Genomic DNA, 254,471 nt, shown 5'->3' on the forward strand with positions numbered 1-254,471 from the left:
GCCATGGATACCAGTGTTACTAATCAGGTCTTTGGTCTGACCCGGCTCGATCGAACTCACGACCTACCGATCAAGAAGCCAGACGCCTAACCATTACGCTATCTTGTCGGCATAGAGATGAAAGTCGGTTGGCCCGATTCTTAGAACAGGATTGAAATTCAAATCTGTGAGCAGCTATCTGTTCATAGATGTGCTAATTCGACTTTTGGTTCAGTTCCAGGACACACAATGCTGACAGCATCATAACCATGTTACCTTCAAACACGCTTCTACTATGTGTAGATAAAATATAAATACCCCAATTCTAAGCATACAGATAACGACTCTACCTAAGATACGCCCGAATCAGCGGCCAATCTGAAATCCCACTCGTGATCCGAAATATTTCAATCTCGTTGCAGTTATCCCGCTGTAATATTAGGTACTAACCTTAGATCAGTGTTTTACAAACTTTTTTAAGACACGCCCCCCCCCCCTTATGACGGTGAAAGATTTCGCGCCTCCTTATCGTCATATCACAAAACGCAACCCGGATGCTAGCAAACCTAACAGGTAGTTTGATGGCATGGAAGGTTACGACTGTGGATGAGAGATTTTTAAATATGTAATTCAGACTAAATACAGAGCAATAACTTTGAATTATATATATATATATAAATCGCGCGTAGCTCGAAATTTTTTTTCAGTTAAGCTCAGCTTCGCTCCCCCATCAGATGCTTTCACGCCCACCAGTTTGAGCACCACTGTCTTAGAATTATCATGGTGAAATAAACTGAGAATTAATTCGATTTTTAGTACACATTTTATCAATATTTAAAAAAAGTTTCTTTAGACACTCGCTGGCCGCATGCGGCCACCCCTGCACTACGCTCTCTTGTCACTTGATCGCTTGAGTGGTCTTCAAATAATAAGATCTTGCTCTTCTAGGCTAATCGATGGATTACTTGCCGAAATATTCTCACTAGACGAGCGCATTATGGATATATGTGCCAGCGCTCCAAGCCAGTATCTTATTTGTAGATCATGCGGCACCCCAGAAACAGTATCGCATTTTATAAATATGCTGTTCTCGATTTGATTTTTATGGTCGATCTCTTGTTGAATCGTGCAGATTTTATGGAATCTCATTTTCTCTTCAAAGAGTTCTCACGTCTCCCCACTCATCAAAACTACTACCGTCACGATAAAGGAAATGAAACGCAGTTGAATTCAAAAGCAAAAGAATGGCGCAATAATGTCGAATTTATAAATAACACCAACAGAGCCACAATAGAGCAACAATGCAGCGCATAGCAACGGTAGCGTAAACAGTAGGGCTGGTCATAGGCCTAATGATTCGAGTCCTCGAATCTGAATCGAGTATTAATTGTGATCATTCGAGTCGAGTAGTAAAAGTCGATTTTTTCGTGAACTGCAATTATACGCTCCTCGCCGCTGGAAGTTAATTTACCAACGAGAGTTTCGGCAGTAATTTTCACTGTTGAAGCCTCGGTACCTCGATTGGCCGTATCGTAGCAAACGATACATATAGTACAAAGGTACGAAGTTACTGGAACTAGCAGATTTCCGGAGTCATGATCGTCCCGCAACATTGTCACCAAATGCAATAAAATCGGTATGGTCGAAAACATATCATGGATAACAGGCATTATATACTTTGAGGTAGCATAAAAGGTACATATTTGAACTTTCACATATCACGTTCTGTAAATACGCTATAATGAGATATACTCGATTACTCGACTCTACTCGAAGCATGTTATGGTTGTTACGTGATTCAGAATCGAATAACTCAGGTACTCGATTTTGCCCAGCCCTAGTAAATAGGATCACCATATTTTGGAATCGGGAAAACAGGACACTCTTTCAAATTTTTCAGACTTACAGAACTGGAGTAAAATCCGGAAAAATGTTAAATTTACCACGGAATTGTCGTTGGTTGACTGAAAAAAAGGTCAACTTTCCGGCTCATCTCCCGAAATACAGTTTTTCCTTAACATGTTCCATTGGTTAACTTAAAAAAGGTCGTCGCTCGTTCGAACCACGAATTTCCTGTTTAGCGTCATTTATGCATTCACACTCGAATCCATCCATCATCTTAACTCTAACAGCTGTAAAGCAGGACGAATTGCCAAAAAGAAGGATATTTAGACGTCCTCGGAGGACATTTTCAAAAACCGGATAAAGGAGGTCAAATCCTCCAAAAAGTATGGCATGGTAATCCTACTAGTAAACAGTAGTGCGATCGTGAGACTCAGATGATACAATTAACGTAACAAATGTATGATTACGCAAGAACAGTAAGTAGGTTTGATAGCAACGCGCACAACAACTACACAACGGTAACTAGTGGTTGGTTATACAAACATTGTTTCCGTCGACATATGACCGGATTGTGCACTTTAATGAACGTCGATTTCAATGCTCTTGAGTTGAATGTAGATATGCCCTTGGACAAAATAGAACACATATCGCCGGAATAGTTTTGGGCGCGAACCGGGTTATGAATTAAATGTCAACCGATGGATGAATTTTGCGCTGTTACTTGATTATAGGATGTGCCAGGTTTTCCTAATCGAGCGGCTGCGATGTCGATCTTATTACTTTAGGAAGGTGCTGCTTGATGCATTCCAACAAACGTTACGATGGGCGTCCCACATATCGACTGTCGCAGTGGCATTTGTACTCATGAATAACCGTAGTTTGATGAAAAGCGGGAAGCACATCCTTTTGAGTGTTGGGGAAAAATCTGTTTCATCGTGTAAACAATTGTTGCATTCACAGCAGGGCTGCAAAGTCGGTAAATTTGACCACCGACTGTCACTCCGACTCCGACTACAGACATTTTCAATATACCGACTTCAACTCCCACTCCGACTCCAGACGTTTTCAATATACTGACTCCAACTCCGACTCCGACTCCTGAGTCTTTAAACGTACCTACTGTGACTCCGGCTCCGACTCCGACCATTTTATTAAGAGTACTCCGACTGTAACAGTATTAACAATTTACTTCAAAAATTAAATTCCATATGACGTTTAAATGACTATCATATAACCATTAAACACATGTAAACATATGTTTAACGACGTCATGACAATTAAAATGTAGTTAAACAATGGAGGTCTCGGTCTTGTGTATGGGTCAGCAACTAATACAGAGATGCATCTTACTAGTTTTATCATTACACACTATACTGATTAGAAGCACGCACACTCTCACTACTAATGATATTGGTTGGAAACGAAATTTAGGAAGTAGGGAAATAGCATATGTCTATCTTATCTACATCCGAGTCGATCAACTTCTCCAGTCGGCGGGCCGGATATTGGAAAATTAAGTAGTTGGCAGGCCGGATTGCTGAATCGATACATTATTCGCCTATTTATCCACATATATAAGGAATTTATCGTAAATAATGAATGTATTTTAACGACAGCAATGTCACTTCAAAGCCATCTCTCGCCGATAATGACTAAGACAAGTGTACCTGTTTGATGCTGGTGTGATCAGACTAGATGACCCTCACGGTCTTATCGATCATTCCTATCTAATACCGAATGCTGTGCACGCATATTTTCTGTACCACCATCACTGCCGTTTGTTATGTATTTTGATTCGATGAAAATAAAGACTCTCTCTCTCTCTCTCTCTCTCTCTCTCTCTCTCTCTCTCTCTCTCTCTCTCTCTCTCTCTCTCTCTCTCTCTCTCTCTCTCTCTCTCTCTCTCTCTCTCTCTCTCTCTCTCTCTCTCTCTCTCTCTCTCTCTCTCTTTCTCTAATACCATGTGGATTTAAGAACAGCATTGTCATACAGGCGCCGCAATGTCCGCAATTAACACAAGGTACAATCATATTTTCCTACATGGTGCGGACACAAGCAAATCTCATGGCTCAGTTAAAATGGTCTACGTCACATTTTTCATTTGGTCAAATGCAACTTTGTGGCAACATTTGACCGGCTTTTTTAGCGCTAAATTCGATAAATCGGGTATCAATGGATAGCTTTTGCTTGCCGAATATGAACATATAAATTTTATTCTGCTCATGGTCCTGGAACCCACAAAATCAGCCTCGAATTTTGAATTGTGATAAAGTTTTGACATTGTGACGCAACAATTCTCTATGAAAAAACGAAAGAGAAGCTAAGAAGAAGAGCCTGACAGCATTTTTGCTCACAATTCAAAACTAGATCACAATGAAAAATACGAGGCTGGTTTTGGGGGGTTCTAAGACCATGAGCAGAATAAAATTTATATATTCGTAATCGGTACAGTAGCAGCTTTCCATTGATACCCGATTTATCGAATTTAGTGCTCGGCAAGCCGATCAAAAATGGGCATAAAGTTTCCTTTGACCAAAAGGAAAGTGTGACGTAGACCAATTTCACTGCGCCGTGAGATTTACTTGTCTCCACACGATATAGGACGCTACGGTACAATCCTTAATTAAGATCTCAAGGCGTTCGTTGGTTAAGCCCGGTACCCCAAATTAACCAAGATATTAATCCATTAGGATTGAGTACATCGTAAATGCCGATATTGCAAGTCTTCTCGCTTCGACGAACTTACGCGTAAGCTCCACTTTTGCACGCAACACACACACGTTTATAATAACATACAGTCACTAAAACATTACGTTTAAGCAATTAGTGGGGGATCTAGGCAGACTTGGGCCGTGGGCCACATTATCATATAAAACTGGAAACTGTCCGTGGGTCGAACAAAATCCCGTTGAGGGCCGGATCCGGCCCGCGGGCCGTATGTTGCCCGCCCCAGATCTACATGCACTTCCTCAAGTATTCAAGGTCTGGTACTTGCAATCTTTCTCAATCATTAGTTCGACCCAAGCAGCTGAGCTACACTACAAACCTTTTTAATTTTGTCAAGTGGGAAGCAGCTTTTGGTTATCTATCATCAACTTCACAATTTTACAAAACCAGACGATCAAGTTACTCTGTCACAGTATCATGGTATAATTTCAAAAATTGCATCAATTTGTTACTGCATCGCGAGGATGCGCGTTGCGATTTTCGTTCTCTATGAAACTGAATTGTAATTTGCAAAAAACGTCCAATTTTATCTATATTGTTACTGAGTCAGTGATTGATGGTATACATAGAAATCCTATTTCAGTTATTATGAGTAATTTGAAGATACCTAGTAAAGCCATTGTTTTCATAATAAAAAATTCAGAGTAGGAGTCAGACTCGGGATAATTTTCACAAACTCCGACTCCAGTCAATATTTTTTCGACAACTCCGACTACAGCCACTAGAGTTTTCATGACTCTGACGCCGACTCCAGCTCCAAGGCGAGCTAAAAAGAGATCTCGACTCCGACTACCTTAAAAGAGAAATAGCCAAAGTCCGACTACAACTCCACTGACTCCGACTCCAGAGCCCTAATTCACAGGGTTATAACAAGATTCAACACTTGTTCGAATTAAGTTGATAAAACTGTTCGAAACGGAGCCGGGCCAAGAAAGGTGGATATAAACTGGATATAGTTTTGGTCCAAATACTGTCGGTTGCCTAAATCTTCGCATTTTACCCCAATGGCAAAGTCCATAATGCTATCGGGATCGTCATTTTTCGATAGAATGGATTTAATCCAGTGGTTCTAAACCGACGGTCCACCAGGAATATTACGATATTATACCTTAATATTACGAAGCAATATATTGAAGTCTTGTCCATTGATAAAATACATGCAACATGAAATTTTAAACGGATTCGTGAGGTAACATTATAGGGATGGTGTGAACCTCTGAAAGGTTCGGGTTCGTGTGAACGCGAACCTTTTTGAAAGGTTCTGTGTGAACGCGAACGTGAACCTCGTGACGTCATATTGCTAATTCCAACCCTACATTTCAGTGAAGTGATAGCCTTGCAATACCTAGCGACGATTCGGGCCACATAATGCCACAATGCTGAAATACCTATTGGTGTTTTAAACGTCTACAGATGTATCAACTGGGGCAATCAATTGATATAATCATCCAAGAAAATCAATATCTTGCGTCGCTTTGCCACAATTCCGACGAGAGCTTGCAAGGGAATATAAGGTTTCGCCTTAACGGTCAAGGTCAGGCCTGGCAATGTATTCGGCGTTCCTAGTATTGCTACGTTGATATTGAGCAGAGTGTAAAACGGGTTTCCCTACTTGTTACCGATGTTACCCCTTTAACAAGTTATACAGCAGTAGCCAACACCCCAATCCACGGAGTTTGTTTTTATGATACAATAAACATGATACATCAGACAACGATATAATTTCATTGATTGGTTGGACAAGAGTCATTCGCTGACAACCTACATGTAGTGTTTCGCTCTTGATGTTGTGGGTTTGTGGGTCAGGCTCACAGCAGAGATAAGTCACTAAATATTCGCAAACGGAAAGCTGGATATTTCCAGCAAACAATTGTAACAAAGCAAGTAAAATGTTTGAGATTGTAAAGGTGCATGCTCGTTTAGTGTTGATTTCTATGCTGCCAGCGTCATGCATATACCAGGCCCGCAGTTGAAATGCAATAAATTTCAACCAAAGATGCTATAATGAAGTGAAAATTGTAATATATGAAAAAGGTTCACAGTGCAGAACCTATCAAGGTTCGTTTGTGAACGCGAACCTCCAAATATCTGAGGTTCACACACAGAACGCGAACGTAAACCTCGCGTTCACACCATCCCTAAACATTAGATCTGAAAAAATATTCGATTTGACTCGAAGTACAAGCCGTGTCATTTGACGTCATGCGAGCGACAAGTATGAGCTGACTCGCTAAACCACACCGTTTGCACGATCATTCGTCCGTCTATTCATTCATTTTGTGCAGAACCGTAACTGCCGAGCTTTGCGTGATTTATGACACGACATGTCCTAATTTTTTGAGGCCCTTCCCCACGAAATACGCATGATTTTTAGAAATAGGCATGAAACGAAGTACAGTGTTGGGATCAAGTCACTACCTTCGAGGCACGAGTCATTTCGAGTCATTGCACATTTTGACTCGAGTCAAGTCAAGTCAAGTCACGAGTCAAGTCACAATTCAAGTCAAGTTGCCTTTTCAAGTATGGGGCATGATAACGTCATTACATTTTGCTAGCTGTCTTAAATACAGATTGGGTGGTCATTGATTTTTGAACCGATAAACGAATATAGAGTTAAATATACACGTAAGAAGGCGCTGTATCGCTCACATATACGTCGAACTGCTAAACCACAGTTTATAGTTAACAGCCAAAATCGAGAATAGATGCGAATTGATAGGAAGCAATACATTACCCATTTGCAAATCGATATGATACAATTCGACTCTGCGCCAATGGCCGAAGACAAAATAAACTATATTCGAATTCAATTTCAATAAAGCAAGAAGTTTGGTCAAGGTAAAAACAGAGAATCACTTCGTTTGCGATCAATTTATTTGTGAGGGAACAATGGAGGCTCAGTTAAACGCACGATCATTAAATGATTTGTCGCTCTCACGGGTTACACCAGCGTTTCGCGAACAATCCGAACATGCGCAAGATTCAGTGATTTTTATCGACATCGATTACTTGATGACTTGAAATTGACTCGTGAATTTTGCTCCGAGTCACGAGTCAATCCATATTTCTGATACGCCGAGTCAAGTCAAGTCAAGTCATTTTATCAACGTGACTCGAATCAAGTCAAGTCAGTCGAAAAAGGGGACTCGAGTCTGACTCGAGTCAAGTCATGACTCGAGTCATCCCAACACTGCGAAGTAATGATTGCAATAGGCCCGCCCGAATATGTTTAATTAATGATTACGTGTCCGACATTCTCCAACACCCAGATTTACCGGAAAACTTGGTAATACGGAGAGGATCTAAATTTATAGCTATATATATATGCAATTACCAATATTATTGACCGATTCAGTCATGAATTATATAAAATTATCGCGCCTCGCGTGATTATAGGCTATACAGGAACATCCACCCAACTGTGGGGTCTGAGGGCCCAAGACCGAGGTTTTAAGGGGGCTGCGAAGACGGAGTCCTTTTTCTACCCTTATGTTGTCGATGGCCAGGTATAGCTGTTGTCTGCTGTTTTCGTGCGGCGCATGGTTTTCGTAGTAGTCACAGTACCCTACGTCTGGTGGTAGTGGGAAATGAGCAAATTAGCACGATAAGGTGCAAAAGGCTTCATCTCTCGATGTTGTCGAAAAGAAAAAAGATTTGTCGAGTGGGCATGGTCAGTTAAATCGATGGTCTTCGGCGCGAACGACTGTAAACGACTCTCGGTGGTAACACGTTGATCTGGGCAAGGCAATTTTACCTTGACTCAGTAGACTCACTACCGTAAAATCACATCGATGCCATCATGAAAATAACGAATTACGATCAAAACCCGCTGAATGTCACTCTAACATCACATACTTGCAAAAACGGTTGCATACTTTACAGTTGGGTTTGATTTCAATTTTTGAAAGTCCACCTGTCCGCCAAATACTTTTTGAAATTTTACCGCGAGGTGAAAAATGTTGAGAACTACTGATCTAATTCCCCAGTCAATTTTCCTTTGGAGCAAATCATACGTACTCTATGCGCATGACTGCCAATCAAATATATCTTTCGTTTCCTAGGACAAAACGAGTTCCACTGGAGCTAATATCCGGTGAATGTTGGTTTGCGGTAAACGGAAGTGACGAATTGATGTGTGGCACCCGTAAAGTTCTTATGGGTTTCATTATACGTTTATCATCAAAGTACTTTGGAAAGCAATAATAAAATAGTATTTCAGCCACTACTATACTTGTACGCGTACCTTGCCTCGCTTCGTCAAATAGGTGCAGCGTGACTGTGACTAAAAGTTTATTGATCTGTAAATAATTCCACTAAAGCTCTACGACAATTTATTGCACAGTAACATGAAAATCCCATATTACAGACAGCATAGGAAATAAATAGTAAAGAATCTTTACTATCAGAATCAACGCTATACCCAAAATATCCAGAAGTTGGCGTTCAATTAGCGGTAAATCGAAATACATATTTTAACGTGAATGAGGAGGTTATAGTATAAGTGTTTTCAGTACAGAGATGTCATAATGTATGGCATCCGTTGTCACTGTCACTGTTAGATTTAATAGAATCGAGATTCGCGAAGAACACGGCATGATTGCAACAAACCTAAATATTACCCGTCTAAGGTTGGGTAGATAGAATAGGTGACGATAATCAGATGTCGCGGGAATTCTATGACGGGAATATCAAAAGCGTATTTCCCCAGATGCGGGAATACGACAGTCTACTGTAAGCGAAACAATTTCATATCCTTAATATATACCTATATATATTTGAGATATATTACTATGCATCACTGTTTCTCAGAATAGCGTGAAAACGCGTGATAACTAAATAACACTCGTGTCTCGATGCATGCAGGCAAGGGGTCAAAAGTTTCGACAAGGTCATTGCATCATCATCCAGAACCGACACTGACACCCTGCATGAGATCATTGCTTACAATTGTTCTTGTCAGGCAAGATATTAATACGTATTGAAGTGTCTTCTCCTCCGATGCTCAATTCACGGCAGACGTTTCAAAGGTGCATACAGGTCAGAGGTGGTCTTAGTCAGAAATGAAGTACTCCTTCTTTATCGTAATTCAAAAGTAGATTTGGCAAACGTGCACTTTACTTGCTTCAGCCGTTATGCTTTTAGACTGCTTCCATTTATACTCGATAGTTTTGTAAGTGAAACTTTTCACATTTCACACTTTGGATTACGTAAAGTATGAAGAAGCTTTTGGATATGTGTGCATCGCTTGTACAAGTGAAATTACTACGTCAGCTGGGCGGAATAGCCGTTGCCTCACGACGGATGAATGTATTTTCAAATATTGCGAGATAATATATATTTGTTTTCGTGAAGATGCTACTGCAATTACGAAAGTGACTACCCTGTCGAAACCTCTTTACTCAGAAATTTTCTGATATTCATTTTCTACTTCTAACTGAAATAGTTCTCGTCTGTTATTAAAAATTATAGTTCTTCTAATTGAGTAGGAATTTAAGGCGTTAATTCCACTTCTTGAGTAGCAACGCTGACCGAATCGACCACCTCTGGTACAGGTGCTTTGCGGATGATCAGAGCAAATAGCATTTCTCCGAACGCTCTGTGTTGCAGTGAAATGGATTGGAGTCACAACTGATGTCCAAACTAGGTCCTTGGTCCGTCGCGGCCCGGTTATATACGATTACGCTTTTGCGTGGCTTTCTACCATCCATGTTTCGGTATTCATTTCTTCTTGGTCGAAGTTCTTTTCAACATCATTCGGAAACCGTCGTTAGACTCCTGGAGTTTTTGATACTTGTCCGACATTATGAACCGCCGGAACGGGTCGGATCGCATTAACGTGTAAATACAGTTCTGAGCTTCCACGAAGCAGTTCTTGTCCGGGTTTTTCAGCCGCTCCTGCGTTCGCAAACGGATGGACGAATCGATGTTGATCTAAAAGCAAAACACAGAATGGATCTCGGTCATCTTTACATTTCTACGAAAGCATAGCGCGTAAGATATTCGTCGATTCTATACGGAGTGCTTTCAGGAGGTTATGTTTCTCATCGACTTTTGATGGATCTTAATACACAGTTAGGGCTTCACGTAAGATACACTGTCGGATATTACAGCTGGAAACTTGCAGAATAAATTATGGATGATTGAACATTTCATTGTAATTTGTATTGAAACCAATGAATGATGGTAAACCCGAAAGTTAAGTTTAAAAATTATACTCTGAAGTTGAAACACTGAGCATTAGTGTCGAATATTTGCGGCTAATAATCACGTAAACAACTTAGCACGGCCGTCGGTCGATTAGCCATTTGATATTTAGTATAAAATGTTGGAAAGAAGTTCAGGGATGCTTACTTTTAGAGAAACGCATATCAAGAAGTACCTTGGAGAAGTAGAATGTGGATGATATATACATGGAAAATTGTCATGCCAAACTGGTCAGCACGTAAGATATTTCATCGTACCAAGTTGGAATGCTAACAATACGGTTTCTAGTTTCAGGAAGAGAAAAACATCGAGGCTCGTACTGTACTCGAGGCCATTACCCTCTGTACTATGTACACAGCATGTATCTATCCTTAATAAATGCAGTGACGGGGCAAAGTCATAGACATTTCTTTTAATTCGGCATCGTGACATACGGGACATATGAGTGACGAAGGAGACACTTTGCGCAATTTAAGATATTCCATTTCGCTTCATTTCCATGCCACAGTTATTCTTCTACATTGAACTCTTTTACTGGGATTCTTTTCAAACTTTCAATCGAGCCCTTATCCAAATTCTGGACGACACGCTGCGAATATTAACCTATACAACAGTGGTTCCCAACCTGTGGTACGCGTACCGCTGGTGGTACGAGAAGGTCTTCCATGTGGTACGCGAGTAGATTCTGTTTTTTTTTCGAAGGGAGTTAGTAGTTAAGGTGGGTTGACTTCAATTTTTTTGACGTTGTCGTGGTAAGGTCGTCGTCGTGGGTAGGGGTATCCCACCAATGATTGCCTACGGAGAAGAGATCTAGTCGTAAAGCATTGGGATTCTTACCTAACCAAATTCCGTTTTATAGTATTTGACAACAAGAATTCCAGATGGATCCACTACAGAAATCGTATACTGCGCCTTAAAACCGACAGTTTATTATTTGTTTCGCTGCCTTCAGCAGCTCAACACCGTGGAAGCATTTTTGACTGACTTCGGCACGTAACTTATGTATAAGTGGTATGCGTACACTGCATAAAGCCTCGAAATGGTACGTGGGTGGAAAAAGGTTGGGAACCACTGCAATACAAGGTGCCTAGATTCTGGATAGGTTTACTTTATGCAGTCTTACAACATGCCTCACCTCTCTCAATGCGGACCGCGCCATGTATTGCGCGAATATCTTAAACGCCGCCCTTTCGAGTTTGGCCCCTTTCAAGTGTTTGAATTGTTCGCATTCCAGCCAGAAGTCGAGGTTCTCTTCGCTGTATTCAGATTGCAGGAATTCCCGGAAAGCTTGAACGGTGGTTTTGCTCTTCAGCATTTCCTCGAACGAAACGTCGGGCGAGGGCGACCTATCTTCGTTGCTAGGGATGAAACAGTGAATGTGTTAGAGAAGGACGCAACAGCATGCTGCAGAGTAGCCCTACACACGCAAGCATCCGCAATGGCAGCAACAATAACGAAGTAATTCTACTTATGCAGAGTAGTCATTTATGTTATTTGCCTATATACTTACGCTAATTATTGAAACTGTTATATTTTTTGAATGCTTCTGCAGTTTATAATGACCTAATTACCATTTAAATTGAATTTTAAACTGGGTAAAAGGTTGTCTTAATGCACGAAAGTCAGATATTTCAGCTGATAATGTACAGCATGTTTGGCGATCACTGTCGGATAAAAGCTAATGAGGTTTAGATACGTTTGGATACCCCGCTCTGTTATCATTACACTATTCCTGAAACAGTCGACGATTTTCTTCCTAATTGGTCGAGATATGACTTTCAACGTTCATTTTTGATAGGATAATGTCATAACGGCAACGCCCTATTCACAACACATGATCTGCACTGTTAACCCTTGTCGCCGAGTTCGTGATTTCGTGTCATAACATTCATTAATGACATGATTACTAAACGTATTGCCCATGCTCGGATGATTTTCAACGTATTTTGTAACAGATGGTATTGCAGAATGCGGTTATAAGTGATAAGCGCCACTACGTGTTTACAATCCACCTACTAACTTCACAAATTATTATTATTATATAGATAGTAAGAAGTGTTCTGCATTGATGATGCTTCCTTATCATATTTTTATGCCCTTAGCCACGCCCATACGTGTGATAGTGATATGGAATATGTTTGTAACATCCGAACGATTCATTAGAAATGAAAGATTAGCTGTAATTCATTGAAGAGCTATACCTCATTGTCGGCTATGTCTGTAAAGCTAAATGTGTGAGTGTGACGACTTCTAAAGCCAAGTCACATCCAAGAATATTCGACAAGTATACATTACAGTCAATGCTTTCGTGCGTGCGAGGGTTATTAAAATACACGCAGATTGCGCGGCACTATGTATTCAGGTTTCAGCTGAATTACAAAAGTACAAATGATGCCAATTCAACACAATACCATGATTCACTTTCGGATAGGTAATGTCATTGATTGTAGCGTAGATTCCCATTTACTGCAAGTTTCAGATTTGCATGCGTCAGTTATACATTTTATTTGTATTATAAAATCGCAGTAGACTGTGTTCGAAAGTGAATTATACGTGTATTGCTAAAGTTACGTTCGAGTAACGTGACTAACATCTGTTTTATCTGCGTTTAGAAGGGTATACGTGATCGGTTATTATAAATTGGCCTTTTATAGATGAATGGACCGCAGTTAATTGTAAGTCGTGAATCAGTTTATTCAAATGTGTAATTTACGAACTATAAGTCATACATAGGCCTACGCATCACTGTATCGATGCGTTGAAAGTCGCTGTTATGCGCCTATCAATTACTTACTCGTGTGGTTTTCTCGCATTCTTCATGGACAGTTTAGTTACAAAACTTTTCCTTCCGGTGGTCGTTGGTATGTGGTTGTTATTACGCTCGGTTGTGTTCGTGACCGGAACGGGACATCTGTGAGAAAATAAAAGATTTTATGTATCTCATAGCACATTTTAGATAATTATAGGCCTAAATAGCCTACTTGTGTTATGGGCCAGGTTGATTAAGTTTGTTTCAAACCGAATCATATTTACGTATACCATTGTGTCAAGCCAATGATTGTTTAGCGTTTCTGCTTTTGCGCCCCCTTCAAAAGCTCTTCCAAATATTTCGTCCCTGGTGTCCATATTACAAAGAGCATGACAAGTAATATATGCCCCGAGTATAATTTTATCGAGTGAAGCGTGAAATAAAAAGAAATCAGCAATAATCTCGTCTTTGCAGTTGGATAAACCCCGCTTAAACTGGGCTTTATTCGTTCTCATTACAGCCAATCTCATCATCCTTCATCTGGATTACCCCTACAACCACAGTCATACTATACTAAAGTCTCGAATGCACTAATAAATTTTAATGAGCGAATCGATCACATATTGGCTATTTTTATTCCTGGGTTCTAAGAACCTTCGCCGCAATCGATACATTTGATGCTACTAACGAGAGAACTATTCAAACTCTTCGCCTTCTCATGGTATAATTGACCTGACATGATCCGTTAAACACTGCTTGAACTTGCAGTGCACTATAATTTTTCCTCGCTACTTCGACATCAAGCAATATGAACGAGACAATTAAAGCAGTAATGTAGGTGAAACCAATACCCAGTAAACCAAAATGGTATATCTCGCCGATTTCGACCATATAGTATCAGTGCGAACATCAGATACAGATTTTTGCTTTACGATCATCCAGATGAGTGAAACTGGTCTAATACAACAACTATAATGGAGATCTGTTTCAGGAATGGATTTGGTTCTTCTTTCGAGTACCACCCCAGGATGGTGAAACAATATCGCACACGTAGCCTACATACCTACACTACACCCCTTGGATAAGTCACTATAAGGATTTGTGTATTTACCTCGATTTCACCCAAGGAAAGGGGTGTGAAGAGAAATTTGATACCAAAAAAGTGTCGATGACCTGATTTGCGCCTTATGCTACGGTGAACATCTGGTTAACACACCATATTCAACTCATGTATCATATTAGGGGGGTTCAAAAATGAATATTTTCTCAAAGAACACTAGCTACTTGACAAAATTGTTTGGTTATCTGATTATTGGCTGCTCAGCAATATTGGTACAATCCCCACAAGTGGACACATTGCCACAGGATAATTAGTTTTTTTAATTATAAAAAAGAAATAAATAAAAAAATTCAAAAATTTCCATTCGCCACATGAAATTGTTAGGTTGAGTATAGAAACGATGTTCACCAAATTTGGCTCAATTTCAGCCAGAGGAAGCGTAGTTATTGCCGTCGAAAAATTTGGATTTGAATAAAACAGTCTTAACGGTGGGCACACTTATAAAATATTATTAAAGAATTTGCCACCGTGAATTTTATTTTATTCAAATCCAAATTTTTCGACGGCAGTAACTTCGCTTCAACTGGTTGGAATTGAGCCAAATTCGGCGAACATCGTTTCCATAGGCAACCTAACAATTTCATGGGATGAATAGAAAATTTTGGACTTTTTCTTCATTTATTTTTAGACTGATAAAAATCTTTATTCCCCTGTAGCAATGCGGCTACTTGTTGGAATTTAACCAAATTTGGTGAGCAGCCTGTAATTAGGGAACCAAACAATTTTATCAAGTAGCTAGTGTAATTTTTAAAAAGTCGTTCTTGGATACCCTTAATGTATATATGCGGTTTTACCTCGCTGATTCAGGAATCGTTTCGTCATCATTGTTAAGTTGGTACTTCGCGATTTTGCTTCTGACTTCAACCAGCGTATTATCGTCGTATCCGTTACAGATATGTGAGCTGCGCTGTAACGCATGCCAGTCCGTGCTGTCGCAGTCACTATTACGCTTCCGGCTGTAAGTCAGGTGCGCCCCGTTTAAGATACTGCTGACGAAGGTCTGTTCCGATTGTAGACTGGCTCGTCTTAATGTATCATCCTTGACTTCTGCTGGGGTGCTAGCGTACTCCGACAGCGGTACAAGGTTTTCTTCGTTGCTCGACAATCGCGTGTGGTGCATGACGCTGCTTTGGTCCTTCCTCGTTTCGTGATTATGACTAATTTCGGCGTATTCTGAAGATGAATGTATTTCGTCAAGATTGCATAATTGCAATACCTTGCTCCTTGAACAGGCGTTAACAATAGTTCTGTCGCTATACAAACGTAAGTTCAGCCAATGACCAGGGAGAACACCGATGTATCTCCATCACTCTAAATCTGAATGGCCTGCATTTTATTCCTTTGTAATGTCGAAACAGTTATAAAAATATTACGATTGAACCAGGAAAGAACTGCGCAAAGTTGGATGTTTACAACAGGATGTTTAGAAAACCGGCGACACGGACATTGTGTCGTCAAAAACGGGTACATTGGCGACAACAAAATGGATAGCTGGTACTTTGCATCTACACCAAAATGATTAGCCGTACTTTCAGCTACATACAGACTGTGCTAATAGTTATGGTTGCATCTGATAAATAGGATGCCTCCAAAATATATTAGCCTACACGTGACTAATCACGTGTTAAACACAGAACCATCGGGTGACGCATGTCTAAGTTGATCTTGGCAAATCTACCAGTCTACGTTATATTCACGAGATTAGTCATGTGGTAACCATCCTTAATGGCCAGACACGGTGTGGTAACCTAAAATCTATACAATACAGTCACGACGCTTAAATCATAGCTTAATGCAGCCAAAGGAGGTAAAGTCGATACATCGCGTTCAGCTCTGAACTCGTACTAGATATATGACCTGGAAATTTTCTGGAATACATACTCTAAAATGGAGACATAGCACGCCATCGATAGCATACCCCATTAAAAGCTAATATTTGGCTAATAATAATTTCATCCAGTCTGGTCCACGAATTATATACTTTTAAAATCATACACTCGCCCTGTACTGTGTTATCCGCCTATTCATCGGTACCAATAGGTCTAGGCATTCTTATATAGCGTTCTATCCGATTACCTATTAGAAACGATGATAGTCACACTACAGGTACTTTACTACGACCTATTACGAGCCACGGAACCTAGCATTACGCCGCAATGTCTAGTAATTAGCACTGTCTAAACCGCGCATTTGCCGCAGGATTTATTAGGATCGAAAATTCAATAACTTGCGCCGTTTCAAAATGACGCAGTAATCGCATACGTCACTTTCGACGTCAAATTTTCGAGCTGCGGCATCGTGCTGCCGTTCGACTCTGGGAGAACAGAAATGGTCTTGACTAAATGATTATTGTTGGTTCGATACGCACAACGTCGCTATAATTTACCGTGTTCACTGTTCATTTTCGTTACGCTATCAACTAAGTATACACTTCCATATATGAATTGTAACTTCATAATCGTTGAACATTAACCGCGAAGCTTATGGCCATTGACCATTGACGTTAAAGGGCTATGGTTTTTATTCTCACCGGACCATGTCGGCCTTTAAGACGATGCATCAGCAACGGCCGTGTAATTGCTTGTGTTGTTTCTGGTAGCAAGCTAACAACAGAGCTACGTTTGCTGCACCGCGGATTAGGAAATTGCTGCCGAAGGATATGCGCATGCCGTGCTAAATACCCTGATTGATTTCCCCGGAACATTTTGAAAAGCGAACCTCTCGGCGGGAATCGCTGTAATTTCCGAAACAGTCAGGATGCCGCAATCAATGACGACATTATACACGAATAGCGCAATCAGGTCAACCCGGCCGAAAATTTCCGCTACGTAGTAGATCGCCCGAAAATGACAAGCGGCAAAAAGGGTCGATTGGCCATACTGAATTCTTAATAGATTTGTTTACGTTGCAAAGATTTATTATTAGTCCCAGTCAAAGCTATGCGCATTGTGCCGTGTGGACTGTAGAGCATCTCGAAATAAAGGCAGCTTGTCCATGGGTATAGGGTACAAACAGACTAGCCGAATTCATACGCGCATTAACGCGCTATGTCTTTCAGCATGAAGCGCTGCTGTAAGGTCGCAATTGTCAATATCGTCAATTCAATTCGACGTGATATCACGAAGACTTGAAATTAATCGTAGTATTTGTAGTCGGGTCGGTTGAACGAAAAAACCTCTGTTACTAGAATGACCGAAGGCGCAGTCCAAATTGTAATTACATTAGCTTGGATGTTTCGTAGACACTCATTTGCCTAAAATGTGTCGTAAAAATACGAATAGGCCCACATCCACGTGAATAATGCAGCAAGCAATAATAATGCAACAACAGTAATAGAAGCGTAGGCGCGATATCGACAGCATTTCTTGCGCTTGCCCGCAATTGATGAGTTCCGAAGTAACTCACACCACCTGGTAAAATCTATAAATGAGCTGATGCAAACTATACGTGGGGTACAATGACGTGATAACGCCTTCTCTTTCAAGACTGGTGGCATAGAAAGTGCGATGGCTAAACACGAGGAAATACAACAAGATATATCCGAAATAATGTTTACTGTATCCAACTATATTGTCGATACTAACATGCATTACGATCTAATGCTATTCGATCAATCCCTAAGCTCTGCTTCTCGGCACAGATGGAATTATCCGACTGCGTCACTCCAAATATTTCATAGACACCACATCAACGGCGTGCAATGTGCATGCAACCTGACGGTTATCGATCAATATTTGCCGAGGTAATCCTATCCGTTATTTTCCGGTTTTCAGTTTCTTCCTTGTCGAAGACATAATCGATTCTACCGAGACAGGCTTAAGAATTCCCGAGTGGCCAAAAAATAAAACTATTGCGAAACCGCTGCCGCTACCGGAAATGTTCTATTCTTTTTGCATCGAAGGAAATTACAGTATCACATCAACTGTTAAAAGCGTCGCGAATTAGATTGGAAAATGAAATCGTTGCCGGAAATTCATTCTGCAGTTGAGACTCAATAATATGGAGGGTTTTCCGGTTTTTGAATTTTATGTCTGTTTTATACGCTTTTCGAATTCAGCCGGCGACAAATGCAGTCGTATCATCATGATGGGACTTTAGGGTTACGTCACAAGGCACAACCCAAGGATGAACATGAGGTATAAACAACAGTGTTAACAGCAAGACCACACAAGCATGATTTTCATGCTACAGAAAAATATTATAACGAATATTTGCTGCAGATCAGTATGACTTCTGCTTCATGAGTCGGTGTGTCTCTTGAAGTCAAATGGACCCACGAGGCTGACTCAGCGAGCCCGCGTTGGGTTCGTGTGAGCAGCGATGAGGAAGCAATACTGTTTTAGCTTTCGATAACGCACAAATATTTCAGGTGGCCATATTCGCTTCGCAGCTAACCAGAATTAGATCTATAACCGAGCCAATCGACGGAATTACCGGGCTGACAAGACCGCGATTCAGACATCCGCATTCAGTTAATATTTGGCAGATCGCGCTTTGGTGACCTAAAGTCACGCAGGTCACACGCACCAACGTTTTTCGAAGCATATCCAAAGGGTACGTGTTAGAGATCGATACTAACTTTTTGTAGTGTCTAGGTAACGTAGCCTTGTAACAATAATGTGCTATATGATCAGCTAAGTAGCGATATCCAAAGCGTGCTAAAAGTCCATCAAGCTCAAGTGCAAAAGCAGCGTCTGGAAAGTACTCAAATAAACAGGCTCGACTATTGGAATCGGTTTAGGGATCATATAATTTCAGCAGTAAACCGGAATTGGAGTAGGAATTCTGAATTGTAGGGTACATCTTGGTAATTTAACTAAAATGAGACTGTATCGTAGAAATGGGCCTGGTTATCAAAAATACAGTCAGTAAACCGTATTACAGAGAGTTTCGCCCTGTGGTTATGATAATTTCCCCAATAAATGAGCGCAAACATACACCCAAATGCGTTCTACTTTACGAACGACGCAGTTAAAAAAAATAGGTAGTTTACGTTAAAATTGAAAAGGAGAAGTGGAATTGATATGAAAACACAATTCAGTACCAATTACGGGAACAGGTAAATCATTCTTATGTGGCCTACTCCAAAAAGTAAAAATTCTTCGTCACTGACCACTAGATCGTAACCATTGACAAATATGCGAAGGTGACAATACGTCCATATCGACTCTTATCCCAGAAAAGTCTCTATATCTATATTTGCCACATCAGCAAATTATTGCGCTCAAGTCGCACTGTCTCATATGTTTTTGATATAGTTTGAATCCGCTGTTGTTCACACTCACCGTCCGACAGCAACCCGCAACCACATAAATGTATTCAACGGAAATATAACTGCGCAAATCATAATATACTGCGAACGTTGCTAAATCTATCGGACAAAGCTTCTAGCGTCTTCCTAAAAGAACGCTATAATAAAACCTGCTCTGAAAAACTGTTTTAGCATAATGCATACATATCAATCTAGCATAATGCATAGATATCAATCATGACTCGCTAATGCATTATCGCACTGAGGAAACGTTGTCACAGTTACGCATTTTATGAATTAATAATTATCGATTTTAAAAAATCGTACCGCCCACGCAGTGTAACATAATCAAAACGCTGTGTAACACATACATCTCCGGAAAATAGCAATCAGACGTTATGAACCGTTGCCAACGCACGGGTTTTAAATGGCGGTAAATTTGCCATTCGCACGACAGCATATGTCAGGTAATGATCAAGTGTCATGAACAGGTAACCTTATGTAACTCATATCAATTAAGAGTCACATTACGGCTGGGAAAATGTTATATAATTCAGAATGAAGCAACGTGCTGCGCATTTCGCACGGTACGGCATTTTGGTCAATAATTCAAAAGTTCAAAGCCGTCACATCACTATAATAAACGACCATAGAGTATATTGCTGGACCGTCAGCCTGTCAAACTGCACGTCGTTCCATTATCTGGTGCGGGCTGATCGACAAATTACCTATTACGACTCCTATCCTGTTTCATCGAATTGGTATCCGGCTCCGATCCGACTCCGGCCTTATCAGAAATAATGTATGATTCCGACTACAACCTAGTAGGCTACTCCGCCCGTGTCAGAAAGGTGCGAATTGGGCCCTGTCGGAACCGGACTCATCAGCGAAATCACGAATCTGGCTGCAAATAAAGAGAAACGGAATCCGGCGAATATCCATCCCATGGACAATTCATGGCCCTTTCTGCCAAACGCCACCTTAAGTACTTTTGAGACGTCTCATTTTCTACTTCTAATTGTAATCGAGAATAAATGGAGGGTATCACTTTTATTTCTATGCATGGACCTTGGGTAGCAATGCCGGCTATATTTTACGGCAGCTGCTGATTTCACTATCCATACAAACGGAGTCTCTGATTTACATCAAGGATAGGATGGGACAGGGTGACCGACATGTTATCAGAAAAGAAACTGATATCTGCTAATTGATTGTATCATTCGCATAAACAGGATATTTCCTTTACGCACAGTCACGGCGAAGCAGCATATATTGGGGAGGAGGGTATATTGGATTTCAGGATTACGACGCTATCTTGAGCAGATTCAACGTCATATGGGTTTATAGGCCGAGAATCTTTGCATCCAAGGCCAATATCCGCCGCTTTAAGATATGATGACCGAATATCACCATCCATTTTCGTTATATCAGGATTCGGGGAGAAATTACAAACAGCCCGTATCATCTCTCGCTATCACCTTGCGTAAATCATGAAGCTGCACGTCTTTTGCGTAATGAGCTCGGAAATCAGATATTCCACAACACAAAGCACGCTTTGTGCGTAGGCTACGTACGCGAGAAATCATTCATCACTTGCTAACGTAAATGTAAACTTATGATAACGCATATTCCGAATACATATTTACTACTGTACGCACGATATACGCGGTGATATTGCGCTCAATTTAGGGTGATAAAGTCATAACGTGATAGCTTTGCTACGTTTGCCTTTGCTGTGACGTGATGTACATATACAGCCACGCATATTTGTCACTTATAATTGATTATGTGATATTGCATATCCGTTCTAATTGGGTGAGGTCTAGACAATGAAAGAGCGACTTAACTGCACACCAACTCGATATATTTCAAGGAAAAGACGGATATTGATTAGAATGCTTATTATAATGCAATGTCATAGAGTAATGAGCACATTTATATTTGGAGGCGCAATGAATTTGTGTATCATGCAAGGGGACAAATGCATTATCGATAGCGTTCTTTTCAAAATCAATAATTTATCACATGGCCCAATTATATCTACCTATATCGTTAGTCGCTAGTAAGATCTCCATTTAAAGCCGGCGTCGAGTAGAATGCTACTGATTCACGTCAGTTTGTCATATTTGGCTACAGCTTGGTCTGACTAACACATCATCGATGTAGCTATTGATTGCATCTCATGTAATGAGAAATGTATTATTATTCTAGAATTGTCTTGTCTACGGGATGATTCGAATGATATGCATCGCTCGTTGGAGGCGTGTGTGACGCTGTACTGTAGACCCAGTAGTGAATAAAAATATTGCTCTCGAGTAGACCTACTTGGCTGATACAGATCAGGTCTAGAATCCCTTATAGGAAATAATCATGCGTCATTGCGTTTCGTGCGTGCCCACGTGACGTTCCGGACAAACTGCATGATCGTATTACAGCTCCCGAACACGCTAGACGAGTGTCTGATCCAGCGGCTTGTTTACGAAACACATGTAATGTGAAATTCACGGCCTGCCTACGCTTATGAGATTTTCCAGTCCAAGACCCTCCAGAGGTGGACAATGTGGTCAGAGTTGCTACTCAAGTAGAAGTAGAAGTAACTCCGAAAATTTCTACATATTACAAGTACAATAGCGGTTTCCAGGACGTGTCAAAACCACTTGTAGCGGAGGAAGCAGATGACATGTCTTAAAAGTACTCAATTAGGGAGCTCTGAAAAGTGGATTTTGGTCGAGTGTCCTGGCATATACTTTTGGAAATTAATCGTTTGCTGCTTATTCGGAAATTGTATCTTCGTGACCAATGCCGAAGGATTAATAACGCCACACGTAGACACAGTCTTTGGAAATATATATTCACCAGCAGCTGCGATAGCTATTTTTGTTACGTTGCGTATGATGGAAGTTATCGTATTCATTGTCGTAGCGCAAATGATTTGAATATTCGATAAGCGTTCACTTAGCGAGTTCACAACAAAAATAAAAACAAAACACATAGATATTGCAAGCCTGTTTGAGTATCCAGGTAAATAATACTTCTATATATAATTGGAGTTTATTTATGCTCATGATATCCGTGAAAATACCCAATTATGATAAATCGAATGCCCCTAATTATAATTCTGTTGCTGTCATATTTTGATTTAAAATAGTGTTCACTGTGTAGATATAACAAGTAGGTTGAATTTCTGAACTTTATAATACGACTGAGCAGAACTTTCATCCAGTCGATATAGCGGAAATGTGTGATTTTAATCAAAGTAACCCCATGGGTTATCTCCAAACCTAGTGCCAATTTTTTTTAAAAAAATCTTAGGTTATATAGGGAATCAGTCAATGTATCGCAATTCTCACCCGATATATCCATGGAGGTAACGGACCGGTGATTATTCTTCTTCACCCGTATTCTCCCACTCCGGGAAACCCTGACGCGACTAAATCCCGAATCCATCGCTTGCATATGCGATGGCCTGATTTCAAATATCTCAGATGACATCGCAAACAATAAAATAATTTGTAAAATAAATCCTTTTTCACACAACGCAACCTGATAAAACAAGCATATATATATATCAATACACCCATTGAAGGTTGTCACGGTTGAAATCCTCACCACTATGCAGTACATCAATCTTGTACCAGACTGTTCTATGATTCACTTACAAGAGAAGCTAACGCTCATTCCTCCTGAGCGGAAATAATTGTTCGCCATGTCCAGTGAATATATAAAATATATAAAATAATTTAAATCACACGAATTTCAATTGAATTAAAGGAGTCGGCATTCAGGAGATAATCATATGCACAACCGGTATATATTTGATAAAATCTCGATGAACGTCAGGAAACACTTTCCAATGTATAGTTTATTTTAGTTGCAGGGTATCTAATTGGATTCGTGATGGTTGGTTGCTATGATTTAACATTTATATTCCTGTACTGACATGCGACATACACACTTTTAACGTAATGTATTTGCTGCAGTTGTTAATCACCAACAATAGGCTCACGTGATGCTGCATTTAAAACAAAAATCAATTTAATACAGTCGTGTTTAAAACATGATCCTTGTTTAAATCAATTTTTTAAAGCACTATATAAAACATATTTTATACAAAGTGACAATGTGTTTTAAAACACAATTTATTTAAACTGTACCCCTAGGCCCATGCATATCGAATGTTGGACTGCAATATATAAACACATGATAACATCGAACCGAAAGTTGAACCCGCTGTATACGCAATACCTGATGATATAGAGTTTCAAGAAAGAATCACTTCTAGTTATGCGCCATTTCAAAATGCTATGAAGGCGTTCTCACACCTTTGGTAACTGTTTATTTGACACTAAGCCGAAATTTTTACCGATTATTCCGAAGCTATCAAATTGTAGCACGTCCCAAGCACAGGAGTATAGAGCATAGATAAACCTTACAGACTTTTGAAGGTATTACCGAGTCCACCTCTGTCCGATCCGTTGTGTTGCATCGGTGGATCACTGCGTTATTCGCCTTGCACTAACTACCAAGATACGCATAAAGGACATTATACCGTTGCCATGCGCAGATTATGCTGAATGAACCTAATCTTATGCGGCCAGGAGCTGTAATAACCCCATTCATAGAGTTTCTCAAATTACTCATAAGTACAAACAAATTAACGTTCATCGTTGACTGAGCGTGAGCACCGACTGTCCTACAACGTGCGGCAAGCGATTAATAATAAAGTCTCTTCTCGAGCCAGGAGTGACTCAATTTCCGCCAGCGATACACACATGCATTCAACAAAAGTATGACGTTGCATTCGAAGTAGCAACTGATAGTGCTATAAATATTTTTCCAGAAAACGCAGCTCAATTACAGACGAATATTACCTGGTGACCGCGGGAAGTTGTCCCTAGAATGACTCATTCTATAGGCACGGTTGTGTACGCTGCAGTATTCTTCAGTCCGCATTTTGAACGAGTGTATTGAGACGAATTGACTTGAGCTGGCTCGTGACCTTAACTATTGCGACATGCATTCACGAAACCTTTATCGGGATGTAATGCCCCAGTCGACTTGAGATTTACCATATCGCGAAATAGACCTAATAATAGCATAGAAAACAATACCGAGATGTTCGCGATCGATCGTTTCCGCGTCAAACGCCACTGCTCGACCCCTTGCCAGCACGTACCAATCTGTTGTGAGTATTGGTTCATTTCGAAACTTGACTGCTACTAAGGAAGAGGAAATTGAAATGATATGATCAAACATTTTCTGATGCCTGTTTATTGCAGTCGAGACTGCAGACGGTTGCTTGATTTCAAACTCTTTTGTGGATTTGATACTATATTGCCTATATAAGCTACACTCAGATTTTAGCTGAAGATAATAAGAACACTACGATATAACCAAATGAGCCAAGAAAGGTCAAATGGGCGATATTCGAAACTTTGGAATGTAATTGGAAAATATCATAATCTACTGTATTATTACTAAGTCCATGTTCAAGATTACCGGGTCACGACCAGACATACAATATCCATTTGGCGTATGGAGACATGCCATTTTATTTCCATCGCTTGACCTTTCTTTTTTCTGATACCTTCAATCAAGTACATTGTACATACATGTTAGGAACATGTTCAATAACAGGGATCACTAACGCGGTGCCCGCGGGCGCCAGGTAGCCCGTCAGGACAAGTCGTCCACGCTCGCATTTGCAAATATTCAAATGAGAGCTTTCATGGTCGAAGCGCATGGAGAATGGTTCCATAAGAGCAGCAGCTGAACAATGAACATGGGTCAGTCGAACATGTGAACCCAGTTTTCAAGCGAAGCGTTCCTCGTCTTCGCCCCTGCAGAGGCTTTGGGGGAGTCTAGTAATATTCCTGAGCCTCAGCGGACATTGGTTCTGAACTGGACTGGGATCCGCTGGTGTGAGTCCCGGAGAGAGTCGTATGTTCTTGGTAAGGAGCGGACCCCCTGCTCATGGCTATGAATGTCCAAGTGACGGAATCAAACAGGCAGCCCGTCGCACAAATTAGTAGCCAAGAACTTAGTTTATAAAAGATCTTCTGATTTGTTCATTGTATCGAAATCTGAAATGATGAAATTGATAATAAACTGCACTGTAGACCACTAAACACTAGACTTAATATTACATTGATGGCTACACCAGAATGAGTCTGGCGTAATTAATTTGACCAACGATGTATTGTCAGGTCAATTTTAGAATATAGCAAACCTTTTAGCAAAGAGCTTATTTGTCAAGTATAAGATCTTGATTCAACATTTGTATTGCACGGGTGTATTATTATCCTGAGTCGTACACGTACAAAGTCCGGCATGTCCGGTATCAACCGTTTATTACACATACGGTTGAATTATCACGATTGATACCTTGGTATTCCATTGTGTAAAGGTATGTTGATGATGTCATATCAATCCGCATCATACAAATGACTATTAGATGGGCACGAATTGAGACTTGTGAGTGGCAGATCACCAACTGTATCACATATGTGTCGGTAGATAACATTTTCCTGATACCGAATGTTAGTTTTGTATATCATTTGACTTATGCCACGGTGGGGTACAAATTGAAGATGGTGTGTGAAGACGTAGGCACATTGTTCGGTTCGCGTTCGCTATGTGATTCTAGATTATTGGGCGAACCGCATTTGTAAACGAACCTTACGTGAAGGAATATCAGAATATACCGAAATTTCAACATTTTGATCAAATCTTTTTGTACTTTCACGCCTAACCCCAAGCTTCTCAACCGGCGTTCCCAATGTACTGCTCAGGGCAAATGTGGTAAAAACAAGGATGAGATATAACAAAAGTTAAGGTATTCAATTTATGAATGTGACATAATCGGTGGTTCTATTTCAATACCGTTCAAGATAAGGTAGATACAAAAACATGTAGTTAACATATAGATCAATGATACTCGACCGGGGGTCCGCGAAGGATTTTCAGGGGGTCCACGAAACCTCTAATTTGTAAAGTGATTGATAACCTATTTTTTAAAAATAAGTTAATGCATGAGAAAGTTTCGCTTCATAATTGCTAAAACTCACATCATCAAACTGGTCATCTGAGATAAAATATAAGACGGTGCAAACTCATTTTAATTGTCAAATTACCAATAGCCTGCCGAGTTGCAAACATATTGCTGTTTGGAGATCTTTTGTTGAGGTTTGTGGAAAAATGAAATGTTGGAAATTGCATTTTGGATTTGGAGTTGTCAGTCTCAGCAAATTAGTGAACAATCGTTTGAAATAGATATTCCTGAATTTTGTTCCTAATCTGTCCCGATGAAGGTATCGAAATCTCGCCACGAAATCCATTTTCCCCTGTGATATAACCCCTAAATGACTTCAAGATGAGATGCTAGATAGAAAGGACTAGGCTGGACGTGATATGTTCATCAAAAATACGCACCAAAAGCTGTTGTCGGAAGCGTTACGCGTTTATATTACACTCGCCACGATATCTTTGTGGAAATGAATTTACGGAACTCCTTCATATCCAATCGAAGACGCGGATTTTCAAGACAATACATACAGCTGCAAAATTCGTTTCGAAATAATAAAAGTCTACCCCACTTCAACATACAGTGTGTTGGTATTTTCAAGAAAGGTAATAGCTATAGCTTACAGTCACAGCCGGAGCCGTATCGGAGTTGGATCTATACTTTTTTTAAACTGCCAGAGTCTTTATTATTAATCATGACTTTTGTAACTTAATAACTAACAACCACACTTCCGTAACCGCCAAGCCAGTGCGAAAATAAGGGAGCCATATTTATAAATTCACGGATCCACCGTACGTAATTTATGAACATTCATCACCACAGTCATTTTCTGACTATGGGCATTTTCCCTCGAATATTCTAGTCTCGTTATGAAGTGAAATGCCTTGTGTTCTCGAATAAAGCAATTAAAGCTCTTTATGCAAAAGAGAAACCGAAAGTCGAGGATATCAAGGGCAATAAAAGTGGATTATGGAACAATTTCACCTTGCTCAATCGCACCTGTGAGGGTAACTAATCTGGGTTTCTTTTCTGTCAGCAGTCTGGTGAAACATTCAAACAAGAGAAGCTCATTAGCACATCACATTTATGCAGCCATATTAAAGATACATGCCTTTCATCCAAAAACGGAGCATCAGGGCAATGTTCGATGTCATACTCTGTGAGAAACAAAATGATCTGCTCCGTAGCAAAAATAATGCCGCCAAGGTCCAATTACGTGAAACAGCCAAGTCAAATCATATATTGTGAAGGATTTTGTACCATAATGCCATCCTAATCAGTGGTTCTCAACCTTTTTGACCTCGCGGACCGGTAAAACTTCGAAATGGATGTTGCGGACCGGTGAACCTTCAAAAGTCAAAATTCACCTTAAATTTATTACAAAAAATACATGCGACTTATTAGGTGACGTTTTGATAGTAGATATTTAGACGGGAAAGATTTTAAAAAATAAATCGGCAGCTGTTACTAACAGGGTGCCTTCTAGCTTCAAGATATTTACACGTGGTATTATTGAGGTTTCTGCAAGGCGAGGCTTGAGAAGTACTGATTGTGATTGTTCGGTATCCTTTGAGAGTAATGCGACTTCGCTATTTGCTATAGCCTTTAATATACTACCGAGTGTCGCTTGATTGCTCTGTCGGAATGAAACGAAATTTCTTTAAAGGTCTTCGTAGCTTTCACATATAAGATATAACCTGTTCGAAACGACTTTTGAGCAGTTTCTTATAACACTTGCACCATTGTGACGCACGCCCAAAGTAGACCACGGACTCTCTGTTGCGACACCATGCGTAGAATAGTCCCACAGTTTTATATCAATTTGTTGTTTTGATCTTCATGGTGTCTCGACTGCATTCGTCATTTTACACCAATTATAAATCCTTCATTGTGATTATGTATTACCGACTTGCAGTACGGACCACTTCTAGGCCTTTTAAGACACCGTTTACACCGTTCCGAGAGGAAGGGCAGCCTAGATAAACTTCTAATACTTAGGTACGAATTGTGGAGTCGAACTCGGCTGGACTAGAACTTGCAAGTCGCAACCCATTAATGTTGAAGCTGTGGGACGTACTACTACGCCATCTCGCCACACAAACATCGATGGCTTTTTCTCTAATTAATGAAAAAGCGCCCAACTTCGTGCATTTTGGAATTGAATGTATAAAATTCGATTATATTGGCGGACCGGCAGGAAACTTATTACGGATCAGCACCGGTCCGCACTCCGCAGACCGACGGTTGAGAACCACTGATCCAGATAATGCTGTTGGAAGAAGAGTGCTGCTGTGGAGAAGAAAAGAAATTCCAGCAATTTGAAATATAGGCTATCGACGGATATGTAATGATTGCGTTCACCACAGAGATGTGGACTGATATCACCGACGGAAAGGGAAAGAACCAGGGTACACCGGCTTTCTGATCACCTTGCATGAAGAAGCAAGCTCTCAAGATGTGGAAAATGACCATCCAATACCTTCCAAAAAAGCGAAGAACTAAAAATCTGGTAATTTCAGCCAGTCAAAAGAATATTTCGCTTCTTACACCGATCGACATTGACCTCCCTTCAATCGCAGCGACTGATGCTGCCGTTGAGTGACTATTTAGTGCACGTAACAATGCCATTACAAAGAAAAGGCAGCCTTGTCCTTTTCCACCCTGGAATGAATAGTTACATTGAACAATTCACGGAAATAAACTGCTTGCCAAGTCTAAGTTCGTATAATTACTTCAGAGTTTAGAGTAGGGTGGGCCTTGGTCTTTGGGTTTTTAATTTCTTGTTTGCTTCGTTTCAATTAATATTCAATGCCAACCTGTGAACTTTTTATTGTCATGTTGTTCCGTTTCAATTTTCAATAGCAACCTATGTCATGTTTCTCTTTTTGCAATATAACCTGAGCCCGCGTCGTAAAATCCAATCTTTATGTAGTTGAATAAAAATAGTTACTATCAGATGGTTATCGGCGGAGTTTTTCGGATCCGACATTGCTCATTTCAAGAATGCGGCCTCGGCGTCGGACCAGAGAATTTGTCGATCCGCTCCGCCCTAAAATCTAGCTACCGTAATTTTCCATGTATAATGCGCAAAATTTTACCGATTTTTTGCTCTAAAATAGGGGGGTGCGTATTATACATGGGCACAGTAAGCCTTGAAAATAAATCCCTCGATAAAGAACTTGAAATTACACCTTTCTTCATCTTCATGTTTGTTTCAATCGCGCATAACCTCTAGCCATTGGGCCCCGTAATTCGTATTACAGAGTGTAACGCGCTGCCAAATAAGGAAGCGTGTTGCTAATTAACGAAAAGCGAGTTTCTAATTAACGAGAGTCGTCTGCACAGCACGCGACGCGATCTCTTGCTTTTAGTTTGCCGTTTGTACGCGAGCGAAATTAGGTCGCTGATTGCTACAAGCGTGCGCGGCAATCCTTGCTGATTTATCGCGTCAACGACAGGCCTTAACAATCGCATACACATGTGCGCAAGATAAAATCGCTTGCGTAATCAGTCGCATCTCCAACAGGACTGGTGCGCCCGACATAACCGTTGGCCTGAGCAATCGCATCTGTAATTGTAATAGGCCACGTGCGCAAGATGTCGTGTGTCGCTAGCCTGAATTATTGCGTCGCCGACCTCACAAGCTGGGGTTACTATCTACTCTCGTTTAGAGACAATGCCGTCAATTGTATTTGATTGGCGATCATCATGCCATGATTGTTCGACGGTGACATCGGAAAACAGAACAACATTGTGTACTAAAACGCAACTATTCATGTACTGCGAATACAGGGTGCGTACTATACTTGGGTACAGGCTTTTTCCTAGAATATACACGCCATTTTAAGGGTGCGTATTATAGGCTTACCATATTTTTTTGGAAATCAAAAAAGAGGACACTTTTTCAGAAATTTGCAACTTGCAAAACCGGAGTGAAATTCTCAAAAACCGGTTAATTTTTCCCACTTTGTGATCGGTTGACTAAAAAAAAAAAAAAAAAAAAAGGGCATCTTTTCGCTCAGAGCTAAAATCACCGTTTTTCACTCCGAAATACCCGCCGGAGCTTCGCTTCTGTGCTAATATGCGGCATATCACTCGCAATTTGCTCTAAATCTGCCTAAATTTTCAAAAAAGAGGACAAAATCTCAAAAAAGAGGACAAAAGGGCGTCCTCCGAGGACACTTTCAAAAAAGTCAAAAAAGAGGACAAATCCTCTTAAAAGAGGACGTATGGTAAGCCTAGCGTATTATACTGGGGGGCGCACTATATTCGGAAAATTACGGTACTTGGCGAAACAGCTAATTTGAGTACTTTTCACACTTTATCAGTTCCTACTTTTACCTGAGGTAGCTTCGACCCATTTTGTAAATAGCTACTTCTAGTTCAATATGAATTTTAATTTACGTTGTTACTTGTACTTTTCCTTGAATAGCCATTCTAAGTATACTTTGACCTACTTTACGTAATAGGGACAGATCGCAATCGAGTCCGTTGTATCGTTTGAGAAACATTTCAGAGCGATTTCTGTGAAATGGTTCATGTCGCCCAAATGCATTTCCGCGGCCAAAGCAAGCTCGGCAAATGCCAAAAGAACCTGTTACCACCTTTGGTGCATAATATATCCGAGTAGTCACAATATTCAATCGACCCTTGATCGCTGACGTTATCTCACGCAGCAGCTACAGCGAAGGCAGGAAAACAACATGTGACTCGTTTAGCTCATCGTTCACACTGCTCCATTTCAAGATTTAATTTCTCTCTCTGGGACTAGGATTATGTTATAGAATGAAGTATGCGGCAGCGTATAAACAGAACACAGATAGCACCCGGGTATATGACACAATTCAGATTTGTATATACTGAGTGCAGGCGATTGTATGCTCCCTCAGTAGTTTGAATTGATGCTTTGACGTTTTTTAAAAGAGATTTGTTTGAAAACGTTTTGATATATTAGTATATAATGGACTGCACAACAGTCTCCAAGGGTGTTGTTATTCTATTCAAAATAAATTTCTGTTGTACTTGCATCTTGTAAATATATCCACGCGAAAAAAAAACCACGAGACGCAGGCCACACGCCAGGCTATACTGAGTACAGCAATAGTTGTTTGGTCGTTTCTGCACTCTTTCGACCAGTGGATCTGAAACTGAGGAACACGAAAGCATCTGAAAGGGGGTCCGAAGGCGCCAGAGCGAAATTAAGGTTATGAACTTTGGATGAGTTTAATTTGTGTTGAAAGATTCACGTTTCAACAGCGGTAACAATCTTAATTATATTGCGATACTAAATGTCGTAGTAGCGTCGTAGGCTGCTATCTATACACCAGTGTTGGGATCAAGTCACTACCTTCGAGTCACGAGTCAATTCGAGTCATTGTACATTTTGACTCGAGTCAAGTCAAGTCAATCGAATTTTGAAGGTGACTCGAGTCAAGTCATTCGAAATTTGGAGGTGACTCGAGTCAAGTCGAGTCATGTCAAGTCAAGTCAAGTCAAGTAGAGTCAAGTCAAGTCAAGTCAAGTCAAGTCAAGTCAAGTCAAGTCAAGTCAAGTCAAGTCAAGTCAAGTCAAGTCAAGTCAAGTCAAGTCAAGTCAAGTCAAGTCAAGTCAAGTTGACTTTCCGTAGTATGAGAGAGAGAGAGAGGGAGAGAGAGAATTTTTTATTCATCATCGCAAAATAACAAAACAGGCAACAAAATAGCATAAACTTCAGAATCACGGACACATACAAAAAAAATGGTTACAGTGTCAGTTTCAAAGCAAATGAGATGTGTACGAATACGATTTGCAGTTCATAGGATTGGCCAATATGTTTTACGATTGCAAGATGAAGCTGCAGCGAAGTGATCTGTTGATCATCAAGTCTACTGCAGCTGATCGAAGTAGATTGGCTATAAATTGCACACATCGTACTGCAACAGTGAATTGTAAGATTGACAGGATAAATGTAATAGCACTTGTTAGGAAAAACGGAGGAAAATAATATAAAGTGTACTGGTCTGAAGCAAACAAGATATGTTGACCGGTACTAGTTCACACTAAAAATACATTTTAGCTTTTGTGTGATTCAATAAGGAAGGCACGATACATGTTTTTAAACACATATAAAGTATTGCTCCTAATATGCGAAGGAATGGAGTTCCACATTAGAGGACCTTGATAGGCAATGGTTTTGTGATGGGCCTTAGGTAAATACAGATTCATAACAGAACCTCTTGTAAAATGAGAATGATCTTCACTGATAGGTGTAAAGTAGTTCGAGAAAATGTCAGGTAGGGTGTTATTGTAGAACTTATGCATCAGAATGCCGACTTCAAATCTGTAAATATCATCAATTTTCAGGATTTTTAAATTATAATATAAGGGGTTAACGTGATCTCTACGATTGGCAAGGCATATTAGTTTGATGGCTTTATTTTGCAGGCTCCTAACTCGATCCAAATGTTTCTTCCATGTGGATCCCCAGAGAATGATACCATAAGTTAGATGAGAGTGAAATAGGGTATGATAAATCATTATTCGTGTGGATTGTGGTAAAATAAAACGTGACTTTCGAATGATACCTATGGTTTTAGATAGCTTGTTGCAAATAGAGGTTATATGTTCACCCCATGTCCGATTGTTATCAATAACTATACCTAAATAATGTATGCTTTTCTATAGAATCAGGCTTTCCCTATTCAGCCTTATATCAAAATTACTATTCGAAGTCCTTCCAAAGAGCATACAGTGAGTTTTTGAGGTATTTATGGTTAATCTATTATTATTCATCCAATCCAATTTTATTGCAGGTTTGAGTTGCAAGAGGACTCTAAGTCAGTTATATTGTTCGACGACAGCATCAGAGATGTGTCATCTGCAAATAATTGGATAGTAAAGTCAGAGGCATTGTTTAAGTCATTTATATAGATCAAAAATAAGAAGGGACCTAAAACGGATCCTTGTGGTACACCCATTTCAACTATTGATTTATCAGATGAAAATTCATTACTTTTGACAAATTGGCTTCTATTGTTCAAGTAAGACTCCAATAGTTTATACATCACTCCTCTAAATCCATAGTGATGTAATTTGCCTAGTAGTATAGTTCTGTCGACAGTGTCAAATGCCTTTTGCAGATCTAGATAAACACAAATGGGTGATAGCTTCTCAAACAAGCTCTGATAGATGTTATCAACACTGTCAATTACTGCATGCAAGGTTGAGTGGTTTTCTCTAAACCCAAACTGTTTTTTAGATAATATATTAAATTTATCTGTGAAGTTGGTTAATCTAATTAGCATTAATTTTTCTAAAATTTTAGAAAAAACAGGTAATATTGATATTGCTCTATAGTTGGATAACTTGAGTGGATCTCCTTTTTTGAAAACTGGAGTCACACGTGCTACTTTGAGACAATCAGGAAAGATCCCAAGTTCGAAACATTTGTTAATCAATACAGTGAGGGTTGGCGCTGTTATGGATATGGTTTCCTTCAAAATAGTAACAGGAACACCATCAGGCCCTGTTGCCGAGTTTTTTTTTAGATTGTGCACAATTGTGATGATTTCATTCTCTGTTGTTGGCTCAATGAAAATTGAGTTAGGTTGTGGCCTATCTAGGTATTTCTTGTAGGTTCTAGATAACACATGTTTATCTGAAAGATTTTTTCCAATGTTCGCAAAATATTGATTAAACTCATTGCATATGTCTTTCTCAGCAGTAATAATGACATCGTCATTACTGATTTTCGATGGAAATTTTTTTGGTTTGGAGGTTTTGAATAATCGATTAAAGAGATTCCAGATATCTTGTTGATTTCCTTGGATCTTCTGGAATTGGTCCCGATAATAATTGCTTTTAGATTTTTTCTTCACTTTGGTAAGAATATTAGTGTACTTTTTGTATAAAATTATTTTATCAGCATTGCCTGGCAAAAAATGACTTTTATATAGTTTACGTCGAGTTGCTATAGATTTACGGATTGCATGAGTGAACCAAGGTTTGGTCGAGAACCGGCGTTCTTTGCGCGTTAGTTTGCGAAGCGGTGCATATTTGTCCAAAAGTGAATTAATACAACTAATGAATGAGGTAAAGCATTGGTTAATGTTATTGGGTTCGGAACTGCAGACGAGTTGTAGGTCAATTAATGCTTCAGTAAGTTCGTATGAAAACAAATCAAGTGAGAGTCTTCCATAGTCGCGAATAAAAGATATTTTGTGTTTAACTCCTGGTGAGGTATTAGCAATCTTACAGAATATTGGCAGGTGATCAGATATGTCAATGATTAATATACCAGAGTCGTGCTGAGAATAGTTGTTCGTAAAGATATGATCAATCAGCGATTGAGTCTTTTGAGTTATTCTAGTAGGGTCATTTATCAGTGATTGACAAGAATAGTTAGTTATAAGATCGGCTAATTCCCTAGAGTATTTATTTGATGTTTTAAGAAGGTCTATGTTGAAATCTCCGAGCAGGTAGAATGTCTTATGCTGTGCAGCAAGCTTTTCTAGGCAATTCTCAAGAGCTTCAATAAACTGAGCCAGTGGTTGGTGGGGGTGTCTATAGATAGCTCCTATGACAATATTAGATCTTTTTTGTTACAGATCAAGGGGGTCTCTATCCAAAGTTCTTCACAACTTTTTAGTTTGAGATCAAATTCAATGATAGTTTGAAATTGGATACTATTTCCAATGTAGAACCCCACTCCCCCAACTATGTTTGGAGAGTTCGCATTTATGAATGAGTATTCATCTAGGCCAATTTCATATGGTAGGACAGAGGCTGGTCGAGTTTCACTGATTGCAATTAAGTCAGGTTTATGACTAAGATCTGAAATTATTGAGGAAAGAATCCCTATGTTCCTAGGTAGAGATCTCAAATTTGCATGTAATAACAACATAGAAGGACTATCATCAAACAAACAATTGAGGTTTTCAATGTTATGATAACTAGTACTAATAGGTAGGTTCATTCTCGGTGACCAAACGTATACTTGTGAAAGTTGCACATTGTCAAGCAAAGAAAAAGGTAATATGGAGTTAACGCATTGAAAACAATAGTAGTTCTCTTCGGATAATCCAAGATGATTAAATTGAAGAATAGTCAAATTACTACACTTAAGATGTAGCCAAGAATCACATAAATCACAGTAAATAGCTCTCTGATTTGATTTACAGGGTTGTCGGCTGACGCCGCAAGGAAACCTAATAGGCATGGCTATCAGACAATCTCATCATCGTAGATACACTTATTCGTATTATAAGAAAATGTTGTACCTTGATAAGTCCTCATCATTTTTGATTGAGATAGCTCGTTCATCGTCATTCTTTTTCAAGTAGGTAACTCCATGTCTTGTCCAAATGTATTTAAATGCATTGGCTTTTTTATACTTGAGACAGGCATTGAATCTTGTACGGTTTGACTTTGTGAGGCTTTCATTAATATAAATTTCTCGTTCTTTATGTAGTATTGATCTGTTGCTGAAGATTGCGTCTCTGACTCTCCTCGAGCAGAGTTTGGCTAGTATGATCGGATCTGGATAGTCTTCGGTGGGTTGCCCAAGTCTGTGGCATACACTTATGTCATGTTTGTTGATGTTCACTTCCAATTTTTTTGCTACAGTGATTACTAGATCGTCAGTACATTCATTCTTGTTGTAGGGAATTCCTTTTATTTCTATACATTCTCTTCTTCCATACTGGTCAAGGTCATTGATTGCTCTACATGCGTCATTATTGGAAGACTGTAGGTCGTAAACCATTTTCCTTAGTTCACAATTTTGAGATTTGACTTCGGATAGTTCCCGGTCAGAGGTGTCGAGTGATGTCAATGTCAATGAGGCATGATTACCTCATTGAATTTTGCTAGATGTCTGAAATAAATATTTAGTGGTCATTGTTTCTGAACCGATGAACGGATATCGACTTAAAAATACACGCAAGAAGGCGATGTATCGCTCACATATTCGTACAACTGTTAAACTACGCAAGTAATTGCATAGCCTCAATTTATTTAGTTACCTGCCAAAATAGAGCATAGAGAATAGAGAAACGAATTGATAAGAAGCAATAGATACCCCTTTACAAATTGATATGATACAATTCGAGCCTACGCCAATGGTTGAGGAGTGTATGAACTATATTCGAATTCAATTTCAATAAAACAAGAGGTTTGGTTAAGGTAAGAACAGAGAACAGAAATAGACATTTTGCTATTAAATTTCTTTACTACTAGTTTACGACAACGTAAGTTGTAAGCTTCGATCACTTAGTTTGCGGTCAATTTATTTGAGAGAACAATGGAGGCCCAGTAAAACGCACGATCATTGAATGATTGGTCGCTCTCACTGGTTACAACAGCGTTTCGCGAACAATCCGATACAGTGATATTTTTATCGACACCGATTATACCTGATGACTTGAAATGACTTGATACTTGACACGTGAATTTTGCTCCGAGTCACGAGTCAATCCACATTTCTGATACGTCGAGTCAAGTAAAGTAAAGTCATTTTAGCAAAGTGACTCGAGTCAAGTCAAGTCATACGATAAAGGTCATGACTCGAGTCATCCCAACAGTGCTATATACACCGATTGTGACTGATATCGGACCTTGCACCGATCAGAAGATGTCTTTTAATTATGATCAGCTGGTGAATGCGTGTAGGTGTTCGCTGATGCTTTTATGGTCGGTCTGTCAAGCATCTGTGCATATGTAATTGTGTATTACTCGTCATAAATTGGTGTAGGCTTAAATTGTATCGTATTTACGTTTAGATCGGGGTCAGCAACCTTTCGTTTGCAACATGCCAAAATTTGTCACTGTCAAAATATTAGTAACTGTCGTGACAAACATTTTTAGTTTTGCCTTTGTTAGCGTTTCAAGAATGAAATCCCTCCAACCGCATATCTGAAAATGGCAACGGCATCGGTGACGCCAGTGGTTCTTAAAGCATTGATCGCGAAGGGTATACATTTTGGTTACTAATGCAATAGAGAAGTGACGGACAACATACGGCCCGCGACGTGATTTTGAGCGGCCCGCGGACAGTTTCCGGTCGTACATGTTAATGTGGCCCACGGACACAGTCTGCCACAATCCCCCACTACTTGTTCCCTTCGTTAAATGATAGTGACTGTAGGTTATTCATGCTTTTTCAGACACAAATAATAGTGAATTTTAGTCATTCTTTATTTGCCCGCCCCTGCGCTAGACCTACGGTTCTCAAACTGGGGGCGTAAAAGCTTCTGAAGGGGCGGATATATCAATATCGTGCATTTTGGCAACCATGCTGTAGCTATTTTATTTCAAGGTTTCATCGCCGCCAATCATTTTGGCAGCTCATACAGCGCATGGAAGCGAACGTTGCCCGAAACGTTATGTGTCTAGGTGTGTGTCCAGTCCTAGCATGAAAATGCCCGAATCTGAAATGTCGAATCATGTAATAGTCGCGCTCCCATAGGCTGCATGCACGCTCCTAGACTAAAGCATCCCAACAGTCCCATATGATATTAGAATGCCGTTCCTTCATAATTGCTAATACGGTTGGACTCATTTCCGTACATTATGCATATTGTGTTAAAATAAACAAGACACCAGATCCCAGTAAATCGCGCGAATCACGAACAATATTTTCAAGATAAATTGAGTCTACTCCAAAAAGATCTGGTTTATTTCGATTTACGAAATAATTTTGTGTCCCTTGCTGGTTTTTTTTAATTTTGAAAACTTCTGTTTCACGTTTTGCAATCAGCATAGGCTACGGGTATGGTTAAAATATGTCATTTGCGCAAAATCATCACGAGCAACACATACTCCGTCTCCGTCCTCTAATTATGATGCTGTATTAATATTGTCGAGTTCCCATAATGGTATTACGCAGGGTATGTTATCATTCGGGCGATTTTTTACCTAAAAACGGAAGATTTTGACCTAAAAAATCTAAATTTTGACTTTTTTTGACCTAAAAAAACTGAAATTTTACCAGATTTTTACCTCACGTAAGCAAATTAGGTGTTTTCGCACATACTTCTAAAATTGTACTACTTATCTTCATTTCTGGTTGGAACTGTCTGTCCTTACAAAGTAGATTGGCTTGAAAAAATGTTTTCGGCTCAAAAACTGACAAATTTTTACATGAAAAAAACTAGTATTTTAACGAAATCTGGCCCTATGAAGGATTCCAGTAGTTACATTACGTATTATGGTGGAATAATTTAAATTTGTTGTAGTACAACGAAAGATACTTTCCTACATTCTCGGGTAGAAAGTGTCTGTCCTTACTAAGTAGCTTGCCAAGAATGGAGAAAGAACGTTCAACAGCAGCAGTTGTTGGCTGACAACACTGAAGTTGTGTGCATACTGCTGGTGACACACAGTGTTGCTTCATTCTGACAATGTTGTCTGTATCACAATTTTTCAGAATGCGCTTCTTGATATAGGAACCATGCAATGTCCAAGCAGTCTTGCTTCAGTTAGGATATTGCGATACGTTGATCATAAAACCATGTCACTATTTGTTTCATTTGACCGTTTATGATTCACAATGAGCAGACGATGGGTCATTTACAACGTTAGGCCTATAAAGTAGGCTACAAGCTGTTAAATATCAAATGATAAGTTCACCGACATCGCAAAATCTACGATACAAACGAAATGCAGAGGTCAAAAAATGTCTGACTTTGTATACAATTTTGACAAATTTTGACCTAATTTTGACTTTTTTTGACATGTCAAAAAAAAGATCGCCATAGGTATCATGGGGCTTTCAGGTACTTCCAGGATTTCCACATTTGAAAAGGAAATGAAGCAGTTTATATTATATATGATATATACATTATGCATAGCCTATATGTGAAATATTGGTATTTTGTCGTTGCTGATCAATTCAAGTGGGTGAAAGCGGATGATGTTACATTCGAACTCGATATAATAAACTTCAATTATCATTAGATGGCGTGTGCGCTAACATTAGTGACTCTTATCAGTCTGTCAAGTATGACCGTTGTACTGTCTCGTTCCGAATCCAGCAATTTTCGCAATCTGGTGTGCCAGCAATGCTATGATTCATGGAACGTACGCGAAAATAATACAAACATGGAAGCTATCGAGAAGCTAATTGACCAGAGAATTGCGAAAGGTATTTCTAGACACTAGATTATGGCTGACGATGACAAAATTAATTCTCCATGGTTCCCAAGAAGTATTTCGCTGTGTTTACTCCGCACAGAACTATTTAAATACTAGCTCACTTACAGCCGCGAATATTTTAAGAATCGTTCCAACACACCATGCTACAAAATTAGGCATTGATTTTCTAAAAAAGCTCTCAGAAATATATGAACTGCAACATATTCATATTGCCAAATTTATCACACTCAATGCTCCTTCACTCAACTCTCGCCAGGAGCAATCGTCACCAATTGCGAGTCAACAAATTCGAAATATATAGTATATAATAATTTTGTCGTTGTGACGGTGTTGTAATCAAACAATTCATTCTATATTTAGAATATATTTATTTCGAAGTCATTGTTGATGTGAATGCGGTTAACCAAACTTGAATTATAAAAATAATTTATTTGTTCTGACATTGTTGTGTGGCAAATTCCTTACTTTATTTCGAATTGGGTCAATCCCAATTACTGAAGTTCGCTCCTGATTAGAGCCAGTCGAAAAGCTTGAATAGGAAAATATTACACAATATCAGTATACTAATTATCGCTATCAGGGCTCGGAGTCGAATCTGGAACAAGGAGCACGGACTCCGAAACCGGAGCCAGTTGATTTAAAAGTAATATCAGCTCGGATTTATTTCATAAAATACCATGCTATACTATTCTTGGAAGAATTCTATAATTTAACAGCAACTTTGCACAAAATTGAGAATTATTTCCCTTTCGTCACCACCTTTTTCGACTAACCCCGCTGCCGGGGATTGGACAGCAGAGCACTCACATGATCGTAGCGACAACCGGTGTTACCAACTACCCACTGACCAATTCAAATAGTACTCCATTATATATTTACTGTAGGCGAGCAGTGGTATCAAGGAGATCCGCAGATGAAACTGAAGCTACTTTATGATAAAAGAAGGCTCCGGAGCGAGAACTGGAGCAATTTAACATATACGTCTGCTTAAAAGCCCCAGTTGCTATTTTGCTCTTTAGATACCAGCGCAGGGGTTCCCAACCTTTGTTACGCCGTGGCCCAATTGGAAAAATTGAAAATCCATCGCCCCCTAAATTTTCACCCAATTGAACAATTGGGGCTATTTTACGTTATTACGTTATTTTACATAATAAACAGCTGATTAGCTATTAAAATTAGCTATTATATTCAGTTTTAATGTGATGGTTGATTTTTTCACGGAAAATGTTTTAATTGCCTTAAACTAAATGCTCTAAATCTTAATCCCAGCCTTAATCTAAATGCTCTAAAACACCATGTCTGTTCTGTAGCTTGTAAATAGTAAGAAAATCACATAAACCGATTCTTGTGAGACACTCTGATAATTTCTCAACCCAACCATTAAATTAAATAAAACAGAATATCAGTATGATAGCAGTATATAATTTCGCCGACATACGGTGGTAATAAATACACACAAAGGTGGTCAAAGTAGTCAAGAAAGCTACTTAAGTAGAAGTAGAAGTAGTGACGAAAAATTCTACTCAAGTATGAGTAGAAGTACTTCTTCCATAAGCAACCTAAAACTACTTGAAGTAGAAGTAGAATTGACTGACTTTAAATCTACTCAAGTAAGAAAGTAGTTGTGAAAACGGTCGTAATTTGTACGCATGGATTGTCAAAAGGTGCAAAATGAGCTATGCGAAAGGCGCCGAACTTGATTCATATTGATGCATACCAGGAGGTATTCAATTTTCGACAGCAAAAGCATTCGTCCGCATCATGGGATGAAAATAATAGTATTGATATGGAAATGCGATACTAATCCTCTGTTTAATCGAACAGCACGTTTTAGAAAATATCATGGTATGGCGCACTCCCCCATATTATAAGGCGCGTAGTTTAGTCGAAGAACAATACGGAGAAGTCGTATAGGATATGGTGTAAACACTTTGCGCGATTAGTTAACATCAATAAAAAATATGGTGGATCGTAAAAATGCCATATTGTGTAGCTTTATTTCCGGAAATTAACGGCATTACCATTGCTTTTATATTTCAACGTGTATGCTATCCAGACAAAAGAACTGATATTATTTAGAACTCAAAGTATATGATACTGGGAATTGAAAGTGAATTATAAATACCTACTTCTGAAAGCGGAAAATGTATTTCATGTCTTTAGTCCAGAAAGTTTCAATGGTGGTATGCTAAAACAGCTCTAAAACTAAAAAAAGTCACACAGATTGGGACGCACCATAGGCTGCTAGATTACGATATGATAAGTAAACGCTAGATTGCGAAACATCAGTTTCAAACGTTATGATGAGCCATATATTAGATATTTACTGTGATGAAATATTTCATATGGGTAAAGGGCGATAATGCGGTGTGAACGGAACCACGCCAACCAGCTACCTAAATTATATTTACCGACACTTTCGTGAAATCATACTAATTACACCTATCCACTGCGCGCGAAGCGCGACGAAAATTCTGGGCTTTACTCAACTTTTATGAAAATTAAATGTTGATACTCCGCGAAAACAGCCCCGAAATTCCTCAGGCTATCTACCTGATAGGAAGATTGAACTACTTCTACTTGACAAACTGCAAATAGCGAAAAGTAAGTAAGTAGATCACAAAATATTACGAAGTAGAAGTAGAACTAGCGAAAATCAGATATACTTGAGTAAGTACCAGAAGTAGAGGAAAACTACTTGAGTACTTCGAAAAAGTAGAAGTACTTCGTTACTGACCACCTCTGAATATACACCACGTTCCAATGGTGGAAGTAGCAGCCTTCAATTGCCCCTTGAAAATAGTTGTATATGGCTATAATGATTGATTTCTTGTACCAACGAGCGGTTTGTTCGCTACGGGTGTTGCACCTTTCAGCTTTCGAGATTACTACAAGCTGCGATGAAGTGAATGTCAACACCGCGATCTTTCGAAACAACTCCGGTGGAATTTTCAGAATATGGCCAAGCGGTGGCAAGGTTTTCCAGGCTTTTTGCGACGTCGAAACCGATGGAGGACGATGGACTGTAAGTCACATTGTGGTCAGCAATAGCAATCGTTCATTACAATTGTAGGAATACATGTTCAATTGTTCATGGTTTGATGTGCGTTTATTGCATCATCACAACAGTAAGCGAAAACACGTCTCGATAATAAATTAAAGGATCAGATGAATATGCACTTGCCGAGACACTCCATCTTACAACAAGAATTGTAAGGTACAGCATGCGGTCATCTACAATGCTGGTAACCGGTGGCTGTAGTGACCAGAGCTGCTGCAGCCATCTCGCTTAGTGGTGATCAAGGAAGCCGGCTCCTAGCAGTGATTTTTAAAGAGGGTCCAATCGGAGACCCGGAGTACGACGTAGCTGTTTTAGGGGATCGGCGCGAACGCCCTCAGAATTACCAACACTCCGACGACTAAATTAACGAATGTTGGTGGTCAATAAAGATATGTGTGTTCTTGGAATTCCTCGCGTTTCGGTTTTGCATGGAATGGCAGAAGCTTAGATGCTACCGCGTTATAACCAATGTTCCATCTAAGCTGCGCACGTGCGCAAATGCGCAGTGCTGACGCGGTCTCCGCGCACAGAAAATCTATGTTTCGCACAAAAAATCCGAAGTGACGACCTTTTTTTCAGTCGTTACGCACTGTTGTCCAAGGGTGTGCGCAGTGAGTTGACGAGTGTGCGCAGAATCGTCAAAATTGGAGGGAACATTGCTTACAACCTGTTGCATGTACGGTTTATCGGTTTAGGACCTAATTGGGGGTGAGATTGGACTAGAAGGGGGCCGGAAATTATTTCGTAACATAATATGAAAAAGTTATTTGGGGCAGATTTATTCAATTTAAGTGATACCTAATTTCTTGATGTTAATATTCGTACCTCCTCCTAGAATATAATAACACAAATAAAGAAATTAGTAATTTAAAACCGATAGAGAAGTAGGTTATTTTGCGATCTATTCGAACTCCTTCGTGAATCACCTGATGACACACAAAGTGCGTTACTGAAAGAGTTACTGGGAATTGAGTATAGAAGGCCTCAAGGGGAGCGTTGAAAGGAGAAGACTCCCAAAAGTTAGACTGAACAACCTGGCGGTGCTCAAGACAAGCGGTTTTAGCGGCTGACAAAGTAGGGGAAGCCGGGGCACAATGGATACAAAGGCACAATAGCGGGCTACACCGTGAATATGTTTAAAAACCGGCCGGAAGAATATACACCGCTTCGATGATTAAGTAGTGCCATATTTCAGCTATAATCCTGATGTGGTTTGATTTTGCCATGATCGCTTTCTTTGTGAGAAAATGACATGCTACCTCTCGATCGTTTTTTTTAACGGCTATATCTTGTTTGCTGTGCTTGAAATTAGTACACAGCTTGGTCAGAGCAGTCATTAATTGCCCAGGATGCTATTGAGGCGCAGGATTGTGGGTGGAGCACATTGGGACAATTTGGCTGGGTCACAACGGTCCACCGATATCGATACCGGTAATAAATGAAGGACAATAATGTTATATTACCACCCACTATAATCAATGTGGGTCGACTACCTGTCAGCGATCTTATTGCCAGTGTTGGGAGCAATTCACTACCTTCGAGTCAGGAGTCATGTCGATTCATTGCACATTCTGACTCGAGTCAAGTCAAGTCACTAGATTTGGGAGATGACTTGAGTCAAGTCGAGTCAAGTCAAGTCAAGTCAAGTCATGAGTCAAGTCACAGTTCAAGTCAAGTTGCCTTTTTGAAGTATGAGGCATGATTACGTCATTGCGTTATGCTAGGTGTCTGAAATGGAGATTAGGTGGTCATTGATTCTGAACCTATGAACGAATATAAAGTTAAATATACACGCAAGAAGGCGGTGAATCGCTCACATATATGTAGAACTGTTAAACTACGTAAGTAATTGCATAGCCTCAGTTTATAGTTACCAGCCAAAATATAGAAACAAATTGATAAGATGCAATATAATACTCATTTACATGTTGATATGATACAATTCGAGCCTGCGCCAATGGTTGAGGAGTATATAAACTACCGGTATATATCTAATTCAATTACAATGAAACAATAGGTTTGGCTAAGGTAAGAACATAGAACAGAAATGAATATTTTGCTATTAGATTACTTTACTACTAGTTTACGACAACATAAGCTGTAAGCTTCGATCACTTTGTTTCTGGTCAATTTATTTATGGGTAAGTAATTGCATTGCCTCAGTTTATAGTTACCAGTCGAAATATCGAAACGAATTGATAAGATGCAATACATTACCCATTTACATATTGATATGATACTTTACGAGCCTGCGCCAATGGTTGAGGAGTATATAAACTATATTCGAATTCAATTTCAATAAAACAAGAGGTTTAGCTAAAGTAAAAACATAGAACAGAAATGAAAATGCTGCTATTATATTACTTTACTACTAGTTTACGACAACTTAAGCTGTAAGCTTCGAGTACTCCGTTTGTTGTCAATTTATTTATGAGTAACCCATGGAGGCTCAGTAAAGCACACGATCATTGAATGATTGGTCGCTCTCATGGGTTACACCAGCGTTTTGCGAACAATCCGGATTCCGAACAAATGGAAGATACAGTGATTTTCATCGATGCCGTTTACTTGATGACTTGATATTGCTTGAATTTTGCTCCGAGTCACGAGTAAATCATCATCATTTCTGATACGCCGAGTAATGTTAAGTCAAGTCATACGAAAAAGGTGACTCGAGCACTCCCAACACTGCTTCATGAAAGTTTCATTTCGATTTCAATCTTCGGGATGTGAGCTAAAACTGGTCTTGCACTGTTGATCCATCCTTTCCTTCAACAATTCTGAGTTTCTTGCTAACTGATGCGGTGTTAAATTTTTTTGAAGACTGCCCAATTTTCGCCGCCCCAACGGGGAATAAAAGTTTTTTTTTTCAACTGGCTGTGCCTACGTTATTTTTCCGTTTTTTTCAAATCAAGCAACGATATTCTGCCCAATCTACTTGTCTGGTATTATATGCCACATGTTGGAAGCGACTGGGGAATATCAACGTTGGGATAATGTAGAAGGCAGTTTCGATACAGTGATTAATGGCAAATTTCATAGACTCAAATTAGTATTACTGAGCATTTGCAGATGTTGCTATATTTATTTCGAAATTAATTGAATGAGCAAACGCAAGATACAGCAGCGAAACATCAATCATTTGCGTATGAGACTAAAGCAGTGGTTTCCAACATTTTTCGGTGTCAAGGCCAAATTTAGAATTTCAGAGTAGCCTACGGTTGGAGCCGCACGAATACCCTCATTAAGCATAGCAAAAATTATGAAGTGGGGTTATCATACGTTCTCTTTTAAGAGGATTCGTCCTCTTTTCTATTTTTTTTTTAAAGTGTCCTCGGCGGAAGCCCAAATGTCCTTTTTTTGAGATTTTGTCCTCATTTTTGAGAATTTTGGTTAAATATAGGGCAAATCGACTGAGATACAATAAATCATTACTGTGTTAACCCCCGGCTGGTATTTCGGGAGCTGAGCCGGAAAGTTGACCTTTTTTTAGTCAACCGACCATGAAGTGGGGAAAATTTACCATTTTTTCAGGATTTTTCACCAGTTTTTCAAGTCTGCAATTTTGAAGAAGTGTCCCCTTTTCAGATTTCCAAAATATGGTAACCCTATTATAAAGAATCAAAGCACGTGCCAACTTGACCAAACGACTGATTAACCTATTGCAGCTTTATAGAATTTGTGACTCCTTTAGATCAATAAAAAGTTTACCAAAACAGATTAAAATTGAGGAGAGCTGGACAGCTGCTGCCGGGTCTTGCCTTGACCATCGATTTCTAACATACGGATGGATGCACAGCACACAGTTTAAACGCCGAGAGGCCTACTTCTGAGCCAGGTGAACGCAGCATAACTGGTTGTCCTATAACTGGCGATCTGAGCGTCCAAATTTGATGTCTAATATGTTTGGTCTTAATCGAATGAGCAAGTGTCGCACCGATTCAGAATATACATATTTAAAGATTGCCAAGGCAATGAAACGAACCAAGAATAGCCATCAAAATATGAAAATTGGCATTGTTCCGAACAATCGCTGGACGCCATTGGCCATTGTTATGGTTAATGTGTTGCCGTGTTCCCATTGTTCGGAACGTTCGATTTTCAGCGGCTATTTTGGAGTAGTTTTATTGCCCTGGCGATATTTCAATTCGTATTTTTGGAATCAGTGCTGCACTATAGCTTTCAATAAAGACCGGATATATCAAATTATTCGGACGATTGAGTCGCGGGTTATGAGACTACCAATTATGCTGCTTTTAGCCGGCCAGCATTACGCATCTCGGCGTATTCAACCGTGAGTCACGTGTTGTACATCTATCCGTAGAGTAGTTATCAATACCTATATTTATCGCTACTGCTCGTAGCTACTGGAAAGTTAGGGCACATTACATTCAAACAGCAGTGACGTAACGTTAGCAGTCTACTCACGACGTTCCTGCAATCCTAATTAAAAACTCCAGACTCCCGTCGAGCAAGAGTATTTTACGAATATAAATTTTATTTCATGTAAATCGATTTCCTAATATTTTTGCGGGAGGCGCAAGAAGGCTAGCTGGTGGCCGCATGCGCCCCTCGGGGCCGCGGTTGGGAATCACTGCACTAAAGTCACAGATATGAAGAGTTAAGTTAAGAAGCTATAGTCTCTTGATGCATATGTTGATCCTGACGTTCCCATGTCATTCGTTATCATTAACAGCTATTGATGCAAGTATGCGTGTCTATTCAGGTGGGTTAAAAGCAACAAAAAACAACTTACATGCGAAAATGACACGAGAACGTATGTTACGAAACGTAATCATGAATTTTAATATTTCTTTTCGAAATCTAACAGAAAAATACTATTACCATTAAATATAATATGGATATGTTTTCGACTCAGCGCAAATTTAGGGTTCGGCGACAGCTTGTAGATTAGCGTAATGGCTCGGCAGTCTAGTGAAGGATGGGAATTACTTCGTCATATTGTTTTTCGAGTGAAAGTGGCGGTGTCCAAGGATGGGAAAGTGATGGGCTCGAGGTCCTACATTATCGGAATCTATACTTCACTCGCAATCCTGGTCGTAAGTCAAATTTGATGGATTTTGGGAATAAACGTAAATTTAGCAAGGCGTGTCGAGAATTTACCTCGATATTTAGACACGAAGTTATTTGTTTTGTTCTATTCTGCGGACGCTTGTACGCAGACAGGATCATGAATGTTTCGAAGGTGAAACGGCGTACCTGGCTAACGCACCCAGTTTTTTCTGACACGATAAGTCTGAGATGCAGCCTTGAGCAACCAACTGATGTTGTATCAACTGCATGTGGTATCTATTTATGTGCGTAATTACCAATTTCTGAATGTGGCATTCGAATCACTTCGGGTATAGGGGAAGCGAGTGGCGCAGTTGGTTAAGCGCCAGCGTCACGACACCAATGGTAGTGGTTCGATTCCCGGTTCGGACTAATTACTATGTGTCGGAGGTTCTACGGGCTCCTCATCGCCGACCTCACTGCAGTCGCAGTGCCTTGAGAAAGCCTAGTCCGAGTGGGCCGAGCTATAAGTCGGCAGCAGAAACGAGACGATGATAAAGCGCGCGTGACAGAGACTGCCTGAAGAGAGTGACTGAGAGAGTGCAAGAACGAACATTCAAGAGACGAAGAAATGCATATTCATTGTACTGTATAACTTGTAATGCCGTGGAGCATAAAGCCTTAAAACAGGCTATAAGCACCACTGATGTGAATGATAATAATAATAATAATAATAATCTGTGGGATGTACCAGTTATAACTGACCGCGCAATCAGGAGCAACCGCCCGGATATAATCGTCAAACTAAAAAAGAAAAGAGAATGCTTATTCATTGAACTGGCTGTCCCAGCTGATCACAACCTACTGCAAAAAGAATCAGAAAAATACTCCAAGTACGCAGACCTCAAAATGGAATGTGAGAAAATGTGGCGATGCAAAATAAACATTATACCGATAGTCATTGGTGCTACAGGGGTCGTGAGCAAAAAACTCATGAGACATATCCAACAAATTCCGGGTAACGTTCGATTCGACATGATCCAAAAGATCACATTATTGGGCACTGTGCACATTCTTCGGAAGGCCTTGAATGCACCACTGGACTAAAATTACGCTTGTGAATCACAGCATAATTTCTGTAATTTCGATTCTTCATCTTCAATCATCTCTACCTCTGCTCTGTAACCCTTGCCAATTCTTCATCTGCTGCAATTCTGTAATCTGACTTCTCCGTGTATTGCATAGGAATAACAATTTGAATGTATTACTGAAATTTTAAAAATTTACTCCAATCTCGCCATTTTCCTTTGGGGGCAGGTTGCTCCCCGGATTATGTGTGTATCTACCAGTTTTACTGTGAATAAAGAATAATAATAATAACTTCGGTTATAATTGATAAGAAAAAAAAACAGTGCAGCGTACAAATTCATTCGTCTCAAGAGTCCGCAACGACAAATGCAGCTAAATGGTGTGATCTGTGTCGATAACGATATGGCAATCATTATCATAAATAGCAGTAATCCCCACTGTCTCTCACGATTGCAACGACTGAATGTGGAAATGTACGTGATGGTAAGTTGACGAAAGTAGTACCTATTAATGACAAAATCTAATGAGTAAATGGTACGAAGAGTGATATATAAAGCAGCATATACGGACGCCGAAGTAATCGTAATGCTCTGTTACTCACTCGTATTCGAAATAATTTAGACAGATTACTCTATTGGTTTTTGGGTAATATGGATTGTACAGCGTGGGAAATTCGCGCTTCGAAAAATAAACTGCGCTTAATGATTCACGAGTAATGATTGATTGCAGAATCTGTAAACCTTTGCTTCTTTTGTCCATTCTGCATATAGTTGCTATATGCAATCACCCTGATTACGAAAATTGGAATTTTTTTAGGTTATTGTGCAATACCATCTTCCTAAAACAAGCCGGTATTGTTTTGCCCAAATTTTAAGCGAGAATGTAAACTGTTAATACTAGTCCCGATATAATCTGTACTTATAAAATAGAAACAGAAAAGTAAGTGGAATACTAAAAGTCATACTGCTACTTTACTGACCCGGCTGCATAGTATCTTCGAGCCAGTAATATGGGCTTTAAATAAAAGTGCTGACGTCATATGATCCGTTTTGAACTCGCTCACTGAACATTTGGTCGTGATCTGCAGCTATCGTAGGTTGCGATTGAGGGACTCAGTCCTTTGGTCTGGGTGATTTTCACCATTATAGTTCTTTGAGCCTTGCAACATTAAAGTTTAAATCGAGTAATAATTTGCTGGTTTGCATATTGCATTGCTTCTTCACTTTCTACAGGTCTTTCAACGCCGAATGGACGGGTCGGAAAATTTTTATCGAAAATGGAGCGATTACGTCCGTGGTTTTGGAGACAAGCGTCGCGAATTTTGGCTGGGTATGCTTCTGGACGGGCTTACAGTTGACACCATTCCAGCCAGTAACATATGAAGGCTTGATGTGCCCGTCGGTATTATTTATGCTTAATAGATAGGCAGGCTAGTCCCGATGGGAAGGATTGGCTTTAAAGGCCAGACATGATTCAATTCAGGATTTGAAACCAATCATTCGATATCCACCCGCTAGACTTGGTGCGAAGGGGTAAAATTAGAGTGCAATAGGCGGGCCATAAGTGTACTGTCCACACATGTGAGTTTAGTCGACATCGTTGGGTGAATGACTCAACATTATGTTTATGTTGAATCCCACTCATCCGTATTGCTACACAATAAAGTCGGTTCGGCTATTGCCATGTTTCATTTCGTATACCAATTACAACTCGCCGTTACAAGAATCATACCCGCAACAATGTTATAGATTGCTCACACGTATTGTAGTATAGGATGTCATAGGTGAGTTACCGGGAAATACCATTAACTTTTAATGAGCTGCGAATGTTCAAAATCTCTTAAATTCTGTGTAAAAGTGAATGTCCATTTTAATAATCTGAGTAGTATACAATTTTTTATAATCCCGGGCTTATCAGCATACCTCCCGACTTTGATAACCAAATTCCACAGCAACACTAGTCAAGGGTTTAATATACATATTTCAGGCCTTGAAAAAAACCCACCGCATGACAAGGAATGGAGAACAGGAACTGAGAATTGATATGATCACAAGTAACGGAACACGATTGTATGCAAAATACAGGTAAAACAGCTTATCCTAACCCGGACCTTTACATTTGATGGTCGGATGCCCTTTGAAGCAAAGTACTGCTGAATAAATCTGCTTGGGCGTAGTCGCATGTTGATGGCCGTAGATCAGGGGTGTCAGGCTTACGGCTTGCCAACAAAGCAATTCTGAGTAAATGGAAATTGCTTCTATTATCCAGCACATTCCTAGCAAAAGTTGAGATTTTTGGAAGACATACCTTCACGTATAAATATTCCCTAAAGACAGCAATTGTCGAACCTGTACAATTATTCATAGGCTATATTAAAACATAAGACGGCAGTGTGGAGTTTACACTCTAGTCACCACCATTAGAAACAAATCGATGCCATTGGTACGAACTTTCGAAAAGGCAAAAGAGCTGTACACAATAAGTTCTTAGTTTTCTGGAACGATGGATCAAAAATAGTTATTTACAATAGCGAAAACACCAATCCGAAACTGTTGCATGTACGTAGATTGAGAATACAATACTTTCTCAAAGAGTATAATTAAAATATCTGTGATCGCACTACTGTTTAACCTCTGCCTCACCAGGTACCTGGCTACCAAATATACCCGAATCGTGATTTAATAGTATTGAATCAAATTTAGCTTTCACGTATACCTCTTGATTTCCTCACATAAATATGCCGAAGTATATCGTTGTTGGAGCTAAATTTTTAGCGGTATATACCAGAGTTGGATCAATTGTAATCTGTAATTGAACTGAATGTAATGAATTACATTTTTTATTGTAATTGTAATTGTAATTGTAATTGTAATTGAAGCATTTCTATTTTGTGTAATTGTAATTGTAATTGTAATTTGATCAAAATTTTGCTCAATTACAATCTCAATTACATTTTCATGGAAACCTGACAATCGCAACATAAAATAATCATTTATTCAATCATTTATTCGTCGCACCAGTGAAAATCCGGTACGAACCAGAATGAAGACGACGGGCCTTAAGGTCTTAGTAAACAGTCACCACATGTATTAATTTGCCTATTTACACCGGTGTTCTATGCGTGCTGCGTCATTACTAGATAATTCAGTCACGCTAAACTGTTCCCATACTTCAGTAGCAACAGAAAACTTTGTGAATTACAATATAGGCTAAACCAGTTGCTCTCAAACTGGGAGCGTGGCCCCTTCGGCGGCGTGAAAGCATCTGAACGGGGCGCTACGCTCCAGTGAACTGAAATCTTTTCCGCGCTTGGCCCGATTCACCTCCGTTTTATGGTTATTGCTCGGTGTATAGTCTGAATTTCGTATTGGAGAAATTTCTCATCAACAGTCATAACCTTCCATACCATCAAACTATATGTAAGGATTGCTAACTTTCTGGTTTAATTGTGTGCTATGACGATAAGGGGGGCACGAAATATTCACTGTCATAAAGGGGGGGGGGGCGTGTATAAAAAAAAGTTAGAGAACCAGTGGGCTATACTAAATCTTAATATTTCAAAAATGGATGAACAGCAAATAAACTCTTCTGAAACCAGTGCTGAACCATTTCCTATACTACAGTCAAAGTTTTTTTTTTCAATCTCTGACCAGTACCGTTGCTTGTTGCAACAATAGCAAAAAAAATTCAAGTTTCCAACCAAGGCTTCATCAAAGTTGATCACGCATTTGTAGAGATGTTATCCCGATCTTACCTCCTATCTTGACCAAATTTACTGGGGCCAGAAACTTTCGCACCCTAATGTTCATCAAATGCAATCTGACAGTTTCCGAGCAACTGAAAATGTAAATGCGAACCAAACTATTGAAATTCTTAGTTATCAGGAGGTTGTTTCCTTTTGCATATATTTTAATTTTACGCAACTTATCGGTATCATCCTTGTCGCTGACGGCTTACCATCGTCAAAGCATCTCGATGGTGCAGGCAAAAAACAATATCATATCTCTCATTGCTCATTTAACATTCAACAAATAGAAAAAAATGACTCAGCTCTGAGTAGCCTAATCGTTCGATTACATTTCATTGACTGTCCTGTAGCCTATTCGCTGTTAGTCGCTCAAACCTGTGGTTCTTAACAGTCGCTTGAAACATTTTTCTGCGCTTGTAGTTTTCAGTACTCATGATTAGAAATAGTTCGAATACGTTCAAGTTTTTTTTAAATTAACGGGTATTCTACATATCAGGAATGGACAGGCCGTGTTATTCTTGGCATATGCCAAAACTGATAGATAGTTTCAGCCTCGAATTAGTCACAAAAACGCTTTATTTGGGCTAGTTTGTCAAAAGACACCACAAAATGTGCAGCATCCACGTATAATCAATGCCAACAAACAATAAGAAGAAGAAAAAACCTAACGATTTCATAGGTTTATAATATCAAACGAAACCACAAAATGTGCAGTATCCATCGGAATCGGTGCCAATAAGCAAAAAAAAAGAAAGCAATCCTAACAAACACGCTCAACAGCTGATTGGAAAAGCTGTTGCATAGACTTAAAACGTTTGCACTGTAACAGTGCTTCCAAACTCAGGTCAGCTAAGTTTCTCCTAAATTCATTTCTCGCCCAGCGAATCTGGGAAATATCGGCTCCAACAGTAGCCGTTGAGGGAAAGATTGTGGCCAGTCATCCGAAAAAGGTTTTCATAGCTTCGAAATCTTTGGAGGGCCGAACCGGCTTCCATGCATCATGAAAAGAGATCACTTCGCCAGTGCCATCGATCTCATCGCGAAAAGAATTTTCTTCCCGATCCTTTTCCAGGAGTTCCCTGTGTTGTCTTTCAATACATTCTATTTAGTAGCCCGACTATCATTTCTCCTTCAGTCTACCGATATATTTTCGGAGGACTTTTGTCACTTCAGGGGGCTTTAATATTACCAACTCGCATGGAAGAGTCCCGAGAAGGTTAGCTTGTTTAAGAACACAAGACTGTCTGGCAAAACGAGACTATGCAGCTCAGAAATAGCCAGACAGTTTGTTGCGTCACAATGTTCAACTCGATCACAATGCAAAAATCGTGGTTGATTTTGGGGGTTCCAGTTCCACGGGCAGAATATAATTTATATTTTAATAATCAGTACTGCGGCAGCTTCTCATTGATTTTGCGCTCGACAAGCCGGTCAAAAATGGTCGTAAATTTTGGATAAAAGGAAAGTATGACGTAAACCAAATGCAGTCAGCCGTTCAATCTCGCTGTACCCACACCATTTAGGACACCATGCTTTCACCGCTAATGGGTGGGCTGGACCCAGATTAAGAAACCCGCCTTTCACAAACGCTCTTCTCGCTTGTAACGCGGTCCTGTTAACACAACACCATGAACGAAATACACTATTTGGCAGGCCGTGTTAATTTTGGCATATGCCAAAAATTGCTCATTTTTGGCATTTTCAAAATTTTATTTTTGGCAGTTTTGGCATCTCATGGCTCCTGAAATGCCAAAAATAACACGGCCTGGGAATGGAACATGAATAGCTTGAGATTGTTGCTAGTTACGTCGCTACGGTTGTCAAAGAACACCTCTTTACTGAATCAATTACCTGTTTAAAAGTAATTGTAATTGTAATTATAATAATAATAAATTACATTTTTAACAGTAATTGTAATTGTAATTGTAATTTGTTATTTTTATCATTGAGTAATTGTAATTGTAATGTAATTGAAACATGCAAGGAAGTAATTGCAATTGTAATTGAATTAAAATATTGTAATTGATCCAACTCTGGTTTATACCTGTATCCAATAGGTGAGTTATCGTTGTTTCCGTATAAATGTGTTGCTAGAAATGCGCCCTTATGACCCATAATATAATATAGTGTTCCAGTGAAAAAATACTAAGGTATTGAACTAGAGCAGTGGTTTCAGTCTTCTTGGCGAGAAATTGATTATTTAGATTTAATACAAACAACTCATTTTGGCCATTACCTCACATTTTGCCGCAGCCTAGCAGCCTACCACCCATGGTGCAGAGCCATATTCGCCAAGTGGCTACGGTGCTCATGGAAGGCAGTGCCTCACCTGTCGTCAGAATGAGTAAAATATATTGAGGAAAACGTCAATGAATATATTGGTATGCTCTATCGCTGTTTAATATTGACGACTTTTGAACATAAACTAGGGTTACCATATTTTTGTAACACAAATTCCGGACGCTTTTAGCGCCCACTAGCGGATTTCCAAATGAGGTATGAGCACATTGTCTGTGGATATGACGTCACACTAGCAAAGCTTTGTCTATCGACTAGAGGTGGTCACGATCCGGTTCAGAAGTACGTGGTCGTGTGTTGTAAGTTGTAACCAAGGCCGACACCACATTTTTCAGCCCCTTCCCGCCAAAATAAACACTGATCTTGGGCCCACCGTAGGGTAATCGATGGAACTTCTGAGGGCTTACTATATGCATCTGGTGTCTAAATGCATCTGGTCGTTAAATGATTTGAATGTATTATGTCAATATAATATTGGTTCTTCCATATATTACTGTATAATTCGATCCTTTCTCCGCCCACGGGATCAGAGTTAGCGATGGAGCTAGCGGAGAATTATGACTTCGAAAATGCAAGGAGGGTAATTGTACATCGTTAAGTCATGTCCATATCACACCGATAAGATTATTTATCAGCCTAATGCAGGTGCGCATTGCACCACTGAGCTATATAAACACCGCACATCCGGCGGTTTTCAACCTTTTATGGTCGCGACTAAATTTCCAATTTGAAAATTTTCCGTGGCCCAGCTCAAAATTGGATAAGCTGATTACTAGTTGAAGGTCGGCACATTTGCCCAGATTTACCTACGGTCCACTTTCGAAGCGGACTTGATTACGTTCAACATCTTCGTGAACCCCAGAATAAAGGCAAACTACCCCCAGGTTTAGAACCACTATCTTTAAATAATCATCCAAACGGCCTAAACCGACTCTATGAACATACCTTTATCTTGTAATTGCGATTAAAATTAGACTTATTTCTGTAAATGAAAATTATATTTTTACTTATTTTTGATCGTAGTTTTTGCGAGGGGGGTCGTCCCCGTAAGAAAACCAATGCATTTGATACTAAATCGCGCGTAGCGCGAAGAAAAATTTCATGTAGCATAAATCTGCTCAAAAATAATATTGTTTATGTTGAATTAGGAAAAAATCATGAGCATACTTCAGAAATCTGGACATTTAGGCTTATTTTAGAAAATCCTCCCGGATGCAGTTTTAACAGTGAAATTCCGGACATGTTCGGGAAATTCCGGACGTATGGCAACCCTAACATGAACCCAAATTCAAGGACTTTGCATATTTAATGTTCAAATGTATATGGCGTGAATGGGGAAGTGAGACAAAGGTGAGGCATAGTCCACCGTCATTCGTAGATATGTAGTGGCTTACATATCGTATGTATAAATAGTGCTAATGTGATAAAAAAAAAGAAGTAGACAATTGAATCAGCCAATAACCTTTTCTGTTTATATGTTTGCAAATCGTAGATTAACGGGGTCTGTATATCTCATCAACCATGAACCTCACCCATGTCCTGATCGTTAACACGGGACAAAATTATATGTGTTTGTGTAGAAACTTTGGAATTGGGCCGGCCTCGGATTTCTACCGAATCTCGGTGAGCGGATATTCCGGGAATGCAACAGACAGCTTCACTTACCATAACAACCAGGAATTCTCGACAAAAGACGCGGACCATGACGCGCACAACTATGCCTGCGCGAAGATACTTGGCCGTGCTGCTTGGTGGTATAAATCGTGCTACTATAGCAATCTAAACGGAATTTACGGCGAACGTTATCATAACGGAGTAGCATGATTGGATCAAGGAAACTTACATCGGCATATGTACGTCACATTTTCGGAAATGAAATTCCGAACCAAGAATTAGACATCCATCTGAATACGATCACCGCGTCGTCAATTTATTGATCACAAAAACTTTCACTCGTTTTTTTTTCTTTATCCGCTACTGATAGTAATTCCATGAGATATCCTCAGCTCTGGACACAATGATTCGCGTTCTCGAATCAGATTCCTGCCGTGATGGCTCGCCCTTCACGGCAACGGGGACAATGTCCCACCTAATATTCCGTGCTATAGCAATGATTTACCAAATTACTAAAACGAAATTACGACGAAGATCGCATTATCTTCTGTGCTTTCGCTTGAAAATGCCGATATATAGCAATTTCTGCGGAAATAGCAATATCTACTGTGTTTTCGCTTGTAAATTTCTAGCCGGAGCATACGTCACTATAGTGCTGTGGTAGCTTTAATAATAAGCTTCATGTGTATTTTCTCTCAAAGCCGCTCACAATAAAGAAACGGCGATTTACTCCCTTTGTTGATCTTATTTGGCCAGATTACTGAGCACTGAGCAGGTGGGGCAAATTTGCGACTAGACGTATATGTATGATGTAATAATAATGGCTATGATGGTAATGATGGAAGTATCTAATACTTCTCCGGCATTCACGGTTGCTACTTAAAGATTAGGGTAGTAATCTTGGGGCTGAAGCCGAGTGTGAGCTGACCTGACTCTATTGGTCTCTATTGATTTTAGCGATGTTCCAAACCGAGATAGGCTATGTGATTGTCCAGGGTCTGTCTTGATTTTAGTATCGAACGCTGTGCCACGTTTCAAGTTTGGCACTCAATGATTAGGGCAGTAATTTCGTTATCGAGTTCGTGTTCGCTGATCTGGCATATTGCGGATTTCACGCAAAAGCCGGTTGTTGTTTGTGGTATTCATGGTGTTTGTCGACTACTAACTATGGTCATTTAAACCAGGTCAAGTTCTTTAATTTTTATTCCGTAACTGCCGACTTGTGTTACGGCACACTTTTAGGCTTTTATAAGACACCGCTTACACGAATGATATAGCGAGGAGGGGCCTATAGATAAACCTTCAACACTTCTGGGGTCGACCTCGGTCTGACTCGAACCCGCAAACCATTGGTGTTGCTGCTGTGAATTATATCACTACGCATGGCCTACGCATGTTTTTAGTAGGCCATGCACTACAATATCTCGCAATAGCCAGTGTAGATCTGTGCTTATTTTGACGGTATTTCATACCGAGAGAGGTGATGAGATTCTGAAAGGTATGGCTCGATGATCCCATCTAAGAGTTTACCAAGTTTAGGCGGTTTGTATTCAATTATGTATTAGTTCCATAATATCGAGTGCGCTGTGAAATTACAGACTTCATGCCGCTTGCGTATATAGTGGTCATTTATTTCAGAATAACGCGAAACAATAACCTAATATTGTTACTTTATTCGCTAAAAGCTTTTCGACTGACTCTCATCAGTAGCGAACGTCAGAAATAGGATGAATCAAATTCGAAATGTAGGAACTATTTTGTCTATCTGACGTTTAATAACAAAAAACCATGGTAGACATGCAAGATACGGTAGTAACGATACAAAACTAACGTTAAAGAGTACATATTTGGTTATAAATAACCGGAGACAACAACACCGAACATTAATGAAATATTCCAAGAGTGTAGAAGTGCTCTTTCTGGTGACAGAGAATCGGCTTACGCAGCTTTATGATCGTAGACTCCAGGACCTGCAAATGAAAAAGCGAACGGCCACGAGCAACTATAAAAAATTGACTATCATTATAATGATTAGCACATTCTGGATGGGATAAGAGATGCTGTCCAATGGCCGAATTACAAGCAGTAACTTGATCATAATCACGCAGTGTGTCAACAGACTGCGATGATGGAGTTGGAGAAACATTTCTTATTCTAATTTGCCGTGGGACATGCTGGCGAATTCTTGCTTCAAACGCTGAGACGTGCGACCCATATACCGACTATCACATCAGCCCGTGTATTCATAGATTATGTTGCTTTGATTTGTCGCAGGTAGCGCATCCTTTTGCGTTGCAGGCATCAGTGATTTCGCCATGAAGATTATCTGCGGTTCTACTTGTGAAAAACAATGCCTCACTGACGATTTATTCTGGTTTTCAAACCTGTTGGATACTTTCCCAATCCAAGGAAGATGCAAATAAACAGGACATTTTCTAGGTCCGAACGGGTTAGCTTTCCTGAAATCTTTGAGTTCACGATCCATGGTCATTTTAATGATACGATCGGGATAACCACTTGACAGAAAGATCGACCGAATCTTTTTCAATTCAGAATTAAGTTTGACGCCACTACAAATCACCAGAGCCCTGTGCACCAGAGTTCTTATCAAAATAAATTTACGTTTTACTGGGCAATAAGAATCCCACGAGATGTATTGCCCACTTAATGTAGGCTTACGGTAAACTGACGTCACAAAATTAGCACCCGTCTTTTCAACAAAAACATCAAGGAATGCTAATGAGTTGTTAATCTCATTTTCCATGGTGAATTTCAGTGACGGGTGAAGACCATTCAATTTGCTCAAAAACCTACCACACAGACATTCGTTCGTAAATATGGCGATGGAGTCATCGACATATCTGTGATACATTAATGATCGATCAATATCATCGAATAACTGTTTCTCGATGTCTATATCCAAACTCTATTACATGCACTCAAGATAGAAACACACGAAAAAAACACTATACAATAGGCATACATGTAACACGATATTTTGTCATGTCGTAGCGCCACAATTTGCCACCGTAAATACTATTATTTCCAAAAAGGCCGAAATTTCAAATTGATTAGCCGCGGCTTCTACTGGTTGGAATTGAGTCAAGATATTTTTGAACAACCTCCACCACACAACCTTGTCACGAATCACCATCTGATTCCATCATTAGTTTTAATCATTCCATTGAAGTGTTGAGATCAAATTTTTACTTTAATTTATACATGTTTTGGCACTATTAATTGATTCCTCAACCTTCAGCATTCTAGTACTTTCTTTGCACCGTGGCAGACTTGAAACACCCATAGTCTGGTCAATGGCAATATGAAAGTGTCCAAACACACTAATAATGACTATATAGATCCTCTTTGAAGTATAGTGGTCAACCCCCTCCGTTACACCATCATGTGTGTCGTCATATTTCTGTTCAACTTTAATTGGCAATAATTGTCAATTATTTTCTGTTTAACGTCGTCATAATCTGAGATACACGATCACTAGTCCCGTAGCTTCATATTTCAGTTCAAATTAAAACAGCAATAGGTATTAGTTATGTCATTCCGTCAAGCGCTACTTCCCGATACATCGAGGCTTCAGAATTAAAACAACGGTACTTTTGCACTTGTCGATCTTTACAAGATATATTGTCATTCCCGTATCATTGGAGCGACAACGTGGACTTAGAATCAGGTAAAATAAATTTATTCATGGTCGACTGTTCGAATCGATGAAGCTTATAGTAAAACGCGCCAGTAAAAAGCTTCATACATTTGTGTCGGTTGATAATATTTCAGTAGTCTAACATGTCGTATCATTCAAATGCCCGCTGAACACTGAGCTAAACTGGATAACCCGTGCACTCGTTTGCTAGTCGGGTAACCCCAAATGTTTACCGAACCACGAAGACAAAAATTCCCCACATTACTTATATAAATACACATCTGTTACATTACTATAGAGTTATTGGTGAACAAAATGAACTGTTCAGTGTTCATCAATAGAGTGTAAAATAACAATACCATTCAAATATGAATTCACACAAACCGAAACCACTACAATAAATATTTATTGTGAATCTGGGTAACTTCTGCTATTGCAGTGGTTCTCAACCTTTTTGTCTTCGCGGACCCCTTCCGCGCCGTCATGGACTCCGCGGACCCAGACGAGGTTTAGTTAAAATCTAGCTGAATTATCCTGCAATCGTCATATGTTTTGGGCAAATGAAAACTATATGGTTAGTGATAAACAGCAAAAAAATGACCTCTCTTGAAAACAAGATCATACTATTTCATGTAAAAATTGCGTAGACTTCTATTATTACAAAGCGAATCCTGCAACTGCCTTTTTTGAAATACGTGGTCTTGTCTTGGAAATCAGCGCCTTCTATTTGATATAAACGAGTGCCGAAATCCATTTCCATAAATATAGGTCGTGGCGAATGTAATAATAACGCGTAACGCTTCCGACGGAAACTTTGGGTAGGGTATGATCGCAACAAATAGGGCACCAAAATTGACAAAATATTTTTTAATGAACATATATCGTCAAGCCTGGTCATTTCTGTTTAGCAGCTTATCTGGAAGTTATTATGGAAAATGGTTCGGTATATCACGAGAGAAAATTTTTTGTAAACATTTTTGTAAACATTTCGAAGTCACCGTGAGTGACCTTACTCATCCGACTTTTTCTCGCTTCGCAACAAAACATCTCTAAACAGCAAAATGTTTGTCTCGGTAGGCTATCGGCAATTTAGCAAATAAAATGAGTCTGCATCGTAGGATATTTCCTCTCAGATGGCCATTCTATTGATGTGAGCTCTAGAGAGTGTTACTAATAATAAAGCGAAACTGCCTCGTATTTATCCGAATTAAAAATATACAAATTAGGTTATCAACTACTTCGAGGCTTTGCGGACCCCCTGTTGAGAATCACTGTGCTATTGCTTTTCAGACACGAGTTTGAAATAAGAGACTTTGCCGTAGAAAGTTTCGTGATATTGGTCAATCGGAATGCAACAGCGAGATATACCAATTGGGTATAATTGTAAATGACCTATTATAATGGTTCCATATCGTGGGGGCATTCTCCGAGTTTTGGAATTTTGTGAATTTTAGAGGTGCATCTCTGGCTTTAAAAATTTGAAAGAAGGTACACCTGGACTCATCAACTTATTTATTTTTATGTTGGAACAGTAAATTGGGAAACTAATTTTTACCGAACATGTGTTCCTTTTGCCTGAATTTTTTTGTTAGAAGTAGGCCTATGCTTAAGCACCGAAGACGTTTCGCCGTGACACCGTATATATTAGTTTATGCAGGTGGCGTGTAATGGGGATGTTTTCAACTATGTTTAGCTGCAGTTCCACTATGGTGACTTTCTGAAGAATTTGGCTCCAGTCAAATTGTTTTCCCAATTCCTTCCATTGACACAGGCGAGTACTATGTGAACACTGAACAGAGTACAGTTAAAAAGCGGGGTAAATAACATAACACTTGGTGTAAATATGAAGCATGACACACGAGGTAATAAAGATCAGCGGTAAACTAGTCCTAGATCATTAGTTCTGAACCTTAGTACAGTCTGATTCATATTTACTCCCTACCACTACTGAAACATAAAATTTCCACTTCACTTCACTGAAAGCAATGCATATCCATGAGCAGTGGATATACCTTATGCGATGGGCAATTTGAAGGACTTCAGTCACGTGATTATGAGCGCATTGCAATGATCGACTGTTTACCACGCTACTCTCTCATGTGTCCGTTCTTATACTGAAGTTTTCACTTTAAATCTTTCTTTTTGGGTTGAAAACAAATCAAATTCACCAGGGACAGTAATGTGAGACGTATGCAACTTAGATGTGTTACTAGGAAGAATGTATTTACAGTATAAATAAGCATAAAAAATTGTGAAACTAATATTCCTACAATAATACCATATAAGCTTTAATCTAAAGCAGGGGTGTCCAACAAATACGGCCCGCGGGCCGCATCCAGCACTCCAGATGATTTCATCCGGCCCGCGAGGCAAATCTGAGTAGATTGAAATTATGTGTATTATCCATCACATTTGTAATAAATGTTGAGATTTTCAGTGTTAAATACTTCCATTAAATAGTTCCTTAAGACAGCACACGTCGAGGATGTCAACATACCGCATTATAACATCCCGACTGCTGTGTTGGTTTCAAGTCACCATTAGGAGCAGGTCGCTGACATAGACGCTCAATTCCGCGAAGGCAAGAAATCGCGTATTCATTTCAGTCTTCCATAGAACAACTGCCTAATTACTACACTGTAAACTTAAACACGTGCATTTATGCACCAGAAAACACACAATATTCGATTTTTTTTAGATGCCACATTGTGTGATAGCGATGTAGGGGAGATGTGGTACCGATGGATCACTGGGACCGAAAATACTTGAAAAATTCCCCATGATAATTCCATGATTACACTCCGTGAATTTGTCTACAATTACATGCTGACAGAATCTTTCCTCACATGCAAAAAAATTCGACCTGCGTGAGTTATGGGGTCTGTGACGAACGATTTACGTTTTAGGGGGTGTAAAGTAAATTTGGATCGACATTTGCATTTTTCTATATCACCTTTCAGACTAACAAACCCGCCATAATTTTTGATGTGAAGTATAGGGCTTGTATCAGGGTATATAATGGCACATCTTTTTTGAATCAATACCATCCTCGGGTGGACTATTTTCCAGTCAATTACAATATTTATGGGGCGGGGGACCTATGGTACCATAGCCAAATCAAGCAAAATAGATGGACCAACTAATCACTTAACAACAGAAACTCGCCTACATATATATAGGCTGTAAATCATAGTTACCTGTGGTGTTTTATCGCTATTACGAGGTATTTGAAAGTCAAAATGTCGATTTGCGGGTAATATGTATGTGGCATTAATTTTGTAAGGTTAGGCGTAAATCAAAATATGATTTTATGCCAACATTTGAGTTGATATAATCTATTTTATTCTTGAAGGTCGTGACGAAACATTCATCATTGGCTTGCTGTAGCTTAGCTTATAGTACACAACAAAACAAGTTAACAAATCTGAGTTTTTGAGCGTATGTCTCATAGGTCCCATGGTCGTGTGCCTTTGGACCCACCGGGTTGGGACCGATGACACGTTCGAGCAACAAATTTTAAACGTTTATAAATATTTTTTGAAAAGGCGGATATTCAGGTAAATGTCCGCGATAGGTAGAGCTTGTATCGAAGTGTTGAGACAGCAAAAGATTTGCTATTCTCGGCTGAATATTTGAGGGCCAGAGCTCATTTTGCAATTTTTGATCCATCGGTACCACATCTCCCCTATGTCATGATATTGTGTGGTCTGAAGTGGCATGTCCGTACCTATCGCAGCAGAGCTCCAAATTATGTACCTGAAATACCTCCGCAGGCTCTTCTCGAAACAATATTTCATTTTAAAGGAAACAGTTATAGAATGTACGTTAAAATAAACAGTGTAAGTTGCCGTTATAAATATGACAATACAAATTGAAAACAACAATTTTTTGACACAGTAAGACAGTATTTTATACAGTAATAACAGAACTCCTTGGAGGTACAGAACGTCAATATACAATTGAATAGTATATGTTCATATTGAAATGAGCCCAAATATTTTCGGCTGATACTCGTCAGGGGTAATCGTCAGCAATTAGTAGAGAATTGGAAAGAACATTGTATATCAACAATCGTATCACAAAATATGACGTTACCAGCATGAAATTGCGAGAGAGAGAGAGCGTTCAGTGCACTATTCCCATGCAACTGGTACACGAACTCCTTCTGTTGACAGGATTTCGTGTACCAGCTGGAGCTGGGAATAGTCCACTGGTGGGCGACAGGAGCATTTGAGGTGGGCTACAAATTTATTTAGTAAATTTCGGAATTAATGTAAGTTAAGTTATATTTGTTATGTTAATCGCTACAAAATATATTATCTAATTATAAGTAGGCTAGATAAAACTTTTCATCCGACTCTAATTAGACGTAGTGGCACGTATGGAGTCAGCATGTACAAGTCGAAAACGTTGAAGAGAAACGGCGGCTTTTTCCACTGGCTATGGCAACCTACGGCTAACAGCAACTAAACTAATTTTGAGTATATAATAACTGGCAGGTAATGCTGAAGTAAACAAATATTCTGGCAGGTTCATACGTCGTATGCCGTTGATAGGGGCTAAGCAATGAACTGGCAATGAAGTGTAATTGATGTATAGATTTACTGTACTTCGTATTATTGTAAGATAAAAATGGCCATAATTGCAAATTCTGGTGGAGGTATACTGCACCACCGCAACGAATCGTAATGAATTGAGGATTTAACGGAGCACAATATTCTTTGGAGTCGGTTTAAAATTTCCTGCGTGCCTACATAATGTGAGAGTCACATGAATTGATTGTATCGATGGATTGAATATTCTTACATCGCAACTTCGGTTGTTTTGGTACAAGACATATATTGCACATTGTACAGTATGCATATTAAAAAAATCATTCTCCACTTCTCTGAAGGACCCCATTCACCAATGAACTATTTGAAGCTAGCCCAGAATGATTAAATTATTCCCCACAATAGTGGAACTAAAATCCCAGACACACAGTTGATGCGGGGATTTCATCATTGTGTTTCGCGACGCGAATGGAGCAGCGGACGATCATAATATTCTCAGAAGTTTTTGCCTATAATCTACGAGGCTGTAACTGAAGCACCCAGACACCCAATTGGGGGAGCTCGAAGGGGCCCAAAATTATTTTTTGGAGCATATTTATTCAACTTGAAAAATTTCTTCGCGCTTGGCGCGATTTCGTGTCCCGGGATGTGTAGATTTAAAAATCATCAGTAAATTGAGTGAAAAATGCGCAATTGCGCATATTTTAGAGAAATAGGCATATTGCCGCTGTTGATTACCACGCATTGAACAGGATTATGACTCAAAGACAAGAGGTGGGCCTCAGCACATTTTCAAATCGGAAAATGGGCCACGGCCAAGAAAGGGCTGAGAACCTCTGGGCTAGGTCAACATCAACTTGGGAGCATTTTCCATAACCGGCTAATTCCAATCGATTACGTACCATAAATTTAATCAGAAAAGAAAGAATTGACAACATCTACAATTACTGCAATGAAGTCAAAGTACACAACACCTTCAATAAAATGTCACAACGTTTTTGTGCTAAAGAGGATCGATGTGTCCTGTGTCTGATATATTTTCTAGTCTTAATTCAAAGCAGCTGCAGAATCTTAGATTGGAAGTTATATATGGAATAGCCTAGGTAAAGCGTTATAATGAAAATCTGAACCCGTATCGACAACGGTTCTATCATTGCTCGAGATGCATAATCTATTCATCAAGTTAACCCCATCTATAGAATTTGATTCATTTATTTTTTGATATCGTTTTCAATCAATATTACTTTCAGCAAAATAAGGTTCTTCTCCAAGCCAACTTGAGAGGAGAACGAATCTAATGCAAGACATATGTGGATGTCTTATCAATCGTTGATTCAAGTAATCCGTCTGTTTTGTGGCCAAAACAAATCTAAATAGGCATACAACGTTTTGCTATAAATTTGATGCAAAGTTGCATTTTCTCCATTTCCTCGGCTGCCCGTGCGTCCAACATGTCAATGTCAAATTGGCCGAAAAAAAAAACAGACCTGATTAAAGATATTTTTATAAGTCATTTTGCTAATCTTAGTCTTATGCCAAGGGCGGGCAACTTCTACAGTCGGCGAGCCTGATTTGAGAAAATGAAGTACTTGGCGGGCCATACCTTAATCACGCATTTATCCAACTATACAAGTAATACTTCATATTTAATGTAGTTTTAAGAATAGAGACCACCAACAGTATTTGACGAATTCATTAACACAATGTACTTCAATAGCTACTGTAGTCAATCAGAAATCTGTGATCGATCAAAGTTGTCAACAAGTTCTTTCGGCTCTGGGTGCATGTCGTGTGTAAAAACCATTTGTAAAGACTGCACGTGAACAGAACATCAGTTATATTGGAACGCAGCCTTGTCTTGTTGATGTTCATGGTTTAAAATGTTTGCTCGCAAATGTATGTAGATTGTAGAATCTAATGCAACAAGTTGTGCCATGACCATATTTCTCAGGTCTGCAAACTTGGATTCATTCTGTAACCCATAAAACTGGTCAATACTGTCATATAAAATCCCACTTTCAAGATAGAAACTCTCGCCGGCCCGCAGGCCGTATGTTGCCCGGCCCTGTATTATGTAGTCATAAGATTTTACTTGCAGCTGAGCACCTCTCCTGCGCTTCTGTAACCTACCTGTGTGAAATAAATATATTTCCTTCTGTATAAAATATAGAATTTTCCTTTGGTATTTATCATATTTTCTAGGAGCAGCATTTGGATTTGACCAGTGAAAAGATGGAGCCGCCATGGCACGCCACAAATCAAGCCTGGGTTGCAGCTGATGGCAAAAATATAAATGCATTTGCGGTATGGAATAGTGGTATCATTGCGGTGTTTTGTAAGTAAACTGGTATATCCTTAGATAATGAATTTGATTCTACTGTATTCGGTTACCTTCGTCATTAAAACTCTTATGAATGTTTGCTGGTAAAATTTTACTAAAACGATTACCAATCCAAGAAGTATGGCACCTCTGCTAGATTAAAATTGGTGTTAATGCCGCGTGCAACTTTCCATTCCATTACTTAATATTGTATGAAAGACACCTTTCTGTCACCCACAATTGTATCCAGTCTGATATCTGCGTGAATACTGAATAGTTCACCTGTATTGCGAATGAAACAACTATTTTCTTTTCAACAGTCTTGGATTGATCGTCGAAGTCGTCCAACTGATGTCAACTCTTTGAAAAGAGCCCAGTGGTTCTACTGTGCCTGCGCTATCAGTCAATGTTTACAGTGACGTGAGGAGTCATTCGTGACGAATTCTGTACTGGTGCAGTCACCTTATGCGATACATACGTTTGTCTCAAGAACCCATGGAAACATGTGATTATGTAAGCCTATTTAATAATTTTATATATCACCATTGATTATGTAATGTACTGATTTTTTGCAATCCTATCTAGTAGGCTAGCCTACGAACTATACGCCATGAGCTGAAAAAGGCTTCATCTGTGTACATTGAACAGAGGTGTAGTTGAACGTAATGAGCTCGTGTAACTTGTATTTAAACTATTGCTTACTGAACTATAACGGACTAGGTGAACGTCAAATTGGGAGCATTTCCCATAACCTGCTAATTCCAATTAATTGCGGTAATTAAATTTATTCACGATAGAAGTATTTTGAAAGATTGACAACAGCTACAATTACTGCAATGAAGGAAAAGTACTCGACACCTTTGATAAGATGTCACAAGGTTTTCGTACTAAAGATAATTGACGTGTCCTATGTCTGATATATTTTCTCGCCTAAATTCAAAGCAGCTATAGGATCTTAGAATGAAAGTTATATGTAAAGCCTATGTCAATTATTATAATGGAAATCTCAACCCATAGGAACAACGATTCTAACCAATGTTCCATCTAAGCTGCGCAATGTGCGCAATTGTGCAGTGCTGACACGCTCTCTGCGCACAGAAAATCTATGCTGCGCGCTAAAAATCAGAACTGATGACCTTTTTTAGTGCAAGGGACCGCGCAGTGAGTTGGTGAGTGTGTGCAGAGTCTGCAGACTCGTGAAAATTAGAGGAAACATTGATTCTAACCCCATCTATACAATTTATTTTACTATATGTAGTGTCTGATCTTGTTTGTGATCTATTTTATTTTCAGCAAAATGAGGTTGATGAAGGCAACTGTCTTCTTTTGCAAGCCTAATTGAGAGACAAACGGATATAATCCAAGACCCGAGTACATGTCTTATCAGTGAATCAGGTATTGTTTCTGTTTTGTGGGCCATACCAATTTAGATAAAAGATATTTTTATTAGTCGTTTTGCTAATTCTATACTTAGTCGGTGATTGATAGGATTTCACATAGCCTAGCGCCATTCCTGTGCTTCTGTAACGTACCTGTCTGTAATATCTATATTTATTTCTGCATTAAATTTGGAAACTTCCTTGGCATGTTCAAAACTTTGTTATTCCATCATATTTTGAAGGAGTACCACTTGAAGTCGACCAGTAAAAAGATGAAGACACCATGGCACGCCACGAATCAGAGATTCATCAAGCCTGGGTTGCAGCTGATGGCAAGAATATGAAATTCTTCAGTGAAGATGAAGTATTCAGAAAGATTGTTGATATTTTGAGCTGCTGTGCATTCGATTTGTCATACCCTAAAGAAGTGGTTCACAAACAGGAGGCGTGAAAGCATTTGAAGGGGGTGCAATGCCGCAGCAGTCAACTGAAATGTTTTCGCGCTCCGCGAGATTTACCTCCAACTCATTGTTATCTCTCTGTCTATAGTGAGAATTTCATATTTGAATATTCTCTCATCAACATTACCTTCGATTCCATCAAACTATCCGTTGGGATTTCCAGTGTTATCTTTTTTTATTTTATGATATGACGATAAGGAGTGCTTGAAATTTTTTTGCCACCTTAAAGGGGGCCTGTCCAAAAAGTTTGAGAACCACACTGCCTTAATCACTTCCAGATTTGATTTTTTTGCAACAGAATGGACAGGACAACAAAATCTTTTATATAAATCTGCAAAATTTGTATGTACTCACTACTCAGTAGTTCTTAGTAGTTTAACCTAATTAGTTCTCAGTAGTTTAACCTAAAAGTGATTGGTATCAACCTGATACAAATACTTGTAATGCAAGCACTAGAATATTTTTGATGCCTGGTTAGCAGGCCCAATTTCATAAAGAGTCAACAAATACTTATGGCTGGTTTTCACGGTAGTGTTACTGATATATATTGTTTTGTTTGTTAATATTAAATATTGAATTTACAAACCATAATTTGATCAGTTTTCAATAAGTTGCAATGATTTGTGTTGGTCATATTTTCCGCTAATGAACGTAACCAATGAATCCATGCCCTGTCACGAAAGCTTAGGATACCAAATGATATTTTGTTATCACTATCCCAATGCATTCGTTTTCATTCCCATGATTGAGTGAGTTGCATCATATTTGCAGTGTGTTTGCTCTGAATCATTTGTGATGTTCGTGATTTCATGGACCAATCCGGAAACGGTCTCAACTGCTGATTTGAATTTATGAAACCCTGTCACAGAAGCTAGTGAACATTTTAATGTTTGCACATATTTATTCACCCAGGTTGGGTATCATAAGTGTCATTTATTAATGAATCAATAAAATCTGATTTTATTTTGAGCCCTGCGTTCTGGTGACTAGTCAACCAGCCACTTTGAGACTGAACACTTGTTAGGTCAACACTTTTAATTTAATCACTTCGCAACACTTCTAAGCGTTCAATTTTTGGATCACGTTTCGTGTTCAATTTTCCGGGTTTAACAACACGTCTAAACTTAGAGTGTAAATTAAATGAATTTCGCATAAGACCCGTTACGCTCGAACTTCCGCGTTTCCTAACCCGTTGCGAAATTTCTGGTGCGATAACGTCACCATCGCTTTACTCGCCGCGACTTCTATATTTTCGCAACGGGTTAAGAATGGATTACGCGCAGCCACGTCAGTTGGTCTTAATACGAAATTCTGCAGCTCCATTACGTCGAGCGCAGTGTTTAGCATAGCATAATATACCTTCGTTTTGGGACAGCTCAAGAATTTCGATCATATTAAAGATTCTATTTTATGGAACTTCTATATATATCTAAACTGAAGCAGATCCATACTAGACCGGTAGCAAATCTTACCTGACAAAGACAAATCGCACTCAAACCATGGTTCGACTTTATTTTTTGTCTGTGAGAGCCTTCTGCAGTTTGAGCAGGACATGAATTTCATCGTCTTCATTTCCCTGCAAACAAGTAGAATCATAATAAATAGGTGAAGGATTAATAAGTATCATAATAGACAGGTGAGGGATATTCCTGCAATTCAAAAGCTTTTATTCCAGCCATCCCATTCCATGTTAGATGAAGGCGGGTTTGGGCATTAGCGCTGTACGCAACTTGTGGAATTACTGATTAGATGCGCGCTATCTCGTTTGCTATCATCTGAAGGCTACTAATCCTTGTCTGCTCTATACTCTCGTATTCCCTCGGTGTCATTTGTCAGTGTTTGATTTGTTGTTAATGCTGCGCATTGTGCAGTACACGCCGTTGAATTACGTTGTCAAAAATTTATGCAAAACGAGATTCGCGATGGCGCAAATTCTGAATTTATTCGATTCGTTTGACTGTCAACATTCTGGGGAGGCGAAGCGAGTGGCGCAGTTGGTTAAGCATCAGCGTCACGACACCACTAGCAGTGGTGCGAATCCCGGACTAACTTCTACGTGTAGGAGGTCTCTCTGGGCTCCTCATCGCCGACCTCACTGCAGTTGCAGTGATTTGAAACGCCCAGACTGAAAGTGAGCCGTGCTTACAAGTTGACAGCAAAGACCAGGACGGGGCGCATGGGTGCGAGAGAGTCTGACAACTGAATGAGCGAAAGTTTGAAGAAGTCGCCCCCAAGATTACCAAAGACCAAGAAACATGAACATTACTAAAATTAGTGTCGTGGTGCACATAACCTGGAAAAGGCGAGAAGCACCACTGTAATATGTCAATAATAATAATAATAACGGCAACATTCTATATTCCAATAAACTTCATTGCTAGACGGACTCTATCGAGCGCAACCATGTCACGGATCGAATTTCAAACCATCGACATTTGCATTTCTATTGAAAAGGTCACGGCATGCGCCCATATTGTTCTTACTGCAATAACACGTGGATAAATAAAAGCGCACCACGATCAAATTTGATTGGTTGATTGATGCCGACGTAGGCCCCGGGCTGGTATTAACCAGTGCGTTGTCAGCATAAAAACCCGACGTGCATGGCCCGGGAGTTTCTCATTTATAACTAGAAATCCCGTCCTTTTTAAATGCCAATTCACTAATTCCTATTATCGATGCTACGTAGGCCTACTGCAAATCAGCGAGAATCATTTGTATGCAAAATGGGTTATCGATATCTCATGTGCACTATCGTCGGGGGTTTGATATAGCGCGTCCGCGTGCAGGCCTTACTACTGTCTGCAGAAACACTTTCCCGAAACAGTTTGTGTTTATGTATCTTTTTGAATAAAACTGATGCCAATGTCTAAACACATTATGCTCGTTGCCAATGCCGAATCTGGGTATTAAGTATGACAACCGCACCCTGTAATTGCAATTATTGCGGGTTTGCGGCATATCTGCAATTTCGTTATCAGCATAACTTTGCCGGTTGATTGTCGAGTCCGATAAAAGTGATCACTACTATGTATTTCGCGCAGCGTGCTGATTTCACCAAAGTAACAATCCTTATTAGATGAACAAATTCGACCTCATCGTTAGAAACGTCGATTTCATCGCGCACTCTGAGAAACACCATCTCTTATCGCGATTTGACGAACAAATATACGTTCATCTTCTAGAAATTAAAGTGCATTATTCGCATCGATGAGGGCGGCAAGCCGCGTTTATTCACTAACTTATCTTGATATGAACATAATTAGATTCTCTTCATTTATTTATGACAATAATTTAATTATTTTTAGCATATGGTATCACTATACCGTGCAGACTTTGACAACTAAATAATCCTAGTTGCACTCTCAAGTAGTACGAAATCTCATTAATCTAATTCTAACCTAATTAAGGGTAAGCCCGTCGTTTTGGTTTTTGCCGAGCACGAAGCACTCGGTCAAGGGAGGGCGAATTTAAGAAACACTGTAAATTCGCTCTACATAAAGGCTATTTGAGCTGCACACTGTTCGGAATCCAGCTATATCATATACATTTCAGTGCAGTGATTCTTGAACTGAGGGGCGTGAATGCATCTGAAGGGAGGCGCGAAGCTGAAGTTGAATGAAAAAAAATTTGGTGCCTCGCGCGATCTAACCCCAGCTTATAGTTTATTGCTCTGTTTATTTTACCACTTTGATATTACATAATTCTCTCATCAACAACCATAACCTTTCATGCCATCAAACTATCCGTTGGGATTGCTAGCATGCTGGTTTCTCTTTTGAATATGTTGTGATATCATGATAGGGGGGTGGGTGCGAAATTTTTAACTATCATAAAGGGGGGAGTGTCTAAATATCGTTTGAGAACCACTGTTTTAGTGTCTTAATAGAAGAACGTGAATAGGGTTCGGAAGAGAGGTAAAAATGGATCATGTTTAACATTGTTTCAAATCATGACAGCACATAGAAATTTTTTAATTAACCGCCGCTTTCTCATTACCTAACATCAACACATTCACTCAGCAGCATTTATTACCAATGTAATTTAGAAATAAAAAATACGCTGGAGAATAAAGCTAAAAATTTTCACTCGGCCCGCCTACGTATTTTCTACTTCTCATTTGGCCCGCGGAAGAAAATAATTGCGCACCCCTGTATTAAATCGAATAAAATAACTGAATATTTCAATAAAGGCAAAATGAAATATGTATTGAGGAATATAGAATTGTAGCGGATAACAAGGTGCAGAGAAAATATTAAAATGCTCTCGCCGACCCTTGCTGATGTTGTTATCCTTGAGTATCTTTATAAGAGGGTTTGACGATTATTTTTCTCCGCGGGCCAAATGAGAAGCAGAAAATACGTTGGCGGGCAGAGAGTCAAAAAGTTTAGCTGTTTTCTCACCCGTATTAATTATATTTTTTAGTTGAAAGCGGGGAATTATACTGTTATTAAATGCTGCTCAGTGGATGTGTTGATAATAGGGAATGAGAAATTGACGATTAATTACCAAAAAATAATATTTATTTGCCGTCATATCTGGAAACAATGTTATACATCATCAATTTTGTCTGACCGCGTTTTTCTATCAAGACATTAAAATATAGTTGGGATACCACAAAGCTTGTTGTCCTTGTCGCTGCCTTTTGAGCAGTGCGCTGCTTTGCGAAACATCCTTGTTGTTAAGCAAAGCTCGTAGTTCTTATGAAATTCTCCCTCCCTTGACCGAGTGCATGTTTTCGTGTTTTTGTCATAGGACCGATTTAAATAATGCTTCTTAAACTCTGCGGCCTGCTTGCCACTAACTACTAAAAAGACGACTTTAACCCTGACTCCAGTTAACAAATATTTAGTGCCCCCAATTTTCTTTGAATTTCAGATTTTTGCTTCCTCTTTTTGACACGCTCGTTCATCCTTTATAGGTGATGATGACTCGTAGTAATCACGGGCAATGAGTGTATTTTTTTCACGAATAATGGAGTTGGAAACGTATCACGTAACCATTTGAAATACAGACGCGTAATGTGACATTGGCAGCAAAAAAGGTTTGGTGAATTCTTGTGACTTTAGTTGTTACCGCAATATTTGCTACATTGACTTTATTTTGAATCTTGAATACGAATGCGAGGTAAGTAGGCTGGGTGATCGCGGTATGATAATGAAAAGACCTGAAAGTAAACGAATTTCCAGTTCAGTTTACAAAGCCGATGGTTTTAGTCCACGGTTCCACGCAGCATCATTAAAAACTTTTATATTTAAATTCCTACCAACCTTTCGCGGGTCTCTCAGAATAGCTCCGCGGGCCGCACTTTGCCCAGGTTTGCTTTATGAGGTATGTTTTACGTGAGTGTGTATGCGCGGTGAGGGGAGTCAGTGCCTCACTAGTCATGAGCCTCACCCCACGTCACTGTTCGAGCATAACAATGCACCCACAGTCGTTGTGATGTCACAGTCTGAATCCACTACATCCGCTTCTATACAGATAATATGGCACGCACGACGAATCCGATATGATGAGCTCCGATCCGATGAACTCCGATCCGATTCGTCTTCAACTCTTCAATTGTGACGTACCGTTGATTTACATCGGTCTATAAATCTTTGCAAATTAAAAATTGAAAATAAAGGGTCAATGTATCAGTTTTGACGAAAAATATTCCCGACCCCTAATGTATAACCTTCCACGGTGATTCGCCTGTAGATAGCGTATCATCAGAGGTGATTATTACCAAAGTAGCCTACGCCTGTTCTTCGGAGTACTGAGGTAAGTTTTGCTCACTATATTTTCTATCATTGTACCTATATGTAGAATCGAAACTGCATGCATCTGCAATTTCGAAAGTCGCCACTAACGATTAACCTACAAAAGTTTGCTGAACCCTGGGCAAAACTATCTTGCGTGAGTGCTTTTAAGATTCTCTCATTTTCTACTTCGACTTGAAGTAGTTTCGACATGTTTCGGATATCGCTACTTTCTAGTTTTATGTAAGTGAAACTATTCCGTCTTACCTCTACTTTTAGTTGAATAGGAGTACTTTGACCAACTTTGCGTACTCCGCACATCGCAATCGAGTATGTTGTATCTTTTCAGTAACAGTTGATTGCGATTTACCTGAAATGATTCGTAATGCATTTCTGTGGCTAGAGCAAGCGCAGAAAATACCATGAGAACCTGTTACACCCGTTGTTGCAAAATATATATCTGAGTTCACAATATTCCATCGACACTTGATCGCTGACTGTGCCTCGCGCAGCAAATACAGCGATGGCCGGAAACAACACGCGACTCGATTAGCTTATCGCTCACGCTTCTCGATTTCTAGCTTTGTTTTCTCTCTCTGTGACCGCGAACATGTTCTAAAATGAAGTTTGCAGCATCATATATACCGAACGCAGGTAGCACGCTGTTAGCACACAGTTAAGCTAGTATATACTGAGTGCAGGTAATGGTATGCCATTTCAGTATAGGTTGTTTTCTTTGATGGTAGTTTGTATAACCTATTTAAGGTTCAATATCGACTAACGCTAACAGCAAATTAGGAAGCTAGTGAAATACCTTATTCGCAAGATACGTTTGGCAGATCGAATTGGCAGACTAGGACTATTGTAGGCTATACCCTACCTATGTCAGATACAATCGTATCTTGACTTCTAGATACTTAATCAATTACGAGAAATAGACGGCGAATATTCAAAATTGTAACTGGGTTTCGCGGGCGTTCAGTAGAAGAAGCAATAACGTAAACATCATCTATTTAAGCTCTTGTGAGCATGTCGGGAGAACAAATTTTACCGACATTCATTGCTTTAATGTAGAACGAGCTGGACATCAGTAACATGTTGGAAGTTGGAACCGGAACGCCTGAGCCGGGGCCACTCGTCACCTCGTTCTTCGCCTTGAGATTATTGTGACGTTTTTTGGCACCATAAGGCAACTGCCGTATAGCTCAGTAATTAGGCTACGCATCAGGTGCACACCAGACGTCTCTGGTTCGATTTACCCTGACTGTCACACAGGCGCCCGGTCGCTGCCGATCAGTGCCCGTCTCAAGTCCTAGTACGTATAGTAGGGTTGTTCAGAATTGATCGACTTTCAAAATGTCGTGGTTTTCAGTCCGATTCCCATGCCTTATACCATAAAAACATATTCTAGGTACTTTTTTTCGTAATTCATCCCTTGCATCCGTGTGCACATTGAGCTGGAAGAATATCGGCTAAAAATAGGGGATTCCCCTAAAATTTGAGTGTCGCTATTCAGACTAGGCTAGTAAAACGTCATATATAAGCTGGTTTTATGTAGCTATTGCGGTTGGAGTGCTACATAACCTCACTATAGAAAGTATTGTCAGTTCAGGACACCATTTTCATGTCCCACACTGCCATAGAACTCCTCAAAACTGCCTAAGACTGATAGTCATTTTGTTGGATCACCTATCCTACACTCCTCAACCCTACCCGAGATTGTTCATCAATTGCCGGGATCACCACGTGCAAGAATACAACTGTAAATGTATCATTCACCCACAGCCACATTATAAACATCACATTGTTCAAAGGAAACGAAACAAAAAGGCAAAGAAACAGATCAACTTGGCACATTGCATTGCACTGGGATGCAAAGCTCACTAGAAGTCGTTTCGGAGGGAAATTTGGGGCCTTGGCAGTGCTGGCATAGTCTGCGTATTCCAACGCATTTGAGAAAGGCAAACTTCTTGGCAATCGAACTCTGGAGAGTGCTACAGGAAAAGCACAGGCTGATCTGTCATCTGAACTGCTGGAACTTTATAATTTAACAAATAATGTCAGAGCTCTTGTGTTTGACACAACACCCTCAAACAATGGAAAAAATAAAGGTGCGGTTCTGTTACTTGAAGAATTGATAAACAGGAAAGTTTTCTACTTTCTACTTCTGCTTGTCGCCATCATATTTATGAACTAGTCATCCGGGGAGGTCTGGAAGTGAAGTGTGTTTGGATCTGCGATCACAGGCCCTGAAAACACAGATTTTAATACCTTCCAAGAAGTGGAAAGATATTGATCAATTAAGAACCTCTAAAACACTTCAGTTTGATGAATGCAGCTGGTTGGCGATCAAAGCTGATGAAGCTAAGCAAGAAATAATTCCACTTATGAAGCCATATAATGGAAAGCAGAAAGAAGTCTTGATAATAAATGACTACAGAGAATGTGCAACAGGCACCTTGGCGATTGTAGCTGCCCAATATATTGATAATCGTTTTCGCAAGCCTGGTGCTACTAATAGCACTGGATGGATGAGTCAAGTGCTGTACTGTCAAAAATGTTCATGTGGAGAGAGCAAATGGGCTATTCTGAAGAGTTCATTAGAAAGTTGCCCTGTTTTATGTCCCAGCATAGTTGTAAACTGGTAATGCATGTGACGCACAGTATATTGATCTCAAATTTCTTCATGGCATGACAGACTTTTCATTGTGCGATTTCACAGTTGCTGATGTGGCATATAAAAAGATGCGAGAACATCATTGGCATCTCACCGAGGAAACGGTGGTATCAACAATGTTCTCGGCTAAACCAAAGATTCCTGACAAAGTGAAGGAAGCGATGGCTGCTAAATTGCTGCAAATGCCAATCCTTGAACAATTTTGCAGAGGTAGGCTATACCTCTGAGTCTAATCTCTGATTCTGTCTCTGAGTCAATGAGTATGATTGCTTTAATTGAACCGGAATCATGGTTTCTATCCAATGCTATACATGTCGAACATGATTGGTTTAGTCTTCCAGTTTCGGAATGGCATACTGATTCGCATTTCGTGACTGCTCAAGAATTTGTGAGTAGCGTTGAAATAGTTAACGGCGCAGCAGAGTGTTTGGTGAAATTGAATACCGACTTTGATGCTTTCAAAACAGATGACAAAGAACAGCGAGCGAGCCTCTTACAAGCCGTGGAAGATAACGGGAACAGATATGCCGATTTCTCTAAAGCAACCATTTCATCCGGACCTGATTTAAGTAGTATTTGCCAAGTTGATCTGTTTCTTTGCCTTTTTGTTTCGTTTCCTTTGAACAATGTGATGTTTATAATGTGGCTGTGAGTGAATGATACATTTACAGTTGTATTCTTGCACGTGGTGATCCCGGCAATTGATGACCAATCTCGGGTAGGGTTGAGGAGTGTAGGATAGGTGATCCAACAAAATGACTATCAGTTTTAGGCAGTTTTGAGGAGTTCTAAGACAGTGTGGGACATGAAAATGGTGTCCTGAACTGACAATACTTTCTATAGTGAGGTTATGTAGCACTCCAACCGCAATAGCTACATAAAACCAGCTTATATATGACGTTTTACTAGCCTAGTCCGAATAGCGACACTCAAATTTTAGGGGAATCCCCTATTTTTAGCCGATATTCTTCCAGCTCAATGTGCACACGGATGCAAGGGATGAATTACGAAAAAAAGTACCTAGAACATGTTTTTATGGTATAAGGCATGGGAATCGGACTGAAAACCACGACGTTTTGAAAGTCGATCAATTCTGAACAACCCTAACGTATAGGTTTGCGGCAGGCAGAATATCCAGCGTAAAACTTCATCGTCTAACTGCGGATCACTGCACAAATTTCAATTGCTTAATGATAACATTGTCAGCTGGCCTAAAAAACGATACACACCAAATTTGGGTCAATTCCGTCCAGTAAAAGCCCGTCAGATATCCTGTGGATTGTCTGTATTCCTCTGTCATGTGGACTACCACTAGCGGTGCATTTTTTCGACTTACGGAGAAGCCACATCATCCTCCAGGTTTTATATTAAGGGAATTCGATTGTGTTGTGATTGGATGTTTAAGGAATCTCGTGTCATCATTAGTTTGATAGCGATGAAAGATTTGACCCTTATTGTATGATCTCGTTCACTTCACTAAAATGTTGGTCTCATGTTTCGGTATCTAAGACGACGACCTCGTAGATACGGCCGTCGATACGCTTCTGAACTAACTGTGCAACGTTTGCTTACCCTTGGCTCAGTTTGGATTTATTCCAACTTTTTACTGATTCCTAATTGAATAGTATATTCATATTGAAATGAACCCGAATATTTTCGGCTGACACTCGTCAGGGGTAATCGTCAGCAACTATAGTAGAGAATTGGAAAGAATATTGTTTATCAACTATCCTATCACAAAATATGACGTCAGCAGCATGAAATCTCGAATGAGAGAGCGTTCAATGTACTATCTTTAGGTGGTACACGAACCCCTTTTGTTGACTGAGTTTTGATAAAAGTCGACTCTAAGGCGTTCAAATGGAAGTGTGAAGGGTCCCTCCTTTCGACGCGAAATCTGTCGTCCCTACATTTATTCGCACAAATCGGATTATCTAGCAGATGTTTGCCGATGGCAGAATTAATGGCCTTTGATCGGTGAACATCAAGTTTAAGCGGATGAGTTAAGGGCGAGCTTTTCACCGAGCGTGATACACGTGTTCTGATAAATCAGGGGACATGCTACCAGCATATTTTGTGATACGATTGTTGATGAACAATGTACTTTCCAATTCTTTACTATAGTTGCTGACGATTACCCCTGACGAGAGTCAGCCGAAAATATTCGGGTTCATTTCAATATGAATATACTATTCAATTGAATACTGAAGTTCTCGACCCCCAAGAAGCTCTTCAAATGATTCCTAATTCGCATTTCGCAACAATTCCAAAAGAAATAGCATCGGTCAGCAGCCAAGTATAATCCTGCTGATTGCGACAGGGAATAGTTGCCTCACAAATTATTGACATGCCTGGTATTTCAGATCTAAATTTTATTCGCTTGAAAACTCAGGGAAACTAAATTGTGACCTAGCAAGTTTACGATGCACGTATGTCATCTGAGGTCTTTCACTATCAGCTAAAACCTCTTTTGTGAAAGTGCAGTAAAAAGCATTCTCGTACAATTAAGCTAAGTGAAAAGTGACAATTGCATGGTAAGACATCAAATCTCAAGAATGATGTGAAATGGTTCGGGAGATTTATTGATATGGGGAAGATATATGTCATCACTCATTATTATCAACCAAATGGTTGCAAGTCAATCTGTTGTTGGTTGACCTGAGTTCACTAGATATAAAGTCCCTAGGATTATGCGAATCCATCACAATTCGAAAATGTTGCCTCATAATTTGTAATTCGCCTTGTAGAGGTATATAGGAATCGTGAAAAGCAAATATCATAACGCATTGTGAATAAAAAACAACGACGTGATAATTTCGTGAATTCAACATGATAATAATCTGAGAAGTATATTTTGCTCTGTTATACGTGTGTGTCAGTTAATTTTCTCCTAATTGTGCACGATTTCCATCTTAAAAGTAATATATTTGCAAGTTATATCACCATCACGAGGCTATTTCACGAGGCTATTTCAATGTCTTTGACTCATTTCCAGCAAATCATTGTCAAGTAATTTTTCATTAATTGGCGATTTCATGATGTAAACCCTATCACGGGCCTTTATCAAGATGTAAACCCGTGAAATAAGCATCACTTTTCCTTCAGACGTGCATGGAACACGATGTTTTGGTCCTAACGAAGTGTCGAAGTTTGCCACCGTAAATACTATTATTTCAGAAAGTGGTCAAAATTTCAATTGGAGATTGCATTGGGAAGGAAACGTTATGTTTGAACTACGCTACTGCACAGTTCGCCGGAAGGGCTGATCCAAATTACTTTTTCCGCTTTTTACTGACGTACTGATTACAGTATGACGTTGACATAAATACGTTGCACGCAAAATATGTCTCAATTTCAACTAGCAACGCCGACTACAATATGTACTTTCTACCAATACCAAATTTTGGGCATGGTCAAACATTTTGTTCCGAGCATGTTTGGTGCGTGGGAGAGAGATGCTTCTATCACTCTTATTCCCCCCGAGACGGGTTTTGTAATTACCAGTTTGCACGAATAAATTGTGCAATAATAAATATCACGACGCCTAGATAACGGCGTTAAAAAGATGGTGTTATAATTGGCATACAAAATACTTTTACCATCTAGTGAAAATTGACGTAGTGGTACGCTTCACCGCTGCAACACGAGTGGAGTGAGAGTTCAAGCACGCAAATCTCAATAGGGCGTTTGATATGATTACGAACTGAAGCCTATAAAACAAAATCACTATGGAAAATATACTAATGGAAGAGTATATATTACGTCTGCCGTGGGAATTCATAGACAAAACAAAGAGACACCGGTGAATGGTTTTGTTGATTTGACTATGTGATTGTTTCCATATCTATTCAAATAACACCTGTACAGTCGTGACGCAAAAAACACATAGCTGCTATATGCGCCACTTGAACTGTTTTAAAATAGAATAATGACAATATCTTAAGCATGGTTGGTGATTCTAAATCCGAGTGCAGAACTTCCGAATTGCATACAAACAGGAGTGCATGCAAAACCACATAAAGTAGTAGTAATTGTTACGCTCGATTTAGTATTTACGGTGGAAAATTTCGACATTTCGATATGACCAAACTTCGTATTCCAGGCATGACTGAACGGAAAGTGATGCTTTTTTCACATCTTTACATCTTGATACTGGGTTGTGATAGCGCTGAGCTAATGAAATTGCTAATTAATGAAAAATTAATTTGACACTGATTTGCTGGAAACGAGTCGACCAAATTGAAAAAGTCTCGTTTAAACGATGGTGATATATTAACAAATAAAATACTTTCAGGTCAGAAATCGGGCACCATGAAGATAAAATGAACTGACGAAGAGGTAAAATACAAACGCAAACGTGAACCTATGACGTTACGTGACGTCATATTGCTAGTTCCATCCCTACAATTCAGTGAAGTGACATACAATATACCTAGCGACACTAAGGCCAAATTATGTCACAGTGCTGAAGTACATGCTGACTTTTTGAACATCACCAAATGTATTAACTGGGGCAATCAAATGCTCTAATATTCCCATAAAAATCAATATCTTCCGTCGCTTTGCCAACAATTTCGACAAGGACTTGCAGGGGAAATATAAGCGTACGCCCTAATGGTCCAGGCCAGACCGGATGATGCATTCTGAGTCTGGCTATTGCTACATTGACATTGAGCAGAGTGCAAATGGGTTTTTGTACTTGCTACCGATATTACCCATAAACAAGTTATACAGTAACCAACACCCCAATCGCACGGATTTGGGTTTTATGATACGATAAACATATCAAATCAAGATGGATCCCGTACGCCTTCTAGATTGTCTACATTAGACATCGATGTATTCTTTATATAAATTGCATTCATTAGTGAAATATGCATCATTCGCTGACTACCTACATGCAGTGTATTTCATTCTTGATGTGTGATTGCGGGTCAAGCTTGCAGCAGAGAGTTACTGAATATTCACGAACAGAAAGCTGAGTATTTCGAGCAAACTTTTGCAACGAAGCAAGTAAATTTTTTTAAGATTGGCAAGGTGCATGCTCGTTTAGTGTTGATTTTTTTTTATGTTGCTAACGCCATGCATAGAGTGGTCTTATAGTTGAAATGCAAATAATTTTACCCAAAGATATTATAATGACCTGAAAATTGTAACATATGAAAAAGGTTCACAGTCCAGAACTTACCAAGGTTCGTTTGTGAACGTGAACGTGAACGTCGAAATTTCCGAGGCTCACACACAGAAAGCGAATGTGAACCTCACGTCCACACCATCTCCAGTGCTCAGTGCAAGGAATCCCTTCTAGGATGTATCAAATGAAACTTTTTGGGAGATCACAAAGCACCCAACTACAAACAGCTGGTCCGAGAATTGGTATCTGCATTCTTCACTTCCTGGTAAGCCATCTTGATATATTTTTTAAAAATATTGTTGGTTAGAGGGAATAGGAAGGGAAAAGGTTCCAACAATACATCAAAACATTAAAAGAAAGATATCAGTGCCGAAGCGATAAACATATTATGGCAGACTATTGCTGGAATGTTTTGAAAAACAGCACTAAATTGTTTACGAGCGAAAATAGTACTTTAAGATAAGTTATTATTACTATATTCCAACTGATAATCTTAAATTTAGAATAGGTGGTTGACATAGAACTGATCCAATTAACGCAACGTTATTTGAGTATCTAGGTAAATACTTAAATCAGGGGTGTCAAACATACGGCCCGCGGGCCGCATCCGACCTGCCAGACAATTTAATCCGGCCCGCGAAGCAATTCTGAGTAGATTGAAAAATTGTTATATCATCCAGCTCATTTGTAACAAATGTTGAGAATTTTTGCCGGCAACACTTTCAGAAAATGTTCTCTCAAGACAGCAAATGTCGAGTATATTCAATGCTCATAGGCCACATTATAACAACCCGACTTGGGCGTCGTGGATTCACTCTCTGAACTCGAGAAGGCAAAAGTGCACACCGAGTTCAGAGTTCTATATAAAGTTTACATGGAAAATATATTAGGTACACAAAGATATAATTCAAATATCTACGATAGCACTGCTATGGCACTTCCCGTCCAAAAGGTCACCGGACTTGAGAGAAGCCCGACTTGCAATTTAATGATAATAATCCAAATTACAACGTCCGCGATTACAGTTAAATATCTTGTATTACATACAGCGTATACGCTTGGCTAACGCCGGATTACGACTACAGCAAAGGCTGCATATATATATGCCAACTTATATCGTCGTTAGCGCCACTGTTTTATCGGTTCTTAACTGTATTCAACCAGTCAATCATGGTATTTTTGCCAATTCTATTGGTCGCGAATAAAGGTGTTGCGACTCGTCTATGATCCGTGTATTATTATCTATATATGCGTATCTATATTAGAGTATTCGAATGTAAAACACGGGCCCGGGGTAACATTATGGAATCAGTTGACCAGTCCGGCCCGACGGGGATTTTAAGGCTTGAATCCGGCCCGCGACACAATCTGAGTTTGACACCCCTGACTTAAATACTTTATTGGAGTTTATTTATTGACATACTATCCGTAAAAGACCCCCACTATGATAAATTTCATACTCTGAAATCTAATTCTGTTGATGTCGGGGCGCTTCTTCGATATACGCCCGGGATCGAAACAGTGTTCCCCGTGACACCCACAAGCGCTTCTCATGAACACGATAAAATTTTATAAACGTCAAACGAATTTTTTTTTGCATTTGAAGAGGCGGATATTAGGGTTGGGGAATGGAGATATTAGGGTTGGATGTGGGTTAGGGTCAAAGTTGTGGTTGGGGTATCCCAAGATTGCGGTGGTGGAAGGGCATATTAGGGTACGAGGAGAAGGGGATATTAGGGTTGGGGGAGAGGGAGATATTAAGGTTATGGGAGGGGGATATTAGAATTGGAGGTGGGTTAGGGTATCCCAAGATTAGGTTTGGGGTGAGGGACACGATATCCAACCCTAAAACCCCACCTCCTCCCGACCAATATATCCACCAACCCTAATCTTGGGATACCCTAACCCCAATTTTAACCCTAACCCACATCCAACCCGAATACCCACCCTTCCCCAAAAATGAATATCCCGTTCTCCCCTAAACCTAATATACCCCTCTCCTCCAACCCTAATATCCCCCTCCACCAACCGTAATCTTCGAAAATCCTAACCCAGTGGTTCCCAACGTGGGCGATATCGCCCCCTAGGGGGCGATTTAGTGGTCTAGGGGGGCGAAAATACCGAAGGGGGAGATAGGGGGGCGAAAACGGACGAAGGGGGCGAAAACAACGAAGGGGGCGATAGGGGGGCGATGGCGCGATAAAACGGCAATATTAGAGTCAGGACCGTAACTGCTGCACCCCGAACCCGCAATTGTTGGGCCGAACTCGAAGGGAGCCTAAAATTATTTCGTGAATTAACATAAATTATGAAGAATTTTTTTAGAAATTCATGCAACTTTCACAAAACTTCTTCGCGCCGGGTGCGATTTCAGATTGTCATATATCTTGATTTTGGGGTACGCTACCCTTCCCTCAACAAAAATACGCATGGTTTATGGAAATGAAGACTTAGGCGTCGGCCATTACTGCGCCACGACGCACCAAGACATATGAAGTTATAGGCCATGTAACATGCAAAGAAGTGTGCCAGGACGATCAGCAGCGAGAAAAACTTGGCCGAAAAGGAATGCTCTTGTGCTGACCAAGAACTCCGAAATATATGTACATATATATGTGTTTAATTGTCCATAGGCGCCTTACGGTATAGCTGATATGTAGCGACGTAAAGCCCACTGGCTGAGGGGGTTTGAGGTTTGGTTTATCCCCCTATGGGGGCCCAATACCAACGTTTTTATTGAGCGGGGCTGACGAAGTGCTGTTACGGTCCTGATGTGAGTCAAGTCGGAGAAATGGCCCTTTTCTAGTCAACTCACGAAAATTTAGCTGTAAAAGTGTATTTTCGAGGTCGATCCGGAAAGTTTACCTTTTTTTATTAGTCCACTCGCCAGTGACCCCAGTTTGTATGCCCATCTTTCGGTTCCCAATATTTGGGGGGCGATGATCGGTGTGGAGCTTCAAAAGGGGGCGATGAGTCGAAAAAGGTTGGGAACCACTGCCCGAACCCTAACTTTGACCCTAATATCCGTCTCTCCAAAGGCAAAAAAAAAACAATTTATTTTGACGTTTATAAAATTGTATCGTGTTCATGAGAAACACTTTCTGGTGTCACGTGAAGCACTGTTTCGATCCCGGCCGTATATCGAAGAAGCGGCTATGTCTCTTGATTTAAAACAGTCTTCAACGTGTAATAATACCAAGTAGATTGAATTTCTAGACTTTATAGTACGACTGAACCGATTAATGATCCAGCCCATACAGCGAAAATATGAAGTTTTAGTCTGAATTGCCCCATTGGTTATCTACTAAACAACAGCCAATTTTAAAAAACTAACGTCAAATTCGGAATCAGTGGCCTTCAGAGCTCTCAAAGCCACTCTTACTTTGTCTGCCTAAAAATATATGTTGACCAGTGTAATTAATGCGCTCTATAAAGTTGATATGTTACAATTTGGATTCCCTGGGTTTTAGAACAAATAAAAATCATATATGAAGTCCCGTATATAATTGGCGTGTAGACCATTTCCGATTGCAATCAGCAGCGTTTATCTGGGCCGCTGACTGCTGCTAATGCTTGTGGAACTGCGAGTTTAGAATCAGTAAAAAGTTGAATCAATCAAAACGGAATTTGTTCGGTTTTATCAAGAATATTTAAAAGTTCAACACATCACAAGATCGCGATCCAATGAAAAGATAAGGGGTAAACAAACATTGCACAGTGAGCTCAACACCCATGGCGTATCAACGGGCTGTTGTCTCAAATACCGAAACATGAGACCAGCAACCTAATGATGACCTGAGATTCCTTGAACATCGAACCGCGAGATACTGGAGTTCCCTTAATATAAATGTCTTGAGAATGATGTGGGACCTCTGACAGTCGACAAAATGTAACGGCGAATACATTCGCTTGGCATAGGAATATAGGCATTCTATTGCAGGATGCCGGAAAAAAACAAATGTCATAATGCGTTGTGAAAGCAACATCCACAAGATTATCTGCTCTGATTACGTGAAATTCACACTGGTCCGAAACAAGATACCGCCTAAAGTCGGGGAAATAATATTTTACTGCTTTTTTCATGCTTGGCAATTTATTTTCTCTTTATGGTCCCGGATTTCAGTGCTGAGCACTGTTTTTATATGCGATGTATATCACCATCGTTTTCAAGGGGCTCTTTTAATGTGGTTCCAGCTTATCAGTGTCATATCAATTTTTCATATATTTGCAATTTCATAATCCAAACTATATCACAGACCTTTATCAAGATGTAAACGCGTGAAAAAAGAATAATTCCCACTTCAGGCATGCCTGGAAAAAGATGTTTGGTCATACCAAAGTGTCGAAATTTGCCACCGTAAATATTAGTATCTCAAAAAATGATCAAAATTTCAATTTAGGATTGCACGGCCTTTACTGGTCGGAATTACCTGAAATTTGTTGTGTCGCGTTATTTTAGGCAACCTGACCATGTTATCATCAAGCGAGTGAAATTTCAAAAAGAAAAAGGAATTTTTGAACAACCCTAATGACCATATACGACCTCGAACATGTACAGCAATATTGCCGTCACATACAGCTCTTTTGACACTCAGGGTAACTGAATATATTTTTCAAAATTTCCAACCCATTACGCACATCAAGTTACGGCTTTCGTTAGTGACATCACGGTAAGCATACAACAGCAACAGATCAAATATTGTAATCGAAATCATCTATCATGAAACCTGGTTTGTTGTAGTAGGCCTACAGAATGAGGGAGTTTTCGTTGAACTTGAATACAGTGATTCTCCATCTTCGTTCAATCAGAAGCTCTTTTCGACCCATGAAATTACACTGGTCTACACATTTCGAAAAAGAATTGCCCGCAAAATTTTAATGAGTGATCTAGCTAGGCTAATATTAGGTTGCTCAGAATTTCTCTATCACGTCAAATATTTTCGTTATGTAATTTTTTTTCATTTTCATAAATTAATCAAAGTTCGGCTTTCGTTAGTGACATTACGGTGAGCGCACAACAGCAACAGAGAAAATGCTGTTATTGAAATCATCTATAATGATGAAAGCTGGGTTGTTGTATAACAGAATAATTGAGTTTTCGATGAACTTGAGTCGAGTGGTTCTCTAGCTTCTTCCGTTTAGGACCTCTTTTCGACCCACAAATTTACATGTAGATGCAACTATTTTTCGTCGGTAGCAGTTATGGTCTTTATATACCAGTCGTCGTTGTAAGATTGTGATTAGTAGCTACGTACCTAATTTAACTCCCTACGTTATCTATCTTTATACCAGTGTTGGGATCAAGTCACTACCTTCGAGTCACGAGTCATTTCGAGTCATTGCGCATTTTGACTCGAGTCAAGTCAAGTCAATCGATTTTCGAAGGTGACTCGAGTCAAGTCAAGTCACTCGAATTTTGGAGGTGACTCGAGTCAAGTCGAGTAAAGTCAAGTCAAGTCACGAGTCAAGTCACATTTCAAGTCAAGTTGCCTTTTCGAAGTCTGAGGCATGATTACGTCATTGCATTTTGGTAGCTGTCTCAAATACAGATTGAGTGGTCATTGATTCTGAACCGATGAACGAATGTAGAGTTAAATATACACGCAAAAAGCGCCGTATCGCTCACGTATACGTAGAAGTGCTAAACTACGTAAGTAATTGCATAGCCTCAGTTTATAGTTACCAGCCAAAATAGAGAATAGAGAAACGAATTGATAAGATGCAATGCATTACCCATTTACAAATTGTTATGATACAATTCGACCATGCACCAATGGTTGAGGACTATATAAACTTTCTTCGAATTCAATTTCAATAAAACAAGAGATTTGGTTAAGGTGATAACAGAGAACATAAGTATACATTTTGCTATTTAATTACTTTACTATACTAGTTTACGACAGCGTAATCTGTAAGCTTCGATCACTTCGTTAGCGGCCAATTTATTTGTGAGAGAACAATGAGGCTCAGTAAAACACACGATCAATGAATGATTGGTCGCTCTCACGGGCTACACCAGCGTTTCGCGAACAATCCGATCATATGCATGATACATTGATTTTTATCGACATCGATTGCTTGATGACTTGAAATTGACTCGTGAATTTTGCTTCGAGTCACGAGTCAATCCACATTTCTGATACGCCGAGTCAAGTCAAGTCAAGTCATTTTAGCACAGTGACTCGAGTCAAGTCAAGTTATACGAAAAAGGTGACTCGAGTCTGACTCGAGTCATCCCAACACTGCTTTATACATCTGTCCTGCAGACTTAATCTGTCAAAGCATTTTGTGACAGCACACTGCTCTTTCGTAAAACGTAAAAGTTTGCAAACAATTAACATTGTACTGTTGGTATATTATGTAGAAGAGAATTGTTCACTCCGGCACATGACCCAAATATGTGGCCCTTAATGCTTTTTTAAAACGTCGAAAGAAGCAGGCTGTCTGTTTTTCCAAAGGAAGAAGTGGTTATCATGACAACTTGAAAGAATTCACCATCATTAATCTCCGCCTGTACTTATCGTGCCAATTCTTCTTTAGTTTCCCATATACTGTCACATTTTATCGGAATCGAGGAAAGCTGTTTCTGAATTGTTTTTATGTTTATTGCCATGATATAAAGGGCTTCTTTCGCATTATCTATTATAGACAACCAGATGAATGGAGACTGCTTACTAACAGCTCACACGGATCCTGAAGTGCGTGTTACTTAAATAAATATGCAGCGTTCTAGGATAGTAAATCCGTCTCGACATACAGAACATTCTGTGGCCTACACCAAATACCATGTGTTCTATGCTGGAACAGAGCCAGAAATGAGTATTGGTTAATTTCTGGTGATGTTTCTAAATAGTTTTGAGGCTTTTTGTTGGTGTTTTGCATGATTAAACGCTAGTTCTAAATACAAAAATCTTTACATTTCTGACGGTTTCTAATTTGCCGTAATATTTTACTGTGAACTAGAGTTGGTCAAAGTGATCGGCGTTACTACTCAAGTAGCTCAAGTAACGCCTTACATTTATACTCAATTACAAGTAGAAGTAGTAATTTCTAAGATATGTCAAAACTATTTCAAGTGGAAGACGAAATGAAAGGTCTGAGAATTATTAAAAGGGACTAAATATCTAAGTATATTTGGCCGGGGGGAAGGTGGTCGCATACTCTCAACAGTTAGTCAGAGCTGGCTACATTCGAAATTGCAAGATGAAGCTTCGCAGGTAACGCATAATGACTATATTGACACCACCCATTGGTAGAATCTTCGAAAAATTACTTTCAGTTTCAGTGATTGGGAGGCTATTTTACAGCTTTCTTATGACAATTCAACTCATGATAGTGTCGCAATATTATCCCTGACCTACTTTCTACTTTACAAAAACCAAATTGCAAACGTAATTAGTTCATCCTGAATACTGTTCAGGTAGATGTTGAAGTACTTGTAAAACATTATCACTTCTGTAAGTACTGCAAGTAGCCAAAATCTACTTGAGTACCTCGAAAAAGTAAAAATATTCAACATATATATTACCTCAAAAACGTAATGTGATTGAGCAAAAATAACGTCAGATTCGTATTCTGCGCCCCCAAATTAGGTATAGTTGACCCAAAGAAGTCCTGGCGCAACAATCGTGTAGACCAGTGTTATGTGTCATAAGTAGGGCAAGTTTTTGTTGCAGTTAAATCCGCGGAAAGTTGCTTTTATTTTTGAAAAAAGTTGCAGAAGTTTCATTTTGACCACATTTCGCTCGGTTGATTAAAAAAAAAGGTCAACTTCCCAGATTGACTAAAAAAAAGGTCAATTTTCCGGTTCAGCTCCCGAAATTCCCGTAAAAGCGTCACTTCGTTGCTGATTTACAGTGTTTCAGTCGAATTTGACCGTGTATTTCACCGAAATCGAAAATACTTTCATGAAAAATCGAGAAAGTTGCAAAATGTTGCAAAAAGTTGCATGAAAAAAATGGACAAAAGTTGCAAAAATTTGCACTATAAGATTCCCTCAAACAGCTTAAAACAGCATTCTACATATCTTACGAGTATTTAGGAAGCTGCCGGAAGCTGTAAAAAAAAGTTGCAAAAGCTGCAAAAACTTGCCGTAGTCATAAGTCAATTTGTGTCAGTCGCGTAGATAGATAACGCAATTTTTAATGTGGTCAGCTCCCAGAAGATTGTAAACAAATACAACGAAAACTTGTAATAGGAGAAAGATCTGACAGGATTATTATCTCCCTGGAGTAATATGATGGTGATGTTTGGCCACCCATAACCTAGCATTAAAACAACGTCGCTTTTATAATAAATATCCAAACTCGCTTTTTGTCTAGGCAAATAAAATATCAGTGAAACTGAAGATAATGGTAATCTTTAAAATTATAGTCCAGTCTACGAGCTGGTCAGCAATCCGTAAGATAGGATATAAATGTATTTATAGCTCATTGCTGAGGACTATATGGTTCGTAAATTCAATTATTGTTATCAGGTTACTAGAAACTGGATTTCTAATACCAACGGCGTGAGAATACTGGGAAGACGTGTAGGATATCGATAAGCAGCAATAGTTATTCTGCAGCTGAAGAAGGTAGACTGAAGACTACCAGCGTCATGAATCAAAACCACCCAACATCGGACAGAGATCCAGCTGTATCTCCGACTGGAAATTCCGGCTGTGTATTCATATTAAGCAATGAAATCGACCAACAACCAAAAATTCACGAAGAATATGCGCAGCAGATGCGAGAACTGTGGGAATATCAATTTCGCTGTCATCTCTTCTGGAACCAGACTCATCTGAATTTAAGGAGCAATGACATTGAACAGGCATTCAAAGAGCTTTCGACTACAGATAAGGCAATTCAATTTGACTATTTAGTTGTCGTGATCAGTGCGACAGGGTGCCTACGCAAGGAAGAAAATAATACGGGATATAAGAGTCCACATATAATGGGCAGTGACGGAAAATGGTTTTCAGAATCAAAAATGCTCGCCTTGTTTTTCAATGACAACGACAAATGGAAGGGAAAACCGAAGCTTTTCATTTTGAATTACTGCCGTTTCGCAGAAGAGAGCGACGGGTATGACGCGAGTACTATCAGACAACAGATTCCCAAAAAATACCATTCAATATCTCCATCGAGCCGCGAGACAGGGAGAGATATAAGCCAGAGAATTCCTACGATCAGTGATTTCACAATAGTTTATGGATCATCGCCCCGTTTACTTTCAGTGATGAAAGAAGTATTTTCTGATCAGTGGAAATCAAAATCCATTTCCCAAATGCTTACAAAGGTAAACGAGAAAATGAGAGATCAGCAGCACTGGAGTGTATTTGAATCAAGTCAAGAATCCGCCTTCATGTTAACTGAAGAGGATGTTATGAAGTCGCCGACATTTAAAGAGTTTCTGGATGAGGACGGGAGGAAATCTTACACACGTGATGATGTTCTTAAGTTGCATGAAAGTTTCCAGTCTAGCAGACCAGGAGTAAGACTTTCGAAGGGATGTGTGTTGTTGATCAGCAATGGACTGTATCCTGGAGATACGTCACACGAAGCTGATGAAAGATCGATGAATCGTCTGTGGGCCAAGCGTCGTCTTTGTGACCTCTTCGACGGAAAATCACACCTCAACAAAAGTGCGGCCGAGATGAAGGATCTGTGTGAACAGTTCTCCACAATGCAAAGCGCTGGTTACGAATACGCTGTTATCATCATTAGCTCTCATGGCGGACTGGAATCATTTCAAACGGGATCCAAAGAAGGCTCTTCCGATACGATTCAACGTCAATGCATGTATGGATATAATGAGGGGGATTTTTTGAGCGAACATGAGCTTCTTGAATTATTCAATCGATCAGAGTCGACATGGCGAAGCAAAGTTAAGATCTTCATACTTGATTGCTGTCGCGGTGAGGTTAAAGATCCGGGTATCATTAAATCGCTTGGGTTTGCAGACCCTTGCGAGCAACAAGTCAATGATGTACGATTTAAATACAACCCAAACGAGTTACCACCCAGCATATCTACTGTTGTAGACGATTCCATCATTATATATGCCACGCAGTCACCATACGTAGCTTACTCCGGTGGACTTATCGTTACCATAGGCAATGTGTTTGATGCCTATTACAGTGAAGAATCCATTCTGGAGATGCTCACCAGGGTGAATGCTTCGATGAAGCAGCCGGGAAGGGAGAAGATAGCCATGAGTCTGTTCAAGTCGACATTAACTGACGACTATCATCTCTGTTCGATGCCGGGTACATATTAACAACAAAAAATTCCTGTAAACGAATCACGTTTCCTGCATCTACGAGGAAAGCCAGTACCGTTGTTGCAACTTTCAATCCTATAAACCGCGTTTATTTCACTATTGGTAGCATAGATATCATACTGTATAAACTAGGGTTACCATACGTCCTCCTTTAGGAGGATTTGTCCTCCTTTTTCGGGTTTTTGAAAATGTCCTCCGAACGCCCAAGTGTCCTCATTTTTGAGATTTTGTCCTCTTTTTTAGGAATTTTGGTCAAATTTATAGCAAAATTCGAATGAGATGCCGTAAATCAGCACTGAAGTGACGCTCTGGCGGGAATTTCGGGTGCTGAGCGAAAGTTTACCTTTTCTTTTTTAGTCAACCACCCGACAATGTGAAGGAAAAACCGTATTTTGGGCACCGAGCGAGAAAGATGACCTTTTTTTTTCTTAGTCAACCGATTACGAAGTGGTAGAAATTCACCACTTTTTCAGGATTCTCTATCGGTATTCTGAGTTTGACAATTTTGAAAAAGTGTCCTCCTTTCCCGATTCCAAAATATAGTGACCCTAATATATAAGTATATTCATTCACCTGATAGGAAAAAGAATTCTTCATTTGATGAACTGCCCTATACACTATATTTAGTAGACATATTTAGAGAATATTGTAACCATGGGGATGAGTGTGATTCAATAAACTAATAGAATATCGACAATGATGTAAATAAAATATGTAGGGGAGATGTGGTACCGATGGATCAAAAATTGGAAAATGATCGCTGGCCCCAAAATGTTCAGCCGAAAACAGCAGATCTTTTGCTGGCTCAGCACTTTGATACAAGCTCTACCTATCGCGCACATATACATGAATATCCGTCTTTTCAAAAAATATTTATGGACGTTCAAAATTTGTTGCTCGAACGTATCATCGGTCCCCACCCTGTGGGTCCAATGGCACACGACCCGGGGACCTATGACACATATACCCTAAAAAAGTTAGATGTGACAACTTTTCTTGCTCAGTATTATAATCTAAGCTACAGCAAGCCAAAGAAGAATGTTTGGTCGCAAATGTCAAAAAATAGAATAAATAATAACTCAAATGTTGTCATAAAATCATGTTTGGATTTAGGCTCGAACTTATAAATTTGAGGGTACATACATATTGCCCGAAAATCGACAGTGTGACTTCCAAATACCTCGTTATAGCGATAAAACATCATATGCAATTATTACATAAAGATTTTCTGTACGTAGGCATGTTTCATTTGTTTCATGATTAGTATGCTTGATTATTTTGCTTGATTTGGCTATTGTATCATCGGTCCCCACCCTACGAATTTTACACATGAATCGAAAAAAATTCCACTCAAGGAAGGTACTGAAAAAAATAGGTGCCATTATATAGCCTGATACAAGCCCTACACTTCACAATAAAAATGATTGCTGGTTTGTTCGTGTTGAAGGTTACAAAGAAAAATGTATATGTCGATCTAAATTTAGTTTACACCCTCCAAAACAAAAAACATCTGTTAGAGACCCCATAGCTCGCGCTCGTCGAATTTTTTTGTATGTGAAGATTTTGCCAGCATGCAATTGTAGACAAATTCACGGAGCGTAATCATGGAATTATCATAGAGAATTTTCAAAGTATTTTCGTTCCCAGTGATCCATCGGTACCACATCTCCCCTATTCCCATGACTTTCGTCAGAGCAGTGGCGATTTGACAATTAACATGAATAGGCTTACCATACGTCCTCTTTTAAGAGGATTTGTCCTCTTTTTTGACTTTTCTGAAAGTGTCCTCGGAGGACGCCCTTTTGTCCTCTTTTTTGAGATTTTGTCCTCTTTTTTGAAAATTTAGGTCAAATTTAGAGCAAATTGCGAGTGATATGCCGCAAATTAGCACAGAAGTGAAGCTCCGGCGGGTATTTAGGAGTGAAAAACGGTGATTTTAGCTCTGAGCGATAAGATGACCTTTTTTTTTTTTTTTTTTAGTCATCCACCTGGCAATGTGGAGAGAAAAACGGTATTTTGAGCTCTGAGCGGGAAAGATGACTTTTTTTTTTAGTCAACCGATCACAAAGTGGGAAAAATTAATCGGTTTTTGAGAATTCTACTCCGGTTTTGCAAGTTGCAAATTTCTGTAAAAGTGTCCTCTTTTTAGATTTCCAAAATATGGTAAGCCTAATTTAAGCCCGCTTCAAAGATTTCAACAATACATAAATTACTAAGGTAAGCTGATCTTACCCTGTAAAAACAAAATATTCCGAATTTCTGAACAGCCACACAAAATAACCATTAGGGTTGTCCAAAATTTGAAAAATTTCGAAAATGCTGCGTTGTAATGTCTTATTCTATAGATTATTGATTAAAAACATCAACAAGCCTGAAAGAAGCTCTCAGGAACGTCGTTAAGATTTCTTACAAAGCGTTTGAAAGTAGCCGTCTGCATGTGGGCGGGCAATCACGAACCTAGAATTTTGATTGGTTGGAACCTGTAATAATAAGCTACTGATTGGCTGAAATACTGATTTTGTGATCATTGCTGGTCACGATTTCGTTCTACTCTGTTGTGTTGGTTTGCAGCCATTTCTGTTCGTGGCATTGGCGATATGGTAAATTGACGTTGTTAATGCTGCCATCGACAACAGCATAACGATCCAGTAATATATTTTCTACCTGAACACTGTGTATAACAGTTTTGTTACTTCTTGCACAGGAGCTTGGCCAATTAAGATAAGAATGAACTAGATGCATGCATCGTGCTACCTTCGAGCCTTCTAAAACATACCAGTTGACAACGACTGTAACTCATAAATTGCAAACCAGTAGTCAATTTCTCCTTATGGCTTGTTATGGTAAGTCGACGTCTCTCTCTAAAACGAACGCATATTACACTTTTTATTCAAGATTTAACAAAGGCAAAAATGCTATTTACAAAAGGCATCATTAAAAAGTATATCGCAGGGTCAGTGTTGCAGATCACTGGCCTTTGATAAGAGTAGACTTCCTGCTGTCTCCAAAAATCTTCCTATGCTGTTCCACAGCTTGAAGCAAACTGTCTCTTTGCTGTTCATTGTCAGTCAAGATTGCAGCATAGTCTGTGCTTAGCTTGACACCTCTTTCTGCGGCATCATTAACGACTTTGACAGAACTAACGTAGCAATTCATTTTATTGAATGAATCTGAAAAGTGCCAATCATCAACCGGTTGACGCAGCCAATCCCCAGAGCATTCAAAAACTTCAAATATGTACCACGACTGGGGCCCAATAAGGTCAGACAACGTACTGTCCTTGTTGATCTGTATAGTTGCATTCAATGAGGGTGGGCCCCTTCTGAAACTGGAAGTTCGCTCTACTTGCAGGAGCGCCTTTGCCATATTTTCCCGGGTTTCCTTGCTTTCCGTCGGTGAAAACAAGGCGTATACAGCGGTTTCCTCAACAATATACCAGTCGTGCTTCAAAAGCTTTCGTGAAGCAGCTGTGGAAACTTGCTCATCATATTCCTTATAACTCAACATGTGCTGAACGAATCTCAAGTCATTACCAGCTGCATCACGACCAATGCTTGAATCCACCCACGCAGGGATATAAAAGAGAACCAAAAATAAATTGAAGCGGCGCAGCAGTTCAACTTCTTCAGATTTGTAATCTAATTGGTCGGCCCACATGAACATCTTTTGAGCATACAGAATTGTACCCATCCATCTCGCATGGTGTGCTGCACCAGGTTTGTGATGACGTATATCTTCATCTGCACCGAGAAGAGCAAGAGCATTAGTCACACATTGCTTGTAGTCATCCAGTGTGAAAAAATCTTTTCTGTTCAACAGTAGCTTGAACTTATCAACTATCATTGCAGCTCGTTCAGCAAAACATAGAGGAATAGTGAGAGTCTTGAATTGCTGTTCCCTGTCAAGACTGCTCCAGTTCCTTTTAAGGTGGGCAAACCATGCATTCTCTGGTCCAGTTGTGGCCTTTCCAAATAAAGATTTCCAAACGTCTTTCACTACCAGCTCATACACATGGTGCCGACATGCATGGTAGAACACCTTCCTTCCTAGAAGGTCTTCAAGAATCTTTGCCGCACCCTTCTTCCAGCCGCTGTTGCTTGCTGTAGTGTCAAAAACCAAAGCTGTTACAGCATCTTTTATATTCCAACTTTCAATTATGTTGAAAGTGGTTTCTGCTTGCGTCTGACCTGCAGCATTTTGCATCTTTTGAATGCCAAGTAGTTTTCCTTCTGAGTATTGAGGATGACAAGATAGGACAATTGACAGAGCCTCATACCGATTTCCTAATCTATCCTCTGTGAGCTTTCCATCCCAATGAATAGCAACATGTTGAGGTTTATTTTCTGCAAATTTTTCTGAAATATCCTTGGAAATTTCAAGACGATTTGTTTCCCTGGCTCTCTTTGTCGAAGATCTTGACAGAGAGAACATTGCTATGTCACCGCCACAAGCCGTAATAAATGCTCCGATCAGCATTGTTGCCTTGTTGTCTGTTATTTGCAATCGATCCAGAGCTTGGGACACATGGGTATTATTCATAATATTTTTAGGTGCCATCAGCTTAATGGCTGTCGAGGTGCCAAGACCAACATCAGCATCATAATCAGAACTTGAACTCAAACTATCACCCTCTTTTGAAGATGAAGAAGATGCTAAAACAACATAGTCATCACTTGAGTCATGTTGAATGTTTTTAACAGTTCTATCCGCCATGGTTGCTGTTTTCTTTTCGATGTCTTTAGCGAGAATCTTGTCTCTTCCCAACATTATGCATTTGCGAGATTGCTGTTGATCTTCATAGAATGCAATGTCTTCGAGCTTTCTATCATGTGATAGATAAATGTCATTTTGTATTATTGCTATCGCATCTGTACTTCCAATATCCCACAACTTGTCCAAATCTTCCGTGAATTTTTTCCTCTTACCCTTGGGATCACTTTCCCGTTTCATGGTCGCCTTCAGAAAAATATATTTTTTGTTCAGTTTTTCAAGTAATTTCACCGCATTTCCTTTAAGTATTGTGGCAATTCTCGCCATTTGCCACACTGTCATGACATCATGAACCACCACATTACATAGCTCACGAGTAGGGGTTGACTGAGGGCAATGGTCTTTCAGATGCAGAAAGTAACTCATTACTTCTCGCAAGGTTGGTAATCTCGAGCCACAGATGTAATCGCAAGCATATCCGACCAAGTAATGCTCAGATCGAGATCTTGTTCCTCTCTGTGGCAAGTGCACAGTCTTCCGCCGTTTTGCCTCTGCCATGACAGTAATATTTTTGCCTTCTATCATAAATTACAGCTACGCCTAAAACATTTAAGTAACAAGTGTTACATTACGACTATTAACTCACCAACCCACAATGCCCTTGTACATAACCACAACCACTACTAACAAAATCGACCTCATCAGAACAGAAAATGCTGCTGCAACTAAAGCATTGAGCAAGGAACAAGTGTTGCATTACAACTATTGATGCATCAACCCACAATGCGCTTTACAAATTCCCGTCTCTACTAACAGACTCGACCTCCGCAAAACAGAAACTACTGCTACAACTGATACATTCGAAGAACCACTGTTACATTACTACTATTGACTCATCAAACCACAACACGCTTTTACAGTATTACAGCCGTCACCAACAGACTCAGCAGCAGCAAAACCTACTCCTTCTGTCAAACACGGTGAAGCACCCAAATCAGAGCTGACAGCCGCCGTCATCATTGAAGCATAACCGATTACCCAATCAAGAATCGTGGTTTCGTCATTGCCCGCCTAGTTGCAATTTCGCCGTCGGTGGTCCGCCCACTCTTTGGCAGCTACTTTCAAACGCTTTGTAAGAAATCTTAACGACGTTCCTGAGAGCTTCTTTCAGGCTTGTTGATGTTTTTAACCAATAATCTATAGAATAAGACATTACAACGCAGCATTTTCGAAATTTTTCAAATTTTGGACAACCCTAATAACCATACAACCGTCTGCTTTGCTCTGCTCGCAGCTCGCATCAACTACGCTTCCTTCAATATTGATTGACGTAATCAGTCATCCAGAACTCTTCTGAATTTTCGTCATGTAATGTTTGGTTTTATTGAGAAATTACATTGATGTGAGAAGTAAAATCAGCACCGTAAAAGAGTTTCTGCTGCTGGTCTGTCTCAAACTCCAAATTCAAGATATCATGAAGCAGCTTTAAAATTGGAAGTCAATAGTCATTTAGTCAACTCCAAGGAGCGTCGATCGGTGCGTCAGTGATGCGTCATGTCTGTTTAGTGCAGCTCCATCAACTGTTTCATGGCGATGCGGAACTTAATTTACTGAAACCTGTGACGTGATCGTCGATGTTAGTGGTAGTTAGTTCGGACTGACTGGTTTTTCCTCCGTCGACGTCAAGTGGGTTACCCACAAAGAGGCAGAAAAAGAGTGACGTGTGGAAGGATTTCACTCTGATGCATGATAATAATGGCCAGTATACTGGGTTTGCGAGATGTCAAAATTGCAATGTTCAACTAAAGCATCACAAGTTAACAAGCGGTACGTCGCATCTTCGAAGACATATCGAAGCGTGTAAGAAGAATGGATCGCAGTTCAAGATGAGCTCCTTTCTTTCTTCCCACAAAAAAGTAAGCGAGAAATCACAGGAGAAGGTATGCCGTGGTGTTGTCTCCTTTGTATCCCATGATATGAGACCACTGAGCTCTGTTGAGGGGAATAAGGGCCTTAAGCAGATGGCTGATGCCGTGATCGAAATTGGGGCAATGCATGGCAAAGTGAGTGCAGAAGACGTTTTGCCATCCAGATTTACGGTGAAACGTAAGTTGGGGGAGGAAGCTTCATCTTTGAATCGGAAGCTGTCAGAGGAACTAAGAGTTGCTATCATTGGGATTCTTCGACAATGTTTTTGAATAACTACCTCTACCGATATGGATGTTTCGGAGACTGGACAAGATTCTCCGGGTTATCTCGGAGTCTGGGATTGAGCTCCTCGCAGTCGGAGGGACTTTGTATCAGAGACCAAAGTTGTTGGAGGGACTCGGAGTCTAGAAAAGCAGACTCCGCTCATCACTGCTAAGTGCATGTAGACTAGACATATGCTATTAGACTACTTCCTAAATTTCGTTTATGACCAATGTCTATTAGAAGTGAGAGCATGTGCGCTCGTCATCAGTACAGTGCGTAATGAGAAAATTAGTAATATGCATCTCTGTATTAGTTGCTGACTCACACACAAGAGCAACACTTCGATTGTTTTATCTACATTTTAATTATGCAGTATGGGATGTATGTCGTGTTCGAATGATTCATACATATTTAGGCTTACCATACGTCCTCTTTTAAGAGGATTTGTCCTCTTTTTTGACTTTTTTGAAAGTGTCCTCGGAGGACGCCCTTTTGTCCTCTTTTTTGAAAATTTAGGTCCGATTTAGAGGAAATTGCGAGTGATATGCCGCAAATTAGCGCAGAAGTGAAGCTCCGGCGGGTATGTCGTAGAGAAAAGCGGTGATTTTAGCTCTGAGCGAAAAGAAGACCTCTTTTTTTCTTTTTTTTTAGTCAACCGATCACCAAGTGGGAAAAATTTACCGATTTTTGAGAATTCTTCTCCAGTTTTGCATGTCTGAAATTTCTGAAAAAGTGTCCTCTTTTTACATTTCCAAAATATGGTAAGCCTAAACATGAAGGGATACGAAAGTTACAGACAGTCTAACTTTATATTTCCATGAGTGGTCGGGCAAAGTTTTCGACACACAATTTATTAGAGAGGGAGACGATTGGTAGTGATATATACAGGGCTGCTATCGACATGGACCAAAAATATGGACAGTCGACAAATTAGATTAGCATTAAAAGGCGATTTTGTACATTTTGCTCAAGCAACTCCTTGTTATTAAAAAGAGCTTCATGGATCACACGACAGCGCAGGTCTAGGTTTACCTTCACTTGAAACTGGGATTTGACTGTCATTTCACTAAGTCTGTTCCTTTCCTTGGTCCACTTCGCCGAAACAAAAGAGAACACTCTTTAACTTTAACACAAAACTATACGGAAAGAGTGACTTCTTTCAACTTTAATTGTTACGGCACTCTTTGCTACATTGATTTGATTTTGAATCTGGATTACGCATGCGAGGTACGTATAGGCTGCGTAATCGCGGCCTATTGTTGAACAAGCTTCAAAGTAAACGAATTTGCGGTTCAGTTTTTACAGCCTGTGGTTTTAATCCACTCATCAACATTCCAAATAAGGTTTTATATTTTGAATTCGATGAAACTTTTCGCGGCCGCACTTTGCCAAGGCCCGATCTTATCAGTATCTGGTCTCTTTTGCGTGAAGCACGAATGGGTTATGCTTGCGGCATCGTATTGAGTAGCTCGCCTAGCGACAACTGTTTTCTGACGAGGCGACGTTTCTGACGAGGTCGCGTGGATTCGCCTAAATACCAGTGTTGGGATCAAGTCACTACCTTCGAGTCACGAGTCATTTCGAGTCATTGCACATTTTGACTCGAGTCAAGTCAAGTCAATCGATTTTTGAAAGTGACTCGAGTCAAGTCAAGTCACTCGATTTTTGGAGGTGACTCGAGTCAAGTCGAGTCAAGTCAAGTCAAGTCACGAGTCAAGTCACAATTCAAGTCAAATTGCCTTTTCGAATTATGAGGCATGATTACGTCATCGCATTTTGCTAGCTGTCTGAAATACAGATTGATGTGATCAACTGGTCATTGATTCTGAACCGATGAACGAATATAGAGTTATACACGCAAGAAGGCGCTGTACCGCTCACATATACGTAGAGCTGTTAGACTATACGTAAGTAATTGCATAGCTTCGGTTTATAGTTACCTGCCAAAATTGAGAAACGAATTGATAAGATGCAATACATTACTCATTTACATATTGATATGATACAATTCGAGCCTGCGCCAATGGTTGAGGATTATATAAACTAAATTTGAATTCAATTGCAATTAAACAAGAGGTCTGGATAAGGTATAAGAACAGAAAACAGAAATGAATATTATGCTGTTAAAACACTTCACTACTACTAGTGTACGACAACGTAACCTGTACGCTTCAATCACTACGTTTGTGGTCATTTTATTTATGTGAGAACAATCGAGGCTCAGTGAAACACACGGTCATTGAATGATTGGTCGCTCTCGCGGGTTACACCAGCGTTTCGCGAACAATCTGAACTTACAGAAGATACAGTGATTTTTATCGACACCGATTACTTGATGACTTGAAATTGACTCGTGAATTTTGCTCCGAGTCACGAGTCAATCCACATTTCTGATGCGCCGAGTCAAGTCAAGTCAAGTCATTTTAGCAAAGTGACTCGAGTCAAGTCAAGTCACACGAAAAAGGTGACTCGAGTCTGACTCGAGTCAAGTCATGACTCGAGTCATCCCAACACTGCTAAATACTAGTTACAAATTACTGGGGCGTTTGAGCATTTTGTATGACAGAGGTCTCAAACACGCGGCCCGCGAGACCATTTTGTGCGGCCCGCGACGGCATTTGGGATTTCGAAGTATTCGACAATATTTAACTACCATTTTTTAAATTGAGAACTTAAAATTCGCTCTAAAACAACTCCAGAAGCCTGAAACTACTCATCAAACTTCATATCATATCATATCATATCACTAATACATCACTTTCAAAAGTTACCACGCAATGGAAGATCAACTATTACGTGAAATTACTTGTTTATGATGGTAAAACATGACCCGTTGATGATTCGTGACTGAAAATTGTGATTTGGACTTGGGCGCAACCTTTTGTAGAATTACTCGTACTAGTACTTGTCGCGTCAAACGTTACAATCAGAGAAGGACTTTTGTGACTTGGAATGCCGTGACTTGGTACAACCACTCACGCAACAATCCATGGTGTCCTATATGGTGTGGACACAAGCAAATCTCACGGCTCAGTGAAATTGGTGTACGTCACACTTTCCATTTGGTCAAAGGCTATTTGACGGTAATTTTTGACCAGCTTGCCTAGCATGAAATTTGATAAAACGGGTATCAATCGAAAGCTACTGCGGTACTGATTGCGAGAATATATATTTATTCTGTTCGTGGTCCTGGAACTCCCCAAAATAAGCCTAGAATGTTGCATTGTAAGTGAGTTTGGTATTGTGTCCAAATTGCCTTTGACCAAATGGAAAGTGTGACGTAGACCAATTTCACTGAGCCGTAAGATTTGCTTGCGTCCACACCATATAGGACACTATATGAACAAACTATCAAACTGGTAGGAGAAATAGTAAAATATCAGAAGGTCGTAGCTTGCGTTGCGTAGCTTATTTAGATATCTAAGCAGGTAGAAATGGCACCCGCCATTGGCATTATGTTGCCCCTTTGATGTATAGTTGGTTACATCATAGTGTTCTATATGGTGTCGACGCAGGCAAATCTCACGCCTCAGTGGAATTGTATCACGTCACAATTTCCATTTGGCTACAGGCAATTTGACGGTTATTTTTGACCGGCTTGCCGAGCATTAAATTTGGTAAAATGGGTATCAATCGAAAGCTGACTCTGCACTGATTACGAAATTATCAATTTTATTCCGCTCGTGGCCCTGGAACTCCCACAATCAGCCTCGAATTTTTCATTGTTATGGAGATTGGCATTGGGACGCAACAATGCTGTCTGGCGAAACGAGATAGTGGCTCAAGAGAAAAAGAGCCAGACAGCACTGCTGCGTATCAATGCCAATCTCCATAACAATGAAATATTCGAGGCTGATTGTGGGAGTTCCAGGGCCACGAGCGGAATAAAATTTATATTTTCGTAATCAGTGCAGAGTCAGCATTCGATTGATACCCGTTTTACTAAATTTAATGCTCGGCAAGCCGGTCAAAAATAACCGTCAAATTGCCTGTAGCCAAATGGAAATTGTGACGTGTAACAATTTCACTGAGGCGTGAGATTTGCCTGTGTCGACACCATATAGGACACTATGGTTACATCCAATGTTCCCTCTAAGCTGCGCACGTGCGCAAATGCGCAGTGCTGACACGGTCTCTGCGCACAGAAAATCTAAGTTGCACACAAAAAATCCGAAGTGATGACCTTTTTTTTAGTCGTTACACACTTTTGTCCAAGGGTCTGCGCAGTGAGTTGGTGAGCGCGCGCAGACTCGGTAAAAATTAGAGGGGATGTTGGTTACATCCTGTGCCGTCTTGGGTATCTATATATTTGTTATTATCGCCAATTTAATGTGGCGAGTATTAACTAATCGTAGCCTATGCTTCACAGCTGTAACACCAATGGATTCTTCGGCGATTGCACATTTCTATTGTTATGGCACAGATCCATTATGTTCAAGTTGTTATTGATCTGTTCCAACATTCGAAGGTAAAATCAAACGCTGATTCTAATTGACTTCGGTAATGACATGATCAATATAGTCTAGTTATCAGGAGTAGGCCTATGCTCGAAATCCGGAAATAAGACCTACTTCGAAATACATTGAATTCCCCTATTATTGGTGCTGCGGCCCGTGGCGCCATCAAAAAGTAGGAAATTGGCCCGCGAGCACATTTGAGTTAGAGACCTCTGTTGTATGAGGTGGCCGCCACCTCGTAAATATAGTGACTAGGTGGCGCACGAAACCTCGCAAGTTGGCACCTATGCTGCTGTTTACTGCTAAAATGACGTCCGCTGCGATAGCTAGGTAGGCTATAGCTGATACTGCTATACCACTCACCACCCTAGCTATCTCAGTACCTAGAAGTCAAACGCTGTGGTATGTACGCCACGGGAGTTCCGTTCATTTATGATGTCATAAAATCTCGACTCAAAAGCATAATTTTAGAATATTATGCAACACAGATACCAGAAGAAAACGATCGAATTTCTGTAGTTGTTGAAAATGAGACAAAATAAGGACGCAAGCCGAAAACAAGGACATTTCTTAGAAATAAGGACAATTAAGTTTTCTAAGACGTGACCCTCCAAAATAAGGACAAATCTTAGAAATAAGGACGATGGCAACCCTGGATATATAGCCTACTCGGCGCGAGGCATTTAGTCTCGGGTTGCCATACGTACGGAATTTGCCGTAAAACTGCATCCGGGAAGAAATTCTAAAATATGCCTGAAATCCGGAATTTTAAAGGCTTCAAGTAGGCTAAATATTTTTTCGTGAATCCACATAAATAGTATTAGTTTTGAGCAGAGTTATGGTCTTTGGAATTTTTCTTCGCACTGCGCGCGATTTAATGCAACGTTTAATAATAGAAGAACCACGCACCGCCATCGCAAAGAATACAATCAAAAATAAATATAAATAAGCATAATTTACTGAAATAAGTATAATTTTATTCGCAATTATAAGATAACGGTAAATTCCTACAGTTTGTTATGGATGCTTCAGTTTATTTAAAGACAGTTGTTCAAAACCTGGGGATCACTTGTCTTTCTTCTGGCGGTCGCGAAGATGTTGGACGTGACCAGCTTCCTGAATAGGGCGTGAGTGAGTCTGGGCAAGCTGACTTTTTTAATAATCATTCCATCATTTTTGAGCTGTACCACGAAACATTTTAAAATTGGAAATGAGCTCGCGGCGATAAAAGGTTGGAAATCACCGGATGTGACATCTGCTGGTGTATTTTCTTAATAATACATGGAAGAACCAATATTATTGACAAAATTCCTTCACAAATTTTAACAAGCATATGCATATATTAAGAACGCAAAAAAATTGCATCGATTACCCTGTGGTGGGCCCAAGATTAGTGCTTTTATTGCGAGAAAGAGGGCCGGGAAATGTTTTTTTGGACCTAGTTACTACCAGGGCTGTGGAGTCGGTAAATTTTACCACCGACTCCGGCACCGACTCTGACTCCACACAATTTCAATATACCGACTCCGATTCCGACTCCGACTCCAACAGTATTACCAATTTACTTCGAAAATCATATGCCGCACTGTCGGTTGAATGACTATCATACAACCATTAAACATATGCAAACATATGATCAACGGTCGCATGTAAAATTGTTTCATTGTGACACTGCTCGAATTATCCACTATGCAATTAACATGAAAAAAGGTTTGCTAAATATCATTCCTTTTTCATATTTTATAACTTTTTATAACATAGACTCTCTAATATCCTAATATGTATGAATCTTTCAAATATGACATATTTCCAATCCTGTATAATTATAATGTAGATAAAAAAAAATCCAAGAGTAGCTCTTACACATGTGTATGAGTCAGAAACCAATGCAGAGATTGAACTTACTAATTTTCTCATTACACACTATACTGATTACAAGCACACACACTCTTAATACTAATAGATATTGGTCATAAATGAAATTTAGTAAGGAGTCAAATACCATAGCCTATGTCGAGTCTACATGTACTAAATCAAGTATTCAAGGACTAAGACTTGCAGTCTTTTTGATTCATTTTTTCTACCCAAACAGCTAAGCTACACTAGAAATATTTTTGATTTTGTCAAGTGGGAAGCATCGTTTGGTTATGTTTAGATCAATTATATTTTTATTATATATATTATAATTTTACATAACAATCCGATGCATTTGCTCTGTCACAGTATCATGGTATAATTCCAAACATTGCATCTATTTGTGACTACATTGCGAAACTGCATATTGCGATCTTCTTCCTCAATGAAACTTAATTGTAATTTGCAAGTAATGTCTTCTAATTTTATCGATATCAGGGGTGACCAATTTATTCGGCCAAAGGGTCACATAAGATTTACGAACTATTGCGCGGGCAAGTGGAATGTTGATAACCTTTTTTTAGTTGTCCGATAGGAGCGAACCGAATAGGTAACATTGCAAACAAGGCTTATGTTACTACGCTCCAAAATTGATAACAATTATGTCATGAAACTGTGCAGTTATGCCCTGGTCGCGCGAAGCGCGAAATATTTTCACAGGTATTGACTGAATTCTATTGATAAATACGTTACTAACCTTTATTGGGGGTCGCATCAGTATACCACTGGGCTCATTTGGCAAGAACAGGATTATTCGGCGTTTAGACATAGCAAATCGACGGTTTCTGAAAACATGCCTCTATCATTTTGTGCAAATGTTTCGTCGTCGACGATCTCGCTGCGAGTGCACAAGCGAAGCCGCATGTTGGATGACACGTTATCTCCTAATTGTGAATATAGTTAGACTCAATTCTGTAAATAACATGTAGGCCTATCTATAATTTTCAGAAGGGGGCTCCAATACTGAATGCAAGAAATCTATTGACAATAAATCATGCGAAGTGCCGAGACAAATTTCAAGTCAAATAAATCTGGCACGAAATATTCTATTTATGGTCTTATACGAAGATATGTGATAAATAAGGCTGGCTCCTTGATACGCCAATGCGTCAGAGCTGATGTTTTAGTCATCATCAAATTTCGCGGTCAGACTAATCAAATTTTGGTTGGCCTTGCAATTTTACCTGATGTTGTAAATAATTCATAGAATTACCTCTCGGGTCACACAAAGCCTTCTCGAGGGCCACGTTTGGCCTGCGTGCCACGGGTTGGTCGCACTTGATCTGTATGGTTATTAATAACAGTGTTTGACTGTACACAAAAATCCTTTGAAAGCATATGTTTTCATGATAGTGAATTTGGAGTCGGAGTCGAAGTTAGGGTCATTTTCACAAACTCCGACTCCGACTCCAGTCAGTATTTTCCCACGACTCCGACTCCAACTCCAGCCATTATAGTTTTTACTACTCCGACTCCGACTCCATCAAGCAAAAATTAGCCAAACTCCGACTCCGACTCCACCGACTCCGACTCCGACTCCACAGCCCTGGTTACTACACACAACCAGATAACCGCACCGGATAGACAGTATAGCAGGGCTGTGAAACACACAATCGGCGGACCGAATAAGTTTCATACCGGAAGATGTCATCCGGCCCGCGAAGAAATATGTTTCAAGCAATCACCAGAGCTCACATCAGAGATGGCCCAAGCAAAACCTATATTCCACTCCACTCCTGTATACAGTCGATGGGCGGAGCTTTGGTAGTGTGATGGCATATTGACTGGCAATGTGTTCAATCCTTATTGTAAAATCTGCTAGTAGGCGCTAAAGATCGTCCGGAATTTCATCCACAAAAATATGGTAACCCTAATTTAGTGACAATAGTGGCAGAATTAAATATTGAAACGAAAACAGAACCCGTCACACCCCTGGGATATATCCCCGTATAAATCGGTGTGATTGACTCATTTACATCTTCTCGAATGGGTGTGAAAACACATACCGATTTTTGGAATTAATATAGCATTTGATTGTTCCAGTTGGTACATTAGGTGGCGTGTAAAACGTCAGCATGTACTTCAGCATTGTGGCATAATATTGCTTTAGTCGTCGCTAGTCATCATGTACATCACGGGCATAGAACATAATGGTCACAGGCTGCATCCGGCCCGCCAGGGCATTTCATCTTTCCCTGAGCAAATTGCAAAATAATTGCATAATCCAGAATATTTCTAACAGAAGTTGAGATTTTTATTAATAAATACTTTGACGTAAATATTAAATAATCCCTCAAGATTGCACATGTCCAACATGTCCATAGAGAGCACACTCTAACAACGTGTCCGTAGTGTTGAGTTCTAACTTAAGTATCATTCAGGAACAAGTCGCTGACCTTAACACCAAGTTTCATCTAATTTTTCACAAGTCTGCGCGCTCTCACCAGCTCAGTGCGCGGTCCCTTGGATAACAGGGTATAACGACTAAAATAGAATGGTCATCACTTCAGCTTTTTCCTGCGTAGCTTAGATTTGCTCTCCGCTGAGACCGTGTCAGCATTGCGCACGCGTGCAGCTTAGAGGAAACAGTAATTAACACTACATTCTGAGAAGATAAATATGTGTGCACTGAGTTCAGAGTTTTCTGGCAGAATATACCAAATAATGGTTATTCACAGAGTCGGATACGACAATCCCAAATCGCTTCATACAGTTGTAAAATACATGAGGTTATACACGAATAATATAATTCAAATATCTGTGTTCGCACTGCTCTTACCCTTACCCTGACCAAGAAGGCTGACCGTCGGTCTCCAGAAAAACTCGAACGATGAATTAGTATTATAAAAATATTGAACTAAATTCCAACGCCAGCGTTTACAATTCGTTGTATTTCTCAACACGTAGGCCAACGACGCATCATGATTAAATCTAGGGTAGTATAGAAATATATCGACTTATATCGTCGTTTGTGCCACTATTTTAGTGGTTTATAACAATCGACCAATCATCGTATTTTTGCCAATTTTAATGTTTGGGAATAACGGTTTTGCTCGGATAGTGCTCACATGATCCGTGATGTGATGTGATATGATATATAATACTACTTTTTATAGCGTCGATAATAAAGCATTCCAGTGGAAAACAACTGTATGGATTTGGAAGTAACATTTTAAAATCATTTGATCGGTTCGGCTTGCGAGCGATCAAATATTTTGAATCCGGCCCGCGACCCAGGTAGAGTTTGACACCCTGATGTATAATAATATATAGCTTTGCGGAAATTTATAGTTGCAATAGGACGTCACATGTCGTCATAGGTTCATGTTCTCGTTCACACAGATCCTTTCAGGGAAATAGGTATATGCATGTTGTATAACAGGTTGCAGTTTGGCATTCCGTTACGGGATCAAGAAAAAAGTCATAATGAATACTGACATCTGTACAGTACAGTTTTTACAGTACAGTTTTTACAGTACATGCACAAGCCAACAGCCTAGGCTGCATCAACAAAGGGACTTCATGGACCTGTACCATCAAAAATAGTACATTGAACGCTCGCTTATTCGATATATATTGCTGGTGACGTCATATTTTGTTATACGATTGTTGATATACAATATTCTATCCAATTCTCCACCAGTTTCTGACGATTACCCCTGACGAGTGTCATCCGAAAATATCACGGTTCATTTTATTATGAATATACTATTCAGTTGTATATATTGAAGTTATGTACCTCCAAGAAGCTTTTCAGTTACATTCTCTGGCAATTTTGAAATGCAATAAATTTCTGAAATGAAAAACGTATGAAAAACCAAATATCTTTACTGCTAGTCAATGCCACGAAGCAATTTGACTGACGTTTATATACGTATTTGTGTGATGTGAGTGAAAAACAAAGTGCTGGATAGCGTCACCTATGTTTGTGAAAATGAATTTACACAATGAAGTATTCAAGATTGTTTTTGTTGTATTGTATATAGTGCGGGTGTTGCTATTGTGATTTCTGCTTGTGGCGATTGGTTCCTTTATTAACGTTACCCACAATGGCAGTGTAGCGTTGCTGTGATGACGGCATGTGATATTGTAGATATAGTTTGGGTTGTTGTCGATGTGGATCGAAAATTCAAGACAGCTTGATGTACTGTGTAACTGTAACGTATATTACCGCGTAATTTTGGATATTCTTCTTGTGAATGCAAAAGTTACCATTTGTATCGTCGGATTGACTTTTGTGAACTGTGGTGAGCTCTTAGAATGAGACAAAAGGAGGAAAGAATTCTCAGAAAATACCAAATGTTACAAATAAGAACGGGGTGGCAACCCTGCCTATAAAATATGAATGAATCGAAAATATGAAAAATGGGCCTATAACAATCATAGGCTACATATTTCTACAATGGGCTTTAAATCTTCGAGTGGTATGGCATGTATGGTATGTACAGTTGCGAACTATGATGCTATCTGTAGAATTTTTAATTTCATGTTTGTAACAGAGATGAGCATGAATTGGGATTTGAAAAAAAAGGATTTGTGAAATTATGTCGGATCTGGATTGGATTTGAGATTTTTTCCTGATTGGATTAGGATTTGAATTGGATTGACAGATTTTCTGGGAGATTGATATGTCGTGTCGCGAATGACGACAAACTTTATTCAGATCAGTTATTAATGTACTTATGGTACACTAAACTATGGTACACTCGGTGTCAATGAACATGAGAGGTGCAGCCCTCCGCAAAGTTATCTTTAATCAAGAGCATTGTTGGTTGTCAAAGAAAAATTTACATTTCCTCTCTTGCATGAATTAGCATTTTACTGAATTTCAAGTTAGAATCGGAATAGGATTGGACATGGATTTGAATATAAAAAAGTTCTGGATCAGGATGATTTGGATTAGGATTTGAGATTTTGGATTGGATTAGGACATAGAAATTGCAAATCCGCTCGTCTCTGGATTGAAATCCATGAAATTTGAGCAGCGGATGAAGTAGCGATGACGCTGTCTCTGGGCTCTAGGGGACATATCACGATGAGATATGCCTGAACAGTAATGTTAAAAGGCGCACCGACATTAATATTTTGGAAAATGCTTATGAAGCGTCTGTATAATATGAGTGGACTATAACTAGATTCTAAGTTTATATTCCCATACAATACTGGGTGCGAGTATGTCACCTTGTGGACCTCAGAGTGATCCGAGATCCAGTACAAGTGTATTACCCTATATTTAACATATCCTGCCATAAGAGATTTTCACCCAGTCATATATAGTCATGAGTCATGACTGATCGCTGACTTGTTGTTCTGCGTTAGCACGCAAACGCAGTACATTTGCGTCGCAATATTATTCCTAAAGTATTTTATTATAGAGCTCTGAAGATGGCAGAGGTCACGGGAACAATTATAGCCTCGGGTTGCCATACGTCCGGAATTTACCGGACATGTCCGTAATTTCACTGAAAAAACTGCGTCCTGGAGGAATTTCTAAAATATGCCCAAATGTCCGGAATTTTGAAGGCTTGAAGTAAGCCAATCATTTATTCGTAAATCAACCTAAGCAATATTATTTTTGGGCCGATTTGAGCTATTTGAAATTTTTCTTAGCGCTGCGCGCGATTTAGGAGAACATATATGGGTTTTATCATGGGGACTGCCCCCCTCGCAAAAACTGCAATCAAAAGTAAATAAAAATAACATTCATTTCCAAATATAAGTCTAATTCTAATCGCAATTAAAAAATAACGGTATATTCATAGAGTCGGTTTAGGCCGTTCAGATGCTTATTCAAAGATGGTGGTTCTAAACATGGGGGTGGTTTGCCTTCATAAAATTATATAGTAGTATAGTAATATATGGAACAACTACTACTATTATTGACATAATTCATTCAAATCATTTAACGACCAGATGCATATAGTAAGTCCTAGGGATGGTTTGAACCTCTGAAAGGTTCAGGTTCGTGTGAACGCGAACCTCTTTGAAAGGTTCTGAGTGAACGCGAACGTGAACCTCATGACGTCACATGACGTCATATTGCTAATTCCAACCCTGCATTTCAGTGAGGTGATTAATGTACAGTGTACACGATACCTAGCGACGACTCGGGTCACATAATGCCACAATGCTGAAGTACATAGGCCTACTGACGTTTGAAACGTCGCCAAATGTTACAAATATGGAGCCGTCGAATGTAATATAATATAATTATTCCATAAAATCAATATCTTCCGTCGCTTTGCCACCAATTTAAACTTGCAACGAAAAACTTACATAACTCCGCTTCTACTGGTCGGAATTGACTCAAATTTGTTTTGCAACGTCTTTGAAGACAGCTCAACAATTTCATGGGGTTGGCAGAAAAATTTGAATTTTTGTTTTTCAATTTTCCATAACAAATTCAAAATTTTAATTGGATCTACGGAGTCCTATACTTGTTAGAATCGAACCAAATTTGGTGTGCAGCGTTTTTTAGGGTAACCTGACAATTTAATCAGTGAATGACTGGAATCCGCAAAAAAAGTTATTTTTGAACAGCCCTAGTATACAGTCGATGGGCAATGCCTCGCTAGTGTGACTTCATATTGACGGTCAATGTGTTACACCTCATTTTAAAATCCGCTAGTGGGCGCTAAAGAGTGTCCGGAATTTGCTTCACAAAAATATGGCAACCCTAATATAATACGTCTTTATAAGAATTTTTTCTAGGTTGACCGAAAATTCTACAGGACTAACATATCACAATGAGATTTGCCTGAAAAGTAATGTTAAAAGGTGCACCGACGTTAATATTTTGTAACGTGCTAACGAAGCGTCTGTGTAATGGACAATGGTATGCGAGGACTATAACTAGAGTCGAACCATATATTCCCATAAAATACTGGGGCGTGTATGTCACATTGTGGACCTCAGAGTGACCAGAGATCTAGTACAAGTTTATCACCGTATATTTCGAATATCCTTCCAAAAGACATTTCCTCCAGTCTTATAGTCCTGGTCATGACTACATGACTGGGAGAAATGTCTTACAGAAGAACATGCTAAATATACGGTAATAAACTTGTAGGGTGATAAACCGGACTTCTGGGGGGCTGCTGGCATCTCCTAGACACAATTAGCGCCACAAATTTCTATAATTAATTCATGATTAAATCAGCCAATATGATCAGGAATTGCATATCTATTGCTTTCAATTTTTTATCCTCTCTCTGTTCACGTAATCAGATTGACCGGTATAGAGATTAGTGAGGTGTGTTGGAAAAGGTCGGACCCATAAATAATGATTGAACATCTTTGGGCGGATCCGTCGTTACAATGACTTCGTTACATGATGCTATTTCGTGACCTCGTATCTGCTATGTCGAAAGATATTGAAATCACCCAAAGGTACGAAACTAAAACACCCACACGACCTCAAATTGGTATTTATATACTGGCAATTTTTTTCTGCGTGATGGCATTTGTCTTGTGCGGTTCAGATCGCCACGACAGGAACATTCGGTGCCAGCCATTCAGACGCCTATGGACAATTAAACATATCTGTATATTGTATATACATCGAAGTTTACGGTCAGCAAAAGGGCAGTCCTTTTCGGTCCAGGTCTACTCGCTGCCGGTCGTTTGGCACACTTTCTCGGAGCCGCATATGTTAAATGGCCTCTAACTTCAAGTCTTGGTGAGTCGTGGCGCGGTAATGGCCGACGCGAAGTGATCATTTCTATAAATCATGCGTATTTTTGTGGGAGAAAAGGCACCCAATAATCAAGATATTTGGGAACATTAAATCGCACGGGAACAGTGATAGTCAGCTACATTTAAACGAATAATTTGAAATTAATTGGTAAGAAGTTTGCAAGACTATAGCGACACATCAAGCATAATGGGTCAATGATGAGGATGATAGTCGTATAAGTATGGAAGCCAGTATATAGGGGCTTTAAATTCATTTGTTGTTATCAGGTCTCTTGCAGAGTGTGCTAGACAGTACATTGCATATTGCAACGTGTTTCGAAGACTGTCTACGTGTATGATATCAATAACACTTCACGGACTAATGTGCAGTTAAAGAATATTGACGTTCGAGCAGCAACGTCATGAATCAACACCCACCAATATCGGACAGAAATCCGGCTATATGTCGTACAGGGCAACATGGCTGCGTGTTTATATTAAGCAACAAATTCGACAATAATTCAAGAATTCACGAGGAATATGCTGATGAAATGCGTCACCTATGGGGAGACGAAATTGGTTGTCAACTGTTTCGGGACAAGATTCATCTGGATTTAAGTAAACATGAAATTAAAGAGGCGTTCAAAGATCTTTCGACTATGGACGGGGCATCCCAGTTTGACTATTTAGTTGTCGTTATCAATGCGAAAGGAAGCTTACTCAGCGAACAAAATCGAAGATGGGCCAATCGCAATGGAGGGATATTTTATCGCCCTGTTAATTGGCTGTATAAGCGGTTTAATCTAGGAATGGAGTTTAGTCCATATATAATGGGCAGTGACAGAAAATGGTACTCGGAATCTAAAATGCTCGCATCGTTCTTCAATGACAATGATAAATGGAAGGGTAAACCGAAGTTATTCATTTTGAATTATTGTCGTACCGCAAAAACGAGCGACGGCTACGCAGCAAATACTGTCAAACGACAGATTTCCAAAGGAAAAAATCCAATGTTCCTTTTCAGAGATGGGAGAGGGAGGGATACAAGCCATAGAATCCCCACCATAAGTGATTTCACAGTGGTTTTTGGATCATCGTCCCGTTTAGTTTCAGATATAAAAAATGTATTCTCTGATCAGTGGAAATTGAGGTCTATTTCGCAAATGCTTACAACGGTGAATGACAAAATGAGGAATCAGCGGTGTTGGAGTGTCTTTGAGTCGAGTCAAGAGTCTGCTTTTATGTTAAATACAGATCGCACACTCGATCCGGCTTCTCTAGAAGAGAATTTATCAGCGGACAATCGTGAGGTTCAGACCATTAATCGTTTAGTGGCCGAAGAAGTTCGAGGAAGAACTGATATTACAACTGATGATATTGCTGTGTTGGTTACAAATATTATCACCAGAATACCTCAAGAGACTGCGAGATATGCGCGTGGATCACGAGCAACTCTTTCAAAAGGATGCGCTTTGTTGATTTGCAATGTTATAACTAGTCGTGATAACTCGCACGAATGGGACCAAACAGAGATGGAAAATCTGTGGGCGAATGCGAATAATCGTCTTTGTGATCTATTCGAGGGAAATTCATATCTTAACAGAAGTGGTGAGGAGATGCAGAATTTGTGTGACAGGTTTTCCACTTTTCCGAGCGCGTGCTACGAATACGCTGTTATTATCATTAGCTCTCATGGTGGACTGAGAACAGTTCAATCGGGATCCGATCCAATACAGCGTCAATGCATAGCTGGACACAAGGAAGGCTTTTTATGCGAACGTGAGCTCCTTAACCTTTTCAATCGACCAGAATCAGCGTGGCACAACAAAGTTAAAATATTTATACTTGATTATTGTCGCGGAGGTGTGAAAGACAGGGGTGTTGCTAAAGCGACGGGGTTTTCAGGTCCTTCCACTTTCGTGCGACAACCAAGTCATGTGGAATATCAGTATAATCAACACGAGTTGCCTCCAAGCATATCGACTGTCGTAGACGATTGCATCATTGTTTATGCGACGCATTCACCTTATAAGGCTTATTCCTATGGACTTATCAATGCTATAAGCGACGTTTTTCAAAGAAATTATCTGAACAAATCTATTATGGAGATGCTCACCATGGTGAATGCTCGGATGAAGCAAGGAAAAGAGAAGATAGCAATGAGTCTGTTCACGTCCACATTAACTGACGATTACCATATCCTCCCGATGCAAGAAGCAATGAACAATAATTAAAGGATCATTTGCCTCTATATAATCACGTTTTCTGCGTCGCCGCGTGCAAAGAAATCCATCGTTGCTACAGCATAAATATTTTACTACAATTGCCTTTTAAAATGGCAGCTGTGTAACCCAGGGATGCTCGAGAGCCGCACCCTATGCTTTTCACTTCAATACTTTATTATCAAGCATATATACATAATAGTATAATTTTATCACGAATCATAAGGGTTTTATTCCAGCAAGTAGCAACACCTTTATTCACGAACAATGGAATTGATGATGATGATTGGCAGTTGAATACACTCATGAATCACTGCTAAAATAGTGGCGGTAATGACGATATAAGTTCACTTATTTGTATCCTCCCTATGCTTTAATCGTAATCTTGCATTAGCCTTGTGGATACGATGAGAGATGTGAGCAATACAAGAGATTAAACTGTAAACGCGGACTTTGGAGTTTTCGTATTCTTATTAAATCACGATTCAGTTCTAAATTCTGGGGACCTTTTGAGTCGGAAATGATACTGCAGCGCGACCATTCACTGATTTTCGAATCACATTTTTCGTGTAAATAATATAATATCCATATAAACTGCACATAACGGTCCAACATTAGCATTTTCGCTGCGGTGTATAACTACTTTTGGGTACATTTTGCGATAAAACTCAACCGAGTGTGCGCTTCTTGCCTTTACTAAATTGGGTGTCAATGTTCACGACTTGTTCATGTAGAGGTAGCGTGTGTGAAGCCACAACACCGTAGACAGGTGATTATAATGTGACCTACGAACACACTCGACATTTGCTGTCTTGTTGCGGGAATATTTATCGGAAGTAATAAATCAACATTTGTGACAAATGTGCTGGTTAATATGAGCATTTTGCAATCTACTCAGAATGGATTCGCGGGCCGGATGAAATCGTGCGCTATAAAGATCAGCCTCGAATTTTCCATTGTTATGGAGATTGGCATTGGGACGCAACAATGCTGTCTGGCGAAACGAGAGAGTAGCTCAAGAGAAAAAGAGCCAGACAGCATTGTTGCGTCACAATGCCAATCTCCATAACAATGAAAAATTCAAGGCTGATTGTGGAGGTTCCAGGGCCGCGAGCGGAATAAAATTTATATTTTCGTAATCAGTGCAGAGTCAGCTTTCGATTGATACCCGTTTCACCAAATTTAATGCTCGGCAAGCCAGTCAAAAATTACCGTCAAATTGCCTGTAGCCAAATGGAAATTGTGACGTGATACAATTTCACTGAGCCGTGAGATTTGCTTGTGTCGACACCATATAGGACACTATGATACAATACAATACAATATCATGGATATAGGTTGGTAGCGTTGGGCATCGCATCATTTTGTTTCAAGTTTTGGAGCTTTCGTATTATATACTATATCCGACTGAAAAGACTGCTTCTATACGATTATTTACGCATCTTGTCAGTCATAGCTATGCGTTAGCGACAAGTCGATTTTGTATGTACAATGTTGTATATATAAGTTCATATTCGTTCCTCCGTTCAGAATAAATGGAGACTCACTATGTGTCTTCAAACAGCTAGCCAAATGAAAGGACCTTGAATGATGTCTCGCACTTCGAAAATTCAACGTGGCTTGACTTAACTTTTCAAAAATCGAGTGACTTGACTTGAATCGAGATAAATATCCCAAACAATCTTGGGAATCATTTACAGCAATTATTTACGACCGAGATTTGGTTTATGTAGAAGCGCTATAAAGAAATTTTACATTTGAGAAAAACACTATCGAACATCTGTGCAGTAACAGAAAATAGTAACAGTTGGTTCGATAATTTTTTTACCCTTTGCGTCAGTGAGATCAGGTCATGACGTAACAACAGATATACCACGTTAAAATTTCCAACTAAAATACGAATCGTCACTGTTGATAATTTTACAAAGTTTCTACTTTTAAATCCCACCCCCCCCCCCCCCCAACGCATGAATCCATTCATCCATTATGGAATGCGTTGTTTTATTGCGATTTCAAGTTCATGATCCGGAGAGAGTTAACCAAAAATTGGATGAAAACCCACTTTCAAGTCTAATCTTCGGCGTCACCAGATCCAGCGTAATATTTTTAATGATTTAGGACTGTAATCTAGCACTTTTCTAACTATGCCTGACCAAAGTAGACGAATGATTGTGACACGCTACCATTTCTACACATGTCCACTATAACAGCCTGTTTTGGAGAATCAGAAATGTTATAGTCTGAGATTGAACGGTTTGACGAATTGTGCATATGAAAACTAATACGTGGTGTCACTGAACAAAGTCTCATCTATAATAGCAGTAGCTAGAAATTTATGACGGTTATAGTCACAGGTATATTCGCGTGAATGATTATCCATATTGATCGAAGTGGTTGCCGTTGCTACGCAACTAACGTCGTAAATCGCCACTGATTTATATGAAGAAGTAACGACTTCCTAAAATGTCAACTAGGGACGGTGTGAACGTGAGGTTGACGTTCTGTGTGTGAACCTCATACATTTAGCGGTTCACGCTCACAAACGAACCTTGGTAGGTTCTGCATCGTGAACCATTTTCGTGCATTACAATTTTCACGGCATTATATCGTTGTTGGTTAAAATGTTTTTGCATTTCAACTTCAGACCACTCTCCACAGGGGCCTGACCGCATGAAAAGAAACTCAGCACTAACCGAGCATGTACCTTGCCAATTTCAAGAAATATTTGCTCGAAAGAATGCTCGTAATATTCAGTTTTTCGTTTGTGAATATTTAGCGACCCTCTGCCGTTAGCTTCGCCCGCAATCATACTATATCAAAAACGCAACACAATACATGTAGTAAGTCAGCGAATTGTGCTTATGGTCAACAAATCAATTATTTACATCAGCGAAATTGATATAAAGCATGCATCGATGCCTAATTTAAAAAAAATCTATCAGGTATACAGGATGTATCTTGATTCGATATCTTTATTTTAACGTAAAAACCAAATCCATCCGACTGGGGTGTTGGCTACAATATAACCTGTTTATGAGATAATATCTCGCGTAAGTATCGAGACCGGTACACTGTAAAAACTGTGGCCACCCTACAGAGGTGTTTCAAAAATCACCCAAAGGAGGTGGTATTTTCCCCACCCGAAAAGGGTGGTGGGCTTCCCCACCTATTTTAGGTGGAAAATTTTCCTCCCCTATCCTATCGGTAAACCACCTCATCATCCTATTCAGATACTACCTCGTCCTATCTGGATACCACCTCATCCTATCCGGATATCTTCGTCAAACGACGTAGATGCGCACAGCATCCAAATTAAATCTTCATAATTCACATTGACATAAATCACAACATCGCCATTATTCCCAAACTTTATTTTCAAATTAGTCACAGATTTTACCAAGTTTGGTGCGAACAGCAGAACTCATCTCTTTCACGGACAGTGTGCCAGAACTGACATGAAAGTGAGGGAATTTCTGATGTTTGTCGAAAACTGTATGTCGAATATCCAGTGGACTGAAAGCATCACTACAAATCCCTCATGGAAGCTGTTGATATCTCCGACTTTCTCCCCATCAAAGTAGATGGCCCACTCCTTCTTTTCCACAGCAGAACAAATTGTAAGGTAGGCTGATTTGGGCATCTAAAGAAAGGTTTGCTATTGTGAAACAGGTCAAACGTACATATTTGCAGCGTATTATAACTATTCAAAAATACTTGTTCACTTGAGTAGTATCAAAAGACAGTCAAACTACTTCTACTTGTAGCTGGTTTAAAACACTGCTCGTACTTGAGTAAAATTCTGTCTTCCTACTTTTACTTCAGTACAGCCTTGTTAACTGCTTTGAACGCCTTTGGCTCGGGCATATGAACATTAGGTGGACTTGACCACAAGGTGTTAGTCAGCAGCTCACGTTGACGCCAACTTTTTGTCGTCACCAGTGACCTCTTTTTGACCGTCCAGTCCTGCGGGCTGGACACCCTCAAAAGTTTTTTAAATTTGTAACTCTGTTTTACTGCAACTGTCATGGCATTACTTATATTGAGTAAGTTGCGAATACGCATCTATCGAGTTGAAAAGTGGCCACCTTCGAATTACAGCTAAAATTATGCGTTCAGTTTAACTTTTTGAAAAAGTTGTACTACTCAAGATTTCCACTTGAACTATATAACACTAACATGGATTGTAGATCACCACTTTATACTTGTAATCGCCTAAATGTACGGCATGATGATCTATATCTGGGCTTAAAAATTAGGTTATCATTCATGTTGCCAATTGAGTGTGTGGACACCCTGAAATTGCTTTGCGAAACGCCATTTGTACACCACTGCTTCACTGCGACTGCGATGAAAAGGGTGCATGGGCTTGTCAACAGCAGGGCGTTTGAGCAGCAGTAAATATTCAAATGCTCTTATCTAATCTTAATCATCGGTTGCAGCTATAGAAAATATGACTGCTCTGCTGTCGAATTACCAGCAACGTGATTAGTTATGAAAGGCTGCCAGACTAAAAACGATATGTTAGCAATGGGATATATACCGTTGAAAAGAATGTGTTCAAACTACAATTACATAGTTGCTAAAAATTGCAAAGTTGGGTAATTTTCACAGTGGGGAAAAATGTTTCGACTAGGACTGTCGAATCGTTCTGACAGTCCCGAATTATGTATACTTCAAATCAAACAAATACTTGATAATATAGATAAATATTCGTACCTGATCAACCAGGAAGAAGTTGGAATATTTTTCGCGGAAAATGGTAGGTAGACTAACCATCCAGTCTAGATCGTCAGATTCTGTAATACAAAATACAGATAACTTACAGAGCATAAGTGTGTTGTTTGCTACGGAGGTATTGGTATAGATCAGGGTTGACCAACCTTTTTGCTATTCACGGCCTCATTTCCTAATATTAAAACAGCATACGGCCGCATTCCAGCGCACAGTCGTGATGCACCAACTTGGCGCCAAATATCCGCATTTAATTGTCTATTATGTCCATTTCTTTTTTTTCCGAGCTCACCTATTTATTCATATCGGTTTCTGAGGCTACAGGTTGGTCAATCCAGGCATAGATCAAAAATGGCACAAAAGCTGATGGCAAGTCCTGATGTTGATTGCTGTACAATTGAACATGATTAATGAGCAATTATGGCAAATCATGGATCACAATTAATCACTTGGTTGCATAATTGATGAGATCGTAAGTTCTGTTGAAACCAACAGCTCAGTTCAAAATTTACTACAACTCACCAGAACTGTCGTTTCCGTCATGAGTGCCTGGTGTCGAATTGAGGGCGATGTCCGACAGGACATCCAATGGATCACTCATTTTCTCGGCAATGCAATATTTACCTGGGTAAAGAGATGTGTACTTATGAGACCAAGGAATACTGACGGAACCAAAATTGGCTTTGCAGCAATGCTTTTCAAACTGTGAGATGGCATGCACTTGTGTGGATGAAAATTGTGCAATATGCATATCCTTTACTTTTTCGGGCGTGGAATAATTCGAATTAATTTATAGGACGTTCAGTACAGTGACACCGAAATTTAGTCGTCATGAAGCATTTTTGTAAGCTGTTGGACTTGTGTCACACCACCAATCGTAGTTCTTAACACAACAATGTTGTCTCGCACCAGCAAAGTGAATGTTTCAGTACTATCTATATTACGTAATCACAAGCAGGCAGGGGCAGACCAGGGGTGGCATTACAAAACAAAAACCGTACTGCAAAACATGTATACTAGGCTTACCATACGTCCTCTTTTAAGAGGATTTGTCCTCTTTTTTGACTTTTTTGAAAGTGTCCTCGGAGGACGCCTTTATGTCCTCTTTTTTGAGATTTTGTCCTCTTTTTTGAAAATTTAGGTAAGATTTAGAGCAAATTGCAAGTGATATGCCGCATATTAGCACAGAAGTGAAGCTCCGGCGGATATTTCGGAGTGAAAAACGGTGATTTTAGCTCTGAGCGAAAAGATGACCTTTTTTTTTAGTCATCCACCTGGCAATGTGGAGAAAAAAAGGTATTTTGAGCTCTGAGCGGAAGTGATGACCTTTTTTTTTTTTTTTTAGTCAACCGATCACAAAGTGGGAAAAATTCACCGGTTTTGAGAATTCTACTCCGGTTTTGCATCTTGCAAATTTCTGAAAAGTGTCCTCTTTTTACATTTCCAAAATATGGTAAGCCTAAGGCATACCCACGGGCCACGGTTACCAGTGAATTCTACGCTTGATAAATTCGACATTAGAAATGTAACGACTATCGCACTAGACTTGGACAACTAGAAAATTTTCAGCTTTTCCGAATTAGAATTAAAGCTTCACAAGTTTTTTCAAATAGAATTCGAATTATAGCTACACAGTTTTTTCCAAATTAGATTTTAACTAGAATTATAGCTACACAGCTTTTTCCAAATTAGGTTAGAACTAGAATTAGAGCTACAGTTTATTACTCAAATTAGATTAGAATTCGAGCTACACAAGTTTTGCCAACTAAGATTAGAATTAGAGCTACACAGCTATTTCCAAATTAGATTAGAACTGGAATTAACGCTACAAAGCTTTTTTCCTAATTAGATTAGAATTACAGCTACACAGCTTTTTCCAAATTAGACTAGAACTGGAATTAGAGCTACAGATTTACAAATTCTATTAGAACTAGAATTTGAGCATGGAAACATTTCACAAATTAAAATAAAATTAGATTACTGGCATTTCACTCTAATTTAGTAAAATTAGACAACTAGAATTATCTAGTTGCCCATTCTGTATCACACAGTGGAACATAATTTTTGTGAATTCGATCAAACAATTATTTTTGACTCACCATCACCACCACTGCTATCCAATTGGACAGAAACAGATGAATCAGGCCGTAAATCAGCAAGGAGACATTGATCTGCAACACAGAGATATGTGTTTGCGTTAGCATTCTGAACCAATATCAGTTGGTACTCAGCACTGTTATCGATAAAACAGGAATCAGATCGTTTCTTGGCGACGAAACATTGAGCTGCATAATTAATTATATAGCTCATTTGAAGAATAACGGTATCGCAAAAACTTGGTAATTTTCAAGTAAATGATGTGAATGCAGTGTGTGCTTACTTACAATTACTTTACATGTTGCAATGTCCACTTTGAAGACGTCATCATCTCCGACATCCGCATACTCCAGATCTATATACTGGCCAAATCTTCTGTCATAACACTGGATTTTGAAGTCACGGTCATGGAGTTCACCTTTGTGTATTTCCGAAACCTCTCTTCTTATCTCAGAAGCGTCGTCGACAGTAATCAGCCGACAATAATTTGATAGCGTAACTAACAATTTCACAGCTACCTAAACAGAAAGATTGATTTGCAAATTATTCATGTATAGCTGGCATCTGACCTGCACCGTCATGCGATGAGAATTTAAATGCAATCTGTAGCTGTTGCATGTCGTGGCAATGTGATTGCACGATCCAATTTTACAGTTGAAGACTTGACAGGCTGGGCCAGTATGTCCAACACGATAACACATTTATAATGCATGCATGACAACGCCAATCCATAATCCAAAGCCAACTATCTCCCTCTCGTATACTCGATGGACTCACAAAAACTCGTTTCTCTTACTACAAAATCTGTCGAAGACAACTAGGTTGTCGGCGCCATATTCTTTACCACCCGAACTTTTTAGTAATTCACCAACCAATCAGAAGCAGGCATCAGTCTGACGATTTCTTTCACCGTCTATATTATTTTGATGTAACAGTAAAAATCACAGACCTAGTAACTCACACCGTAACAATGGCAACAACAAACTTCTAACTACTACACTCAAAAAAATCTGGTAGATTTACTGGGAAATATCTGTAAATTTTGCAACGAATTACCGGTAGCTGCCAATAACTGTGCGTAGCTTGTAATTTTACATTTTGATATGTAATATTACCTCAATGTAGCTCTAAAGTCGAGTTACCAGAATTTCTTCGCAAAATTACTGACAGTTACTCGTTACTAAAGTTTACCAGGCTATTGGCAAAATTGATTAGCTTGAAAATCTCTGCAGCCAATGTATACGTGGAACGGAATGTTACTGATGTCATTCTCGTGCGTGATTTGACCTGATTCAACCTCGTTCGCGAGACTGGGGTCTGTCATACGGAAATTGTTGGCCCTAGTACCAATTTCAGTATAGTACATAGTAGGGTAAAAGAAACAACTGACAATCGCAGATAGCCACTATATTATATTATAAGGATGTGGCTATACGGCCGGTCTCGCTGGTTACATTCGTTGTCACGGATAGGACTAATGAGTTAGAATATCAGTTTGGGATGTATAATATTGTTCGGGAAACTAGAAATATCAGCACCGCATGCTAAGTTGACCATTTGTTAATGGCGAACAAGGCGACATGTAATAGCTTACATAAGGTTACCGTTACGCGTTACTGATTTTTCTGACATTCGTAGTAAACAACCAACGTACGAGTGTGACATCACAAGCAGCGTCTGGTTAAGTAAGTACGGTAAGTAGTGACAACACGTGGAATAAATATCAATTTATACGCGGTTAGATGGAAAAGAAAGGAACTATATGTAATGATAAATGTTTCTGTATGTAAAAAACGACCTAAATCAAACATTATAACGCAGTGGCCGGTAAATATTATTGGTGGCATGTCAGCGGATGAACTTATTTTGAAATCGTTAGAGTGTCGTATCGTCGTCTGGCCATTATTGAGATTTGAGCAAAGGGTGGAGCGAAGCTTGTTGTGTTTGAAGAAAGTGGACACGATCGTTGAAGATTCCTAGGAATGCTGATTGGGATACGCATCGTAAAAGGTACAGTACTACTTAGTATTCGTTACCGTGAATATCTACGACTGTGCACACCACCGGGATGACTTTGACTTCATGATTGAAATATTTCATTCGCCGCATTCTCTGTTCTATTTTGGGATGTTAGTCGACCTATATACTGACCTGTGACACCACATACTCTGCCGCGGAGTAGTTGAAACTGTTGGCATGTTTATGTCATTTTTGGGCCATAGCATAGAGATGTTTCCATCCACTGGTGGATTTGTTTGGCATTGGCATTGGCACACATGCTTCAATACATAAGATCAGGGGTTCTAAACCTGGGGAACGCGAGAAATTGACTAAGTCTGTATGAATTCTGACTAAACATGTGTTTCACAACCATTTTCAGAAGACGATTGTTGAAGATGAAACTTATTTCGTATTCAAGAAAGCTCGCCAAATTCAAACTCCAGCAGTCGCGCTGAACTTCATTCAAGCAAATTTTTTATATTCTTTGAAGATTTAGAGGAATTCCCACGTGTAAGTCATTCATTACTTCATAGCTTTGGCAGTAGCCTAAAGCTCGTTGCCCTGGGTAGCTGTTGTTAATAGCTGGCGAACTGCACTGCGTAAGACAGAATTAGATGCAACATAGGTTGCTCGGTTTCCCCCTCAATTAAGCTACCCTATATCAACACAATTTAATTCAATTCGTTTCCAAAACTGATCAAATTGGGCATGGCAGTACAGAACGACGCATTGTTCTCTGTAGTCACTACCAGCATTAGGATTAGTCTCAGTGCAACCTACCTTGAAACAAATTGATGTCCTGTCCAATGTTTTTTTGCTATTTTCAAACGAGTTTGGGGAAATTTGTCAAAAATGTTAAAGACTGGAATACGGATTCAAACTTGGCGTAAGACATACCATATGTATACTATTAGATCAGGGATGGGCAACCTGCTGCCGTAGATTGGAATTTGTGCGGCCGCCAACACCTAATTCAATTAGTATGTGTTAGCATCCGTCGACATGCAAATTGAAATTACTAATTCACTCCTAATTTTTTTAGAGATTTTAATTATTCTTGAAATTTTCTTCGCGCTCCACGCAATTAAACATAACTTAATTTTTCGATTCTAATATAGTAGAGCCCTTCCAAATCTGACCAGGAATCAGAATCGTGTGCTCCTCACGAAAGAATTTTTTTATGGTACATTTGGGCGATCTCAATGTATTTCCACTACCGATACGATGGACAATCCTGATCGGGGGTCAAGAAATAACAGCATGCAATAAAGTGCATGACTAATAATAATTGGCCCACACGAAGATGCAGTATCATTTATTACTTGTCCGCTGCATTTGATAAATTAAGTCATGAATCTCTGCTATATCATGTAAAAGGCGGAGCCGTCACCACACAATGTACCAGTACCGGTACTTCAAAAATTGTTATATTTTTGTTACCCTATTTGTCTTAGTAGTCTTTATAATGTCATGTCTAGGTTAGGAACATTGCTTAATATAGCGACTTAGGACTTACGCATGAATTCTTTTTAGTGGAACTGCAAGATACTAGCTACACAGAAGGAATGAGGACGAGAAAAAGAAACAATTGGAAGTTTGGCCGATGGTGGGAGACCACTCGTGTTACTGCATGTCTCCTAAAGAAGAATTAGACCTCCAGCAGCAATACTTTTCCATCGATAATCTTCTCATCGTGAATCATGAATGAATATACATTTTGTTCCAATGTCATTTTGGTGGTGTGAAGAAGCTTTTGCGATGTTTTAGCATCGGGTAGCTTTGCGATAGGTATGGGATGTACGTGAAATTACAAGCTGGTATGTAATCCTGATTTACACAGACAGCATGTATATTAGGGTTGTCCAAAATTTGAAAAATTTCGAAAATGCTGCGTTGTAATGTCTTATTCTATAGATTATTGATTAAAAACATCAACAAGCCTGAAAGAAGCTCTCAGGAACGTCGTTAAGATTTCTTACAAAGCGTTTGAAAGTAGCTGCCAAAGAGTGGGCGGGCCACCGACGGCGAAATTGCAACTAGGCGGGCAATGACGAAACCACGATTCTTGATTGGGTAATCGGTTATGCTTCAATGATGACGGCGGCTGTCAGCTCTGATTTGGGTGCTTCACCGTGTTTGACAGAAGGAGTAGGTTTTGCTGCTGCTGAGTCTGTTGGTGACGGCTGTAATACTGTAAAAGCGTGTTGTGGTTTGATGAGTCAATACTAGTAATGTAACAGTGGTTCTTCGAATGTATCAGTTGTAGCAGTAGTTTCTGTTTTGCGGAGGTCGAGTCTGTTAGTAGAGACGGGAATTTGTAAAGCGCATTGTGGGTTGATGCATCAATAGTTGTAATGCAACACTTGTTCCTTGCTCAATGCTTTAGTTGCAGCAGCATTTTCTGTTCTGATGAGGTCGATTTTGTTAGTAGTGGTTGTGGTTATGTACAAGGGCATTGTGGGTTGGTGAGTTAATAGTCGTAATGTAACACTTGTTACTTAAATGTTTTAGGCGTAGCTGTAATTTATGATAGAAGGCAAAAATATTACTGTCATGGCAGAGGCAAAACGGCGGAAGACTGTGCACTTGCCACAGAGAAGAACAAGATCTCGATCTGAGCATTACTTGGTCGGATATGCTTGCGATTACATCTGTGGCTCGAGATTACCAACCTTGCGAGAAGTAATGAGTTACTTTCTGCATCTGAAAGACCATTGCCCTCAGTCAACCCCTACTCGTGAGCTATGTAATGTGGTGGTTCATGATGTCATGACAGTGTGGCAAATGGCGAGAATTGCCACAATACTTAAAGGAAATGCGGTGAAATTACTTGAAAAACTGAACAAAAAATATATTTTTCTGAAGGCGACCATGAAACGGGAAAGTGATCCCAAGGGTAAGAGGAAAAAATTCACGGAAGATTTGGACAAGTTGTGGGATATTGGAAGTACAGATGCGATAGCAATAATACAAAATGACATTTATCTATCACATGATAGAAAGCTCGAAGACATTGCATTCTATGAAGATCAACAGCAATCTCGCAAATGCATAATGTTGGGAAGAGACAAGATTCTCGCTAAAGACATCGAAAAGAAAACAGCAACCATGGCGGATAGAACTGTTAAAAACATTCAACATGACTCAAGTGATGACTATGTTGTTTTAGCATCTTCTTCATCTTCAAAAGAGGGTGATAGTTTGAGTTCAAGTTCTGATTATGATGCTGATGTTGGTCTTGGCACCTCGACAGCCATTAAGCTGATGGCACCTAAAAATATTATGAATAATACCCATGTGTCCCAAGCTCTGGATCGATTGCAAATAACAGACAACAAGGCAACAATGCTGATCGGAGCATTTATTACGGCTTGTGGCGGTGACATAGCAATGTTCTCTCTGTCAAGATCTTCGACAAAGAGAGCCAGGGAAACAAATCGTCTTGAAATTTCCAAGGATATTTCAGAAAAATTTGCAGAAAATAAACCTCAACATGTTGCTATTCATTGGGATGGAAAGCTCACAGAGGATAGATTAGGAAATCGGTATGAGGCTCTGTCAATTGTCCTATCTTGTCATCCTCAATACTCAGAAGGAAAACTACTTGGCATTCAAAAGATGCAAAATGCTGCAGGTCAGACGCAAGCAGAAACCACTTTCAACATAATTGAAAGTTGGAATATAAAAGATGCTGTAACAGCTTTGGTTTTTGACACTACAGCAAGCAACAGCGGCTGGAAGAAGGGTGCGGCAAAGATTCTTGAAGACCTTCTAGGAAGGAAGGTGTTCTACCATGCATGTCGGCACCATGTGTATGAGCTGGTAGTGAAAGACGTTTGGAAATCTTTATTTGGAAAGGCCACAACTGGACCAGAGAATGCATGGTTTGCCCACCTTAAAAGGAACTGGAGCAGTCTTGACAGGGAACAGCAATTCAAGACTCTCACTATTCCTCTATGTTTTGCTGAACGAGCTGCAATGATAGTTGATAAGTTCAAGCTACTGTTGAACAGAAAAGATTTTTTCACACGGGATGACTACAAGCAATGTGTGACTAATGCTCTTGCTCTTCTCGGTGCAGATGAAGATATACGTCATCACAAACCTGGTGCAGCACACCATGCGAGATGGATGGGTACAATTCTGTATGCTCAAAAGATGTTCATGTGGGCCGACCAATTAGATTACAAATCTGAAGAAGTTGAACTGCTGCGCCGCTTCAATTTATTTTTGGTTCTCTTTTATATCCCTGCGTGGGTGGATTCAAGCATTGGTCGTGATGCAGCTGGTAATGACTTGAGATTCGTTCAGCACATGTTGAGTTATAAGGAATATGATGAGCAAGTTTCCACAGCTGCTTCACGAAAGCTTTTGAAGCACGACTGGTATATTGTTGAGGAAACCGCTGTATACGCCTTGTTTTCACCGACGGAAAGCAAGGAAACCCGGGAAAATATGGCAAAGGCGCTCCTGCAAGTAGAGCGAACTTCCAGTTTCAGAAGGGGCCCACCCTCATTGAATGCAACTATACAGATCAACAAGGACAGTACGTTGTCTGACCTTATTGGGCCCCAGTCGTGGTACATATTTGAAGTTTTTGAATGCTCTGGGGATTGGCTGCGTCAACCGGTTGATGATTGGCACTTTTCAGATTCATTCAATAAAATGAATTGCTACGTTAGTTCTGTCAAAGTCGTTAATGATGCCGCAGAAAGAGGTGTAAAGCTAAGCACAGACTATGCTGCAATCTTGACTGACAATGAACAGCAAAGAGACAGTTTGCTTCAAGCTGTGGAACAGCATAGGAAGATTTTTGGAGACAGCAGGAAGTCTACTCTTATCAAAGGCCAGTGATCTGCAACACTGACCCTGCGATATACTTTTTAATGATGCCTTTTGTAAATAGCATTTTTGCCTTTGTTAAATCTTGAATAAAAAGTGTAATATGCGTTCGTTTTAGAGAGAGACGTCGACTTACCATAACAAGCCATAAGGAGAAATTGACTACTGGTTTGCAATTTATGAGTTACAGTCGTTGTCAACTGGTATGTTTTAGAAGGCTCGAAGGTAGCACGATGCATGCATCTAGTTCATTCTTATCTTAATTGGCCAAGCTCCTGTGCAAGAAGTAACAAAACTGTTATACACAGTGTTCAGGTAGAAAATATATTACTGGATCGTTATGCTGTTGTCGATGGCAGCATTAACAACGTCAATTTACCATATCGCCAATGCCACGAACAGAAATGGCTGCAAACCAACACAACAGAGTAGAACGAAATCGTGACCAGCAATGATCACAAAATCAGTATTTCAGCCAATCAGTAGCTTATTATTACAGGTTCCAACCAATCAAAATTCTAGGTTCGTGATTGCCCGCCCACATGCAGACGGCTACTTTCAAACGCTTTGTAAGAAATCTTAACGACGTTCCTGAGAGCTTCTTTCAGGCTTGTTGATGTTTTTAATCAATAATCTATAGAATAAGACATTACAACGCAGCATTTTCGAAATTTTTCAAATTTTGGACAACCCTAATGTATATAGGTAGGCGGTAAAATTACAGTCTGAGTGGCAAATATACAGGATGAAATGTAGATTGGATATACCGGAGGTGACTGTAACAGTACAGTCTGGCGTGTAAAGTGAGATTACCTGACGAGTGTAAGTTAAATTTACATTGACTAACGGTAATGTTAAATTACCACGAAATGTCTGGCTACCGTGCTTCCAAACATTTCGCGGTAAATCGAGGTTGTTGTTTTTTACAGTGTATATACGGTAACGGTATAGATAACTAACCTATACGAAGTAACGTATATAGTAACGGACGAACTACTAGTACAGCGGACGATCAACGGACGATTGAATAATTGTTGATTCCAACACTTTCAAACTGAACAAATATCTGCTCCCCGCAATGAAGAGAGATTTTCATTCAATGATTATGTTCACGGTTGCACGGTTGGCTTATAACTATTATTTCGCTGTCTCTGTGTGCCGATATGAGGGTCACATATCACATATGACTGTCACACAATCACATATCACTGTCCTTCCGGCCTTCATATGTGTGTATACCCAACCACCTTGCGCACATGCATTAAATTTCGCGACAACAACCCCGTATGCTCACCTCACGCGTATAGGTGGATTCATCATCCACGATCAAATAGGGGTGGAAAGAAGGATATCACCTTTCGGAGGGTGTATTATATTCGCCCTCCTTTGACCATAGGTGGATACAATATTTCCTCCCTGATTCCACCCAAAAATCCACCTTTATTTTTTACAGTGTATTATACACTTACGAATACATCTGTCTCATCAAGCCGAATCCTCGCTAAAATTGTTGACAAAGCCACGAAATATATTGATTATGTGGAATTATTTTAGCATTTGATAATTCCATTGGAAACATGAGGTCACGTTTAAAAGTGGAGTATTATGGCACGAGTCATTGTTAGTTATGATCAGGGCCAAAACCGCACTATGTCAGCCTCAACTCCCAAAAACGTTGGTCTTGGCCCCCTATCGGGTGATGAACCGAACTTCTAGGGAACCACCCCTTTTACGCTTCCGTTTTCACCGCTACTGGGTTAGCGAAATTTGCTGTATTCATTAATTAGGCAGTGGTCAGTCAGTTAGGCGATCAATTTCTATAATTAATGATTGAATAGGTCACTAATATCGGGAATCGCATATATAGGCCTATTGCTACAAAATTTGTTATCCTTTCTTTGTCATCGTAATCAGATTTTCCGGTAGAGCGGAGTGAGGTGTTGTGAGGGGTCGGGCGGACCCGTTGGTAATGAGTTCGCTACAAAATGTTGTTTTGTGACCTACTGTCTGTTGAGTCAAAAAATATTGAAGTCGCCCAAACGCACTAAACTAAAAGACGCACACGATTTCAAATTCATTTTTCTTCACCGAGAGAGAGAGAGAGAGAGAGAGAGAATCTTTATTCGTACACAATAAATATCAACATTACATTACAAAAATGTAACAGTGAAATGCTACATGCAAGGTAGAGGGGAGGCTCGATATGACGAGCCGAGCCACCCGGGACAGAGCAATATTCAGTCGATAACTAATAAATATTAAATTAAATAAAAATCTAACTAAGGAACGACAAGAAAAACAAGATAAAGTATCATGCAACAAGTCAAGCCAAAATTCAATGCAAATACAATTTAGCAGTAGTTAGAGATAAGAGAATGGAAACATTGTTTTTTGAATGCACAAGAGTCTAAATTACGGATATTAGGTGGCAGCTTATTCCAAATATTGACACTCTAACCCACCTGTAGAGTATAAAGTATACAACGTTTATTTGACAACGTAAATAGTGCATACAATTATACAAGTCAACAGAAAATTCGGAACGGTGATACTGTTATGTGTTTCTGGCATGGTTTTCGTCCCATATCCCGAATGTGCACTTATTTGTTTTGCAAGCACATCTGGTTTTTCAGATATTTAGGGGAGATGTGGTACCGATGGATCACTGGGACCGAAAATACTTTGAAAATTCTCTATGATAATTCTATGATTAAACTCCGTGAACTTGTCTACAATTGCATGCTGGCAACATCTTTCCTCACATACAAAAAAAATCGACGTGCGCGAACTATGGGGTGTCTCACAGATGTTTTTTGTTTTGGGGGGTGTAAACTAAAGTTAGATCGACATATACATTTTTCTTCGTAACCTTCAACACGAACAAACCAGCAATCATTTTTATTGTGAAGTCTAGGGTTTGTATCAGGCTATATAATGGAACCTATTATATTTTTCAGTACTTTCCTTGAGTGGAATTTTTTTCGATTCATGTACAAAATTAGTAGGGTGGGGACCGATGATACAATAGCCAAATCAAGCAAAATAATCAAGCATACTAATCATGAAACAAATGAAACATGACTACGTACAGAAAATTTTTATGTAATAATTGCATATGATGTTTTATCGCTATAACGAGGTCTTTGGAAGTCACACTGTCGATTTTCGGGCAATATGTATGTACGCTCAAATTTATAAGTCCGAGCCTAAATCGAAACGTGATTTTATGGCAACATTTGAGTCAATATTTAATCTATTTTTTGATGGTTGCGACCGAAAGTTCTTCTTTGGCTTGCTGCAGCTTAGATTATAATACTGAGCAAGAAAAGTTGTCACATCTGAGTTTTTTAGGGTATATGTGTCATAGGTCCCCGGGTTGTGTGCCATTGGACCCACCGGGTAGGGACCGATGACACGTTGTGTGCCATTGGACCCACCGGGTAGGGACCGATGACACGTTCGAGCAACAAATTTTAAACGTCCATAAATATTTTTTGGAAAGACGGATATTCATGTATATGTGCGCGATAGGTTGAGCTTGTATCAAAGTGCTGAGCCAGCAAAAGATCTGCTGTTTTCGGCTGAACATTTTGGGGCCAGCGATCATTTTCCAATTTTCGATCCATCGGTACCACATCTCCCCTACATATTAGATATTGACGATAACGCTGATATCTTCACAAAAGGAAGATTGCGATGTGCATTGGAACCCAATTGTGCCGTAATTCATCAAGCATTATTCCCGTGTCTGACTGATTTTGTCGAAAATTAAGTATAGCGAAGAGGTTTTGCAAAAATATTTTCGCACAATAAATGATATATTAGGCAGATAATTCCAAATGTATGTACTGTTTGAGATGGTGCGTATTAGGGTTGATGTGAACGTGACACCAGTAAATCGCGCATAGCGAGAAAATTGTCGAAAAAGTTGCATAAATTTCCAAAATAATACTCTATAATTTATGTTAATTCATGAAAACATTTTGGGCCCCCTTCGAGCTCGGGTCCGGCATTCCAATTGGGGGTTTTGGGTGCGGCAGTTACGGTCCTGCACTCCAGTAGAGCCGTTTTACAGAGCCATCTTCCCCCTATCGCCCCTTTCGTCCATTTTGCCTCCCTATCGCCCCTTCGCTATTTTCGCACTCCTGGACCGCCCACATTGGGAACCACTCTAGTGCGAGAAAACCAAATAATTGACCGCTAGTCAACTTCATCATACTACTGCTCTGACATTGCTACGTATTTGTATGATCACAGAGAAAACAATGTAGGAAGCCTCATCTATTTACGTGCAACAGATTTCTTAAACGATGAAGTACTCATGCTTTTCACTGTACCCATAGTGTGGGAGGTGTTATATAGAATACACCATGGGGAGATCGCTGCATCGAATGAAGAGAGTGAATTACATCATTACGTTGCTAAGAATTAAAGGTACCTGATTTAAAAGATTTATTCAAGTCGTTTGTGCAACTTCGTATCTTTATATTATTAGGCCATCTTGTGGTGCTTTGAAATGATAAATTTATGAATCGACAAACGTACGCGAAACCCGAATTTCTTTTACTGCTAGGCAATGCCATGAGATAATTTGATTAGCGTTTTTACTCATCTGTGTGGTGTGAGAGAAAATGAAGGTGCTGGGTAGCGTCACCTGTGTTTGCGAAGGAAGATTTGGACAATGAAGTAGCCACGTTTGTTATTGTACTGTTGTATATCGTACCGGTGTTGCTATTGTGATTTCAGCTTGTGGCGATCGGTTCCTTCAAATAGGTTACTCACTATGACATTATTGCGTTGCTATGATGAGGGTATGAAATATTGTAGATTATTAGGTTTTAGTTAGGGTTGCCTTCGACTGGGATCAAAAATTAGTGAAAGCTAAAAGTTCTGTGTAACCTATATAACCCCGTATTTTAGATGCACTCCTTCTTATGTAGAAGTTAGCATTTGTATCGTCCGAGAGGGTATTGTGAGCTGTGGTGAGCTTTGAGAATGGGATGCGGAAGGGTTCAGAGGGTGTTGTATAATGGGATGGGATAGGAGGTTAGGGTGTTTGGGATAGGTTGCGGGTGAAATAATTGGGTTTTATGGGTAGATAAATCCGATTTTATCGCGAATTACACTGGTCGATATTTTTTGACTTTTTTTCTAGAACAGTTAATTGAGTTTATCTAATTTGACGATACTGATTCCGAATTTATCGTCAGACTTCATTCTCAAGTCACAATTTTTCGCAAAAATCCAATTAAAATTTTACCCGAAAACGGTTGTATTAAGGGCGCTTATGCCCGTTTACGTCCGTATATGATACGAAATACATCCTACAAAGCTCTCCACTTACTTTATTGGATTTGAGGTGTTATTATCTTAAACTAAACCCTCCAAATAACCAAGATCCTTAGTATTTTCAAGAAATTTTGATGCAACTTCAATACAAAGTGGTCCTGTTTTTTTTCGAATCCACCTTCTTAATAAGGAACAGGGGCTTAAGTAAGGATGCGTATTTCACAGTTCCCAATGTCCAGGCCGTGTTATTTTAGGCATTTCAGGAGCCAGATGCCAAAACTGCCAAAAATAAAAATTTGAAAATGCCCGAAATAACCAATTTTTGGCATATGCCAAAAATAACACGGCTTCCCAAATAGTGTATTTCGTTCATGGTGTTGTGTTAACAAGACCGAATTACAAGCGAGAAGAGCGTGTGTGAAGGGCAGGTATCTTACTATATGGGTCCAGCCCGCCCATTAGGGAGAAAGCATGGTGTCCTAAATGGTATGGGCACAGCGAAATTGAACGGCTGACTGCACTTGGTTTACGTCGTACTTTCCATTCGTCCAAAGGCAATTTTACGGCCATTTTTGACCAGCTTGCCGAGCGCTAAATTTGATAAAACGGGGATCAATGGAAAGCTCCCGCTGTACTGATTACTAGAATATAAATTGTATTCTGCTCATGGATCTGGAACCCCCAAATTTCGTTGGGTGAAAAATTAATTCAGAAGAAACTTGGCTGACCTGAGTTTGGAAGCACTGTTACAGTGCAAACAATTTGAGTCTATTCAGAAGCGGTAACAATCAGGTGTTTATCGTGTATGTTAGGCTTCTCATTCTTTTTGCTTATTGGCACCGATTCCGAATGGATACTGCACATTTTGTGGTTTCGTTTGATATTATGAACCTATGAAATCACTAGGTTTTTCCTTCTTATTATTGTTTGTTGGTACTGATTATTAGTGGATGCTGCACATTTTTTGGTCTCTTTTGATAGACTGACGCAAATAAAGCGTTTTTAGGACTAATTCGAGTCTGAAAATATCTATTTAGAGGTCGTGCCAAAACTGCCAAAAATAGGAATTGAAAAATGCCAAAAATAAGCTATTTTGGGCAGTTTTGGCATATGCCAAAAATAACACGGCTTGCCAATGTCTCCATGAGACCTTCAAAATTGGCACGATATACTAAGAGGGTTCGGAGGCAAGGAAGCGTGTGTATTCACTATCACGATGCATATATCAAGCAACAGTGGTATCACTGCCAAGTATATGTTTGGCTTTTAACCTGGAACCTGTACAATAAGAGCAGATCAATTTGGCAAATTCAAATTTATGACAAGGTTATTTAGTTCAGCTTGATTCAGTTTTATATAGCTGCTGATGAACATCAAACTCATCCTGAGAACATTCTACCGATAAAGACTCTTCACCGAGAGAATTCTCTTCAACTGTTAGTAAAACGCTTGAAGGCAATGGAACAGTGACATCTGGCCCATGAGGAATCGGTCGTATTGCGCAAGTCTAATTGGATACCGAATTTAATGTTGATTTTTGATACGAAATCGTTTTCTGCAAAGCAGCCGAATTTCAAAATATGCAGCGAAACAATTAAATAAATAAAAAAAAACATGAGAAAACGTAAAATTATTTTTCGTGTCCATGTGGCTCTCTCCGAACCATTGGTACAGCAAGTGGTAAAGAATTTTGTTTTCAAATGCTTCACAGCCTCAAGGTCGCTTTATTTTTCATTCAGTGTGCTGTGAATTCCTCCTATTTACATCGCCTCGGTCGGGAACCTTTTTTGTCTGTAGAGCCATATTGGCCCTGTTTTTCCATCTCAACTCCCAAAGAGCCATACATGCCAATCAACTGTCGCGTCATAATTGAAAAATCATTACCTCACGGTAGCACTAATTCGAACTCACTACATGGGAGTCCTGGTGCGCGCCATATTTTCTCTGTAAAAACTGGTATTATTGTTCTAGAATAAAGCTCAAAACGAGAGGTAAGGCGCAGACGGACCAAGCCTCACCAGTGGTAACGCAAGTCATCGTAAATAGCTTAGAATCTATTGTAACTGATATTATTCGAGTGTGACTGTCACACTGATTCCGAAAATCTAAATGCGTATCGGCTTCTCAATTATAAAAGTATTCGGCGGAAACATAACGTTGCGTTACACGCATATATTTATCGCCGGTACTACACAGAGCTATACTTACCAATCAAGAACGTGGATAGCTATGGTGTTGTTTGTAATTCGAGTTTGTAATTGTGAATGTCACATCCACAACAGTTCATTTCGCATCGTATTAGGGAAGACAATCTGTAGGTGAAAACTGCGTTTCGAAATGGGTGTCGTCATGTCTGTTATGCTCTTTGACTAATCAACGTATCGCACAATTCAAGATTTTGAGTCGGGTACATAGAATTCGCAAGTGATATTGACGCCGGCGTAACAGTAACTTAAATTTGATGATTTTTAAAAGAGGGGGTCCGAGCCCCTAAACCTGAATACAGCATTGTCTTTACCTCTCAAAGACATGTTTATACTGCAACCAGAATATTTATTCTAGCCGTGACGAAAATGTACCGACAAGTCGCTGCAACATTGATCAATTCAGTACAAATGCAAATATTTGGCAAAGAGCCATATCTTATACCCAAAAGAGCTATATATGGCTCGCGAGCCACAGGTTCCCGACCGCTGCTGGGCCCAAGTAGGTGTTCAATTTGTTATCTTTTTAATGCATCGCAGTCTTGTGATGTTTTGAAAGGAAAAAAATATTAGTAAATTGATACTGATATCAAAAACTAGGCCAAGAATACTTACTTTTCAAAAATACGAATTTATGACGTCACAATAAAATATAGGCTATCAAATGAAGTTTATTATTGTGTACTGACATGGTGCGTCCCTTTACCTGGGCTGCAAGGTGTTTGAAATCAGGCTGATAGGACGTTTATGCCGTGCGGAGAAGCTCCTTCAAGTGCTGATCAGAATTTCAAGAATATTTCAGCTCGGTAATCTCGACAACATTTTCTTGGTCAAACTCAGCAGTTATTGCAAGCCATTACAATACAAATGGAAGAGCCGTATTCACTATTGCTAGCCCGGAAGTGATTGTGGCCTGTGCTGGCGTAATTAATTATCAAGTTCGAGAGTTCAATTGCAAAGTTTTAAATCTGTAGTCATGACCAAAACAGCAGTTCGTCAGCCCCCTCCAAACGTTGGTATTGTCCCCCATATTAAGTGATAAACCAATCTTCTGAGGGGGCTCCCAGTGCTCTTATGATTGTACTGCACAGTACACAAGCACCTTGCACGTGCATTTCGCCATTTTGCTAGAGAGCTTTAACCTGATTATATATATATGTATTTTATCGCATATTTACAATATGCGTATTGTTTTCGTGTTGTTTCTTTACTAATGTTTACGTTAGACTTGTAAAATTGAGGGTAAGGTATCACCATGGTGTCCTATATGGTATGGACACGAACAAATCTCACGGCTCATTGCGATTGGTCTACGTAACACTTGCCTCTTTACTAAAGGCAATTTGACGGTAATTTTTGACAGGCTTACCGAGCATTATATTTGATAAAACGGGTATCAATAGAAAACTGCCGCTGTACTGATTACTAAAATATAAATTTTATTCCGTTCATTGTTCTGGAACCCCCACAATTAGCCTAGAAATTTTCATTGGTATGGAGATTGGCATTGTGTGGGACGCAACAATGCTGTCTGGCTAAACAAGAACGCAGCTCAGGAATAACTTATAACCCCTGAGCGGCTAGAATGAGAGTGCTGAGCTGGCGTCGCGGCAATGGCCAAGGATCAGACATGGGGTGATTACTTCATGAATGTAATCGATTGCAATCACGATTACTTCTGAATTCTCCGATTACGATTACGATTACAGCAAAATCAGGAAGTAGTCGATTACGATTACATTGGTGAAGTGATCACAATTACTCACTATTTCATTTATTTTGCTTCTTAGAACTAGCCTTAGAAGAGATACTGGAAGACAATATAAGGATTGCTATGAAAGGGCCTAATGAGACAACAACTTTCTTTATAGATGATATACGTCATTTGTTTGTAACGTCATTATGTACTCATTGCCAAACTTCATAGCGGACGATTTATCGCACCCACCGATTTGCATTCTTGCCAGGTCTGTAACTGCATGCCGCACTCCAAATTCGTCAATAGGGTGGGGAGCGAGCTAGAAGGAGACTCAAAAGTATTTCGCAAATAAACATAAATTATGGAGTATTTCCTAGAGAATTATTTGGCATGAAAATTTTCTTCGAAATTCGTAATTTAATGTCTCTAGATAGCTTGATTTTTGAATGCATACGTCTCCCCAAGAAAAACAAATTTTTAATTTATAGGAATAGGCGTTTCGGTGCTGGTCATTACCGCGCCACGAGACACAAAATACATTTGCAGTTTCGGCCAACATGCGACTCCACGAAGTGTGCTACCAAAATAACCTAGGCCGAAACTGTGGGTATGTGTTCATTGTCAATAGCCGCAGTGGATGGGCGTGACGAATAGTCCTGCCCTTCCAATCTGAGCCCCACAATACAAATGTCACCTGTGGCACCCACAGAGACATGACGACTGGCGTGTGCGTCTCACGAAAGTTTTAGTCTGCTACGTTTGCGTGACTACAATATCTTTTGATGTATAAAAGACGGGAGGCATTATCCACATACAATAAAGTAATTATAAGAAGATACGTGCTCCCAGCTCTGCTGAAAAATTTGAACTTGAGAGGATTAAAAATGAATAGTAATATAATGCAATTACCAATATTACTGACGAAATTCAGTCAAAAGCCTGAAAATTAACAATCCTGCGGGGCCTCAAGACCAACGTTTGGATTGGGGTACGAATTGCTGTTTTGTTCCTGCTTATAGCAACCCATACTGACATGGTGTATAAGCGGACGACTATGGCGGCACGTCCAAATGTTGAGTAAAGAATTGCGAAATAACGATTGGCGCCCGTTTCAAGTAGAGTCATATGAGAAAAAGATGAAGGGAACATAAAATTCTGTTTTCCATTTAACACAGACAGAGCCGTAACTTCCGCACCCCAAACCCTCCAATTACGGGGCTGAGCTCTAAGTGGTCAATAATTATTTCGTTAATTGGCATAAATTATAGTTTTTCTGGAAATAAACGCAACTTAAAAAAATCGCTTATAAATCTTGGTTAGATGGAACTCCTTCCTCAAGAAAAAATGGGCATGCTTTATAGAAATGGGCATTTCGGCGTCAGCCATTGCCGCGCCACGACGCACGAAGACATATACAGTATTGGCCATGTAACATGCCACTCTAGGAAGTGTGCCAGAACGGTCGGCGGCCGTGACCAAAAACTTCGATAATGAGCATAAATATGGTGTCGAATCAAGTGGTGTGATTTTACTAACCACTGTAAAACATGAAACGCTGTTGCATTATGTTCAAACGTGGTTTCACTGGTCCGCAGCAGCCTATAAAATCTGTCAATTTCCGCAGCTAACTCCAATTTAACACTACTTATCTTAATCGAAAGCTATTATTGCCGCCCTTATTCCAGAAATACAATTTAAAAGCTGGTCAGGTCAACATAACGAAACACCCCGAAATAGTCTGACAATCGGCATTGTACCGAATAATCGCTCGATACAATTTCCATTATCATGGTCAATTGGTTATTGTGTTGCGACGCTCCGATTGTTCAGAACAATCGGCCTTGACGGCTATTTTGGAGTGGTTCCATTGCCATGCTCACATTTCAAATTGTGTTTGTGTTTTGTGTTTGATTAAATTTGAGCTCTCGAGTCGCCAGCTATAGGACTACCAAATTATGCTCTGGTTTTGGCCGGCTGTGTACAGTGTGCAGCCTCATTTTCCGCCCCTTGGAGCCTGCCGCCCTTGGCGAAGAGCCGTAACCGCCACGTGACTGCTACGCCACTGCGTTCACACCATCCCTATTATTTATTCAGTGAAGTGTCACGATTGGCGGTAGCTAGTGCGACGAACTCCGGAAGCGATTTCTTTAGTTGTGCAGCCACGCATGTAGTGGTATCAACGCGACACGCCAGAAGAATTGTATGATCGGTTCACTTCAGTAGAATAGCTCAGTGCTTTTCAACCTGTGTGACGGTTCGCACTAGTGCGAATGAAAAAAATTTCAGTGCGAATGACGAGCGTTGTGCGAATGGTGCGAATGAAAAATTCGGATGAGTGCGAATGAAAATTGTCCATGTTTCTCACTTTTACCGCCGTGGAATAATTCAAATAAACACGATATTAGTACAGTGAGCCCGTAAATTTTGTCTTTTGGAAGCAATTCTAAAAACTTGTTGGTAGCTAGGCTTTTCTAGTTCACAAGTGAGGAACGCTCCCGATGCGTGTATAGTGCAAAGTTAGAAATAATATTTCCGCGCGAGAGGATTACGTCACTGCATGGAAAAAAGGAGGAGTTCAATCGGTATCAGTTGCTCACTTGCTCGGAAACATCCACCGTGTATGGATATTGTATACGGAACGGACCTTGTAGAAATGTAGGTTATACTAGCTGATGCCAGTGTTGACATTTGAATTTGAATTTGAATGCAAAATTTTGGAATTTTGGCACACATTCATGTTGGTTAACAGCAGAATTTAGCGTTTCTTCAACTATAATAATTAGCACATTAGATCTATAACGAGTGTTGTTTACCACTGGCGTAGCAACGTGTGCTGCCGCCCCTGGCTCTCGCTCAAAATGCCGCCCCCCTCCCCCTAAGTAGACCGCAGCAAATTTCGACATATATTGATGTTCAAGCAGTCTTGTCAATAAAAATAACTAGAACTAATATGCCGCGTCTCAGGCTCACCGTCCTAACGTTAATAAGGCCAGAAATAATAAAGACAAGAAATAGCGAACAAATGTATTGTGCAAATAGAAAATCATTAGCCGCCTCAAAACTTAACTTTTCGGGCTTTCGCAGAAGCAATATCAGCGGTAATATCCTCAAATTCAAGTTTTTGAACGTAGTCTCTTTCTATAGACAGAATGGATAAAGCTGATAGCCGATCATCATTCATGGTAGAACGTAAATGAGACTTAATCAGTTTGAGCAGTGCTTTTTGAGCTCCGTTCTCACTTTTTTTGTAAAATAAATTTCAATCGCACAAGCTAATCGAAAATTGTTACAAAAAAGAAGATGATGATAGGCCTACTTAATAATATTTTGTTCAGATGTGCAACAAACTGGCTACTATGTAACTTAAGCTATCAAGTGTCTCATTAAAAAGGCAACTTTTTTCGCTTGTTTTGCTTTCACTACGGCTTGTGAGAGTTACGATTAGTGGTGCGACGTATTAAGTTTTTACAATTGCGTCGCAACTACAAATGTTACACTGATCTAAAATTTTCTATTAGGTTTATTTTAATTATTCCACCTCAGAAAAGTTAACAATTAATCACGATTTTCATTCGCACCATCTTCGTCTTTTGCACTGCATTTTTTTTCATTCGCACAAGTGCGAACCGTCACACAGGTTGAAAAGCACCGAGTTTGAGCTTTGAGAAGCTCCTCTCACACCTCGCAATTGAAACACCAATTGTCAGATAAATGTTCAGACACGAGCATAAATATGGTGTCGAATCAAGTAGTCTTGCATTAACTAATCACTGTAAAACATCAAACGCTGTTGCACTACGATCAAACTTGATTTCACTGCTCCGCACCAGCCTCCTAAATCTGTCAATTTCCGCAGCTAACTTCAAAAAGTCCACCTCGTCGTCATAAGTGCTTTTAAAAGCGCTGGTGAATAAATTGCGACTCTCGCTTCGCAGCAGCGCGTGGGGATTCAAAAATCCAAACATATCATTTAAGTGGTGTATGCCGGTAAACCTATAGTTTCATCTTTAAGTTTAAATCTGTTCAAAGCTTGAAACATGCATCGTGCATTCTGAATCGCTTCTAGAATACTATGAGCGTCACCTTGTGTAGTAAGATTTTCGTAGGGATTACCTAGTTCCTCTAGAGCAGTGGTTCTCAACCTTTTTTTAGACACGCCCCCCTTTTTGATAGTGAAAAATTTCGCGCCCCCCTTATCGTCATTTCACAAAATCCAACCGGGATGCTAGCAACCCCAACAGATTGTTTGATGACATGGAAGGTTATGAGTGTTGATGAGAGACTTAAAAATATGAAATTCGGTCTGTATATAGAGAAACACGCGTGAACTGGAGGTAAATCGCGCGGAGCGCGAAATTCTTTTCAGTTGACCGCTTCTTCGCGCCCCCTTCAATGCTTTCACGCCCCCCATGTTGAGAATCACTGCTCTAGAGCATCCAAAACTTCATCAAAACTTGCGTGAAGGACCTTTACAGCGGCGTGATGTGCGCTCCATCGCGTATCAATCACTCGCTTCAGCATTTGACATTATCATGGTCAATTGGTCATTGCATTGCGGCGCTCCGATTGTTAGGAACAATCGGCCTTGACGGCTTTCTCGGAGTGGTTCCTTTGCCATGTCAACATATTATTTCGTGTTTCCGGAATCATCGCGACACTAGATTTCGACTGAGATCAGTTTGATTAAATTTTAGCTCAGGGGACGCCAGCTATTAGCGACTACCAATTACGCTGCTTTTAGCCGGCTGTGGGCACTGTGCAGCCTCATTTTGCCGCCCCCTTGGAGCCTGCCGCCCCTGGCGCAGAGCCAGAACCGCCAAGTGGCTGCTACGCCACTGTTGTTTACTCGTGTACCTAACCAAGAATTAGAGGCTGTTATAAATAAAATTAATGTAAGCACATTAGTGTTTTACGTCTCAAGAATATTTATCTTGCATCACATCGAATTATTAGGTCACTGGGCAGTTTATCTATACTGACCAGTGCAATGACCTGTTTGTTATGCGAACTCCACAATTTAGGCTTAGACACGCTTTCCTGTTCTTGGACTGATGATCTCAGGCCAAGTCTATATCGTACGTAAAGGCCCAGGCCTATATATAACATATTGGTGATTGCACTAAGCTTGCTGATCCATACGAAAAGTTTGCCTATTTCGTGTTCGTACCGCCTTTGTACTACAAACTTTGTAATACTACGAACTTCATCGGTTTGGCTGGAGCAGTGAGCAGAGCACCCTCTGCAGAACAAAATCGAATACACCAAGCCGCATGTCTTACGATATTCCTTATGCAGCATAATTTAAGCTTAATTAGGCTGTTGAACCTTATTACTATCTATGTATAAGGATATGTGGGATAGTAAAGATAATTTGGCGTTATTTCAGTCAGTTTTCCAATATTGTACGATTGACCTAAGAGCCATCCCTCAGTTGGCTACCCAGGCAGATATACGTGTGTGGTAATCGTGAAACTTATGGTAGTGATAATTATTCAAGTAGGTGAAAGTGTTAAGGCTTTGCTTTGACAACACAAGGATGCCGAACATTGTTATTGAAAGATATGTTGATTTGTGTACTGCATGCATAGATAAGAAGTGAATGAAGCTTGAGCTTATCCATAAACAAGAGTCATCAATTACTCGGATTGTGTGGGTTTGTATAGCAATGCATTCCTGATTTTAACGCCCACCGTACCATCCAATCATCTAACATTAGGGTTACCATATTTTGGATTCGGGAAATGAGGACACTATTTCAAAATTTTCAAACACAGAATACCGGTGGAAAATCCTGAAAAAGTGGTAAATTTTTACCACTTCGTAGTCGGTCGACTAAAATAAAAAAAAGGTCAACTTTCGCTCAGCTCCCGAAATACTCACCGGAACGTCACTTCGGTGTTAATTTACGGCATTTCAGTCGAATTTTGCTATAAATTTGACCACATTTCCTAAAAAAAGGAGGACAAATCCTCCTAAAGGAGGACGTTTGGTAACCCTATCTAACATACCTTAGTACGCGGAGCATCTTTTCGAATGTTGTCAGAAAAATGAACCAAAGGTGCTAGTCGCAAGATGGATGCGACGATTCAAGTGCAGTTTCACTATTTTGTGCGTTCTAAATGCAAACACATCTACTTCGCGATGACGTATTATGGGGATTTAGTGGCAAAGTGATATTGTTGCGAGATTATATTGTTCTTAAGTTCACCCTTTAAACTTCCAAGGAAATCACTGCACGATACCCCCGGAAATTGCAACGAACTTCGTGAGAACAACGGGTGTGCGATATCTGTGATTTTTCTACTGCGGTGATTTTAGTGCTTGATTAGTCAATAACACGATTCTCTGAATGCAAAATAATGAAGCTCTGTCCCTCCAAGAAGCTCTTCGAATACAAAAGTGATAAATTTCTTCATTTTCTTTTCGTGTACTAAATTTCGGCTGACTGGTGCGAATGAAATTATTTTTCAAAAAAAGTGCGAATGGAGCTCAAAAAGGTTGAAAAGCACTGGAATAGCTGATATGCCGATGAGGTCAGAAAGAGCGAAGGTCTATCAGCAGGAAAGAAAATGTCGTAGGCAACAGCACATATGATCGATCTAGGTAAGACACACAACAGTACATGTAGACTTTTAGGTGGGGTTCAAACATATTAATGAGCATTGTTCAACTAACTTGAACTAGAGGACGATGAATATGATATTATTCCTATTCATTGAAGGCTCTGTACGGTACAAGCATTAGCAGGCTAGCTAAACTTTCATGTACGTCCGAAACTAGGAATATGTGCATTACTATTTCATATATGATAGCTCCCAGGCCTACTTTGCAAATTCCGGAGGGGTGGCAGATGGCTGACGGCTTGAATACAGCCACAATACATAATGGAGCACTATGTTTCTATATCATTCATTCGTTATGCATCATCGGCGTAATTTACTCAAACACTGGTAACCGCTAGCAAAATAATACAAGTCGATTTCAGAAAATCGGTTTTCGCGTGGCTTAACTTGCACACCATTATTTGAAGGCCTGCATATTCATGAAAATTCGGAACTTTCTTTTGGTATTTGTAATTCCCAAGATCGACCGATAAAAAATATTGATTAGTGGTTTCCAACCGGTGTTTCCTGGAACACTAGCGGTTACTAGAGCCCGTCTCAAGGGATACCTGAATGTCGAGACACTCACTCAACTAGTACATCTGATGTGAAATGGTGCGCCCGAGCTGGTCGTAATTGGTTGTAGGTAATCACGTTAGAGACGAATTGTGACTGATGTGACGAAGTCTGCAGTGGCGTATGCACGGAAGGTAGGGGTTTAACATCGAATCACCGCCCCTCTGAAATGATATTTCCATCTCCTATATTTGAAAGGTAATTTGTCATTAGGCAATTTTTATCACGCGGGTTCGTTTCGATTAAAATACGATCACACATTCCAAGGTGAAGCCCTCGCATTTCTGAATTCGAATCTGAAATACAGCAGCAGAAGTCACGTTGATTTGCAATAGTATTCCGAATAATATTTTCGCTTCGTGAGAAAATTATACTACATTCGTTTTGTTCTTTTAACACCCTGTTGATATTCAGCTCATATTATGAACTGTATCTATACCAGTGGTTCTCAACCGCCGGTCCGCGGACCGGTGCCGGTCCGCGACGACATTCCTGCCGGTCCCCCAGGTATATCACAATTTTATACCTTAATTTCAAGATGCAATGTTGATGGCTTGTCCACTGATAAAATAAATAAAACATCAAATTTTGAAATAATTCAGAACTTCGTGAGGTAACATTAGGGCTGGAAACATGTTCGATTTGACTTAAACGTCAAGACGTGTCATTTGACGACATACGAACGACAAGTGCAGAACAGATACGAGTTGACTCGTCGCTAATCAGCGCAGTTCGCGCGATCATTCATTTTCGATTTATTCATTTTGTGCAGGACCGTAACTGGGGCACCCCAAACCACCCAATTGGAGAGAGACCGAGCTTGAAAAAAGCCTAAAATGATTTTGCAAATGAATATAAATCATAGCGTATTTTTCTGAAACTTTTTCCAACATTTTCAATTCTTTTTTCGCGCCTTGCTCGATTTCATGTCACTGGATGTCTTGCTTGTTAGGTGCCCTTTTTCGAGAAATACGTAGTATTGATATAAGTAGGCATTTTGTCATCAGCCATTTCCGCGCCACGACGCACCAACACATAACTAAGCTAACGCTAACATGGGACTCCTAAATATGTGCCAAAAATTTGGAATCGATAAAGCCGATTTAGTCATGAACAATCGACAATTTTCGCTATTGGCACGATTAAGCTACATAAAATCTCTGCTTACACTGAGTATAGAACAGTGGTTCCCAACCTGGGGGGGGGGGGCGCGTGAAAGCATCTGAAGGGTGCGCGAAGAAGCGGTCATCTGAATTTTTTTCGCGCTCTGCGCGATTGACCTCAAATTCTTTATATATTGACCAAATTTCATATTTTTGAATTATCTCATCAGCAGTCATAACCTTCCATGCCATCAAACAATCTGTTGGGGTTGCAAGCATCCCGGTTGGATTTTGTGATATGACGATAAGGGGGGCACGAAATTTTTCACTATCACAAAAGAGGGCGTGTCTAAAAAAGGTTGGGAACCACAGGTATGGGATGAATGTGCTCGCAAGTACATGTGAAAACACCCACCCAACTGTAGGGTCTAGGGGCAATGCCCCCGGAAGCTTGGCTTGTCGCCCTGTGGGGGTCAAAGAGCAACGTGTTTGGGAGTGGGCTGACGAAGTGATTTTTCGGCCGGATTTGCGGATGGCCGGTATGCAGTTGCTGTAACGTGTTTTCTTGTGGCACGCATTGTATTCGTAGTTGCCAGAGTAGCGTGTGAGTCTGATGGCATTTGGCAATGAGCAACGGAGCACGACAAGGTGCTTGGTTCGACTCCGAAACGTTTCTTCTCTCGATATTGCCAAAGAGAAGAATATTATTATTCGAGTTGGCGTGATCGGTTAAACGCACGGCCTTCTACGCGAAGGACTGTAAACGACTCTCAGCGATAGCACGTTTATCTGGACAAGGCACTTTTACCTCGACTCATCAGACTGCGTACCAAAAAATCACATCGTTGCCATCATGAAGATAATTAACTTCGATCAATACCCTCTAAATGTCACTCTCTAGCACCATATAATTGCAAAAAAACGACTGCATACTATACATTTCTGCTTCATTTCAATTTCGAAAGTTCACCGGTCCGCCAGACATTTTTTGAAATTTTACCGGTCCGCGAGGTGAAAAAGGTTGAGAACCACTGATCTATACTATAGTAGTGTATTGAATGTGTAGTTAGATGTGTCTTGTGGTAGATTAAAGTATCCATTACCCACCAAAACGTTTTAGTTCCGCGAAGGCTTGTTAGTAGATAAGTAAAGGTTAGGAACTACTGCTATAGATCAGATATATTAAAATGTGACTAAATAGCTCATTTAAATAATACACATGCAAGATATCGAGTTACATTCAGGTTGATATTAAGTCGAAGTCCAAGCGTAGGACTCATGACCACAAATTCCAAGCTAATATACCTTAATTCATTTAATGTTGGTTTTGTGGTGCGGATGAAAATTGCTAGAGCAGGGGATCTCAACCTTTGGCTGTGGCCCATTTTCCGTTTTGAAAATGTTTGTGAGGCTCACTTCTTATGTCAGAGTCATAGTCCTGTTCAATGCGTGGTAAGCGACGGTGCCGATATGCTATTTCTTTAAATATATGCACATTTTTCTCTTACTGATCATATTTAAATCTTGACTTCTACGGACATGAAATCACGCCAAACGCGACAAAATTTCCGAGTTGAATAAATATGTTCCTACAAACAACCAACGAAACAATTTTGGGTCACGCCCCTTCGAGCTTGAGGGGTTTTGGACAGTTACGGCCCTGGTAGATCGCTGGCTATAAGTTTGTTTGTTTGTCATATTCATAGTGTTTGTAGACTACTATGGTAATTACACCAGGCCGATATTCTTCATTTTTATTCCGTAACTGCCGACCTGTAGCACGGCTCACTTCTAGGCTTTTTGTAAGACACCGCATACGCGGTTGAGATAGCGAGGAGCCTAGATAAACTTCGAACACTTAGGTAGGAATTCTGGAGTCGTCCCCGGTCGGACTCGAACCCGAACGCCATTGATGTTGTGGCTGCGGATTATACCACTACACTATCTCGCCATACATGTGATTTTAATGTTCCTGTGAGTAGAAAGAGCTAACCAAGGTATTTGGTTTTGCTGACTGGCTAAGTAACCTAGAACTCCTGTCCTCTACGTACGAGATGTTCTTGAATCATCCACAGACATTACTCAATACATATGGAGTAGGGATGGTGTGAACGTTCAAGCTCGCCTTCTGTGCGTCAACCACAGAAATTTATAGGTTTGCGTTCACAAGTGAACCTTGACATAGGTTCTGCACTGTGAACCTTTTCCATGTATTAGCCTACAATTCTTCACGTCATCCATCATTGTAACATCTGAAGTTGAAATTCTATGCATTTCAACTTCACGCCACTCTGGCACTAAAGGAGCATGCACCTTTCATAAATTTTAATTGGTTTGTTACAAAATCTTGCTCGGAACATTCAACTTCACGTTTGTAAATACTTCGTGACTCTCTGCTATGAGCTTTGTCCACAATCACACAACATCAATAACGACATACACTACATGTAGGTAGTCATCGAGTTATACTTGGTCCACCAATCAATACCTTCGATAAAAGGAATACATTGTTGTCTAATGTAACAAATCTAGCAGGCGTATGGGATCCTTCTTGATTTGACATGATTCTTGTATCATAAACACCTAATCCATAAGGCTGGGGTGTTGGCTGCTGTATACCTTGTTTATGAGATAATATTGGTAGCAAGTATAGAAACCCGTTTTGGTTTCGCACTCTGCAGAATAAGCAGGCACTAAATAGCCGGTTTAGCCTACAGTAAATTCCCAGGGATGATGTGAGCCTCTAAAAGGTTCAGGTTGGTGTGAACGCGAACCTTTTTGAAAGGTTCTGTGTGAACGAGAACGTGAACCTCATGACGTTGCGTGATGTCATATTGCTAATCCCAAGCCTACATTTGAGCGAAGTGATAGCCTATATCAGGGCCGGCCAACCCGTGGCCCGCGGGCCACATGTGGCCCGCGAGAAGGTTTTGAGTGGCCCGCGAGGTAATTTCCGAAATTTCTAATATCATCAAAAATGGATTGCACAGATTGTGAACTTGCAAGGCCTACCAAAAATTTTATTAGTCTGGCCGCAACATTTGAGATGTGATGAATAAAAAATCAGTTTCGACTCATTGACAGATCCATCAACCATTCACATATTGGTAGCCTATATCTTCGTACACTACAGTAAAGTAGAATAATTTGCGATACATTTATCAAAGGTAAAAAAATTCTACAAGCTTAGCGCAATATGTTGTCACTCGATTTCTTGTTTTTAAAATTGTTGCCCTTTCGTGAAAATTGAAGAACACCCAATTTATCAGATTGAGTCTAACTATATTCGCGATTACGAGACAAAGTGTCGTTCAACATATGCGACCTTGCGTTTGCGCTCGCAGTAAGACCGTCGACTATAAAACCTAGGCACGAAATGATTAACGCATGTTGGTCGCAGCTTTCGATATCGATATGTCCATGCGCCGAATAGCTCAGCCCTCGCAAACTTATCCCAACGATATACAGCAGGCCCGCTATATAGTCCGAGTGCTTTGGGGGTATTCACATGTCAGTGTTAGGCTCTGCATGAAGGGAAGCCTAACATACCTGTATTTGCAATTCATTAGATACCTATTACATAACATTATCATTGTACATTCCACTTACCCCGGCCCGCTATATAGTCAAGGGACAATATTATTGACCTACGAACTTCAAAAAACTTTCGCGCTTCGCGCGGATAGTGGCCCGCGCAAGAGTTCGTCAATCGAATGTGGCCCTTTGGCTGAAAAGGTTGGCCAGCCCTGGCCTATATTAATGTACATTGTAGGCCCGCGCTATATCAAGCCACGATTCGGGCAGAATAATGGCACAATGCTGAAGTACATATTGACGTTTTGAACGTAGCCAAATGCATCAACTGGGGCAATTAAATTATATAATAATCCCTTAAAATCATCATATTCCGTCGTTTTGCCAAAAATTCAACGAGGACTTGCAGGGGAATATAAGAGTACACCTTAACGGTCTAGGCCTGACCGGACAAGGTATTCGACGTCTGAGTATTGCTACGTTGATATTGAGCTGAGTGTACAACGTGTTTCTATACTTGCTACCGATATTACCCCATTAATAAGTTATAAAGCAGCCCAATCGCAGCCCAATCGCATGGATCTAGTTTTTATGATACAATAAACCTATGAAATAAAGATTAACTCCGTAGGACTGCTAGATTTTTTACACCAAACAACATATCAAATTCATTGATTGAATAACATTTATTCGCTGACCACCTACACGTAGTGTATTTTGCTCTTGATGTTCTGTGATTGCGGCTCAAGCTCACAGTAGAGAGTCACTAAATATTCGAGATAAGTTTTTTAACAAAGTAAGTAAAATTTTTGAGATTGTCAATGTGCAGTGCATCCTGTGAATTCCCTTCCATGTCCGCGACGAAATTGTTGGCAAAGCGACGGAATATATTGATTTTCCAGTTGATGCATTTGGTGACGTTTAAAATGTCAGCATGTACTTCAGCATTGCAGCATAATGTGGCATGAGGGGTAACTAGGCATCCTGTACGTACATCAATATATTACTTCACTGATAGGTAGGGCTTGAATTAGCAATATGACGTCTCGAGCTCCAACAATGGCAGCGCCTCAATACAGTGAACATAACAATCGTCAAATTTTTCAGGTCATTGTTCGGGAAAATACCGATTCTCGGACTTTAAGGGCTGTTTTAAGGCGGATCTATTGCCCTGGCAAGATTTTATTTTGTATTATTGGAATCAGTGCGACACGTCATTTCGATTACTAGAATTTTTTTAATTTTCAGCTCTCGGCTTGCCAGTCATAGACGGGTTTGCGGGAGTTGCGTAGCTATTCGTAGGTTAGTAATCTGTAACGGATCTGGTGCTGATTTTGGATTGGTACGGGCCTGTCACTCAAACCCAGTATGGGACCGTCATTCCTAGGGTTGTATTTGAAACAAAACTCAATATAAAACAAACATTTTTAAAACAAGGCTCCTGTTTAAAACATGTTTTTTTTTTTATTTAAGTCGGGATGACTTAAATACGGATATTCAATTGCGAAGTCATAAGGGATTGGCATTGACAATTGTAAAAATAGGGTAAACATTGCTCTTTTGACTAAATATCCGTACTATTGCTGCTGAACCGACTATTTTGAGGGTTCTAACCATTCCATATGGACATACGTCAGCAATATCAAGTGGTAATTGTCCGTAGGCTCATACATTCTTGTTTTTGGAAAGTATTTACGGAATTATGACATAATTTTAAAACTTAAAAAACAACGCCATTTTTTGAAGGCCTTTGTTTAAAACACTGTGTTTTGAAACACCGATTGTTTTAAATGCATCCCTAGTCACCCCCGAAGATACATTTATATGTGGCTATAAAGAAAGACCCGTCACAGTGATCTCGCTTTAATCGATTAAGGACCAAAATTGGTTATGTTTTGCACAGGCGGAGTAGCGTGGTATCTAATGCAACCTTTTCATGAATCGCATGTTGTTAAATGATAAAAAGCTTACCTCACTTCAAATATCCTTCTTGCTTTCGCAACGCTTTTTTAGAAAGATTAACATTTGAAGGAAATTTAGTGTCTTTGTCACCTGATTACACAATGGACGAAGAAGGTGAGCATATGGAGCTGTCAGCGAGTACATCATCAAGGTAAGTCGTATTATGGAATCGCTAGGTACAATTGTAGCAGTGAAGTGAGAAAGCGAGCATAGGCAAAAGCGTTGTCTCTGCACCCTATTAGCCGCTGCTATTCTACAATACGCATTTAAGTTTTTCCTTAGTGAAATATAGAGTTGATTAATACAGATTGCTCAACCAAAATGATGAGAGGAAAAACGAAAAAACATCAAAGGTCCCAATTTCGGTTTTATATTCTTTTTTGTATTTTCTCGCACAATCTCTTTTTCTACAAGATTGAAATGGACAATGTATCAGCAAAACTAAAAATGTCACTTACTAACATCAAACTTAAATGGTTGAAAACATCATTCATACTGCGGGAATCAAAGTTAGACTCGTGATTGGGGATACAGATTTACTCCTAATAAGATTCGCAAATATATAAAATCGACAATAGATATTGAAATTGGTGATGTTGAGTTAACAAATGTTCAAATTCAGTTATTCATAAACATCGACGAAAAAGGTGTTCACAATTTTTTTATACTCGTGCTGACGACAGGTTAGGAACTGCACGTCACTGAATTGTGGGGATGTCTTTCACGGTGCTATATATTACCTGTTTTGACCTATTTATACCCAAGGGCGTGGCCAGAAAATAAAACTTTGGGGAAATTTTTTTATGACTTTAATGGAACCCCCAGATACCCAATCCTTCAATGAGAAATTTCATCACTATCTTTTATATCAGGGACAGACAACACACGGCCCGAGAAGGGATTTTGAACGGCCCGCAGAGGGTTTCTACCTTTAAAGAGATATTATACTCTGAATGTATTGACAAATTATATGCGTCAAAGAATGAATCCAAGGTTGCCAACCTGAAAATGATGGACATGAGACTACTTGCCCTGTCTTGGTCTGCATGCCTTTTTGATCGTGCTTCTTGAAGGTAAAGAACAATTGAATAGTATATTCATATTGAAATGAACCCGAATATTTTCGGCTGACACTCGTCAGAGATAATCGTCAGCAACTAGTAGAGAATTGGAAAGAACATTCTATATCAACAATCGTATTCAAAATATGACGTCACCATAGTATGAAAGAGAGAGCGTTCAATGTACTATTTTTAGGTGGTACATGAACTCCTTTTGTTGACAGAGTTTTGGTTGACGTATTTTGATAAAAGTCGACTCCAAGGCACACAATTGAAATTGTTTGGGCGGTGCCGTGCAACACGCTAAAATCTATAAGTTGTATGGATTTTATCGATATCATTGGTACGTGCATATGTCTGATCAAGTGGTGTTTCCGTATATTCAGGGAAAGCAATTATAACACTTGAGAAATATGTTGATATACCTCACGATTAAGAATGTTATTCACGATGTTCTCCAAGGTTATCTTCGGTGCATTGCAGTGTTGGGATGACTCGAGTCATGACTTGACTCGAGTCTGACTCGAGTCACCTTTTTCGTATGACTTGACTTGACTCGAGTCACTTTGCTAAAATGACTTGACTTGACTTGACTCGGCGTACCAGAAAAGCAGATTGACTCGTGACTCGGAGCTAAATTCACGAGTCAATTTCAAGTCATCAAGCAATCGATGTCAATAAAATCACTCTATCTTGCACGTGGTCGGATTGTTCGCGAAAAGCTGGTGTAACCTGTTGTTGTTGTTAGTATTGTAAATATGGTGTTCGGCTACTATGGCCTTTTACACCAGGTCTCAAGAGTCTGATAATCCATTAGGGTCACAACTGTCTGCCGGTGAGGATAACGAATTCAGCCACTGGCAGTAAAATCCGTGGGTCTGATAACAGTTTTTTGAGCTGAAACGGTATGCCTAGATTCGCCGCTGTGGTCTTCAAGTGATCGCGGTGGGTCGAGTAGCGTTCGCAATCAATTAAAAAGTGGTCGACCGTCTCGTTGACATCGCACGCATCGCATAAACCCGTGTCATGACACCCGATTCTGCGAAGGTGCCAGTTGAGTCTGCAGTGGCCCGTTTGCAATCTTATGAGAATTGATGAGATTTTTCGTGAAGATATGCTGCAGCTTGGCATGATTGTTTGCGAAGCAAATATTTCGCGATATTGCGAATATTCATCTGAGTCCTTGAATTCATCATTCCATCTTTGCTCACAGTGTTTGGCGATTTGCAGTCGTACTTCCTTGATTGACAGCGAGATTTGTTCGACCTCACGAGCTGACGTTGGGCACGCTGCGTTTCTGGCTAGCTGATCAGCCTGCTCGTTTTGCCCCACTCCTCTGTGCCCGGGAATCCATATAATATGCGTAATTATGTTGCTCCGCGACAGATTTCTGCAAGACAGAATAATTTGAGTGATTAAAAAATTCTCATACTGACGATTGGCTATGGCCCAAATAGCACTCAGACTGTCTGAAAAAATAGCTAATTGACACTGTGGGCGAAGATTGTTTTCAGCCCACAAAAGACCCTTTAATATCCCGACAAGCTCCGCAGTAAATACGGACACTTGTTGTGGGAGAGCGACATTAAAAGAGTACTTAACACTCTCGACAAAGAATCCTGCGCCACATCCGTGGTCGTTTTTCGAGCCGTCACTATAGATCCTTGTGTGGTTCCTATATTTTTCATTAATGTACTGGTTGCAAGTTAGTTCAATGGCAATAGGGTGGTGTAAATTGACAATTTGCGAATACAAACTATCGTCCACACATATATACCTGTATACATATATACCTGTCAAAGCGACCATTCATTCAATGATCGTGCGTTTTACTGAAACTTCATTGTTCTCTCACCAATAAATTGACCACAAATGAAGTGATCAAAGCATACAGCTTACGCTGTCGTAAACTAGTATAGTAGTTATAGCAAAATGTATAATTCTGTTCTCTGTTTTTATACCTTAGCTAAACCTCTTGTTTCGTTGAAATTGAATTCGAATATAGTTAATATAGTCATCAACCATTGGCGCAGACTCGAATAGTATCATACCAATTTGTAAATTGGTAATGTATTGCATCTTACTAATTCGTTTCTCTAGTCTCTATTTTAGCTGAAAACTAAATTGAGGCTATGTAATTACTTCCGTGGTTTAGCATTTCTATGTATATATGTGAGCGATATATCGCCTTCTTGCTTGTATATTTAACTCTATATTCGTTCATCGGTTCAGAATCAATGACCACGCAATCTGTATTTCAGACAGCTAGAAAAATGCAATGACCTAATCATGCCTCATACTTCGAAAAGGCAACTTGACTTGAATTGTGACTTGACTCGTGACTTGACTTGACTTGACTCGACTTGACTCGAGTCACCTCCAAAAATCGAGTGACTTGACTTGACTCGAGTCACCTTCGAAAATCGATTGACTTGACTTGACTCGAGTCAAAATGTGCGATGACTCGAAATGACTCGTGACTCGAAGGTAGTGACTTGATCCCAACACTGGTGCATTGTCGGTAATTACTTCGTTGAAACATGTTTATATTTTGTGACCTCTGGTACAGATTGTCGCTACTCTAAATATAATGAAATCGCTCAGCAGTACCAGGCCAAACTAAGAAAAACTCTTTTGGTCAGTCTCGTCGTGATATTGGAAAGTTGCACTTTTTCATGGGGCGATATTTTTTAATTGTGCGGTCCGCATTTTTATCGCGATGGTCTGAATGCAAAGACAGGACTATTCTGCGCCAGCCATTTAAGCATTTTGACGTAACTGTCGAAGGCTTCATCCAACTGGCATCGTTTTTTTCGCTTTCAATAATTCTGTGAGCGCACTTCGTTGAGTACGCATGTACAATGCATACGTATATGTACGTCCTGCCACGGAAATGATAGGTAACAAATAGTCCTCAACTCATATACTGCACATTACACACCCCTACACTAAATCATCCCAACGATCTCCAACGACAATAGCCAAGATAGCTAGATCTATTTGCAGCAAGTTTCACCTCAATAAACAGTGTTGCAAAACTGTAACTCGTACCCCAAGAGCCTGCAATAAAATTTTCCGTATCCGTTGTTAATTTTTAACACGGCATCTGATGATAACTATATTAATAGCAAGAAGACCTTTAACATGAAATCGCGTATCATTTCTGAATTGAATAACTCTGGCCAGAAGACATTCCACATTTTGTTGTTTGCAAAAAAAATGTTGGGATCAAGATCATTGGTTCTCAACCGGCGGTACACGGACCCTAGGGGCCCGCAAAACATCAGGGGGTCCACGAAACCTCCAAAATACAAAATGTTTAATAAAATATTTCTAATCAGAGAAATCACAAGGCAGTTTCGCTTCATTACTACTAAAACCTGAGGACTGACATAAACAAAATGGCCATCTGAGATGGAATATTCTGCTGTGAAATCTCACTTTCCTTGCCAAATTGCCAATAGCCTACTGATACAAACACAATACAGTTTAAAGATGTTTTGTTGTTGGGGTTTTGAAACAAAAATTGTCTGAGAAAATGTATTTTCTCCTGTGATATGCATAACCGGCATTCCAGAATAACTTCAAGATGAGCTGCTAGATAGAAATGACTAGGCTGGACGTTGTATGTTCCAGTGTTGGGATCAAGTCACTACCTTCGAGTCACGAGTCATCTCGAGTCATTGCAGATTTTGACTCGAGTCAAGTCAAGTCAATCGATTTTCAAAGGCGACTCGAGTCAAGTCAAGTCACCCGTTTTTTGAAGGTGACTCGAGTCAAGTCGAGTCAAGTCAAGTCAAGTCACGAGTCAAGTCAAAATTCAAGTCAACTTAAATTTTCGAAATATGAGTTAAGATTCAAAGTCGTTACATTTTTCTAACTGTGTGAAAGACAGATTAATTGATCAATTATCTTGAATCAAATAACGAATATCTAGTTAAATATACATACAAAAAGACGCTGTGTCCCTCACGCACACGTAGAACGGCTAATAGCATACGTGGGTAACTGTGCACGTGTGCAGCTACATGTTACAATCAGTTATTATCAGCAAAAAGATAGGTCCTAATACGAAGCTTCGAGAAGATGAAACAAATTGATATGGCAAAATAGCCTACACTAAACATCTACACATCCGTGAGAATATAAACACACAAACTATATTGTTCGATACAGGATGGTTGGTAAAGGTTAGCACTGCGTAACGTAAGCATTGAGAGCCATCTAAGATACAGAGACACATTGCTATTTAGATTAATTTTGTACTAGGCTACTACAATGAAAACGTAAGCTGTGATTGTTGGGTTTACGGGCAATAATTTGTGATCTAACAATCGAGGATCCGTGTATCGTACAATCAGTGAATGACTGGTTGCTCTCACAAGTGACACCGGCGTATCTCGAACAATCCGAACATACACAAGATACAGTGATTTATTTGACACCGTTTACTTGATGACTTGAAATTGACTCGTAAATTTTGCTCCGAGTCACGAGTCAATACACATCTTTGAAGGTCCGAGTCAAGTCAAGTCAAGTCATTTTTCCAACGTGACTCGAGTCAAGTCAAGTCATACGAAAAAGTTGACTCGAGTCTGACTCGAGTCAAGTCATGACTCGAGTCATCCCAACACTGGTATGTTCACTAAAATATGTTTCTCAATATTGGTGCCATGTATATTGCGATCATACTCAAGGGTGTTTTCGGAAGCTTAAGCATCATCAATTCATCCGCCAACACCTATATTTGCGAAAATGGATTTTCGGCAATCGTTCATCAGGGGCGACCAACCAACCCGTGACCCGCGAGAAGGTTTTGAGTGGCCCGTCACGTAATACTTGAAATGAAATTAGTAAATAAATTATCTATGTAATTTATTGTGAAATCGCAAGGCCAACCAAAAATTCGATTAGCCTGATCGTGAAATTTGGGATGTCTATGACTAAAATATCAGTTCAGACGTATTGGCGCAGCCAGAGGCCAAAATCAAGTACAATATTTCACGGCAGATTTATTTGACCTAATATTTTTCTTAGCATTTTGCGCGATTTATGGTCACTCGATTTCTTGCATTTGGCATTGATCCCCCTCCTGAAAATTGAAACGACACCCAATTTATAGATTTATATTTATAATTTATAGTGACCAGAGTTGGATCAATTGTAATTTGTAATTGAGCTGATTGTAATCAATTACATTTTTTCATGTAATTGTAATTTGATCAAGATTTTGCTCAATTACAATCTCAATTACATTTTCATTGAAACCTGACAATCACAACATAAAATAATCATTTAATCAATCAATCTTTTATTCATCGCACCAGTGAAAATGCGGTACGAACCAGGATGACGACGAGGGGCCTTAAGGCCTTAGTAAACAGTCACCACATGTAATAATTAGCCTATTTACATCGGTGTTCTATGTGTGCTGCGTTATAACTAGATAATTCAGTCACGCTAAACTGTTTCCCATACTTCAGTAGCAACAGAAAACTTTGTGAATTACAATATAGGCTAAACCAGTGGTTCTCAAACTGAGGGCGTGCCCCCTGGGCGGCGTTTACAGCATCTGAACGGGGTGCGACGCTCCAGTGAAGGTAAATCTTTTCCGCGCTTGGCCTGATTCACCAGCGTTTTACGGTTATTGCTCGGTGTATAGTCTGAACTTGGTATTGGAGAATTCTCTCATCAACAGTCATAACCTTCCATACCATCTAACTATATGTGAGGATTGCTAACTTTCTGGCTTCATTGTGTCTATGACGATAAGGGGGGCACGAAATATTCACTGTCATAAAGGGGGCGTGTCTAAAAAAGTTAGAGAACCAGTTGGATAAACTAAATCTTAATATTTCAAAAATGGATGAACAGCAAATAATCTCTTCTGAACCCTGTGCTGAACCATTTCCTACACCACGGTCAAAGTTTTTTTAATCTCTGACCAGTATCGAGGCTTGTTGCAACAAAAGCAAAAAAATGAAGTTTCCAACCAAGGCTTCATCAAAGTTGACCACACATTTGTAGAGATGTTATCCCAATCTTACCTCCAATCTTGACCAAATTTACTGGGGCCAGAAACTTTTCGCACCCTAATGTTCATCAAATGCAATCTAACATTTTCCGAGCAAGTGAAAACGTAAATGCGAACCAAAATATTGTAATTCTTAGTCATCAGGAGGTTCTTTCCTTTTGCACTTATTTTAATTTTACGCACCTTATCGATATCATCCTTATCGCTGACGCCTTACCAATTACATTTCATTATCCTGACCCAGCTCTGAGTAGCCTAATCGTTTGATTACATTTCATTGACTGTCCTGTAGCCTATTCGCTGTTAGTCGCTCAAACCTTTGGTTCTTAACAGTAGCTTCAAATATTTTTCTGTGCTTGTAGTTTTCAGTACTCATGATTAGGAACAGTTCGAATAAGTTCGATTTGCTTTTAATTAAAGGGTATTCTACATATACCAGGAATGAAACATGAATAACTTGAGATTGTTGCTAATTACGTCGCTACGGTTGTCAAAAAACACCTCTTTACTGAATCAATTACATATTTAAAAATAATTGTGATTGTAATTATAATTGTAGTTAATTAAATGTTTAACAGTAATTGTAATTGTAATTGTAATTTGATATTTTTAGCATTGAGTCATTGTAATTTTAATGTAATTGAAACATGCAAGGAAGTAATTGTAATTGAATTAAAATATTGTAATTGATCCAACTCTGATAGTGACTATATTCGCAATTATGAGAAACCGCGTCGTCCAACATGTGACGTCGCGTCTGCACTCGCCGAAAGATCGTCGACGATGAAACCTTGGCACGAAATGATACACGCATCTTCGCCTGAATCCTCGATATTCATACATCCAAGCGCAGAATAATCGTGTCCTTGTCAAATGAGCCCAGCGGTATTTAGAGGTGACCGCAATATGAGCAAGTGACATTGCTATTGACCGAATTCTTTCATCAACTTTGAAGAATTTTCGCGTATAGCGCGGTTAAGACATAAATGTACATTGACTTTTCTGACATAATTGTTACTGAATTTGATGCGTAGTACTATAAGTCTTGTTTTCATCGTTAACTAATCCGGTTTGTTCCTATCGGACGACCAGAAAAAGTCATGAACATCCAAGTGACCCGCGTAATGGTTCGTAAATCTCATGTGGCCCGTCGATCAAAAAGGTTGGCCGCCCCTGTATTAAATAGACCGCTCAAATTTCCAAGTCACGACTGCGTACTTCACGAAATTCCGCAACAGAATTTTCCTTCAAATAAAAACAAATATACCCAATTCCTATACAAATAGTATGGAGTTATTTTCCAGAAAAATAACTTTGTCGCTGTTTATCGAGCCTGCAATTAACATTTCCACAAGGCAGATGGCAATTGCAGGATAACTAAGCTAAATTTGAACTAAAACGTTGGGGTCCAGCCGCGGGCAGTCCAAAGGGGGTCCGCAAAGGCGAAAGGTCGAGAACCACTGCTCTGGGTAGTGTCTCGGGCTAATTCCACGATGCATCACATAACCTCTGATTTGGTGCTTCAAGATGTCCACAGATCCCTGGTGGTCACGAATTCATGTCCCAAAAGAATTGATATCTGATGATTAGCCACGGCGAGGCTACAGAGAAACCATCACCAACTACCGGTACGACCAATGAGCTGTAGCTCATGGCGTGTGTATGAAAATATTTCAATTGAATCATGAAATGAATATTTCATGAATTTGTATATGTGTATTTGTACTATTAAAGAATCTATCTAAGCTTCTCCACTGAAGTGTTCAGGGTCATACCAGCAAGATTCAAGATGTCAAGTTTCATGAAGAACTTGACATTGACACAATATCACCTGTGAGTGAACCTGAATGGGTGGACCTTGAAGAAGAAGACGGCGACAACCTCAAAGAAAAGCTGGTCGGCCACCCACGTATTAGGTATTGCCAGCTCATTTCATCTTTGTATGTGACGGCACGCCTTTAGATAATAATAAATACCTAGATATTATTTAATATTCATTCATAAATTTGAGAGAATTACTGAGTACCATATGCCCGCAACTATAGAAAGTACGATCAACATCGGAAAGATTTGCAGGGCAGTGCGCGGTATCATAACATATCAATGGAAATCCTACCGTTGGTCTCTGGTCCTTTTACCAGTACATCAATAATTCAATTTGTCATTCTATCTGGTAAAGAAATATAACATTAGGAAGGTCTATCCATACTATAGAATGAGACTTTCGAATTTGAAATGGCATGGTATCTGCAGTTATACGCGCCATTTTCAGTTATTCATACATATGCCCATTTCACATCCTAATTTCAGCCGCGTATTGATGAACGTGATCGGTTGCTTGAGACAAACTGTTGTACACCAAATGTTACAAATAGCACAGGACCAAGATCGTTTTGAAATTTCAACAGGTTTTGATAATAATACGATATATATACGCACCACCGTAACTGCCGCACCCCAAACCCCCCAATTAGGGGGGGGGGGCGAGCTCGAAGGGGGCCCAAAATTATTTCGTGAAGTAGCATAAATCATAGAGTATTTTTTGAAAATTTACGCAATTTTTCCAAAATTTCAAGTAGCCATTCATCTATATTATTGGGTACTGGGCCATTACCGCGCCACGACCCACCAAGACATACAATCGAGTTTTAGGCCGTATAACATGCGACTTCAAGAAGTGTGTCAAAACGAACGGCAGCGAGAAAAGCTTGGCCGAAAAGGTCTATGCCCTTATGCAGCCGAAGACGTCGTTATATAGGCTATACAAAATACAGATAGGTTTAATTGTCCATAGGCGCCTAAATGACTGGCGCCGAATGTTCCTGTCTTTGCAATCTGAACCTCACAAGACAAATACCATCTCGCTGGGAAAAAATTTATGCCAGTGACGAAATACCAATTTGAAATCGTGTGCGTCTCTTAGTTTAGAAGCCTACGTTTGGGCGATTCTATATTTTTTAATATAGCAGACTGGAAGTCACGAAATACCGTCGTGTAACGAAGTCATATCAACGGGTCCGCCCGCCCGAAGATGTTTAATCATTATTTACGGGCCCTCCCGTTTTCAAGACACTTCACCCAGTCAACAAAATGGGAAGCGATCGCCAGGCGTATTTTGCGCATTCGATGTCAAAATGATGCTTCAAAAGATACACTTTTCGCACTTCAGCCGCAGTCATTAACCCTTTAGTTGCCGTTCATTAACCCTCTCGCTACTGCAGCTTACAACCGCTAGTAACCCTATAGACTGCTGCACACTGGCTCTCGCGACACGACAAAACGAGAGAATCGCGCCTGTCTGTGACAAAACCATGCACACCGCGTCGCCAGACTACGCAACAAAGCGTCGGCGAGCGGGCTGCGCAACTCGCCGACAAAGTTGAAAAATTCCAACTTTGTCGCGAGTTGCGGGCTCAGTCGCAGTAAAAAATAAGCACGCGCTCGTATTTCGACTGTGCTGTTGCAATCTTTTCTAATCGTTCAACTTCCTAATTTAACATTCTCGTGTACCAGATGCATAATTTATCTTGGTATTGACTCAGGGCGCTGTATGATATCCAACAAGTCCGGAAAAGGAATGATTCAACCTAAAGTTGATAACTTGAAGATGGATGAACGAAATGAAGATATATTTGTTAATTAAATTACTATATGTTCACAATACAAGATGAATAACAGAGAACATGACCGCTAGCCCGCCAATGCCACTGAAATGCTTGGCATTACGAAAGTACCGGTAGGCCAAGAAGAGTAGGCCCCGGTACGCCTATATATTATAAAGATATCTGATTGATGGACTATGTCAGGGCGTTTCAACGATTAGACACCTTCTTGTTTATATTCTTTGTATCTTCGGTACTGTATATTGTGCATCTGCGTCTTGAGTTGAAATAATAAACTGAGTTTTCGAATTTGAGAATATCTTATTGGCATTATTTCTTATGGTGTATTCCTTATCAAAATTCGGAGGATCAGCAAAATGCTGTCAGTACACATAGAAAACACATATGTGTAGGAAGTATCTTGATATGTTCTTCAATAGTAATAACCAAGAACCTATTCTGTTACGAAATCATTAAGCTGGTACAGAACAGATAGGCCTACGTTACGACTCGGTGTCCCAGTGTGCAGCGGAACGCAACCGCGATTGTGAGCGCGACACCTGTTTTAGTCGTGTCGCAAAGCCAGTGTGCAGCAGCCTTATCGCTACCTGAATCATTGTTGCTTTCTGGCAGATATATTAAACTTATGTTGCAAGACATCACAATTTGACAATATATTTTCATTGTCGTGTTAGTTATAATGAAATCCACCACGAGCATGCATTCAAAATACCGGTCAAATATAGACAGACAGTCATATAAAATGCATAAAACGACACAGTTATTTCAGTCGAGATACAGAGAGATGTTCTTTCCGGGACAAGTTTGAAACAACTATTACTGTTCTTGAATTGAAATGCAGACAAAATCTGGTTTATTGAACAAGTCTGTGCCTTGGCGGAAAGAATAGGGTCAAGGCAACGCGGAGCTACCATCAGCAGCCAGCTCACTGTGTGGGACGCTAACTTCATTCAGAGCCCAATTGTGAATGATTAAACCCACGTTTAGGCTTGTCTTGGTCTCTGATATCTGGGTAATTCCACTGGCCTCATATTCCTCGATGTACAGAAAGCGAGGTATCATTAGTAGTGATAATCGGCTGATCAAGGACATTGTCGCTGCAGGCTGAACCAATGCTTAGAGAACGATATTTTATGAACTGTTGCCTTCGCCAACGCTGCATTTCTTTCAATTCACTATCAGACGTATACGGATATTTGGGCATATCGCAGTCACTTCGTGGCTTCAGTATCCATCGTAAAATAAAGGCTAAATATAGCAATACAATAACTCATAGATCAACTGAATTGAGTATCATATATTTTAATCAGAAAATATTACAAGATGTAGTATTTGGCTGAACAGTTGAAATGGCAACCGATGTAACGATTGTACATTCAGTCACAGATAATGCAGACAGAGAAAATAGTTGGTTGAGCATATCCCATGTTTCGTTAATATACCTAGCCAACATTAATGAATGCATTAACAAATGATGTCAAAGCCATAACCACAACACGTCAAGATTCGGCGTGCGGTAACGACACTCTTACGCGGTTTAGCATTAAAATATATATCAACAAGTCCGTAGTACGCATAACGGTCAGAGCACTTGACAAGTATCACGCTGTTCACTGACGTCAACCTGACACTTCAGGCCACGGAAAAGTCAAAGTCAGCATTTATATCATGTCCTATTTTACAAGCCTAACGCAAACAAGCAATTAATATGACTGATCTGATCTCAAATCTCAAAAATAACCCGAACTATCTCTTGCTGCACTGATCTCAACAAGAACTTCATTCATATTCCACTCCATCGCTACAGTCTCGGAAATACAATTCGCCGGTACGGACGATAATTCAAACTTCAAGTGTGCAGCGGTAAACAACATCCGATGACTTATGACATCACAATCACTCCACGCTCAAGTGCTCACGAACCTGGAAAAGCCAGGCAGAAGAAACGTCACGTTGAAGCCGCGTGATAATCTAGCGCAGTGCTTTTCAACCTGTGTGACGGTTCGCACTAGTGCGAATGAAAAAAAATTCAGGGCGAATGACAAGCGTGGTGCGAATGGTGCGAATGAAAAATCCGGATGAGTGCGAACGGCAAGCGTGGTGCGAATAGTGCGAATGAAAAATCCGGATAAGTGCGAATGAAAATTGTCCATGTTTCTCACTTTTTCCGACGTGGAATAATTCAAATAAACTTAACACGATATTAAGTACAGTGAGCCCGTAAATTTTGTCGCTTGGAAGCAATTCTAGAAAGTTGTTGGTAGCTAGGCCTTTCCAGTTCACAAGTGACGAACGCTACCAATGCGTGTATTGCATAATGTATATTGCAAAGTTTGAGAGAATATTTCCGCGCGAGAGGATTACGTCACTGCTTGGAAAAAAGAAGGAGTGGAATCGGTATCAGTTGCTCGGAAACATCCACCGTGTATGGATATTCTATACCAGAGGTCTCAAACACGCGGCCCGCGACATTTTGTGCGGCCCGCCTCGGCATTTTGGATTTTCAAGTAATCGACATTATTTACCCGCCAAATAATAATTTTTGATTTGAGAGCTTGGAATACACTCCAAAACTGCCCAAAAATCATAAACTACTCGTCAAACTTCAATATTGCAACACTTTCAAAGGCTACCGTGCAGTGACAGACCGGCTATTATGTCACATTACCTGTTCACGATGATTAAACATGAGCCGTTGATGATTTGTGACTGGAAATTGAGAGTTCGACATATCCGCTATCTTTCGTTTGTATTCGGGCTGACTATGGGGTATGATGAAAATGACTTGAGTTGAATCGGTTTAAACGTTAAAATTAGAGAAGGACTTGTGACTTGGAACGCCGTGGGTTGGTGAATCCATGGAAGTAACGAACTATCAAACTGTCATTATGGAATACTAATATGTAATAAGGTCGTAGCCTCCGTTGCGTAGCGTAGCGTAGCGGATTTCGCTATCTAAGCAAGTCGGTATGGCAACCATTGGCATTTCGTTGCCTCCTTGATTAATAGTTAGTTACATCTTGGCTAAATCTTGGATCTGTATCCATGTTATTATCACCAATTAAATGTGGCGATTAACAAAGTAGTTCGTTCGACAGCTGTAACACCAATGGATTGTTCGGCGATTGGACAATTCTTCATTATGATATAATAATTTTATGTAGTTATTTATCTGCTTATCTTATTTATCTTCAAAATCGTAACGGGAAAGCTTTCACGATGTCATGATGCATTTCGCCCCTTGCATTGTGTCTGTATGTCAATATTGTTACAAGTTATGCCAAATACAACCACAATTTTATTCAAATATTTAAAAATGAGATTTGTTTTCGTGTCAGGCGAGAATAATACGATAGTACATCACATTTCCACGATGTGTGTGGAATGCCAGCAGTCTACAAGGCATACTTGAAAATAAATTGAATCCCTATAATGATCATGCTGCGGCCCGCGGCGTCATCAAAAACTATGAAATTGGCCCGCGAGCACATTTGAGTTTGAGACCTCTGTTCTATACGGACCTAGCAGGAATGTAGGTAATAGTGGCCGATGCCAGTGTTGACATTTGGAATATTTGAATGCAAAATATTGGAATTTTGGCACACATTCATGTTGGTTAACAGCAGAATTTAGCGTTTCTTCGACTATAACAATCAGCACATTAGATCCATAACAAGTGTTGTTTACTCGTGTACCTATAACCAAGGATTTGAGTCTGTAAAAAAATAAAATTAGTGTAAGCACATTAGTGCCTTACGTCCAATGATTATTTATCTTGCATCACATCGAATTATTAGGTCAGTGGGCGGTTTATCTACTGACCAGTGAAATGGCCTGTTTGTAATGCGAACTTCACCATTTAGGCTTAGGCACGCTTTCCTGTTCTAGCTTGGACCGATGATCCCAGGCTAAGTCCAGATCGTTAAGGCATAGGCCTATATATAACATATTGGTGATGCCACTAAGCTTGCTGATCCATAGAAAAAGTTTGACTAGTTCGTGTTCTTGCCGCCTTTGTACTACAAACTTCGTAATATTCCGAACTCTACCGATTTAGCTTGAGCAGATAGCCTGAGCACCATCTGCAGAGCAAAATCAAATTCACCAAGCCGTATGTCTTACGATATTTCTTTTGCTGCCTAATTTAGGCCTTATTCCTTTTTCTGCCTAATTTAGGCCTAATTAGACTGTTAGACCTTATTACTCTTTATGTATAAGGATATTTGGGATAGTAACGATAATTTGGCATTATTTCAGTCAGTTTTCCAATATTGTACGATTGGCCTAAGAGCCACCCCGCACGCCCGCAGTTAACTACCCGGGCCGATATAACTGTGTGCTAAACTGCTAATCTGAATCTTATGTAAGTAATAATTATTCAAGAAGGTGCAAGTGTTGGCTTTGACAACACAAGGATGCCCAACGTTTTTATTGAAAGATATGTTGATTTGTGTACTCCATAGATAAGAAGTGAATGGAGCCTAAGCTTATCCATAAATAACAGTCATCAATTACTCGGATTGTGTGGGTTTATATAGCAATGTATTTCTGATTTCAACGTCCACCATACTATCCAATCGGCTAACATACCTTAGTACGAGAAGCATATTTTCGAATGTTGGCAGAAAATGAACCAAAGGTGCTAGTCGCAACACTGATGCAATATTTACAGCGCAGTTTTAGTATTTTGTGCGTTCTAAATGCGAACACATTCACATCGCGGTGACGTGACATGTGTGTTATGCATTTGGTGGCAAAGTGATTATGTTGCGAGTGAATATTGTTCTTGGGTTCGCCCTTCAAGCTTCGAAGGAAATCACTGCACGATATACCCCCGGAAAATGCAACGAACTTCTTGAGAACGACGATATCTGTGATTTTTCTACTGCAGTGATTTTAGTGCTGGATTAATCAATAATACGATACGCTGAATGCCACAATAATGAAGTGAATGCACAATAATGAAGCTCATAAGTACCTTCAAGAAGCTCTTCGAATACAAGAGTGCTACGTTTCTTCATTTTCTTTTCGTGTACTAAATTTCAACTGACTGGTGCGAATGAGAATATTTTTCAAAAAAAAGTGCGAATGGAGCTCAAATAGGTTGAAAAGCACTGATCTAGCGCAATTTGATTGGTTAATTACGCTGACACCAATCTCGCTGGCCGACCGATGGAAAGGAGAACAATCGATCTTCTGAATTCGAGAGCGATCAGTTTTTGTACATCAAAGGTGCCGCCTCACTGTAGTGTCAAGACGGCTGCATTCACTTCTCTCCTGCACTTTCTTCGCCTGCTTCGGCATTGAATGTATACACTTCTGGTGACTGGCACTAAGCTAGGCTTACCATATTTTGGAAATCCAAGAAGAGGACACTTTTTCAGAAATTTTCAACTTGCAAAACGGGAGTAGAATTCTCAAAACATGGTGAATTTTTCCCACTTTGTCATCGGTTGACAAAAAAAAAAAAAAAAGGTCATCACTTCTGCTCAGAACTCAAAATACCGTTTTTCTCTCCACATTTCCAGGTGGATGACTAAAAAAACCGTCATCTTTTCGCTAAGAGCTAAATTCACCGTTTTTCACTCCGAAATACCCGCCGGAGCGTCACTTCTGTGCTAATTTGCGGCATATCACTCGCACTTTGCTCTAATTCTTACCTAAATTTTCGAAAAAGAGGACAAAATCTCAAAAAAGAGGACAAAAAGGCGTCCTCCGAGGACACTTTCAAAAAAGTCAAAAAAGAGGACAAATCCTCTTAAAAGAGGACGTACGGTAAGCCTAACTAAGCTAGGGTTACCATATTTTTGTGACCCAAATTTCGGACGCTCGTTAGCGCCCACTAGCGGAATTTAAATGAGTTACGGGCACATTGTCGATCAATATGACGTCACACCAGCAAAGGTTTGTCTATCGACTAGAGGTGGTCACAATCCGGCTCAGGATTATGTGGTTGTGTGTTGTAAGTTGTAACCACGGCCGAAGCCACATTTTTTCACCTCACTCCCGCACAAATAAACACTGATCGGCCCACCGTACGGTAATCGATGCAACTTCTGGGGGCTTACTATATGCCTCTGGTCGTAAATTATTTGAATGAATTACAGAAGAGTGCGAAGAACTAATCCTCTTCGAAAATCGATAATCAATATTGATAATGATAATAATTTATCGTTGGGATATTTTTTTTTATCTGAACAAGACACGCAAGGTGGCCTACAATGCGATAAGACACAATGAGGGCCTATAGTGCCCGACGTCACAGTTCTTCTTCTTTTCGATGTTGACATTTTATGAAGCCACGGCCCTTTTTAGTTCTTTCTATTCCTTGTGCGTGCTTTCTGTCGTCGGATCTTTTTCTGGGCTTTTTACGGCGGGGAAAAGTAGACCAGATAAGCCTCCGGTGGAAATCGTACCGGGGCCGCCCGGTTAGTGGGCCCTTATCGTCACCACTACGCTATCTCCCTCGCGTATTGTGGAATTATGTCAATAATATTGGTTCTTCCATATATTATTATATAATTTTGATCCTATCTCCGCCCCACAGAGTTAGCGGTCGAGCTGGTGGAGGATGATGACTTCGAAAATGCAAGTAGCGTAACGTCATGAAATGATCATGTCACACCGATAAGATTATTTATCAGCCAAATGCCTGTGCGCACTGCACCACTGAGCTACATAAACACCGCACACCCGGTGGTTTCCAACCTTTTATGGTCGCGACTCCATTTCCAACTTGGCATTGCCCAGCTGATTACTAATTTTAATGGTCGGCAAATTTGCCCAGATTTATACTCACAGCCTATTTTGGAAGCTGATTACGTCCAACCTCTTCGTAAACCCCAGAATAAAGGCGAACTATATTTGAATAAAGCATCCAAACGGCATCAACCGACTCTATGAATATACCGTTACCTTGTCATTGCGATTACAATTAGACTCATTTCTGTAAATAATTGCTATTTTTTATTTTTATTGCAGTTTATGAGAGGGTGGTAGTCCCGATATCCAAACGAAGATATGTAATACTAAATCGCGCGCAGCGCGAAGAAAAATTTCTTGAATCTGCCCAAAAACAATCTTGTTTATGTTCATTTATAAAAAAAATTATGAGCTTTTTTCAAGCCTTCAAAATTCCGGACATTTGGGCATATTTTGGAAATTCCTCCCGGACGCAGTAAGAACAGTGAAATTCCGGACATGTCCGGGAAATTCCGGACGTATGGCAACCCTAAACTAAGCTCTAACCCAGGGGTGGGCAAACTACGGCCCGCGGGCCGCATGCGGCCCTCCACACCGTTCTGTGCGGCCCGCGAGAGTCTAAAGAAACTTATTGAAAGTAATGATGAAATCCGAACTATAAATCGAATTAACCCAGCGACTTGATTAAATTTTTTCTTAGTATATTTCACCATGATAATTCTAAGGTTTTCAAACTGGGGGCGCACCCCCTTGGGGACTTGAAAGCATCTGAAGGAGGCGCGAAGTTGAGCGCAACTGAAAAAAATCGCGCTTCGAGAGATTTATATCCTATTCATACTTATTGCTCTGTTGTTCGTTACAATATTATATTTCAAAGTCTATCATCCAAAGTCGTAACTTTCCATGCCATCAAACTCTCCGTTAGGTTTGCTAGCATCCTGGTTGCTGCGTTTTGTGATATGGCGATAAGTGGCGCGCGAAATCTTTCACCATCATAAGGGGGGTGGCGTGTCTTAAAAAGTTTGAGAACCACTGATCTAATGTAAATACTTCCAATGTTATTTTTTTATATTTAAATTCTGGCGCGCCAGCCCGATCTAAAAGCCCGCGCAGTTTGAAAGGTTTCAACTGCTAGATATCACAGACATCCTAAACGAGATTGTCATAATTGGGATCACGAGTGTGATTTCAGATTGATCACTCCACTTTTAATTATTTCAGTGATGTGCTTATGAAAAACGATTCGCGCGTGTCTTAGGTAGACTCGTTCTCTGTATGCGTAGAATTAGTTTAGATTATTTATATTTTACCTACACATAGTAGAAGCGTGTTTGAAGCTAACATGGTTATGCTGCTGTCAGCATTGTGTGTCCTGGAACTGAACCAAATGTGGAATTAGTAAATCTATGAACAGATCACTGCTCACAGATATAAATTTCAATCCTGTTCTAAGAATCGCGACAACCCACGTTCATCTCTATCGTTTTGACAAATTGGTTATTGAGGTCGACCAGCCTATGAAATCTCGCCACGGTTTCTGACGAGTGTTCGATATCATCAAAGCAATGTTTGGATCGCTTTAAATAAGCCTATGTATTATCTTCACGTCCTCGCTAATCAAATACCAATATTGCGTTTTGATTTACAATCCCAATTTGGTATAGTGCGGCCCGCGAATGGATTCAGATATTGAATGCGGCCCGCGAGCTCAAAAGTTTGCCCACCTCTGCTCTAACCGGTAAATCTAATTACGTGAGTAGAGAGGACAATAAATTGATAGCATAATATATATGCAATCGCCGATCTGATTGACCGATTTTATCATACATTTTCGCGCATCGCGCTGGCTCACAGTACAGTACAGATAATTTCGTGACAAACGCGAACAACGTGATGGGGGTATGTCGTTTTATCACCCTATGGGAGCCTAAGACCCACGTTTTTAGGGGCCTGACAAGGTGCTGTTTCGTTCCTGCCAACGGATATACGCCCGAAGATGTTTAATTATTATTGAGTGGTCCTACCTTTTCAAACTTACCTCACTCAGCTCTACCGGGAAATCTGATTACGTGAGCAGAGAGAAGATAAAAATTGATCACAATATAGTCAATTCCTGATCATACTGACCGATGAAATCATGAATTCTAGAAATTGTCCGTGCTTCGCGCGCTTAGGCGATAAAAGCTTATTCACCAAACAAACTCCCAATGAATATGATGAATAGCGGTAAACAGAGTATCGCCGGAGGTTTTTTTTTTTGGGGGGGGGGGCTTACGAAGTGCTGTTACGGCCCTGTGTATACGGCGGCACATTTCCTCATTTCGCAATGGCCAAATTCCGTATTGCAGGCACGAAGCGATGCTTTTATTACGCGTGTTGATCTTGAGAAGGACCTCTGATAGACTATGAATAAATACTTTGATAATTAACAAAATAATGACGCTGGTATAGCCATGTGTCGTGATTTAATACGCGAATAATATCCCGTCAATACTGAAATCGGAAACCATAAAGAGGTGTTAAACTGACAAACAGTTAAAATACATGGAATATGTTTCCCAGCTGATAGTCCATATTTGGGATATCTTTGGTCCGCCAATATAGATTTCATCAAATCCGAACGAAGCCTTTAGCTGTTGTGAATTGTAATATATCTGAGATCTATAGCAGGGGTGTTCTGCCTTTTTGCTATTCATTGCTTATCGCCATTTCGGTTAGTTATGTAGCGGGGTTGCGAACCTTATGGCTCGCGAACTCATTTGATGATATGATATGAGATATCTTCCATATTGGCACTTAATATCTTTTGATTGATCGATATTGATGGATCTTTTTCGTAAATCTTCATAATGGTCAACATAATTATTCTTGTGGTAGCTTAGACAAGTCTACATGAGATAAAAACAGTAGGAGTATCCAGTTGGTTTCAGCAACGCAGAACCAACCACTTTCAAAATACTAGACTATATCTCTAATAATTGGTCATTTATCAGTGCAGTATAGTAAGTGCAAATACGGTCCCTTCAAGTCATATAGGGTCTTCACCGCATAAATCTTGTCAACCGAGTTCGATTCAAATTTTGTATAGTTGCAAAAACCAAGTTGCTGTCGCACCTGCAAGGAATATCCATAGCGAATTCGTAGTACCCAACATCGCACGCCATGGCATCTTGGATTGCACAATGCGATTATCATTGATCATTGAGAAAAGCAGACATGTTTTATAAATAAGTTTCCAATCTACACTCTATGCATGGTCATTGGCGTGGAATTGGCTCCGGCATAAGTGATATTCACGATTGCACATTCAGATATGATTGGTAAATAACAACAATCTTCGTCGCTGAAGTTAATATCTCGGTTTGAGGCAACTGACTGAAGTGAAGAGTGTGTGACTGCCAGCAGAACAATTCAGGCTTGATTAACCGCGCGCGTGCTGCACGCAGTGGCGGCTCGTCCTATAGGGCAACTGGGGCATTGCCCCACCTAAAATTCTGTTCAATAACAATTTAACCATTTATAGACGCACAGCGCTCAATATATATCGAGATCACAGCGAAACCCGCGTTCTTCTTGTGCTTTCGCCTGCAAATGCCCATACATAGCGAAGTCTCCGCGAAAATCGAATTCTCTTCTGTGTTTTCGCTTTGTGAATGCCTAGCCGGGGCTTGCCCCGGTAGCGCTCATAACAAGCTTTCACTATCTATTCTCTCAAAGCTGCGCACAATTAAGAAACGTTGCTTTACTCTCTCCTATTCGTAAAATGGCCGAGCAACCGGGGCAAATATGCTTGCTCGCCCCTAAGGTGTGATGTAACAATCGTATCTATATCTGAACTCGGATACCGTGATATGCGTTGAGTCGACCGTTGCTGGTACAGGTCGATTTTGATGGTGTTTCACACCATGATAATTCTTGAAACTTGGTATGTCATGTCGTGATGGTGGTATTTAACACTGTCCTAAGTTTCAGGGTTTCTACTCAAAGTTTAGGGTAGTAATTCCGTTTCCAAAGTCGAGTGTGTGCTGATCGGTCATGTATCGCAAACATATTTCACGCAAAGCCGGTACTGGTCTCCATTGATTTTAACGATGCTCCTTAGCTATAGATCCGTCATGAACTTTTACATGGTATGTCTTGATTTTAGTATCGAACGCTGTGCCAAGTCTCAAGGTTGACACTCAATGATTAGGGCAGCAATTTCGTTATTAAGTTCGAGTATGGTAGAGATGTGCGCTGATCTGACACTTAGCCTACCTAACGCATTGCGGATTTCACGCAAAAGCCGGTGTATCTGTGTTCCATACTGAGATAGGTGATGAGATGATGATATCATGAAACAGTTTACTAACATCCTCGGTTTGCATTCAAATATTTAGTTTTATTTTATATTCTCCAATGTCAATTTCACCGTGGAATGGTGGCCTTCGGGCCATTTGCTCACAATTACAACCCCTGTCAAGCGCGATAGCTGTTTCGTTTTCGATGGCGGCTAACAGCTGATCGCTTGATCAGCCGATTCCTCAGTAAATATTACGCAAAATTCGGCGTTGATCTGTTCGTATTAATTTTGACAGTGTACCATACCGAAAACGGTCATGAGGCTATACTTCTCGATGATTTCATGTAACAGTGTACCAAGTTTTCGGCTTTCATCCACGTATTTATTCGGTAATATATTTTCCGAAGGCGATTTCGCAGCAGACATATAGACACTATAGACCGTAAGCCGTATGTGTCGTGTGACAGTCTCCAGCCTCAAGGCCAGAATCTCCCAAGCTGTACCGGGACCGAATTTCCGAGGCTGCTATCCGTAGTTCTTCAGAATGATGTTTTGGATTCAATATGACATTTCCTTGTCCAATCTATGAGATAACAATTGCGTATGTGTCCGAACTCGTTGACCTTTCCAGTTAGGCATACGCAATCTCTCGATTTATAGTCATTTCCATTTCTGCAGATAAGTAGTCAGGTCAAGTGCGAACATGAATCGTGTTGAATCTTTGCTCCGTACGCCGTTTAGCCAGCTGCCTTTAGAGCAAAAATTAGAGGTAAAGCGACTAGGTCCGTATCAGCCTAGAAATTGCCCATTGATCCAATCGTACGCCGGAGGAAAACGCACTCGTGCCTTTTCTTCAGCGCATTTCGATAAAAATGAATGGCTTACTTATGGCGAGGATAAAAACGCCTTGTTTTGCTTTTACTGTCTTTTATTCGACAGTGCCGGTACCGGAAGCAGTGGCTCTTGTTGGAACAAAATTGGTTATCGCGATCTGAAGCATTTGTCAGAGCGTCTGGAAACGCACCAAAAATCCCAAGTGCACATGGCTAGTGCAGTTAAATATAAATTGTTTGGCAGAGTAAATGTAATGTCGCAGCTCAATGAAAGTTATCGCGTATCAGTCTGCAAGCACAATGAGCTTGTAGATAAAAATAGGCATGTTCTCTCTCGGGTGATTGATGCCATTAAATTTATTGGAGTTCATGAATTGCCCCTTCGAGGCCACGATGAGAAGGAATGCTCTCTCAATAGGGGGGTATTTTTGGATCTAATTAAATACACGGCTTCCATTGATAGCATTTTGCGCGAACATCTCGACACCGCGACAGTAGCTAAGGGTACCTCAAAGACTATTCAAAATGATGTGCTTGATTCGATATATGACATCTATCTACAGCATTTGTTTACCGAGATTGTTGACGCTGAATTTCTATCTATTCAGTCTGACGAAACAACTGACATTACGTGTTTGTCACAACTAGTCGTGATTTTTCGGTTCACGAAATTTGGTATGCCAGTCGAACGATTCCACAGCTTTGTGGCTGTTGACGATCGCACTGCTGTCGGAATTTCTTACGTATTAAAAAAAACATTACAGCCCTATTCAGTTGAGTCGAAACTTATTGCGCAAACCTACGACGGCGCTGCAGTCATTAGCGGATCGCGACATAGCGTACAAGTTTTAATGAAAGAAGTTTACCCGCATGCACATTTTTTGCATTGCTACGCGCATCAGCTCAATCTTGTAGTGAAAAAAATGTGCTTAGGAATATCTTCTGTCAAGATATTCTTTGCAAATCTTTCAGGGTTCTCCTCCTTTTTCTCTGTTTCGCCAAAGCGATCTGATCTATTGCGCGACATATGCAAGCACCGGTTACCTAGATGCGTATCAACACGGTGGAACTTCCAATCCAGAGTTGTGCAACGAGTGTCAGAGAGTAGGGTGGAGCTTCTGGAATGCTTCTCAGTGATTGAGAGCTCTCCTGTCTGGGATAATACTTCCATACGTGAAGCGGCGGGGCTTAAACGACTCCTGGAAGACGAAGAATTTTTGTTCTTTTTGAAGCTTTTTTGTGACATCTTCATGCACGTCGATACACTGTACAGCACTTTTCAGTCGCGTATGGCCGATGGTACTACTGCGCAATAGTGTATTGCACATTTTTGTGAGGCAATTTCGCATATCCGGGCGAATGTACACTTCGCTGGTGACACAGCGCTTTTACGTCGTGGGATAAGTGTGCAAAACCTGCTTGTTGCGGCTTACGAATGTTTCGATATACTGATGTCCCAAATCCAACATCGTCTGAATAGTGACCAGTTGGTTACTTTCGCCCTGTTAAATCCGAGAAATTTCCCTGCCTACAAAATTCATTTTCCTTCTGGACTACTACGCAGCGTGCCTCGTTATTACCCGATGATCGACATTGCTCGGTTAGAGAGCGAGTTGACTTGTTTGTATTCTAACACATCCTTTTCGGAAATTAAAACCACTAGTGAACTTTCAAAATTCCTAGTTGAAATTCGCTTTCGATCAACTTTGCTACAGTAACTAGCTTTCTGAATATCATTTTGACCACCCCGATTTCATCCGCGGAATCCGAGCGCAGTTTCAGCACATTGAAACGTATCAAGACCTTTCTCAGAAACAGGATGCACTGTAAATCTAAAAGGTGGAGATTTCCTACATTAAAACTGGTTCACCATTTTGACCATTTCTGGTGGAATGCAACTCCACCCCCCATCATGGTGGAAATACTTTCCACCCTATATGGGGGAATACCGTCCTCCCTATGTGAGGATTACCTTCCACCCTATATGGAGGAATACCCTTCACCCTATATGGGGGACTACCTTCCGCCCTATATGGGGTAATACCCTCCACCCTATATGGGGGACATACCTTCCACCCCAACCTAGCTGTCAGCTGCCACACATCTTTGCTTTATGCAATACTGCAGAATACAAATCCAATTAAAAAGATACAAGTATGGCATTTCATGCATTTTATTAGGCATATTCGAACAGTCATTACTATAGGGTTACCATATTACGGAATCGAAAAAGGAGGACAATTTTACCAATGCAGGAAAGTTAGTTGATCAAGAATGACAGCAGATTTTGCTATTTTTTGCTGGAAAACTTTTGGTGTTGAATGGGAGTGATGACTCCAGAATTACCATCTTTTCACTTAAATTTAGTGGTGTTGACTAAAATTAAAAGTAGGCACTTACAATCAACTTCCGAATGACCCGCTCGAACCTCCGTATGGTAACCCTACATAACTATGATGACAGTTCCATTGTTTATGGCAACATATTGGTAGTCCTCACAACGGAATTTGTCAGCTCTACGCCAGGCAGCTTTAGCAGGTATGATGAAATAAAGGTGAGAGTGTGCTTGATAGTCTTCTGAAACTTGATGTTAAATATCCAATGAGCTGCGATCAGAAGAGCAAGTGCTTCATCAAAACTTTCAATGTTTTTTGAGAAGACGATTCCATCCAAGTGCAGGCTCCATTGTAAATTGTAGGCCATCGTTGGATATGGAGAGATAGAAACCCGAAAGATATATTACTATGATATCTTCGGACTTCAGATCATTATGATATCGAGATAGGTTTAGTACATGGGACAATTTATATTACCAATGCACAAGTTATAAACATGACTTTGTGTCACAAAGTGTTGCTCATTTGATTTATACATTTAAAAATAATCTTGTCAAGTCAGTCTGCTTTGGTCGCAATGAAGTATATATTTCAGTCACGATGAAGTATATATTTCAATCTCATGAGCTCCAATCCATTACTAAAGCTATGCGACGCCTGTACCAGGTCTATGAAACTATTTAATTGAGCAATTTTGACACTTTCTATTGGTAGAAGTTGTTAGGGCATATCAGAAATATGAATTGACTCGTGACTCGGTTATGAAACACTGGTCTACCACTATGGTCATTTACACCGGGCCGGAATTATTTATTTTTCATTCCGTATTTGTCGACTTGTAGCACGGGCCACTTCTAGGAATTTTGTAAGACACCGCTTACGCGGATGAGATGGCGAGGTAGAAACCAGACTAGAACTACAACTACTGAATTTTCAAAATCAGCAACTACAACAGTGGTTATCAACCTTTTTGTCTTCTCGGACCCCTTTTGGACCGTTACGGACCCCACGGGAGCGTGCAAAAAATGACTTTTCTTGAAAATATTTTTATCAGTAGGCTCTTGGCAATTTAGCAATTAAAATGAGTCTCACAGCAGGATATTTCATATCAGACGGCCATTCTGTTGATGTGAGTTTGGAGTTTTTAATGAAGCGAGGCGGCCTCGTGATTTTCCTAATTAAAAAAACAAACACAAATTACGTTATCAACTATGTTATAAATTTAGAGGCTTCGCGGACCCCCTGAAAATGCTTCGCGGACCCCCGGTTAAGAACCACTGAACTAGAACTACAACTACTGAATTTTCAAAATCAAATAAAAAAAACCTTAGTTAGTTTACCATCAACTAACTGTTTAGTTTTAACAACGTGTATTATACATAATACATCATCTATCTACGAACAGCTTACCTCTCCAATATGAAGAAAATTGTCATATCCTTCTCCAAACATGGATGGTATACCAGCACGCCAATCCACCACTCCATCACCTATAAAGCAGACGCAGGTTATTAGAACCATCGATGATTACTTCTAGTGTTCCGATATTTATTTTGAACGCGTGTAATTTTCGGAAATGAATCCAACTGTAACCGGCTGGTACGAGACAATGTTATTGTGAAAGCCACGATTATCAGTGCGGCGCAAGTCAAACAAGTTTCTACAATTGCCTCGCAACGGCAGAAGTTAGAGAGCCACTGCACTTGAATTCATTCGAAAAAAGTTGTTAGCGGAAAATTTGCAATGCCACACAATTTCATGAAATAATATTCTCACCAAGTAATCCTTGAATAGTCTCGGGAACTTTAGGCCACTTTATCTTGCCTTGAGCTATATTGTAGCGGCTCTGTGTTGTGTGCTTCAAAATATCAAACCCAATCAAGGTTTCAGCCTCTTTCAACATCTTAATATACATAAAATATGATACACCTGTAGCAATGACAATTCATACTATAGACTACTGTACTTACCCATTGAGCATCCCATAGTGATGGATAGGTCAGGAGTAGGGCTGGGCACAATGATTCGAGTACTCGAATCTGAATCGAGCATTAATTTTAATGATTCGAGTCGAGTAGTAAAAGACGATTTTTTCGAGTAATCAAAATATACGCTTCTCGCCACTGAAAGTTAATTTACTAACGGGAATTATAGTTTTCATGCTATTTTCCACCGACGAAGCCTTGAAATCTTGTTTGGCCGTGTCGCAGCATACGAGACATTGTTCAAAGCTACGAACGTTACTGGAAATAACATATTTCCGAAGTCATGATCATTCCACAACATTGTCACGAAGTGCAATGAAATCGGTATGGTCGAAAAAATATCAAAGTATCTTTAATGTAACGGATGCCAGGCATTATATTCTTTGTGGTGGCATAAAAGGTACATATTTGAAATTTGACATAGTTCATTCTGTTGTGACGTCATAATGAGTGATACTCGAATACTCGACTCGACTCGAAGCATAAAACGTGATTCAGAATCGAATCATTCAGGTACTCGATTTTGCCCAGCCCTAGTCAGGAGTATCTCCGATAACTGAGCCCCTTCTAAAATCTGATTTCTGCGGTGTTGGTGGGTCCTCTTCATTCGGTCTAGGAGCGTGACTTGGTTTGGCTCCCTCTTTTTAACTTCTTGTTGTATATCTTTTATGTGATTATCAATGCTGTGTTGATCTTCGACAAGATCCGGACAGAAATTATCCTGGAAAATTAGAATTTAACTAGCTCATCTCAAAACCAAGATAAAAATTAACTGGACTTACAACCCTGGCTCTTTTGCATCTTGAGCTGCTGGTTTCTTCTTCCTCAATAACATTCCTTCGTTTTGTACCATACTTCTGCTTCATCTGATTCACCAATTTAGCTTGTAACGGTCTTCGATATTCATTGAACTTCTGCTTTAAGGCAATATGCCACGAGCCCTGAAGAAATTGCAATTATTGTTACACTCGACTCTGTAGAGGGCACTAATACCAAAACCAAGAAAAAAAAACTAAACAGCCCGCAAAGTCTGAAAATCGGCATTGTTTCAACAGTGGCAGTGCCACGTCACAATGAACATAACAATGGTCAATTTTGTTGAGCGATTGTTGGGAACAATGCCGATTTTCAAACTTTGAGGGCTGTTTTGAGGTGGTTCCATTGCATGGACTCAAGTCGCGATTTTTGGGTGACTCGACTTGACTCAATTCTTTTTTTTTAAATACGTTAAATGACTCGACTCGAATCAATTTTTCATTGCAACTTCGAAGAATAGTTATTTCGAGTATGAGTCCTGATACTTGGCAAAATAGGGCCAGAAACTGTTAAGACTGAGGAAAATTACTGTATTCTGGATGGGAGCCAATCACTTTAGCAGAATTGACAAAAAGTGGATTGAACTGAAAACCTAACAATGAACATTGAACATCTTGTAGTTATTCTGGAATTGTGGTTATTGCCTTCAGAAATACATTGAAGCAGCGTACAGTGTACAGGTATAGTCATGACAAAAGAGACCATAGGCGCCGACTTACGAGGTTACGAGGTGGCGCAGGTTCGGACATTTTGATTTGCGAAAACTGTCGCCGAGGCTGCGTAATACCAGCGCGTATTTAATTGTTCACCAGACATCAGTGACTCGCTAATTGAAAGCGCTTCCGGACTCTTTGGCAAGCTTATCATACGCCAAAAATCGTCAACAAGAATAGATTATATCAGGCATGGGCAATGTGCGGAAATTTGTTTGGGCGTCAACACGTAATTCAATTAGTATGTGTTGGCGGCCGTCGATATTGGTGCGTATAATACGCTGATATGAAAACATACATTAGTCCGGAATTCACCTGTAATGGGCAAGGACAGTTTATTATGGATATTTGCCCAGGACTACAGGTACATGCAGCTGACTTACATAGCTGGAATTTTCTTCGTTATTGTCTTTCAAAACTGGATAGTTTCTTAATAATGCCGAGCATACTTCTTGATACTGACGCGCAGTGGGGTACCTGTTAGATAGATCGGCATATAGTTACCTGATATCTATCCAAACTAACGAAATGCATGCACGAGTTTCAAAACAAAATACGATGGATGAATTGAATAGAATTATACTTACAAAGTATATTGTAAAAGATCTTGAAAGAGAATTGTCCTGATCTCTTTTCTCAGTCTTGATGGAATTACAATATTGCCAGCGCTACCAGGTACTAGGTGTTTGATGCGTTGCACCAGGTATTGAGGAAAAGTTGGGACGTTGTAGACCACAGGCCATCGTTGGTATGAACGTGAAAGTGATGATTCCACTGGATCATTCGTCACAATAGATTCAGATGAATCCAGTAATGATTCAACTGAATCATCCATCACATCACGTTCAGATGAATCCACAGTTAGGGAGTCGTTAGTGATGCTGCTGTCGCAAACGCTTTGTACTTTTTCTTGGAAAATTGGGTATAGAGGTGAAAAAATTGATAATTGAAGTCAAGCCTAAACTCACCCGTAACAAGGACTCTAATCTGATCATTGTCTTTTACATCAGCATCAGACAGATCAACCCAATCAGTAAACTCCTTATCATAACACTGAATATTCAAGAGTTCGGGCGCCAAATCACATTTCAGTGCAACAGATGATGGTATATCCTCTTTTGTGCACACATTAATGATCTTGTTGTTGGTATTGAATGTAACTAAAAGTCTCATAATTATTTAGGACTGAAATTACAAATTACAATTAGTTTTCAATTACATCTCACACCAAGTGATCTAAACGGACATGATGGTGGTCATCGACTGCGTAGGCATCTAAAGGTACAAATGATTTTTCATCGTCGGGGTAAAGCAAATATTTCACTTCAGAGTTTTCCACAATGTGACTGTGAATTTGTCTAGAAAAGAAAATTGTGACGCCAGAAAGATATCAGAAGAGTTCCTTTCATTCAAACAATGAAAATCCAAATTGTAAATATGCAGCTACTGCATGATGGTAAAACTATAAATACAGAACCAGTTTGAATACCCAATAGCTCTATACCTATGGTATGCATGAATATAAAAATGTACTCTTCCTAGATTCTTTCTTGCATTATAATCACCTGTTGGCTTACTTGAATTACCTTCCCACCAAACAAGATATCAGCAGAAAAACAGTATCGGGTCATCAGATGCATCATTCTCATCTCTCAGGTACTGCTAACTGCTTATGGCAAGTTCATTGTATTTTAGTCACGAGCGATACCGGTACTTAATACGAAATCGATTAAGCAGATGGCATAACTTATGAACTAAAATCAACAATACTCATAATTGTGATTAACTCAAAATCAATGAATATAAATATCTTTTTCTGTCGACTGACTGACTGACTGACGGCGGAGAGCGCGCATCGCGTACATTCGAAATTGCCAGAGTCCCGGATGCTGAATTAGCGCCGGTCACGGTTCATTGGTGAGAATGTTGGCAATAATAATATACGTTAAAGGTTTTGGATATGCTACAGTCGTGAAGGATATTGAAATAATTATCACAATCCATTATTAATATTCAGATATTTTCAAATTTACTAATCCCTTTACTGGTTTAACCACTTGAACAAAAAATGTTTAAAATTTTATCAATATTCCCAAATGCACGCGACTGTGACTTTATATTAAGTGAAAAAACAACACTCGACTCGAAATTCATGTCTGATGACGTTATTAACTAGAAGCCAGTATCGACTGTCATGTTTTAATTAGGCAATACGACAGTTTGCGAACAGTCATTTCTGATTTCCACCATGTCAATAATTGTTTTCCACCAAATATGGTAGACTATTGATTCCTCCCTCTTTCCACCCTCTAAATTCCTCCATATGTGGTGGAGATACGGTGGATAAAAGGAGGAAAAGTATCTTCCTCCATTTTCCTACCATTTTCTCCACCTTTTGGATTTACAGTGTGGGCCAAGATAGGCTTAATGCGTTGGCTGTTCTCTCGATTCACAACGACGTGGTTCTGGGAATTCCAGATTTCAATAAACTCGTTATTGAACATTTTGCTAATAAGAAATCACGTCGCGCACAATACTTATACAAGACATAAATTAATGCTGGTGGGCGGACGACTGTACACATCATGTTCTTTCCGAATAATTTCAATCAAGTGAGCCCAGGTAACTCAACCATGTCTATGGCTAAGGAAAAGTGAGTGGTTTTCATCCTTATTACTCGAGGCACACTGACAGTTAATTTACCGATATATTTTGTTATGGCTATGGAAAAAAAGTGAAAAATTCATCAAGATGAAATAATTTATTCATGAAATTGTTTAATGCGATATGTGCTCGCATTTCAATTTAACACAATGCTTTGATTCCTGCTTGAATGATGGCAGGCAGACTCGTAATTAATCTTCCATGGATAACAGCTGGCTTTTTATAATGTTTTACGTTTATGGGTGCCACCGCTTTGATTGCCTATCCCCTGGTCGTAACGCATCAGGATCGTGTACCAAACACTTTCGGACGAGGGCAAATCGATTTGACTCGCTCTCGGGACGAGAATCCATATACAAATCGGGTCGGAGGCGCTGCAGCACTTTACAGAATTGCTGAGCATGGAACGATTAAAACACCACAAGGTGTCATGCGAATGCTCTTTGTAGGTAGTTGGTCTGTGTATTTTTGGTATAGTCTTACTCGGCGCTTGCGTAATCTCTACCACGAAATCGTAACGCATGCTACTAAGGATAACCTGATGATTGATTCGTGGCATGGGAACGATTCTTAGTTCGCGTACATTTTGTAAAATAATCATTTGAATAAAAAACAATGAATAAAACATTTGTTACCGCACTTCAAGTGACGCCACCGGCAAACCTCTCGCGGCACCTATACGTTAAAAATCATTGTTTACGGGAAATTCATGTGGCCATCATGAACGTTGCAAAACGCTACTGTGACGTCATATTGATAACAAGTCGCTTGCGGCCCTTGCCCCACCACCCGATATTGTCACGAGCCGCCACTGGCTGCACGCAATCATTGGAAATCCACATAAGAGTAAATGCGTGCTTATGAAAGGTTTACACTTTTACCGTTGTCTACATTTTTTATTGGTTTTGCTTTGAAATGTAAGTGTAAAGAGCCTCGAATTTCGGAAAACGTCATAAGGCTCCTTCGACAATATATTTAAAAATAAGTAGCTTGCGAAAGATTACGGGCCAGCTATAATGAAGTAGTCTATAGCAGTGCTCTTCAACCGGGTGTTTCGTACAACCTAGGGTGTACCTAAATTTTAAAAGGGCGTACCACTCACATGGGGTGTACAGGGGTGTACCAGATCCAAATTAAAATATACCGATAACTAGCTATCACAATAAGCAGGCTTGTTTCGGAACATCAACATGTTAACCCGGTATCCAATATCGTACAATATGTTCATATCAGCTGTACGTAGCTTGCAATTTTTCTCCTTTAGGCGTTTCTAGATAAATTTTCTGAGAATTCCGTCCATTTTCGTCAGTTAATAAAACAGGCATAACTAGAAGTATTTGAATTGCCAACCATATGGCTCATAAACTTAAGACTAATTGACGCCGCAACCACAAAGTAAATTCACGTCAGGGATATCTAGAAGTTCGAGATATCCATGATTCATGTCAGCACTTTATCTTACCGAAAGCTACTGTAAAACCGCCATTAAAAACTAGAAAGCTCAATATAAATGCACGTACTATACACATCAAAATTGCGAGTATTAATGTTATGAGAAGTTATTGGGATCCGTTGTGTATTCGCGTAGAACTTCTTTGTTAAATCAATGAATGGAATTCGTCAATAATATGTGTAGGTTCACATGTTATTATCAAATATTTATCCTTTGTCGGCCCATGTGACCAGATTTACCTGCAGTGCAGACCTGATCAAAAGTTTTCCTTCGAATATTGTAGAAACCTAATTAAAGAAGATATAACTTCAGGTTGGCAAATTGTTATTAATCACATTGTTTCATGTTTTATTTTAAGGCCTCTCATCAGGATTGCAAATTTAAAATATATTCAAACCGCCGAAAAGTATTATGTGACGCATGAGATTTCTAATTTTTGTTTCTAAATAGGAAGCGACATTTCCCTGACGTTTCGCATTTTGTACTGTGAGAGTGGGACTCAAACCAAAAGCACACCGTTGCATTGAAATTGAAAATTAATTCTCTTTGAATCGCACCGATCGCGAAGAAATTTTTCGGCTGACTTAAACTCTCTCAAAAATTTGGGAAATAATTGGTAAATTGAAATTTGCATGTCGGTGGCCGCTAACACAAGCTAATTGAAAAACGGTCGCAGGTTAGCGACCCCTGATTCATATGAATATAAGGACCAACGCAGGGTCCAGATCAATAATCTCAATAGGTACATTACAACATGATGTAAATATGATAACTTTGGCGGCATGATCATGTTCATCATTCATAGTGTAGAAGGTCATCCCGCATCAACCGTTACCAATAGTTCCCTGCATTATCAACAAAGTGCTGATCCACTAAAAAGCCAGTAACGTGGTTCCAATCTATAATAAGATAACATACCCCACGCCCAGGGCCGTAACAGCACTTCGTCAGCCCCCCCCAAAAAACTTTGGTCTTGGGCCCCCCATAGGGTTATATACCGAACTTCTGGGGGGCTTCGCCCCCCAGACCCTCCCTCCGGCGATACACTGTTTACCACTATTCATCTTACAGTTCGGGACTTTGTTTAGTGAATCAGCTTTTGTCTCCTAAGCGCGCGAAGCGCGAAAAATTTATGATTTCATCAGTCAGTATGATCGGGAATTACGTATTTTTTATCAATTTTTATCTTCTCTCTGCTGACGTAATCAGATTTGCCGGTAGAGCTGAGTGAGGTGTGTTTGAAAAGGTAGGACCACTCAATAATAATTAAACAGCACCTCGTCAGGCACCCATCATGTTGTTCGCGTTTGTCACGAAATTATATGTACTGTATTGTGAGCCGAGCGAAAGCGAGGCGCGAAAATTTTCGATAATTTATGATAAAATCGGTCAATCAGATCGGTGATTGCATATATATTATGCTATCAATTTATTGTCCTCTCTACTCGCTTAATTAGATTTACCGGTTGAGCTGAGTGAAGTGTCTTGTAAACGGGAGGGCCCGTAAATATTGAATAAACATCTTTGGGCGGGCGGACCCGTTGATATGACTTCGTTATGGTGTTATTTCGTGACTTCCAGTCTGCTATATCAAAAAATATAGAATCGCCCAAACGTAGGCTTCTAAACTAAGAGACGCACACGATTTCAAATTGGTATTTCTTCACTGGCATAAAATTTTCCCCAGCGGGATGGTAATTGTCTCGTGAGGTTCAGATTGCAAAGACAGGAACATTCGGCGCCAGTCATTCAGGAGCCTATGGACAATTAAACCTATATGTATTTTGTATAGCCTATATAACGAAGTTTTCGGTCTGCATAAGGGCATAGACCAGTGGTTCCCAAACTTTTTCGGTGTGAGGGCCAAATTTTGAATTTCAGAGTACGGTCGGGGCCGCACGAATACCACGGCTATGAAACGGACCCAAACAGTCATCATGGCTATTTCGGAGTAGTTTTATTGCCCTGGCGAGATTTCAAAACTGTACACTGTTTACGGCTATACTTATCTGTTGCATTGGGTGTCCGTTGAGTGAATCAGCTTTTCGCGTCAAAACGCGCGAAGCGCGAGAAATTTCTTCAGTTTCATGACTGAATCGGTCAATATGATCGGGAATCGCATGTATTGCTATCAATTTTCATCCCGTCTCTGTTCACGTAATCTGATTTACCGGTAGAGCTGAGTGAGGTGTGGTAATTAAATGGTGGTAATGGTAATTAAACATCTCCAGGGGTATACTCGTTGGCAGGAACGTAACAGCATTTCTTCAGGACCAAGGGCTCCCATAGGGTGATAAACTGACCCCGCTTCACGTTGTTCGCTTTTGCCACGAAATTAAAGTTGTACTGTTTAGTGAGGCAGCCGCGACGTGCGAATATTTCGATAATTCATGATAAAATTGGTGACTAAGATCGGGAATTGCATGGTTGTCCTCTCTGCCCACGTAATCAGATTTACCGGTAGAGCTGAGTGAGAGGTGTCTTTGAAACTGCAGACCCCGTTAAATTAAACATCTTCGGGCGGGCGGACCCCTAGGTATGACTTCTTTACATGATGTTATTTCGTGACCTCCTCCTGTCTGCTATATCAAAAAATGTAGAATTGCCCAAACCTACTAAACTTAAAGATCACACGATTTCAGATTGGTATTTCTTCATTGGCATATAATTTTCTTTCCTGCGGGATGGTATTTGTCTTGCGAGGTTCAGATTGCCAAGACAAGAGCATTCGGCGCGAGTCATTTAGGGCGTATATGGACAATTAAACCTATATGTATTTTGTATATATAACGAAGTTTTTGGTATTTCGAAGTTTTTGGTCAGCATAAAAGCAGTCCTTTACGGCCAAGGCTTTCTCGCTGCCGATCGTTCTGACACACTTCTTGGAGTCACATATTACATGGCCAAAAACTTTATATGTCTTGGTGCGTTGTGGTGCGGTCATGGCCAACGCTGATATGCCCATTTCTATAAATCTTGCTTATTTTTTCTTGGGGAAGAGTACCCAATAATCAAGATATGTGGGGAATTGAAATCGCGCATAGCGCGAAAAATGTTTGAAAAAGTTGCATAAATTTTCCAAAAATACTCTATAATTTATGCTAATTCACGAAATAATTTGGGGCCCTTTCCGACCTCGGCCCCCCTCAATTGGGGGTTTGGAGTGCGGCAGTTACGGTCCTGACTATATAGGACTACCAATTATGCTGCTTTTAGCCGGCTAAGCAGTATGCATCTCGTCGTATTCAACCGTAAGTCACGTGTTGCACATCTAGCCATCATAGGGTTACCTTACGTCCTCTTTTAAGGTGATTTGTCCTCTTTTTTGATTTTTTTTTAAATGTGTCCTCGGAGGACGCCCAAATGTCTTCTTATTTGACGATTTTCGTCACATATAGGGCCCAATTCGGCTGATATACATTAAGTCAGTACTGTAGGAACGCTACGGCGGCTATTTCGGGAGCTGGACCGGAAAGTTGACCTTTTTTTCAGTCAACCACCTGTTGATGTGAAAGAAAAACTGTATTTTCCGGGAGTTAAGCCTCTTTTTCTCTTTTAGTCAAGCGACCACGAAGTGAGAAAATGTAGAATTTTTTCAGGATTTTCCTCCGATTTTGAAAGTTATCAATACCTATTTATATCTATAGCTACTGCTCGTTCGACTGGGAAGTTAGGGCACATTGCATTGAAATCGCAGTGATGCAACGTTAGCAGTCTATACTCACAACTTTCCTGCAATTCTGTAATCAAAAACTACAGAGGCCAAGCCAAACAGGAGTATTTTATAAATATAAATTTTATTTCTTAATAAATCGATTTCCTAATATATTTTGGGGGCCGCAAGAAGGCTATCTGAGGGCCGCACTTGGGAATCACTGGCATAGACCTTTTCGGCCAAGCTTTTCTCGCTACCGATCGTTCTGGCACACTTCTTGGAGTCGCATGTTATATGGCCTAAAACCTGATTGTATGTCTTGGTGGGCCGTGGCGCGGTAATGGCCCAATATCCATAATACAGAAAAATGGCTGCTTGAATTCGCGCGCAGCGCGAAAAAATTTTGAAACATTTGCATAAATTTTCAAAAAATACGCTATGATTTATGCTAGTTCACGAAATAATTTTGGGCCCCCTTCGAGCTCGGCCCCCCCCCCCAATTGGGGGGTTTGGGGTGCGGCAGTTACGGTGCTGCCCACGCCTATACCGTAAACGTTGCGTATACTATAAGTACCGACAGCCAAATTTCAACTCCAGTTTTTTTAATTTTTTGTTGAATTATGAGCTAAATCACGTAGTATCAGATTGAAATATATAATTTTTTTCGAATCGTTTTTTCAAACTACTATGGTCAGCACAAAACACATGCTCTCAACTGAACACGACAGGATTAAACAGAGGGTGGGTTAGTAGGTACTGCTATTTCGCAATCCCCAACTCAACCAATTATATTTTCGCACCATCTACCAGTGTTGGGATCAAGTCACTACCTTCGAGTCACGAGTCATCTCGAGTCATTGCAGATTTTGACTCGAGTCAAGTCAAGTCAATCGATTTTCAAAGGTGACTCGAGTCAAGTCAAGTCACTCGTTTTTTGGAGGTGACTCGAGTCAAGTCGAGTCAAGTCAAGTCAAGTCACGAGTCAAGTCACAATTCAAGTCAAATTGAATTTTTGAAGTACGAGTGATGATTCAAAGTCATTCACATTTTGCTGGCTGTGTGAAAGACAGATTAATTGATCATTTATCTTGAATCAAATAACGAATATCTAGTTAAATATACATGCGACAAGACGTTGTATCACTCACGCACACGTAGAACTGCTAATAAATACGGGAGTAACTGTACAGCTACATGATACAGTCAGTTATCATCAGCCAAAATATAGGACCTAATGCGAAGCTTCGAGAAGTTGAAACAAATTGATATGGTACAATAGCCCATACTATCCGTCTACACATCCCTGAGAATATAAACGCACAAACAATTATATTTGTTCGATTTAAATCATACAAGAGGGATGGTAAATGTAAGAACTGTACAACGTAAGCATTGAGCCGTCTAAGAAACAGAGACAGATTGCTATTTAGATTAATCTAGCTCGACAACGTAAGCTGGGATCGTTTAATTTGTGGTCAATTTATTTGTGACGTAACAATGTATGATCAGTGTAACGAGAATCAGTGAATGACTTGTTGCTCTCTCAAGTGACACCGGCGTATCTCGAACAATCTGAACAACACAAGATACAGTGATTTATTCGACAGCGTTTACTTGATGACTTGAAATTGACTCGTAAATTTTACTCCGAGTCACGAGTCAATGCACATTTTTGAAGCTCCGAGTCAAGTCAAGTCAAGTCATTTTTCCAAAGTGACTCGAGTCAAGTCAAGTCATACGAAAAAGTTGACTCGAGTCTGACTCGAGTCAAGTCATGACTCGAGTCATCCCAACACTGCCATCTACTGATTTGCTATTGTCGTTCATGTGATCGCTGTTTAACAGATCGGACATGATATCAACGACTATGACAACAAAACAAGTTGATGCTAAGAGAAATGAACCAACAGATGTAACTCCAATCAACGACATGAAAAGAGTTGTGCAACCAGAACTACTTGGTGAGTTCCTGTCCAGGTAGACCATTTTCCTTGATATCCTAGCGCTAATACGAGTGTTGAAGCTGTGAAATTGCCCCATGTATATATTAGGGATGGTCTGAACATGATTTCAACGTTCTTGTTCTGTGTGTGGACCTCGGAAATTCGGAGGTTCACTGCTCCCAAACGAACATTGGGAGTTTTTACACTGTGAACATTGGTTTTAACAGTAGTTCTGAGAAGTGGTTCTTAGTTCTGTGAAGTGGTTCTTAATACCAGGGGTTCCGCAAGCCAGCTGCAGGGGTTGCAAAGGAGGTCAAGACACACAAAACTCATACAAATGATTTGTGATGACACGCCATCATTGGTAGCAGGCAATTAGGCGCGATCAGTAGTCGAATTGTGAGTGTCGCGTTTTCAGGTCACGTGCGGGTGACCGCAACACAATGGCCATAACAATGACCCGTTGCGATTCTCCGATTGTTCGAACAATGCCGATATTTCAGACTTGGAGGACGGATTGTAGGTGGATCAGTGCCTGATCCTTATTGTAATTTATATTTTCGGAATCGGTGCAACAGTAGCTTTCGATCAAGACCAGATTCAATAATTTCTGCGCTCGGGAAGATAGCTTTTGGATTGCCAGAAATCCTACAGTCGCTTACGCAAAAGCTAACCTACGGATAGATACCCAGCACCCGTCGTCACGCTTGCTTGCTCGGAGGGAAATACCGCTCAGCAATCTGAACGCAACGTAATTGTCAATCCCATAGCTGACGACCCGAGGGCTCAAATTTAATAAAGTTGATCTTATTTGAACGCTACTGTCGCACTGATTCCGAAAATATACATTAAAATTCGACCGGGGCAATGGAACCGCCTCGAAATACACCTCAAAGTCTGAAAATTGGCATTGTTCTGAACAATCGAAGACACGCAAGGGTTATTGTTATGGTCATTGTGGTGCGTCGATGCGATTGTTTGGAACAATGCCGATTTTCAGACTTTGAACACTATTTCGGGCTGGTTCTTTTGCCTTGATGAAAGTTTAATGTATATTTTCGGAATCAGTGCGACAGTAGCTTTCTAATAAGATCAACTTTATTTAATTTGAGCGTTCGGGTCGTCAGCTATGGGATTGGCAATTACGTTGAGTTCAGATTGCTGAGCAGTATTTTCCTCCGAGCAAGCAAGCGTGACGACGGGTGTTGGGTATCTATCCGTAGGTTAGTTATCTTTAGTCTCACCTGCCTCATTGGACCGCACGTCACTGATTAGGCCGATCAGTAGTCTAATTCTGACTATCGAGGTGGTACGTCGTGAGCAATGGCATGCATACCGGAGGATGGGGTTCGAAATTGCAGCCCCGTATTTCTGAAGTGCCAACTATATCTCCAATATTTATATGCTCATTTTTGATTATGCAAATAGTTTCACGCTTGCGTTTCGACCGAGCAAGAATATAGCAATTTCAAAAGTGGAGGCTTAGATTTTCACAACTGGTATCTGAGAATTACCAGAGGATTTGCAATGAACACTCCATATGTTTTCAATATTTTTGTAAAGCATATTTTATTGGTTTCGTTCTTTTAATCCTCCGTTGATGCACAGTTCATATTGCGCACTAGTAATTTATATAATAAGGTATCAGATGTGTATTATGGTGACTTGGAAAAAAATTGGGTTCGCATATTAGCATATGTGTTCAGTAGGCTTTTAAAGGTTACGGAACACTGGCTGGGCCCATTTTCCATGTATTACAACTTTTTACGTCATTATAACATATTTGGTTGAAATTCTTTGCATTTCAACTTCGGACCAATCTCTGAATGGCGTCGGAAGCGTACGGGATCCATTTTGTTTTGAGATGTTTATTGTATCATAAAGCTAAAGTCCGTGGGATTGGAGAGTTGGCTACTGTATAAATTACACTGGTCAACACATAGTTTTAGGCAGACAAAGTAAGAGTGGTTTTGGGGGTTCTGAAGGGCACTGATTCCGAATATGACCTTAGTGTTTTCAAATTGGATGCGGTGACAAGTCGTACTTTCAGGTACAAGCTGCGGCGGCATGTCGTATTGAAAACCCGCGGTGGCAAGTCGTACTTTCAGGTATAGGCTGCGGTGGCAAGTCGTACTTTCAGACCCCCCTCTCGGCGGCATGTCGTAATGTATTCTTATGGACGCGGTGACAAGTCGTACTCTCAAGTATAGGCTGCAGTGACATGTCGTATTGAAAACTCGTGTTGGCAAGTCGTACTTTCAGGGTGCGTCGGTGTGTCGCATTGAAACGAGTGTTGGTGAGTCGTACTTTCAGGTATGGGTTGCGCTGGCATGTCGTACTTCGTATGGTGTTGAATATGTTTCAAGTATATTGATCACGTGATTGATCCTTACTTTATGTGTATATTCCAAATTATTATCTATGACCGATTCGAGTTAATCCCAACGTTTACGGTGATTGCGACTTCAATATATCGTTATTCTTATGGATGCGGCGGCATATCATACTCTCGGGTATAGGCTGCGGTGACATGTCGTACTTTCAACAAAAAAAGGTGTCAAATAGTTTGCAAAATCTAGGAATCACTCGCAAGGTAATATTTTGGTAGTTATTTTGTCACAGAGCCATCATCCGTAAATTGCTGGTACAGGCATACCAATCGCTCACAAGGTACTATTTTGATAGTTTGGCACGAAACTGGATCTCACTGGTAATATTTAATCAGTAACGAATAACAGAACCGTCGCAGACGGTGATTCGAATACCGACAAATTCTCACTTATTTCTGCTCTAGCCCTAATCCTTTGCGATGTTAGCGCTTATTTAAAAAGATGTGAAATATTTGTAAAATCGCATGGTCGCTTACAAGATAATGTTCCACTAAACAACTGAAGTTGCCTCGTATCCGAATGCGTAAAATTGTCACCCTGACATCAAGGTTCGAAGCAACAACTTGGTACTTTATGTTTTAACTCTAATCCCTTGCGAGTTAATCCTTTTCACGATCAAACTTACTACACAACTGAAGTTGAATCGTACCCGAGTGGGCTAATTTGTCACTTCACATCAATACAATATTATTCAAAGTCTGAAAATGTGGTAATGTCTTATATCAATAATAATAAGAAGAAGAATGTTGATCGAGGCCGAGCAACTTATAGATTGTTGTCTGCATTTCGCGCGACGCAGAATTTTTTAATAGTAGTACTCGAGATCTTTGAGTCGATATAGATAGATATCGTTCCAAAACAACGATATATTGGTATCATAGTCTGGAACGGAGAACGAGATTGACACGTCCAAAATTGTGTAATTGCTATTACTGCGCACATGGTCGCCAGCTTTCCATATAGGCAAGGAGTAGATTTTGGGGGGGGGGGTGCTCACCATTTTTGTAGTCAACACGCCAAATTTGAGAGGAGTGGTCGCGGAACATTTTCAAATCGGAATTAGGTGTCTTGAGGTCGTGACCATAAAAAGGTTGGGAACCCCTGGTGTAGTCGGTTAATCCACAGCCTTTGGCGTTCGACATGCTACCATAGAATTTCATGAATGCCGTCATGAACACAAATAATACTCTCCAAATGTCACTCTCTAGTAGCACCCTTGCAAAAAATGGTTGCATGCTTTTAATCGCAATTGCATTTCGGGTTTATTCAATTTTTGAAGGTCCACCGGTCCGCCGACTATTTTTTGAAATTTTACCGGTCCACTAGCTTTTTTTTTTAAAGGGGTCCGGAGGAACCGCAGTAAACCTCCCCCCGTATTGGATTCTCTGTGTCATAGGACACAGATTTTCCGTCGCGGTTACTCGCATTTTACCTTCTTTTTTCTCTCTTAGCAGAAGGTGCAACGAGTCTGCATAACCAGGCTTAGAGGGGCTTGAGTCTGCGGCCACAAGATTGCCGACGCCACCATGGCTATGCATGGGATACTGGTCCGTCAAAGCGGTACCAGATCCCGGGGTCGGAATATGAGGGCCTGGCGGCCATACTCTTCTTGGGTTCTTGAGACAGTGATTGGATAGGATTATGGTTGGACCACTAGGGTTTCGCACCGCCCAGCGTCCAGTAAGGCGATGCTTACGTTAATACAACCAAATACTCCAGCTCGCTAGCTTAAAAAGGCTGAGAACCACTTTACACTACCCAGGACCGTAACTGCCGCACCCCAAACCCCCCAATTGGGGGGCCCGAGCTCGAAGGGGACCCAAAATTATTTCGTGAATTAGAATAAATTATCGAGTATTTTTTGAAAATTTATACAACTTTTTCAAATATTTTTCGCGCTGTGCGCGATTTCAATTTGCCAAGCATCCTAATTTTTGGGTACTCTTCACCCAAGAAAAAATACGCAACATGTATAGAAATGGGCATATCGGCGTTGGCGATTACCGGGCCACGATGCACCAATACATATGAAGTTTGACGCCATGTAATAAGCGACTCCAAGAAGTGTGCCAGAACGATCAACATCGAGAAAACCTTGGCCGAAAAGAACTGCCCTTTTGCTGACCGAAAACTTCGTTATACATACAAAATAGGCTACATATAGGTTTAATTAGACGCCTAAATGACTGTCGCCGAATGTTCCTTTCTTGACAATTTGAACCTCACAAGACAGGGTAAAATTATATGCCAGTGAAGAAATACCAATTTGAAATCGTGCGCGTCTTTTAGTTTAGTAGCCTACGTTTGGGCGATTCTATATTTTTGATATAGCAGACAGGAGGTCACGAAATAACATCATGTTACGGAATCATACCAACGGGCCCTACAGTTTCCATAACACCTCACTTAGCTCTACCGGTAAATCTGATTACGTGAGCAGAGAGGACAAGAAATTGATTGCAATATATATGCAATTTCCGATCTTATCATGAATTATCGAAAATTTTCGCTCTTCGCGCTGGCTCACTAAGCAGTAGGCTGCGGCTAATTATGGAACAAAAGCGAACAACGTGATTAGGGGTGGTTTATCACCCTATGGGAGCCCAAGGCCCAAGTTTTTTGGGGGGCCTGACGAAGTGCTGTTTCCTTCCTGCCAAGGGCTATACGCCCGAAGATGTTTAATTATTATTGAGGGTTCCTACCTTTTCAAACACATCTCACTCAGCTCTGCCTGTATATCTGATTACGTGAGCAGAGAGAGGATAAAAATTGATAGCAAGATGTATTCAATTCCCGAACATATTGACCGATTCAATCATGAATTATAGAATTTTTTCGCTCTTCGCGCTGGCTTACTAAGCAGTAGGCTGCGGCTAATTATGGGACAAAAGCGAACAACGTGATTAGGGGTGGTTTATCACCCTATGGGAGCCCAAGACCCAAGTTTTTTTGGGGGCCTGACGAAGTGCTGTTTCCTTCCTGCCAAGGGCTATACGCCCGAAGATGTTTAATTATTATTGAGGGTTCCTACCTTTTCAAACACATCTCACTCAGCTCTGCCTGTATATCTGATTACGTGAGCAGAGAGAGGATAAAAATTGATAGCAAGATGTATTCAATTCCCGAACATATTGACCGATTCAATCATGAATTATAGAATTTTTCCGCGCTCCGCGCGTGCAGACGGGAAGGGCTGAGTCAGATAACGAACCCCTTTGTAGATGAGAAGTAGCGTTAAACAGCGTATAACCTGAGGGGGGTCTGGGAGGCGAAGCCCCCCAGAAGTCCGGTTTGTCATCATATGGGGGGCCCAGGACCAACGTTTTGGGGGGGGGGGCTGACGAAGTGCTGTTACGGCCCTGACACTACCATCGACTCAAACGGCAATTTGAGTATATAATAAACGTTACGGTGAGTGAGTGGTGACGTCATCATTGTGTAAGTGCATTCGGTGAGTTATACTTTTAACTGAACAAGACAAACACAATGTACAATGCGATAAGACACAAAGCGATGTAATGAACACATAGGAGGATGCCGAACGACGCGCAGTTGCGGTCTTTTAGACTGATATCCACCTCGGCTTGGAGTGTCCGCCGTCACAGTTACTTCCGATATTGATCTTATTCGAGGCCGCGGTCCTCTCTAGTTCTTTCCATGCCTTGTGAGTGCTTCCTATCGTATGGGTCTTTCCCGGGCCTCATGGCGGGAGAAGAGGTGCCCGAACAAACGTCCGACGGGAATCGAACCGGAGCCGCCCGATGTGTAGGCGCTTATCGTCACCACTACCCCGAATTCAATTCATATGGAGTAAGGAATCATAAAGGTCTGGTGATGGAATTCAAGTTGCAAATGTCCCAGCCACCATCATCGCAAATGAATAAATCGGAAACCGATTATAATATGACTTTACTACAGATGAACAAACCTTGCTGTAGGAAAATATAAAAGAAGTATCGATTGGGGAAAACTACTGGGCCGCATGTGGGAAACGTATGGAAAAGCGACACGTCTTCATTGACGAAAATCACAAGTTCAAAAGATTGAAGCACAGAAATTTTACGAGTAAAATTAATCCTGAGATAAAAAAATAGTAGATACAGATAAGTGATAAAGGTAATGGGATCTAGGTGGGATTAGTAAGATATATCCAAGCTAGTCCTTGTCCTGAAATCTCACTTGGGGTCCACGTGGGACCCATATTATGAGACCCTTCAATTTTGCCAACCCATCTATCCACCTAAATACCACGTGGTCGTGTTACCTGGGACGTAGGACCGAAACAGCACGTCTTCGGCCCCTCCCCAAACGTTGGTATTGGCACCCGTAGGGTGATAAACCAAACTTATACGGGGCTTCGTCCCCCCAGACCCCCCATCACGCTGTACGTGTTTGTCGCTAATTATCAGCGACAAACGTTGGACTGCTCAGTGGTTCAGCTTATGTCGCCTATAGCTGCGCGAGGCGCGAGAATTTTTTTTAGTTCATAATTCAATCGGTCAATATGATCGGAAATTGCATATATTTTGCGTTCAATTTTTTCCTCTCTCTGCTCACGTAATCAGATTTACTGACAGAGAAGAGTGAGAGGTGGGTTGGAAAATGTAGGGCCCGTAAATAATAATTGAACAAATTCGGGCGGACCCACTGATATAATGGCTTCGTTACATGATGGTATTTCGTGACCTCCTATATCTGCTATGACAGAAGATACTGAAATCGCCCAAACGACCAACTAATACACGCACACGATTTCAAATTGGTATTTCTTCGGCGGCAAATAAGTTTTCTCCGCAGGACGGCATTTGTCTTATGGGGTTCAGATTGTCAGGATAGGAACATTAGGCGCCAGCCATTGATGCGCCTATCAACTATTAAATATTGTACGTATATTGAAGTTTTCTGTCAGCATAAGGGCAGTCCTTTTCGGCCAAGGTTTTGCCGATCGTTCTGGCACACTTCTCGGAGTCGCATGTTACTTGGCCTAAAAGTTTATGTCTTGGTGCATCGTGGCGCGATAACGGCCAACGCCGATATGCCCATTTATATATATATATCTTGCGTATTTTTTCTTAGGGGGAGAGTACCCAATATTCAAGATATTTGGCAACTTATCGCACCCAGCGCGAAAAATTTTGAATGCCTGTCTTATCTTGACCGTTGGTAACTCCGGTATAAATCAAACACATCCCTTTACTACAATGCTTGAATATAATGACACAAAGTAGGCAAAGGCAGAGTAAACGTACGATATATACCAATGCTTGAACCGCGAATCAGTAACTGTCTTTACAGCAAAGTATTAACCAACAAAAACTAGTGGAGCAATTGAAGAAAGAAAGCGGGACTGATAATGATGATGATGATCACCGTGCACTAATTAAATTGAGATACACGAGAAACACACAAAAGAAGGAAATGCCGTACGCACGCGCTAACACTGGATGTTAATTCGAGTCTGTGAGCAGCGATCTGTTCATAGATTTGCTGATATCCTTTTGGTGTAACTCCTGGACACAAAATGTCAATAGTATCACAACCATGTTACCTTTAAATATGCTTCAACGATATATAAATATTATAAAAATAAATAGGCCTACTTCAACACATACAAAGAACGTATCTGTCTGACACACTCGCGAAAAGGTTTTTCCAATTACAGCACGAAAAGTAATACATTTGCTCGTTTTGACAATCTGTTTGTTTGTTTGTGGTATCCATGGTGTTAGTCGACTACTGAAGTCGTGCTACAAATCGGCAGTTACGGAAAAATAAGAAGAATATCGGCCTGGTGTAAATGACCATAGTAGTCGACAAACACCATGAATACCCCAAAAACAAACAAACTACTGAAGTCATTTACACCAGGCCGATATTGTTCATTAATTTCCGTAACTGCCGACTTATAGCACGGCCCACCTCTAGGCTTTTTATAAGACACCGCTTACGCGAAAGAGGTGGCGAGGTGGAGCCAAGGTAAACCTCCAACACTTAGGTATCGGAATTCTGCAGTCGGCCTCGGTCGGACTCCAACCCGCAGCCATTGGTGTTGCAGCCGCGGATTACACCTCTGCGCTATCTCGCCATTGCGTATGTGTGTTGGCAATCTAAAATCACATTAGTGGTCTGAATTAAGTCATTTACGCTTCACTTTCTGTGATGTATAGCAATTGAAACCTTTCAAAATGCACGGGTCTCGATGTCGGGCTATCACGCCGTCAATGAAATAAAAAAATACTATGGTAAGAATATAACTTACCATTATTATGTTGAAATATATTAAGAAATAGTTCAATCAAGTACCCACAGTAATTTGATTTTTAGTACGAATTTTATCAATATTTTTACAAAGTTTCTGGAGGCTTGCACGGGCCGCATGCAGCCCGCGGGCCTTAGTTTGCCCACCCCTGATCTAGAACCTCCATCGCATTTTGCAGCGAATCCATTTGCGAGATATAACACTTTTTTCAGACGACACCGGACTTGGCTACGATGAAATTACTGGCGATATTGGAACAAGAGAAAAAACCTTGACAGCAGGGGGTTGCTCAGTAACTTTTCCGACTGGAAGTTTTGACCAGGTCCAGCACGTCACTTTACGTGCTGAGATAAATGCGAGCAAGTGGCCGTCCGGGACCATTGGAATCACACCTACAATAACCATCAATCCGAGCAGCTTAGCGATCCGCGCGAAGGTGTCATTATCAACATGGTGCCATCAGCAGAATAAGCAAGACCACGATTGTATTGTGGACGTTTTGTATTTTGATGAAGGTTTGAATGATTGGAGAATTTTTCATTCCTGTTCGCTTGGGCTGTCAGCAGTGATAAACTTCGAAACCGCACATACTGGACAAATTCTTGCTGTTATCCGAGATGCTTCCATTGTCCAATACGCAATATTGCCTATCTTCTACCACTGGCGAGACGTATTTGCGATATCCCTAGTGCCGCATGCATCATTAGCCATAAGGCATAACTATCGAATGATGCAGAAGCGAATTAATACTGATCTCAAAGTCATTCCGTCCAATCTCCTCTTATGCAGCAGCAAAGATACTGCTGAGAGTTATTACCACGAATACCGTGGCGATGAGAGTCTCGGTGCAACGCCAAAGGACTTCAACCGATTTATCCACACCATAGAAGATATCATATCATGCACGAACATTTCATCGGTCCGTTCAACAGTTCGCAAGCAGACACTTCAAATCGGCTATGGATGCCGGTTAGAACGGGACTCCGTATCAAGACGATTTGGAAATTTTACTTACGAGCCTATATTTATAGTTCGGTAAGATTTTGCCTAATTGTTACTTTATCAGAAGCTCAGTAACAAGATAAACAAAGTAAGCTGGGTAGAATGTGTTGGATATGTTACATGCGATTTTGAAATGAATGTGGCTGATTTTATACTGACTGACGGAATTGAATACATCGATTCCAAGTAAATGATTTAATTGAAGATATGTATTTAATCACAGACAGAAGATGTTAAAATCGGTGCCGGTAAAAGAAAAGTATAATGACTTCAATAAATTAACGAATTGGATTATAATTTACCGTATGTGCATGAAAGGAACAGGTCATTCTAAATGTCATTCTAAGCCAATAATGGATATAGATATCGACTCTTCCTGGTTCTTAACGTATTGCAAATCTTTCTTAGGCTCAGAGTAAGCGATCGACTCCTTCAACCGTCAATCGACCCCGTCGAGCCGGTAACACTCGCTAGTGAAGGTAAGATTCAACATCACGTGCCCACTTGCCTAGAAAATTCGATCCCGAATGAGGAACGATTATAGATTTCCAAGGACGACCAATTATGCGATATGGAAGTAAATGCTTTATATTGAGAACTTAATTATTAACAGCGTATTGTATTGTAATTAGCATATTGTCCATCTTCACAGCAGCGACATATCTAAGGAAAATGTCATTGGAAAAGGATGTCTAATAACACTGGTCTACACGACTTTTGCGCCAGGACTTTTTTGGGTCGATGATACCTAATTTCGGGGCGCTGATTACGAAACTGACGTTATTTCTGCTCTGTCACATCACGTCTTTGTGATATTATCTATGTTGAATATTTCTACTTTTGCGAGGTAGGCCTACTCACGTAGATTTTGGCTACTTGCAGTACTTATTGAAGTGGTAATGGTTTACAACTACTTCAACATCGACCTGAACAGTATTCTGGATGCACTAATTACGTTTACAAGTTGCACCAGTATTATCAGTTAAATTGTCATAAGAAATGCGTCAAATGGTCTCTGAATCATGGTAATGAATATATTTTTTGGAAGATTCCACCCATGGGTGGTTTCATTATAGTCATTTTGCGTTAGCTGCGACGATACATCTTGCGATTTCGTATGTGGTCACCTGTTGAAAGTATGCAACCGCCCTCTCCCGACCAAAGATAATTAGATATTTACTGACTTGTAGTAATTCTCAGACCTTCAATTTCGTCTTCCACTTGGAATAGTTTTCACATGTTTTAGAATTTTTGACTTTACTGGTAATTGAGTAGAAATGTGAGGCGGTACTTGTGCTACATGAGTAGCAACACTGATCACTTCGGCCAACTATAGTTCATAGCAAAATATTACGTAAAATCAGAGACCGCCCAAAATGTAATGCTTTTTGTATTTAGAACTGGCGTTTATTCATGCAAAACACTAACATGAAGCCTCGAAATCATTTAAAAACATCACTAGAAATTAACCTTTCTTGTCACCTCATCCGCATAAGCGATGTCTCAGAAATAGACTACAATTCGGCTGATATGGAATCAAAAATACAGAAAATCGGCCTGGTGTAAATAACCGTTTAGTTGACAAACACCAAGAATACCCAAAATCAAACAAAACAAACGAGAAATTAACCGATGCTCATCTCTGGTTTTGCTCTAAAACATGGTATTCGGTGTACGCAACCGAATGTCCCATGTCGAGGCGAATCAACTGTCCTAGAACCGATGCATATTTATTTCTATTGTGAAGTAGCACGCACTTCAGGTTTCGTGTTGACCTGTAAGCAGTCTCCATTCATCTGGTTTTCTTTGATAGACAATGCAGAAAAAGCCTTTTATATCATGGCAATAAACCAACAGAAAAACAGTTCAGAAACATCTTTTCTCGATTTCGATAAAATGTTACAGTATATGGAAACTGGAAAAGAAGAATTAACAGGATAAGTACAGGTGGAGACTAATGATGATATATTCTTTCAAGTTATCATGATAAGCTCTTTTTTCTTTGGAAAATCAGACAACCTGTTTTATTTAATGTTTCGAACATATTCAATATTTGGGTCATGTACCGAAGTAAAAACTTCTCGTCTACATAATATACCAACAATACAATGTTTAATGTTTGCAAACCTATACATTTTATGAAAAAGCAGTGTGCCGCCACAAAATGCATGGTCCGATCAAATCTACAGGACAGATGTATAAACATAGATTACGTAGGGAACTAAACTATAGGTGCTTAGCTACTAATCACAATCTTTATTTAAACGAAGAATGATATATAAAGATGATAACTGCTACTGACTATAAATAGTTGCATCCACATATCAATTTATGGGTTGGAATGAGGTCCTGATCAAAACAAAAAAGATAGAGAACCGAAAACTCAGGTATTCTGTTCCACAACAACCCTGGTTTCATCATTACAGATGATTTCAATAACAATATTTGATCTGTTGCTGTTGTACGCTCACCGTAATGTCGCTAACGAAATCCGAAATTTGATTAATTTATGAAGATGAGAAAAATACATACCGAAACGATCTTACGTGATAGAGAAATTCTGCGCACGCAATCGGATTCAGCAACCTTAAATTAGCCTAAAATCAATCATTAAAATTCTTGCAGACCAGTGTAATTTTATGGGTCGAAAAGAGCCTCTGATCGAGGGAAAATTAAGAATCACTGGATTCAAGTTCACCTATAACTCACTCATTCTGTACTAAAACAATACAGGTCTCATGATAGATGATTTCAATAACAAAATTGGATCTGTTGCTGCCTGTTGTATGCTAACCGTGAGGTCACCAGCGAAAGCCGAAATTTGAATAATTTACGAAAAATAGAATAATTCATACGGAAATAATCTGACGTGATAGAGTGATTCTGAGCACAGAATCGGATTCAGCAACCTTATATTAGCCTAACTATATAAATCATTAAAATTTTTGGCGCAAAATTGTTTTCGAAATTTGTAGACCAGACTAATCAAGAAGATGGCGTCATTCTGCATTGGCAAATGCAGTATAAATAAAAGGTTTTGATACCAGTACCGGGAAAAACATCACCGAGAATGAACATCACCAAGAATGCCATTACCGAGAATGGTCATTACGGTGAATGGACACCACCGAGAATGGACTTTAGTGCGGAGCATAGACCGGAGCCGGATTGGATATCCGAGCGGATTTTTTCAATTTTGGCCGGATCGGACCGGATCAGTACTTTTATTTGATACGGCCGGAGCCGGATCAGTACTTTTTTGATAAGGCCATAATCTTTATGGTTAAGCATGAGGTTTGTAACTAAATAACTACCAACCAACCAACCACACGCAAGTAACCGCCAAGCCAGTGCGAAAATGAAAGAGCCATATTTATAAATTCGAGGAACCAACGTAACGTGTTGGGCCGGAATTCCGGCCGGACTTTTTCATTTTTGGCCGGAGCCGGATCGGAGTCGGACCAGAGAATTTTGTCGATTCGCTCCGCACTAATGGACATTACTGAGAATGGGTATTACCGAGAACGTACATTACCTAAAACGGCCCATGTCGAGAAATTTATACCTGGACACTGACTCCGGGTGTGACAACGTCATGAATCACAGATACACGATCTATACATAAGCATAACATGCCTGCATTATATACATTGCATTCTCAGTGGTATCCATTCTCGATCATGGTTTGCTCGGTATTGACCGGAAACCAAATACAAGAATGACACAACGTCATGATTTAACTATGGATAAAAACCCTCAAGTACCACATGTGTCCCACTTGTGATGGCCTAATTTTCTATATTCCCCAACACTCACAAAGCGCGAGATTGAACTGCACAAATATGTTATGTGAATAACCCTAATCGGATACGTTCTAAGACCATACAACTTCTGATACCTCAAATGACGAGGTGAAAAATTCGATTGATGCGAAAAGCACCACTAAATGATTTTATGCATGATAATCGATAATATTAATATTAATATTACTATTATTTTTCACCAACGTCAGTAATAAATATATTAATATTGCATCTTTTCGTATTTTTAGCCGGCGTCACAAAACTTGATTCGACAATATGCGTGTATAATTCATGCGTCATTGAGCCGCCGTTGGCAGAGAACTTTTACTTTGGATACCAAGTGTTTCATAACGGTGATAAAAGGGAACTAGCAATCAGATTAATGAAGGACGCGGAGGAACAAGAAATCAAGGATATGAAGACGCTGTCAGATCACCCGAACGTCATCAAAATAATTGCAACTGGAATTTTCAGACTGGAAGGAGGAGATCCAATACTGTACGTCGCCACGGAACCATTATTACGAAACATGCTAATTTACATCAAGCATAGTCAGCAAGATCTTGAAAAAGCTGTGGATATATTTCAACAAATTGTTATGGCTGTTGTTTTTCTTCACAACAATCGAATCAAAAACTTCTGTTTAGCCCCCCAAAATATTCTATTGGCTGCCGACGGACATTCAGTAAAGGTTGCTGTGGTAACAAAGTACAAACAAACGCATACCGATGTCAGAGGGAAAAATGAATCCCATCGATATGGATGCTCGTATTCTTTCTTGGCACCAGAAATACTTCGATCCATGGCAATATCTGCTGGAACATACGATTCGCACATGAGTATACTAAATTTCATCACTAATAATCCGTTCAGTGAATTAATTGGAGTGTCCATGTATGAGTACGATGATCGTGATACTATAGCCCCAGAAGAAATTTCCGAAGCTGCTGATATCTTTTCTCTGGCTCTTAGCGGATTCTATATCATTACTCACGGAATGCATCCATTCGCATGCCGCACTGGAAGCCTACAAGATGCCTCAAGTTTCCCCGGTTTTCCTCTAGAAATGGATGGAATAACAGCATACGTGCCAGAGTTTCCGTATCTAAATAATTTTAAAAGTTATCAGCTGATCAACCTAATATGCAGAATGTTGAACATAGACCCAATGAAACGTCCCTCAGCTACAGAGGTTCGAGGAGATTTATTTTTCAAGGGTGAGTGTAGGAGCAATACGGGTTATGTTTGATATGTCTCATCTGCAATTTTGTGATACGTGCGATACGTAAATATGAGAGAATTGCCGAGTACAATATGCCCGGTATCGGTGATTGTGCTCGCAATTCCAGCTGCAGCCTCATGTGACATAAGTATACCGGTAGAGGCATACGCGCAGACTTGAAAAATCTTGTACTACAATTACTAATCTATATGGTATCCGTAGCAATACTCGTGATTCGAGATAAAGTGTTTGAAATGTCATGCTCTATATTAGGGCCACGCTCTATATCTTATATCGTAAAGAGTCACAACACAAAAATACGAATTTATTGCGTTACAATGAAATGCAGGCTAGCGACTGAAGTTTGTTATTGTGTGGTGATACCATAGTGTCCTATATGGTGTCGACACAAGCAAAGCTCACGGCTCAGTGAAATTGTATCACGTCACAATTTCCATTTGGCTACAGGCAATTTAACGCTCATTTTTGACCGGCTTGCCGAGCATTAAATTTGGTAAAACGGGTATCAACCGAAAGCTGACTCTGCACTGATTACGAAAATATAAATTTTATTCCGCACATTGCCCTGGAACTCCCACAATCTACCTCGATTTTTCCATTGTTATGGAGATTGACATTGCGACCTCAGTAATTCGTGGCAAAGCTTGGATGTTTGGTTTGGCAATGACGTTTCAAGTACCTCGATTACGGTTAATGCAAACTCTTTCTCCCATGCTATTCTAAAAGTTCCATATTTTTGTTCGTACTTTCTTCCGTAGCAATTATCGCTCAACTACATTTTCGTGGCCAAACTCTGCAGTTATTGCTAGCCTTTACAATACAAATCAAAGAGCCGTATTCACCATCGTTAGCCCGGAAATAATTGTGACCTTCGCTACCGTGATTACCGATGAAGTTCCTTGTTAAAAGCAATGATTCATCATTGATTGATCACCACGTGACATGATTGCGGGTGAAGCGTGCAAGTGAACTCGATTCGAGAGTTCAATTGCAAACTTCCAACCCTGTGTAATTCCTCAATCCCAAAAATTTCACAAGTGTTTCATAAATATCAGGGAAAGAAACAACGCGGAGATAACACGCATATTGTTATTATGAGATAGAATGCATTAATTTAAAAACGGGTTGAACCTCTTTAGCAAAATGGCAATAAACAGCAGCATTGTGCAAAGGCCGCATGTGGCTCGTTAGTTGCAGTTTGCCAACCCCTGCTTTATATCAATCCGATCATCCACGGCTGAGAAAATATCTATACATCCTAGTGCTTTATCTTTAATAGTCTCATGCATTGAACTTTCATAAAAGTACTATTCCTTTTTCTACAACTCCATTTACATCTGTCAGAAATAGTAGATAGAGGGCACGAGAAAAAACAGGCGTGGAGTGTGTTAATTCTTTTGTGATGCATAAATGGTAGTGATATATTGCCCGGAAGCGTAATGGTATTGAATTTACGAAAACAATTTGGGTGAAACGATTCATTGGTATCTTCGATCTCGTAGATATTCAGTCCTTTGTTTATGACTACATGAAATGCAAATAACGTTACTATCAGATTACGTAGTTACAATCCGATTCCTGATTTTGCAGATTTGTCAACAGTTTCAAGAATGGAGATGGATTATGAGGTAAAAATTATTACAAGAATTGTGGGTGCAGTACATCAATTAATTCGAGCATCTGACGCCGTCGAATTGGGATTTACTCTTTCATCGTTGTCGACCAGGCTAAACAAAGATAACGAGCAACAATGTTTACAATTAGTGATGGGCGTAATTCCCGAGCATTTGGCTGCGAAGACGGTGACGACCATTGCCACAAATCTAGGAAGAAAACGATATTTCGTTCAAGCCATTTTTTTGTATCGGGCTGCAGTGAATTTGATCCTTACTCGGAAACATTCCACTCATGATGTTTTGAAATCGATTGCAAATTGTGTACTCGGTATAGCGGATATTTTTGGGCAATTACCATGCACGGATCGCCATTATGTTGCTGCTAAATACGCATTCAAATATATGATCGAGACTTTACATGATATGCGCGCTACCAAGGATGTCAGTGATGACGATAAAACCTTGCAGGAAGCATCTTGCCTTGTCAGAATTTCCAATCTTATCAATTTCCAATCGAAGTTACCTGAATTCATGAAAGTAATTACGATTTGCAAAGACGGAGTAGATTCCATAGAAAGACAATTTGGCGAGAGAGCATGCGACCATCGACAATACGTCCAACTATTGAATAACATTGGAAAAACCTTGGGATACTATAGCAAACATTACGAAGCAGAGAAATACTACCAGCGTGCGCTGCAAGCAACTGCAACATCAAGTTATGAACATGAGTATAAGGCCGAGGATGAAATGAAAGTCCGGGCGAACCTTGATCACAATAATGAAATAATTAGGACAATCGAATATTTTCGAAACTTCGTCATGTCAAAGATCAATGTAAATTCAGCGCCGACTACTCTTGGGAGCGACGGAGACCACATTTCATCTTGCGATGAAGGTAATACTCAATCTTATTAAATTTAAACATAAACGAGTATGTTAGGGTGGTCCTTAAAAACGATTATGGGAAAGCTATTGGTCCGACCCTGTCAAAATGTTCTTTTTGGTTAGAAAACACCCTGTGTGAAATGTTTATCGTAATTCAATGAGGTTTAGAGGTGGCTCTATGGAACCGCAATAGAACACATTTGGTCACTTCATAGTTGCTATTGGGTCAACGCTTGAAAGCCTGGATTACCTATTCTGGGTATTGGCTGATCATTGGCATCAGTGCCATGATGTCCAATATCATTCTATTTTGCCAAGTATAAGCTCTGCATGAGGGTGTTGGGGGATATTCTTGCGGGGGCCAGCAACAGCCCTGAATGCAAACTGCAGTTGCTCCTCATGTTTGGTGAGATGGGACGATCTGTGTGGCCGTTGGAGACAAACAGTGTGAGTGTGAAGATTTTTGCAGTAATTAAACTACACTGCCCTTTCTACTTAGCTGTCGAATATTCAAGAAAACCAGCGAAATAACGCAAGTTTTTTTAAAAAGAAGGTGTTGTATTCTTTGTAGATTCAAATCTTCTCTGGAATATGTTGGAAGTTGATAATTACACAATCAGAGTTGGATCAATTGTAATTTGTAATTTTAATTGAATGTAATTAATTACATTTTTCAATGTAATTGTAATGTAATTGTAATTGAAGCATTTTTATTTTGTGTAATTGTAATTGTAATTTGACAAAAATTTTGCTCAATTACAATTTCAATTACATTAAATTGCTATTGAGACCTGACAAGCACAACAAAAAATAATTGACTTATAATGCATTCTCTTCAAATGTCGACAAGGAATTTGGTGGATCCATTCGCGGGAGCCCTTGACTGCGCCCTTACGGGCGAAGTATTTTTTATTTTTACTGCTATGCTGGCCTCGGCTGCCATTGTATACAATTTTTAGATTACTAACCAACGGATGGATTCGCAACACGTGACTCACGATTGAATACGCCGAGAAGCGAACTGCTGAGCCGGCTAAAAGCAGCAGGATTGATAGTCCCATAGCTGGCGATCCAAGCGTCGAAATTTGATATGTATGGTCCTAATCGAAAGCTAGTGTCGCACTGATTCCGCAATAAAAGTATATTTCCAGGCAATGGTACCATCCCAAAATAGTCGTGAAAGTCTGAGAATCGGCATTGTTCTGAACAATCGCTGGGCGTAATTGGTAATTGTTGTGGTCATGCTGCTGCTCTCACTTTTCAGAACAGTCGGCCTTAAACGGCTATTTTGGAGCAGTTACATTGCCCTGACGAGATTTTATTTTGTATTTTCGGAATTATTACATCAATAGCTTACGATAAAAACCAGATGCATTAAATTTGGACGCATCGCCAGCTCTAGGACTACAAAGTTTGCTGCTTTTAGCCGGCTCTGCAGTACGTTTGTCAGTGCATTCATCCGTGACTCACATCTTGCGCATCTATCCGTGGGTTGGCAATCTACAATGGACGAATTTCATTTTTGCTCTCGGGCGCCGCCATCTTGGCCTATGGTTGGCCAGAGCTGAATCGAGCTTCATTGGCGCAGGTGGCTGTTTTGGAGTAGGTTACGTTATTTAACGCCGAGCGTTTTCGCTTTATGGTGGTTCCGTGTTTTGGTGCAAAATAAGTATTGATAAAATACTCATCAATACTATACAATGTTTTTGAGCGAAAAACCGAGCTGGTTTACAGTCGTTTTACAAAGCTTTCTTGTGCCGGTGTGTGACAACTTTTCACTCACAAAAGTCGGGGAACAAGTAAGGCCCTGTGGATATGCAGCTGTATCACAGCTGTTTCAGTTTTATCACCCAAGTATCAGCTGTATCACTCAGGTATTAGCTGTATCAAAGCCAAGGCGGCAATGACTCTGGTCATGATTTTCTGATGATTCGACTCGACTCGACAGCTGTATATCCAGAGGACCAACAAGTAATACCAGATAGACTTTGAGGCCATAGCATAACCCTATCTGTGAAATAGTTGGTCATAACGCATATAAAGTAGTGAATTTATTCGACTAATAATCTTTATGTTTTATCTGTACAGGTTGATTTGCAAAGTACCGTTAAAAATCTATAGGCAATTTTATATAGCTTATAGGAAATCGGATATGAATGCAGATAAGGGACCGCGGACTGTGAAAGGAAGATCCCATTTGCACTGTTGCGTTCCAAAATGCAACAATGACTCAAGAATGACGATGAGTTTATCTTTTCACAGGTTTCATGTTGAAGAAGAACAACAAGGAAAAGTGGGTATTGCTAATCAGTTGTGGTGTGTGGCATGTCTTCTCACTAACTTCAGGGGCCCGTTGTTTTGAATATTCCTACCATGTAACTTTTCTCCATTACATTTTATGTAGTTTCTAATGCATCAGGGACAAGGTCCTTTGTTGTTCCTAATATGCTATTATATTTTGCAATTTGGAAACTAGTACCTTGGCAGTTGGCACGTACTTTGTCTGAATTTCGCAATCTAAAAACTGTAGCATGTAGGCTAATTTGTTTGAATTACTTTTTTCATGTAGTTTGTAAGGAATCTGGAACTATGGTCCTTTGTTGTTCCTAATATGCTATTATAGTTTTCTGATTGACGTTCTATCTGCGCTGCTCTATCTGCACTGCCAATTGTCTCTCTCTTCACAGCTAGCGATCGCAAGGTCTGAACGAAACGTTATTACGAGGTTCATTGACGATGCGTATATTCACAAATCCTCTAGCACACTGAAGGGAGGATACACACAAGTCTTGAGGCATGGTTGACTGCTATTCTATCATAGCATGCAATCCTTTCATTTCCTATCTGTTCAATAAATGATCAACTTTCGACAGATCTCTGTGTTATTTATATTGACGAATTAGACACGTAGACAATGGACGTAGCCAGTTATGCAGAGCTATCCGGGGCACAACTGGAAGTGAGGGGTCATAGCTATCCGGAGCACAACTGGAAGTGAGGGATTTGGTGCATGAGAACACCATGGAGACCAAAGTATAAACCCGGTTAAAATGAAAGATCTCCGGGTCGCCATGACCCTTTCATATCCAGCAAATGGGTTGGGTGTCACTGACAGTTCTAGGCAGTTCGTCATCAGATCTTGAAATAATGTCCATCGTTCCATTGTCCACGGCGTTGTGGTTGGTCAATATGGGACATCTGCACCTGGAAAATAAGAATATGCGGCAGTATTTTGTACTCGTATTTAAAGCTTCGTATAACTCGTTATTATTTGTGAACAATTTCACTGCTTATACTTAGCTCTACAAGTTGTTGCTTTACCAATATCACGCATTGACGGCAGCGAGAGGTAAAAAAAAATTGAAAAACAATTTTTCAAGTTGGGAAAATATTTCTTTGAATACGATCTCATCAGCATAAATTCGGTTTATGTAGACCTTTTTAGAAGGTGTATAGACCACGAAATCACACCATGACAGTCCTGTTAAAGCTAGTTGGCCCATGACCTGATAAAAGTAATTGTCATTATCTTTGAGAAAATAGTCTATTGATTGTCAATTTCAAATTGTGAAGAGGGCTGTTTCTCGACATGGTATGATAGCTCTTCGACTGCACGTAGAAAATTGCAGTGTCATGACATGCTGAAAATACAAATAACTAAAAATTTGATTCAACATTATATAACATCACACTGCCTGCAAAGTGCTGTACATCGCTCAACACTGTGCAGATACCGAGATGATCAAACTCATTACTGATGCTACTTGCGAAGTCATTACTACTAGATCTCAAATAAAAATACGGAAGGGCCGGTGAGAGCCAACGACTGGACTGCTTGAAAATATCTACCAACGACCTATGCTGACATAAATTTCTACATACCTCTAAAATCTGTTATATAAGACTCAGCGAATAATTTTATCCTTTATATTTGTTATTTCCACTGCCCCTCGATTCACTGGCAATCCGCTGTCTACGTCAGCAAAACTGAACGTGGGTAAACCCGTCAACAACTCAGAATATACTAGTTCCATACTCTCGGTTCGATTACCGTCGAAAATGTTCCTGCCATTTGTGACATCGGAGATAAACATTGGCATCAGTGCATTTTGACAAAATGCAGTTCAACGGATAAGGATTCTCAAACAACTAGTGAAGAAATAGGGTCCTGATTTTGCTAGCAATGACATGAAATCAGTCATAAGGACTGTAGCAATAACTAAGAATTCATACGTTCGCAGTAAAGCGTCGCCAGAAGGGCAAAATAATGAGATTGCCTTTGCTGACAATGCTAGCCTTATGGAGGCGAAATCACTCTGGCCAACCATCCACAAGGGGCGCTAAAGCGGTGAGAATCGTCCATTATAGATAACTAACCTACGGATAGATGGGCAGCACGAGAGTCACGGTCGAGTGATGCGGCAACGGCAGATTTGTTGTCGCTTCATAGCATGAAACGGGAGCGTCATTGCTAATCCCATAGATGACGACCCGAGCGCTCAAATTAAATACAGTTGATCTTATTTGAAAGCTACAGTCGCGCTGATTCTGATAATATACATTAAATTTTCATCAAGGCAATGGAACCACCCCGAAATAGCCTTCAAAATATGAAAATCGGCATTGTTCTAAACAATCGCAACCACGCACGGACCGTTGTTATGGTCATTGTGCTGCGTCGTTGCAATTGTTTAAGAACAATGCCGATTTTCATATTTTGAAGGCTATTTCGGGGTGGTTCCATTGCCTTGATGAAAATTTAATGTATATTATCAGAATCAGCGCGACTGTAGCTTTCAAATAAGATCAACTGTATTTAATTTAAGCGCTCGGGTCGTCATCTATGCGATTAGCAATTACGCTCCCGTTTCATGCTATGAAGCGACAACAAATCTGCCGTTGTCGCATCACTCGACCGTGACTCTCGTGCTGCCCATCTCTCCGTAGGTTAGTTATCTATACTACAACACGATTTCAGATCACGATGCTGCATCGTTACTTCGTCTGGCTAACTAACCAGACCACTGGATATTATATAACGTCTTATCTGACAAAGCACGGTTTTGTTTTTACTCCTCATCCTAATTCCTACGTCCCTCGATAAAAATAATATTATTTCTTCAATTATATACTATATACGCAAATCCGACACGTGCATATATTATAATACTTTTTCAACGACATACTGCACCCTATCCTTAATCCTAACCCATAGGAAATTAGATAAATAACATTTTACATTTCCAATTACGTGAGCCATAATTACCGAGCATACAAAACACGCTTATATTACGTCACAATGACATCATACATAGCATACTATGTACGCCAGGGCCGGCCAACCCGTGGCCCGCGGGCCAAATGTGGCCCGCGAGAAGGTTTTGAGTGGCCCGCGAGGTAATTTCCGAAAATTCTAATATCATCAAAAATGGATTGCACAGATTGTGAACTTGCAAGGCGAACCAAAAATTTGATTAGTCTGGCCGCAAGACTTGAGATGTGATGACTAAAATATCAGTTCCGACGCATTGGCAGATCCATCAGCCATTCACATATTGGTATATCTTCGTACAGTACAATAAAGCAAAATAATTTGCGATAGATTTATCAAAGGTGAAAATTTTCTACAAGCTTGGTGCAACATGTTATCACATGATTTCTTGTTTTTAATATTGTTGCCCTTTTGTGAAAATGGAAGAATATCTAATGTATCACACTGTAAAAAATAATCATGGGTGTACCCATAGTCTAGACCTGGTCCCACCTGAGTCATGTTGACATGGAAAAGGCCAATGATAACTTGTCGACATCCATGTAGACCTGTTGACGTCCATGTTCCTACCCATGTCCTAATATTGCCTCAAATTGACCTTTCACCTCTACTAATGTACACATACCCTGTGGTTAGATGTATTTAGCTGTATTTGACATCTGGAATGTTTGCAAGAAAATCTGCGAAAAGTTCAATGAACTCGCTGACGCTGGCGCAAACTTGATGTTGAAATGCAATATGTCGCCAATGTATGATGGAAACTCATTATTCCATCGACAGATTCCCCAACGAAATGGATTGTCCACTTTTTCTGAAGAGTATCGAACTTCATCGTTGGGTAGACATTCTTCGGATCCTATAATGAATATAAATGTCATTACCATCCATGCACTATTCAAGGCACATGGGTTGATAGAATACAGATGAATGGTTTCCAAGGTGGTTTAAAGTTGTATCAATCACAGCCAGTTAAGATGACAAAAATCTATTGCACCTCATTACATTGACCTTGTCTATGAATTGTCTCGGTATGTACAAAATCTACTTTTAACTTGACAATATTAAGTATGCACACATGCACAGTCTTCCATTCCTTTACCTTTGCACCACTATACTATTTGATGCTACGACCTACGATTATCCAATTATTAATAAATGGATGGATTAATGCACGGATGGGCGGTAAATCCAGGATTTGAAAACTTGTATTTTGGTGACGGAGTTCAACTTTGGTGATTGTGACCCGGCCAAAGGTTGTTTGTGTCATTTCTGGGAATTCCAGAGCGAGAATACCGAGAATACCGAGAATACCAGAATACCGAGCGAGATAGTGTAATGGTTATGCGTCCGGCTTCTCGAGCGGTAGGTCGTGGGTTCGATCCCCGGCCGGGTCATACCAAAGACTCGAAAAATGGTATCCGCAGCTATCCTGCTAGGCGCTCAGCAATCACGGATAGCATGGAGGAGACAAAAAAACGGGGGCGCAGACTAGATGACCTCATGGGGCCGTATCGCAACTCCGTCGCCAAAGCATCTCGATGGTGCAGGCGAGAAAGAATATCATATCTCTCTCTCTCTCTCTCTCTCCAAAAACAGAACTACTCGCTTTTTCAAATCCGCAAGTAAAACTAAAACTAGGACTAATCAATCATCTTATAAAATTCAAAACTAGAATTGTAACTAAAATTACTCAATTTTCAAAATCCACAAATATAACTATGACTTACAACTATACCTAGAACTTTTTAAAATTAGATACTAGAACTAGTACTAGCAACCTTTTAAAATCAGGAGCTTACGAACTAAATCACAACTAACAATATCAGTGGTTTTTGACTGGTTTTCCCGCGAGGCAATGGCGCACACTAAACTCACATTGTTTGTAGGGCTGGGCATAATGATTCAAGCACTTGAATCTGAATTGAGTATTATTATTATTATTATTGTAGTATTGTCTTGTAGTATTATTGAGCAAACCCGTTTTGGCCATTATCAACAACTCACCTTATCCACAATCAGGAAGCTGCTGAAGCGTTCATTGAAAATGGTGGGGATGCCGACCACCCAGTCCAATTTCTGATTACCTGAATGAGAAGTGAGAGATCAGCTCAAGTGGAACACTCGAGAAAAAAAAACGTTTTAAAAATTAAAAAATGCAGTTACAAAAATTAAATGAATGCAGTTACTGTTAGTGTAGTGTGAACTACAAATATGGGCGTGGCAAAAATATGCAAATTTTAACATTGCCTTAGGAACCAGACAGTTTTTAAAATCGGCAACTTGAAATACCCTATTTCTATAATATCCTACCAAGTAATGACCTTTATAAATCCGCAACTAACGAACTATAATACATCGAACTCAGCCATGGGCGAAGTGAGCCCCGCTATATTGAGAAGCAGGCGTGGCCATTGTTTAAAATTAAAACATAAAACCTACTTTTGAATATTGCTGCGTGGAATAAAACCATAAGCTGGATAAACTGAGCTGGGACGGAAATTGATTTACTTTGAAACCTGCTCAATAATATATCGCGATTACATAGCCTACGTCCCTCCCAAGCTTGTATGCGTAATCCAGATTTAAAATCAAGTCAATGTAGCAAAGTCGTAACAATTAGTCACAATAAGTTACTCCTTCCATATAGTTTGGTTCAAACCTTCTTTGTTGCCATTATCAGTGCGCGTTTTGACTGAGACCTCATCGTACATAAAGGGTGAATGGGCATATCATAAAAAGAATGTCGAAAGCTGAAATGCAAAGAAGGTATGGAGCACTAAACACAGGGCCGCAACTGCCGCATCCCAGACCCCTCAAATGGAGAGGGCCCGACCCCGAAGCATCAAAAATTACTTCGTAAATGGACATAAATCCCATAATTTATGAAACTTCATTCAAATTTTCTTCGCGCGATATATAGTGACTAGATGTTTTGATAATAATATGGGTACCACTCTACCCGCAAAACAGCTCATTTATAGAGATCAGCATTTCGGCGTCGGCCGTTAGCGCGTCAAGACACACCAAGACGTTGACAATGACGCTTCGGCTAACAATTGACTGTGCAAAGTGTGCTGCAAAAAAGCTTAACGGCGAGGAAACCTTGACCAAAAGTACCGCAACATGTCGACCAAAACCGATACATATATGTCAATTTCATCAAGTCGCAACTGTTAGGATATAGCCTACCTTTCAATGTATTGATATAAAAACCTGGATTACAGAGAATTCAAAATGTATCATGTTTAACATTATTATTAAGAGGGAAAATAAATATAAATTTTCATTTCGTTAATTAACCGTACTTTTCTCATTAGGCTATCTAATATCAACACATCCACGGAGACGTATTTATTAAAAATGTAATTCACTGCTTTCCATTTATAAATCAAATCAATACACTGGAGAATATAGCCAAACATGTTGGCTCGGCTCGGCACGCCAACTTACTTTCTACTACTGAAGTGACCTGCACAGAAAAATAATTGCCCACCCCTGAACTAACTAGATCTGTGGAATCACTCAGGTAGGCTATTCGATTTCAACCCACCCTCGCGATGACATGTGTTTTGCAGTTATTGAGCACCTACACAGTACACAACTGCGAAGCTGGAACAAGAATTACTCACCTCCCGAAACCCGCAACTAAAATTTGAACTAATCATTTTTCACAATCCGCGACTAGAACTACTCGACAGATATTAACCGCCAACTAACTAAATTTGCGAAAGTCTCTTACTTACCCATAACTTTTTGAATTTCTATCGGAATTTCTTGCGGTAGCAGGAGACTGAGTGCAGAGCTCCAAGTCTTTTCCAAAATCTTCGAGGTCAAGTCAACATCCAAACAGGCTTGATTCAGGCAATATATTTTCATTTCTTCCAAAATCTGAACATTGTGACCGATGATTCCTTTTGATGCTCGTCGACGCTAAGTTCGTCTTCGGAAGGGTAGATGTGTTGACTTTGCAAACAGCTTTCTCTGCACATGTATAGAAGAGTCACGATAATACTTGGGTTAGCCATGGAAATATCTCTTCAGCACAAAAATAGCCACGTGCTTGTAAGAAATCGATTGCAAGGTTGAAATTAAAGGGGCACCACTCTAAATATAATGTGGTCTCTCAAGAAATAATCTATAAAAAACTCCAATTATGATAAATCCAATTACCCTAAATATAATTATTTTACTTCATTTTGATTTAATACAGTGTTCAGTATAACAAGTAGATTTAATTTCTTAGCCGTTTTTTATCTGGACCATACAGTGAAAATGTCATATTTGGAATCAGTGTCGTTCGGAACCCCGAAACAACTCTTCCAATATGCGTTAAGAGTGCAATCCTAGTATAGTAGCCTACACTGTAAAAAATAACCGTGGGTTTTGGGGTGGAATAGGAGTGGATAGGAATTATCCACCGTAACGTAGGGGTGTACCTTTTTGCTCCACCCCGTTTTAGAGTGAAATAGGCGTGGATTGTTGCTCCTACCCCTGCATTACGGTGGATGACATCCTGCCACCCTGGATTAAGCATGGTACGGCGACCCCACCGCTGATCAATTGAGGAAACAAATATGTTTCCGCTGTGATCATTCCAATCACCTGTGGTGTATAGGCTATGTACGCGCGAGATGCTTGCACGGCGTTGATGTCGCGAGATTGAATGCATATGTGCTCAAAGTCTCTGCTGGTGCAAATCAACATATCGGACGGCCGAACTGACAGACATATCATTTATCGAGAGAGAATAGGGGTATTCAGTTTCGTCTGCACCATCGAGGTGCTTTTGACGACGGAGATGCGACACTAGTCATCTAGTCAGCACCCCCGCTTTTTTTCTCCTCTATGCTATCCGTGGATGCTGAGCGTCTAGCAGGGTAGCGGCGGATACCAGTTTTCGAGTCTTTGGTCTCACACGGCCGGGGATCGAACCCACGACCTACCGATCAAGTTGCCGGACGCATAACCATTACACTATCTTGCTCGGTAAAGAGCGGGAGAGCGGGATTGATAGAATATTCATCGGTCAGCCGTGCAAATCAGCACCGTTAAAGAGGAATTGAATGAGTTGAGGGAAGATATAATAGTTTGTTCATTTCAAAATTTAGCAGTGAGCTTATATCAGGAAATCGCAACATCGTTTTTGTTTTAAACTCACAAACTTATACAATAAAATTTAGGCGATATACCGATCTACCGTATAAAGTTTGATCTAAAATTCTAATATCGTTGTGCACGGTATCGAGATAATATGATTCAAAATTACCGTAATGCAACGCCTCAGTTATTTGCGCGGCGATCCCACGAAATCAGCTGTGTTTCCGCGGGAACCAAATTGAAGCGGCAAACACCTTTCAACCACCGAGTTTTATAAACACAGATGAGCTAATGGTTCGACTTACATCTTACCATCATATTCGATCAACCTCTACTCTGAACTCAATAATGATAGTTATAATATTCATTTAGTGAATGTAGGAAGTGGCACGCACACAAAGCGAAGCTACTAATATCTGATGCTGATTGATCAACCGGGTCGGTGACGCTTTAGTGACTCAGAAATCGAGGATCGAAAGCGAGAAGCGGAAGGGGAAAGATGGCGAATATGTCTTGCAGTTTTACTATGATGCGAGTTTCTTATCCTCACTGCACAGGGCAATAGTTGTACGCTTTAGAATATGATTCCTGTTCATCCTGTTAAGGGATGCGTTATGAACGCATTCTATTCTCGCTGGCCTATACCGGTTACGCTATTTGCTCTATTGTTTCTGACGGTGACGGTCGGACGCCATATTGGATATTACGTTACGTGAAGAAATTGAAGGTGAGACGATAATGCACTCATAAGTGTATTTTGCATGCTTCTAATTTGCCTTTTCAAATTTGCATGCTTGAGTTAGAGTCATTGAGTCAGATTTGTTCGGTTGAATTATATAGTTGATAACAAGAAGTTACTGCAATTCAATGTCATTTTCTAGTATGAAACCATGCTGGTATATCCAGTATGGAATTGGTGTCGGAAGCACACTTGATTGGTCGTCTGGCAGGCTGAATATCACTATCATGAAAATTCGACTGGTTTACCAAGTCACCGTAAAAGCTATAAATTATATCTGCTCCAGCCATAGCAGTCACCACAGACCTTGGTAATGTAAATATCGTCATTTCTGCATGAGAGTGTGGGCATCGTGCTATTATATTTCATGTGTATGAATGCGAGTGCGCGCGATAAAATTATAAAACATAAATTGAAATTATATGTACGGTATTGAAATTATTTAGCCTAAGCAATAAATATGTTGGCAGACAGCCAAAAGATAAAACATCTTGATCCGGACATGCTCTAGGTAAGAGTGATGCTTTCAAACTTACCATCATTAGAAAGAATGGTTAGTGCCTGTGGTACAGTTTGAGTTGAAGGGGCACTGCTCTCTAAATATGACGTGGTCTCAAATTAATCAGTACAAAAATTTCATTCGCATCAGCTATTCCGTACAGAAAGCCACTGTAAAGAAATTTAAAACTAAAAGATAATTAAAACTATCTCCATTTCACACTAGCTGCCTAAATCAATGTACTATATTGTATCGAGGTTGCTTTGTTTTTATTGCTTCACCTGTTGCAAAAATGTTTGAGTTTCGGTTCCACACATTCAATCTTCTAATGAAATTTTAATTCCGGTTCAGTGCATATTTCAAAATTTGACTGCTTTGCTTTGTAGAAAGCTGTTTCGACTTATGTACCTGAAGACGAAGTAAGCGAGATCAACGCGGTTCGAAATATCCTGGTTGATAGAATGAAGCGGGCGTTGATATCCCAAGGAGACAAAATGCTGTAATGTTATGGGTATGTTCTTCTCTTTCTGCTATCTATGTATTTGTTCCAATAAAGCTGTTGATTTTGAGAGAAGCCGTGATCTCTTCAAATATTTGTACCAAGTAGTTAATCTCTATCTATTAATTGCCTCTCATGATATATCGTATTCATTAGTCATGCTGAAATTGCATGACAATCGAAATCAGGCCATGCCTCAATACGTGCACACCGATTTTTATCTAAAGAAATACGTGCATATGAAGCGACACGTCAATGCACTCTTCGATATGCTGTGTCTTTGTAATGAGTTAATGCTCATCTGCATGTATCAAGTGATGAACTTTGACTCAATAAGATATTTTGTGATTGTGTTACAGCATCTCCAAATCTAGACCGGATTGTTTCTATACCTACAATTCTGCATGAAAGATGATATGTTGATCAGGTACGTCAGGGGTTCTCAACCCGCGGCCCGCAGACGCTTTTTCTGTGGCCCGCGAGATCTTTCAATATGATCGCAATTACTACCGGCACAGTATTGTTGCATACGGTATCAATTTAGCCACTAAAGCTCTCTTATCGCTCTGTCTCTGTTTCGTTTGATTTATTCTCATTCTTCAATGTTTTCTGGTTTCTTGATATATGGTCGAGTTTAGATTCTTATTGTTCTGAATAGGTCTTCGGACAGTCCATCTCGAGTTACACATATCACCTGATCTTAGAAAAAAGCGTTGCTAGCTAGGTCTCAGGCTGAGCAATCCATATTTTGAGGCATTGTTGAGATTGCCGACGACGTTAAAAACGCATGATTCAAAATTGCTTGGTATATCGCTAAACCCATGAAATCTGTTAAAAAAGGTGTTTCTCCAACAAAACGTTACTATACTGTGCGAATCTCCGCTGTTTCCGGAGTTTAGCAGCAAGGACAACTTCACCTAACAAATTTCGAAGCTGCAGTTGTCTGATTCAACCGTGACAAGAATGGTAACAGCAATGTCAGTTAATCTTTTGTCGCATGTTTTGAAACACGTTGCCCCGCAGACTACTTTAACCTAGCATTGGACAAAATCTACGGACATTGCAACGCTAATTGTATTGGGGTATTCTATCAGAGTGGATATATTTGTAGACGGTAATGCTGGCTGGGCAAACGTGGGGAGATGGGACTAGCAAACAACATCAACTTAACAAAGCTGACTTCTGTAACTATTGGTGCAGGGCATCAGCCATGGAAGGAAAGGAGAATGGTTGATTGATTTGCTCAGAAATTTCCCCGGACGTGAGACTTCTTCTCATGTCACAGAGAGCCTAAAGTGACAATGGCCTCTGTAAAGAAAAAGTTACCGTAGTTTTATACTTGCTCGCTCACGCATTGAAACAGAGAGTTCAGTTCTCTGGTGCAAGGGTTTGAAGGTGCACAATGTGCACTGCACATACCGACTTGGGAACGAATGCAATGCACGCTTCATGAAGGGATTTACGCAACAATCTCACTAGAAACAGCAACTGAAAGCTTACGAACGCTGTCCATTATGCTGTAGAATGCATACAAACAAAATGCCCATACACGACTGGTAAATAGGCTATATTAGCCTAAATATAATAGTATAGTCCACAAATATACGATAATAATGTTCTGCGGCCCGCAGCGCTTTTTGCTGTTAAAATGCGGCCCGTTACGCAAGGAAAGTTGAGAACCCCTGAGGTACGTCAAATAATCTTTGTTTTTTTGAAAGGTTTACATTTGATTCTGATGGAATATAATTTAGAGAAGTGTTTTGCAACTTTTTTACCTCGCGGAGCGGTAAAACATTGAAACAAATTTGCATGGGAATGAATCACCATTGACATTTTATTGCCGCAACCGCAACCAATGGAATAAGTTCAATGTTGATTACTAAAATAGGTCTCCACTTTCACCTGGCTGCCAAATCAGCATATATGTATTTTGGCTGGAAATTGGGGCTATTCCGTTACTTTCGTCGTTTGGCAGGTCTACTTATGGTGAGCGATACGACAACTTTTTGCGTCAATACTATATTCATATTGTGTCTGAAAAAAGCAATGCCTGGTCCATGCCTGATCATACCCTATATTTCATAAGCTGAATACTATATAGCAGTGGTCGGGAACCTATGGCTCTTTTGGGTATAAGATATGGCTCTTTACCAAATATTTATTTTTGTATTGAATTGATCAATATTGCAACGAGTTGTTGGTAAATTTTAATCACGGCCAAAATATTCTCGTGGCAGTACAAGTCTTTGAGAGGTAAGGACAATGTCGTGTTCACGTTTGAGGGCTCGGACCCCCTCTTTTCAAAATCATCAAATTTAAGTAACTGTCACGCCGGTGGCCAATATCACTCGCGACTTCTATGTACCCGACTCGAAATCTTGAATTGCGCGATACGTTAAGTAATGAAAGAGCATAGCAGACACGGCGGCGCCCATTTCAAAACGCAGTTTACAAATACGCATTGTCTTCCTGATCTACGTCACGAAATGAACTGTTGAGAATGTGACAATTAAAAATTCGAATTACAAACAACGCCATAGCTATCCACGTTCTTGATCGGTAAGTATAGCTCTGTGTAGTCGCGGCGATAAAATGTATACGTGTAACGCAACTTTATGTTGACGTCGAATACTTTGAGAAGGCAATAAGTATATAGATTTTCGTAATCAGTGTGACAGTCACATTCGATTAATATCAGTTGTAAAAAATTCTAAGCTACATATGAATTGCGTTATCAAGGGTGAGGCTTGGCCCGTCTGTTCTATACCTCTCGTTTCGACCTTCCTTTCCGAACAATAAATACCAGATTTTACAGAGAAAATATGGCGCACACGAGGAATCCCATGCAGTGAGCTCGAATTAGTGCTACCATGACGTCTTGAATTTTCAATTGTGACGTATCAGTTGATTGACATGTATAGCTCTTTGTTAGTTGGGATGGAAAAAAATAGGGCCAATATGGCTCTTCGGACAAAAAGGTTCCCGACCACTGCTATATAGGCTAGGCTAGGCTAGTCTAGTCGATATGTATGTTTGCGTGTATATGTTTGACCCTTATTCTTTTTTGTTATATTAACAGACACCCAAGTATGGACCCTGTCATCTGCTTCAATATGGCGAATGAAGAGTGGGCAGTCAGTTTTGAAGCGGAACACATGACACAAATACACAGCATTCATGAGGTATTGGCAGTGATGATATCAATTCATTGAGTATTCAACATGCTATTTTTTACCCAAAATTATAAAATCTCTGACTTTCATGTCAATTAATTTTCATAAGCCGTGATTTGCTCGGTATTGATTAGTCATCAAAATCAGATATGGCACCCATTTGAAACCTCCTTAGCAAACAAAGCACTTGCTCTATAGCAGGGGTGGCCAACCTTTTCAGCCAAATGGCCACATGAAATTGATGAACCGTTGCGCGGGCCACTTGAATGTTGATGTCATTTTTTTCATTGTCCGATAGGAGCAAACCAGATTAGGTAATGGTAGTAATAGAACCTATAATCAATAACAATTTGCCATGTGCTAGCTATTGACGTAGCCAGGAGCCAGACACGTTTTCGTAGATTTTATTTGTTAGTATATGACCATAAAGTAGAATATTTCGCAGCGGATTTATTTGACTTGGAATTTTTCTTAGCCCTTTGCGCGATTTATGGTCACTTGATTTCTTGCCCCTAATTTACAGAAACGAGTTCAACTATAGTGACACGCGCAATGGTTTGTTGGATTATTGTGGCCCTCTGACCGAAAAGGCTGGTCGCCCCTGAACTATAGTAATTGAAAGATTACAGCAATGTCACTAGCTCAGGGGTTCTCAACTTTCCTTGCGTAACGGGCCGCATTTTAACAGCAAAAAGCGCTGCGGGCCGCAGAACATTATTATCGTATATTTGTGGACTATACTATTATATTTAGGCTAATATAGCCTATTTACCAGTCGTGTATGGGCATTTTGTTTGTATGCATTCTACAGCATAATGGACAGCGTTCGTAAGCTTTCAGTTGCTGTTTCTAGTGAGATTGTTGCGTAAATCCCTTCATGAAGCGTGCATTGCATTCGTTCCCAAGTCGGTATGTGCAGTGCACATTGTGCACCTTCAAACCCTTGCACCAGAGAACTGAACTCTCTGTTTCAATGCGTGAGCGAGCAAGTATAAAACTACGGTAACTTTTTCTTTACAGAGGCCATTGTCACTTTAGGCTCTCTGTGACATGAGAAGAAGTCTCACGTCCGGGGAAATTTCTGAGCAAATCAATCAACCATTCTCCTTTCCTTCCATGGCTGATGCCCTGCACCAATAGTTACAGAAGTCAGCTTTGTTAAGTTGATGTTGTTTGCTAGTCCCATCTCCCCACGTTTGCCCAGCCAGCATTACCGTCTACAAATATATCCACTCTGATAGAATACCCCAATACAATTAGCGTTGCAATGTCCATAGATTTTGTCCAATGCTAGGTTAAAGTAGTCTGCGGGGCAACGTGTTTCAAAACATGCGACAAAAGATTAACTGACATTGCTGTTACCATTCTTGTCACGGTTGAATCAGACAACTGCAGCTTCGAAATTTGTTAGGTGAAGTTGTCCTTGCTGCTAAACTCCGGAAACAGCGGAGATTCGCACAGTATAGTAACGTTTTGTTGGAGAAACACCTTTTTTAACAGATTTCATGGGTTTAGCGATATACCAAGCAATTTTGAATCATGCGTTTTTAACGTCGTCGGCAATCTCAACAATGCCTCAAAATATGGATTGCTCAGCCTGAGACCTAGCTAGCAACGCTTTTTTCTAAGATCAGGTGATATGTGTAACTCGAGATGGACTGTCCGAAGACCTATTCAGAACAATAAGAATCTAAACTCGACCATATATCAAGAAACCAGAAAACATTGAAGAATGAGAATAAATCAAACGAAACAGAGACAGAGCGATAAGAGAGCTTTAGTGGCTAAATTGATACCGTATGCAACAATACTGTGCCGGTAGTAATTGCGATCATATTGAAAGATCTCGCGGGCCACAGTAAAAGCGTCTGCGGGCCGCGGGTTGAGAACCCCTGCACTAGCTAATAAACTAGCTCCCCGCAGTAACTAACTCCTGACTTCAATATTGTATTTTTTACAGAATCTCAGATGGTCGCTACCGGCCGTTTTTCATGAAGAGTATTGCCACTTCCTATTCATTGATCAGGTACGAAGCTCATCAATGTTATTAGCCTATGAATCGATTATCAACTCCACTATGTAAATTATGCACCATTGGTATTTTATTGCCGCAACTAATATAATTCGTTCAATGTTGGCGACTAAGAAAAGATCGCCACTTTCACCTGGCTGCCAAATCTGCATATTTTATTCCAGCTGTACCAAGTTTAATTTTTTTTCCAAAATCCGTTGTTGCTCTGATATTTTTTTCCTGACTCTCCATTTATGTGTCACAAATACATTGACCGCAACCAATGTGATCAAAGTTATGTTGTCATCAACTAGTAAACTTTTGCTCCCCGCAGTACCCAATTTTATTATTGTATTTCTAGATTGGATGGTCGCACTTCGCAGTACCCGCCGTTTTTCACGAAAAGTATGACCACTTCCTATTGATTGATCGGGTACGAAGTTCATCAATGTTAAATTAGCATGTGAATCTATTATAATTATCCTATGTAAATTACGCACCATTGGTATTTTTTGCCGCAACTAACATAATTAGCAATGTTGGTGACAAAAAAAGATTGCAACTTTCACCTGGCTGCATAATCTGCTTAGTTTATTCCAGCGATTCCCAAACTGTGTGTCGCGGATTTTGAACAAAAACATGGTATAATATTGAATATAAGCAAAATGTTCACACAAACCTGAACCTTTCAGGGTTCTTACCATCCCTTTATTCACGTTATTCTGTTGATATAAGCTCTGAGAGTTTTACTAGTAATGAAACGAAACTGCCTCGTGATTTTCCGAATTTAAAAAAAATACAAATTAGGTTATCAACTATTTTGAGGCTTCGCGAACCCCCTGAAAATGCTTTGCGGACCCCCGGTTGGTAATGATACATCTTACTTCGAAAAGGCAACTTGACTCGAGTCACTTGAGACGTAATGATACATCTTACTTCGAAAAGGCAACTTGACTCGAGTCACTTGAGACGTAATGATACATCTTACTTCGAAAAGGCAACTTGACTCGTGACTTGACTCGAGTCACTTGAGACGTAATGATACATCTTACTTCGAAAAGGCAGCTTGACTCGTGACTTGACTCGAGTCACTTGAGACGTAATGATACATCTTACTTCGAAAAGGCAACTTGACTTGAATTCTGACTTGACTCGAGTCACTTGAGACATATTCATACATCTTGCTTCGAAAAGGCAACTTGACTTGAATTCTGACTTGACTCGAGTCAAAATGACTCGTCACTCGAAGGTAGTGGCTTGATCCCAACACTGCTGATAGCTAGAAGTATGTGTCTGTGTGATGTGCTGTGTAGATTTGTCCTAATTCTTTTTGATATAATAACAGACACCCAAACACGGAAATGGATACCCTGTCATTTGTTTTGATACGACGAATGAAGAGTGGACAGTCGGTTTTGAAGGGCGACGCATGACACAAATACGCAGCTTTCATCAGGCATTGGCGGTGATGATATCAATTCATTGGGTCTTCAACATGACATTTTCACCCAAGATTGAAAGATCTCTCACTTTCATGTCGATTTTTCTCGCTCGCGTGCCTAATTTAAAGGCCAGTTGTGCTGTTCGCACCAAACTTCGCGAGATTAGTGACTAATTTGCAAATGAGTTGCCTGAAATAATGACGATGTTTGGTAATTTATGTCAGCATGCGAGGCATAATGAACACTTCAATAAAAATCACAAAAACCGATATGGTATATAAGAGTGCAGCAGGAATAGGCGTTTGACAAAGGTATGGGCTGGTATTGGTAACCGGAGATTGAGCGTTTGATGAAGATTTTCGGGCAGGATATAGGTTGTTATGCCTTGGATTTAATTTTGTAAATAATATCCCAAGGCTGATATATCCGGATAGGTAAGGGTTATATCCGGATAGGGGTGGTTAGACCAGTCTACCCTGTGGCGTGGTTGGACCAGTCTACCCTGTGGCGTGGTTTGACTAGTCTACCCTGTGGCGTGGGTAGACCAGTCCACCCTACCCTTCTGATCATGGGGTGGCATTTTGAACCACCTCTAGGGGTGGGCCCAGTTTTTACAGTGTACCAATTTATTTGCGGTAATAATTACTTACTTTCATCGTCTGTCAAGATTAGTCATATTACTCCTTTATCTTGAATTGCCGAGAGATCATACGAGTCGTAATATAGAAGTTGAATATACTGTCCCCGATATTACTCCGAAATACAGTTCTCACAGTTTCAGCTATCTCAGATCTTTGATCCACTGTAATCACTCGTTCATGATCTCCAGCAGCCTCATTTTCAATGTCACAAATACCACAGGAGTAATATTACAAACAACTGCAGTATGTATATCTGTAAAATACAAATTTACATCAGTTCCTTATGTTTCTAGGGTTTTCAAATCTTGAATCAAAGGCTCGAGTATAGCATGATATCCCATATTTTTCAAAGCTGAAGTTTTTTCAATCACCTCAGGATAAATATTCCTCCAGTTGGATAAATACTTCACTTTAACATTGCCCAGTACGGTACAAAATAAAAGCAAGGGAGCTTGTGAAACGTATAGGACTACTAACGCATTACCAACTTCCACATGATCTACAACTACATATACAAATGGATACGCAGTAAACTTTGATCACTATTTGCAGCCGTTTGGCAGTTCCCGCTATATACCGGTATCTGACTGAAAAGTTGCTTCAGGTTCGACTATACCCAGTGACGCATTGCAGATTCGGCGGATATATTACAACGAAGACAGGAACAATAAATACATCAATACTTACCATCCAATCCACGGCTTAATACAGCAACAAGCCATAAAGTTTGCAACTTTGACAAAGACAAACTATGAAATGACCAACTCCATCAAACTTCCTCTTTTTCCCAATCCTTTTGAATTGAACGCTACGGCTACACTGTACGCATGACTGGTTTTGTAACCAGATAATCCGGAGTCATTATGGCTCCGTAACCGAACGGCTATGTTTGCGTGCGATGATGTAGCTATGTTCGAATCACGATGTTTGTGTATTGCAATATATCCTGTGAGGATGTAACGATGTTTACTTGTCACTCTGCTGAAATAGCGATGTAGTGAAATGGTAAAACGTCCTGCTTCTTGATTGGTAGGTCATATGATCAATTCCCGGCCATGTCAGACCAAAGACTAAAAAACTGGTATCCGTGGCTATCCGGCTCAACGTTCAGCATTCAGGGATAGCATGGTTATCGCATCTCAATCGTCAAAGCATCTCAATGGTGAAAACGAGAATAAGTCTGATATCTCTCTCCCCTCTCTCTCTCCCCTTTCTCTCTCCCTCCCTCCTCTCTCTCTGTCTCGCTCGCTCTCCTTTCTCTATGCTCCCTTTCCCTTCTTTCTCCCCCTCTCTTCTTTCTTCTCTATTCTCTATCTCTCCCCCTCTCTCTCCCCTCTCCCTCTCCTCCCCTCTCCTCCCCTCCCCCTCTCCTCCCCTCCCCCTACCCTCTCTCTTTCTCTCTCTCTCCTTTCTATATGCTCTCATTCCCTTCTTTCTTCCCCCTCTATTCTCTATCTCTATCTCCTCTCTCTCCTTCTCTCCCTCCTCTCTTTCTCTCTCCCTCTCTCGCTCCTCTCTGTCTCTGTCTCTCTCTCTCCCCCTCTCTCAGTGACGATGATGATGATAATTATGATGATATCACTGAAGCTCAGCGTGATACTCTTACTTGATAACCATAGACATGGGTGCCTTATTATGTCCCATCATGGAAGTTTTTGTCATGTCAACATGAGATTTTAAAACCATGTCGGTGTTTTCATGGAATTGACATGAGAAAGAGGAAGTCATGTCATTTCCATGATAAAATCCATGTTTATTTTTTACAGTGCAGATTGAGTCTAACTATATTCGCGATTACGAGACAAAGTGTCGTTCAACATATAGCCTATGCGACATTCCGTTTGCGCTCGCAGTAAGACCGTCGACTATGAAACGTATAGACACGAGATTATTGACGCATGTTGGTCGCAGCTTTCGATATCGATATGTCCATGCGCCGAATAGCCCAGTCTTCGCAAACTGAGCCCAGCGATATACAACAGGCCCGCAATATAGTCAAGTGAAAATATTATTGACCTATGAACTTCAAAAAATTTTCGCGCTTTACGCGCGGCTAGTGGCCCGCGCAATAGTGTCAATCGAATGTGGCCCTTTGGCTGAAAAGGTTGGCCAGCCCTGATGTACGCACATAAACGCATTTATTACCACACAATCTGAACTAGACTTGAATTGTTGTTAAATACGACGCTACGATTGTCAAGGAGCACGGTTGAATTTATGATTATTCAATTACATGTTCAACAGCAGCAATTGTAATTGTAATTGTAATGTAATTGAAGCATGCAAGGAGTAATTGTAATGTAATTGTAATTTGATATTTTTAGCATGGAGTAATTGTAATTGTAATTGAACTGAAATAATGTAATTGATCCAACTCTCTACACAATATAATAGTTATTCTCCCACTTCCATTTCTTTAACAGCAACAAGTATCTTATCCTTGGTGCCCTTGTCCCGATCGTCATCAAACAGCGACACGCCGATCAATCCCGCAGACGGAAACCACAGTTGCCCTACCATCTTCCTCACTGTAAATTTAGATATGTCTACAATATTCGAATGATGCTTTTGCAGCTGCTTCAGCAGCTTAAAACCTTTACGTCAATGTTGGCTGTTGGCCATGCTTCAAAGTGGATGCGAAATAGATTATGCAGAGTTACCCCAACCCTCGATGCTAGCTCGTTAACTAGGCTATTTAAAATGCGAAAGAAACAGCACGACCTTTCAAAGTTTAGATCACTTTCGCCATCCATAGGTCTTGGTGCATGGCTCCGGGAGTTTCAAAGTGGATGCCTCAAAACAGCGCCAAGGAAAATAAAGGCAAGCTCCAGTAGTTCTCTGTAACGATCTTTAGACTGATTGATTTTCACAGCTGTCTCCGATACCGTCGCCATCTCATTTGTCATGTCAGTTGCCGCATTGGATGTATAGTATATATTGATCAGTTGACGAGTACTCAAATGTAGTGAAGTCAATATGACGTCATCTTCTTTTGACGCACTTGAACAAGAGAACATCAGAAGCAGATGGAGTTACCAGGGCGTCCGAAAAGACTGATGCAGGCCAAGCATATTTGCCAAAAGAATACAGGTTCCTTAGAGACGATCGGCATTGAACCATATCCCCTGGATCTTTTTCTTTAAATCCCTGTCTTTCAGAATAGAAAAGATAGCATCAGCTTGTGCTTTTCATATCCTGGACCAGTGGTTCTTAACCGGGGGTCCGCGGACCCCTAGGGGTACGTGAAGCATTTTTAGGGGGTCCCCGAAGCCTCCAAAATTGCAAAATGACTGCTAAGCTACTTCGTATTTTTTAAATCTGAGAAATCACGAAGCAGTTTTGCTTCATAACTGCTGAAACGTCGAACAGAATGACCGTTAAAGATGAAATATTTCACTATGCAGTGTGCACACTCATTTTAATTGCCAATAGCCTACTGATACACACGTATGGTTGTTCAGACATGTTTTAGAGAATTATTGTTTCCAAAAATCCCTATTTTCATGGGATAGACATAACCACTGTTCCAGAATAACTTCCAGATGAGCTGCTGGATAGAAATAGCCATGCTGGACGTGTATGTTCACTAAAATATGTTTCTAAATTTTGGTGTCACATATGTAGTGATCATACCCAAGGGTGGCGTCGAAAGCGATACGCTTTATTATTAGATTCGCCACCGTCTGTATTTTGGAAATGGATTTTTGGCACTAGTTCATATCGCGTAGACGGCGCGGATTTTCAAGACAGGACCGCGTATTACAAGAAATTTAGTACATAATTCGCTTTGAAATAATAGAATTCTTTCCAATTTCTATACATGGTAGAGGTAGACCATTGTGTTATTTTAAGGAATGTTTATTTTGTTGCTGTTTTTCACTAGCCTACTGTTGATATTTGCACAGGACAGATGGTGGTTGCTCGATAATTGAGCTGAATTAGAACTAAAACTTTGGGGGTCTGCGGGAGTCCGTGATGATCCAAAAGGGGTCCGCAAAGACAAAAAGGTTGAGAGACACTGACCTAGATGGTAATGTTGGGAGTGAGTAGTAGCTGTGATTAGCCAGTATTTGTTACTAGTGTAGGCATTCCATCAACATCCATTTCAGTGACAACTGGGAGGAGTTTGCCATCCCCGTAAGCAGTGAGTGGAAACTGCGGGTCTTTCTACCAATAACTATTGAAGGAAATATTGAAGCGTGTAATTATTAACTTGAAAAACTTTCGGTAAAAGACTTTATTCAACTTTACAACGAAGAAATAACCAATTATATTTTAAAAAACATGTGTCTTTTAGATGTTTTTCTGGAATACCGAGAGTAACCAAATTTCATTGCCGCAAACACTTTAATCGGCACATTGGCTGTCAACAGCTACCAGGCATAATGTTCCATTGCCTTAGTTTAGGTGTTTTCCGGCCATATCACAAAAGACAAGAAGTATCAAGTAACATTTGTCTACATCAGTAGTTCTCAACCTTCTTGAATGTCAGAGCCGCATTTCAAACATCAAAGTATCTATGGGGCCCGCATGAAAACACCTAGGCGGATTATAACGAAAAGTTAAAGGTAGCTTGCCTACCTCTGGATCTTACCATCCAGCTACTTCAAAAGCATGCACATATAGACTTCCTTAGATTCTATATCGGTTATTTTAGCATTGATAGGCGCAGATTGGCCAGTGCCATACATTGAAATAAACTGAAAATTCATATCATTACTATTACATAAGTGTGATAGTTCTCCAGTTTTCATATATTCCAGGGGGATTATACGTCAAGTAATTTTGGACTTATTGCAAGCTAAACTTGGCTATGGGTAGGGTTGCATTTACAACAAACAGCCGTTTAAAACACTTTGTTTAAAACATGTTTTAAACAGTGTTTTAAATAAGGCCTTTAAAAAATTGTTTTTTTTTATGTTGTAATGTTATGCCATGATTGTGTAAATACTTTCCAAAAAACATGTTGTATGAGCCTGCGGACAATTACCATCTAATATAGCCGATGTATATCCGATGGTTGGAACCGTCAAAATATAGCTGGTTCAACATTAATAGTACAGATATTTCGTCAACTGAGCTATATTTACGCTATACTTTCAATTGCCAATGTCTATCCACTATGACGTCACAATAGAATATTCATGACGTAATGGCTTGAAAGCAAAAACAAGCAACAAATAACATGTTACAAGGGCCCTGTTTTAAACATGTTTGTTTTATATTGATTTTTGTTTTAAATGCAACCCTAGTTTGTACACAAGGCGTTACGACCAGGGCTGTAACCACCTCACCAAAACTCACTAATTGATTATATGTTATAGAATTACGTGTCATACATTTCCAAAGTAATCACTTTCACAATATTCACCTCAAAGTCTGGACACATGGGCGGGAAGAGCTTGAATAGTGGAATTCTTTCACTACGTAAAGAGTCTGCTTTTATGTTATTTCTACATCTGACGTGATATTGTCGTCCGTAGCAGGGTGAACCCAGGGGAGCCCCAGATGTGGCGATGATGACCTTACGGCAGGGTTGTATCGACACGAGTCATGAATCGACTCGAGTCAGACTCGAGTCACGATTTTCTGATGACTCGACTTGACTCGAGTCATTTTCTCATAATACGGAAATAACTCGACTCGACTGGAGTCAATCTGTGTATTGACACGACTTGGACTCGAGTCATTGCGCATGACTCGAACCAAGTCATATGACTCGAGGCACAGACGACCAAGATCGATATTTTATCGTAATTTCGAAGGATAGTAAAGTAACCACCCTATTGGCATTTTGTCTATTGGTACTAGTAGGCCAACTTGAAAATGCGATCAGAAACTGCTGAAAGTGAAGAAAATTACTATATTATAATTGCGAACCATTCAATATCACCAAATAGAGTTATAAAAAGATTCAAGCTGGATACTGAGCAGTTGACACAATGACTTGGACTCGGACTCGACCCTCTGATCGATGACTTGGACTCGGACTTGACTCGGTGGTGAGTTCAAAATGACTTGACTTGACTCGAGTCAAGACTATAAAAGTGAAATTGACTCGTGACTCGGAGCCTTGTGACTTGGTTACAACCCTGCCTTATGGTGCGGGGGCGAGGTAACAAACAGACGTATGGTAACACACATAACGACAAAACTGCACCGACCTTACATTATTTGAAGCAATTGTTTGTTTTGTTACAAGTAATGATTTAATAATCCGTGGTGTTCAGCAGTTGAAACCTTTTAAAATGAGTGGGCCTTGGGGTCCGGCTGTCGCTCCAGCAATGGAATAAAATCATAGTATATTGACAATATAACATATAATTATCCTGGTGAATCTAATAAAAAAAAGTTTAATCGAGTCCTTGCAGTAATTAGATTTTTAGTGCGCATTTTATCAATATTTTATTACGTTTCTTTAGCGTTTCACGGGCCGCACAAAACGGTGTTGCGTGCTGCATGCGGCCCGCGGGTCCTGTTTTGGGAATTTTAAGTCGACTTAAAAATTTTCTTCGCGCTGGGCCCGATTTTGAGTGGCTCGATTTTTCATTTAAAAATGTAGTAATGTTATTGTAATCGGACCGCCGTATACTATACAAATGAGAACGACAGAGGAAAATTATGATCCTAGTCAACAAATACCAATTCGGAATCGTGTACGTCTCTCGAATGAAGGATTTTCTGTCACTTTTGGGTGATTCCAATACATATTTATGCCATTCCGACAATCCTGATGAAAAGTCGAGATATAAAAATGTGCAACAAAATGATTAATAACAATCAGAAGCTGCTTAATCAATAATGATGTACCTGAATTTCGAAGATACCCCCCCCCCCTATCAGAAAATGTGATGAGGGGGGATGAGAGGGGATAAATGTTCGATATAAATATGTGCAATAGTATCGACGAAATTCATTCATATAGACTGACGTGTATTTCCGGTTACTTTTCATAAATATATTATTTGCGATTTCGCTGCGTATATAAAGCCTGCGCTGTGGTGTTCTGCTTCTGCAATTTAAATCTTACTTGCGCAAGGTATTTCGCAAGAAAACTGTGATGGAACAGAACACCGGAAGGGCTGCCAGCGATTCGAAGTCCCAAGTAGCCAATTCAAGATTGATATTTGGTGATCCATTACCACCGGATTGCGGCCGTGAATAGCAAAAAGGTTGAACAGCCATAATCAAGACGAATCTCGTATAACTGACGAAAGTCTCAAATTTTGTATGAAGCTTAACCTCAATAATTATCAACCAGACTACACAGCCATCAGTAATTTCGTGCAATAATAAAAGACGCATTTACTGTAAAAACCTTGTACAATGTACATAGTAGATTCACACTTTTACTGTTGGAAATGATAATTGACTTAAGCTTCGAAAAATATCATAGCGCTCTCACTGTAATACAATTAAAAAGATGTAACTTGCGAAGGATCTATGTAACTCAAGTCTAGCATGCGCAAAGAAGGTAACCAGCATGATATGTACTAGTTTTTATAGATAAAATATGGCGCACATGACGAATCCCATGTCATATTGAGTTCGAATTAGTACTGCCATGACGTCTCGAGTTTTCAATTGTGACTTAACAATTGATTAGCATGTATGGCTCTTTGGGAGTTAAAATGGAAAATACGGGGCCAATATGGCTCTTCAGACGAAAAAGGTTCCTGATCACTGATATATATCAAGACGCCGCGGATGAAATTCGTAGGGCGCAAGTTGACCACAAAAACGCTTTTTATTGATGCAATACAGCACGTCTCACCAGAAGAATATATGTCTTGGTGATTGTTTCAGGTCGAACATTGAATATAGCACGAGGAATTTCCTCTAAGCTGCATTTACACATGCAGACAATGTTATCATATCCAAAGTAGCCTACGTCGCATGGGACATGGAGGTCACAAATATATATTCCCATACAATATTTATTTTGCTTCGGGGTTGCTAGGGTAATCGTGACCACTCACAACAGTGTATGAAATAATGTCCAAATATCCTGATTCTAAAAATCATGCAGTAAATTAAGCGATGATTCAATTAGCGCCAGGGCAGCAAGCAGCTATACTGCGAAGGACACACTCGAAATTTCACATATTGTTCTCGAAATTTCACGTAATGTTACGAGTGGTTCGTTTACATTGCAAATGAAATGTGTGATTTCGTCGATTTAACAGAAGGGAGAAATCAGGTAGACGGTATTTTTGGTGCAAAGTTTGAAGTTCATTGTCTTTCAAATGCGAGAAAACGAGTAAAAACTTCAGACTGTTACCCATTCTCTTTTAGATGCAGTTACCGAATATATAGGGCCCGAAGGGGGAAAAGTTGAAATCAACGGATGCCTCATCACATTTCCAGCGGGCTGTTTTGACCAAACACGAAGGGTATTCATCAAAGTAGCAATAGCTCCTGAGACATGGCCTCCAGACAAGGTCGGGATCACCCCTACTCTTCACATCGAGGCACCCGACTTGATAGTCCCTGCAACTGTAAAAGTACCAACATGGTGCATTTCTGATAACAAGAAAAGTTTGATGGTTGAGGTGCTACGGTTGGGACACAAAAATGATTGGGAGCTCGTCTACAGGTCATCTCTCGGAGAGTCAAGAAACATCGTATTCGAAATTGATCACTTCAGTGACATAATTGGGACTATTAAGAAACGCATCCTTGGTATTTACGTGTTGTTTCCGAGTATATATTATACCGGACGCCGATTTGCAGTTACCACAACGTTGGACGATGATACAGCTAGAGGAGTGTGCAAAAGAAAGATTACAAAAGCATTGGGCGATACACCTAGATGTGAGGACTATTGCACTTTTACCTGCAAGAGTCGGCATTCAATACGGAGTAAAATATTTAGTAATAGCCGTCAAGATGCCTTTGAGTTTATTCCCGCCGAGTTTGACCATTCAGTGAATGAAGTGGAACAAGCGGGAGGGAGTTACGTAGACCACACCACACTGCAAAGTAATGAAGAAGCCACTGAAGTACTCCTAAGATTTCAAGTCTTCAAAAATGACAAGATGAAGCGTGACGCTACGTTTCCGTATGACTGGAAGCCCAAGGATATATTGGGCACCGATCATAGAATTGATTCTTCGGCAGTCCCAGGTTCAGGTGTGAGCGCAAGTGCTCAGTACGGAAGTACGAGAACAGGAAACGACGAGCCCACGGACTGCTCAACCCAGAGTGGCAATTCCATGTCGAAAGACAGTCAAAGTCAAAATAATCAAGAAACCAATCGTCCAATTTATAATGGTCCTGTACATTACAGCATTGTGGCTGGGGTGGTTAGCAGTGGCAACCTAGATATCCTCAATGTTCACTCTGACACTGTAATGAATCCCGAGAATCCAAGAATGCCAGGCTGAAAGTCTGTTATTGCAGTAACTACTATATTTAGTAATTGTTTTATTCTAATTTTGATTTTTCATTAGAATATTGATAATCACTTCTTAAATACTTGCGGCAACAATATATTCTTATCGATCCGACTTGACTTGTTCCATTTGTACCTCGAATCCATACTCGAAATTATCCGTTTAATCTCCTATATATTATGGAATTTTAGACATAATTGTGTGTATAGCTAGAATAGATGTGGCTGTAGGTAGGTAGGTAAAACTGATACTTTTAGAGCAGAGACTCTTCCTTGATATAATATCTTGTTGTCAGCTCATGTTACAAATGTTTTCTAACGCGTCCACATTAATTCCTTCTAAAGAATGATTTGTCGCCGTCTTATTTCATGACAGTATATGTTTATGCTTCTTCTGTAACTCAATTGTAATGCTGGATACAACGATTCTAGTATGGTTGACTTCGAGTCGAAATTCAATTGTAATAATATCACTGGTGAACACAGAGCTTAGGGTAGACAAAGTAAGAATGGTGTATCGGGTTATGAAAGTCAGTTATTCCAAATATGGCCTTCGTTCATCCAAATTGGCGCCGGTTTCGGAGTTAACCCATGGGACAAAATACGCATAATTTTACAAAAATAAGTCTTCATGTATTCGCAATTATAAGACCATCCTTTGAGACCGTTGAAATACTTTAGTCTAGGGGTGCGCAACGTGCGGTATTTCGACGCTAACCATTTCCTCACCAGTATGCACCAAGACATGAAGGTTTGGCCCGCAATGCGACTTCACGGGAAGTGCGCTACCGACAAGATCACTGGCGATGAAGCCGTGGCATAAATTATCACCGCATGTAAGCCGGAAACCCCAATATTGATATGTTTGAGCACCAAATAGTCCTAATCTAAGCCACGCACGGTACAATTGCGACCCGCGGATGGAAATAGTGCTCTCCGTGTTGAAATGGGAATTTTAAAAGAGTTTTTTCTTTAGTTTACTCTGGGACGTTTGAATGATTCCAATATCTTTCGAGTAGCGACAATCATTACCTGAGTTCACGAAATAACAACGTTCCTTATCAAAGTAATGAATATTATTGATAAAATTGATTCCTAAGCTTCAAAAATACTTTGCGCTTCACGCGACAAGAAAATAACTGCACACTGATTTTCATACCATTGCTTCATGCTTACTAAGCTGATAGAAACAAATTAGTCAGTCTTGGGTTTGCCGTTGACTACTAAGGCTTGTTCGTGAATCGGGTAATAGCGTTGATGAATCGGATGCATAAACGGTAGTTATGGAATTATCCATAGGGGCAGGAGGGATCTGACGGTTTCGTCCCTCACAGATTATAGATCTATCGCCCCATGATGGCCATGACCATCCGCACCTAGTTCGGGGTTTTCTTCTGATTTTGAACCTGTTGAATGCGATCCACCATATTAGTGTTGCGTTCTCAAAAACGCAACCAAAAATAGCCGAGCTGGTAGGATAAAATCAGCTACACCTTTCCTATTGACTCCATAAAATCAAACGTGTTGTTTTGTGTTGATTTCTTTATGAACCGTAAGTAGCAATAAAAGTCAAAGGACCGTTTCGTGAATTGTTTTGAAAATTGTGAGAACGACTGCTCGATAGGCTGGATAAAAGCAACAGCTTATTCGTGTTATAGGGTTAAGAAACTGAATCTAATTGTTCTTCGTAGTTCGTAACCTACTCAGTGAACACTGTTTCACATCATAATAGAGCAACATCAAATAATTATAGAGGTATTAGTGTTATCCTATTTAAAGGGTTCCACAGATATCGGGTATAATTGTAGATAAACGTCAATCATCTATCTATTGTTGCGAAGCTAAAATTGTCTATGACATGTAAACTCTCATTTAGCATTTCTGTTTCTCTCATTTATTGATTAGGTCAATGATTGTTTGATTGTTTTGTTAGGACGTAGCGTATAAATGTGTTTGTGCTGCTTTTAGAACGGAATATCTGCTTTTCTGTAATAAATATAGTTCGATTAAACATATACCTCAAGCCTTCTCAAGACAGGTCAGGTCAAGATAGGTCGTTCATCAAAGGTTGTGCGCCCTTCTCAATCTCCGGTAAACAGTCAAATTGTCAACTCTTCCAAGCCTAGATAAACTGAATCGTATTGAACACAGTAAATGAACTAATTAAATATATCTCACTGGACATTCTATTATTTTCGCTCCCCCCTCCTATCGCCTACTTCGTACGTTTTAATCCCCAACCGCTTTTTTTGTTATTTTCGCTACATTGTTTCTCAATATCGCCCACTGTGGTAGGGAGAATATATCCACTGGTCTTGACTTTTTCTCAATTATGAGAGAATGGCGCCCCGAGGAAGTTTGGGTGCTTTGATGCAGGGGTGTGAAACCTTCTGGGACGGGACTATCATACACCGGTATTTTGTCGCTGACCGAAACTTCCGACCACGAACACGCCAAGCCCTGTGATATTTCGGTGCGCCGGCGTTGGCGGTTTACATTTGAACCCCGAAATCACATACACCGACGAAACCTCCAATTTTAATATCTCCAATTGCTGAAATCCAAATAAGTTGTGTTGAAAACCCTATGGCTGCCCAAGTCAAGCCTTTAGAGTGGCTTGACAAAGTGGTGTTTCGATCCTGGATAGGTGGTACGAGAAACATTTCATGACAGCTCAAGGGGTACGAGCGCTAAAAAGTTTAGGAAACACTGGTCTATAGGAGGAGCTCACGTCGTTTACGTCCTAACGAGTATCAGCCGAAAATATTCGGGTTCATTTCAATACGAAATCTCTACTAGTTGATTATGCCTTGACCAGTGTCAGCCGAAAATATTCGGGTTCATTTCAATATGAAATGCACTTTATTATATACGTTGTTCAAGGTGATCCGCAAGCAGATAATATCAGAGTTGGTGAGTAACGAGTTACTTCTACTTTTACGAAGAATAGATTTCCGTGACTAAAACTAGCACGGTAAAGGCCAGGAGGGAATGAGGCAGAGTCTATATCTGCATCGAAAATTTGCAATCGACCATTGATCGCTGACGTTGCCAGGCGCAGCAACAAGAGCAAAAGCCGAAAACAACATGGAACTCTTTCAGCCTGTTGTTAACACTTCTCGATTCGAAGCTTTATTTCTCTCCCTGGGCAACGAACAATGTGTTATAATGAAGTTGGGAGCATGTTATGTACAGGACAAGGTCTATATATCGCACCAGTCCTAATATATAGATAATAGATAAGGTGTGCAGGCGACGGTAGGTAACTTCTGGAGGAACTTCTTCGAATGTATTTTGATTTGGCAATGTGAGGTTTAACTTTGATAAAACACAAATTTAGTAAATAGTCAATTATCTAATGTTAGTCAGAAATTTTGCAATTGGCATATTTGATGCTCTGACATTATCGACGGGTCTTTTCCAAAGTGGGATCGCGCGTCTGTAACTCGGCGTTGGATGGTTGCGCTGTAGCCTACATAGCAGACTTGTACAGACTAATGGATTTTCAAAAAGTGCAACTAGAACTAGAACTCCTCAATTTTTTAAACTATAGCCACTAGAAATTCCACTAGAACTACTCACTTTTTAAAGTCGGCAGCTAGAACTAGAACTAGAACTAAAACTTACAACCTTTCAAAATCCGCAACTATCTAAAAGACAACTAACTAGATCAGTGTTTCTTGACCGGCGTTTCCGGGCGCACAATATAAGTATCGGTAATGTTATAAATGTGTGGATAGATGTGTAATGAGGTAGATTTTTATTTATGTTACTCATTGAAAATGCGGGGTTGCCCGGAATCCTGCAGATTAGTGTCGGGGACACCTGGTCATTTTACGGCCCACGGGCTGAATTCGGATCGCGAAAACTTGCTTGAAATTTTGAACTATACATTTGAATGTGAACTAATTAAAACCTGGGACAACATAAATTGAACGGCAAATGCGTTTTCTTGAAGGCTGTTTAGTGTTTGTCCATGCATCGCGGTTACGTAGCCTACGTTAGTCATATGTGTAATCTAGATTCAAAATAAAGTCGACATAACATGGGCTGATTGAAGTCGGGATTCTGACATAAACAAGCAGTCACTCGACTGAGGCTGAGATATTGCCAGTTTTGGAAAATATGCGAAACTACCAAAACAACAAGGGTATTTCACCAAGTAGCAAGTATTCAAATGCGGGATTTGAAAGTCGAAGCGGAGAAGCGTTGCATATGAACAACAGTTGAACGTTGGTCTGTCTCCCCCAAAGAACATACGAACGCAGTTTTCGATCAGTGCATTCCTTGTGATCACCCACACGGAGGCTTAACGGGAATCTTGGTAATATTCCCAAGTCTCGACGTGGAGATTGGCGCTTCAGCGCGCAGTGCGGCAACTAAACTGAGCCCGGGGACACTGGTACCAGTCCCGGTGAGTGAGAGTTATATGTTCCAAGTCCATTTACAGGCCGCACTATAGTAAATTCGTAATAATAAGCCGAGACGCAAGCTGTTATTATATTATATGAAGTAATCAAAGACATGGAGAAAGTATACATATATAATAAATCAATTTGATTGCTGATTTGACTATAACTCACAAAGTTCATAAGCACCACCGAGATTTAAAAAGCTGGCCCTCCTCAATTAATTCGTTAAAATTTAAGGGATGAAAGTAGGTTGTGCCGATTCTCATGATATAGGATTGAAATTTTAATATGTGAGCCACGATCCGCCTATACAGTATACAGATGTGGGGGATCTGCGTTTGCTCAAGCTTGCGAACACACAATGCTTTCAGCTTCATAACCAGCATAGACGACATTAAGATAATTTACTGTTGTCTCGAGCATTTTACATTGAAATTTGTAATATAAAATGACAATTTGGATCGGAACCCACCACTTTCGATTTGATTTTTAGATGTTTAATGACCGAAGCATTTCAAGATGCGTAAGCTCCGAGATCGGTCAATTGTGCTAAAAATAAAATAAGAAAATCATATATTAAGATTATAACTTGATCAATATATCATGACAAAAATATTAAGAAAAAGTAAAGCAAATTGCTCTAGTAATTAAATATTTTACTGGGCATTTTTATCAATATTTCTAATACGTTACTCGTTGCCTTCGAGGGCCGCACAATAATTTATCGCGGATTGTAGTTTGCCCTCCCATATAGTCTAAGTGAAGATATCCAACTTAGCACGGATAAACGGCGGGAGTGACTGGTAGCCCATCGCATTATCAGTAACCAAGAAGTAGCCCTTGATTTGAAAAACGTTGGTGACCCTTAATGGGTAGTGAGTACTGGGTAGTGTCGCCTATCCTTTTGATAATAGATTTGGACAATGAGATACTCAAGGTTGTTACTGTGAAATAAGTTGTTGTGAGGAGCTGTCACGGGAGGCAAAGCGCGGCAGCGCCTTACATGTCGTAAGGTCTAGTCAGAAATTGTGACCACCTTCCATGTTTATTGCTATTTTTCTACTAACTGTTATGAGCGAGTCATGTTGAATATCTTCACAGCACAACTGACGAAATTTCTGTATATATTGTTCAGAAATATAGGACAAATGGAGAGATCAGGCATAGATGAAACAAATGTCACGTGTGATAACGCGTTTCATCATAAACTATACTCAAAATATTAGTAACGGTAAAACACACGTGGCTTACTTGTCACAAGTACCGAAGAAATGAAAATTCAGCTTTGCAGACGGCGACGACGCTGTGTAACAGTACAAGGGGACACACAAATTAATCTGACGGAGTGAAGTTGGTGTACCATTCCGAATATCGCAGCACTATGAAACTATACAGGGATTTATAGTCCCTACAATGAAACAATCCGCTGTTGGCTATCGACTGTGCGTACTGACAGTGTATGAGAGAAGTGTGAAGTTCCCATGTTGCCAACTTAGCAGTATATTTTATTTCATGTTTATTTATATTTTGCATTTGTAGATATAGAGTCTCTCTTGCGGTTATCCCTTTACTGACTAGCGATAAATCCAGTGAATATTTAAAGCAGTGTTCCACGGAATACTAGGGGCCAGTGAGCGACCAGGGCCACCCTGAGCCAGTGTTTGGGGTTCCGCAGGAGGTCAGCAGTCAGCACATATAAAACTCATAGGTCTACAGACGATTTGTGATCACACGTCAATATTGGTTGCAGGCATATAGGCGCGGTCAGTATCCGAATTGTGGGTGCCGCCGTTTCGGGTCGTGTGCAGTGCCGTACGCAGGTGGTTTACGTTTAAGATAGAAACCCCTTTATTTTGATTGTGTATGTCCGATATATCTTGCGGTAGTTCTTAACCGATGCCAAATGGAATAGCCTACTAGGGGTTACCTGTGTCATTTTCAGTGCTTCGCTGGACCTCAAGATACGCACTCAACTCTAATACTTTGGCGGGGGAGACAGCTCGGTGGTGAGCGTCTGCGCCACTTACGCAGGCAGCACGGGCTCAAGTAGCGCCGTCAGAGCTTATTCTGGGCTCCTCGTCTCGTCTCCCAGCGTCGCCGAGAAAAAAGACCTGATGGAGAACGAAGGAAAGCAAGAAGAGCAAGAAATCGCGACTAAAAAAGGGCGGGCGAATAAAATAATATCAAGAAGACTGTGACATCGGGCACTATACCCATAGGTGAATGCCAGATCAAGAGACCGCAACTGGTCGTTTCAGCATTCTCCTCTCTGTGTTCTACTTTATATCACATTGTGTGAGTGTGATGGGCAGATGAAAATATAATCGGACAATTATTGATTATGATTCGTGGGCCATTCACAACCTGGACAACAAAAGTTGGAACCACCACATTCCCAAATCTTCTGAAATTTAGTACATGCATAGATGAGTTAATTTCGAACACAATAAAGTTTATTTGAGGAAAATTGATCGCCGGTGTCAAAAGTTATGTCATTTTGAAAAATTGACGATTTTCTGCTCATTTCAGATCTGCACCATTCAGGTTTATCAATGTAAAATTCAAAAAGGTGTTAACAGATGTTGGATTACAGTTGAGATTTGGCACTGGGTTTTCTGAGTAGCTAGTTTATTGGTCTATATTCCCATATGGGATTGAATGCCATGCGGTGTAGCGTTGAAGGTTAAATTGAAGCGAAACTTGGTCGATGGTCGGAAATCGGTCAAGCGTTACACAATTTAGAACGCGAATTGAGCAAAACCTTATTAGTATCTTCAAGCGAATAGGGTATCATATGAAAGCTGGTTACAAAGACAATTCTCCATAGCTTTTTCATTTTGGTTTTTTGACTGTAAGGTGGGGAAATCGCAATCTCAAGAGTACACTGCATTTGTACATGGATATGCCTAAGTTTGGAATATGATTAACCGATGGTTCCCATACTTTTTTGACTAAACACACCTTGGTAAGCTCAACTTATATTCATCACTACCCCTGAAGACTATATGTCAATTTCCAACAACCTATTTGAAACCAAGAGCTGATCCTTGGGCATATATCAATGAGAATAGCTACCCATTGCTCCCGCCGTTTGCCCGTCAGTTGCTAAATTTCTCAACTTTGACATTCAGAGTTATATTTTTCAGCAGACCCTCTACCGATAGTTCTATGAATGTCAAAGTAAGGAAATTCAACATAGGTGCGGGTTACCGACGGGAGTAAGGGTGACCCAGAGAGTCGCCAACTCAAAACGGGTCGCGGGCCACTTTTCAAAATTCCTAGAGGCCTCGGGCTTCAATATTGAGATAAAAATAGGCAACGCCGGAACCTCGGCAACGTAGTTTAATAACCGCGTTTGGATAACTCTACGTCAGTACAACGCTGTGCTAACATGGGCGACGGGCATAGTTACCACAGAAGAAATAATATGTTATTGAAGAAATACTAATACAACAAAAATTATGATCATCACTTTGATTCTATTTTGAGCTATGAGCTGCGCACGATACCTGATAAAACTATTCAGCAACTAAAGCACGAAGGGCCAAACTTTTTGCTACTCACGGCTACATTTCGATTACTTATGTAGTCTGGTCGCATTCACATGCATATAGTCGTAACGAACTAGCTGAAGGCCAAATACCCACGTTGAACTGTCCATATCGATAATTGTTTAATGTCCATTGCCAGTGAACTCCGGACTAATCACATGAATTTCCTTACTTTGTCATTCAGAGCACTATCGGTAGAGTGTCTGCTGAAAAATATAACTCTGAATGTCAAAGTTGAGAAATTTAGCAACTGACGGGCAAACGGCGGGAGCAATGGGTAGCTATTCTCATTGATATATGCCCAAGGATCAGCTCTTGGTTTCAAATAGGTTGTTGGAAATTGACATATAGACTTCAGGGGTAGTGATGAATATAAGTTGAGCTTACCAAGGTGTGTTTAGTCAAAAAAGTATGGGAACCATCGGTTAATCATATTCCAAACTTAGGCATATCCATGTACAAATGCAGTGTACTCTTGAGATTGCGATTTCCCCACCTTACAGTCAAAAAACCAAAATGAAAAAGCTATGGAGAATTGTCTTTGTAACCAGCTTTCATATGATACCCTACTCGCTTGAAGATACTAATAAGGTTTTGCTCAATTCGCGTTCTAAATTGTGTAACGCTTGACCGATTTCCGACCATCGACCAAGTTTCGCTTCAATTTAACCTTCAACGCTACACCGCATGGCATTCAATCCCATATGGGAATATAGACCAATAAACTAGCTACTCAGAAAACCCAGTGCCAAATCTCAACTGTAATCCAACATCTGTTAACACCTTTTTGAATTTTACATTGATAAACCTGAATGGTGCAGATCTGAAATGAGCAGAAAATCGTCAATTTTTCAAAATGACATAACTTTTGACACCGGCGATCAATTTTCCTCAAATAAACTTTATTGTGTTCGAAATTAACTCATCTATGCATGTACTAAATTTCAGAAGATTTGGGAATGTGGTGGTTCCAACTTTTGTTGTCCAGGTTGGGAATGGCCCACGTGCGTCTTCTTGGCAGACATTTAGGCCCGATCAGAAGTAGAAATGTGACTATCGAGCTGTGCTGGCAGGGCGTGTACAATGGCGCCGTGGTTCGAAAACGAAACTCAGGCTTTCTGAAATGCAAATTATATCTCCAATATTTATAAGATCATTTTTAATTAATCAATTTGAATCACGCTTGCGTTTCGACCGACCATCATGATGAAGCCTTGCATTTCTGAACTCGAACAGTTGATTAGCATTGAATAAGCAATATAATATTTTTGCGGTGCGTGAAAATCATATTTTGATGGTTTTGTTCAATAAACTGTGATGATTTGTCATTGTTCCGCACCAGCAATCTATAGCAATGCATTAGATATCCAACTACATATGTATTGTGGTAGATATTTGTTTCAATCACTTGATGAAAATTTAGGGTTTCGCAAAAGCTTGCAAATTAGCGTAAGTTTGTTTGTTTGTTTTGGGGTATTCATGGTGTTTGTCGACTGCTATGGTCATTTAAACCAGGCCGATATTCTTCTTATTTTCCGTAACTGCCGACTTATAGCACGGCCCACCTCTAGGCTTTTGTAAGACACCGCTGACGCGGATGAGGTGGCGAGGAGGAGCCTAGGTAAACCTCCAACACTTAGGTATCGGAATTCGGAAGTCGACCTCGGCAAATTAGCGTAGGTGTTACGTGGATTAGTAAAGCGTCTGCGCAATATCAAGTACTCAATACATGACTGGCATTCTACGGCAGTCATAGTAATAATAATATCGTCATTACGATTAATTGATTATCAGCTAGAATTGGATTCACTTCAGTGCACTTGAGCAGGGATGTTGACTGACGTGGAGTTGACTGACGTTCAAAAATAACTTTTATTCCGGATTCTTGGGATTCACGGATCAACTGTTAGGTTGTATAATAAAACGCTTCGCTCTAAATTTGACTCAATTCTAACCATTAGAAGCCTAGTGAGACCGAATTGGAATGTTTGCCATTTTGGGTAGTAGTATATACGTAAAAAAGTGGCCACTTTTACGTGACCAAACCTCGTGTTACAGGCAAGTGCAATGGTAAACTTTTGTGTACCCCAGTGCTCCATTTCAGATAATGTCATGGAATTGGTGCCCTACACCGTATTGTAAGGCTCGTAGTTGATGCGAAAAGCAATACAGATGAGTTGCATCGAAACGGCATTACCGATTTGCACGATGATTGTTGCGTGAGACAAAAATATGATAGCTCGTAGAAACGTCATTTACATTCAATTTTACATCGTAATTATCAGGTCAAAAGAACTCACATTAATTAGAAGACCTCTCTCTAACGATCATGCATGAAGAGAAATAGAACTACAATATTTGTGGCGAGATGGCGTATAGTGGTATGATCCACAGCTGAAACACCATAGGATTGCAGGTTCGAGTCCGGGAATCCTGCCTAAGTGTTGTTGGAGGTTTATCTAGACTTCTCTTCGCCACGAGAACCGCGTAAGCGGTGTCTTATGAAAAGCCTAGAAGGGGGCCGTGCTACAATTCGGTTAATACGGATCAAAAATAAAGAGTATCGGCCTGGTGTAAAATGACCTATCTAGTCGAAACACCATGAATATCAGACAAACAAACAAACTACAATATTTGAAAAGGAGGAATATATTTCATGTATTTTGTCCATACAGTTTCAACGGTCTAATACAAAAATGTGAAGTTCCACTTTTTCCCTATTTGAACACTAGCTGTGCGGCTAGAATGCTAGATTACGATAAGATAGTTCCAATTTTTTCTGAGCCATATTGACTGTGATGAAACATGCCATATCGGTGACAATACATTATGAAAGAAGCCCAGTACCTGAAATCATACTGACCAACACTTTTCTGAAAACATACTTACCACTCAATAGAATTATTTCGCGCGAAGCATGACTAAAATTCTGCAATTTCCTAAACCTTTGTGATAGGTAAATTATTGTCGGTACTCCGCGAAATTGCTCCTTCTCATTCTCTCTCTGTCTCTCTCTCTCTCTCTCTCTCTCCCTCTCTCTCATTGGAAGAATATGATACTTCTACTTCAGAAACTGTATATAGCGAAAGGTAAGTAAGTGTATCAAAAAATGTTATGAAGTAGAAGTAGAAGTATGGAAAAATTAGTTCTACTTGAGTACTTCAAACAAGTAGAAGTACTTCGTTACTGACCACCTCTGGTTAGGAACCACCTAATGCGGTGGTTCCCAACCGGTGGGGGATTCAATGGTTTCTGTTGGGAAATTGACGCATTTGTTAAACATTATATAGAGGGTAGTCTAGATCAGTGGTTCACAAACTTTTTAGAAAAGCCCCCCTTTTTGATAGTGAAAAGATGTCGCGTCCCCCCCCCCCCCCCCCCCCTTATCATCATATCACAAAATGCAACCAGAATGCTAGCTATCCCAACAGATAGTTTTATGGCATGGAAGGTTATGACTGCTGCTTCATACAGACTCTCTCTATCTATCTCTGTTGCATCATAAAGAATCTCTCTCTCTCTCTCTCTCTCTCTCTCTCTCTCTCTCACACACACACACCAACCCATAAACGTATCCAGGGGCTAAAGGTGCATGAAACCCGCACCAGCCACCATCGAGACCAAAAGAATTCTCGTGCATCTTTCCTAAACCCGATCTTGGGGTTAAAAGCCTGTGTTATATATGAAATATCTGCAAGTACCAATAATATCCACCAAATTCATTCATATTTTGAAATATTTGTCAGCGGAAAATGAATTCACACTTGTTTTTTAAAATAAATATTATTAGTGAATTTAGTAAGTATAGTAAACCGATATACATAGATAGGCAAGTCTTTGTGTTCACCCTTACCTGATACATTAGTCGCACAATACCAGACTTAGCTCGTTACGGCAAGTGTTTCTCTGTATGTATCTGTGTGCGTGTCTAACTGTCATTGATAGTGATAAAATGACCTATAGCAAATTAGTAGTCTGTAGCGAAAATCCACCCAAACGTTGTGCTGCACTTTATGGAAGGCCCAAGACTGTGATTTGGGTGGGTCGGACAGAGTGCCGCTACGGCCGTGCTTAAAACAAACACTCTGCAGTACCCGTGAACGGTTCAAATATTTTACAACTGCCCGTTTTTTTCTGACCATTGCAGCTCACAAAATCAGTGACTTTTTTGTAATTGTAATGCATCAGGTTATCAAGAACGGCGTAGCGTACGACTGATTGTGGTCGCATTTTTTGTTTTTGTTGCGAGATATTAGTATGACTTAAATTTGAGTCGCGCTCTAAAAAGTTTAAAAAACACAGCGTTACGCTTTGCTTTACAATTCCTTGCTAATTGTCAATGTATGGGCTGGTTGCTAAGTTATTCGCTGTTAAATGGATGTGGCGACGTTTCCTTCTTGTTACCAGGCGATCGCAGTTGTTGAAAAGTGACGGTCAGTAAGAATTGGTTCCATTGTATTCATTTACGATATAACATGAGCTGTGTACGTGGAAGTTCTGAACTTCGATAATTTGAGTGTTAAGTGTATTATTGCGTATAGGCTACCAGACGAGTGTCGAGATCATTGTCTATTGCTATTCATTTATCATATATATATATATATATGAATTTTACTTGCTCGAAAGACAAAAAGTGAAGCAGGTTCAGTTATTACACATATCTGAACTTCGCCCTCCCTTGACCGAGTGTTTCGTGTTTTTGTCACAAGATCTACTTTAATTAAAATCTTTGATCCCGGTGACATGCTCGACAAAAACTGAAAGTACGGGTATACCCCGGGGCCCGGACTCCAGTTTATAAATATTTAGTGCTCTAAATTCAAAACCTAATAAACCTTTGAATTTCAGTTTTCGGCTTTCTTTTTTTGGCATGCCCGTTAATTATTTGTTGGTGATAGAGATGATGAGTCATATAGTAATCGCGAGCACTGATTGACTTGTTTTACAAATTAGGGATTTTTTTCGGAAGTAGGCCTACTTAAATAGCTGGTTTGTGGTACAGAACTTGAATATAGCTTTCAATACAACAAAAGTATTGAAAGCTATATTCAAGTTCTGTACCAATTAGGGATTTGGAAACACATCACGTACCAATTTGAAACACATACCGTATAATCCGTAATGTGACAATGGGAACAAGGAAGGTTCGAACTGAACTATAGAAAGAGTGATTTCTTGTGACTACTGTACTCATACTTTGCCGCATTGCCTTTATTTTGAATCTTGATTACACATGCGAGGTATATAGGCAGCGTAATCCTGACATATTAATGAACGTACTTCAAAGTACACGAATTTCCTGTTCATTTGATACAGCCTATGGTTTTAGCTATTCAAAAAGCAAGTTTTATGTTTTGAATTCCAAGCAACCTTTCGCGGGCCGCACAGAATAGCTTGGCGGGCCGCACTTTGCCAGGTCTGCTTTACAGCGTGGGATAAAATATTCACGTATGTGGCAGCACAATGACTTCAATTTAGTAGTGATCAATAGTTATTATATACCATGTAATCCAACTTTATGATCTAAAAAGTTACTAGAATTGCCACACAACCAACCATGCACTTGTTATATTGGTGACGTAATATAACAATAAAAATAATTTTTTCAAAATCTTCAACAATCGACGCTGTAACATGTGAACTTTTGTAAGCAATTTTTATTTGTGAGGCCGTCGGCTGTTAATTATATGTCCTGATTTTGATATCTCATCGGTTTCCATCATTGTCGACCACGACGATTTACGGTATTGCTGTTTTTAAATATATTCAATTGACATGCCATTCCTCGCGTCATGTTTGGCACAAACCCATATGTCACAATTAATAGCGTAAGCAGCCGCTAGTGAGATATATGAGGTATATTAAAAATATCTTCACGTTCAGTAGACAATCAATGTTATATTACATAACATGATACTCATAAACATCATCAGATAATAGTCTGGTCGCATATAGCTTTGATAAACAAATGCAGTCGTTTAATAATATGTACGAGATACAATAAACTAACTGACTTAACGATTGACGTTTTGGACTATACTATGTAAAAGTTGCTGGTGAAGCGAAATTATAAGCCTGCATATGCCCTCGCAATGACAGTGTCAGCAACGTGTTATGCTATTGCAAATTATATTCAGCTGCTATGGTTCAATATTGGTCCTGAGCAATGTTCCCTCTAATTTTTCAAGAGTCTGCGCAAACACGCCAACTCACTGCGCAGGCCCTCGAACAACAGTGCGCAACCACCACCACCCCCCAATAGGGTGATAAAACTAACTACTGATCGGGAATTGCATATATATTGCTATCAATTTTTATCCTCTCCCTGCTCACATAATCAGATTTACCGGTAGAGCTGATCCAGTGAGGTGTGTTGGAATAGATAGGCCCTCTAAATAATAATAAAACATTTTCGGGCGTACCCGTTGATATAATGACTTCGTTACATGATGCTATTTCGTGACCCCCTATCTGCTATGTCAAAAGATATTGAAATCGCCAAAATGTACTAAAGTAAAAGACGTACACGATTTCAAATTGGTATTTCTTAACTGGAAAATAATGTTCCTCGATATTGCATTTGTCTTGTTGTGGGACTCGGATCGCCAGGACAGGAACATTTGGTGCCAGCCATTTAGGCGCCTATGGACATGGACAATTACACATATATTTGTATATATCGAAGTTTTCGGTCAGCACCGGGGCAATCTTTTTCGCCCAAGGTTTTCTCGCTGCTGATCGTTCTGGCGCACTTCTTGGAGTCGCATGTTACATAGCCTTTAACTTCATATGTCTTGACGCGTCATGGTGCGTTAATGGCCGTCCCCAACTGCCCATTTCTATAAATCATGCCTAATTTTTGTTGGGAAAGGGTACCCAATATTCAGATATCTTACAATAATAAAACGCGCGTAGCGCGAAAAAAAATTCCTGATAAATTTCAAGAAAATACACCATGATTTATGGTAATTCTCGAAATAATTTTGGACCTCCTTCGAGCTCGGCCCCTCCAATTGAGGGGTTTGGGGTGCGAAAGTTACGGTCCTGAGTAAATCTTACGCAATGATCATGCCACACGGAGAAGACTATTATTCGTTAGTTTCTCGCAGATTAACTTCGAGCTAGCCCATTGTTATTTATAACTTTGTTACACCATGTTATTTCGCCATTCCCAGAAAATAATGCGCTATTGAAATGACATCAGTATCGCTCACGTGTACGAGGTAGTGATGAGCGAATAGTGCTTTTCGAGACTCCGAATCCCTCCGACAACTTTAGTGTCTGAGGAAAACTCCCTCCGACTCCGAAGAGCTCAATCCCAGACTCCGAGACACTCCGATGAATCTCGTCAAGTATCCGAAACAGTAGCAAGCATGGTACGTGGTACACATGGTAGCCTACAACATGATACAAGTGATAATATGGTTGGCCCCATAGTATTGTTTATTCTCCAGTCCTTAATTGCAGTGCAAATGGCTGATTTTTATGCACTTGGCAATCATTTTTGCAGGTTACCCGGCATATTACAACTTTACAAGGTGTCAACTGTCTGTGTTGTGGTTTGTCATCATAATCAAGAGTGTATTCTGGTCAGAGCTATCCAAAGATATAGGAGACCAAAGTTACAACACTCCGAAATTCTTCGAAAAAATATCTGTAGTAAACTCCGACTCCGCTCTGGCTGTCACAAAATCGGCAAAACTCCGCTCCGAATCCACTCCGACTCCGCTCCGATGCTCATCACTGGTACGAGGCCATACTAAAAAATATCTTCAGTGAGGCGCAGGTAATTGTGAACTCTCATTTCTTCACGGAGCGCAATAGTTACCTTTGCGGGGCGCACTTTTACCTCGGTTTCAGACTTCAGTAATAACAATGACCCTGGCAATGTTCCATCTTAATTTTCACGGATCTGCGCGCCTGCGTGGTTCATTGGACAACAGTGCGCAACAACTATAAAAAAAATAACATCACTTCTGATTTTTTTCTGCGCAGCGTAGATTTTCTGTGCGCGGAGACCGTTTCAGCACTGCGCATTTGCGCACGTGCGCAGCTTAGAGGGAACATTGGTCCTGAGCTGCCAATATTATCTGAGAATCCCTATACAATACTTGGTACAGGTATAGCAACTTTTGGTCCCCAAAGTGACTTCGGAATCACAACGAGCGTTTAACGTATTATTCTATAATAATACATGAGTCAATTCACATTATTACCGGAACCAGAAACTTTCTGGTCCCTAGGCGAAGAACACAATTTTCTCGGGCGAAATATAAATCATAAAATATGTTTTGCGAAGCGTTGATGTTGTCCGAAGCCACGATTAAAGTGTAAGATATAGTCTTTTGAAGAAATGTGTTGGTAAAAAAAAACTTAGAAGTCCGCAAGGTATGCATCAAATGTTTGTCGCTACATATTATTCGATATAGCTCAATGCATATGTAAAGGAATATAAGTAGACCTGTGTACTAGAGTAGTAGTTCTCAACCGAGGTGCTCAGTAGCGAAGTACTTCTACATTCCCAAGTACGTGAAATGTGGTACCGATGCATCTAAAATTGCACAATGATCTCTGGCCCCCATATCTTCAGACGATACGAGCATATCTTTTGCTGGCTCAACATTTTGATACAAGCTCTACCTATCGGAAATATATGCATGAATATCCGCCTTTTGAAAATATTTTTATGAACTTTCAAAATTTGTTGCTCGAACGTATCATCGGTCCCCACCCAGTGGGTCGGAAGGAACACGACCTGGTGACCTGTGAATACATACGTTCAAAAACCTAAATGTTTCAACTTTTGTCGCTGTTTAATATATAATTTAACCCTTACGAGGTGGGCGTATCATATTTGATATGGCATGTCTCCGACACCGATTTCTCCATGTTGACACGCCCTAGACGTCGGGTACTACGTTTTTTGAAAAGCTGAGCGAGCGAGCCACAGCAGAATATTTGGTCGCAACCGTCGAGAAAATAGACTAAATGATAGCTCAAATGTTGCCATGAAATCATGTTCCGATTTAAGCACAAACTTACAAATTTGAGGGTACATACACAATGCCCGTAAATCTAGATTTGGACTTACAAATAGCTTATTGAAGCGATAAACACCACAAGCAATTATTAAATACAGTGTCTATGTATGTACTATGTACTAGGCGTGTCTCTGTTGTTGCATGACTCGTTAGTCCGACTATTTTGCTTGATTTGGCTATGGTATCATTGGCCTCAAGTCTAAAATCTTGTAATTGAATTGAAAAAGTCCCACCTAGGATGGTATTGAATAAAACATATCTGACGTTATACAGCCTGAAACCATCCCTCAACTTCACATTGAAAATGATTGCTGGTTTGTTGAAGGTTACAAAGAAAAAATACGTTGATCGAAACTTATTTTACACCCCTCAAAACAGAAGCATCTGTCAGAGACCCCATAACTCATGCAGGTCGAAGTTGTTTTCCATATGAGGAAAGAGTTTGCCAGCATGCAATTGTCGACAAATTCACGGAGTGTAATCATGGGATTATCATCAGGAATGTTTCAAGTATTTTCGGTCCCGGTATCTCATCGGTACCACATCT

At 40.0% G+C, this 254,471-nt stretch overlaps 7 protein-coding genes and 3 long non-coding RNA genes across 13 annotated transcripts; 6 read left to right on the forward strand and 4 right to left on the reverse strand.

The window, feature by feature from the left end:
- Nucleotides 1-8,865: 8,865 nt before the first annotated feature.
- On the reverse strand, nt 8,866-195,049 carry LOC145436131 (uncharacterized). The gene is made up of 6 exons (XM_080313417.1): nt 195,039-195,049; nt 23,226-23,418; nt 15,419-15,797; nt 13,550-13,666; nt 11,891-12,113; nt 8,866-10,482 (listed from the first exon to the last, which is right to left on the reverse strand). Exons 2-6 carry the CDS (start codon nt 23,365-23,367, stop codon nt 10,270-10,272), a joined length of 1,074 nt encoding a protein of 357 aa, XP_080169543.1. The 5' UTR covers nt 23,368-23,418; nt 195,039-195,049; the 3' UTR covers nt 8,866-10,269.
- Nucleotides 39,645-58,640, forward strand: LOC145436134 (fibrinogen-like protein A). Its single transcript, XM_080313424.1, has 5 exons — nt 39,645-40,019; nt 42,907-43,055; nt 50,426-50,522; nt 51,180-51,277; nt 56,820-58,640. Exons 2-5 carry the CDS (start codon nt 42,940-42,942, stop codon nt 57,061-57,063), a joined length of 555 nt encoding a protein of 184 aa, XP_080169550.1. The 5' UTR covers nt 39,645-40,019; nt 42,907-42,939; the 3' UTR covers nt 57,064-58,640.
- LOC145436124 (uncharacterized) lies at nt 110,334-126,772 on the forward strand. Of its 2 annotated transcripts, XM_080313407.1 has the most exons (3): nt 110,334-125,050; nt 125,421-125,551; nt 126,575-126,772. In XM_080313407.1, exon 1 carries the CDS (start codon nt 114,413-114,415, stop codon nt 116,222-116,224), a length of 1,812 nt encoding a protein of 603 aa, XP_080169533.1. In that variant the 5' UTR covers nt 110,334-114,412; the 3' UTR covers nt 116,225-125,050; nt 125,421-125,551; nt 126,575-126,772. The 2 variants fall into 2 exon arrangements, with proteins under 2 accessions (XP_080169533.1, XP_080169534.1); XM_080313408.1 differs by lacking the exon at nt 125,421-125,551.
- LOC145436135 (uncharacterized) lies at nt 119,643-123,421 on the reverse strand. Of its 2 annotated transcripts, none has more exons than XM_080313426.1 (5): nt 123,328-123,421; nt 123,049-123,114; nt 121,466-121,567; nt 120,929-121,008; nt 119,643-119,852 (listed from the first exon to the last, which is right to left on the reverse strand). In XM_080313426.1, exons 3-5 carry the CDS (start codon nt 121,542-121,544, stop codon nt 119,643-119,645), a joined length of 369 nt encoding a protein of 122 aa, XP_080169552.1. In that variant the 5' UTR covers nt 121,545-121,567; nt 123,049-123,114; nt 123,328-123,421. The 2 variants fall into 2 exon arrangements, with proteins under 2 accessions (XP_080169552.1, XP_080169551.1); XM_080313425.1 differs by having other exon boundaries at nt 123,043-123,114.
- LOC145436121 (uncharacterized) lies at nt 134,196-211,025 on the forward strand. Its single transcript, XM_080313403.1, has 7 exons — nt 134,196-153,003; nt 161,708-161,863; nt 190,855-190,970; nt 199,814-200,636; nt 201,012-201,082; nt 204,655-205,623; nt 207,240-211,025. Exons 1-7 carry the CDS (start codon nt 152,846-152,848, stop codon nt 208,181-208,183), a joined length of 3,237 nt encoding a protein of 1,078 aa, XP_080169529.1. The 5' UTR covers nt 134,196-152,845; the 3' UTR covers nt 208,184-211,025.
- LOC145436112 (uncharacterized) lies at nt 179,080-179,725 on the reverse strand. The gene is made up of 3 exons (XR_013914178.1): nt 179,694-179,725; nt 179,500-179,626; nt 179,080-179,213 (listed from the first exon to the last, which is right to left on the reverse strand). It is a non-coding gene; the product is annotated as an uncharacterized LOC145436112 (long non-coding RNA).
- Nucleotides 179,755-182,410, reverse strand: LOC145435407 (sterile alpha motif domain-containing protein 3-like). The gene is made up of 5 exons (XM_080312683.1): nt 182,206-182,410; nt 181,825-182,146; nt 181,621-181,714; nt 180,491-180,649; nt 179,755-180,429 (listed from the first exon to the last, which is right to left on the reverse strand). Exons 1-5 carry the CDS (start codon nt 182,408-182,410, stop codon nt 180,214-180,216), a joined length of 996 nt encoding a protein of 331 aa, XP_080168809.1. The 3' UTR covers nt 179,755-180,213.
- A 3,247-nt stretch (nt 211,026-214,272) lies between the features above and the next one.
- LOC145436115 (uncharacterized) lies at nt 214,273-215,253 on the forward strand. Its single transcript, XR_013914180.1, has 2 exons — nt 214,273-214,607; nt 215,181-215,253. It is a non-coding gene; the product is annotated as an uncharacterized LOC145436115 (long non-coding RNA).
- Nucleotides 215,254-217,361: 2,108 nt separating this feature from the next.
- On the forward strand, nt 217,362-220,684 carry LOC145436114 (uncharacterized). Its single transcript, XR_013914179.1, has 3 exons — nt 217,362-219,249; nt 220,147-220,271; nt 220,619-220,684. It is a non-coding gene; the product is annotated as an uncharacterized LOC145436114 (long non-coding RNA).
- A 1,259-nt stretch (nt 220,685-221,943) lies between these two features.
- LOC145436113 (uncharacterized) lies at nt 221,944-227,166 on the forward strand. Of its 2 annotated transcripts, XM_080313394.1 has the most exons (5): nt 221,944-222,245; nt 223,339-223,441; nt 225,393-225,458; nt 225,805-225,876; nt 226,789-227,166. In XM_080313394.1, the coding sequence occupies exons 2-5, from the start codon at nt 223,349-223,351 to the stop codon at nt 227,056-227,058; spliced, it is 501 nt and encodes a 166-aa protein (XP_080169520.1). In that variant the 5' UTR covers nt 221,944-222,245; nt 223,339-223,348; the 3' UTR covers nt 227,059-227,166. The 2 variants fall into 2 exon arrangements, with proteins under 2 accessions (XP_080169520.1, XP_080169519.1); XM_080313393.1 differs by lacking the exon at nt 221,944-222,245 and having other exon boundaries at nt 222,481-223,441.
- The last annotated feature ends 27,305 nt before the right edge of the window (nt 227,167-254,471 follow it).

This window comes from Botryllus schlosseri, chromosome 3 (genome assembly GCF_051294905.1).
Source record: "Botryllus schlosseri isolate E-star chromosome 3, Bs_hap1, whole genome shotgun sequence".
In the NCBI taxonomy this organism is placed as follows: domain Eukaryota; kingdom Metazoa; phylum Chordata; class Ascidiacea; order Stolidobranchia; family Styelidae; genus Botryllus; species Botryllus schlosseri.

Excerpts from the sequence above, each read along its gene's own strand:
- LOC145436131 (XM_080313417.1), bottom strand. The coding sequence starts at position 23,367 with ATGTCATCTGAGATATTTGAAATCAGGCCATCGCATATGCAAGCGATG. Across the intron at positions 12,114-13,549 it reads AATGCGAGAAAACCACACGA|CAACGAAGATAGGTCGCCCT; the intron begins GTAAGTAATTGA and ends TTTCATCCCTAG. Across the intron at positions 10,483-11,890 it reads CGCGGTCCGCATTGAGAGAG|ATCAACATCGATTCGTCCAT; the intron begins GTGAGGCATGTT and ends TTTTGCTTTTAG.
- LOC145436134 (XM_080313424.1), top strand. The coding sequence starts at position 42,940 with ATGTCAACACCGCGATCTTTCGAAACAACTCCGGTGGAATTTTCAGAA. Across the intron at positions 43,056-50,425 it reads CCGATGGAGGACGATGGACT|GTCTTTCAACGCCGAATGGA; the intron begins GTAAGTCACATT and ends CACTTTCTACAG. Across the intron at positions 50,523-51,179 it reads GCGTCGCGAATTTTGGCTGG|GCCTTGAAAAAAACCCACCG; the intron begins GTATGCTTCTGG and ends TACATATTTCAG.
- LOC145436124 (XM_080313407.1), top strand. The coding sequence starts at position 114,413 with ATGAATCAACACCCACCAATATCGGACAGAAATCCGGCTATATGTCGT.
- LOC145436135 (XM_080313426.1), bottom strand. The coding sequence starts at position 121,544 with ATGAGTGATCCATTGGATGTCCTGTCGGACATCGCCCTCAATTCGACA. Across the intron at positions 121,009-121,465 it reads TGACGGAAACGACAGTTCTG|AATCTGACGATCTAGACTGG; the intron begins GTGAGTTGTAGT and ends TTTGTATTACAG. Across the intron at positions 119,853-120,928 it reads ACTTCTTCCTGGTTGATCAG|ATGCCCAAATCAGCCTACCT; the intron begins GTACGAATATTT and ends ACCTTTCTTTAG.
- LOC145436121 (XM_080313403.1), top strand. The coding sequence starts at position 152,846 with ATGATAAAAAGCTTACCTCACTTCAAATATCCTTCTTGCTTTCGCAAC. Across the intron at positions 190,971-199,813 it reads TGTGCAACCAGAACTACTTG|ACGACACCGGACTTGGCTAC; the intron begins GTGAGTTCCTGT and ends CACTTTTTTCAG. Across the intron at positions 201,083-204,654 it reads GGTAACACTCGCTAGTGAAG|CCGGCGTCACAAAACTTGAT; the intron begins GTAAGATTCAAC and ends TCGTATTTTTAG.
- LOC145435407 (XM_080312683.1), bottom strand. The coding sequence starts at position 182,410 with ATGAGACTTTTAGTTACATTCAATACCAACAACAAGATCATTAATGTG. Across the intron at positions 181,715-181,824 it reads GATCTTTTACAATATACTTT|GTACCCCACTGCGCGTCAGT; the intron begins GTAAGTATAATT and ends TCTATCTAACAG. Across the intron at positions 180,430-180,490 it reads GATGCAAAAGAGCCAGGGTT|GATAATTTCTGTCCGGATCT; the intron begins GTAAGTCCAGTT and ends CTAATTTTCCAG.
- LOC145436113 (XM_080313393.1), top strand. The coding sequence starts at position 223,289 with ATGTTTGCGTGTATATGTTTGACCCTTATTCTTTTTTGTTATATTAAC. Across the intron at positions 223,442-225,392 it reads AAATACACAGCATTCATGAG|AATCTCAGATGGTCGCTACC; the intron begins GTATTGGCAGTG and ends TATTTTTTACAG. Across the intron at positions 225,877-226,788 it reads ACTTCCTATTGATTGATCGG|ACACCCAAACACGGAAATGG; the intron begins GTACGAAGTTCA and ends ATATAATAACAG.